A 288,358-nucleotide genomic window follows, 5' to 3' on the forward strand; every position below is an offset into this window, starting at 1 on the left:
AGCAATACACATTTAAGTATAAGTACAAATGTAACAATCAATCTTTAAAATAGTAGGATTTTTTATTCATAAGAGGGTCGTTGGCTAAGCACGCGTAACTGTATATTTTAAGCTTGAAAATCATAAAATGTTTATGTAAAATAAACGGAAAAGTTATCAGTAATAATTATTGATATTTCGAAACTGTTTAGCTTTTTTAAAAACACACCAATAAATTTAAATGTGATTTCCATGATAAAAAAAATAACTGCTCAGACCCAATTATAGTGATCGTTCTTTAAATGCATTCAGAAATATTTAAAGCCATCCGTAATAATAAATCTGTCAAACTTCAGAATATTCTCGGACTAGATTGAATGTTAAGATTTGTTTACAACGAATTATCATAAAAGGTGTAAAAATTAATCTGATTGACTCGTAACCTGATATTGCTATATAGAGGATATCACATGTGTGTAGTTATTAACATCTTTTAGTCTTTAAAATATATTTGATAAGTAAGATAATATCATTTTACGATATTTTACGATAGAGAAAATCATATCTATGCGTTACACTCGATAAGAATTTACGATCTTTTACTTGAAATTTAAGTTATCTGGCGCCATCTGGCACACTTCACGCGCATCACATTATTTTCTGCTTACACGCTACTACAGACTCATTTAATTTTTATAACACGATATTTTCCGATTTTCTTGTTATATTGATAAAAATATATCTTACAAAACTAAAAATAATCTTAACTTCTTTCCAAATATAGTTAATTTTCTTTTGTCATTCTTTGAAATGTGGACCGATTTTTTAGATTGTTTCACCTGTAGTTTTTATTTATTGAACAGAAACAGGTGTCGTTGTCCATGTAGCGATTCGCAAAAAGCCACAAGAGTTTCCGTGTTTATTTACATTGGTAGGTAGACAAGCCCTTCGATAACAGATCACGTGATAAGATCAGTTTCTGTAAACTTTGAAGGCGACAGCGGCATCGCAGATACCCCACAAAGGAGTTATCACGTACTTGACAAACTGAGTCGGAAGCTTTTATTTTCTTAAAGAAATCAGTGGGATCCAAATGTGCTAATTTTTCGTTGGAGTTCCTGTCAATATAATACTTCCATGATCATATATAGTGTGTAAATTCAGAAAATTATGGGATCGTTTTGATATTGTGAAAGTTTTAGCAGGATTCAAATTGTACTATTCAAAATTCAGGATTTTTTTCTTATAATGCATAGTTATTCAGTCACATTAATAAATTCTAAATTTTAAATTAATTTCTGCATTTACATATTCATTTGGTATGTTAATGTTAAGAAGTACACCTCTGAGGAGCCAATAATTTCTAGATCTTTTTTTCCTAACCTGATTTTTGGGTTTAACGTCAGAAGAATACATCCTTAATTTGAAAAATAAAACAAATCAAAAGGAAATGAAAACAATCTAATCCTTAGCTGATGAAGTATTAATTTTTGATTTATGACTACAATACCTACTTAAGAAATCAACCATCATGTGAATCATTTGCTGAAATCATGTTTAATCTTGTATTGATATGTATTTTAAATGATATATATTATGTTGATTATGTTGAAGGTTTCCCCTACCCCAGTATATTTTGTTCCATGTATTTATTTGGGTAATAGGTTATTTGATTATTTGTTAAGAATTTGAATTTATAAACTGTTTCACTTGAACTATATTTAAAAGCAAGAAATATTTTGCGTGCCTCAGAGACTGAATGATTTCACTAGTGTGGCTCAGAGACTGAATGATTTGAGTACTTAATCTTCAGTGACCACTAGCCTGTTTAGTGTGAACTATTTAGGGTTGTGATTTCGAACACCATTCATGAATTGTCTGTTTCTTGTCAAATGTCAGTGGTACTCTCTGAGTACTCCATCCTCAACCAATGATTTCGCCATTATACCACCAATATAGCTGAAAGTGGCGTTTTTACAACAATGAACTGACAAACAGAAACTTTTTAAGATCTGTTTTTTTATTTGAACATATTTGATTCATTAAAGAAATTAATTTTGAAACATTTTGAACATTAGGTCCTTTTACAAAATTCCAATCACTGACCACATCAGATAATGAGAAAATGTGAAATCCCATCACCTGTATATTTTATTTTCAGTCAACCTTTTGTTTATACATTGTATAATATATGCTTTACAATATGGTTATACTGAATTTAGAAATAATAGTGAAATTTTCCAAAGGATACCTTAAATCAAATTTTGAAGCAGTTTCTTGCATTTGTATAGCAACTTTATTTTAATTAGTGCACCAATTTCCCCAAGACTTGACTTATCATGGATCAAGGGACCCCTTATGATAGCTAACTTAATAATATATTTGTAATTAAACATCATTGATATGTTGGAATACATGATATAAATGTGTCAATTAATTTATGCATAAAGAAAAATGTTTCAGAAAAATTTGAAAGTACTGTTTTAATATGCATTTTTGAAGGGTTGTGTTATAAGATAATCTGTTAATTTCTACCTCTTATCAATATTAGTCAGAACAAAACTAAAGTACTTTCATACCAATTAACTTTAAAAGTCTTATTTCAAGTTTCTCAAACTAGCAAGTTACAGTTATTTAGAAAATTTAAACATGCTGAAGAAAACATATTACAAGTATAATAGCACAATTTTTTACTGTTATCAAACCTGAATACAAAAACAAAATGCCTGAATCATTTTGGTTTACAAAGTAACTTATTTTCTTTTATTAATGTGCTTCATGTTATACTTTATTTTTTGGCTGCACAAAATTTGTCTGTTCTCTTTTTAATCTGGTATCATATTTTTTATAAGATCTTTTATTGCTTACTTCCCATCTCTGTAGTTTGTATTAAACCTAGTCATTTATTTCTGTTTAAAGCATGCAATACATCTGTATTAAGAATTAGAATATTGAAAATGATAAAACCATCACTAGGTGTCTGGCTATCTAACTCAATCACTTTCTAAAGGGAAGAGATTTTGGACATCATAGAATTTAATGGTAAATTAACGAAAATTTATATGTAACAGTGCTATTTGAATGTTTTACTTAAAGTATACACATTGCAAAATAAAATATGAAATATACATTGGTTATTCATTTCTTTCTTATCTTGTTTGTACTTTTTTACATACAGATACCTTACTATATCAAGTTCTAAGAATTTTTGTGTATCATTCTAAAAATAGAGTATGAATTGAATGTCAAGAATAAACTGATACCATGACTAAAAAGAAAAAGACAAACAATCTCAAGTTAACAAAACACAATAAAGAGAACTCATTAATATAAAGAAGAAGATGTGGTATGATTACCAATGAGACATCTCTCCACAAGAGACCAAAATGACACAGAAATTAACAACTGTAGGTCACTGTACAGCCTTCAACAATAAGCAAAGCCCATACCGCATAGTCAGCATTCAAACCAGAAAAATCGGCCTTATTTACATAAAAAAATAACAAAAAAAATATATTTTACACACAAACAAACGACAACCACTGAATTAACCACTGAATTAACCACACATAAAAACTGGGAATTATCTTATTCTTAGGTGCTGAAGAAGGCTAAGAAGATCCTTCTCCACATGATGAACCCATAATGATCATGTTAAAACAAACCTGGTATTAAGTCTAAATTTGGTGGGAAATGGGGACAGGTGACGTGCAAAACAGTTTTCCATATACACATATAATTAATATTTTCAAGGGAAATAGTTGATCAGCACTGATTTTTAAAATCATCAAAGACATTGATAATATAAACTTGTATTATAAATTTTATAAAAATATTACAAGAATTGTACCCATTAGATTACTAACATGGCAAAAATCATATGGGGGGAAAATCATTACTTCAAAGCGTCTGAACTCTTTAAAAGATACTTGTAAATGATCGGCTGATTTTTGAACTCCAAAAGACCTTTCTAAACTTTAACTATGACAAAGTTTTGATAAAATTTTCACTATACATAATGTTTCCAAAGGGCATAACTCTTTTTGTCAAATAAAAGGCATTCATGTGTTTATACATAACTTCTTCCATTTTTGTACCTGTCTCAATTCAGGAGCCTCTAGCTTTTGTTAGTCTTTAATGTTTTTATGCCCCCGCAATTGAAACTTTGGGGCATTTTGTTTATCCTTACTCTCTGTCCCTCCCTTTCAACTCATTATAGGTACAGAGTTTTCCCAGATAACTCCTACAGTTTGAATGCTAGGAATCTTTCACTGTGCTGGCTGTTTGTACATATTGAATGTGTGCATTTGGATAGGTTTTTTTTTGCTTTTTTTTTACATTTGTTTTTTTAAAAGATAGTTGAACTTTTTCATTTCTAGATATTTCCCGTTTGAATTGTTTTACACTAGTAATTTTTGGGACCTTTATACTCAATATAGCTTGTTGTTCGTTGTGAGACAAGGCTCCGTTTTGAAGGCTGTACATTGACTTGTAATGGTTTATTTTTTTAAATTGTTATTTGGATGAAGAGTTGTCTCATTGGTACTCACACCACATCTTCCTATATCTATAAAAGGTGCATGGCATGACAGGATAACTCCTCCTAGTCTGAATTCTGAGATTTTTTTCACTTTGTTGGATGTTTTTTCAAATATTAAAGGTGTGCATGTGATCTGGGTTTTAATTTTTATGAATATTTACTCTTTTGAAAGACACTTTTTGGAGTACATGTATAAAGTTGCATAAGATATGCAAGAGGTGCACACTTTTCCCAGTTTACTACACCTAGAGTGAACAGTGTCATGAGAGACACAATATTTCAAAGAAAGTCCTACATTGATTACGTTATAAAAATTTATTCAGAGTGTAGAGGCATCACTCTGTCCAATTTTAATTTTGGTTTATATATTTGTTTCAGAGTTTAGTGTGACATGTTATATGCTGAACTAGTTAACATTTTTGTTTATGAGCCAGCTGAAGCCCCCCTCTCTGAGAGCAGAATTTTCTCAGTGATGACCTTGGGCTGTTTACTTCTCTGTGGTATGGTTGTTTGTTGTCTCTTTGACACATTCCCTATTTTCATGCTTAATTTCAGTGGAGGATCCAGAAATTTGTGGGGGCCCACTGACTGACCTAAGAGGGGGCCAGCTCCAGTCATGCTTCAGTGATTCCATATATATAAGCAACCAAATTTTTTTCCAAAAAGGGGGGCCCGGGCCACCCCCCTAAATCCACCCCTTAATTTTAATCTGTGTTGGTTTGTTGTCCCATGAAACTGTAAACTTATCAGAAAAAGTAAATCAGGTCACCAACAAAGGTTAAGTAATACAAGAAAACAGAAAAAGTTGTGAAGATTCAAATTTTATTCCAAACAAGACAATAAACAAAACAATAATGACCGGGATGATGTACTACATCAGGTCAGGTCGCCAGAGTAATGCACAACTTAAATTAGGTCAAAGTTCATGATGATTGCAATATAAATTAGGTCAGTTCATAATGATTGTTGAATATTCAGATTTTACTTATAATGTAACAGTACAGGTATGTTTTAGCAATTCAATATATAGAAAATTCGTCAACAGATCCTTGGCCAGTACACTTTTACCTGTTCAATGTTGTCAGGTGTGTTGATTGTACATGAATTACAGTATGTCCTGTTCATTTGATATAGGTTGAGTATTTTTTATATAAATAGAATGAGTTGTGAAATTTTTCCACAAAGAGACAAAAAGAAAAGTAGACTTCAATAGGTCAAAAGTTGTTATGTACATGTATATTAATTTTTGTCTAATGATACGAAATTTACTAGAAAGTTTTAAAAGTGAGATGCCTTGTAAAAAGACATGTGTCAATTTAGAATTAAGTGACACCCTTGAGTACTCTATCTTTAGGATGCATAAATGTTGTCTCGTACCTTTTCTTACCTTAAAGGACAGTAAATTTTGCAAGAATCTTATAGGCTATTGGTTTAAAAAAAGGCCCATTATAAATTGAAATACTGTTTTAGAATTAATTAATCCCGTTAATGCACTGTAAATACAGAGACTTGAGATGTTTATTATAGCGAAAATTCAAAAACATACATGTAGCTCCGCAAAAATTAAAACTTGCATATTCAATTTTTTGTTGATCTTACAATCGCAGTGAATTATAAATTATGATTCCTTCCATAGTATGATATGATACACAGTTTCATCATTCTTGTAAACCATGTCTCTTTTAATTAATAAAATCTGAAACAATGACATTTCCATAAAAAGACCAAATTTCTTGATTGAAAAATAACATTTCATATTAAAAAACAATTATGAATAACTAATTCTATTTTAATGATCAACACATATTTTTCATGCTTGAAAATGGAGGTATGTGCGAGATAATAAACAATAATAACATATGACAACTTAAATGATACATATAGATATAGGAAGATGTGGTGCGAGTGCCAATTTTTATATTCACTTTGCCCTTTAACAACAACCATTTACAATATAATAGGGGTCTTATTGGGGGGTTTGACCTTGTATCCTGTTAAGTGTTTAGTCAGAATCCTGTAAGGCATTTATTTTTTTGCAATAAAAGCACTTGTAATTTCATGTGCCCTAGCTGACTTCGCTACACTTTTTCATGCAAAAAATTTTACTTTCACATACATGTCACGCTTACAAAAAACTCTTTGACCCAAATGACACCACTATAAAAATTAGAATATGCAGTATGATTATTAATGAGGTGTTAAATGATTAAGACATAATGGGAGATTTACAACTTTTAATTCTGGTACATGTTTTAGAAATACATTACTACAAATTTAAATGATACTTTCAACTACAGTAATGTCCACCCTATCACAATTTTTAAATTACAGTAACAAAAATATCAACTTAGTACACTTAATACATCATAACTGTTTATTAAGGTCTTTCCTCTCCGTGAGGAAAGACCTTATTGTTTTTCGCATGTTTTTTTTTTTTTTTTTTTTTTTTTTTTTTTTTTTTTTTTCATCCAGCATTTGTTTGACATGGCCTCCCCTCGTTTCTATTGGAGTTATCAAAACCAAATATGGACCATCGGTAGACCTCATTATGAAGTATTACCAGATGAGGCTGTGTAGGATTTCATAATCCCCTTTAGAAGTTATCTCCCTTTTATTGATTTTTTTCAACATGACCCCCCCTCGTTGTTTTTAAAGATATCATGATCTTATTTGGACAATAGGTACATCTCATCATGATGTATTACCATATGAGGCTGCATACAATTTCATCATCCCCTTTGAGAGTTATTTCCCCTTGAAACAATTTCTTTCCTTTGCTCATTTCTCAAAAAATGTTAGAGATAGAATCGATTTGAAAACGGCAACATGTACAGGAACAGATGGCAATGTTAATGAACATATACAATCATTTTGTTATTAACCCTTATAAGGAGTTATTCCCCTTGAAAAATTGTATACAATTTTAGAAAAAAATCTATTGCAAGAACTGGAAGTCGTAGAGACTTGGGACCTTCACCAATAATCTTTAATTCATGTGACCTTCAATATGCACCCAAGGTCAAAGGTCACAGAGTGCAAAAAAAAATTACGCTGCAATTTCAAGCTTACATATTAGGAAAACGATAAGACTTTGCTGCCTACATACAGCGTATAAAATGTTCCTCTCGACGAACTCTACAATTTATATAATAAGCCCAAAAATGTCCGACCGTCTGTTCAAAAGTTACAACGGGATGATTATTAAAAGAATAGTATTTTGTGTATATCTTTTTAAAGGTAACAGATATCAACCTACTATAAACTTAAAAGATGATCAGTAGTTCAAGACCTTCAATTTGAGGTCAATGTCAGGTCATGATGAAATTTCACCTTGACCTTCACATTATACTATGACCTTGAACTTGTGATATTTAAAAGGTCAAGTGGTCCTGAGTTGAATGGTGATAGTCCCATGTCTTTACGACTTCCGGTTCTCAAGTTTTGTATTGCATCATATATTTGATGATTAATTGTGACCTTAGTGAACTTTATAATTGTCTTAATTCTTATTCTATAATGTTGTCCTTTAACTGCAGATCATTTATCATTTAACAGATTTGAGATATCTATTGTCGTTTTAGAGATAATGCAGTTTTAAGTTTTGCGAGCGGAGGCATGTATTTCTGAATCATCAAGAGCTTACCACTTAAAATGTTTAAGAAATTGAAGAGGTTGACATAGTTATATGTTTGACAAATACCAAAAACATTCCATTTAAAAAAACACTAAAAAATTCAATTTGAAATTTTCATGTTTTGCATTGACTTTGTAAGTTTCATAATTTCTATTTATATAGTTGATATTGCATCATTATTTGCACTTTGTCAAATGGGGTCATCTGATATATCAAATTGAAGGTCTTAATAAACTCTACTTAAAAATGAAAATTTGAAACCCCCTTTTCATCCAAGGGAGACGGGTGGGGTCATTTAGTGCAAACATTCAAATTTCTCAGATGGTAAGGTTGTCGCATATCAAATGAAAGAACATAAAGCGAACATTTCAAATTTCAAATTGACGTCTCCCAAAAATGAGTTGGATGGGGTCATTGAGTGCAAAAAATAAATGTTCTTTTAAGGTAGGGTTGTTGTATATCAAATGAAAGGTCATGATGTGTACATTTCAAATAGCAAATTCCTGACCTTCAAAAATTAGTAAGATAGGGTTATTGAGTGCAAAAATCAAACTTTCTAGAATATGGCGTTGTCGCATATCAAATGAAAGCTCATCTACTCTATGTTACATATATAATAATTCCGATCTCAAAAATGTAGGCGGATGAGGTCATTAAGTGATAAAAGTAAAAAGTTTCAGAAGGTATGCTTGTCGTATATCAAACGAAAGGTCGTACAAAGTACATTATGAAAGCATCACTTTTACAGGAAAGACCTTTCAATTGTTTTACAAACAATTGAGATACTAGTTTTAAATGAATATTTTTATTTAAGGAATCACTAATATTTTTTCTGAAGAAATAACATCAAAAATGTGGTGCAAACTGAATAACTCGCATAGCAGGTTATTTTAAAGTGAGCACCACATTGTTTATGTTCTTTCAAATAGATAGAACAAATATTACAGTCATTTCTTTTAATTTCATTCTAAATTCCATTCTAAGCCAGGATTAAACCTTGAAAAAACGTTGATGAAGTCACGGTCACATGACAAAATTATGTCTATGAGCTGATGAACAAAACAATGTCAGCCAATCAGAAGACATGAAAAATCCAAAATTAAATTATTCACAAATAATTTGCTTTTCAGTTTATATTCTGTTTCATTCTTCCCTTCAGTGTTGCTATCCAACATCAACATCATAATGATGGTCTGGACTCTGATAAATATTTTTTTTAAATGCCTCAGACAAACATTCAATATTAGTTCATCTCATTCTCTAAAAGAGTTCAACAACTAATACTTTTGTCCTTTTGGCTTGTATTCTTTCACTTTAATTTAAATTTTGCATCATTCTTTCAATAATTTCATATTTCTCAATTTCAAATACTGGTAATAAGACTTATAACTTAATTCATTTTTTTCCACTGCTTCGTTCTTATTTATTGGTTATCAAATGGTTTGTTGAAAAATCAAATTGCATTTTTTTAATATCTCTCAATACAATTTACTGTAAATTCAGAAATTATTTCGTGCATTTATTATTGTGATTTTGTCAATTTAGACTTAAACGCAATTTAAAATTTTATGACTTAGGGAAAAAAACAGCTTAATTCATGTAAACATTTTAAAATGCCAGTTTAAATTATTGCGTTTATAATTCTGTCATAATTTTCGTAATAATAAAAACCTCGCAATAATTTCTGAATTTACAGTAATTGACTTAACTAAGATGGTCATGTTTTTTGTTTTCAATGATCCACATTCTATTACAGTTTATCTGAAAGTTTGCTTTCAAGTTCACGGACAACAAAGTTCTAGTCCTTTTGATCTCTTGAGGTTCCTTGTTTATTAGTAATCACATCTTTTCCATATTTCTAAATCTTTTACATTTCAAATTAAATTCAAAAAAAGTTAAAACTTCTAAGTAGAATCTTATTCTTGTTATACAATTTTTCTATCCTTACTATATATCAGTTTACATCAACTATCAAACTAAGGGCTATTCCAGAAAAAAATGTATGAGGGGGTTGGAAGGCACATTGTATTTATAATACATGGGTGATGGGTATCAGAGCAACTTTTCACACTATAATGCACTATAATTCTCAATTATGATTGTCTGGGTGGTGGGTGCTGACAAAAACTGCCTTCCAACCCCACCATACATTTTTTTCTGGAATAGCCCTAATAATAACTGATTAAAAGATATTTAAAAATATAAACAAAATGTTTGTATATCAAAATAGACTTTTAATTGTAATCTCTAATAATTTACATGTTTCAGTTTAAAATCATAACTCAGACATCATTAAGATGCCTACTCATATTGATCATCTCTTTTTCTTTGATGTAGGGGGCTTGTTGAGCTGGAAAGGTTCTCCATTTGACCCAAAGGCAGGTGCAGCAGCAGGGGCTGTACCAAACAGGGAACCAGTTTGACCAAATGTACTTTGACCTCCAAAACCTGATGCAGCTGTTGTTGCTGTTCCAAACCCTGAAAAACAAACATTTATTGTCAATTATTCATAACTTTGAATTTTTCTTTTTGTCAAAATTGAACTGGAAATTATGATGTTATAAAAAGCCATATTTTTATAATTAGTATAATATTACTCCAATGAATCATATTCATGATGGCATATAAAACTTGATCAAAGTCAACAGCACACAAAAAGAAATCTATTTACATTTAAGAAAAGACTAATAATTCACAGTCATTTCTTATATTTTAATTTTAAGTTCCATTTTAAACGGAGTAAACCATGAAAAAATGTTGATGACGTCACGGTCAAATGACAAAAATTATGTCTATGAGCTGATAAACAAAACAAAGTCAGCCAATTAGAAGATTTTGGATGTAAATTATTAAATGGAAAGTTTCTCAAGGTATTAAAATCATTGAATTTTTCTTGGTAATGGGACATGCACACAGATACCTATGTTCCCAAATTAGGGTCATGCTTTTAAAAAACCACAAACCCTAATGGTAAATGGTCAACTCTGTGTACCTGTAATTGGGCAGTGCTTACCACTAACCTAATGGCCGAACAGTGGCTGTCCCTCCTGTTGCACCAAACCCAGCCCCAAAGCCTGTTGACTGGGTGGTGGTTGTTGTTCCAAAACCACTGCCAAAACCTAGAGAAAAAAAATATATCATGTTATTTCTTATAAGGGATATGTATACTAAGAAGTAACGGTTGATTGATTGTTTTTGTTGTGAATTTTATAAAAGATCAGAGTTACACTATTTTGATATGAGCGTCACTGATGAGTCTTATGTAGATGAAACTCGCGTCTGGCGTACTAAATTATAATCCTGGTACCTTTGATAACTATTTAGTACTCTTTCCAAATCTTGGTCAATTGCAATCAAAGTTGGTATCTTTTCTTATCTAGTAAGCTGTCATGTATAAAAGTCTCATAGACTACAGCAGTAAATGTTCCTATCTTTTGACAAATATTGATATTTGTAATCAATCTGTAATGATATTGTAATAACCATTTATAAACTGTGGTCGGTCATAGGCTATTCATAAATCTGCACTTAAAAAACTCAGCCAAATAAACTGGTCTAATAAATGAATTAAAAAAAATATTGCATTGTGGGAAGGGCCCTGTTTTGAACATTCTGATGATCTAGACATCATTTTTGCTGTTGACAATTGCAGAGATGGAAGTTGAATTTCTGAAAAGTACACTGCAAGAAAATGGATTAAAATCCATCAAACAAAATGGTTACCTTGAAAACCAGCAGGTTGTGTAGTAGTGGTGCCAAATCCACCAAAACCTAAAAAAAAATTAAAAATAAAATTTCAGCTATGCACTACTAAAAGAAATATCAATACTAATAAATCTAAAGACGTTTTTTGTTCACCTAATAAATGTATAACCGAAGAAAGCTACAAGTAAAACTTTTATAAAGGTATATATACTACACATGTTACCTATTACCTTACCTGTACATTCCGCATTTGTCAGACGCACTACCAAACAATGTATTTGAGGTTTGCTATATACATGGGTCAAAATCACAGGATTGACACTACTAAATTCAATCATTGTCACATTGTATTCTATTGTAGTATTTTAAATAGCAAGACTTTATAAAATGACAATACAAATACCAAAAATCTAGACTTAAAATAAGGCATAGGTACAGTTTCCAATATGTAAGCCGACATGACATAAAACGGTGAATCGAATTCAACTTTTTTTATAACTAATAATATAGAACAATGCTGTTAGAACAATGCTGTTGATTAAAAATTACTCCATTCCAGGTTTTTTCAAAATAATAAATAGTACCAATAAATGATAAGTTACAGGTTGATTGGTCCAAACAGAAAAAAAATAAAAGCAGAGAAAACTGCATCTTACAATCAGCAAGACTTTATCAGTTGATAATACCAGTACTAAAAATCAAGGCTAAAATAAGGCTTACACATAATTAGATACTTTTATTCAGTCAAAGCCCTTTGATATCACAGGTGTGTTCTAGTTATCTCAGGGTTTCCGCTGGCAGTCGCCATTTTCGCAATTTGCGAAAAAATAATAATTTTGGCGATTAAAATTCGTCATTGGCGAAAGAATTTGGCGAAAGAAATATATATAACGATTTATTTTCAGCCATCTTGTTTATTTCCTTTTACGGTTTTCTCTAACTTTACCGATCATTCAATACTTTGAATTCACCTTGAACTCGTTAAGATTATGACAGAAAATCAATAATCAGCTGATTGCATTCATAGCTATCCACATCAAAGGACTAATTGATAAAGGTGTTGATTGTATAATATGACAAATGATAAGGTTAATTGGCTTCTGTCACATGTCACAAAAGGGAATAATTAACTATTTTACGACGCACGTGTTTGAAGCAAATTTTTTACGCTTCCTCTCCTTCTTTAAAATGATAGTCAGAAAAGAAAATTGTTATTATGACGAAAATGTTCAAAAGCAAGAAAGGTCTCTGATTTAAAACTTTATCATTCAACTTTCAAATAGATCATTGATTTGAGTTTGTACTTCAAAGTAGTTTCACCTACACACGTGTTTCAAGCGTATAGTTTTACTTATTTACGATGGTCTAGAAAAGGAAACTGTCGTTATGATGAAATCTATTCAAAAGGTTTGCATGAGAGTAACCCTTCAATGTTATGACCACACCTTACAAAAGGGATCAATTCCAAGTGATAAGATGCTTTGTATTGTTGTAAAAACCACTTCTTATTATGGGGGGGGGGGGGGTCTGGAAAAAAGGAAATTTTTAAAAGGAAAATATAATTGTGTTACTTGGCGAAAAAAATAATAAAGTGGCGAAAAATATATTGTTTTGGCGAAAGAGGTGGCGAAAAAAAAAATTGACCCAGGGGAAACCCTGAGTTATCTTAAAAAGTATACATGGTATTTTAAGGACACTTTGACATAATTAAACCATATATGTTGAAATAAATCACAAGGAAATATATCCAACTTCAACGATTTGTTGAAAAATCAATTGTGGCTTTCAGCTGTTTTGATCTAATCTTTGATTGGGTTGGTGTCTCTTCGACACGTTCCCCATTTCCATTCTCAATTATATTTGTAGAAAGAAATTATATTGCTTATTGTTAAATTGCAAATTTAACCCCACAGTGAAAAGTTTAACAATCTATTCTGTTTACCTCCTATCCCTGGCTGGGTTGCTGTTGTGGCTCCAAAAGCTGAAATGAAAATTCTAATGCAATTTGGATGTAACAATTTTTTTCATTGGCTAAAAGTTGCTGTCAAATCCACAGTTGACCTGGCGTAACTAAGGAGGGACCCGCCATTTTGAATTGATGAATCAACAAATGTACGATTACTACTATATAATTGAAAATAAAACAACACCTACCTCAAATTCGCCGTTTTAATGTTTCATCTGAATTTGAAGCGTACAGGTAACGTTATAACGTCCAGTTTGTAAGTTTTTAATTGTATGACGTCACGTTTAGCCATGACGTCTTTGTGCCAAAATCAGTCATTAAGTTTAGCGGATTTTTTTTATTTGACATATTTAGACATTTTTTCATGTTTTATCGTATTTTTTCTTTTTGTAATGCATTAGAATCGGAATAACAGTACTGTAGTTGAAGAGTTGCCGCCATCAATTTTGATTTGACGGTAGCAAATCTCTGTTTTACTGTCTCCGCTACGCGTCGCCAGTAAAACTGCATTTGCGACCGTCAAATCTACAATTGACGGTGGCAACTCTTCAACTACAGTACTGTTATTCCTTAATTGTAAAATTTTGATATTATCATCGAGACAAAAATTTCTTTGATCATATCATGATTTTAACATTTTAAGGTCCACAGATCGCAAAATCTTGATGCAATATATATGAATATTTAAAAAAATGATGATTATACAATTTTAAACTTGGAGTTAATCCTTTACAAGTCAAGAAATTGCCAATACAATACAACTATGTGTACTGAAATTGGTTACTTTGATTACAGAAATGAACAAAATATCAAACATAAATGACACATTCCGATAAACAATACATCCTATGCACTGTGCAGAAAAATACCATGTAACTATCAAATTCGTAATTGGGTATTGATTAGATGTTGAAGATGGAAAAGGTGATGTTGCTAAAAAAAATGTCACATCAACCTCTTTTCACCACTTGCCACAGACAAGACAAAATTTAATTTTACATTAAAACATCCTTAAAAAGATTTGAATTTAGGGAAAAGAATAATTTCAATCCGGGAAAACAATAATTTCAAGTATATAATCGTTTAAACAGATTTTGCCCTAGAAATAATTTGTAATATAAAATGGCCGTGACCTATAGTTGTTAATTTCTGTGTCATTTTGACTCTTGTGGAGAGTTTTCTCATTGGCAATCATACCACATCTTCTTTTTTATATGCACACAACAATGGATCAAAGCATAAGCATGAATGAGTAAGAGCCTTTACATCTTGCATATAAAATTAGTGTCATACCTGCAGGCTGTGTTGTTCCTCCACCAAATAACCCTGTAGAACCAAATCCAGCTGTTTGACCAAGATTACCTGCCAGGCCTGCCACAGGTGGTCCTAAGAAATCAATATATTCAATTGTAATCATTTCACAAAATTAAATCACACTTTTCTGTACATCTGACTCAAAATTCATGGTATCAAATGGTAGCTATAATTAAACAATTTGTAACAAATTTAATAAGTAAAACTGCAGCTCACTGATGATACTTTAGCCCAAATATGATATAGTCCCTGAGAAAGATGCAACCAATTTTTTTTAGGACTGGCGAATTGATGGACACAGTAGTTGTCTTTGTTGATGTGGTTTATAAGTGTTTCTTGTTTGTTATATAGACTAGACCGTTGGTTTTCCTGTTTGAATGGTTTAACACATTTAACTTTTTGGGGCTTTTTAGCTTGCTGTTCAGTGTGAGCCAAGGCTCTGAGTTAAAGATCATTCTTCGACCTATAATGGTTAACTTTTACAAATTGTGACTAGGAAGAAAGAGCTGTCTCCTTGGAACTCATACCACATCTTCTTATATCTATACTTTTTGACTTTTTTAAAACAGGAGTATAATTATTCCAAGTTAACTCAAATTAAAATGGATCAAGAATAATAATATACATTTGAACATGTTAGAATTACCTGCAGGTTGTTGTGATCTAGTTAAAGCTGATGCCATGGCAACTGCAGCAGCATTAGTCAGACCACCAAATGGTGTAGGACCAAGATGTGTGGATGTGTCTTGTCTTGTCTGGGGTTGCTGTTTCTTTTCTGGCTCAAATATGTTATTTGTATCGTGGAGGAAAATCTTTCTGTAGTTTAAATAGTGCTCTTTTTGTGTCTAAAACCAAACAACCATACATTTTAGCAAATAACAGAAATTGAAACTCACTTTAAGCTGATTTGTACCTAGGCAGACAAAATTGTGGCTATACACATAATTAAGAGACAAAACAAAAAAATTTGTAAGGGTTCCGCGGAACCCAGTGTCTCGCCTACTTTGCTGTAAATCGCAGGCTCAACAAAAATGAGGAAAAAAATCAATAAAAATATTCCTTGATACTATCTTTTGATTGCATGAAGCTTCTGTCCAAGTTTGGTAAAAATCTAGGATAGTTAATGAATCTAATACTGTAAACCAACTTAATTTTGCGAGCGATTAATTTTCGTGACTTTCGCGAGTAGAAAAATAACGTGAAATTAAATCGTCACGAAAATGTATAACTTGGATCTTTCCTTATTATACTAAATCAAGTTAATTAGAAAATCGCGAAATTAAATTGCCGTGAAGTAGACTAGCTGGAGATAACCGCGAAATAAAGCATCCGCGAAAATAAGTTGGTTTACAGTAAATTTTTTGAAAACTTTAACTGCAGAATGTATATGTAATGTTAACTGGAAGAAAATCTAAGTCCATTTAAAAGTATAATACAGACAAAATGGATTTTTCTTTTTACAAAATTTACTTCTGGATACTATCTTATGATCATAAATAAGCTTCTGTCCAAGTTTGGTACAAACCCAGGATAGTTTAAGAAAGTTATTAAAATTTTAAAAACTTTAACCACAGAGTGAATGTAATGTTTCCCCGCAGAAAAAACTAAGTCCATTTATAAGTAATGGATTTTTCTTTTTACAAAATTTACTTCTGGATACTATCTTATGATCATAAATAAGCTTCTGTCCAAGTTTTGTAAAAATCCAGTATAGTTTAAGAAAGTTATTTAAATTTCAAAAACTTTAACCACAGAGTGAATATTTGTGGACGCCGCCGACGGAAAGTAGGACCGCTTAGTCTCGCTTTTTCGCCTAAAGTCGAAGGCTCGACAAAAACAATATGAGATCGCTATATATATACATACTTATAAATCTGCCTTCAAGCTTAACTTTTGAGTCCGCAATCGACAAGCTCAACAAATATCAAATGATATCTTAATAAACATTTTCATTTTCTGAAGCTTATGTAGTTTTTCGTTAAAACAGATATTTTTTGCACATTCACATGTTACACTCCTATAGACAAATCTTTTTAGCAAAACTAAATGACAACAAGTTACTTATCATTTTAAATCTGTAAACTAACCTATATAGATAGGCCTGGGTAAGACATGGCTATACTTCCCTTTGATACAAACATCTTTGAGGCCCACTATAAAATATCATGTAGGAAAAAAAAGGATGTTTTTTTTTAAAATACCTTAACAGCTTCATGTACTTGATGTAATTGAGCAGCTAATGCTATAAATGTCTCATGAAGTTTCCTCAGCAACAGAATTAAATCTGAAAAACAGATAAATTCTAAAAGATTCCTTAGACAAACAGTTATTATGTCTTCTCATAAATAACAAACTCATACAGTTTTATTTCTGCTTTTAAACTATAATAAAATTGACCAGCCAAATTTTTTTCTGAGATGAAAATTCTAAAAATCTACAGTTTATGTCTGGATCAGTGATGCTACAGACAGACTTTTACAAATAAAAGTTTGCCTTTATAATTAAAGATCTGACATTATGTCTTGATACACAATAACAAATAATTGATTTAAACATCGTTCAAAATCATATATTTAACTTTCCGTATTAAAAATTAGAAACATTTTTCATAATATCAAATGATACCTTTCGGATTATATAGAAAATTTTAAATTCCAAGATAAATCATTAACATCCCGTAAACATGTACTTACCATCTGGTGTAAGTTTATTTGGCTGATGTGTAGATGCTAGATGTTCTTCTAATGTTTCTATCTGCTGTCGGTATGATAACATCTGATTCTCAAAATCCTCTACCAAACGGTGGAAGTATCTGAAAAGAAAGATTTCATCTTTGATCAAAATTATAAAAAAAATCAGAACTTTTAATTCTAATATTCAAGTGATCAAAATTATCAAAATCATAGAAGTTTCAATGTACAATGTACCTTGAAAATTTCTAATATTTTTACTATTTTTATTTATATGTTTCAAAACTTACTTACCTGTTCTAATTTCAAATCATTAAATGTTTATTCACCTTTGTAAAATCATTATAATATCTATGACCTTTAAAAAATATTCATTTAGTTGAAAGAATTTTATTATATCAATGAAAAATGGAAAGTATGACAACTTTGTAAATTTTCATTACAAATGAAATATAATTGCACTATACTGACTCTGCAGGAGCTGTGTTGTCATACTGTAGTCCTGGTGGAATATCTTTGGTTCTCATTGACATCTCAGCATTTTTCAATTCCTAAAAAATTACACAGTAAAACCTGATTTTAAGACCATTTAAATAAAAAAAATAATTAAGTGAACAAACTGAAACAATTTTCAATCAATTACCGACTTTAGCAAGGGCTTGATTTGAGGCTTTATCATAGAACAAGAACATTTTTTAATTTTGCTCCAAGAGTTTACACGTTTTTAGAACAGTCTGAATTTGACAACATAACAAATAGAACAGTTTCATAATTGTAATTTGCAATTTTTTAAATTGCAATCATGCAAATTAACTATTACCTGAATGTATTTCAATGCCTTACCTGAGTCATCTCATGTTTTAACTTTTGGACTACGAGAGCATTTCTCTGTATACCATTGGACACTACAGATAACAGTTGTCTTAAAGCGACCACATCTTCCTGTACTTTGTATAGAGGTTTGGAGGTAGATCTGGCTAAGTCATCTTGTACATTCTTCTCTGATTTAGTATACTTCCTAAAATGATAAAAAGTCAAATCTCCAACATATGTACTTTCAAATAAAACTGTAAGTTATTTGTGAATATAAATAAAAAGTCCTCCAAAGTTTGCTCTAATTGTAAGGTGTGAGTTTTCTTTATCCACCAAGATAGAGAACAGCAATGAGAGCTTTGTGACTTTGGTATTATTGTATTCTGAAGATGATAATGAAGTACGGCTGTTTCTTTTCCGTGATATATGAAATGCAAATTTTGGACGTGAACATGATCATGTGATATGAATCTCCTTGAATAAGAAACACTCGAGACAGATGTTTAAAGTTAAAGTTTATAAGTGTGTTTAATGTATATGAACTTCTATCTCCTCTTCCCTATATAGTCAGGTTAATTGACTTCATTCATTGTTTATTTCATCATGTACACAACAGACATATTCATGATTTTTTTTTTATTTCTACAAATTGCTTCTAAATCTCAGCTAAAATTTTCTAACTAGACTTATTCATTTTTGTATGTCAATCTGCTATCCTTTTAAAACTTACTGAAATTCATCAACAGTTCCATATATTTCTGGAGGCAGCTGTGATGCTTTAAGTGTTTTGCCATCCCTGAAATAGTAAAAACAGAAAGATATTGTTAAGGAAATCCAATTGACAGAACAAATATGTCAAAGCCTTGTTTGCATTATGCAACATTATCATTTTAACACAAAGAGTATTTTGTCATTTAAAGATGTTCACTCCTCTTGTCTTTGATTTTTTTGCCAGATGCTTGGAATCCTCTTGGTTTTATCCATGTAGTGCCATTAAAATATATCTCACTCCACTAACACCTACTTGATCTGCTTACCCTTCCGAAGCACCTGAGATCACCCCCAATTTTTGGTTGGGTTCATGTTGCTTAGTCTTTAGTTTTTTATGTTGTGTCTTCTGTACTATTATTTGTCTGTTTGTCTTTTTATTTTTAGCCATGGCAGTGTCAGTTTATTTTCTATCTATGAGTTTAACTCTCCTTCTGGTATCTTTCGTCCCTCTTTTTTTAAATGTGTGAAAGTCTAGAGGAAATTGTTTCCAGCCAAATTTTCAATGGTTTATATCTGAAAACCAAGAACACAGAAAGCTTATTTTTTCTGCTTTTTTAGTTTCTTTATTCATATACTTTCAATTTATAACAGTTTTTTAAAAAGCTTGATATTCTGAAAAATAGTTGTCAAATTCCCTTCACTAACCAAGGGCTCCAAAACAAAATTGAGCAAGTCAAACATATGTTTACCGTGTTTTTGTACTTAGAAACTATAGTCTTTCAAGCCAATCAAGGTATAAACTTTGGAATCTAAGGTAATGTTTTAAGTCATTCACATTAAAACAATTACTTCATACTTCTGATATGGATTCAGTGAAATTGTAGAAATTGGTATATTATTAAAAGTTCTAGTGTCTAAATCTAGACAAGTTAAATTCATTTCTTTTATGTTTCTTTGTTGATCAAATTTTGCTAAATGAACATTTTTATAGTTCAAATATAGTTTTGTAACAATAGCTTACCCTGGCTTTGTATCTGTTGTTGTTCCACCTGGAAAGAAGAAAATATGATGTAAAGTATAGTCCTACACAGAGGGTCTCATTGGGGGGTTCCAATCCCGGATCCCGCTTACTATTTTGTTAGATTTCCATAACCCGCTTACACTATGTGCGTAAGCAATTCTCATATTTTTGTCATTTCCCAGGTCCCGCAAGACCTCATTTCCCATTTTCATGACACAATAATTTGACTTTCACATTTCATGCTTACAAAAATCGGTAATCCTGCATCACGCTTAGACCCCAATGAGACCCACTACACAAAAGTTTAATAATAACATATTCAGATTGGAGCCATTTAACAACAATGTTTAAAAGGTTTTTCATGGGATTTCAAGTTTTCAAATTTTGTATATAATATGTATAAAGTAGGCTTTAAGTACATATGTTTAAGGTTTTTTTTAACAAAAGCTATTACGATAGATACACATTACTTTTTCATTGTCTTTAATTTAGATAATAGTTTTATTTTCTTGGTATCTTTGTTAAAAAGTTTTATTCCATGATTAATTGTTAAAGCAACCCTTACCAGATGTAACCGCTGAAGTCTTTGGATCAACACCTCCCAGACCTGTAACTTGTGGTTTGGCAGCAGTCTGTCCAAATATACTAGATCCAGCTAAAAAAGATAGAAAATATATGTGTCTTATTCCCGAGTTGTCAATTACCTTTTATATAAATAAGAGAATAGTTTTGTACTGTTCTTATATTTTGTAAAATTTATGATATCAGACATTGAGAAGAGTTTCTATTATATACTTTTGGATTTCAAATCTGCAGGTTTTTTTCAAGAAAGCAAGGTTGACTTTATAGTATATAAGTTAGCATATCAAGTTTCCAAGTGGAGAGTACAATAAATATTGCTTTTTTCAAACTTTTTTATTCTTTATTTTCTTGTGTTAATTTTTTCAAACTATTTTCTAATTACAGCTATCTGCATAAATGTATATTCCTTTTTAACAAGTTATATTATTTTATGATTTATATAATACATAGCAAAAAACAAGAAACTATATATACATTTGAAAAGAAACTTTGCAAAGGCCCTACATTTACTACACTTTATTTGGTTGTTTAATGCACATTCTAAATTAAGGTAACCCAGGGAAAAGATTTTTTGTTTTAAACATACTACTTGTAGCTTGTCCAATATTGATTCCAGCAGCACCCATTGTGAGACCACTTTGTAAAGCTGGTTTCGCTCCAAGTCCAAATCCAGCAGCGGCTGTCTGTGTGGTTCCACCTAGCCCAAACCCTTGAGCAGATGGTTGTGATGTCCCACCAAGTCCAAATCCAGTGGATGCTTGTGGGGTCCCACCAAGTCCTGCAGCTGGCTGACTTATTGCACCTCCAAGACTGAAACCAGGCTTTGCTTGTGTGAGTCCACCTAATGTGGGACCTGTGGTGGTCTTAGCTAACCCACCCATTGATGAACCGGTTGCAGGTTGAGTTGTTGCTCCAAATGATAATCCAGTTGCTGGAGCAGATGTTGCTCCCCCTAGTAATGTTGTCTGTCCAAATGATACACCTGTTATTAAAAAAAGTATGTACATGTATTTGAACTGACAATTAATACATTTTTTTCCTTCCATGTTTCTATACAATGGGTTTTTTTTGTAATTCTATTTGTTTTTGGATTTTTTATAATCTACTTCAGAGATTCCTTTTCTTCAAAGTTTTACAAAAAAAAAAAAAAAAAAAAAAAGATGTGCCCACATTTGCAAGTGATCAGGAGATAAAAAAAATCTTTCTCAAAGTTAGTAAGTCATATTTATTTAAGGTTTAGTTTCTGAAGAGCATATCTCAAAATGAATATGTAACGTATTTCCCTAAGCAGCAAAAATTAGATCAGAAGAATGGCTATACACATGTATATATCATGTTCATTGTATTTCAAGAATAATTCACACAAAAACATGACAAATTTGCAATATTTTACAGAAATTTACATAATCAACTTATAACATGTTGTACCTGTAGCTGCAGGTTTAGGGGCCACACCACCTAGTCCTAAGGCTCCTGTACTTCCAGGTGGAGGACCAGACAGTAACCCAGTCAGTGTGGGCCCTGCTGTAGCATTGGTGGCAGCAGGTATACCTCCTAAAGTGAAACCAGTTGAAGTACTAGCAGGCTGAGTGCCACCTCCAAAACCAAAACCTCCAGTTGGAGCTGAGGTTGCTGCCAGATTGCCTCCCAAGTTAAACCCACCTAATATAAAAAGAAATATACATTTCATTTACTATAAAACAGCAGGTCTTAGTCTGGCTTTTTCAATCAGACAAAAATTGCCTTAGCAGACATCTTTAAAAAATATATAAGCTTATTTAAGAGTCTGATAAATAACAATTATTCAAATATATTGTTCAGTGTGATTACTATTTTTTTTATTGTCTCTTGAAAGATATATAACCAGGATAACATTTCAATGTGAAATCTGATTTTTCTCAAAATTGTCTCTTACAAAATGTAAGATTAATGCATTCAAAAGTGACAAATCAATGCATTTTAATTGCAAGCCTCATCAAATCATGTCTAATTAAAAACACAAAATGTAAAGTCATAATAGTGACACAAACCAATATCAAATTTGATGTGTATGTTGAGGTATAAGTATTGTGTACAAAAGTTGGCCAAAGATAACACCCTATGCCCACTTTGTCAAACAAGGGCATGATAAAGGTGAGAATTTATGATTTATTAAAAAGTCCTTAAATTATTTCTGACATATTGTTAAACCTACCTGTGCCTGTATTAGCTGTGCCACCAAAGCTCAATCCACCTGCTGCTGGTTGTGTGGCTGTTGGTTGTCCTCCTGCTGCAGGTGCAGCACCAAAGCTAAAGCCACCAGCGGCAGCAGGCGCTGTTGCAGATTTGTTTAGTGTAAATGGTGATGATGTTGCAGAAGGACCTCCAAAATTAAACCCTCCTAGAAAAGGTAATATGTTCTAATATATGAGTACAATTGATGTAACATACATGTATATTTATATAGGTTTTGTTTTTTAGAAAATTTTGAAATCCCCAATATTCTATGACATCCAAGTTTGTTTTATTATTTCTTTCATAATTTTGTTTTAATTTGTGACTCCCTTGTCCCAAAGAAATCATCAGACTTGATATACAATTATTTAGTAACTAAGAATCTGAACCCTACAATGTACATCATAGTCTTTCGTTTAAGTTAAATTGAACTGGACAAAACAGTGACCTATAGTCATGATAGTTGTCCATTCCTGTGTCATTTAAATTTGGTCTATTTTGGAGAGTTGTCTCATTGGTCATCAGACCACATCTTCTTTTTAAATATATCAGTTATAAATATTTAGAAAAATAGGTGTTTTAAATAAGAATTTTTCTGATGAATCCACGGAATTGTAATTTTTGGTAATGGCGATTTCACAATTCTGACAATTAAAAACAACATAATCAAATTTAAAACTAAAAAATTGCTGGAATCAGCAACTTTAGCATTTTAAGTCTGACTTTGTCAATGAATTTATCAATTTCCTTAATGTGAGACAAAACTAAATAACATTTTGTAGTGTTCACACTTCAATGCAATGTTCTTATTGTATTACCACAATCTCATGGTTGTGACTTCTCAATTCTTATTGTATTACCACAATCTCATGGTTGTGACTTCTCAATTATTATTGTATTACCACAATCTCATGGTTGTGACTTCTCAATTCTTATTGTATTTCCACAATCTCATGGTTGTGACTTCTCAATTCTTATTGTATTTCCACAATCTAATGGTTGTGACTTCTCAATTCTTGTTGTATTACCACAATCTCATGGTTGTGACTTCTCAATTCTTATTGTATTACCACAATCTCATGGTTGTGACTTCTCAATTCTTATTGTATTACCACAATCTCATGGTTGTGACTTCTCAATTCTTATTGTATTTCCACAATCTAATGGTTGTGACTTCTCAATTCTTATTGTATTACCACAATCTCATGGTTGTCACTTCTCAATTCTTATTGTATTACCACAATCTCATGGTTGTGACTTCTCAATTCTTATTGTATTACCACAATCTCATGGTTGTCACTTCTCAATTCTTATTGTATTACCACAATCTCATGGTTGTCACTTCTCAATTCTTATTGTATTTCCACAATCTAATGGTTGTGACTTCTCAATTCTTATTGTATTACCACAATCTCATGGTTGTGACTTCTCAATTCTTATTGTATTACCACAATCTCATGGTTGTGACTTCTCAATTCTTATTGTATTACCACAATCTCATGGTTGTGACTTCTCAATTCTTATTGTTTTACCACAATCTCATGGTTGTGACTTCTCTATTCTTAATGTATTTCCACAATCTAATGGTTGTGACTTCTCAATTCTTATTGTATTACCACAATCTCATGGTTGTGACTTCTCAATTCTTATTGTATTACCACAATCTCATGGTTGTGACTTCTCAATTCTTATTGTATTACCACAATCTCATGGTTGTGACTTCTCAATTCTTATTGTATTTCCACAATCTAATGGTTGTGACTTCTCAATTCTTATTGTATTACCACAATCTCATGGTTGTCACTTCTCAATTCTTATTGTATTACCACAATCTCATGGTTGTCACTTCTCAATTCTTCTTGTATTACCACAATCTCATGGTTGTGACTTCTCAATTCTTCTTGTATTACCACAATCTCATGGTTGTGACTTCTCAATTCTTATTGTATTACCACAATCTCATGGTTGTGACTTCTCAATTCTTATTGTATTTCCACAATCTCATGGTTGTGACTTCTCAATTCTTATTGTATTACCACAATCTCATGGTTGTCACTTCTCAATTCTTATTGTATTACCACAATCTCATGGTTGTGACTTCTAAATTCTTATTGTATTTCCACAATCTAATGGTTGTGACTTCTCAATTCTTATTGTATTACCACAATATAATGGTTGTGACTTCTCAATTCTTATTGTATTACCACAATCCCATGGTTGTGACTTCTCAATTCTTATTGTATAACCACAATCCCATGGTTGTGACTTCTCAATTCTTATTGTATTACCACAATCTCATGGTTGTGACTTCTCAATTCTTATTGTATTACCACAATCTCATGATTGTGACTTCTCAATTCTTATTGTATTTCCACAATCTCATGGTTGTGAGATCTCAATTCTTATTGTATTACCACAATCTCATGGTTGTGACTTCTCAATTCTTATTGTATTACCACAATCTCATGGTTGTGACTTCTCAATTCTTATTGTATTACCACAATCTCATGGTTGTCACTTCTCAATTCTTATTGTATTACCACAATCTCATGGTTGTGACTTCTCAATTCTTATTGTATTACCACAATCTCATGGTTGTGACTTCTCAATTCTTATTGTATTACCACAATCTCATGGTTGTGACTTCTCAATTCTTATTGTATTACCACAATCTCATGGTTGTGACTTCTCAATTGTTATTGTATTACCACAAGCTCATGGTTGTGACTTCTCAATTCTTATTCATATCAAAATGGTTTACTGGTAAACAGGTATATTCTGTTAAAAAAATAATATTAAATTAATATAACCTACCTGGTTGGTTAGCCATGCCTGTGATTTACCTGTAATAAAGACAAGATATTGTATTTTAAACATGTTAAACATTATAAATGCATTTGTTTCTCATCTTCTCATTTAATGAATGACTTTTGACATGAATGTTAATACTATACAGTCAAACTTCTTTCAGACCTCTTTAAATAATAAGAACAAAAGTGAACATGCAGCAGCGATGCTGAAATGTCTAACTTGCTTTACTTATACTTATCACAAACAAACTGATATTGAAAGAGCTTATTAGAGTTTCCCATGACAATTACAAATGGAAATGAGATCAAGGTCAGATGAAACATGCCAGACATGTACACAATTGCAATGAACCATGAATCAGAATGTGAGGTCAAGGTCAAAGGAATTCTGTCAGTTGGACATACATGTATACACCTTACAATCATTCAATCATTGTCTGTATAGAAAATAAAGGTGAAAAATAACTTATAAATGTAGTTTCTGGCAAATAAAATCAATCATAAAAAATAACATAGACTAAAGAAGCATTAAAATTAGGTCAACGTCAGATGAAACCTGCAGGTCAGACATGTAAAAACCTAACAATCATTTCATATAACAAAATTTGACTGACTATATTTTGAGCGCAAACCCTAAGCCATTTTATTTCCATCGTAAAGTGAAAAATAAACTGAACTCGTGTCAAAAGTGACGATAGTGTTGCCTGATACATTCAAGTCTTCTTAATCATGAATATGATAGCTGTTTTAATTTAAGGAAATTCGCGACTCATGCGATGAAATAAACTTTTGGCGCCATTTTTTTCAATCAATAACAAACGGAAATGATCCAATCATTAAAATGCAGGTAATCTCTGCCCATGGACAACTGGAACCACAGCAAGACGGACTGCACAACTCAAAATCATGGCGCAAAAAATAAAATGGAAATACCAACCTACCTACCCTATTTATTTTGATGATGTAACCTTAAACAGACATATATATCTTTTTTTGGCCTAATTCATTAATTGTAATCCTTACTTATAGCATTCTATTTTTTCCAGGTGAGACAAAAACTGAAAGCAGAGCTCATAATTCAAACTACAATTTGATCATTCTTCTATGTCTGCTAATTTGAATTTCACAATATGCATGATGTGCAATGGGCCACCACAAAAAAAAATATTCAGATAAACATAACATTCAGTCTCACAATAATGTTATTCATGTAGAACTATTTGAATGTAACATCAGTACATTTAGTTGTTCAGAAGTTATGAATTCAAATACACCTTATCACTATTTGTCTGTCATTAGCATGATTAGAGGACATCACACAGGTTTCTGTAAAATTTTGACGTCATAATACAAAATACCTAACGCCACAGTGGAAAAGTGATAGATGTAAGACATCAATAGATCAAGCAGGACAGATTCCTAGGTCATCCAGGAAAAGTGATAAGGTGTATTAGTTTTCTAAAGTTGTCAATTTTGCAGTTGAACTGTTGAAATAAAATGTACAATGTATACCTGTCATGCATGTACATGATTTTTCATGTAATTAAACATGTTAAATATCATATAATTATCACCAACTTTGTCCAGTTTGAAGAATACAATATTTTTATTAATAAGGAGAACAAAAATAGTTAATTTCTGATTATTGTTCCATTTGTAAGAGAGGCGAAAGATACCGAAATGTGCATTCAAACTCAAAAGCAGTAAATTTTTATTTAAACAAACTGACAATGCCATGACATAGAAATGAAAAACAACAAAGAGATAAAACACTAAATAGAACACTAAAGACTGAACAACAATCTAACTAAAAACAGGGGAGGGGAGTGATGGAATCCGGGTCCGTTCGCGCCCATTCACGTTCGCACCCACTCATGTTCGCCCCCTTTCACTTTCGCACCCTACATGTTCGCGCCCAATTTTACATTGGTTTTGTGTTTAATAACTATAGCTTTGTAATCAAGTTTTGGCAAGTGTATTCCCATAGTGTTGTCATTGTCTCAAAATAAAGTGATACAGCATTTTTTTTTGTGTTGAATAAATCTTAAGCATGTTTTGGATAGTGTATTGTTAAAAAAAAATCCTTTCTAAATAAAGTGGGAATCTGTCAACGTTTTATTTTGTGTTGAATAACTCTCAATCATGTTTTGGTCAGTGTATAGCTATAACTTTGTTTCATTGACATGTTTCAAAATGGAGTGATATTCTGACTACGTTTTTTAGTGTGTGTTGAATACATTTTATCATGTTTGATCGGCATGTTTTGGTTATAATAGTGTATTGCTATATTTTATTGTTTCATTGTTTCAGATCAAAGGGACCAAGCTGTTAAAAACAATTATCTTTTGTGTTTTTCATTTAAAATCTTCAATAATTTACTCATACCAAGCTATAAATACATTCAGTATTTACACCAAAGCAATTAAAAACAACAATCATGATTTTCCAATTATTCAACTGGAATTTGAATTAAAATTGGGCGCAAATGTGTAGAGTGCGAACAGACCTTGGGTGCGAACGTGGAGGGTGCGATAGTATATTGGGCGCGAACGGACCTGATACCGGAGTGATGTCAGGTTCTCCAGAAGTCAAGGATTCTATTTTTAAAACACAGCAACAGATCTTGTGATCTATCCAGAGATAAGTGCATGGACAGAACGTGTTTACATGCCAGATATTAACAAAATACTATAAACAGAATATTATCATTCAATTGTTTCCTTAATACTGTGTCGGAAATGCAGCTGAAAACGAAACCAAGCTGAATTATTTTGGTAGCACAAACTACATACACAAGTAAACTTTCCAATTGTTTAGGTTGCAAAGAAATATATGGACTGCATATATATGACTTTTTATCTATTTCTGATATCTTCAGATCATCCAATCACTACAGAATTTCCCACCAAATTATATTATTTTTTTCATCTCATGCCTTTCGAAATTCTGTCAACTGATTACTTAATTAATCGACGCTTTCGTTGAGCAAGGTGTTATTGAAAAATTTGGCCAGGGTACCAGTAACAATAATAGTAATATTAGATGTAAGCAGGATAAGTTGGGATACTTTTCCGGAATATTGTGCAACATTTACCTCAACTTTGTTTTTAGCATAGATTAAAAAAAAACACTGTAACAGCATTCTAGTAGTAATGGCTATTTTTATTCACTTTATATGTCGGTTATTGTATTGTATTGTATTGTATTGTATTGTATTGTATTGTATTGTATTGTATTGTATTGTATTGTATTGTATTTTGTATTGTATTGTATTGTATTGTATTGTATTGTATTGTATTGTATTGTATTGTATTGTATTGTATTGTATTGTATTGTATTGTATTGTATTATATTGTATTGTATTGTATTGTATTGTATTGCCTACTGCTTGATTAGTAAAACACGCAATAGAGAAGTATAGCAGAGAAAAAAAATACATTGGTATTCCTTATTGGCATAGAAAGCATAATTATGACAGTCCATCTTCAGTGAGAGTCGCTGTCTGTGATGTTCAACTATGTGACTGACACTTTAAGAATAAAACAAAAAGATAACTGCTCCAAAAAAGACAGAGGATCAGATAATTATCCATTTTCTCAAAGGAAAAAAAGATGAACGGACAAAGTCATAAATATACTACGTAAACAGGTCAGTAGAGTGAATTCGAAACCAAAAGTATAGAGGAGAAGTGCAAGATAAACAAAAAAAAACATTTGAGCAACACCAGGATGCCTTAAAAGCTGAGCTTGTAGTTCATCTTCATTGATATTTTTTCAGACTGATCTGCTTTCGTGAAACTAAAAACCAGTTCAATCTAATTTTCATAACCAAATCAGAATTACTATTCAACTAAATGTTTACAGCCGATTGCAATCAATGTGTAGGCAAGGGTAATATCTTTGGTTATCTTGTTTGCTAGCTAAACCTTGAAGTCATTATAGATTAGGCTCAAACTATATTTTCAATAAAAAAGAAAGAGAAAACAAATTTGTTCAATGATTATCCATGTCATTACACATTACAAATTAGCATGAGCTATATCACATTTCCGTAATGTAGTTGGAAAGTACAAGGCTTTATAAATGTATTAGAATAACTGTGCATTTCTTGTTACATCTTTGATGGCATGTGTTTTATCCAATACGTATACATTTGGAAAGTACAAGGCTTTATAAATGTATTAGAATAACTGTGCATTTCTTGTTACATCTTTGATGGCATGTGTTTTATCCAATACGTATACATTTTTCGCGTTTTCGAGTTTAGCGATTTCTCCTTTTCGCATTTTCGCGATTTTGCGTTTTCGAGTTTTTTTCTCATTTGACAGATTCTTATCATTACATGGACATGTTCTATAGGAAGAATTTAATTAGTATAGAGGAATTGTTACAATATTGTAATTTCCACATGGAAATATTATTTTATTAGATGTATTCGTTTCAAGATTGCCCCAAAAATGACATTTTAGTAGTTTCCGTACCTTTTTTTTTTTTAGATTATTTCTATATTGAAAAAAAATACTTGCATTTTATGCAAGAATTTTTAATGAAACTTAAGTTAACAAAAGGGACCCCAAAAAAATGATCATCACTCTTGTCGTAAATTTTAGTGTATAGTTTCCCGTATAGAACTAAAACATTTAATATCTAGGTAAGTAAATGCAACAGTAGTACACAGCGGTTCAAAACTCGTAAATCTATGGACAAAAAACAAAATCGGAATAACAAACTAAAACTGATGGAAACGCATTAAATATATGAGGAGATTCAGAACAACGACAGTTATAACCGTTTATATTTTATTTATTTGAAAGTTAGTTCCTTTGGGTAAAATTCAGCATTATATTTAGAAAATTGATTATTTACCGATAAACGAAACACACCAAGATAACCGTAAGTGTTGTTGATTAAAATATAGATCTCCGATTTCGTTATACTACGTTACTACCCATATGTAGTAATCGGAGGTCTATATTTTAATTAGATTGGTTGAATTCATCAATTAAATGCATTAACTGTGATTCATGGCAGTACAAGAACAAGTCTGATATTTAAGGGGCACTATTGGTGCCATAGGAATACCTATCAACTCGTCATTATGTAATCTTTGATGCCGAAACATACATTAATAATTTCAGGGCAAATAAACAGCTACAATCTAATCACACCTCCAGTAAGTATATCTAGCATATTTACCTTTCTCATTAGAGAATAAAATTGAGAAATACAAATGTGGAATATATCAAAAAGACAACAACCCGACCAAAGAGCAGACATCAGCCGAAGACAACCAATGGGTCTTAAACGCAGCGAGAAAATCCCGCATCCGGAGGTAATTTTTGGCTGGCACCGAAATTAAATTGTATACATATAATATTTCAGTGAAAATGAACGTCACACTAAACTCCAAAACATACAAATAAACTAAAATTAAATATACAAGGACTATATATATAACAGTGGCTTCTTAATTAGGACGCACAAATATGCAAACAAAAGAAGATTTTACAGCAAAATGATTTGAGTGTGTAGGTAATGGGTATACATTTGGCTGGCTGGCTTGCTTGATAAATGAAGCGTACAATCATTATGAAGTTAGCTACTAGTATTCTACACCAGTAGCTTCTTTCGGAGTAGTCTAGTCTTACAGACAGAAAGATTGCCAATTTGGTTATCTGTCGGACTAGATTCATAGTAAGGCAAACTTTTGGACTTTGGCTTTGATGCTCGCAATGCCCGGCTTAAATTGGACGTTGATAATTCTGTTGATAAGCTGAAGTTACAATTTACAAATGCAAAGATTATATTCCAGGAAAAGAAGATGAGATTATGATGACAATTGGAACATTTCTGTTGTTATCTGCAATTCAGATATCCATAACTTTGATCGGATGTGTGATGGTCACGGTTCTAAATTTTTCGAAACTCTGGTATGATTTCAACTTCACTTAGAACTCTTTATTTAAAATCTTCGATGAAGCAGGAACCCTCTATTAAGGATATATAATAGGAAATGTAAGCTCTGGAATATCGTTTCAACTGGGAGAATCAGATTGGTGTACCGGTTACTAATATGGCAGCGCTGCTGCGATCTTGCTATACATAGACTGTGAATGTAAACGGTTCACAAGTGGTAAGCTGAAGCTATCTCTTTAGTCGTAAATGCTAGTGGCGGATCCAGCCATTTTAAAAAGGGGTCCCAACCCATGACAAAGGAGGGTTCAAACTGTATTTCCCCATTCAAATGCATTGATCGTCCAAAAAAAGGGGGGTCCAACCCCCGGAACCACCCCCCTGGATCCGCCACTGATTGATATTTGTTCTCCATCGACCCTTGTAGTCAACAGGGACCTAAGTATAGAAAGTCCATGTTGTCAATTTCTAGATATAAGTCAGTCAAGATCTGATGAAGACTGAAAATATTTGATCCTTAAATTCAGATCGGACGGGACAGATCTCAGTGAGTGTATCAACACAGTCACCTAACTCTGAATTACCATAAGCAGAGACATATAGTATTATATGTCTCTGTCATAAGTGAGAGGCTACAATCTACATAGCGGAACAGCATTTTTAAAAGCAAATACTGAAAATACGTGTTTTTAAAACCAAAGATTAATTTTTGAAACTTAATATTCGATTATTTCTGCGACATAGCACATTGCTATTTATAGTATAAAAGTCCCAAATCATATAGACCTACAACAATAACTTGGAAGATAAAATTTCAATTACTGTAGATTTATGAAATATTTGACATGTTTGAAGAGGGGGACAATAGGACAACATGTTAACAACCCCTCAATTTTGGCAAAAACAGTTAACAAAATATGCAAAAATGCTAAGAACAGTTATCAAAGTGGGTTGAAAACAGATAACAGCTTAAATTTATCTCAGATAACAGTTAACAACACCTTGAAAAGGGCCATCATGAACAGGTTAACACAAAAAGGTCACTGATTCATGTCCCCCTCTTTGAATGGTGAAATATTTTTTGATTTTAATAGATGTGTGTCTTGTGTATGTTTTATAAATTTCTAATTGGTTTATATAATAAAAAGATTTTGCGTACTAGCGGACCGTTGTCAGTGAACTGATCCAGAGTGTGATGATGCAAACCGGAATAATCTGAAAACTTATAAACACATATTCAACATATTAATTTGAAAATTTATTGATTCACATTAAATAAATCGGAAAAGAAAGGAATGATGTTTATCCATCTTCTGTAAGTCACACATATGATACAGGACTATTAATTAGCGTTAGTGTATTATAAATGCACGCCGTACATTAGTTTTTAGTAATTGAGCGCACCTTACCCGGATAATGTCACTTCCGGGAAGGAGGTGTCATGGCGCTGATGATGTTGAAAAAATCTGAGACATAAAATCCATATTTTACTAAGAAACAAAAGTCTGTCAGTCGACATGGACTTTATTAAAACCCCAAAGGTAATGATTGAAAAAGTTTGACTCATGACAAATTGGAAAACTGAGAATATATAAACTGCTAACATCAGAAAACTGTTTTATAAATTATCCAAGTTATAATACTAATAGTCTGTTCTGTTGACAAATTTGATGCAAAGGCAAATACAAATGAGACAATTTGTATCAGGAATCGTTGCATATTTTTAAATCAAAAACAACCTGGCCCATGTGCTACAAATTTAGAAATGGGTGTATAATTTTAGTGATAGAGACTCCCCGAAATCTGTTGAAATAGCATGATACACCTTATTGCTATTTGGAAATCTGCCCTGGTTGACCCGCGAATTTGTGCCACTTGATCTATTGACCACATGTATGCAACAATCAAAGTTTCCATTGAAGCTTTTAATTGAATTTCGTATTATGACTTCAAAATTTTACTGGAAACTTGGTGATAGGAGCCATGAGGCGGTATAGGAGGGGTCCTAATCCTGAAATCCCGGGTTTAAAAAAAGAAATCCTGATGTCCCGAATTTAAATTAAGTAAATTCCGACGTCCCGAAATCTGAAAAAAAGGATTCCCGGATCCCAAAGGGTCAATCCTGAAATCCCGAGCTTAAAAACACCCGATCCCGGAGTCCCATTATAGGTCATATCCCCCCTCTGATATCGAGTATAATAAATGGGGGACACAAAGCAGTACGGTGTATAATCTATCAAGAGTGCAGATTAAGAGACCTTATCACCATTTTCCAAAGACTTTGAGAGACTTGAACTATTGATGTCTGAACAACAGTATTTTTTCTTATGTGGCCTAACAAAAAAGTATGATGTGTGGTTACTTTCATGACTGTACCCCTACCTACCCTTATTATAATCCCCTACCTTAAAGTTTTTTTGGCCATTTTTTATTAAGCAATGTTAAAGCCAAAATGTTACTCCCATAGACTCAATGTTTGAAAAATATAAAAAACAAAACAAAAAAGAAACATGTTCATGTACGGTACCTACCCTGTTTTTTATCAGTATGTGACAGTATAAAACACAAATACTTCTTTGTTTGGCCTGTGCCATCTGACATATTCCTTTCACTTGTGATATCAAGATTTTACTGTAACATGTGATGTCTTCTAATAGGGCTTATCTACTACACTTGACTCTAGAGTTTGCAACACTTCCACTTTTGACTTTATACAACAATCACTTTTTCAAAATTTGACTGGAACCTTTCCATGCTTTCAGGAACAAATAGCGTTAAGGTGTATGTAAGTAGTTTTGAAAGATCACAATCGCTCTAGTCTTATTGTTTTTATGGTTTCATTGTTGATGGGCTACAACATTTTAGACATACATGTAAATTAACCTGACTAAACCCTATGTGTGCTTCCCAATTGATTATCCTCAAATTTATTTTTTGTGAAATAATTGACAAGCCTCGCTATTAGTGAAGCATAGATTTATTTCGTGGATACTGTTTCTTAATCAGGTTTGTATAAATTGATGAAGAATTATTGTGAACAATAACTAAGTTTTATCATAATATTTAAGTAAATCAGTGGCGGATCCAGAAATTTTCACAAGCGGGGCCCCGCTGACTGCTTAAGAGGGGGTCCGCTACAGTCATGCTTCAGTGATTCCATTTATAAGCCACAGGAAAGGGGGATCGGGTCCCCTGCCCCTCCCCCTTAATCTGCCTCTGTAATGATATTGACACTTCTTAGTACTATTATAAAGACCTACACGCCAAATCTTTTTAAATTTTTTTTTAACTTGAAAACCTTATTCCATAATGGAAAATTAGATAAACACAAAAATAAAAGTCTTTGGTATGAACTTAACAGACACAAATGACAGATATTAAACCATCTTCCGAATTAGAGGCTAGCAGCTTATTTTGTCAAATCTTAATGGTGTTATTTTAATGAAACAGCTCATATATTTTGCTTTTGAACAAATTCTTAGGTTGGCCATCACACTACAGCTTAACCACCATTGCACTTCAGCGTAAATATCAACAAGTTAACATCACAATGTCACCATCCCACTTCAGCGTGTTAACCATTGCACATCGGTCTTTAGTGTAGACCATTGCATTTCAGCATGACCATCATGGTTCAGAGTACCATCGCAGTTCTGAGTCCTACATATATATTTAATTTTTTTGGAGAAGTTCATCCAAGAATGTATGTTACTTATTTGTGTTGATGTGCAGGCTTTTTTTTTTTAACATTTGGATTAGATAATAGTCCATTTGCCAATTACCGATTTGATTCTGTTATTACACACTTTTTAAGCAAATTATTTCACTTTGTTAATCGTCGACTGGTTCCAAACTGGACAAAATTGGCATTTTCCAATGCAAAGCATGATGATTTGAAAGTGAAGTATCGTAGGTTTAACTTATTTTTCATTAAAATAATTTTTGATGTCAAAGGTATTTAGGTGAGCTGTTATAAGATTTAAGAATGATTACTCACATTACGCACATGTAAATTTGCTCTTTCTGCTGGCTCTCCATTGTAAATAAAAATTAATGTCCCTCATAAGGGAGACAACTAAAAAAGGGGTCTCTAATTACAGGGTCAATCAATTCGGGTATTGGTATTAAAGTAGCCTATTGGGTATTGATACAATACTATAATGATTGACAACTGTCATTATCACCAAACAATCAGAGACAAGGTGGACCTTTAATTACAATGACCCACCTCCTATACTGTCAATCAAATTGACCACATTACTTATCATCCTCAGTCTTACATAGTTAGAACCTTCAATAAACAACTTCAATATACAAATATTTGACCTCATAATTGAATACACAAATGTATATATTAGATGTTTAATATATATAAGGATGATAGATTTATTTATTGCCTATTACTTCTGTAAATTATGTCTGAAAGATAGTCTGAATCCCTCAGGAATAAGAAAAGTTTTGAAAACTGAACTGCAAGCCCTAAATATCACAGTTTTAACAACTTTGTAAATAAGTACAGTTAATGTATGTGTTATTAAACTTGGTTAAGTTTATGATAAAGAAATGTTTTTAAATTACTTACAGATTTTGAGCTTGAAGTAGTATTTTAACACTTGTCCATCAGTGAAGAGTAAGAAAGTGTAGTGATCTGTCAGTGTCAAGTTTTGGGGAACTACTTTAGTACATAGATTTTTATGCCCCACCTACGATATTAGAGGGGCATTATGTTTTCTGGTCTGTGCGTCTGTCTGTTGGTTTGTTCGTCCGTCTGTTCGTTCATTCGTCCGTCTGTCCTGCTTTAGGTTAAAGTTTTTAGTCAAGGTAGTTTTTGATGAAACTGAAGTCCAATCAACTTGAAACTTAGTACACATGTTGCTTATGATATGATCTTTCTAATTTTAAAGCCAAATTAGACTTTTGACCCAAATTTCACGGTCCACCGAACATAGAAAATGAAAGTGCGATTTTCAGGTTAAAGTTTTTGGTCAAGGTATTTCTTGATGAAGTTGAAATCCAATCAACTTGAAACTTAGTAGGCATGTTCTCTATGGTATAATCTTTCTAATTTTAATGCCAAATCAGATTTTTTACCCAATTTCACGGTCCATTGAACATGGAAAGTGATAGTGGGGCATCTGTGTACTTTGGACTCATTATCTTGTTTATTGAATTTCAGTCCATTGAACATGGAAAATGATAGTGCTAGTGGGGCATCCGTATACTTTGTACACATTTTTGTTTAACATACACTGTATATACATGTACCTTTTATGTAAATGTCACATTCCCACTGATTCTCTTTTATTAATCTTGAAACAGAAATTATTTAATGTTGCACAAATATTCATGTTACATTACGGGTAACTATAAAATAAAATAAAAAAAGAAGAAAAATCAGAACTTTAAATATTTTGTATAGTTTTAATGTTCTCTAAGAAATTTTCTATGTGACCAAATCTGGCAACCTAGAAAGCTATAGCTATCGCTTTTATGAATAATAAGGCCAAGGATCAAGTATTGGCAATTCATTAAAAATCTGAGCCTGAGGAATATTTTATGGTGAGGATATTTGATTAACAGGTAACAATTAATCAACTTGTCTTCCTTGCTTTCAATCACATTATGTACATAACATTAACTTCATGATCCTTCATGTTACAGAGAAATAGAAGGGAAACTCTTTACCCCATAAAAAAGATTAATTTTGTCTTGATTCTCCAAACCTATATAAAAGCTTCTATCATCTATGGTCCCTAATCACACAAGATACAGATGGGTTAACAGGTATATATGTAGCTGCTAATGCAAAGAATACTGTAAGACAATTTGTTCCAACCTCAGTGGAAATGTATGGTTAGAAAGTTACTCTTTGGGGAAATTAAATTCTTCCAGAGTTATTTCTAGAACCTTGTGCTGATTGTATAGAACTCTAATTTATCCATTTACAACTTGTCACTGACAGGAGGTCAAGGGAATAGAAGGTTTTTAGTTCATTTCATATCTCAAGCAATATTACGAAGTTGCACCTAGGATTTTTGAATGTACTCTTGTTAATTTCTCTATCTGAGTCTCACTTTATATACTATTCATGCTATAAATGTTTGCAATTGTCCTAAGTCAGGAATCTGATGTACTGTAGTTTTCGTCTGTTTATGTAGTTCATACATGTTTCTCGTTTCTTGTTTTTATTTGGATTAGACCGTTGGTTTTCCTGTTTGAATCAATGGTTTAACATAAGTAATTTTGGGGTCCCTTTATACATGTTATAGCTTGCTGTTCGGTGTGAGCCAAGGCTCTGTGATGAAGGATGTACTTTGACCTATAATTGTTTACTTTTATAAATTGATACTTGGATGGAGAGTTGTTTCATTGGCACTCATACCACATCTTCCTATATCTATATAAAGTATATACATTGTAAAAAAAATGTGTTTTATACTTTGTTTGATTAAAAAAATGTGTTTTGAAAGTGGTAATAGAAATAATGAATAGGAAAATTTAAAAGATTTTTTACACCTTATCTTAATAAAGATATTTTAGTTAAAATTTCTTTTCTCATTTAAAATTAAAGTTGGTTAAAATTAATTGAATTGCTGAGTTTTAAATATTCATGAATAAAACAGACCAAAGTTTTCCATAGACTTTGGAGTCTGACTATCATGACTGTGTCTAATCATGTATAGAATACTCTTCATTAATCAAAGATTAGAACATTTCTGATATCACAGAATCCTAACATATGCTGGAGAGTCATCATACAAAATAGAATGCAAATGATTTCCCGGTTAAACACAATAAATACAGTATTGTGGTATTTGTTAAGAATAATCAATATGGAACAAGTCACTGTTGTTACGATCTTTGGACAGTTAATTCTGGAGCTCTAATGATTACTTATGGTACTATAAACTTGACGAAGGAAGTTCAGACGAGGGTTGGAAAATTTTTGTTTGCATCGATCAATTTTAAATATAAACTTAGCCTGACAGGAAATTCTCAAAATGTGCCTACTGTTGTGTAGAATCTTATAATGAACTTTCTATTCATTCTGCCTTTTCTTCCTTGTGTAATTAAACACATATTAGGGCAATGTGGGGAACATTCTAAAATGATCATTACACTTACTGTTAAAATGATTATTAAGAAAAAAATCATAAAAACAGAAAAGTTTGAAGCCTTACTAAGCACAACCACATCCAGCCTAAAAATGACATTTTTGGACAATAAATCTCACTGGTGTTCAAAAACTATTCAAGATAGAATCTTAAAATTTTGAATGAGGTAAAAACATCCAATGTCATTTGATCTTTTGTAGAGATTTGTCTCCAAATCTTTTTATTATATTTTATCAATTGTCAATGACAATACATATAGGGTATCATCAACTCTTTTATCCTACTGACCATCTGTGGACATTGTCTTGAGTCATCAGTACCATTAACCCTGAATGCAGTGATTCATTATAAGCCTTGGTTAAACTGTTTGGGAAGTTATTAGGTATCATGATACAGTCTTGCTACAAATCTGACCAATCAATACATGTTTGTTAAGATTGTCAATCAGTAAGGCAAACATTTTCTCTGATGATAGCGGAATCGGTCATGCTTACGGAAGTGTCTTGGGATAGCATTTATTATTGGAATGTGAAATTATAAGTTTTGCTATTTTATCAATTTTAGATTTACTACAGGAGCTATTAAAGATTTGATTTTTGAAAATTAATGATGTTGAATTGTTAGATTTCAAATATTTTTTGGAGTTGAGATAAAAATCGTCATTTTGTTTGCAAATTTGTATAGAATTATTGGGAAAAAATAATTCTTCGAACTTGGCTAAAACAGATTAAAACAAGTGAATAAGTGATAATTTGTGGTGCTGTAACTCTTTCTGTGTCATTTCCTGTTAATTAAGACAATTATTGGTATTGATGATTTAATGGTACAATCAATTTCGCTTTTACTTTCACTTCATTGCAACTCCACCGAGATTTTAACTTAAGTAAATTAATTATTTACTGAGAAGGATATTGTAAACTTTCTTGCTTTTTAACTTTCCGTGGAATCACAGCTTGGGATAGCGGCAGAAATAAAAACCAGTAGAGTCGAATATCTAGTATTGTTCTGGATGTTCATATGAGAAGTGCACTAATATCAAGGATAGATTCACAATAATTTAAACAAAACGGTTTTACATTTACAATTCATTGATTAAAGAGTATCAAACAGGATTCTATTGATACTCCGTACGTTTTGCCATTATGGGACATTGATATAGCTGAAAGCCAATTAACAACCTGACCGATTAATTGAATTTTGTATATATTGAAATATTATTTAAAGTTAGATAAATGAATGTGTTAGAATGGACACAAGAAAAACTCGAATCATTAGAGTATATAGCTCACACATGGATACATGATATGGGCAATGTGTTGGACTTACACTTTCCTTCGGAAAATTCTATAAATAGAAGGGTAAGATTTAACGAGCTATCTCAAGAAAAGCTTTTTAATGCTTACATGTATATCATTTAATTGCAATACTGTTGATGTTTAGAAATATCAGAACAAAATAATACTTTCACATAATATTTGATTTCAATGTTAGCTATATACATGTATACTGACTTACTAAACATGCTGTTTGTTGCTTTCAGTATATTTATATGTTGATGAATTTAAAAAATACTCAAGATTTCTAAATAATAGTGTTTTGCTTAGGGTTTTTTTCTGTTGATAAATTAAATGTTTTTTATTTTTAAAAATTTTTATGGCTATTTTTGCTATTTATGTATGATACCCATAAATTGGTCCCAAGATTTTCACTAGGGTGATCAAAAAGTTTGTCTTATCCTTTTGTTTATTAAAACTCATGTCTTGAATAAGACCCCCTTACTTTGTTTCTGAAAATTAACAATTGAAACTGGACATTTATAAGAATAGAAATAACCACTAACACGGAATCACCAAAATCAGGCTTACAATAATGCAAATGGCCTAATGACATTTGGTACAATTTAAAAAATATTTTCTTGCTATTTATGTATATGAATTTTTCTTTCAGACTGCCGATGAGTTTAAGGAAATTATGGTAATTTTTTCTTAAAGAAATTCTTCATGAACAGTTTCCATTCATTAAAACCCCTGAAACATATTAGACCTTAGTCCAAGTTTGAGCATGCTGATGTAAAAACTTAATTTCTGGAAAATTAGTTTTAAAAATGCACAAGCTTCTAAAATTAACTGTTTAGAAATAAACAGCTGATTTGCTTTCACTTTAAGTTGCTGCTAATGTAATCAGGAATTTAAAAAGCTTTGTCATGTTTTTCATGTACATTTATCAAAACTACCATATATTCTTAATATATATTTATATGTTCTTAATGATTTAGCTTGAATTTGACTTTTTCCCCTATATTTACAAGAATAACTAGTTCTCTCCAAGAAACAGAAAAGTTTTAGACAATAGATGTATTTTTGAATAGGGCTCTTTACTGTTAGTTCGGCCATATTGGATAGGTGGCAGATTTTCATCATAGAGGTAAAAATGGTGTGAAAAATACAGGAAAACATCATTAAAACAGAGCAGTTGCTTGGAAACATGCATAGGATTTCCATACTTTCATACTATTTCCTCCTCTTTCCAAAAAATCTACACCTATTCAATATGACAGAACTAACCACAAAGAGCTCTATCGCATTTTATTCGCAACAAACAAACATATTCATGTTAAGAGGAATATTTAACATGTTTAATCAGTTTAAGTTAACTGTTCAGCATATATATTGTAAATGTTCTTCTTGGGTTGATCTGGTACTTTTCGAAGTAGAAAACCAGTGATACTTTCTATGAATGGGTAAAAATGAAAAAAATATAATTTTAAGAGTCAATCTTCAAAAGTGACCTACAGCCTACAGGAGAAATTTTCTCATTAGTGACTTATAATTATCATGATTATAAAAAAAGATAAATGGCTCATTAGCTTGCATGAAAAATGAAATCATACAATGGTTTGTTCCTATTTAAACCAATATAGAAAAGGCTCCTGCTTGTATACCATTATAGTAAACAGAAAAAGCAAGTAGTGCTCCTATCAAAAGAAAGACCATGTATACATGTATATTAGAGAATGGTGGAGGACTCAGATAAAACGTTTGATTGTAGATACCGTAGCTCTGACAAGGGGACATACAAGTCTTAATAAATTATGGGTTTAAATTTCTTATAAAGAACCCATGTTTCTATAAAAAATTGTCCTTGAAATTAAATGAATTTCAAAATTTTTACATTATTTACAAAAATGCTCTAGTTAAACAGCCATGAAAATAAAGATAACTATGTAATACAAAATCAAAAATGTTTAATATAATGCAAAATACTGTAAAATTCTTCCACCAACCATTTACACACAGGGAGGGTATTTTCTACATACGGCAACGTGCATTTGAACAAAAGTATTTAATACCACTATGACTCTTTTTCTCATCATGACAACATATGCATGACTTCTTAACCAGATTATAAATGGTTGTGCACATGGAACTCTTAATCAAAATAATATCAAGGTTTACAGATTTAGTTTTTTTATAATTGTGAGTTCAAATGTACTTTGCTTTCTTAATTATCATGGTCTGCTGCTGAAATGAATTACAATGGTGAATCGTGGCGGCTATTAAAATGTTATTTTTATATCTTTGATTGTGGTTTAATAATGGAATTGGTTGATTCTAATCTAAATTTTAGATTTGAAAGAATGTCCATTGTATGTTATTGTAAAAAAAAGTTTTTTCAATTTAAATAGAAATTTTATTTCGAAATTTATGCAAATGATGGGAAAAGTGTAATATGGAAATTAGACATTTACGTAATAAAATCCTTGATTTATGTTCCGTGTCGTAGAAATCTAGTTAGTGTAAACATAAACTACAAAGAATGTGTCCTAATTAGGATGAAACACTTTTCACATCATTTGCATAAATTCGCAATTAAATGTCTATTTAACAGGTCAGGACCACTACCTTATATGGAAATGCATAAATTAGCATACTTATGTTCTCGCACATGTAATTGTGTATTTACATGTGACGCAATTTATTTTTACCTAGGTTTTTGACCAATCCACTAAATGAGTCACAATGCATGATGGACTACTACGTGTTTACAATCAACCAAGAACACGTGTTATTTACTGAAATACAACACATTTTTTCGTGCAATGCGGGATTCACAATTTCGCTTAGTTTTTCATTTTGTGTATCCTTATTTATAGTTCATGATATAAAGTATTACTTCCATGCTCAGATTAACGAAGAGTTGTTTCTATGCGAAGAAAAAAGGGTTTGAATTACCCGATATATAGCCATTAACATGTTTGATGATGGCACAGATATTTCATGTATTTGTCCACCAGACAACAACGAAACAACAGCGAGAAAACACAATTACCCATATGACAACTTACTAGTGTAAATAAAGTAAGCCGTCTATAACAGCCGGTGCTGATATTCATGGGTACAGCAATTTTTGTATAGATAATTAAAGGCTAATGTGTGATCCTTGAATTTTGTGTTCGTAAAAAAGGCGAAGAGGTATTTACATACATCGCAGTGTTAACAAAATCTATAAGTATTTATTTTTTTCACATTTCAGTATATGGGACTTCCAAACTGTTCCCTATGTTTTGAAGGTAGTAAAGGTCAGCAACTGTAGTTTCAGTTTGTTCGTTTTTTAACGGGCTCGGACATTTGCCAAACTGAATAAAATCATTACAGCTGATTTCTTATACCTGCAAAGTAAAACTTTGGTTGGCTTACTTGCTTTATTTGTATAGTTGTTTATACAAGCTTTGAAAATAAGATCGACATCTTTAAACAATATACATGTATAGACATAGTTTAACTTGTATATTTTATATTGTGTACAATATACAAACAAAGCAAGCAAGCTAACCAAAGTTTTGCCCTACATGCATTAGGAAATAAGCTGTAATGATGTAATCCATGTGTATGTGCAACAAGGTGGAAAATTTGATATGTTTTGTGAAAATTGCAGCGTTGGCTCAATAATAAAATAAAAGAAGATGTGGTATGATTGCCAATGAAACAGCTTTCCACAGGAGACCAACATGACACAGAAACTAACATTTATAGATCACCGTACGGCCTTCAACAATGAGCAAAGCCCATACCGCATAGTCAGCTATAAAAGGCCCCGATATAACAATGTAAATCAATTCAAACGAGAAAACTAACGGCCTTAATTATATATAAAAAATGAACAAAAACAAATATGTAACACATAAACAAACGACAACCACTGAAATACAGGCTCATATACAATTTTTTTTTTTATGGGATAGTTTTTTTCTCCTTTTATATATTTAATTGGGCCGTTTTTTTTGTTTTTTTGTTTTACACAAGTAATTTTTGGGTCATTTATGGCTTACTTTTCAGCATTGAACCTATGACTGCTTACTTTACTAGATTATTTTTTTGTTGAAAAGATGTCTCATTTGGCACTCATACCTCATCTTCTTATTTCTATATACAAAGCACGTTTTAGAAGGAAAAAAAAGAGGTAATATGGCACCCACTATGATCCAGAGACTTTTAATATTGGAGATACTTTGTGATAAAACTAGCAACAAACGGATGTTATCGATTGTTGAAACTATAAAAAAAAATGTATTGAGCTATATACCGTACCCGCTCAGTGGCGTATCCAGCGGCGGGGGTTCCGGGTTATGGACCCAACTTTTTTTTGAAGGATCAGTGCATTTGAATGGGGACATGTAGTTGGAACCCTCTCCCCTTTTGTCAAGGGTTAGGACCCGCCTTTTTGAAACAGCTGGATCCGCCCCTGCCGATTTCATAACACCTATTTTTAGCATAATGAATATTATGATGTTCTTATTTTTAGTTCAGGTCTTGATAAAAAAAAATACACATTCAGTACAAAAAGAAGTGTTTCAATAAAAGTTTTCGTGTTTTTCTAGGCAGAAATGATTTTGGAATGACATAATATCGGTTTTAAAGATCTCAAATGATTTTCTTACTGGACAGTGGTCACTTCACTGGATATTTCACTGTTTCATGTCTTGAAATTAATGTAGGTTCAATTCATAACAATGCACAAAACCGGTTCCACTACTTTTGCAAGGCGAAAAAGAAAGTCGAATCGTAAAGCCAGTAAGCAATATTTTTTTAATCTGAGCATGCAAATTGAGGATTACTTTATATATTTTACATTAAATATATTTGCAGAATATACACATTGGTAATGAGAGTCCCAGACAATATATTAGTTGACTGTTTTCCAACTAATTCCACGTGTTTTAAGTAGTAGTTTACTCGTAGTAGCCCACAATGCATTGTAGTTCATTGAGTCGATTGGTCAGTTTTTCAAGGCCATATTGGCCTTGTGTTTTGGAAATTACTATGCAAATATATTCTGACGTCAGAAAATCTAGAGTTCTCGACCTGTTTAAGTTTTAGAAAAACTTTCAGCGACATATATTTAATAATAAATTGATTTACGTGTATTGAATTAAAAAAAATCCCTGGTGGTCAATTCAAGGTCGGAAATGTATCATTCAAAGTTTTTGAATTGATAATATACATAGGCGGATCCAGGCCCCCCCCACCCCCCTTTCGTGGACAAAATTTGGTTGATTATATAGGGAATCATTGAATCATGACTGGAGCGGGCCCCCACTTAGGTCAGTCAGTGGGCCCCCACCTCAGGAAAAGTTTTGGATCCTCCACTGATATAAAAGACTAGATCAAATTTTTTCATGGCCTTAGTACCAAATATTTACAAAACAGTATAATTCAACTCTGAAACAAGAACTATTTATTAAGGTGGTACCCAATTATTTACTTTGACCCTTTGACTAAGTATAAAAATTTGAAAACATTTGAACCAACCATTTTATCAGAAAAATTACACTGGTTATACAGCAGTTTGACAAACACTTATTTTGATCATTTAGAAGCTTAATATTCCCTTTACAACACATCGCAATTATAACGTTTAGCTGATTTTACAGAGTTATCTCCCTGTAGTGTTAGGTACCACCTTAACTCTATCAAAATTTGAAGTATATTAGTGATGTGAACAAATGGCTGTTAAAAAAGTTTTAGTAAGTTTAAATATTGCTCAAGCAGCTTAAAAATCTGAGTGAGATAAAGTCTGAATTTGTAATAAATAGGAACAACATTGCCAATTGAGGCTTTGATCTTTGGATGGTTGTACAGCATTAACAAAAATATAATTTTTCTACTGATCCAAAATTTAAGATGTTCGGCAGGGGAAAAAATGATGATTCCTATTTTTATTCTGATTGACTGAAATTTGAGATATTTCCTTATTTAGATAAATAGTTGAGTAAAGAAATACTGTTAAATAAAGAAGATGTGGTATATATACATGATTGTCAATGAGACAACTATCCACAAGAGACCAAATGACACAGAAATTAATAGCTAATTACCACAATGAGCAAAACCCATACCACAGTCTTATAATAGGCCTGGAAATATGATATAAATTAATGGGATCCTTCTAGTTATTTTTCAAACTTTTGATTTTTGTGCCGATTTGAAATTCGAGGTAATCACAGCAAAACATTAGACTATGGGGAATAAATAATAGATTGTACTGAAAAAACTATGAGAGGGTTTCAGAAAAGAAGTAAAGATGCAGTATAGATGAACAAAACTATCCATATTTGACAGCCGTGGAACATGTATAGAAACCAACTACATCAGACATACACAAACTATATAAATTATATATATGAACTGTGAACATAATAAAATATGTCATGGTTATATTTGATATGATGATATCAAGTGCTTTGAACAATACATAGCTTGTTGTATTGTTAGTAGTTAAACAAAAATAATACTCAGTTTTCTTTTATATGAAAGCAATGCAAAACAGAATACTTTGAGTTAAAGTTTTATTTTTTTATTTGCAGGTTGATAATGTCAAGCTTCTAGAAAGATACAATGCACGGAAATCAACACTTGGAACCCTCTATCTGACGACAACACATTTGATATTTGTTGACGCCCAAGGCAAGAAAGAGACATGGGTATGTTGATTACAATGCATATTAGAAAGACTACAGTAATTAAAAAAAAATATATGCAAGGTATATACATCAAAGGGATAGTATCCCTACAATACAAATAGAGACCTCTTGTGGTCAACTAGTTAGAAATGTTCAGATGTATTAGTGACTCACTGGTTGGGCTCTTGGACATCAGATAATTCTTAAACTAGTGGTCGACATAGAATTTTCAATACTAAATAGACTTGGGTTTCAGTCTTCACGATAAACTTTTGAATCCACAAGCTTGAAGCTCAATTTAACACAAATTATTCTTTTGGCTTGTAGAGAAGAGTTTTACAATCCTGATTGCAATTTACAAGCCTTGGCTGTAAATATAAAAAGAAGATGTGGTATGATTGCCAATGAGACAACTGTCCACAAGAGACAGAAATAACACAGAAATTAACATCTAAAGGTCACTGTACGGCCTTCAACAATGAGCAAAGCCCATACCGCATAGTCAGCTATAAAAGGCTGTGATTTGACAATGTAAAACAACTCAAACGAGAAAACTAACGACCTTATTTATATAAAAAAATGAAAGAAAAACAAATATGTAACATATAAACAAACGACAACCACTAAATAACAGGCTCCTGGTAGTTTTGCGGTTAAGCATGAAGAGTGCAGGTGTCCATACAATATTTGAAGCTCTAAATTGTCTATAGTAAAACTATCTACACAAAAAATTTGAACTACTGTAGATTCATTTATTTTTCGTGGGTATCAATTTTGGAGGAAAACTTGCATATTTGTGGATATTTTATTTCGTGGTTTTGGCAAATCTGCATACATTCCTTAAGGAACTTGTATTTTGTTGAACATTTAAATTCGTGATTTTCCTTTAGCCACGAAATCCAGGAAAATTGATAACCAAAGAATAATAATGAATCCACAGTACCTTTCTCCTACATAATGTTGTACAGGCCAAGCCATGTCAAGAATTCAAAACTAATGATTTTACCCACAATGCATCACTATTTTCTAATTGCTCCTTTGATACCTGGGTTGAGTTCAATATCTTGCAGCTACGTAACGGCTACCTACATGACCTAGCTGCTTTCAATATCTATGTAGCAACTAGTCTATAGCTACACGTTCAAAAGTCAAAATCTACGTAGCACTACATAGCAGCTTGGATATTGAACACGGCCCTGATAACAAATGATGAACTGTTGTAATTGAATTAAATTCCCCCTTTTACAATATTTATGATGAGCAGTGTTCCTGATCTACTGACAAAGCATAATGATTAAACATGTTTAAGAGATACTTCACAAATTTAGGAACCATTCCTGCAGATTGATAACCAAGCTGAAGTAATTGAACAAACACATTCCATAGCATACAATGCACCAGACAAAACATGAATTGTGCAATATTAATAACAATGTTCCAGAAAATTGCATGATTTATGTCTTGATATGCAACAGAATTGACATTGAGGTTTTAAGGGGGTCAATTTTGTAATATACATGTAATGCCATGAATTAATCAGGAATGCCCTATCTTTAGAAGGTTTGTTGCCAAGTGTGCTATTGCGTAACATTTCAGAAGATTTCTTCTTGACCTAGGTCAATACACGGTACAAAAAAGTGTCGACAAGAAGAAAATGAGTTTGTATGTTTTCATCAACCTATTACGCCAATTCGCCATTTCAGAATCTAATGCATTCTGGGTAATATTGTCAAAAGCGTACACCAAAACATTGTGATTGGTTTAAAACGTTCTAAAATTCAACCAATGACATGACATAATGTTCATTTTGGTGTATGAACAATAATATTACCCATAGTCTTTTTAATAGATTCTGAAAAGGGGAATAGCAATAAGATCCCAAACTCACTGAAAAGTTGATTTTCTCAATAGGAAAAGAGAAAGTTTTCTGTTTGCCATAAATTTGGGTATCAAGATTACTATTAGAAATTCTAGTAGCACTCAGGGCCTAAAACATTGATTTAGTAAAAGTAAGTTGCGGTGGACACATTTTATTGGTACAGTTAGAAAAATCTTTTTTTTATTAGATTGTTTTATTGTTACAAATCCATAGAGAACAAAGGAAAAGATTTTTTACAGAGTTTTATCAGCATTCAAACATCATTATTATGTCATAGCCAACATCATAAAGGAAATTATTACAAAAATAACCATAAATTTCAAACGCTCCTGACATTTTAATCAGTCTTTTAAAAGGGTTTTGTCATTACAATATTTTTTATATCAAAATTTTCATGTCTCTAAGGCAATAATCATCCTTTCAAACTCCTATAACTCTCTTATGTATTTGCCTCATCAATTTCACTTTGTCAATTTCATAACTGTTAAATGAGGCAAAGTTCTAGAAGAGTTGGCAAATAAAATTTAATGTTGCTAATTCTGTAGAGAATATTAAACTGACCTGATACTAAGTTTGACAAACATTGTGACGGAATTAACCCTGGCATTTACAATTCTTTGTAAACTAATTTGATATCAAATCTAGAGATTGCATGTTACAATTGTAGACTAGATTGTAATTCCTTAGTGATCCCTTGTTAATAGGATTTTGATGATGTTAATCAGGGTTTGATTAATAAGTAAGACATGATGGAAAAGTACATTATTTTTATATTTTCGCAATTTGTACAATTTGTCTTTGATCTGAACTGACTGATATGGTTTAGCGTCTTTGAATTGGCTATTAAAAATAATTAACTCAGTTCTTGACTGCGCATGTGTATCACACGATGATCTACTTTTATTTCATTCACTAAAATTGTTTTGTGTTTTATTCCACAATAAAGCATGAATTAGATATTTGAATCAATGAAATTTCTATACAGGATCAATGCAAATCTGAGTTTTCATTTATAAGTAAAAATGTCAAATGAAATGAATACAGGATATCTCAATCATTGTTTCGATACAGCATTCATAAATTTGTTTTTTTTCTTGTAAGTTTAAATTGAAGATTACTTATAATGTATGAAGTATTTTAGATTATAAGTAATAACAGCACATACAAGTACATGTATTAAATGGGTGGACATATAAAAATGTCAGGAATTGTGGAAAACATTGATGTATTGGGAATGAAGAGCTAGAATGCAAAGCAAATTTATCAGAAATACTTACTTTTGAAAAACAATTAATCGTGATCACAGTGACCTTACGTTATTCAGACCTATTTCACACAATTAGACCACATGCAATGTTCTTTTCAATTACAGTTAGAAAATGTAACAAGTCTGATAGAGTGAAAAAGTTACAATCAATAGAGAATGATTATGTAGTTTTCACCGAGAGTAAGCACGAATTGTAATACTGCAGTAGGCCAATAACTAACGATTGTATGGGGTATATTTAATTAAAGAATAGCAATGAATATTTCTTCCAATCGAAATTAATCAATTAAGATTTAAATTTAAAAGAGCTATGTACATGATGTTAGGGAAAAGAATGTATGTAAGACTGAAAATTCCTGTTCTTTGTCATATTTTTCATTCAGGTTTTACTATTTCATCTATTCACGACAAAATTTTCTTTGCTTGTATATTGATGTACACATGAAATTGAAATCTGAAAGATATAATGTGGATTCATTTATTTTCTTGGTTACCAATTTTAGTGGATTGCTGAAAACTTACATATTCGTGGTTTTGCCAATCTTTGTATACAAACAAGCCTATTGGAAATTTGTTATTCGTTGAACATTTGAATTAATGGTTCACCTATACCAACGAAACCCATGAAACCCACGAAAATTGGTATCCAACGAATAATATACACAGTATATAATCACTTCCAGCTAGTTAGAAAGGTTCTGTTATTATATCATATTTCTTAGAACCTCACAATTAAAAAATAAGCTAACATAAATATGTATAAAAAAGATGTGGTATGATTGCGAATGAGACAAGTTTTCACAAGAGACCTAAGGACACAGAAGTTAAAAACTATAGGTCACTGTAAGACCTTCAACAATGAGCAAAGCCCATACAGCATAGTCAGCTATAAAAGGCCTCAAAATGACAACAATTTTCAACAATTTAAAAGAGAAAATGCCTGATTTATGTACAAAATAATGAAAGAAAAACAAACATGTAATACCAAAAACAAACGACAACCACTGATTTACAGAAACCTAACTTGGGACAGGCACATACAGAATGTGGCGGGGTTAAACATGTTAGTGGGTGCACAACCATACCCTACAAAGGGATATGCATTTGAATCCTTGGTCGGCTGTGGTTGAGTGGTCTCAGTACGGGTAGTTAATCTACAGTGATTTTTGGCATATCAACATTATGGTATGGTTTCATGACCTATATCTAAATATGATTTAAAAAAACAGAAGTAAAAAGTTCAAGTATCATGCAGAAAACCCCCAATTACTGCTAGTTGTATAATGTCAATAAAGAATACTGTGTTAACATTTTGATTATAAGCAAGTCTCTTTTAATCATGCCAACTAGTGAACTTCTGAAGGGACCTTGGGTATTGATATTCTTGATCTTTGGAATTCTTTATAATGATGCTAGATTACTATTTTCTATTATTGTTAGACTGGTTTGTTAAAATAGTTTAATTGTAATAGAATATGGTTGTGGGAGTCTAATGTTTCAAAAAACTGTTAATTGGCAGTCAGTTTTTTGCCGTATTTTTTAGACTTACTCCTTTAGATGTCACAAGATATTGAGTTTACATATAATATTTGTAATTATCTATCGACAGATACAATTTTATGTTTTCCTTTTTATAATATCAAAAGATTTATGGAATAGTTATGGCACAAATTATGAGCCAAACAAATAGCCTTCAATTATGTATTTATTGAGTCAATTATAAAAGAGCAAATTCTATGGCAACTACCAATGTACTATTTAATACATAACATATAAACCCTAAAGTTAATAGAGTCCCAGTCTTGAACTTGATAAAAAAAAAAATGATATAAAAGTAACATACAGCTAGCTTTGAGATTGAAAATAAAACTTTATAGATTTAGAACTGCTTTTAAAATGTATGATTCCCCTCCAACAGATAAGTCTGTAGAGTAATATTTGAGGAGATGTACTAAATTACCAGTACATTTAATATCAATTCAAAAAGAAGGAACTCCATAAGTCATATTGATTAAATATAAATGCTATTTAAAAACACTGATAACTTCAAGGAAAAGGAAATTATATAGCAGATCAATTTGCATTAAAAAGACAATTTACAAAACCAATCGATTGCCATCATATACTGTCCTCAATTTTATGTGACCAAAAATAATTGTTGAATATTGCTCTTTTATGGAAGAAGATTTTGAAAGTACTGATTTATAGGACTAGAAAATATCTTTGAGAACAATGAATCTTGGTTCAAATACTAATATAATTATTACTGGCCTTGAATAATGATGCAGCCATCATGCTTTTTGTTTTATTTTATTAAAGCTAACCTTGCAATTGAGTAAATAAATAACTTAAGCTTATATATCTACAAATTCTGCCTGTCTTTGTTAGAAGCATGATCAGAATTTATTTTACATATTTCATTGACGCTGTAGGATCAATTAAGATTTTATAAGGATTTAAATCACGATCTGTAAGAAAGCTCAATCAGACTCAGCTTGGTTTTTTTAATGACATAGAATTTCTCGAAAGTGAAATCTTTTAATGACTATAGTTTCCTCTGGATAGAGTTTTCATTGTTAAGATTTAAAGGTTATGTCAGGTACATTGAAAATCAATGATAAATCAGGAAAAAGGGCATTCAGTGCCAACTTGAAAGTTTTCTTGGAGTGGGTCGATCAAATTATCCAATTTAAACACTTTTTTACCTTCAAAAGGAAGAACATTCTCATTCTTGTTTCCTTTGTAAAAAAGTTTTGTAAAGAAATTCTATTGTACAGTAAAAAAAATATGTAAAATTTAAGAGTGTCATGTTCTAGGGGAATTCAGAAAATAAATTATAACGTAATGTTTTTTCAATGCTAAGTTCTAAAAAATCCAGACTTGTGTACAATGTACTTCCTTATATGTATAAATGTTATGTTAATTGACAACAAACTTCTAGAATAAAAAAGAAAAATTGCAAGGATCCGTATAGATTATTGAGTTTTCAACACATTGATATCGTAAAATATTAGCAACATGCCACAATGTGGACCTTTTTGACAAGTGAACGCAGCAAGCACACGCAAAAGTTTCACATTGTGTCGCGGCCGGAATTTAATGATATCCATATGAAGAAAACCCCCAAATCTGTTTATCATTCTATAACTCAAGTCTGTTCATCCTCCATGAGACAGTTTTACTCTTGACAAATAGCAAGCTTGGTAACGTCTCCTCACACATTTACGAAGTTGCTGATAATGCCTGCTCTTGTTGCAAAGCTGTGATACAAAATTTACAGAGCAGGTGTATGGAAGAACAAAATGTAATTTTATCATGTTTATTGCTGTTCTGAAATTATTCAAATTATGTTCATTTTATTTGTGCTATCAAATTTATTTTTCACCTTTACCGTAATTTTCATGTAATAATGTTATCCTTTATCTAAGGACAAATAATGTCTGGAACTATAAAAATATTTTCATTAATAATTTATTATGTATTTGATTTAGATTATTACAATTAGATTTTCTGAATGATTGCATTGATTTTAAATGGATGTTGTTGAAATAAATTTTAATATAGTACAACCTGGAGTCATTCTGAAATTAGTGAGTTTATATAAAATTCACATGGGAGTATTCTACTTTAACTTTAAACAAAATGATTGATTACTGCTGTTGGACGATTGGGACAATCTTGTAAATTACATTTTGTAGTAAAGGTAGATGCAAACATCATTCACATTTAGAAAAACAATTGACTTTGATTTTCACATTTTCTCCTTCAGTCTTAAGTGTATAGTAACACTATTTATTTAAGGAATGACTGTAATATTTTTTCTGTCTATGAAGAAATAACATAAAAAATGTGGTGCACACTGAAAAACGCACGTAGCGGGTTATTTAACAGTGTTCACCACATTTTTTATGTTATTTCAAATAGACAGAAAAAATATTACAGTCATTTCTTATAATTTAATTCTAAACTCCATTAGAAAACCATGAAAAAACTTTGATGATGTTACAGCCACATGATTAAATTATGTCTATAGGGTAATAACAAAATAAAGTCAGCCAATCAGAAGACGCTTTACATCCAAAATTATTAGTAAACAGCTGTGATCAGTAAAACTATCCTTAAATTTAAATACATGGAGGTCAATCATAACATTAGTCAAGGTCAAAGACAGAAAGACAACATCTACACCAAAACAAGAGATGAACTGATTGACAAATATCCACAAAACACTACATAAAAACCTAAAGATTTACCAACTCAAACTATACAAAAATGGAAGGATGAATTTACAGATGCAACACCACCAAATTATAGTACTTGCATCTAGTTGCATATGATAAAAGACCCATCAAACTTTGTGAGAGGATTATTAGTACTATAGTATTTAAATGCAATATCAAAATTTGAGACAAATGTGTCAAAAATCATACTTTTGATTTACAGTCTCACCCCCTATAGATTTTACTAACCCTCTATGGATCCGTAGGGGGTAAGTAGCAAACCATATATCTGATAGTAATTGACATATGTACTGATTAATTAATCCTACACTTCTGAATTAATCCTTATTAGGAATTACAATGTATATAAAACTACTGGCTGACCATTAGTCACTAGTGTGATTGCCAAGACAAGTAAATTTTATTCGGACTGGTAATTTTTCAAAACTTTATTAGACACAAAAGGAAAATGTCTAGTGGTAAATAATTGTATTCAGACTAGTTATTGGGAAAGATTTTGGTACAGACTGCCTGTCCTAAGTCAGGAATCTGATGTACAGTAGTTGTCGTTTGTTTATGTAATATATACATGTTTCTCGTTTCTCGTTTTGTTTATATAGATTAGACCGTTGTTTTTCCTGTTTGAATGGTTTTACACTAGTAATTTTGGGGCCCTTTATAGCTTGTTGTTCGGTGTGAGCCAAGGCTCCGTGTTGAAGGCCGTACTTTAACCTATAATGGTTTACTTTTTAAATTGTTATTTGGATGAAGAGTTGTCTCATTGGCACTCACACCACATGTTCCTATATCTATATTATACTGTAAAAAGTTTGGAGCTTTCTATAAGATCCAAACTGGTCGTATCACTTTTTTTTTTTTAGAAGTTTTAAATTTTGAATTAAGCAGAACAATTTGTTATTGACTATTGTTAAGATACTACAATCTTATGATTTACTTCCAGTTTTAGATTTCATGTTTTTTGCTAAACTTAGTAATTGATTTTAAGACCACCTTGGGAATCTAGAGAAATCCTGTAGTCTAAAATCCTGGAGATTCTTATTCTATGACAGGTTATAACAAAGTTGTTATTGGATTTCAATAAAGTTGATACATATGGGTTTCTTCTGTTTGTCTTGGATGAATGGTTCTCTTTGCTTGTTTGGCTAGCAGATTAATCCAGTATTTTTTTTCGAAGTAGTTAGTCTACAGAATAAACAACAGTTAATTGCAGATAGCTAATCAATGGCTAATTTGTTTACTTTGTTCAAAACGCAGAGGAATTGAGATGAAAATTGTTTAAAATCTATATCATATTTCAATATACAGTTCAGACAATGTTATTTAAAGTTTATGTCCTGAATGATTGCAGACAAATAAGCCTATTAAAGGTGAAAAGGTTGTAAAAAATTCCAGTAATAAAGTCAATTCTACTATGATGTCCGGGCGTTGGCATCAACAATGTATTAGTTTGTTTGATTTCATCATTTGTATAATCAAAATTACCCAATACATGTCTCTGTGATAACAGTTTATTGAAAAATATACATGTGCATGTATAAACAATAACCAATGCAGGAAAATGTTAAGTTAAGGTAGTACTCAGATTTATTTTTTCCTATCAGGAAGTAAGCTTACAGGAAAATAGGAAATGCTGCATAATAAAATTCATTAATTGAAAGGAAGCTTTTTAAAATAAGATTTAATTTCCATACATTCATATTGAAGGTGGTTCCCAAGATTGCATGTTAAACCTTATTAAATGTTGAATCAATGTGCTTGGCTTGTTGCAGAAGAGAAATCATTTTAGAATTTTTGCCATTAAGTGAAAACTACAATTTATTTAATGCATACAGAGCTATTTTTGATAAAAATCTCCATTTAAAGGATTAATTGTATCTAAAGGGTGATTTCCTGAATGGGAAAGTAAGGCTTGATAGTTGTCTCTTTAATTATGATATACGCATTTTTATCATGAAAGGGGAAATATTTCATCATGCAATCACGAAGAAATATTTGTCTTATTTCTTATCCATTTGGGCAGAAGAAGATATAGCGTACAAAGATTTGTACATTTTTCTAACTATACAGTCTATACCATGATGAGGATGGGGAATGTGTCAAAGAGACAACATCCTCAGACCAAAGAGTAAAAAAACAAGCATAGGCCACCAAGGCGTCTTTAGCATAGTGATCCAAAGGTGTACGTGTTTTAGCAGGCCCCTTAACAAAAATCTGTGTTTGTTCAGCGAAAATGGTGGCTATTCTAAACACCAAAATATATAAATAACTAAAATTTATTAAAAATCAGACAAGACTATATATGCAAAACAAAAACAAATAAATTGTAATTTTGAAAGCATAATGTCTCACATGGTCTAAAGTTATATGAAATGTAATGGTGAAGAACAACATGCTCTCAACTAGAATTGAAACAACAAACAAGAAGAGACTTTTGTACTGCTGTTTATCTTTCCGATTGCTTAAGTATACAAATCGTATAAATAGACTACATTGTCACATATTTTTTCATCAATATTATACATGCAAATATGATGCTACTCTATTTAAAGTTTTAATATCCTTAAAAATTAATAAATGATTGATAGTTTAATCAACTGGCATTTGATATTTTTACAGCAGTTTCTTTTTGAATCAATATATGACCAACTGATAAAAGAATTTGTTCAAAGCTACTGGTTAAAGTGTAGATTTCCTTAGTCTTTTACTCTGGTATTCCCATAACGGTATATCAGCATAATTGAATTGTCAATACGGAATATAAAAATGTTTGAGATATGAACAGTTAGCACAAAATTAAACAATTTATTAGCTATTTTATGCAGTCATAGATATGTCTGTTTAAACCCTCAAAAGAGTTTTATTGAATTTAGTAATCCAGTTAGGAAAATAGATAAGTTTGCCATAGATTGTTGCTGTCTGAAGGGATTATGATAACTTTATCATTAGCCAACAATTCCAGTCCACCAGTTATGCAACAGTGTAAATCTGCCAAAACAACCCAGAAGTCTTATCACAAATAGAAAACTAATGATGCCACCATTGTAAATGCAATCTATCCTTTATGCCTTTATACTTTGAGATAAATTTAAACAGCCAAATTAATTCACTGTTAACATGTGAGATAAGTTCACTGTTTTAAAACTAGTGTGATTAATTAACTCTTAGAATGTGAGATAAGTTCATTGTTAGCTATAGTGTGATCAACCAACTGTTAATATTTGAGATTAGTCCACTGTTAACTAGTGAGATCAATCAACTGTTAACATGTGAGATTAGTCCTCTATTAACTATTGAATTCAGTCAACTGTTATCATGTGAGATTAGTCCACTGTTAACAAGTGAAATCAGTCAACTGTTAACATTTGAGATAAGTTTACTGTTAATATGTGAGATATGTCCTTTTGTAATATGAAATTATTGCACTCTTTTCATTTGAGATCACAACTGTTAACATGTGAGATTAGTAAACTCTTTTTAGGTGAGTTTAATCAACTGTTAACATGTGAGATTAGTCCACTGTTAACTAGTGAAATTAGTCAACTGTTAACATATGAGATAAGTCTACTGTTAATATGTGAGATATGTCCTTTTGTAATATGAGATTTTAAATAATTGCACTCTTTTCATGTGAGATCACAACTGTTAACATGTGAGATTAGTAAACTCTTTTTAAGTGAGTTTAATCAACTGTTAACATGTGAGATAAGTCCACTGTTAACTTGTGAAACTTGAATGAATTGTTAACATTAAGATAACTTTATATAGAACATACACAGTACACAGTGTAAGACTTGCAGATCAATTCAAAATTGAGCAGAAACATCAGTGTTTAAGGGCATACCATACAGTTTTGATCCTGTATTTACAAGTTCCTGAAAATTTTAATATATGCTATTTTTTACCTGATTAAATCAAATATTTAATAAAAAAATATACCTTCATGTATTACTTTTTGAGTTAAATGAGGTCGAAATTTTGTATATTTGCTCAAAATTCAGATTTGTTGCCGTAATTTCTTTTTCGTAAGAAAGACATAACTTTTTTGTTTTAAAAGATAAAACACAAATTGTTTTTTGTTAAATAATCGGTAATTTCTGTATTTTATAATTATCCTTAAAAAATATGCATTTTTTTATTCAGAAATAACTCATATTTATCAAATGTTCATGAATTGAGAAAAAAACGAAATTTTTTACTTACTGCATGTTTATCAAAATTAAAAAAAATCCTCTATTTACAGTTTTATAAAATTTGGGTCATATAATCCCCCTGCAAAATGAAACAAAATGCCGTTTTGAAAAATAGGGGTCCATGAACTCGTTTTCAAATTAAATCAGTTTGAATGATAAAAATCAGTCGAAAAATGCATCTTTTCTCGATATGTCACAGTTTGACGTTGCTAAAATAACATTTTACGTTAGCAACGTCATTACCTCCCCTGTAACTGTATTGTATGCCCTTAATATAACCAGCCAGGCCCGTAGCAAGGAATTTCCAAGAGGGTTTTTTTTGGACTCACAAACTCAACTTTTGACAGTCACAATTCGAACAGAACATTGACTTTAACAGTGCTTATTTGTTTTCAAGGGGGGGTTGGTTCGTCCGAACCCCCGGAACCCTCCTGGCTACAGGCATGCCAGCTAAGTCAATCAGGTAATTATCTCCTTTACCAACACTAAAATTAGTCCTTATATAACTAGCAATAACTATCAGCTGTTCACCAAAGGATGTTAGATGCCATATCCCAATATCACTTAACAATTTTAAAGTTAAGGACTGCAAAAACAAGAAATATTTCTTAGATAGACGCCATTAATATTTATTTCCCCATTATAGCCAATTACTTTAATCTGTCCTTCGCTTATTAAAGATAAGTCATCATTGACATCAATATCAAACTGTAGTAACTAGCAACATGGCTTAGAGCGAAGTGAAATTAGGTGCAGCTGAGTATTGCATTTTTATATTTACCAGATTTTTTTTTTAGAAGTGATTAAAAGTAATGTTACAATAAGGGCAAATATAGAACTTAATTATCCCTCATTTATTGTTCTTAATTTAAAAAAGCAGGAAGTATAAAACAAGATGTTTGAGGTTTTAAATTGAGTTTGCACCTTATATTAATTTGCATTATATGTACTTTAGAACTAGCAGTTTAATTTGAATTCTATTGAATAATTGAACAGAATTAATTGAATACTTTAACAAGAAATTTTGTCTGGGATAATACCATTTAAACAGCAGATCTGCATCATTTCTGAGAGATGTCAATCAAATTTGATTGGAGTGCAGTTTTTTACATTTCATTTTGATTAAAATTAATTTTCTTGCAGTTGAACCATCAATAAATACAGTAATTAAAGATACTTACTTTCATTCCATGCAATTGTCTCTATAGAAAAGTACCATAAGAGTTCATGCCAAGTTTTGCTATTTTAGGAAATTTATAATTTGAGTTCCGTGACATAATCAAGAATAACAAGCTATGTGTTTTGTTGGAACTAATAAGCAAAATGTTTTTTTAAAGGTTGTTATTGCTTATGCATGACACACTTTTAAGATCTGGGATGTAGGAAGTGAAAATAAGATGGATCTGGGAAAAAGGAAGGGAAAAAAATGGAAGGTGAAAAAAAAGTGGTATTTGAGAAGTGAGCACCATGTGTGATACCTCTTTTTTTTAAGATATTTCATTCTCAAAAGGGTTTTATATAGCCATCAGAGTTTTAAGTAATGATCTCATATTATTTTATTTTTGTTTTCAAATAATTCAAACAGATTATTTCTCTGATCTCTGATGCTGTATGCAGTTGTCATTACTACTTTTGGAATTCATAACTAAATATTGTCAATGCTAAATGTGTAACCATCATTTCTCTTTAGAGTGAATATTTGTTGGTATTGTAATCAATTTATTTTTCTTTGCAGTTTAGAAATGTCAATTACGAAAGATTGAAACTTAACACTTCACTTATAAACGAGTTTGATTGACTCAAAATATTTGTAAATTGCCTCGATCTTAATGCCTGTTGTTGACTTTTCTCTTAGATTACTTCAAACAAATAATAACAGCTTGATTCGTAGGACTCTGGTGCTTATATTAGAGCGACTACCAGTGACAAAATCTTATTTAGATTTCTATTTCCAACTCAAATCCAATAAGTGGGATAGATTGATATTTTGATCGAGTTTACTTTTTATGTATTGATTCAGGTTGTTTTCAAATAGTTTCTGCACTATTTAATGTCTGTTTATATTAGCTAAGACGATTTCTATGTCTGCAGTAAAGACGTGTTTAGAACACTTAATTACAACAAAATGACTATTGTAAATCAAGAGAAATGTTTACTGAAACATTTTTTTTGTGATGAATTTATTGGAATGATTAAAGTTTGAAGCAATTAGAAAATGCAAATAGGGCTACTATGTTTATAAATGGCGTCATAATAGAAGAAATTGTAGAGAAAAAGAAAAAAAAGTGATGGATCTTACGGGTGTCAAAATGCCTACCGAAAATTTGTAGAAAACATGGTTAGTTATATCTATTGTATTTGAATAGATTCTCTTCAGACCTTTCCTTTGTTTCTCTTTATTGTCAATTTAACCTCAAACCTTTACTTAAAGGTATTGTGAATTCATTTATTTTCTTGGGTACCAATTTTCGTGGATTGCGAAAAACTCACATATTCGAGGATATTTAAATTTCGTTGAACATTTAAATTGGTGGTTCCCCTGTTCCCACGAAATCCACAAAAATTGGTATCCAACCAATATTAATGAATCCACAGTACTTTATAAACAGCATTAAAGTATTATTTGCATATTTTTATGTTGATGTTTTGATACATTCAAACAAGAAAACAGCAACCCAATAACACAAACAAATCAAAATTGAAAAGATATCTTTTAGTAAAAACTATTTAGTGTCAAAACAAAGGAATTGTTTTCTCACTGTAAGAAGATATGAAACTTATTTCTGTCTATTTAAAATGTGAAATTGATATCTTTGTTTTTAACAAAACAGAAAATCAACTAATAATTTCTATCTGTCAGTGAGAGAGTAGAAAAACAACAGCATGCTCTGACAAACTGGAGCCTTATGTCTATGGTGATGAAATAAAGATACTGTGTGCATTATTGGTACTGTCATATAATTTATTTCATGTTAGAAGTCTTTGGTAAATGGCATATATTTATCCCAGCTTAAATTGATAAGCGTTTCTGACAAGTACAGAATATTGTTCTGTTTTGGGCTACAGAATTTCCTCTTAGTATAATTGCCTGTATCGATTTGATAAGGTATGTTGGCTTTTTTTGACAAATGAACATACAAAGAACAACTGACATAGTTGCATAGAACTATTAATTCCTTTCAGATTAATCTAATTTTTAGGGTAGATTGATAGCCAAAGTGGCTCTTGGCAGATAGATTAAATCAAGTTTTCTACCAATTTTATTTTGACGTAGAGATTCACTGTTACTGTAGAAAATATCAATTTGATCTAGTTGGGAAATCAGAATGTTTGGTTATGCTGCTATTGATGTGTGTATGCCTCGGCTATCCATTTAATATTGTAATGATGGATCAGACACATTACGGTGATAAATTATAACTTTCCATCCTACTAAATCTGCTGTTTGCTATTTTATTGATTGATTGCATATAGATTCATATTAAATTTGACATTTGCACTTGGTTTTAATATAAATTTGTTCCATTTAATAGTTAAACTGTCATGATCAACAAGTGCAGCCATTCATTTCAATATAACTATTTATAATTTGTCAGTGTACTCTCACGTCTGGTTTCTCAACACCAATTTGTTGCAAGTTTAGGCAACAATAAAATTTCAACATAAAGGGTATCTTGGTCTTCAGTTACACTGTTTTCCTTCGTAGAGGGGACATTTTAATTCAGGACGTCATGATTTCATGTTTTCAAGCACAGGAGTTTGGGATCAGGACCCCTCCGAACCCCCCCCCCCCTACTTAGACAGTTATTTAGAATTTTCAAAACTTATAAAACCTGCCTTATACTAGATGAGATAAATGTTGCTGTCTCAATTTCCGGCAAAATTTACTTGACTGGTATAGAACAAAATTATTGTTGTCTACAGGAATTTGCCTTACTCTGGGACTTCTATGAAACTTTAAGCTGCATGTTGTTACTTGTACATGGCAAGATTTGTTATTAACAAAACCCTTTCCTCCATAATGACGCCTTTTGACGCCACCCCTTTTACTCCATAATGAAGCCTTTTGACGCCACCCCCTTTACTCCATAATGATGTCTTTGGACGCCTGTGTATTACCTCAGTTGAAACACTTTGACTGCAAAGTGTCTGCAGTAGTTTTAATAAAATTTGTATTTAATATGAAAAGGAATATCATAGGAATATCTGACTTAAATTTATATGATGAAATAGTTATTTTTTGCAATGCCTTAATACTTTAAAGCACATTTTCAGCATTTTATTAAAAAAATCCTATGCGAATCAAGTATGCCAAAAAAAAAATCAATGGAGGAAAGGGTTAAAAGGTTATAATATAAAAAATCTTGAAAATGTTTTTGGCTGCCATAAAAGCCTCATCCATCAAATTTATATAATGTCATTTACCAAATGCTTATGCTCTCCTTTTTTTCTGCCTATAGAAAACCTTTCAACTTTGTTCTTGTTTTGTCTTCATCTTTCATTGATTATCCATTTTGATGATAAATCACTACATAGAATACTACTACAAAATCATATAAGATTCATATGCCCATGAAAAATTTATTTGCCCTTTGGTTTTGTAGAACTATGATTAATCGTGTTACTCCATAGTGGTAAAGCTAACAGGAGCTGTGTCCCATCATAAGGGATTACGGAACCATAACGTGATTAAGCGGACGTCACATTACCTGTATTATTGTAACAATGATTAACCTGCTTATCTGTCAAACCGTGACATTTCCCCAATGAACATTATGAATATTATTTACGCAAGAGTTTGCATCTATCTTGTTGACAATACCCAATGGTGCACTACTATAAGCTAGAAATCATTAACTGAAAATGTGGGGGAAGAATTAATTTAGTTTTTTTACACGCAATTTCCATTATTAGCAGATTAGTGATCACTAATGATTAAAGTCACAAACTAACAATAATGATAACTTTTTGTACAAAATTGTTCTTTTTATATGATTTTGGAAAAAATATTAAAAGGAGGACAACTGTGTGTACTCAGAGCAAACACTTCATGTTTACAAGATAACAAATTTCTGTGACTATTCACTTCTTTTTTTATCAGAATTAGTGTGTAAAGTGTTGCAGTTAATTTCTCTGAAGTCTGCAGGTCATTATTATTCAGTGAATAATTTTTTGTTGGTCATTTACTTTTCTTTTTTTTTTTTTTTTTTTCTTTTTTTTTTTTGTTATTGTTTTTTTGTTTTTTTTCTTTTGCTTTTCTTCATGCATACATGATAATTATTAAACCCTGGTTTTGATACAATACTTGTTATAAAAGTCATAATATATCTGAGGTGCTATGATTTAGAGATAAAGCAAAAGTTTAATTATTTGCCTATTCTTTAATTGACCCTGTATTAAGGATGCATTTTGAGAGTTGTTTCCCTTGGGAAGGACATAGATTTTGTTGATAATGAAGAGTTTACTGATAAAGCAAATTATCTGTGCTCAAATTGCGTAATAATTGGAAGATAAATAAAAAAAAATACCATGAATTAAATTGATAAAGCCAGAAATAGTTCCTGTAGAATTATGACCGTATAAAATTGATATAATTTTCATGGTCCAAAGACTAAATAACTTTTAATGATAGAAATCTCTGGAAATGGAAGCAACAATTTTATAGGTTGACTTTATTATATTTTTTGTGAACAATTTCAATGTTAATATAGAAATCAGATTGTTACAGTTCAGAAGACATTTACATTATTATTTTAATGGTTCATAAACAAATAAAATGTTTTTTTCCATTTATCAATTGTCATGGTTATGTGAACTTTTTTGCATTGATGATCAAATGATGAAGCTTGTGTGGGTTTACTAACTAAATAACTGTTTCCTTTAAATTCAATGTTTTAGCACAAACTGTCCAAACAAATCTTTGTATTGATTGAATTTCGTCTCTCTGGACATTTGTGAAGGGAAGAGTTGATATATTAAATTTGTATTGTGGAATTGAAGTACTAATGGAATAATTTGATACACAAACCAAATTTAACAGTTCTTAACTTTTTGCCTCTCCATTCTTTTCCTTATTTTAGCCAGCTTTTTGTATGATTGAAGGATTAGTGCATGGTATATTCGGATGGTGTCAGTTTCAGATTTGATTGAATTTTTTTTTCTGCAAAGCTCAAATGTCTGGTATCTCAACTTTTATATTCTTACTTTCAGTTGTCTCCACTCTTATCATTTATATATCAACTTATCCTGTAAGTGGTCATGTCTTCTATTGTGTGTTAGCTTTGTTATCTTTCAGAAAGGACCATTCTCGATAGTGGAAAAAATGAGTGTTCTTGATTTTACACAATTGATATGAGAGGTCATTATTTGTGTTGTATTGTTTCTGTCTCATTAACATGTATACCCCATATCATTTCTTAAACATATTTATTTGTTTTTCAGGTACTCCATATGCACATGTCTACAATAGATAGGTTACCCTTGACAACAGGAGGATCACCGCTACAGATAAGATGTAAAGATTTTCGTTGTGTGACATTCGTAATACCTCGTGATAGAGACTGCCAGGATATCACTGAGTCATTACAGCAACTATCACAACCAAGTAAGGCTTTATTCCGAAATACTTTGTACTTTGTTTATCTTCAAAGAAATTTAATAAGGAAGAAAAAGAATAAGCGATAATAAGAGTAAACAGAATACTGACAATAACCCCAAACCAAAGTAAGAATATAATGAAGATCCTGTTGTTGAGAATAAAGTGCCAATATTTAACGTTATGTTTCCTGTATTCTCGTCTTATGTTTATGACGTTACTTTGTACCTTTGTATGGGCACCTTAGGTATTGATTTTAATCATTAAAGTAACACTATGCAAAGTATAGAGATATACTAGTTTAATCAATACATTTTGGTGTTGTGACCAGGATGTTGAGAATATAGTGCAAATATTTAACGTCATGTTTCCCGTATTTAAGTCTCATTTTTATGACATATTACTTTGTTCCATTGTATGGGCACCTTAGACATATATTTTAATCATAAAAGTAACACAACGTAAAGTATAGAAACCTTCTCGCTTATTCAATACACCGATAAGTCTGTGAACAGTGCTGAAATATCAATAAGTAACCTTTTAAGTTTCATGTAAACTGAAAAAGGACTGCAGTATCATTGGTGGTATTGATGCACATACTGACATAGATATTTGTGAACTAAATATATAAGTTAGAATTTGAAACTTCTGAAGAATTATCAGCAATGATTACAGGGTGTTTATTTTAAGAACATTAAAATCTGCAAAATTTGATTGCAGATCTATTGCCTGTTCCAGATGAAAACTATTGAATCTCTCACAAAAAATAATGTTATCAAAATGTATTACTATTACTCTGAACATAAATTTAGATGTTCAACGTATACACATTTGTTATTGGGTTGTATGCAGACTTTTAAAAAACATGAAATCAAATATCCACCGAGATGCAAGATTTCCTTGATCCACAAAAAATGGTAAAACAAAAAATAAATGAATCCACAGTAACTTAAAATGTTTTAGAAATGTCATATACATGTATGAGAGTTATAAAATATAATACATCTATTGCTATCCTTGAAATAACTACTATCATCTTAGATTTATTATCATGAACATGTTTAATGAAGACTGCAGATTGACACCATGAAACTCTAAATAGTCCAATCAAGATTAATTCAAATCTTTTTATACAACTAAATATTGCACTCCTTCCCAAAAACTGTAAGAGACCACAGCTATTGTGATCTTGGACTATTTTAGCATAATAATCCCAGCTGTGATTCATATTAAAATGATATATTATTTAAAATGCCTATTAAATGTTTTCCAATAATTTTGTACTTGTATGTCACAATGGGAGCAAGTAATTGTATCTATTGTGCATGTAGAATTGTACCTAGATGGCTTTGTAATTACCGGTAAACAGCAGTTTAAATATGATGATACTGATTGTATTGCACAATTAGATAAAAGTTCATAATTAAAATGATTTGATATCTAGGAAATTACAGGAAGTTCATGGAAGGATTGATGCTTTGATTAATAATGGAAAGAGGCTTTAGAGGAGGCATCTTATTAGATACTTGTAACCAATGCTGTGAACTCATTATGTATTTGTTATATACCTATTTTCTTGGATTTCATAGGTAATATAAACAATCAACAAAAAATCTATTTTATATATGATTGTATGCAAACTTTGGCAAATAGAGGAATTCAAATATCCACAAATATACAAATTGAATTCTTGTATGGTCATAGTACGAATATTTCCCCAAATTTCAAAAAGTTTGTTTATATATATCATGAGAGAAAACAATGGAGAAATTACTTTTATGTGATACAGTATTTATCCACTTCTACGTTCCAAAAATACAAAAATATAATTTACCAGGGGACTTTCATCATCATATTGAAACACTAAAATAGCACATTCCTAATGAAAAAACGCAGTCCAATAAGACAAGAAAAATAAGTAAATTGATAAAAGAAAGTCATGGGACTTAATCTAATCAATATCATTAACTATAGGATAGTGCATGACCTATAAGAAACAATATTTCAGTAGGTCCATTGTGGGTTTAGGGACTAATAATTCCCAGACTATCACCTGTTAAGGAATACTTGACCTGTCTGGGATACAATGAGGTTGTTTGTTAAGGAATTAGAAATAATTGTGAAATTATGTCTAGGCTTAATAAAGATCCATAAGTTGATCAATATGATGTACTTGTTACTATCTTTAGAAATGTTGGTGAGATTTGTCCTGACATGATGTATTATAAAATACTTCCATTGGGCATAATTAATAAATAGTTATTATTATGAATTTCTCTATATCCAGCTGACATACCAAAATCAAGTTGAAATTCTATTTGTTGAGTTCCTGTCAGTAATTATTTAGTTGTGCAAAAGTCTATCAGTCTGTCTGATATTAATTGCAAGGCAATTTATTGTTGGGTCAGACAGGCTTTTCTACGTGTCTGAAGAAATGTCTGACAACAATATTCAAAACTTTCAGTAATGATATCATATTAGGTAGATTATTCCTTGACTTTTATCTGTCTAGCAATATTATGTGTCAGCAGGTGCTTCTGATATACACTTGTTCCTTGTTCAATTCCTAATGCCTTTGTTTTGCTGTTGTAACATGCTGTACACAGCTTAGCCAATTATTGTCTGGCCTGAAAAGACAGTTTTGACATGCTGCCCACTATGTCATTGTCCAGCAACTAAGCAATGTTGCTGTCCTGATCATATTGTATTTTTTTTTATAATTTTCAGCCTACAGTCAAGACATATCTCTGTGTCAAAAGTTTATTTTTCATTGTTTTGATTGAAACATCTTACTAAATGTCTCTTCATATTCATTATTAATTTCGATTCTGTAGAAATAATTTAATGTTTTATTTTTCTCTTTGACAGGTAATATTGAATCCCTATATGCATTTGACTTTAGTTTGAATGATGACATTCCAAAGTCGTTTGGGTGGCACCTGTATGATACAGACACAGAATATCTACGTATGGGTGTACCTAGTACCCATTGGGCACTCACTAATATGAATAAAAGCTATGAAGTAAGTATGATACAAACACATAATATCTATGTATGGGTGTTCCTAGTACCCATTGGGCACTCACTAATATGAATAAAAGCTATGAAGTAAGTATGATACAAACACATAATATCTCCGTATGGGTGTACCTAGTACACATTGGGCACTAAATAATAAGAATAAAAGCTATGAAGTTAGTATGATAGAGACACAGAATATCTATGTATGGGTGTACCTAGTACCCATTGGGCACTCACTAATATGAATAAAATCTATGAAGTAAGTATGATACAGACACAGAATATCTCTGTATCAGGGTGTACCTAGTACCCATTGGGCACTCACTAATATGAATAAAAGCTATGAAGTAAGTATGATAGAGACACAGAATATCTATGTATGGGTGTTCCTAGTACCCATTGGGCACTCACAAATATGAATAAAATCTATGAAGTGAGTATGACACAGACACAGAATATCAATGTATGGTTGTAACTAGTACCCATTGGGCACTCACAAATATGAATAAAAGTTATGAAGTAAGTATGACACAGACACAGAATATCTCTGTATGGGTGTTCCTAGTACCCATTGGGTACTCACTAATATGAATAAAATCTATGAAGTGAGTATGATACAGACACAGAATATATATATGTATGGGTGTACCTAGTACCCATTGGGCACTCAATAATACGAATAAAATCTATGAAGTGAGTATGATACAGACACAATATATATGTATGGGTGTACCTAGTACCCATTGGGCACTCAATAATATGAATAAAATCTATGAAGTGAGTATGATACAGACACAGAATATAAATGTATGGGTGTACCTAGTACCCATTGGGCACTCACTAATATGAATAAAATCTATGAAGTAAGTATGACACAGACACAGAATATCTCTGTATGGGTGTACCTAGTACCCACGGGGCACTCACTAATATGAATAAAAGCTATGAAGTGAGTATGACACAGACACAGAATATCTCTGTATGGGTGTACCTAGTACCCATTGGGCACTCACAAATATGAATAAAATCTATGAAGTGAGTATGACACAGACACAGAATATCTCAGTATGGGTGTACAGTGTACCTTGTACTCATTGGGCACTCACTAATATGAATAAAAGCTATGAAGTTAGTATGACACAGACACAGAATATCTCTGTATGGGTGTACCTAGTACCCATTGGGCACTCACAAATATGAATATAATCTATGAAGTGAGTATGATAGAGACACAGAATATCTATGTATGGGTGTACCTAGTACCCATTGGGCACTCACAAATATGAATATAATCTATGAAGTGAGTATGACACAGACACAGAATATCTCTGTATAGGTGTACCTAGTACCCATTGGGCACTCACAAATATGAATAAAAGCTATGAAGTAACTCAAGATTATGCTATTTTACATTCTACATTGTACATGGTCATCTGAAAAAAAAGGTCATGGTTATAAGCTGCTATGAATTTTATTTTGTTGGTCATTAGGCTGTAATTTAAATAAATATAAGAAGATGTTGCATAAAAACGACAAACAAGGAATACCTATGAATATCATATATTTAAATGTTAATATTATATCTGAAAAAACGGAAAGTTTTGTATAAACATTAAATATTTCTCTTTACTTTTAGATCTGTGATACTTATCCAAGAAATTTATATGTCCCAGCTAGCGCTACAACACCTATTCTTGTCGGAAGTTCAAAGTTCAGAAGTCGTGGAAGATTACCAGTATTATCATATCTTAACAGATCTAACCAGGTAATATAAAGTTAAGATATTATATTTGACTATATATCACATTGCACATCCCTAAGTTTATGTCTATTGAATAGGTTTTAATCAGAACATTTCACTCAGACTGTGCTTTATGATCTCAAGAACTTTGGGAAACATTTTCTGTAGAATAATTTTTTTGCTTGATAAAAATATATGGAGATGATTTTCAATCTCTGAATACAAACATTTCTTGGAAAGGCTCCTTGGTAAAATATAGTCTGGAAACAATGGCTAATCTGATGAAGTATCTATAAAAAATAAGACGATGCATTTTGAGAACAAATGAGTCACAAAGTGTAAAAAGTACACAACTAAAGGTCAAAGTATGTTCTAGACTAAAGAACTGCTGATTGTCTAAGTATTGTTATAATTTTACTGAATATCATCCTTACATATTATATTGTATAAATTTATCAGTTTACAATATTGGGCAATCACACTATTACATTCTCTAAATGGAGCAATGTTTACTGAAGACATTTTAAGTTACTTTAGTGCTGCTGAACTGTTGAGTTATTTTAAACAAAAATAATAAAATCAAATCCTGACAAAGCAGCATGAATTAGTTCTCTGGATAGCCTATCAATCCAGAATACTCCTTAATTAAATTATGGTAATCAGTTGGCCATCATATAACCAATGTCAAAAACTTGAAAAACAAACATTGTACTATAACTTATGATCAGTTTGAGAAAGAGGTACTAGTTTTAAATAAAATGTATCACATGATCTATTATGATGATCATGTGAAGCACAGTTTATATAAGTATTAGACAGTGATAATGCCATATTTAAAAAAAAAAAATTCTTATCTTCACATTTTCAGGCTGCGATATGCAGATGTAGTCAGCCATTGGCAGGATTCAGTGCAAGATGTGTTGAAGATGAACAAATGTTACATGCAATTCTCAAAGCTAATCCAAAGTCAAAATACATGTATGTTGTGGACACCCGGCCTAAGGTTTGTTTTTATACATTTTATATTCACAATATTTTGAAAAGTATCTGGCTGGTTGACTTTTTGATAAAAAAAAATTTGATATTTCTCATTCACATTTTTGTTATAATTGCTTGGTTTACAATACATATTTTGTAATTGGTGATTGAAATATCCATGTCAGTCTATTGAAAATATTCCAAATAAAAAAAAAGAGTGTACATTTTAATGCCAAAAAACTTAAACATTTCTCACTTTTTTAACTTTAAGAATTGGTTAATTTGTTATCTTACTTACACAAAAGATGAAGGCAATTAGACTGAAGTCCAACAATACAATTCAGAAAGAAATCTTTAGTGTGTTGCCATGTATTTCCTTGCATTTTGCTCCCTATGCTTTGTAAAATTATGCTCAAAATCAATTATAATTTCAGATAAATGCTATGGCTAACAAGGCTGCAGGGAAAGGCTTTGAGAATGAGAATTATTATTCTGATATCAAGTTTTATTTCTGTGGAATAGAAAATATACATGTGATGAGGAACAGTCTACAAAAACTTATAGATTGTAAGTATATCACAAACATAATCAAAGTACTGAAGTACTGATCAAAAACTTATAGATTGTAAGTATATCACAGACATAATCAAAGTACTGAAGTACTGATCAAAAACTTATAGATTGTAAGTATATCACAAACATAATCAAAGTACTGAAGTACTGATCAAAAACTTATAGATTGTAAGTATATCACAAACATAATCAAAGTACTGAAGTACTGATCAAAAACTTATAGATTGTAAGTATATCACAAACATAATCAAAGTACTGAAGTACTGATCAAAAACTTATAGATTGTAAGTATATCACAAACGTAATCAAAGTACTGAAGTACTGACAATTTCTTAAGCGGGGTGAGAAAAATATTCCTCCCACTACTTCAGAAATGTATAGCACATAAATTAGAGAAAAATATATTCAGGGATCAGAAACAGATATATCATGTTGAGGAGGGGTATTTACGAAATACCAGTCGAGAGAATGTTAAATCTTGCGAGCCGTAAGGCGAGGAAAATTCATTCTCAAGACTGGTATTTTTCGCAAATACCCCTCAAGAACATGCTATATCTGTTTAATTACACCGAACGTTAATGTTCAAAAACGCATTGATGATCATGACATTACAAGCATCCAGTCGTATAAAGTATTTTTTGGCAAATACCACGGCAGCGAGGGTAAAAAAGGCATATCCTTTTGGCAAATACCTTGGTGGTGTTAAAAATGAACAATATTCATGTGATATCAGTAAATTGGTGAAAAATACGCTGGCTTTCAACCAATCATAATTCAGGATTCTTACATAGTTGTAATTATATTAAAAAAGTGACAAATTGTAACTCGGAAATTAGATACATAAAACATATTACAAACTGAATGGTCATGATGAAAATTATACCTTTTAGATTTCTTATTAATTAATTCTTGTCTGAAATATGCAGGAAATATTTGTCATTGGGCTTTATGTAATGAACAATTAATCAATCTATTAAATTCCTATCAATTTAAAAATAAGATTCTATATAATGCTGATGAAAAGTCCTAGACAGTATCCAAACAGTAGAATACTTAGAATTAGATAAGGGATTATTGTCTCTCAGGGGCCTATAGTTGTATACACCAAAGGAGTACAATGCATTTATAGATAATGGTTGATCATCTCAAAGAGATTGATTTTCTCGCTTGAGCCGGGACGAAGAAAGCGAGAAAAGCAATCAAGTTGAGATTACCAATGATAATCTTTTTATCGCTATTTTACCTTTGTCAATTTCATGTCAATTGCATTAGCAACTCCAAATGCCTCCTTAATTTCTAGCGATAATTGTCCATCTCATGCAAGTAGCATGATATGTAAAATTATTACAAAAAAAGATCAAAGGAAAAATGCACAAAATAGTGATATTATGTTTTATTCATTTCTGGTTTACCATTCATTGGTATGACTATCAGTCCTTAGAACAATCAGTATTATGTGGGAGTGTCTACCATAATTTCTCTTGAAGTGACAGCTTTGTTCTGTCATGGTTGATTGATTAAAAAGATTTTGATTGATGGTAAAAAAATTCAAAGCAATTTTCTTATTCAAATGTCATTTTTAATCTTGAAAATATCTTACTACGCAAATAAATGGGAAAAAAATGAAATTTAATCTTTTTTTGATGTAATGTAAGAAATGTATATTGATGATTGATGTTTGTATAACCATATTTTACAGCTATTAAAGGTACCATGTGACTTAAATAGATTAACTTATTTAATAATTCAAGGAATTGTGGAAATTAATCGGTTAGAAAAAAAAACCACAATTATTTCCTGAAAATAACACCTACATCATTGTTTATTGATAGTTTTATGAATATCAAATTATGTTCCTCATTTGGATTACTATTTATATATTTTTAAATGTACTTATAGAATAACTGTTTATAGATGTCATCATTCCAAGATAAACTGATTATCTTGGAAAGACGTTTATTTTTTTTTATAAATGGTTGCTATTGAATGCTATCTTTTACTCTATCATGATAAAATATAAACTGACATAACTCTGTGAAACAGAAACAGATGAATTACTATAAATTCAGAAATTATTGCGATGTTTTTTATTATTGTGAAGAATATATAATCATATAACTGCATTAATTTAAACTCAAATTTTGAAATTTTTCATATGAATTAAACAGGATTTTTGTCAATGTCATAAAAATCACATTCTAGTCTAAAATGACAAAATTGCAATAATAAATGCATGCAAAATAATTCCTGAATTTACAGAAACAATTTTTCACGATGAGTTATTACATTTCAAATGATACAATCACATCTTAATGAAGATATCTGTGGCTTCCTTGTGTTAAATGTCATCTTATCTTATATTACAGTATGTGAGATGAGAAATCCAACGATGAGTTCGTTCCTGACAGGACTTGAGTCGTGTGGGTGGTTAAAACATATCAAATCTGTATTGGATACGGCAGTGTTTATTGCAAAGGTTAGATTTATTGTCTAGTCCCAATAATTGATAATGGCTTTAGTATAAAGTTGGGGGTGGGATATATAAAAGGCTTAATGATTGCACTTTTATTTAGGAAAGGAAATGGAAAAATTATTTTATTAGGTTACGCAATGCCAATGAAGGACTAAAATAGAATAGCAATTTGGAAGCATTCTTATTGATTTGTTGATCGTTGCTGTTTAACTGTCACAGACCTGTGGCAGAACAACAGGCACTCTGGCCAATCAATTTTGGAGTCAATCTTACCTGTTGTGTGCAGGGTTGAACTCACAACCTCAGAGTTTACAGTTTATTGAAAGGGAAGATCAACTACTTAGACCACTAAGCCACCTATTAGGTCACAATAACAATTACAAAAATTAGTGAAAAAATTCAATTTAAAGTCCTTTTAAGTTCTTGCATATACAACCTTTATTTTTCAGGTCAGTTAAGCTGCCTGTATTATTGAACTCCTTGTAGTTTTGTAGTTAAAAGGAGCTTTTAATTATTTTGACTTGCAATGATTATTGGATTTGGAATTAATCTATTTGTATGAGTTTACGACGTAATGTTAAGCAGTTTAAAAAGATAATAAGTGCATCAAATCTACCTGCAGTGCAGATTATTTCAGTTTCTTCATTCTGACATTTTCATGATGTTAATGCAACTCCTGAGACTAGTATAATGTTTTTGTCAGATACATATTGAAGTCTCCGTCTAAGACTGATTATTTCAGTGTAAAAGCATCAATGCTGAGGTAATAAAGTAAAAATCTGGATGAATGAGCATGAAACAGGAGATTCATCTGTTTTTGTCCCACCTCAATGAAGTCATGGAGCAGAGACTACATCATTCTGTTTGCAGCAGATTCAACATTTATATATAAATATATAAAAAGAAGATGTGGTATGATTGCCAATGAGACAACTCTCCACAAGAAAACCAAAATAACAAATTAACAACTATAGGTAACCGTACATCCTTCAATGAGAAAAGCCCATACCGCAAAGTCAGCTATAAAAGGCCCCGAAATGACAAGGTAAAACAATTCAAACAAGAAAACTACAACCTTATTTATGTAAAAATTAAACAAAACAAATACAAAACACAAACAAATGACTCTGATAGCTTGTCACTTAAAGGGGAGCCACTAGTAATATATGTTTCACTTCCATTGAGAGTATTTGGCCCTGCCCCTTCAGCTATTGTCCATTGACAATGAAGCTTTTGCAAAGTTAAGCTGTTAAAGTTTATGATTAGGTAATACGAATGATATTTGGTATTTAGTTGTAAAATCATTAGTGGATTAGTTGGCCCTTCCATAAGTCATGATTCATTGACTTTGAAAGTGTTGTCATGTTTATGTGTTCAAGTGTTGTCATGTTTATGTGTTCAAGTGTTGTCAACCAAATTTAAAAATTTGAATTTTACAACTAATATTACATACATTCAAGCCATTCCTTTATGTCATACGTTTAAAGAGTCCTTAAAATTGAAAAAGAATGATCATATTGTATAAATGATTTATGGTGTGAACTTTTATTTTTTTAAATTTCAGGCAGTAAGAGATGGAACAAGTGTATTGGTCCATTGTTCTGATGGATGGGACAGAACTGCACAAACTTGTTCCTTGTCGGGTCTTATACTGGATCCATACTACAGAACTGTTCAAGGTTTTCAGGTATATAATAAGATTAAGTCCTGACATGGCAGCATGAATCTGTTCCCTGAATATTCTGATTCTGAATCTAGGATATAGAAACATTAAAGGTGTTCGGATATAACATTAAGATATAGAAAGACTTTGTCAACCTCTGAGAACTGTCTTTTAAGAAATTTAGAATATCTATCTGAAGTGTAAACATTGAATAGCAGCATATACACAAAAGATAAACCATTAGAAAAGTCTCCTTAGATGAAAGAGTTGATGAAGATATTCAAAGGAAAAATCAAACTCATAAGTCAATATGAACTGACAACACCATTTCAAAAACTGAATATGACAAAAGACAAAAGAAAAAACATACTTTCAAATACAGCACAGAAAACAAAAAACTGAGCAACATACTGACATTCTTTCAGAATAAATTCATACCCTCTATAAAGAAACAGTATATAATGTGTATGCTATTCTTTGAAAACAAAAAAACGTTGGGACACAGACCTTGTAGAAGTTTTAAATATACTACTGTTACTTTATAAAACAAAGAAGAAATGGAAATGACATTCAAGAAATGGTTTAGGGTTAAGGGTTATTCTGATATTCACCATTTTTATTCATCTTATTCTCTTTTGGATGTTTCTAAATGCCAAGGTGTCTTAATGTAGAATCTACTATAGACAGAACAGATTTAAATTTATTTATTTAAAAATATTTTCAGTAGCAAATTTAATGAAACTTATTACAGTTGTTGCTAGGAAATGACATGATTAAATATAGGAAGATGTGGTATGAGTGTCAATGACGCAACTCTCCATTCGGGAACAATTTATAAAATTAAACCATTATAGGTCAAGGTACAGCCTTCAACACGAAGCCTTGGCTCACACCGAATAGAAAGCTATAAAGGGCCCCAAACATTACTACTTCTACTATTAAATCCATTCAACGGGAAAACCAACAGTCTAATCTATATAAAAACAAGAAACGAGTATCACTTATGAACCACATAAATAGATGACAACCACTCAACATCAGATTCCTGACTTGGAACAGGTGCAATCAATTGCAGCTGGATTAACTTTTGAAGGTTTTGAATTTAAAAAAGCAAAAAAAAAGATGTTTCACTTGAGAAATAAATCCAAGATGATAACAAAGTTGAATCAAAGCAAAATGAGAATTTATAGGAAGAAATAATGTTCTTTCTATTTCATTTATGGTCCTATATATGTAATTAAGGTGGTATGGGTGTCTTTCGCCATCTTGGATTGTAAAAAACTGAGAATCTAAGGTCTATATTTTCTATCAAGTCAGAAAAATTTGATGCAGGAATGCAAATATTTTATGTGAATTTTCATTTAAAAGAACCAATTTATAAGAATATAACTTAGAAATATTAATATTTTTACAAGTGTGGATTATTTTTAGTTGTTTTTTCAATATTTTCAAATTGGCAATTTAAGGGGAGGTAACTATAAAACAGTGCATTTTCTGAAGGACTCTACATGAAATTTTCCTATTTTGTCTTTTAGCTGGAAAAAACGTACGGTGACCCTATCTTTTCTTTTGATATTTTCAAAGCATTGTCTGAAAGCAATCTTTTCCTAATTTATTTTACAATTCTATCATTTTGTTTAATTTCTATTCACAAAATGTTGTTTTTTCCTGTATAATCCATACAAAATTTGTCATTTTGTCACAACCTGTAGCTTGAGAAAATGCGCGGTGACCTATCATTAGCTCACCTGGCCCGAAGGGCCAAGTGAGCTTTTCTCATCACTTGGCGTCCGTCGTCCGTCGTCGTCCGTCGTCGTTAACTTTTACAAAAATCTTCTCCTCTGAAACTACTGGGCCAAATCAAACCAAACTTGGCCACAATCATCATTGGGGTATCTAGTTTATAAAATGTGTGGCGTGACCCGGTCAACCAACCAAGATGGCCGCCACGGCTAAAAATAGAACAAAGGGGTAAAATACAGTTTTTGGCTTATAACTCAAAAACCAAGCATTTAGAGCAAATCTGGCATGGGGTAAAAATGTTTATCAGGTCAAGATCTATCTGCCCTGAAATTTTCAGATGAATCGGTCAATCGGTTGTTGGGTTGCTGCCCCTGAATTGGTAATTTTGAAGAAATTTTGCTGTTTTTGGTTATTATCTTGAATATTATTATAGTTAGAGATAAACTGTAAACAGCAATAATGTTCAGCAAAGTAAGATCTACAAATAAGTCAACAAGACCAAAATGGTCAGTTGACCCGTTTAGGAGTTATTGCCCTTTATAGTCAATTTTTAACCATTTTTCGTTAATTAAAGTAATCTTTTACAAAAATCTTCTCCTCTGAAACTACTTGGCCAAATTAATCCAAACTTGGCCACAATCATCTTTGGGGTATCTAGTTTAAAAAATGTGTGGCGTGACCTGGTCAACCAACCAAGATGGCCGCCACGGCTAAAAATAGAACAAAGGGGTAAAATGCAGTTTTTGGCTTATAACTCAAAAACCAAAGCATTTTGAGGAATCTGACATGGGATAAAAATGTTTATCAGGTCAAGAACTATCTGCCCTGAAATTTTCAGATGAATCGGTCAATCGGTTGTTGGGTTGCTGCCCCTGAATTGGTAATTTTGAGGAAATTTTGCTGTTTTTGGTTATTATCTTGAATATTATTATAGATAGAGATAAATTGTAAACAGCAATAATGTTCAGCAAAGTAAGATCTACAAATAAGTCAACATGACCAAAATGGTCAGTTGACCCCTTTAGGAGTTATTGCCCTTTATAGTCAATCTTTAACCATTTTTCATAAATCTAAGTAATCTTTTACAAAATCTCCACTGAAACTACTAGGCCACAATCATCTTTGGGGTATCTAGTTTGAAAAATGTGTCCGATGACCTGGCCATTCAACCAAGATGGCCGCCACGGCTAAAAATAGAACATAGGGGTAAAATGCAGTTTTTTGCTTATAACTATGAAACCAAAGCATCTAGAGCAAATCTGACAAGAAGTTAAATTGTTAATCAAGTCAATATCTATCTGCCCTGAATTTTTCAGATGAATTGGACAACTGGTTGTTGGGTTGCTGCCCTCCAATTGGTAATTTTTAAAGAAATTTTGCCGTTTTTGGTTATCTTGAATACTATTATAGATAGCGATAAACTATAAACAGCAATAATGTTCAGCAAAGTAAGATCTACAAATAAGTCATCATGACCTAAATGGTCAATTGACCCCTTAAGGAGTTATTGCCCTTTATAGTCAATTTTTAACAATTTTCATTAATTTGGTAAATTTATGTAAATTTTTACCAAATATAGTTCTCTGTTACTAATGGGCAAAGTTCATGATAGATATAATTGTAAGAAGCAAAATCGTTCAGTAAAGTAAGAACTTCAAACACATCACCATCACCAAAATACAATTTTGTCATGAATCCATTTGTGTCCTTTGTTTAATATGCACATAGACCAAGGTGAGCGACACAGGCTCTTTAGAGCCTCTAGTTTTTATAATATTTTTGATCATGTATCAATAGATACTATATTTTGACCAAGTATGAACAAATTCTATCATTTTTATTTTAGACTCCCATACCACCTTAAACACATGAACTCCAATTTCAAAAAATATTCGAAAAGTGCATGAATTAATGAATGCATGTAGTCATTATTTAATTTGTTTTTTTCTGTGATAGGCACTGATAGAGAAGGAATGGTTATCTTTTGGTCACAAGTTTACGGATCGTTGTGGATTACTTGGTACGGTAGATTCAAAGGAAGTGTCACCAGTATTTACACAGTTTATAGAGAGTGTGTGGCAGCTAATGCAGCAATTTCCATGTGCTTTCCAGTTCAACGACCGTTTCTTGATCACGATTCACGACCATGTTTATTCCTGTCAGTTTGGTACTTTTGTTGGAAACTGTGAAAAAGATAGGCTAGATTTACGGTAAGAAGGAATAAGTTATGAATGAAATACAGTAAGATAGAATATGAAAGGCTAGATTTACAGTAATATAGAAAAGCATAGGTCCCAGGAAGATATTATAAGATAGCTTGATTTACCATATAGTAGGTTGTTTTTGGGGGGTCTAAATTTTGGCTTAGGGGATAGAACAAAATTGCCAAATAAATTCCCAAAATTTAAAAGTGTACATGCAAAAGTATTGATGACAATTTTGAATCCACCAAAATAATAACCGCCAAAATTTTTTTGTATAACTTTTCCAAGGTGAATTGCGAAATTTTACACCCACAAAAAAACCCGCTATACAGTATATTATGATAAAACAAAAATATGGCTAAGTTTACATTTAGATAGAAATACAGACTATATTTATGACTAGATTAAAACGTATGTTAGATGTAAGAAACAAATAAGAGCTTTTCTATTATTTTTATCTACAATTCGTAAATCATAAAGAAGTTTCTTAATGATTTTCATGAAAAACTGTTGTGTTTGGAGAAAAATTTCAAACATCAAATTTGCAAAAAAAACCACTTAATTATAATTTATATTTCAGGTTATCTGAGAGAACTTATTCATTGTGGGGATACATAACCAAGCACATGTCAGAATTTTTAAATCCTTTCTACAAAAAATCTTATGAGCATCAAGAACCTGTGATAATGCCTAATACTAGTCCACAATGTGTGAAGTAAGTGGAAAAATAACTTGAAAACAATAAGATATGATGTAACAAAACATCTCATACTTTCCCCCAAAAAAAGATTTACTGTGAAAGTATTTTAATTCGTGGGTATCAATTTTCGCGGTTTGAGCATAATTAACATGTTCGTGGGTTTTTAAGTTCGTGGATTTTAGTTTTCTAAAAAAAAAATTGAAAAATTAAAGCCTTCGTAAGGAAGGTTACAAATAGTCTGGTTTAAAGGAAATTGCAAAGTAAACATTGACCCGTGTAAATCGTAGTGATTACACTAATTAACCCTATGATAAAGTGATCAACAATTTAAAGGCCATCAAAGGTGTTTAATTAGGTCACAAACATGTCACCCAAAGAAAACAGGAACATAAACAAATGCTATATAAGTATCTTGAATTTTCAAATAATTCTTATCAAAATCAAGCCCAGCATGAAATTATTATTTCCCATATGTACGAGAACTATGAGGAATAAAATGAACACTTTATCATACTAGCATATGAATACCGAAAATCTGACTTTCATCGATCAAAAATATTTTTACGAGAATTAAAAGATCAAAAGTTGTACAGTTTAAGTTATTAAAGATTAAATGGGTATAATCCTACATGCGCTTGTAGTTCTGTGACTGCTATTAAAGTATTCTCAGATTTGCGATATTCAATATATTCTCTAGATCATATCAGAAGTCATATCTACCGATGGGAATTTTTCCATATGTCTTGAGTTGGACAATGGTTGTTTCATTTCGTTGGACACTTAAATTCGTGGAAAAAGTCTTTCACGAAAACCAAGAAAATTGGTACCCCACGAATAAAAGTACTTTCACAGTAAGACATTATTACAAGAATAGATTATTCAAGTAGACATCATGTTGAATGCTTGTTGAATTATGCAGAAAATATATGGATTTAAATTTGTAGCCTGCTTAGAAATATAAGGTTACAGCAAACTTATATATTTTCTTGTAAGGTATCTCTTTAGAAAAAATAGTAATGTTGCCATAAGGTTATAAACTTTATAGCAGAAAATGACATGATTGCCAATGAAAAAACACAAATGGAGAGTACTAGGATCCCATTTAAGATGTGAAAGAAATTTATACAATTTTAAAGTTGATTCTATTGCTAAAAACTCATAAAACTTAAAGAATTATGATGGATTGGTTATATTAGATAAGATGTTTTATCGTCCTTCCCTATGCCTATATCACTCTGCTCTGTCGCTCCGTAAATCCTGTATCAAGGCTTCAAAACGAGACCAGGCATTATCAGCAACTTCACAATGTGAGTGGAGAAGTTATCAGCGACATAACAATGCGAGAGGAGACGTTATCAAGCTTGCTTTTGTCAAGTGTAAAACTGTCTTAGGGAGAAGAAAAAAGACCATTTATAGAATGATAAACAGATAATCGGGTTTTCTACGTATAGATATCGTAAAATATCAGCCGCTCGACACAATGAAAAACTTTTGAGCTTGTTCGCTATGCTCACTCGCCAAAAAGTTTTACATTGTGGCTCGCAGCTGATATTTTATCAATGTGTAGAAAACCTGATAATCTATACGTATGATTACCAATAAGACAATTTTCCACCAGAGACCAAATGATGTAGAACTAAAGGTCACTATGACCTTCAACAATGAGCAAAAGCCATACCATATTGCAAGCTATACAAGGTCTCAGAATGACACATTTAAACAATTCAAATGAGACAACTAATAACCAAACAAAAAATATATTAAATATAAAGCAACAAAGAGAACCACTGAGTTACAGACTCCTTACTTTGGGCTGGCATATACAAGATGTGTAGGGTTTAAACAACAAACAGCAACCACTGAATTACAGACTCCTTACTTTGGGCTGGCATATACAAGATGTTATAAAAAAGAAGATGTGGTATGATTGCCAATGAGACAACTATCCACAAAAGACCAAAATGACACAGAATATACAAGATGTGTAGGGTTTAAACAATGTTTTACTAAAATAGATGACAGCAATAATTAAGTTTGAGAATCAATCGACTTTTGTAGATTTTGGGCCGGAATGTATAATAGATATGAGAATGGTATCCATCCTCGTGAGAATATTGTTGATATATTAAGTTCTGCTAGTGACCATTGTGCTTCCTTAGAAGATCATGTTCAGCTCTTAGAAAAGGTAACTTACTCTGCTCAGAAGAGTTCAAAAGATTAAAGTATACATGGTACACATTACTGTAAATTCAGAAATTATTGCAATGTTTTTATTATTGCAAAAAATGTGACAGGGTAATAATTGCAATAATTTAAACTCACATTTTAATATTCTTATTTGAAAATAAACAGGATTTTGTGCAATATCCTAAAAATTAAAATCACATTTTAGTCTGAAATGAAAAAATCGCAACATTAAATGCACGCAATAATTCATCTGTATTGTGTACTGAAATATCTGTGGTAGAAAATGTTGAAATTTACTGTTTAGCATAATAACAAACATTTTCAAAACAATTGTGATTGACTAAATCAAATGATAAAAATAAGAAGATGTGGTATTATTTCCAATGAGACAACCTACCACCAGAGACCAAATGACATAGAAATCTACAACTATAGGTCACTGTAAGGCCTTCAACAATGATAAAAACATACCTCATAGTCAGCTTTAAAAGGCCCCTAAATAACAAATGTAAAACAATTCTTGAAAACTAACTGCCTGATTTATGCAAAAAAAAACCTAACAAAAAAACACTGGGTTACAAGTTTCTGACTTGGAACAGGCACATACTAAATGTGGCAGGAGTTAAACATGTTAGCTGGCACCCAAACCTGTTGTTCCTTAAGTGTTCACCAGACTGTACAGTATTTTGATCATTCTCATTCTGGCTAATCCAAAAGAGAAAGGAAAATGAAAAAAGAAATCTAGATATTATTTTTTCATATTAAAGTAAAACATAATAATTAAAAAAAGAGTCGATCAAGAATCACATTTAAATTTCAAAGTTTACTTAAAATCAGATGTCACATTTTTGATTTTAGAGAATAACACAAGTCTGTAAGTTATTAGGTAAACCAGATCAGGTGATTGAAAAGAAATTAAATGGCTTCCTGTCTACCGAATCATTGGACCAAGTTAGTGATGACAACAACGACTTACCCTTAAAAATAAACAAAGAACTTATCATCAACGGTGACACGGATAAACAACAAAGTGACGGGGAATCGACAGAAAAAGATATTATAAATAGCAACAAGAAAAGTGACTCGGAGTCAGGGTTTGATGAAATGTCTAAATCAGTTCCTGAGGATTTGAATATTAACATGACATTACCAGGTATAGATGATTGTCGGACTATGGATTCTAGCATGACACGCTCGGCAAGCGCTGAGCAGCTTAATTTGGACTATTTAGTTTTAGAACTGACAAGTGTTGCTCTGGATTGGAAGTCCTTCAGAAATGTACATAACTGCTCATGTGCTTCTCCCTTTGACCGCTTTACCAAAAAGGCAAGCTAAATTATTATGTATTTACACAAATATTTACATTATAGGACCTTGATTGTTTTTCTTCAATGGTTAGGTTTCCAATTGTTGTTGAGCAATAAACAACATATTTATAATAAATTCTGGACTTTATGTGGTACACTGATTTACTTTTTTTAAACTTTATAATTGTTTGAATATATTAAAATGAATGAGGATTTTAATATAAAATTGATTGATTAATTGCTAAAATGACAAATGGCAAATATTTCATGCATATTCAGGACGGTTTATATAAGCATAGCGTTCATAATCAATAATGCAGTTCCTGTATATAGCTCAACAACAAACATGACAATGTGAAATGTGATATCTCATATGTCATTATAATCTAAAAAAGAAATTAAGCACAATGAATAATATTTTGAACTTTATGAGACATTTTTTTTTCACATTACAATTTTATAATAACTCCTATAACAATTATAATCATATATAATACAACACTTTGCCAAACTCTAAGATTTTCTTAGCAAACTTTGGAAACCACTAAATATTTACCTACCTTACTTATTGTAATCACATGGTCAGGTTTTAGTACAGAATCTTAAACTATAATTTTTTTTAACATTTTTTATTACTTTTTAGTGAGATAAGTAAATTTTTGTTTCACATTGTGTTGAGCAGTGTTGAAAATATAAAACAAATTATTGAAATACAAAAAAGTGATAATATTGACTGATCATATAAACTTTGAAATTCAAATTAAGTGTCTAAATAATTGGTTAAAAATTATTTAGATGCACTATATATCTATTTGATTAAAAAGTTAAAAAAATCTGAAAAATAATAATTCCTTAATACAATTCACTGAATATGGTTTAACCTTTTTGCACTAAATAAATAGCATGAAAGAATGATATGGCCTGAGGTGTGTTCTCATTTACATGTACTTATTATCACTATAGCATGATCTAGTATTTAGAATTTCAGTTGCATAAAATAATTCTACTTTGTTGAAGCTGTATGCTGTTAAATCTGATATAATGTTTGTTTGCTGGTGGCATGGCCTTGTGCTGTTTTCTTCTCTTTGGTCTCTTTGACACATTCCATGTTTTTTTCTCAAGTTTTGTTCGACCAAAAAATCTGTGCATTAAATTAATGACACTTGCCATTTCTGGCCGGCATTATGGGTAATTCAATTGTTGAAACCACTTATTAAAAAGAATAAAGCATAAACATTTTCATGGAACTTGAAAAGTTGGCAGGCATATAAAAGATTTTAAACCAACAACAAAACAAACAGAATATGTTTTGTCCGCTTTCCTGTCGAAAGTCAAGCATCTCTGCAAGTAAAGTTAATTAACCTTGAAGTCATGGTCCAATCATTATGTTTATTATAAGGCGAAATATCTTAACATATGCAAAATTCAAATGTTGATCCAAAGCTGGGCATGTTGTCCAAGGGATACATATTCATGTTTCAATATTGTTTCTTGCAGTGCAAAGCCCATGGTCAGACATCAAAAACTGACTTGAAAAAGCAGTTTAAATAAGTGTTCTTAATTAATTTTGAAAAAGAATTGGTCAATACCAAATCTGGAATTCCACATTTCTTATCTTGACCTTAACTTAAGGTGGTACCCAACACCTTCGCTAAAATAAATTTGGTTCGTTTAATTTTCATAAAAATTTTGACAAAGTATTAACTTTGACCCATTAATAAAAATATAAATTTTTTAGAAAATTTGAACCAACCATTTTATCAGAAAAATTACACTGGTTATATAGCAGTTTGATCATTGAGAAGCTTAACATTCCCTTAACAACACAATGTAATTAAAACATTTAGCTGATTTTAAAGAGTTATCTCCCTGTAGTGTTAGGTACCACCTTAAAAAATGCACATATCACAACAAGTAAGTTTCAGTAAGTGGTCAATAGAAAATCCAAATTGTAAGGGCCCTTTATTAAACTCCTAGTCGGTGTTCCATAGAAAATCAAAATTGTAAGGGCCCTGTAACTCCTAGTCGGTGTTCCATAGATGCAGTACTAGTATTAGCTTTGCAAAAAACTTGAGTAATATTTCTAAGTAAAGGCTCAAACAGGTAGATTTTAATTCACAGCATATGTAAAATAATTAGCTATTAGCCTAGGGTATTTGTCCTCAACACAGAATTAAAAAAAAGTAAAACCATCTGACAAAATCATAACTGACTATTTATATCTTTATTACAGTTCCATTGTTGGAAATGCGGTGACGTGTTCTGCACACGATGTATTGCCAAGAACATACCATTACCTGGACATTATACCAAACGACCGGTACCAGTTTGTCGACCATGTTATAAGGACATTCGACACTCGCCTTCCATGGAATTTTCTCCACCAATCAACAACACAAGCTAACCACTGTCTTTTGTGATATTTTTAGTAACTAGTCTTAACATACAAAAAAATATGATGTATATAATATAGTCTATGAAGTAGAAACAAGCTTTTGAAGAATCAGTCATTCCATATTTATAATCATAATTTATAAATTATTTGGTTCAAATGAATTTTATTAAAGGTGTTGAATTATCTCCCTTTGTTTACGTTTTGTTATGATATTATTAAGGTTTTGTTTAATGACCAAGACAAGTTTGCTCCTATATTATAGATAAAGACTTTTCAAAGGGTTATTTATTCTTTGAATCTACACTTTTCTTGTCTACAGCATGGTTTAGTGTGACCTATTAAGAACAAAAACTTGCCTCGGGTACATGGAATTCTTTTTTTTTTTCATGAGGATGTCAAAACCAATATTTTTATTGTCATATTATGCAAGCACATGTTTTCAGAATAAGTTTTCAGTTTACGTCTCCTTAGGAATTTTAAAACAAGGTCTAAACTGGAGTTGAAATTTTTATCAGTAAAAGAAGTACATGATACATAAAGTTGACTCATTGGCAATTATACCACATCTTCTTATTTTTCTAAACCCTTTAATAAATACAGTTGTCTTATTCTAAATTTGGTGTCATGTTGAATTCAAGACTATCTTCTGCCTTTAGGATTTGAATTTAGAATTATACAAGGTATAGCAAAGTCCCATAATGAGATGATAAAACTTAAGAATAAGGCTATAGTTCCTATGCCAAATAAACATCATCTTCGCTAGCCAAGGGTTACGATCCACTCCCGCTCTCTTCACCCTTGGTGGATTGAGCCAACACTTGTGATAACAATGATGCGCCATCTATCGGAAGATAAAAATCATGCCAATACCGAATACATTAGTCTTGACCAATGGTAGCACTTGAACTCTTCAATTTGGAGGTAAAAACATGGTAAAGCCGGAAATGAAAGCATACGTCAACATTCATGCATTTGTGCATGAAACATACACAGGAACTTCTATTTGTTGATTAAAAACATTCAAGTTTTCACTTAATATAGTCGTATGTTCAAGGATGTAAAGGCTTGTTGCACAAAAAACATGTGGCAATTGTTTACAAACACTTTCTACATTTACACGTGATCATGTTATAGGCGCATTTTGATTGGATGCAGTGAGTTTTGACTGCAACCAATAAAAATCCTTACCTTGTGTCTCCAAAATTTTATCTCAATCCGCCAAGGGTGAAGAGGGCGAGAGTGGATCGTAACCCTTGCCAGGCTAGGGAAGATGAATGAACATATATAGTCACATACTTATATATGTTTTGCATCAATTGCACATGTAAATCTTTCACTGATTGAAGGGAAGCTTGTCCTTCCATTTTTACGATAAAGTTCAGTATAAATCACTTGCACGAGGTAACAAATTTCCTATTGTGTCAAAATAAAATTCAATGAAAGCATTTCTACTGTATTTCATGTAAAGTTAATTAAAACTTAATGAAAACATTTCTACTGTATTTCATGTAAAGGTAATTAAAATTTCAATGAAAACATTTCTACTGTATTTCATGTAAAGGTAATTAAAATTTAATGAAAATATTTCTACTGTATTTTATGTAAAGGTAATTAAAATTTAATGAAAACATTTCTACTGTATTTCATGTAAAGGTAATTAAAATTTAATGAAAACATTTCTACTGTATTTCATGTTAAGGTAATTTAAATTCAATGAAATGATTTGTATTGTATTTCATGATATGGTGGACATGTTAAAGTTGGGTATTAATTTGGGTGTATTGATATTATTTATACATTTTATTGTTTATCAGAAAATGTTTGTAAATTTTGTAAAACACTCTCTCACTGGTAATATCTTTAACCTGCCTTGATGTATATATATTTTAATTTAACTCTCCTGCAACTCTCTTCACAAAAAATCTTCTGTTAGTCGTGAACTTTTCCGTATAAATTACAATTAATTTGTAATGCAAGATTTTTTGTGAAAAGAGTCTGTGAAATATATATTTTTGATTTAGTATATTTTGTTACATATAAATCTTATACTTTAGTTTTCTATATATTTTGTTTATATAATGAAGGGTTAGTGCAATGTAATTTAATTTGATCAATTTATTTATTTAATCTTTTTGGCAAAAAACTCCAGAGTATCTTAGAGCACAGATTTAGAAATGCACCTTTCAATATTTCACCTCCTTCTTGAAATAGTTTTGATATGAGAGTTTATCTGATAAAAAATGTATGCCATTTCAATGATTAGCCAAGCTGGGGTCATTGTGAAATCGATAAAATTAAAGAAGAAAGTTTTGCTTTTTTGTGTGTGTAAAGGCATGTTAATAAAATAAGAGAGCACATACAAATTGTTTGTGTCTTATGCTTTTATCAATGAGATAAAGGAACAGCATAACATGCTTTGACCCTTTTTGCAAAAAAATAGCTGCAGAACCGTAGCTCATAGGTCCTTGTGTTATTTTATGACTATTTGTGGACCACCGCAGCTAGCAAAAAAGGTACTGGGAATTCAACAAGATAGTGTGTAGATTCAAGAGTTTTTTTCTTTTTTTCAAAATTGGTTATAATTGTTGATTGGTGAATTTGATGTATTGATTTCAGATGAAAAATTATACATATAAAGAAATGATTACTGGCATATGCAAAAATTCTGCAACATTGTATTTTGATCAAGTATATCTAATTTAAAATTGATACACAACTTACAAAAGTTTTTGTTTGTAGTTCCAGTATTACGAATTAAAAAACATTGACAGTATTGACTTCAAAATCTGATTTTGCATTAATTTATTTGAAGATTTTATCATTTAAGGGTCATCGGAAAAATACCACATCATTGATAATCTTAGCACCACATAAACTTTTTCATACACAATTTTAGAGCTTGAATCAAAATGGAAATTTCATTATTTCTATTTGTGTACTTAGCAATAAAAGGATAACATGCACATTTTGTAGCATATACATAAAACATTCCACACACACATATACATATATATTATTGTATTTGTTAATATGGTTTTATTTGATAAAACAATTTCTTCACTTTTTAATTGAGTTATATAATAGATAGACCTATAGATTTTTTGCAACCATGTTTGAAAGATGGGTCAGATAGTTGAAGAACTTTGAAATATAAACTTCATGAAAATAAAGACAGTAAACACTAAAAACATGCAATGTTGTTATTGTTTTTGAATAACTATATTTGTCATAACCACATTTTTGTTAGTGGAATACATTTCATTGAAGCTTTGTTCTGTCTAGAAAAAAATCACTCAACCAGTAACAATTTGCTGTTTCAGAATCAAATGCATTCAGGGTAATATTTTCAAAAGCGTACATCAAAACCCTGTGATTGGTTTAAAACTTTCTAAACAATGGAAATTCACCCAATGATGTAACGTTATTTCTTTTTTGGTGTACAAACAATGAGATTACCCATAGTCCTCTAGTTTCTAAAACGGCTAGTTGTCTCATCGTCAGTATTTTACATTAATTTTTTCGAATGTATTCCTGTACAGTATGTTTTTTTTCTGGTTGATGAGTCTGTACATTACGGGTCAGATGTAATCAGTTCAACCATTTTATAATTAATGTTTTTTGTTTGGAAATATTATGACAGAATCGGATGAAGTCATCACATTTCCTGTGAAACCATTTTTTTTATGCAACATTCGGAAGTTTTGTAAATCCCATATTTAGCTAAAGCTCCATCCAAAATGTAATACTAAATAATACAAATATTATCAATTCAAATAATAACTCCTCATCAACAAGGTAATGACTATAGTTTGAGCTATTTGAAAAAATGAATATTATAAAACCAGGAATTTTTTTTTAGATTCAAACTTTGCTTTTAGAAATTTTTGCCATAAGCAAGACAAGTTTAACATTGATCATAAGTCAGTAATAAAATAGATCATAGAATTGTATAAGAGATGTTTGAAAAAAATGATGAAAGTTTTACAAGTTTCTACACATGCGGATGCAAACTTATTATATTTTGCCACATTTAGGTCTGACTACAAGGTCAAATAAAGATTAAAAACTGTTCATTTTAATAAAAAGTTTGTTTCAAAATGACAATTCTTATATACTTGCCATCTTATAGTTGACTGATGTAAATGTGACATCTATTATAGTCCCTAGTTTTATGCTAATGTTAAGTAAGGATCATATTTTTGTTCCATTTGGTTAAAGGTGCTTTATACAGAATGTCATTGTAAGATTGTGTTGCATAGATACTTAGTTTTTATATGCAAATTATTGTATACCAGCTCAAAGCTAGCTATAACACAGTAGTTTGCTTTGAATGTTTATAACAAAATGAAACCCCAAATAAATTTCCATACATCAGTATCTCTAGTTGTTAATTTTTGCAATGCTTTGTATGATGAAGATGAAGATTGGATACTTCATTGGAGCCGAAACCAAACTAGCTGAAATATTTCAAGATTATCATACAGTCTTATATTTTTTGAATGAGGAAAAAGCTCGAGGCCTGCATCATACAAGCTGAAATATACTTACATAAAATACAAATGAAATAGCAACCCATAGAAGACAATATAACAAACAGTGAACACAAACCAAACATAATTGGTAAAATTAAAAGGCCAAGTAACAAGGGTAAAACATAAATAAAGAATGAAGGGATAAATTGCTTTTGACATTAGAAATCACCAAAAGAGAAAGTACTGTCTGTCTCACTTCAACAGGCAATACACTTTAAAATTTAAGAAAAGTTGAATCATGTCAGTACCAATGCTCTTACACAATATTCTTGTTTAAAGTCATGGCTTACCAGATCATGTCATGAGGGGGGATAGGACCTTTATCAGGACTCTGGGATGGGTTTTTTTAAGCTCGGGATTCCGGGATTGACCCTTTCGGGATCCGGGAATTCTTCTTTACAGATTTCGGGACGTCTGGATTTACTTTATTTAAATTTGGGACCTCGGGATTTCGTTTTTTTAAGTCTGGGATTTCAGGATCAGGACCCTCCTATCCCCCCTCAGTCATCATGAAAAGTACAGCTTCTTGTCTTCTCATCAGGAAATTCTTCATGAAATAATCATCTGTGAGATTCTCTTTATAGTAGCAAATCTATTGTTTGTTGGAGATCTCTTTTATCCAAATTAAATTTTATTTATTACACCCACTTGGTATCTTTTGGTTATTTTTGTTGTTTGGTTGCTGTCTGGTTTGTATTTAAACCATATCTCCTTTTATTGATACCTTGATGATAGTTGCCAATTTAGATATAATTTGATTAATGGTTGAGAGGAAACGTACCATGGATTTCCATCCAAATATGGTATCGTGTGCATTGTGAGTTCATCTCAAGATTATATGAAAATCACTACAATTCGTCAGTACACTAAACTGAATTATAATAAGTTTTACTTCCCAAATAAATCATACTTAGTGACCTAACATGATATCGTAACTGAGCAATTTTATCAATGACAGAAAAGCAACCATTTACCTCTTACAAAAGAAGAGTAGGTCGTTCACTAACTTTTATAAAGGTTTAACAACCCAATACACCTTATCTCTAAACCCGGCTTACCGGGCCGCTTGAACTTTTGACTTTTACAACAATCACTTTTCCATTGTGGCGTCAGACATTTTGTTTCATGATGTTAAAATATTACGGGAACCTGTGTGATATTCAGTAATGGCGGACAAAAAGCGATAACATGTATTCAGATCTCATACACAGCACCTACAATATGTCATTGTGGTACATTAGTCAAAATATGGTTAAAGTCAAATCAAAGTGACCGTATAAAATGGTGGCCAACAATCCTACCAAGAAGGAAAGCTTTCTGCCAAATGGTCTTAGAGAAGAAGCATTCACATGCTGGCATTATTACAATGGTCTTAAACATAGACCAAATACAAAAAAGAAGATGTGGTATGATTGCCAATGAGACAACTATCCACAAAAGACCAAAATGACACAGACATTCGCAACTATAGGTCAGCGTACGACCTTCAACAATGAGCAGAGCCAATACCGCATAGTCAGCTATAGGCCCTGATAAGACAATGTAAAACAATTCAAACAAGAAAACTAACAGCCTTATTTATGTAAAAAAAATGAACGAAAAACAAAGTCTTTTAACTTGTACAAATAGTTTGATTCATTGATGGTATAAAATGGTCAACTTAACAGGATCATGGATGGCTAATAAGGTTTCTGTCAAAAGGTCTCAGAGGAAGCGCCTTCACAAGATCTTATTGTCAAAATACTCCAAATATAATAAAAAGTTCAACAACTCCAATAAAATAATCAAAATTGCAATTCGTGGTACAATATGGTCAACTACACATAATGCCAAACAATAGAACTCAGTGTTTTATGTAAAATGCTCTTAGATGAGTTATTGGTGTTATTGTCATAATTGGAAAACAAATGTTCATAGTTCTGTGAATATCGTAGAATGAAAATGGTGATAAAACAGTCGGAGGAGATATGTTCACAAGGTGTCATTGTTATCATAATGAAAAATTTTGTCCTCTGAGTGTTGAAGCGTTGTAAACAGAATGATCGAAACCCATTGCATAATCCATCAACAAACAACAAATAGAAGACAATAACCAATAGAAGACTCTGATCACACCTGTTTTAATCAGTGATGTCAATGAGTACTCAAGTATAGATCAGCAGTACAGAGTAATGAATACCAAAATTTGAAAATGGTCAAAAATGCAAGATTATTTACATTTCAGAATCAGCCTCATACAGATATCAGAATGCAAATTTTTATTTTTGTGATTCCCACCAAGTCACATATTAATAAAAACCTCGCCTCTATGACAGGTCAAGATACTGTTATAAGACAAGTCCACAAGGATAATTATCTTATCATCTACTCAAAACTTTTCATGAGCAACAACATATATGTCACAATTGAAGCAACTTGTATTCTTACTCTTTTAGTGTACATGTTTTTTCACAGACTGTCAAAGATGTACAAATTGCTCAATCTAAAGTGTTTAGTGAAATGCTACACAAGCTGTGCTGGTCCTCTCCTGGCTACTATTTCATCAGATAATTCTCCTGTCTTTTGGTAGCAATACACAGTTAGGAAAAAAACTTAAAATTGACACTCATAATTTTTAAACACCCTCTTTCCCCTCCTGTCTAAAAAAGAAGGCTTTATATGTGTGTTATGCATGTATATACTTGTAGAAAGAAAATCTTCCATAGATTTGATTTTTAATGGTCATAAGGATGAAATATAATCCCTTTTGGGTGTAACCATGGCAACAATCTGCATTTCTTAGATACAAAATATAGCAAAAAAGGGGGGTGAACATGTCACAAAAGTCCCCAAAATTTGGTCTAAAGGAAAATTTCAATGAATTACAGTGATACCTTTCCTGAATCCATAGGTTTATATCTATCAAGTGGTCCAAAAAAAATCATATGCTTTCCTGCTCCTTTTTCCATAAAATTGAATTGAAAAGATCGAGCGCAAAATCTTTGTTGATAAACATTACAATAATTTATGGACCTATGAACGGTACGGATAGGAAAATACGGACTGTCAATCATAGAAATGGCCTATAAAACATGTTAAAATCAATCTAAATGTTCATATAAACCCACTAAGAAGGCTATATTATTCTTCAATTATCTAAAAATCAATTTTATTGTACAAAAACTTTCATATTTAAAATATTCACAGGGGCCATAATGCGAAACTAAACTTCTAACTGTGTATTGCTACCTTAAGGATTAACATTTTTTTTCCCAATTCCACTTTAAATGGATTTCTGTTTTCTACTAGTTAAAACGAGCATTTTCGCCTGCTAGTTTTGTAAATCGGTTCAGAAATAAATATTTTATGAAGGTTAGCAGTTGACACTGAAATGCAACAAAAAATTGATTTTATGAAACATGCCATGTCAAAGTGCATTTTCTCCTTTTTTGGTCAATTTTCTAAAACTATACCTTCTAACCCTGTCTTTTCTTGTTTAAAAACTTAAATTTACCTTAACAGTAGAGAACTTTTACAAGTTAAAGCTATTTTAAAGCTTTAGAATGTCAATTTTGTTGTGTATTACCATACCAAAGCCTTGGTTAAAATTTAGTTAATACTGAATTTATTTATAACAGCGGGAAAAAATTTAGGCTTAATTCATGCTAAATTGTGACTTTATACTTGCTAAAATAATAAATTTAATTTAGTCGCATGAAAAAATATAAAGCGTTCCCTTCTAAGGTTTCTACATAACGCGCAATCTTCTTTTCCAAGGGGTAGCCGATAAAGTATCAATTTATAACGGAACCAAGTCTTTGTGTCAAAATGTCTATATTGGTTGCTAAGGATAATAAACAACAAAACTAACATATATTGTCATACTAAAGGTTGTTTCTCCCTTAGAATTCAATTGTATCTATAACCTAAATATCAATAGTTTTGTGGTATGTTTGTCTAAAAATAAAGCAATTATTTGCTTTGTCAAATGCCATAAGGTAGCAATACACAGTTAGGAAAAAAACTTAAAATTGACACTCATAATTTTTAAACACCCTCTTTCCCCTCCTGTCTAACAAAGAAGGCTTTATATGTGTGTTATGCATGTATATACTTGTAGAAAGAAAATCTTCCATAGATTTGATTTTTAATGGTCATAAGGGTGAAATATAATCCCTTTTGGGTGTAACCATGGCAACAATCTGCATTTCTTAGATACAAAATATAGCAAAAAAGGGGGGTGAACATGTCACAAAAGTCCCCAAAATTTGGTCTAAAGGAAAATTTCAATGAATTACAGTGATACCTTTCCTGAATCCATAGGTTTATATCTATCAAGTGGTCCAAAAAAAATCATATGCTTTCCTGCTCCTTTTTCCATAAAATTGAATTGAAAAGATCGAGCGCAAAATCTTTGTTGATAAACATTACAATAATTTATGGACCTATGAACGGTACGGATAGGAAAATACGGACTGTCAATCATAGAAATGGCCTATAAAACATGTTAAAATCAATCTAAATGTTCATTTATACCCACTAAGAAGGCTATATTATTCTTCAATTATCTAAAAATCAATCTTATTGTACAAAAACTTTCATATTTAAAATATTCACAGGGGCCATAATGCGAAACTAAACTTCTAACTGTGTATTGCTACCTTTAGCCCCCTGATATCTTTTTACCAAATTTGGAGACAAGTCAGGAGCCTGTAATTTAGTGGTTGTCATTTGTTGCTGTGTTACATATTTGTTTTCCTTCATATTTTTGTCATTTTTATTAGGCGGCAAGTTTCTCGTTTGAATTATTTTCCATTTGTCATTTTGTTGCCTTTAATAGCTGACTATGTGGAATGGGCATTTTTATTACATTTCTATATTTTGGAGTTAAGTGTGACGTCTATTTTCACTAGTACACAATTTTATTAAGGGGCCAGCTGAGGACCTCCTTCTGGTGCAGGATTTTCTCGCTGCATTGAAGACCCATTGGTGACCTGTTGTCTGCTCTTTAGTAGGGTTGTTGTCTCTTTGACATATTCACCTTTTCCATTCTCAATTTTATTTGCTCTTTGTAGAAGCTGGGTAGTGACATATAGTTGTTTTAAAATTACTGTGTAATTTGGTCTTTTGAAGAGTTGTCTCAGTGTCAATCATACCAAATCTTCTTTTTTGTATATAAACTCAAACAAGTATACAATTAATATATTTATTTCAACAATAAAACAGTATATTAATGTATAGATAGATTTACAGTGTAAATACTTAATGAGTGATGGAAGAAAGAATAATATAAATGTAGTCCATAAATATACATGTAAGTTCTGATTAAATGGTATTATATTATTCATATGTTTTGAAGCAGGACAAAAATACACTTCATTTGTCCCTGTCAAAAATTACATAGATGTATACCCATATAAAATGGAGTCATTTAATATATAATGTGGGGGTATTTTTTACAAGGTTGTGATCTATGATGGAGTACATTAAGTTTTTTTTTAATGACAACTGAAAATTTGTGCAACAGAATAGTGATATTCAAAATATCAATTCAAAGACAATTCTTTTTGCCTTAACTTGTTAGATATCGGTGTAACAAAAAGACATATGAATTCCTACTTACTAAATATGCAATGGCGAATCAGACGATTATTTTTTTGTGTGAAAATGGGCATTGTTGAATCATTCATCTATAAATCTACATAAGAAAGATGAAAGGTGTTAGTTATTTTAGTTTAAAAAATAAATGCTTAACTATTGGAAAAAAACAAAATTATATAAAAAAAGTAAATAATATGAAGTAATTTTCTAGATATTTTTTTGAATGGATTTGAGGAAATATATTGCTTTGAAGACATTCAGTAATAAATGAAATGTGGACTATATCTGTAAACACTACAAAATATGTAAAATGTAAAATAGCCATTTTAACTAATGCAATGTAAATGTACAAAGGGATATGCATTACATCAGATCTTGTACTATTTGCAGTAAGATATATTGTCAGGTTTACTTTTCAAATGATTAACAGAAGGTTTGTTTCTCTGTTCCTTTATTTCCATCATGAACTATGAATACAAAAGATCTGCCAAATATCCAGTACTTACGAAAGGGTTATGAACATTTTAATAACAAAAATGGACTAATTTAATTTGGTTTATTGAATCGGTTAAATTAATTGAATCAGACTTTAATCTATGGCTTATGTCAATATATGGTTAAATTTCCAATGTGACTAGAGTAAAAGTTCAAAGTGGTTTCAACTTTTCCATTTTTTACACTTGTCTACACTTGTCACCATTTATAACCTAAATCATTAGATCAGAATCTAATATAGATATAATTGATTGATTGTTGGGTGCTTTACACCGCATTAGCACAAAAAAGCTATATCCCAGCAAGAATATAGATATAAAGATTGGGCGTTAAAGAATTATCATATACATATATAAATCATATTCTATAACCACAGCAAAAGGTTTCATAATAGTAAGCAAATATCACTAACAATGTATGGTATAAAAATCAACAAATAGCACTGGAAATTAACAAAAATAACTTCATCAATCAGATAAAACTTCAACGATTAATGTCTTTAAAATACAACTGCTCATACATATTGTCTAAAATTTTATCACCATGGTTACCGTTGTCAAGAAATTTACATACAAAATATACAAATAGACATTCTTAAAATAAATTTCAAGCATTTAAAGCTTTCATCTCATTTTTTAAGTAAATTTTACAATTAAGGTTTTTGCTTGTAACATAGACTACAAAGAAAAACGTTTGACTTAGGTTCAGATTATTTCCAAATAAACTTGTACTATGCCTTAACCTTGTCAAAAATCTGATATTTTTGATTCCCATAATTCATAGGAGTAACAATTTTTTTTGTTGCTGTCATGAATGTAATATTGACATCTTGAAAATAAAAATCTGTTTCAGACTATATATTGTGTTTTAATATATTATTATTTTCACCTTTTTTTTTTTTTTTTAAAGAAGAACCCTGTAAGATAAATGTAGTCCAGCAACAATCACTAAACAGTTAATTTAAAACATTTTCATTGGTCTATATACAAATCAATATAAAAATATTTTGGCATTTTTTTCACTAAGCAAGAATTTATCTGTACATGTTTACAGCTAAATAGAAGTTTAAATAAATTGACATGTTTTTTCTAGGAAATCATCAATCTAATTTCATCAACATTAACATAAATGTCAAAATTAGTTGTATTTACAAATCATTCAAACTTTTCTGTTTTCTGATTTCATGATTTCAATTTTTGTTTGTTTAGTATGCCATCCAATTTAATGTCAACTTCACTTGTAAAATTAAATTGTAGTCCTCCATTTGACATCAAATCTGTCATAACTATAACTTTTGTTATAGATATTTTTTTCCTTTTCTTTATGAACTTCGGGACACTAATCAAAACCACTTCTGACTTACATCCCTCCCTCCTCATCATACAAGGGTGCTTTGTGGTTAAAATACAGTTATTTTAATGTTTTGTAATTGTTTCTTATTAGGACTTGTAGGAGCATAAAAAATAGCTATTTTGTGTGTGTACAATATTGACAGCAGGAAAGACCTTTCATTTCTTTGGCAAGTTACATATACATGTCAGTAAATTTGTGACAAACTTTACATGGAGAAACAAAAAATATTCACATCACTGAATTGGCCGTTTCAGAATCTAAAACATCATGGTTAATTTCATCGTTCGTACCCCAAAATGAAAATAATGTCACGTCATTGGTTAAATGTCCATTGTTCATGACATTTTTAACCAATCAGGACATTTGATGTACATTTTTGAAAATATTACCCAGGATGCATTAGATTCTGAAACAACGAATTGATAAAGCACACTAGTAAAGGTTTATTTACAAAATTCATTGAATATATTTCATAAAAATAAATAGCTGTATTAAAATATGTTTCTTAGTAACTAACTATCTATCAAGTTTTGTGGATAATACAAAAATTTTGGCAAATGGAAATCTTGGAACATGCATTTAGTAAAACTATCATAAAAAGGTTAGCAAAAACATAATAAAATTACATCTACAATACAGAGGTTAACACAGGAGTGGTTTATCTGGTGTAGGTTATGTACATGTATAGGTTACTGATAAAATACACAGCAAGAGTTGTTATTTGTTCTACAAAATAAATCTTCGATTCTCCATCTCAAAATCTAAGGAATTGTTTGAGTGATTTTTGGTTGCTACTTTCCAGTGGTTAATATTTAATGCAAAATCAGGACATTTAAACTTTTATTGACAATTAAAAAAGGTATACTAAAATCTGTATATCACAGAACTTCTATGACTTTCGATTGTTTTTGTATGAAGAAAGGAATACTGCAGGGAGATAACTCTGTAAAATCAAGCACTAAGCATTTAATTTTTGAAATTTTCATATTTTTTTCAAAGACTTTTTCCAAATTTTATGAAAATCAAACGAGCCAAATTAATTTTAGTCAAGGTGTTGGGTACCACCTTAAGATCGAACTAAAGCAAACCCTTAATGCATGTTTACATATTTTGGTCTATCATTGCACAAAATTACTTATTATTCATTAGGTTTTGAAATGGTGATTATGAAAATTACTGAATTACTGTAGTTTTATTTTTTTGTAGCCTAGCATTACATAAAACATGTGCAAGGATAATCAATACTAAAAGCAAATACAAAAATATTGAATGCGAAAAAATGACAATGGAGAAAATAAAATAAAATATATATATATATATATAATGATACAAAAATAACTGCCATTTCCTAAATATATATTAAAATAATACAGAAATAAAATTTTGAAAAAATTAATGACTAGAAAAAAAAAGACACTGTTTCAGTTGTTTTTATGACCTCTTATGATATATTATTATTGATAATAAATAATTTACATAATTTTTATTGTAATTTTCTTTTACAAATTTGTTTGCTTTGGTTTTATATTCTTTCCAAAAGGATTGTTAAATAAATCTGGAGCATGATTGTGAAGACACACATTCATCCTTGAAGTTTGTAAACAATGAATTTATTCGTCATTTCTTGTTTCAAAAATGTAAAATACCCAAAACTTCATGAAACTCAGTAAATCTTGATTTGTGAACATAAATTGTGCATTAAATGCTTTAAATTTCACGGACACCCATTCTTAGCAGATGTATCTATGTCAATGCAAAATATAATGATGTCTGATTGTCCAAAATAACACAATAAATGATTCAGATCTGGTTTAAAACCAAAAAGTGTGTATGTTTACTATTACTATCAAGTACCATTTCTCAACTTGCTCAAATGAAAAATTTCAAATACAAGATATTAAATAAAAATCCGATCGGACTTACCAAAACTGAAGACCTTTACAATAACCAAATATCTTGAATTTATTATTTTCTAATTTATAAAGAGAACCTTAACATAAGTTTTTACTGTGTGTTACTGATGTTGGCAGTGACAGGAGTCACAACACTAGGAATACTATGTACAATAAAATCATTTAATCACAAAGTGGCGTAAAATGGAAAAATAGGTGTTAAAGAACAAATTAATGTGTCGCCAATGGAACTTGCTTCAAATAAAATTCCGAGACAAAACAAGAAATATTTGTAAATACAACAATGTACAATGTAAAACATTGTATGTTATTCCATTGTTAAACTAAATTTCTTACAATTTGGTTCTACGACCTTGATATCAAGTCATAACCTGTATCAGAAAAGATAGGGTATTTTTGTTTGAAGAACTTTTTATTTATGTCGCTGCAATTTTTTTAATATGACACTGCCAACAGTTTTTAAATGTAATTCAAAATTGCAATTGACGTATCTGGAAATTTTGCAGTAGTAAACAAAAATTATAATAATCTAAAAGTCAATTTCGTTATGAAATGTTAGTAATGTCCTAACTAAATGTGCGACAAAACTTAATTGATGCATGACAATATATTTCATATTAAACAAGTTTCATTGTCAATTAAAAGTTAATGCGATGGAATGAATACTAAGGATAGTTGATTTACAATACAACATTGAAATTATCAGAAGCTAATAGACAGATTTATAACAAAACTTAACATTTAAAAATCAGATATAACAAGATTTTTGATTGGATAATTCAGAACATATTCAAAACATACCATAGAGTAATGAAGTACTCTCAGCAATTGCAATTCCATATCGAAAAGTTTGAAAAAATGTTTTTTCATATTACTGTTTTGTCCTTCAACTTTAAAAATATTGTTAGAAATATAAATTTAGATAGTGGCTAAATATTTTTATAAATTTTTCTTGCATCTAAATCTGAAATTCCATTTAAGTAATCTAAATAGTTTTGGACATTTTGATTTGACATAATCATGATTTTATTATTTTCAAAAAATGTATTAAAAACTCACATTCAAAGACCAAACTATGATGTTTTTGCTATACATTACAATACAATATGTTATGAACTATATACAGTTAATACTATCCATTCATAAAACTCATTACATCTGATCTTATACAATTTGAATATAACACAAACAATTTGATTGGATAATCTTCAGCCAATCATCAATTTTCATCCTGTTTTCTTTGTCCCTCGACAGTCTTTTTCACTTCCCTGAGAGCTGTCGTCTTTACGAAGTCTATCTCTCTGTATTCAGTGGGTGTATTATTCCCGGTCTCAGCATGAGTAAGATGTATCGGTTGACTTGTAGGTTGGTCTACTAGGTCCAGTTCTAAATATTTCAGCTCATCTTTATCACTTTTCATAGGAGGGGGCACTTTATTCCAATTTTGACTCTGAAATGTGAAAATGAAACATTCTTTTAACATAGGGCATCAATAAAATCAATTTTATGTAAGTGTGTCACATGTGGGCACTTTATTCCAATTTTGACTCTGAAATGTGAAAATGAAACATTCTTTTAACAAAGGGCATCAATAAAATCAATTTTATGTAAGTGTGTCACATGTGGGCACTTTATTCCATTTTTGATTCTGAAATGTGAAAATGAAACCTTCTTTTAGCCTCACTCAAACATCAATAAAATTAATGTAAGTGTGTCACATGTGTTTAGTTCATATGGTGAAACTTGTGTAAATCATACATAATGTATTTTGTTCTGTAACACACACACTTATTAAATTACTTTGAAGCATTTAAGTATTTTTGACTCTGAAATGAGAAAATGAAACATTCTTTTAACATAGAGCATCAATAAAATGAATAAGTGTGTCACATGTGTTTAGTTCATATGGTTGAACTTGTGTAAATCATACATAATGTATTCTTTTCTGTAACATACACTCTTATTAAATTTTGTTGAAGCATTCAAGTATAGATTCATTTCAGATGAAGATTATTCCAGGATCTTGTAATATTCTAAATTTTAATCCCTATTATAATCTTGTATTATATTTCTCAGATTAAGTAAAGGATTTCTATTTCTGTTTTGTTTTCATATATTTTTTTCCACATTTTATAAGAAAAACACTGAATCAAATTGTTTTAACTTTATATGTTCACAAATTTATGTTACATAAAAGCCATCATAATATTGTAAGATCATAAATACTGTAATTTATGATGGCAATGTCTTTGTTTATACATGTAGTAAAGTGTAAGTACATCTTCACATAGTAAAGTGCACCATTTCTCCTAAAAAATAATAAAGATAGTCAAATAAAATGCATAAAATAACTATAAATATAAACTTAAATAAAATGACAATATAAAGACTATAGCAAAGAAAAAAAGATATTAAGCATCATTCTGAATAGGTTATAGGAGATAGGGTGTGTACATCATTCTGACATGCAAGAATTTTCTATCTACAACCAGGAATTACATACAATACAAAGTTGTTTATATTTTTTGTCTCCTAGTTTTTAGTTGCTGTTAAATCTCCTTAAACAAATAGAGATAAATAAAAATTACAAAGTAAATCTAACGCCTTATAGCATGAATTGTAAGTCACAGCGGCCTATTTTTCATCAGATGTTTATTTCCTCCCACAATGCATCAGTATATGAGTTTTGATGATCTAGTCATTAAAAAGTACCAAGATAATACAAGGAATTAATGCAGATTCAAGGGTGGATCTAGCCATTTTAAAATGGGAGGGTTCCCAACCTTGGACAAAGGGGGGCTTCCAACTACATGTCTTCATTCAAATGCATTGATCGGCAAACAAAATAGAGGGGATCCTACCTCTGGAACCCTCCCCCTGGATCCACCACTGAGATTTATCTCAAAACTACAAAATATCAACTTAATAATTTACTACCATTTTGTCTAAACAATCATCTCCCGAAATGTTTTTAATACATTTGTTTGATTATGGATATGCATTCAACTTCTAACTCACAGCTTCATATATGTCAAAATATTGTCAATCGGTCCCTTGTGAAGAGTTGTCTCATTGGCAATCATACCACATCTTATTTCTTTTTTTATATAAAAGGAAAAATCAAATTTCTGCTTTTAACTTTCGCAAAATCTTTGTGAATTTTCATTTATTTATTAAAAGTTCATCACAAGTTGAAATTTGCACAATCAATTATCTTTAGACAAAGGCCATCTCAATTTGTTTAGTTTCAATTTTTCAGCCAAATGGGCCCATTACAACACTTCCTTCTTGAATATAAGCATTTGCAAATAAACTGGCATAAGAGTTGGATTATCATGTATATTTTCACTGTGCAAGCTAGCTCCAGGAAACAGTCATGCTGACTATGTGGTATGGGCTTTGCTCATTGTTGAAGGCTGTAAAGTGACCTATAGTTGTTAATTTCTATGTCATTTCAGTCTCTTGTGGACAGTTGTCTCATTGGCAATCATACCACATCTTCAGCTGGAGAATCACATATATATGGAAATGTTTAACGACCTTGACTGGCTTTTCAGCCCTCGCACGGTCAGTGGAGAATCACAATCTTTCGTTGACAGAGTTCAAAATTATTTGTAGATCAATTCCACAGGGATACCTCTATATATCTATGCTAGAACTGTACTAGGTTTAAAGATTTCTATCTATGCTAGAACTGTACTAGGTTTAAAGATTTCTATCTATGCTAGAACTGTACTAGGTTTAAAGATTTCTATCTATGCTAGAACTGTACTAGGTTTAAAGATTTCTATCTATGCTAGAACTGTACTAGGTTTAAAGATTTCTAATTGTATATGTAGTTATTCTGGTTGTAAATAATATCATCATGCAGACAGATAATGAAGAAAACTATTTTAGGAAGGTAAATGTGAGGAAAGAAATTACAACATCAATATATGGAAGAAAAAGGGGAGGATAACTCATAAAGGGAATTAACTCTGCTGATATTCCTTTTTCAAAAATATATATATTTGCCTATCATTGTCTCAATTCTTATATATTATCAATATTGTTATTAAGCCAAAAATTAGCTATGACTGCTTATATCTTTTAATTTCAAAAAATTTTGCTCTGCTTGTAACAACTGTTAGCAGATCTTATTTGTTTCATAGTTATATTGGTACCGTTATATTTTTATAAAGTTATATAGCTATAAGTTAATGATCTCTTTTTAGACAACAAAACAAAACTTTTTTCCATGTTCACATTTTACCATAAGCTAAATATGGAACAAAAATATATGCACAAGTTGAATCTCAGCACATTTTTTATATACTTGACTGATTTTGAAGAATCGGCAAATTTCAAAAAAATGATTTTCAATTAATATTTTTGACCATTTAGTTATGAAAAAGGAATCAACAGTAGAGATTTGGATCTATATCAGAGTTAAGTCCCTTGGATAGAAATGATCAGAATGATGCGTACCTTTTGATGTTCTTCATATGGATATGGCACCATTACCTGGTCGATGTCAGCTATGCGATCATCCTCTTCATCTTCTGAACTTGTAGTTAAATCTGGATGTGGATTATTATTTTTTGGTAAAGGTATGCTATGTTGGAGTGATCGAGACATTTTACCAGCATATGGATCTCGGCCACTGTGAATATAAAAAAATTGCCAAATTCAAGATTTATGAATACATTTTTCTCTAATTTCTAAAGCTTTTTTTATATTGTAGATTGTTGTGAGTTAAAATATTTCTCATCTCTAGAGACAACAATGTCATCTTCCCTATCCAAGGGTTACAATCCCAGTTGAAAACACTATTAGGGATATATTTTACACTAGTTATTATTGGGGCCCTATATAGCTTGCTGTGCTGTGTGAGCCAAGGCTCTGTGTTGAAGACAGTAATTTGACCTTTAATAGTTTACTTTTATAAATTGTGACTTGGATGGAAAGTTGTCTCATTGGCACTCATACCACATCTTATATCTACATGTATATCTTGTTTGGTGTTTTGCACATGCTTTCATTATAAATACATATGACTGTTAGAATGCATCGTAGAAATATCTTTTATAGCAAATCTGAAATTTCATGTTAATATTTGTAGCGTGCACGTGAGGTGTAAAAAAATGGTTTACAAATAATAAAAAAGTTGAAAAGGACTGGCGAGCTCATATAAACATAATAAATACAATTTTTGTCAATACAAATTTATACTTTAAAATAAAGAGCACACAAAATGTGAGTGAAATACAAACCTTGGAAAATCAAATGGTGGATTATTAATGGTGTTATTTTTTTTAAAGCTTCGTGTTCTCTCATTTTTGTAGATGTTTGTGTAGGCATCGCCATCTGAAAAGTAAAATAAACAGAGTTGTCAATTCATCATAAGAAAATCTTAAGCATTCAGGCAAATGTTTTGAAAAGAGTACATGATGTATTACTATTGAATAACAGCGTAACTACTGTAAATTCAGCAATTATTGCTTGCAATTTATTATTATGATTTTGTAATTTTTGACTAAAATGCGATTTAAATTTTTTGCGATATTGAGAAAAATCCTGTTTAATTTTTATAAAAAATTTCAACATGCAAGTTTAAATTATTGTGATTATAATCCTGTCGCAGTTTTCGCAATAATAAAAACATCGCAATAATTTCTAAATTTACAGTATGTCAAAAACATACATGTCAGGTGCAAAATACTGTAAATTCAGAAATTATTGCGCGGTTTTTATTATTGCGAATAATGCGACTGAGTTGTAAATGCAATAATAAAAACTCGCATTTTGTAATATTTTATCTGAATTAAGCATGACTTTTCTCAAAATCTTTAAAATTAAAATCGCATTCAAGTGTAAAATGACAAAATCGCAATTATAAATGCACGCAAAAATTTATGAATTTACAGTAGTTATACGGTGAAGATTCTGAAAAAGCTTCATATAATTCTCATTTCTGTCATTAGGGTTTCAAAATCTTTTTGAAGCAGAAGTAAATACAAAATAGGTTGCATTGACACTTTAAAATTATCCCATACACCAAATTTAGAAAGACTGTTTCTTCATTGTCCTTGTAGTACATGTAGTAACTCAGACACTTTAGAATAATAAACACAAATTATATATATCTTGCTTTTGCTAGTAAGTGTGAATAAGTAAATTCATTACAGATACTGTGGCAGGCTTAAAATTTTAAATTTGTACACCAAACTTGAGATATCTGAATCACTCTTTAGACCTCAAAGTAAATATCTGAATAAAAGTCAGCAATAAAAATGATACTTTTCTCTGGTATTACATCATGTAAATAAGACTGATGTTTCTTGTACATTTTTCTTGGACCGTTCATGTCAAGTTTAAGTTTGATTGACCCAATGAACTATTTGACAACCAAATATGAAACTATAAACAGTGATAAAAGATATACTTAGCATGTACTAATTGTAATACATTTTGTAACAAGATAATTATATAGGTACCAGATTACAGTGAAAGAAACCTGTTTATACCTCTTCCAAACTTAAGATTTTGTTCTGTTTTGGCTGATGTTCGGTTTTATCAGGTTCATAACTCACATAATTTGATATGACGGTGCTTACGAACATGTTTGGTTAAGACAGATTTTTGGTTTATGCAGGATTCCGTTTAGTCTAGTTTCACTGTAATAAGTGTCAATCATCTTTTTAATTCCTTCCTTATGTGTCATTTTCTTTTTAATATTACATTTATCATGTGTTTATGATGTATTAAATATTCTGTAGTCCCTTCTTTATCATTACATCAATCAATGATGTAACAGCTTAAGGTATATATTTGAGTGTAAAAAGTGCAGATAAGTTTAGTTTGCTTGTTTTTTCAATGACCTAGAAATCAATACAACCCTCATATGAAGCGAATTGAGACAACTAACTGCCAATTTAGAAATGATGTGAATTTAAGCAATAAAAGTTCCGTGTCTGACCTTGAACAATTTCTTTTTGCAATTTTCGTATCTTCTTGACGTATACTTATAAGGAAAGATAACAGTTAAACAAATTTGCCACTATTTATAAGCACATTATATTCTACATAAGATGTACGAATAATCATTTGCGCAAAACAAATATTGTTTAAGCCATGTCACCATTTTTCAAATGTAATAGAATAAATTTGACTTACTGCAAGGTTTAGGGATAACTTTACTAATCCTAGGTGGCCTCTGAGGAGGAGGATGATCGTATACATTCAACTCAGACATTAGAGTGTAACTGTCATGTGACTTGCCACTATCTGATATAGAAGATGTCCTATCTACCACAGCAGGCGGCACAAGACCGTCCATTGCTAAATACATATCCTCATGTGCATGTGACACAGGTCGTGTGGCAGCGTTTATGTAACTATGGGAATCAATACCACATCCAGGTGGAGGAATCACTAATAAACTAGAACCACTCTGTCCTGATGTTGGAAAATCATATGCACTTTGTGTAGAAGCATTGTTTGACGGAAAATCGTAAGATAACGGAACATTTGCACTAAGGTTTGTTGACATAGGAACAACTTTGTTTATGTCTAAACTATCAATTCCTTCATTCAACATTTTACTATTTGGAGGAATATTTTGGTATGGTTCTTGTTGTTGCAGATACGACTTTGGCGGAGGTGGTCTTACCGGAGGTACATCGTCCATTTTTGGCAAGTTATGAGGATTTGTGGGAGGATAGTCATAAGTTTCGTCACTCACAACATTCTTTTCTGAACTTGGAGGATGATCATATGTAAGGACCGACTGTGAAGAATAAGCTGAGTCTGCCTTATGGCTTTCACTACTTGATGAACGAGGGGTACTCGGACTGTGACGAGGGGGGTGCCCTGGGGGTGGGACATCATACACATCTAACGTAGAATCATCTTTGGATGATGACTCTGAAGATGTACATATTTTAGGAGCTGGCATAGTCACATTCATATCATGAGCCTTTGGTGGCATATCATACACTTGTGTATGAAACACATCGTCCTCAATCACTTGGCCCCTTTTAACAGGTGGTGGAGGGGCTATTTCATCTGGTACACTATCAACACTATCTGGCCTTAATAAAGGTGGTTTTCTTGATACGGTTCCAGTTCTACAATTTGTCAAGGGAACATAATCCCTGTCAGAATTTTTCCGATCGCGACTCTGCGGAACATGCATGATTCCTTGAGTTGGTTGTGTAATTGGTTGTTTAGTAATAGACGATGGCACATTTTGAATTGTGGTGAATGTATCATTATCCTCTTCTCTCTGGGGTGGTAAATCAGAAGCTAAAATAAAAAAAAATAATTATTACAGGTACATAAGTATAAGTAGCTGGCATATAACATAATATAGGGACATACCTGTAGACAAGAACAGTACAAGTGATGCTACCTAAATTTGTACTTGGTCTGAGTTTTGTGGTGATAGCCATTTATATGTATAAGTTTCATTGGTTGAGGCAAACTCAAGTTATAGAACAGAAACAAAAAATCAGTGACTTTTTAATTTGTATGGGGCATAACTCTAGAAAGGTGAAAGTTACCCCACCCAATTTCCTACTTTATCTGTGTTTTATGGTAATAAGCATTGTGTTAAAGTTTTATTAGGCAAACTAAAGTAAAAGAAGGGAAATTTATTTAATTTTAGGACAACAGAGGAACAAGGGTAACATTTAATCCCCCCATCAGCCACGGCGATACATAAAAAATCAACAACTCTCACGATGGGGGTTTCAGGCTGAACATGCATGAAATATTTGTCACTGGAAGTTTTGCTAACTTAAAAATCAATCAATCAAAATAAGGGTCAAAATGTATACCACTAATATAGAAACTCTTTCAATCATTTTCATATAAGGATTCAGTTATTGTATCCACGATGTTTATAATAATTTGACTTCCATTACACTGCATTAGTATCAAACTAAGACAATACCACAACCAATTCCATTACACCTCGTTAGTATCAAACTAAGACAATACCACAACCAATTCCATTACACCTCGTTAGTATCAAACTAAGACAATACCACAACCAATTCCATTACACCTCATTAGTATCAAACTAAGACAATACCACAACCAATCACAAGTCTACAAACATGACCTAACCATCTTTGCATGTTACAATGATTTACAACAGTGAATAATGTGGTTACTTTAAACTTTATTCAAATTTAATTTTTAAATTGAAACACGCAGAACGTTAAAATGAATATTGTTTTTTTGCACTTAGTTCATGACTTCACATTGGATTACATTAAACGCCTTATCAATTGCCAGACCCACTCAAACAATTTCTATGTATATGCTTTATGCAACCCTAACTAAAACTGTATAGAAAACCTATAAATCAACACTTTCTGTTGCAGACAAATCTCTGTTAATCAACACGTTAAGAACCGCAGATGTTTTATGTGTTTTTTTCTTTTTTTCATATTTCCTTAAAAACATATTTTTGCTGGATAATTCAGCAATAAGCTATGTAAATGCATTCATAAAATGACAAATTCTCTCCTTCAGTCAGTCTATCACATTTCTTAATTTATAATGAATTATATAATTCCTGGAAAGTTTTAACTTTTCATACCTGTGAAATTATTCTTTCATAATTTTAAAAGCAGTTAATTATACACTGTTTTAAGTCTATTTTTATTTTTAATTGCTTTAAATATGAGCAATACCAAACTTTGCTGATTCTGCTGTCAAACAGAAAATGTTTCTGAATAAATGTGCATTCAGATGTACATGTATGTTAGTGCATTTATATTGAAGAAAAAAGACATTTCTTTTCTTTACTTGTTTAAACCTAAACTAAACAGCTTCAGATCTAAGAGAAATTTGGGCCCCAACTAGAAGTGGGACATGTCAAAAGCCTATTTTTTGGACATAAATAAGGCTGTTAGTTTTCTTGTTTGATTTGTTTTACATTGTCATTTCAGGGCCTTAGCTGACTATGGGGTTTGCTCATTGTTGAAGGCCGTACGGTGACCTTTAGTTGTTAGTTTCTGTGCCATTTTGGTCTCGTGGAGAGTTGTCTCATTGGCAATAATACTACATCTTCTTTTTTATATGTATAAACCATACGGTAATCTATAGTTTTTTAAGAGAACAAAGCCCTCCTCAACCTAAATCTGCCTCTGACTTTCAGTATTCTAATCTATACTTACAGTTGTCCTCTGGCTTAAGACCACAAACACTACAGAGGTTTCGTACCCACGAGGTCATTTGTTCCTCAGTGTCGGCAGCCAGGAAATATGTCCTTTCACGGTTCTTATGATAAGTTTTAATGGCCAAAAGAAAAGGAAACAAATCCAAATCCAAGGATTCAATAATCTGTTCACAATGTTCAAGGTCAATGTAACCTTTCAGCTTTTTTCCTTCTTCATTGTTGTAGTAGTTTAAAACATACTGGTGAGGTAAGCTTCCTTGTGGTTTGAATAAGATAAAAAATCGTCTTTTCCATTTCTGAAAAAAAATCAAAATTGATAAAAATCAAAAATAGGAATTAGGGAAAAAAAAAGAAAGGAATGTGTCAGGCCTGCCTCTAGCAATGAAATCAATAACATTGATATTACACAATACATGTACATTTCATAGCTGTGTATGTCTTAATAATGTAAAAAAGATTTAAATATAAGTTTTCTATCTTAAACTTAAGGCATTGACAGTCCTTATATCAATTGTGAATTAACTACAATGAACTACAATGAACTACAATACATAGACATTTTTGTTGACCAATAAACAATTCATTTTCCCAACTCTTCAAATATACAAAATTCCTCAAAGTCTTTAAACATATTACACTTGAAGGAAAAAGTCAATCTCCTTGCTGGCTTTCACCAACAGGAAAACTTTCAGGAATAAAGTATTTAATATTTTCTCAGTTTCTTTTAGACATTTCCCTCTAACTCTAAAGAGGAAGTTTAAATTTCCTTGAACTCTGTAGATCTTAGTACGTTTTCAGGGTTACAAAGGAATAATTTTTCTTTCTATTACAATATGTTTTGAAACTGAAAATTCATATGTACTAAACTGTCCCAGTGACGCGACCTATTAAAATGCATAAAGTTAACTTGTTATCATTATACTTCAAAGACATCTTTGCAGACGGTCACTAACCTACATAATAAATCCATCAAAAACATCATGTATCCAGCATAGGTGATGTCTCCGATTTATAACTTCATGTCAAAACTTCTAAACTGATTAATTTTTGCATGAATTTTATTTAACATGTTAAATTGTCTCATATATCTGTTATTTTTTAAGTCTTTCAAAATCATTTCCATTTTGAATAATCTATAAAAAATGCAGTTAAAAAATAGAGGACTTCATAAATGGGGAATGTGTTCTTGGGACACATATGATGCCCCTGCTTGCATACAACTTTGAAAAGGGACATAACTCAAGAATGGTAAAAGTGAGGCTACCAAAATTCAAACTTGATCTGTGTATTGTTGTCATAAACACTTTGTTTAAGATTGATAATGTAAGGTTAAGGCAAACTAAGGTATGATACACAAAATTCAGCAATTTTCCATTTGTAAGGGCGCATAACTCTAGATGTAGAATGGTAAAAGTGATGCCATCAAAATTCACTTTTACAATTAACATTTAAATGGTTCATTGTAATAGGAACATACTGGTATTACTGTAATTGTGGTTCACCCATTATCATTAAATCTATGAAACCAAAGTACCATGGCAATACCAAATGACCATTCATATTTTTACTGGAAGTCTGACTATGATCTTTGAAGATATTGATTGGTTTGAATATATTGATTGCATAATTTCAAGTGGCAAATATTTTGTGCATATCTAAGACAAAAGCAAATTAACAATATATCCCCAAATTAAATTCTGCAATGAAAGGGGGTTGTGTGTTGGTCAACAGGGGGCTGGGGTTAGGGGTAAATAGTAGAGAATAAACAGAATATCTGTTTTCAAACTGCTTGATTGACAACTAATGCATGGGGATTAAACCTTTTAAAAATCTCATAGCAGATATTTTAATAGTCTTTTGGACCTCAGTGGTCTTTTGGTCCAGAAATTTTTCCAAGTTTTATTTAGGTCCAGCCTGTAAATGAGTGTTTGAGCAGTCTTTAACATTATGAGTATTACAAAATTCTCTTACTCAAAAAATTAATGACTTTTTACAGGATCAAACTAAGTTTTACTGCACATTGTGAACCTTGGAATGACTGTAATAGGGATCAGGGGTGGCTCCAGCCATTTTAACTAGAGAGGGTTCTTAACCCAGGACAAAGGGGGGCTCCAACTATATGTCCCCATTCAAATACATTGATCGTCCAAAAAAAAGGGGGGTTCCAACTCCTGGAACCCTCCACCTGGATCCGCCACTGGGGATAACCTAGCAACTCAATTCACAAAAAATCTTACTTAATTTAAGCATAACTTTTTGTCAAGATAAGAGTAATGTAATTTTTCATTTACTTTTAGTACATTGAAGAAAATCCCTCAAATGATTACAAAATGATGGATAGAATGATTAAGTATACTATAATACTATATAATTAACAAGATGAGTATGCAAATTTCAAATAACAATGTATACATTCTTTATACAAGATAATATCCTGATTCAGACAGACAAATAATGTTAATATCCTTTAAAAGATACAATTCATCAAAAAACTTACTTTTTCTGGTGTCCAAATCAAAAGTACAGGTAACTCCCAACAACAAATTTTTATATTTGTAAACTTATTACTACACAAAAATGTCAGGTACCGTACTTTTTAAAAATCCAGTCACAGTTTATCACTTGCCAATCTTAACACTTTCTCCTTATTTTTAACAAAAATATTAAATTATATAGGATCAGCTTATGGTGTTAAATTGACATCCTCATTGGGAAGAAATATCCTGTATGATCATTAAATATACGATAAATGACAACCTAGCAGTAATAAAAATCTTGTCCTTTTGTGCATTGTACTGGAGGACAAAATAACAATTAAATGTTTTTGATGATCACGAACTACGGAGAGTGGTCAACCCTAATTTATCACAATCCTTATTCATAAAAGTTTTTCATCCATTATAAAATAACTATGATTAAAATTAAAATTTACAATGCAAAATGGGTCCAATTCAACACACCATGCTTGGCCGTGATAAATCAACAGATGCATTTGATGTATTGCCGTAGATAAATTTATTCTAAATCATGGGGAAAAAACAACCCTGGACATTAAGATTTTTGGTTAATAAAACCTGTGGTTTAAAAAATGTTTACTCATACTTGACTGGGGGAGAAATGAGTAACCGTGGATAATTTCATGCCCTCAGTCTCCATAATAACCGTATCATCATTTCAGTGAGTGCGTCATGATGAAAAGTTTTTTTTTCAAATTTTACAAATTTGTCAAATCACATTAAGCATTAAGTAACTGGTAGATCATATTTCAATGTGTCCACAGGTATTTTCTGATGATGAACAATTTCACCCCCTCAGTCTTCTTAATTATCTTTATTTCAGTGAATGGGTCATGATGAAAATGATGTTCTTCAAATTTTACGAATTTGTCAAATCACTTTCAGCATTAAAGACACATAATAATGGTAGATCATATTTCTATGTGTCCACAGTTATTTTCTTATGGTTAAAAAGGTAATCTTAGGACATAAAAGGGATAGTATTTTATTTTTTACATGGTTTTATTGTTAACAAGGTCAAATACCTTTCATCAAGTTTCTGCATACTAAACAAACATGTTTTCTATTGAAAAACATTTAAATATTGTTATGCTTACGTGTTTTTGCCACAATAATGGACAAATAAGCAAATCCTTAAGTAAAACAATGAAATTAACATGTTGTGACGATGAAGACACAAATAAACAAACGTAATGACGATTAATCAATAATTTGCATACAACGAATCGTGCTTGTAGTGCATCAGTATAGCCAGTGATTTCTAATTTACATGCCTTCATGAATATGAGAAAAAACATGTTGTGCGTAGAAATCGTAAAAACTTAATAAACCTTTGTTATGAATCTAAATAAAAATATTTTGTAACCCTACTGTAGATACAAAATTACATTCTGAAATACTAAACAGTAAATTAATTAAACAAGGAATGTGTTGTGAAAAAAAGAATCATGTTTCATAAAGCATATACCTTTCTTGAGTCTTTTAAGTGTGTTTAAACTTCAAATTACAGATACATGTATCATATAAAAAACAAGAATGTGTCCATAGTACACGGATCCCCCACTCGCACTATCATTTTCTATGTTCAGTGGACCGTGAAATTGGGGTCAAAACTCTAGTTTTGAATTACATCTAGGAAGGTCATATCATAGGAAACATGTGTACAAAGTTTTAAGTTGATTGGACTTCAATTCATCAAAAACTACCTTGACCAAAAACTTTAACCTGAAGCGGGACAGACGGAAGAACAAACTTACTAACTGACCCACAGGCCAAAAAACATAATGCCCATAAATGGGACATAAAAACGATTACTGAGGAGTAATATCAACAATTCATCCACAAGAATAAATATTATATTATTGGTTGGCTCTTTTGGTATACAAAAAATAAAAGACTGCAATGAACCAGTAAAATTGAGACAAACAAATAAAATTTGATTTATTTTCTAAACAAATAAGAAATATAATGAACCACTTTGTCTTCTTACGATTTTGTCATTTTTTTTTTAAATCGTAACACAGGATGCACATTTTAAACAAAGAAAATGTTTTTTTTGGGAAACAATCATCAGCTCTTATCTGAAGCATTGTGATAGAGCATACAAATTCAATGTTTTTACTGAAACAGACAAGATAATATATCCTACCAATTGGGTATTCACTTAACATTGAGACAATTTTGCCAGAGAAAAAAAAAAGAAAATAAGAAAAGCATTATATTATTCAAAATAAAGAAAATTTTGTGTTAAAGTGATTAGATAGTTACATGTATTGTATAAACAAAATATGGTTTAGCCCTTTCAAATAGTGAAAATCTAAAAAAGAATATAAGTAGAAAGATTGTTTTTTACATATATATTTTTTTGAATATTTGTGATGCAAAGTTCAAGTAAGGTTAAGAAGAGAGATGTTCTTAGTTTATATACAGACACTGGTAATTAAATTACCTTTTGGGTTTCCAATATTCTACATCTATTTGGAATTCTGATTGATTGATTGATTAATTGTTGCTTAACGTCCAGTTGCCTTTTTTTCATTTAAAAAAAATAATTTGAAAATATAGCCAAATCTATGCATGTTTTTACAAAAATTGCTTACAAATGACTAGCCAGACTATACACTTATTGTGATGCTATTATACTGCACTACCACTATTGTTTGTTTTAAACTACCATTTTGTCATTTTAATACAAACATAAAAAATTCTACTACTTAGATTCAATTTACAAGTTAATGGCTCTGAATGCACCTTGTCCTGTGTTTTTCAATAAGTGATGGTTCAGAAGACATACAAATTATTTATATACATCATCTGAGCATAACAATATAAACTAAGAAGTTCTAACAGTTATAAGATATATGATCGAGTTTCTTAAATATTCATATTTTATTAAATCATAACACTGCAAAAGATAATATCTTATTATATATTCACTGATCCTAATGTAAACCCCCCAAAATAGTCAAATATTATCCACTAAATATTTCAAGCTTTTAATGTGATTATAAATGATAATATCTATTTTGTATTCATGAATTAATGGATGAATTTCTTTTTCTTTTATGTAATGTATTCAAAATTTACATATCTTATATAACATATTTACTTACTATTATAATTCAACAATATACACCAACAGGTATAAATAAACATACCAAAATGTGGGAAAATTAACTCCAAAGTGATAATTCTATAGTTTAAAGTTCAAATTCCATCAAGAAAGATAATTGAGAGTACATCAGCATCAGATTACTTAAGGAAGTTAAAAGGCACATGTACACCTGGGATTCCCAACCAATTAAAGGTATCAGATTTATATACCAAGATCAAACAAAATACCTGATAATTCAAATAACAGGTATGGGCTATTTTTAGAATGTTAGATTCTGCATTGATATATAAATGTCATGTTAATAGATCTTATTGTTTTAAATTCCTGGCATTCTTCTGAATTCAAGTTTGACTGAATTTTTCAAGGCTCAAAGATTCAATAACAAACAGAATTTTACAAGGCAACATTATTAAACACTCGAAGATGCAACAACCTATAATTTAAAAGAGAATGACCTTTGTACAAAATGTAAAATGTCTGTGAACTTGTGTCAAAAATTTATTATATTATCTATAAGGTCAATATTTTTTTAAGAGATTTAAATTGTTTTGGGTATTATTTAGATTTCACACCATTATTAAATGTATATTATTTGATAAACAAATATCAAAAGCCTATAATGGACTGTTCTGAATATTTCTTATAGTAAAATCTTATCATATTTCATTTTTTTTCTAAAATAATTTTATGTAAGTAAGTGAAAAAAAGAAGGTTATTTATTTTGATTTAGAGCATTGAAGAACAGCAAAAAATGACTACTTAACTTTACCATAAATTTACAAGTCAATCTAGGGTATGCTGTCTTGTAACTTCCAACCCATATCCAGTGCTTTATCAATTCGTTTAATCATTTTCTTACTTTTAGCCAAGGTTTTATTAACTCCTAAGTGTAAACATTTTTATCAATCACATACGAAATTTTTCTATGTTAGATAAATGAACAATTTTGAGGATTTAATTAAATATATAAGTGGTTAAGTAATCTAATACATTATCATATACTTGTTGTCACTATACAATCAGCAGAATCTCAATAAGTATCATTTGACCAAAAAAAACAACTCTCTCTTTAAATTTCATTTATCAATTCAAACATCAACTTCCATTTAAGAGTTAAATATACTTACTTTATATATTATTAGTTATCAGACATAAGTATTTCCTTGATCAATTAATTACAAGAAAATGATTGTTTCGTAATAAAAGTTCTTCTAAACAAAGCCGATGGCAATTGTCACAGACAAGACAAGATGGGTTGTTTCACTTGTGTTATTTCCCTAAATCAAACGAAACATTATTTCAGAATCAGTGTTATTCTGTACAGAAATGACACAAGCTCAAATATCATATTATGCTCCAGTGATTTTTCTTCATAAAAGTACACTCACCGAAATCAAAAGTCACTGTTTTCGATTATGAAGATCCTTAAAGTTTAAAGACTACATGTTTTTGAATTTCAAATCAATACTAAAATGATGTCATATGAATAAGGAGCTTTTTAAACATGCAATTTGTCAAAACATTTTAATTAGTTAGTTAAGAAGTTTGCCATGCGGTCTAGTGTATCTTATACAATAGACTTTTGTATTAAGACTATTTTCCATTCATTAGACAGGTAATTCAGATTTTTTGCTCATCTCATTCATATTAAAAAAATATTAGTTAAAATGTTAACAACAAAAATATATTCAATGTACTTCTACGATCCTGAAATGTTATAAAATGGCCATCTAATAGATATAGGAAGATGTGGTGTGAGTGCCAATGAGACACTCTCCATCCAAATAACAATTTAAAAAGTAAACCATTATAGGTTAAAGTACGGCCTTCAACACAGAGCCTTGGCTCACACCGAACAACAAGCTATAAAGGGCCCCAAAATTACTAGTGTAAAACCATCTAAGACTGTTACGGTGCACAAAAAAACAAAATGCCTCAAAATCCTCGTTTGATTTCAAACTGATTCTGAGGCAAACAATCCATACCTAAGTTACAAGGCATGGCAAATAGTATTTCGCGATCGATCTTTACTGATACTTTCAAATTTGCTGTGCAATTTTTGTTCATATATGGATATACCTAATGTTCTTTGATTTTATATCTGACATGGAGAGTATCCTCATGACCAGATGAAACAAGAATGTGTCCAAAGTACACGGATGCCCCACTTGCACTCTCCTTTTCCATGTTCCATGGACTGTGAAATTGGGTAATAATCTAATTTGGCATTAAAATAAGAGAGATTATATTATAGGGAACATGTGTACTAGGTTTCAAGTTGTTTGGACTACAATTTTATCAAAAACTACCTTGACCAAAAACTTTAACCTGAAAATCCCACTTTCATTTTCTATGTTCAGTGGACCATGAAATTGGGGTCAAAAGTCTAATTTGGCATTAAAATAAGAAAGATTATATTATAGGGAACATGTGTACTAACTTTCAAGTTGATTGGACTTCAATTTTATCAAAAACTACCTTGACCAAAAACTTTAACCTGAAATTCCCACTTTCATTTTCTATGTTCAGTGGACTGTGAAATTGGGGTCAAAAGTCTAATTTGGCTTTAAAATTAGAAAGATCATATCATAAGCAACAAGTGTACTAAGTTTCAAAATGATTGGACTTCACCTTCATCAAAAACTATCTTGACCAAAAACTTTAACCTTAATGGACGAACGGACGCACAGACGGGCGGACGAACGGACGCAGACGGGCGGACGAAGTAACGGACAGACCAGAAAACATAATGCCCCTCTACGAACGTAGGTGGGGCATAAAAATGGACAAAAAAGTCAACCCAAGGCTGGCATTGTTTTTGCCACTAGAAGACCATGGTTGTAAGTTGATGAAAAGTTGAACAAACAGAAATAAACATTAAGCAAATCCCAACATTAAATAATCCAGGGTTTTATACAGATTTATAAGCCCTTCATATATATATATACTCATAGGTATAGGAAGATGTGGTGTGAGTGCCAATGAGACAACTCTCCATCCAAATAACAATTTAAAAAGTAAACCATTATAGGTTAAAGTACGGCCTTCAACACGGAGCCTTGGCTCACACCGAACAACAAGCTACATAGGTCATTTAGGTAGTTCATAAGCAAAAAAAAAAAGCAAATAAATTCATAACTTCAATAATAAGCCAGCCCTGCCAAACATTGTATATTGAGGAAACCAAGCTGGGATGTAACCAATTCAACATTCTTAAAGCCATAAAGCTAAAGCTAAACATAGAAATAACCAGCTTCTGAAAAGGAACAAAATTATTTTCAGTATGAGCTTTTTAAAATGAAATTTAAATGAAATTCAAATATAACTCATAAAATAACTTTGCATGTGTGTTAGCAATAGTCACATTTCACATTACCTATAGGCAAGTGAAACTGAGAATAAAAGCTTTCCAAAAATGTTTTCCCCTTCTGCTTGATGACATAATTTTCTGGGAAATATAATTTAAGTCATACTATGATGTGATTTATTTGATTCTTAGCAAAAAAAGCAAAATTTCGGGAAATGTTTTACTATTAGTTAAGAATAAAGCTCATCTCTAAAACTGATCTTTTCCCAGTCACAATAGAAAATGATAGATGCACTTCACTCTACGGGTTCTAATAATCACAATCTGAATTTGAAATTGCACCTTTTTACTGACTATTACAATTTATGGCTGCACAACCTAAAAGGACTAGTAATACATAGCAAATGCATGGTTTTTCAAGAAAATAAAGATTACATACGTCATAATATTGAAGATCAATACTTTGATTTTGTACATTTCTAAGTAGTAATATATATAAAAAAATATAAATACTTGTGTTTGTACTCCTGGCTTGTAACTTTTGTTACCTCTCTCGCTTGTTTTGTACATATTGTAAATATTTATTGTTGTATTTGTTATCTCTTTACCGATGTAATGCATTGGGTTTATGAGAATAAAGATATATGCGAACTTATCCCCATTCAAACTTTTCCTTTCATCAAATTTATGCTACTCATTGATTTTTTTATCTCTGACCTTGAAATGCAGAGGCTCAAATTAAAAAAATATTTGATGAAAACTGGACCAAATTAAGAATGCTTGCACACAAGGTTAAATCCTCAGCAATATTAAGGTTAACATTTGACTTTCAACCTTGACTCTATGAAGAGTTCAAGCTCTTACTCTTAGTAATAATTAGACAAGAAATGAAACATTTGACTTTTGACCTTGACACTACATACAATACAAGCTCTCTCAATTAGGCAAGCGATTGACAATTCTATATGAAAATTAAACACAAGACAGAAACTGTCTAGCTGCATATATACAAACTTAAATCTTTCCAGAGTAGGATTTTGACTAATGTCAATGACCTTGACTTTCAAGAGTTAAAGCTGTGCCTTTGACCTATCATTGGACATTGTTTTGATACATATTGGATACATGTATTGTTGACAAAAGAGAATTAAAACATGATGCTGTTTAATATTCTAAATAAAAAATGTGACTAAAATGTTGCTCTAAAATTAACACAGCATATATTTCATAACAAGTGTCAAAGTAACAATATCAAGAAGGATGTCTTATCCATCTTCAAATGTTTCAACATTCATGCTTGTGTAACAACCACCAAAAAAATAAAAATAATCACATAAACTAGAAAGTAAAATAACAATGTGTTGCAAATTTATTAATAAAAGAAATTAAAATAAAATAAAAATGTTTGACACTTAAACATATCTCTCTAGTTTTGCAGTAACTGATTTTTTTTTTAAATGATTAAAGTCATCCTTGTAAATGGTGCAATAAAGCAAAAAAAAGTTTGATTTATATACGCCATGTATACACATCTTCCTAAATCTATTGTAAGATACCTCAATTTCCTAAGACAGCAAATTTTAATTCTTATTCAAATATGATGGAAACCAAATATCATTATTATTTGAAATGCAAAGTCTACTTTTCCTAAATAGACCATGGTCCTCATGTGCACTTGACCTGATGGGTGAGAATTTAAATTGAGTAGCATACAAATATATCCATAATTAAAAATGTACACAAAAAATTAAGATGTTAAAATTGGATATTCTAAATCTGAAAGTTCTAGTTTCTATGATTCCACATCCAATTACAGATAAATGCAATGTCCCAAAACTCTTTTTTTTAGTCAGAATACAAACTTAATCTAAATATATATTTCAATGTTATTGATGTTGTTTTTAAAAGAAGGCAGATGGGAAAATTAATTTGTTAGTTAACAGAAACTGCAAGAATAGATAGATATTCTGAGTGCCACAATGAAAAAAAAAATGCCATTTCATGCATGAGTTAGTACATGTGGTCATTCCACACGACTGATCACGCATGCTAAAACAGTCATGCACACGTGACTAATTTGGAAAAAAACAAAAAAGAAACAACCAGAAAATGAACGACTTACACTTGTGTCCATAGCATCCTGAGAGAACTGTAAAAATAAGATAAAATTAGAAAAATATCATAATGTTTGACCAATCTGACATAAATTGAGATTTTGTCTCAATAATTTGCTTAACAAGCATCTGACAACAATGCATTCTACTTTCTATTTGAGGTTTAATTATATTCCCCAATGAAATTTCAGCCTTCAGATTTCTATAGCTGTGTATGAATTATCATTAGGGAAAAACAAGAGAATCCTGAATGCTCTCTTAAACAGAAAGAAGCTCTTACTATGGGCTCTGCTTATAAGTACTAAGTGTTGTCAGTTCTTTGTGATACACGGTATGTTTTTTTCATCAGATTGATCTTTGCCTTAAACAATGCATGTAGATCATGTTGCTAGTATATTCAACTGTAGCAAAAGTGTGAAAAATATAAATCAAAAATCAAATTATACAGCAGTCAAAGACGAGTAGTGTCAATGGTATACACAAAAAAAACCAAGTATATTGAATATCTAAAGTAAAAGAAATACAAAATGGGCAGACAGGATGCCAAAGCTGATTGATGGTCAGTATATCTCCTTGAGTATAAATATAGTGACTAGTCTTATTCATATTTTGCCACAAATGTGGTTTAAAATATATCAAGAATAACAAGGATAATTGTTACATGAATATGTCATAAATGACTATAATTAATTGTGTAATTCTTAAAGAGAACTTTGCTGATACTTTCTACAACTTTCTGTTCATTAATTCCTGCAAAACATTCCCTGGTATAACAATGTTATTACAATAAAAAAAAATACATATTTAACTTCAATATCCTATGATACATTTGTATGGTAAACCTTGCTACCTTTTATTTAGATTATAAATTTCTTTGCAATTGAAATTGTCAGAGTTACTTCCCTTTTAACAATTATTAGAATTCTCTCCATGTATTTTTTAGGACTTTGGAACAGTACTTAATTTTCTAACATTATACTATATATACAAGTGGCACAGGTTTATGTTGAATTTCACCCTTGCTGATTACGAGAAAAATACCCATAAGATATGAACAACTAATGGTTATTAATTTATTACTGTAAGTTTTTTGTAAAAAAAGCTGAATTTTAGCTATTTAATTGTCTTAGGTAATTCAAAGACATACAAAATTCTCAATCACCTGCTTTTACAATGCAAATCACCATCAAAATCTATATTAGATTTGATCACCTTGTATGTATTGCAGCTAGAGCTTACATTTTGGACTATTAATAAACTTAAATAGCCATGCTTTCTTCAAACATGTGAGTATGTGATTTTGCTTCATTTACTTTTTGGAGCTCTGTTCTCATAAAAAAATCATTCTACCAACTGATTCATTAACTTTTTGAGCTGTCCTTAAAAAGTCATTCTACCAGCTTAAAATGCAAACATGAACAAACATGCCATGTAGTATGAGTTTTGCTCATTGTTGATAGCTGTATGTTAACTTGTAGTAGCTTATATCTATGTCATTTAGTCTCGGGTGGAGAATTGTATATACAGCATCATCTCCCCTGTCGAGTTCTTATTTAAGTCTCAGGTGGAGAACTGTATATTAGGCACCACCTCCCCTGTCGAGTTCTTATTTAAGTCTCAGGTGGAGAACTGTATATTAGGCACCACCTCCTCTGTCAAGTTCTTATTTAAGTCTCGGGTGGAGAATTGTATATTCGGCACCACCTCCCCTGTCGAGTTCTTATTTAAGTCTCGGGTGGAGAATTGTATATTCGGCACCACCTCCCCTGTCGAGTTCTTATTTAAGTCTAGGGTGTAAAATTGTATACATGTATTCGGCATCACCTCCCCTCCTAATTTTTACATAAAACAAACCACTTGAATTTGAGTATTAATATACAATGCAAGATACAAAAGAGACAGAGAGCACACACATCTTTTAAATTATCAAGAAATTGTACCAACATATGGAAGATTATATATAAAACTAACTCGTCGACCTTCTTTAAATGTTTGATGTTTTAGACTATAAATACAGATCATTAGAGACATAGTGGGTGGACATCAAACCAATCCTTAACGCATCTCTTTGTACATTGAAGGTTGATTTAAAATATTCACACATAAATTGCATCATATCCTTTAAAACTAATATTCTTATTCAGCATAATTCAAACCCACAATTACATAATTATCTTCGTAATTATCTCTGAAAACTGTTTCTCTTTCAAATCTTTCCTAGAATTTTCTATTTAAGATTCGTTACCAATTTTAAAAAGTTTCCTCAATAACTAAATTTAACCCTGGATACTCAGAAATAAAAATCAATCTATCATAATATGTTTCATGGTAAAATACTTCAAACCAAATCGTCTAACTTCTGGTGCTTCGTTTGAACATTAACTTAAAGCTAATAATGAAAACACTGATGAACAGATGGGTAAATGGACTAAAAGACCTGATCTGCAATTCGCCGTTTCAGAATCTAATGCATTCTGGGTAATATTGTCAAAAGCGTACACCAAAACATTTTGAATGGTTTAAAACGTTCTAAACAATGATAATTGAGCCAATGACGTTATGTTATTTTCATTTTGATGTACGAACAATGAGATTACCCATAGTCCTAAGATTCGGAAAAGGCAAATTGTATATTCACTATATTGTACATTCATATTGAACATGTGTGGGCCATACATACAAACTCATCCTTTAATTGGTCATAGATGGATAATTATACTATAGCAAGCATACTAACATACATCTCCTTATATCTTTTATGAATACAAAAAAGTTTCAAGTTGATGCGACCAATTGAATCCCTATTCAAATTTGTGCCACTAGTCTGAAATGCCAAAAATTTGTGGTAACATGTGATAGATTTTGCATACAATGAGATATTATAGCTCTGCAATTGAAATTAAGACTTCAAATCTTTAAATTTGAAATTGGTACGTTTACATATTGAATGAGGACGTTGACTGAGCAGAGAAACTTTGTATCATCTACCATACAATGATGACAAACAATTATACAGCACTACATGGAATGATAGTTATTCTGGGGCATGCATTAAATAGATCATTTAAGTTTTGGTGAACGTAAGTAAAAACATTAACATACCTTTACTTTTAAACATCTTCATGTAATTTGAAATAACTGATTGAAAGTTTTGTGTTTTTATAAAATTTGACAGGTGATAAGACAGGTGAGGGAAGTTACCTGTAAAATACACCTGGTAACATGTGGCAAGCGATACATTATTGAAATTATCATCTTTTAACACCAAAAATTATGTTTTTGGTAATCATTCATTTTCTTTTATGTAAATTATAAAAATCTGAATTTAATTCGTTGACATTCAAACACTTTGTTAGTATCTATGGTAATAATACTCATTGATATTTATACCCAAGGACAAATATCATATTATATCATAAGTTTTCCAGTATGTTTTTTTTTTTTAGATCTTTGTCACTTTCAAACAAGAATAATATTGCGTTAAATAAAGGCGCTTAAAAAGAAATGTTTGTGCTTGCATGGAAATGAGATCTCAAATTTCTCAGAGTTTTAGGATAAACTTATAAATGAAGTTTCCAGTTATGGTCATTGATCAGGTTAAAGGGGCACTAGCTATGAGATATATATGTTTTTTGCTCAATCATTAATGAAATGCAAATAGCGAAATAATAATTATAGTTTTTAGCAGTCAGTATTGTTCAATTTTGGCAAAATAAGTTTCAAAACATTGATTATTAATTATTCACTTGCAAGTGAATAGTATGACCTCATTTGTACTCATGTGAATTTTAATTTAACCTCTTACCTTGAGATAGATAACACACGATTTGTATGTGTACAGTTATTTAAGTAAAAGAATGTCAACATCAAAAGTGAAACAAAGGTAAATCTTTTGATTGACTGATTCGATCCACAGGTAAAAATGATGATAAACATTTATTTTTCATCCATAATATGAAATTAAATAGACCTAGAAGAATCTATAACAGCACGAGTTTGCATTATCTATTTGTATTTATATTTATATTTACATTGCTTATATGGTCATTCGATGACTTGAGAGTTAACTTGATAATTAAATAGATGCCTTCTAGACTAAAATACACACAAAACCAAGCTACATATTTTCATGCGGGTGCCCTGTTAACTCTTTATTTTAGATTTTTACTAGTTAGGATAAATGTTTTATATTGTTATAAATCGAATATTAGAAATTAATTAAAATCGGTGAACATGAATTTGACAGCTAGTGCCCGTTTAAAATATGTAAACACTAAGTATACTAAATGTGTATTCACAATATAAAACAATGAGAAACAGTGGTTGATTTTCTTGTAAAGCAAAGTTTAAAAACATTTAAAATTTAGGAACTTAAATTGTTAAGTTGAAAGTAAAACCATGACGACATCAGTTTCAAAATATGCATATATATGTCTTTATTTTATAATGTTTTGAAATACTTTTTTCTCTTCATTATATTATTATGAATGATTTCAGGAGGGATTCACAGGAATATAAAGTTGCAAATGGAATTGATCATATTTAAGCTAGGAGAAATTAGGACAAATTGGGTCTAATTAATTTATTCTTTATATATTTTTTTTTTTTATAAAACATGTTTAAAATAAATCTCACAATCAAAAAAATTTCAAACAGAATAAAACAATAGCCAATACTTTGGAAAAAAAACTCTGCTTTAGCACATGAAATTGCTATAAATTAAAACTATTTCATCCCTTATCGTACACTTAGTTCTGTTATGTATATCTGTAACAGTGATGGGTGATTAGAAATTAGAAACAATAATATAACGACAATCATCCTTATCACACATCACACACATTTTCGAAAAAGACTGTCCTTTTAAAAGCAAATTAAAATGTAAGCTCTGCCCGATCATTTGAAATAACATTAGTAATACTGTAATTGGTTGCAGTCTTTTTATATTCTCTTTTGTCATAAATCAGGCCAGGCCATTGGTATTTTCATTTGGATTCAATAGATAGCTGTTTGTTGGCAATCATATCACATATGATCACCCATATTGTTTGGGATTGCACCTTGTGAATAGATGCTAGGTGAGTGAAAGACTCCATTGAGCATCTATCCTCCCTGGCCTAGTATCTTTAAAAACAAATTAAAGCTAAGTAGGAATTTGATTCATAGTATATTTGCTTTCTTTCCCATTTTAAAAGTTATATGAAAATAATAAGGCTTAAAAATAAAAGAAATGACACATTGAGGTGTACTGAACCTACAGATGTTGCCATTAACATTCACATTTAGAGTTATCTCTCTTTGAATGACTGGATATACATGTAATGCTTACATCAGCCTATGCTAGTTTCTCATGACATTTTGTGACAGTTTGTCTTGTTTTTATATTAATCTGTAATTCCCATGAACAATCAACAATACGGAATTGTTTGAAAATGAGTCATGTATGAAGATAAAAATCTAAGTGTCTAGGTATAAAAATATAGAAAATTTATGAATTCACTTTTATTTCCTCATTTGTACCAAAAAAAGAACAATAAAATATATCACTACTACTATAAAACTATTTCAAGCAAAAATGTGTAGACTAATTCAAACATTGATATAGAAAAAGTTTGTGCTCAAACCATGGTTTCTTTGTTGCGAAAAAGCACAAACAAGAATAACTTATTATTGGTATGGAGCTAATGGGTCTTAACCCTAGTTTGTACTGTTTTGACTAGAATACAACTTTTATTATGCTACCAAGGTAAAACTAATTTAAACACACATAAAATTCTCTCTTACCCATAAGTCTTTTGACTTAAATAAAAACTCTTCTATTGCCATTAAAGCAGACCGCTCTGTTCAAATCAGTGTCTACAAGTTAAGTAGTTTTGAAGATTTAAGGTTTCTATTGACACAATTTGAGCATGAGTTACTTCCCTTTATCATCACGATGGATGTCTATGTGTATAAATGGTTATTCATTAATAGGCTGTCAGCCTATTATAGAATGGGGTGGGGGGGGGGGGGGGGGGGGGGGGTGGGGGGGGGGTGTACCTCTTTATTTTAACCTGTTTTGTCCTTTTTCAAAGTGTTGTTAACTGAGGTAAATTTAAACTCACAGTTGACTGTTTTCCACCCACTGTGTTAACTGTTATCAGCATTATTTGCATTAGTTGTTAACTGTTTTTGCCAAAGTCGAGGTGTAATTAACATGTTAACCCCCTCATTATACTGACCACTACAGTGCTAGATATAAGAAAAGGTTGTTTTCTCAACAATATCTATTTTTTTTTAGTGTACCCTGATTCATCACTACAATCAATTGACAATCTAGAAAGGAACTCTTGTCAACCTGTTTAAACTGCATGTTTTAATTTGGTAAGTGAAAAAAAGTCAACCATTCATCCTGCCAAAATTGTGTCCAAGGGAGATAGCTCCCACTAAAAAAACTATCAAGGGAAATAACTGCTACTAAAAATACTATCAATCTGGTCAACTTTGTATAAATTAAATGTTCCTAGAACAGAACCACTGTAGACCTGGTATTATCGTTTTGGCTCAACAACAAAACCTGCACTGGTTAGTACTTTTATTAGCCTACAACGTAATCGTTTTGCATATCTTTTTGGTTTTTTATATAGTTGTGTATATAATTTTACTTTAAACAACAACCATTTATATTTAATAAATGTGTGCCTAATATATTCTATGCTTTACATTTTTTGTATGTCTCACAAGTGTAAAATTCTTACTCCCAGGGTACACTAAATTAATAAAATGGTCATAAAAATTTTACAATATTTGATCTTATTCAACCTTGTAACCAACATATTGTGACTCTCATTTAAAAAGTTACATGTACTAAGGAAATACCCATCCTTTACCTAACCAACAAATATCTATTTATCAATAATTTTTTTCAAACTATAATTCCTATGAAGTTATTCTCTACGCAAACATCATTACACAGGACCCAGGGAAGTGGGAGAAAAATAACTATAGATGATCATTAAACGCAGTAATTATTCACAACATTAAAATGTCATATTCTCTATCAGGAATTACAGCTTTCATAAAAATTTGTATTGAATCATAAATAATCTATCGGCATCTGCAACACTGTGACAGATGGCAAAGTTTGACTATTTACATAACAATAAGACTAAATCTACAAAGAATTACATTCTTGTATTTTTTTATCATAAAATGATGAGTGTCAAAGTGACTTTTCTATGTTTAAATCAATTATATCTTCCACAATTCAATAAAAAAGGGCATATAATATCGTACAATAAATGTCAAATTTGGAAATTGCAGATTTTCTAAATAGAAAATATATTTAAATCTTCTTAAAAAAGTGTGGACTCATATCAATGTCTCTTTAGCTATTTAATGCAAAGTCCTGTCTGACATTCTACAATCTTAAAACTTCATTCTACTCACTTTAACACACTCAGACTTAGGTCCCTTGCTCAATCAAGCTTTGCAATTAAAAAAAGTTTAAAAGGGGAATAACCCTAGAACAGTAAGTGACTCACTGCCTAAATTTTAACTCCTGTCTGCTAATTTTGGTTCTAGACATTGTGTATGAGTTTCATAAAATGAGCATGAGGCAAAGTTAAGGTAGATAAAGGGATATATATCGGACATATGGAAGGAAGGACAGAAAGACAGTCTAAAAAGACGGTCAAGGATAAAACTTAACACCCTTATTGCCTACTGCAGAGGTTTAAATCTAAAGTGTAATTTTCTTTGTGGCTTGAAAAATCCAGGTCAAAATAATTGCAATAACAAAGCTGTAAAAAATTTATATCTAATTATCTATGAAGCATTCTAATGCAACAATGTTTGTAACGTTCATTTTGATTGGATAACGTCACTTATTTACATGGCATCAATTGACAATTGATGCTATGGGATGTACGTGCAAGGGCAGAAGGCATATGAAAGATTTTAAATACATGTTTTAACGTTGTTTTCTGTCAGTTTCATAAGAATGGAGATAACAATATTGTATGTTAAGCTCCAACGGCATCAATTGGGGATTTGATGGTTGAAATACTTGTTAACTGTCTACGCTAACGTGTCACCAGTAAACTTAATTTTCGACCATCAAATTCTCAATTGATGCCGTCACAGCTTAAAATACAGTACAGTTATCTCCTAATTTGAAACAGACCTCAACTGATTCATAAGGCAACCCAGACCAAAGCAAAGTGAAAAGAAATTTGTACTTTTAGAGGATTTTCAATATTAACATACTAAATGCACTAAATGAATAAATGACATACATCATTAAACAATGAAAAGACAGTGGCGGATCCAGGGGGAGGGTTCCAGGGGTTGGAACCCCCATTTTTTGGATGATCAATGCATTTGAATGGGGACATATAGTTGATACCTCCCCTTTGTCCTTGGTTGGGAATCCCCCCTTTTTAAAATGGCTGGATCTGCCCCTGAAAGACCAATATATAGGTTCCACCAAGGATTTGAATGGTAACACTAACTATACAAATCCTTGCTTCTATCATGTTTTGCTAGGAAGACTAGATAATATTTTACAAATGTCACCGAAAATAGCGTTGTCTTATAACATTTAATGAATTGAAAGATGTTTAAACCACTTGAAATTGAACACATATTTTTCTAAGGAATTAATTCACATGTACCTATATATCCTATATGAATGTATGTATTTTAACATTTTAAGTAGATTTAACATTTGAGTGAAGTTTTATAAAAAGTTCCACGACAGAACCTGAAATTTTAATTGCTGTTGCATCACAAAGTTGAAACATAATTATTCATTCACTAAAGTATGAAAATAGAAGTTATGTTATAAAAAAAACATAAATTTTGAATGAAATGTTCACAAATCCAAATTTAAAGAATTGATAAGTTGAACAGGTGTGTATTCTCACCTATAATTAAAGGTAGACAGGTAGCTAAATAAGTTATAAATATGAGAGTAATTAACTGTTGCTGAATCTGGAGAGTTGTCAAATATTTCAAATACCAGACACAATTACATTATAAAAATATCTCAATTATTCTAAATATCATTAATGAATAGGGATTAACCAATCAAGAATTACAAACCAACACAAATTTAGCACAATATATACCTAGAAATATGTTATCAGGGTTTGACATAATCTTTTTCTGCTTCGAAACATGGTACTCAAAAACAAAGGCAAGTTTTAAATTGATGTGATATCAATATGAAAATCCAACTTAAACTGTCCTTATGATGTTGTTATCATTTACAATGTTTATCAATAAACTTTTATCTTTAACTATATTTTTTTTCATACCTCTTGTATGAAACACAGTCCCAAGTGACTTAAAGTGTTGTTTCATTTCCGATACAAGATAACAAGTTTTCTGATACAGGATAACAATTTTTTTGTGATACAATATAACAAGTTTTCTGATGATACAAGATAACAAGTTTTTTTCTGATACAGGATAACAAGTTTTCTGATACAAGATAACAAGTTTTCTGATGATACAAGATAACAAGTTTTTTTTTTATATAAGATAACAAATTTTCTGATACAGGATAACAAGTTTTCTCATACAGGATAACAAGTTTTCTCATACAGGATAACAAGTTTTCTGGTCAGCAACACAAAACAATCAACAACATAGATCAAGTAATTTATTTGAGAGTATCAATAGACCTATAGCTTCTTTCATATTTTACTGAAAAAATTGAAAAGTGGTCAATAGACTATTTTTCAGATAACACTTCCTTGAAATTAATGAATTATTTGACAACTTAAAATTCTCATCCATTTTAGTTATATTTATGTGTTTTAAGTGTCATTCAAACAAGTCTATTTCAAGTAGATAATAATATATACAATGAAGAAACCAATCTCTTGAAAAAGATTCATGTCAGCATTTTGCAAAGAGTTCCGCTCAAAATTGAAGGTAGCATCCTGAATGGGCAGAGGTGCTCCATGTAAAAGGCCTTTCTGTGTCTTATTGAGATAATGAATGGCAATAATAGCGCTGTTCTAATTGCATTGGGTTTTGTCAATTGCATGTTCACCATATACCCTTTCTAAGTTTCTTTTCCATTACGTAATATAATGACCCATTTTCCATGACCTATACAAATGCACTTCTTGACCTTTATGTACTTTATGAGTAAAAGACATGTCTCCATCAAACTACAAAGGATTCAATTACTCCCATTTAGAGTGGCTTAAACTTAATAGCTTCTTAATCTGCATAATCATCAAACAGAAGGAAAGTCTATCACTGTTTAAGTTAATAATAGATCAATAAGACTAATTTATAATGAACATCAATTTCAAGTGCAGAACATATGGACAGATGCACATGCAGGTTTCTATTAAAAATGACTGAGGACAATACTGAGGACAATGTATTGTAATTGATACCATACTAAAATAATTAAATCAGTCGTTTTAAAGGGTGGGTGGGTTGTTGGGTGGAGAGCCTTCATTTTGAAATGAAGTAAAAGTCTAATTGTTAAACTCATAGTCTATTTACATTAATATACTTGTCATTGGAAACTCAGAATTAATCTGTGGAAAGTTTTGACCAGTGACAAATATTTCATGCAAATTCCAGTACAAGTGCAAATTAACAATAGGTTTCGCAAGGTTGTCTACCAGGTTGGAGGATGGGAATTTTTTCTAGAACTTGAAGTTGAAGGGCAATGAATGTGAAAACCCATCAGACAGAAGTAGCATGCTCACAGAAAAAAATGTTTATAAATTTCACTGACAGAAATTTTATATGTCACTTGTATGTCATTGCCAATATTTACAAGAATTTATATTTTAAAGTAGTTTTTGTGAACAGGAAGTTGGTGAGTAGCTCCCACTCAACCTAACTTAAAGGGATAATACTTCCACCAAAAATTTATTCAACGAAACCTAGGGATAATATTCCCACCCAAATGTATTGAACGGAAACTAGAGATAATACTCCCACCAAACTTACTAGACAGAATCTTGGAATAATTCTCCCACCCAAATTTAGAGGAAAACAAAACTCCATTTCTTAATTCTAAGAATAATTTATATATATGTCAATGCACCAAACTCCTAGCAATGTAAATAACCATATGAACAGCTTGAATAATATATTGACATACTCCAAAACACTACATGCTCTACATATACTCTTATGTCTGTTGTTGGGAGACCAGTAACAAAAGACTTAATGCAGGCTGTATGAACTGTTTACAATACATCCACTTCATTTGAACTTTGGTGGATGGAAATGTCTCATTGGCAATCATATCCAGGCAACTCCCTATTTTTATAAAGATGTATGCTGAAGACCTTTAATCTTGTTTCAGCTATCACTTTATAACCTTTATCTTATAATCTCATCCACTTAACTATTATCATATAATCTCATCAACAAAGTCTAATAAGTTCAACAAAAGACCTCACACCAAAAGTGAATGGCGTGGATTGGTGGATGTGCAATTACATGTGTACCTTTAACAAGTTTAAGCCTATATTCAAATATTCAAATCATGTCTATTTGAATGGCATGATTAGATACAAAAAGAGTTAAAGATAAACCTGTTATTTCCTTATTCAAAATTTAAAATACATGTACTTTATATTTATGAAATGTAACTACATTTTGTACATTAAGTAAACACAGATACATGTAAGAGTTTTTATTGAGGAGCATAATATAATTATCTAGACATATATTATATACCAAAAACTTTTGTTGAACTGAAATGTCAACACTTTTAAATATCATAATCATGATAATAGGTGATATAAATAATTGGGGTAAATGGTTCAAATTGCTTACACAGCAATTTGTTAATGATATAAATTTTAACACACAGCGAGAAGAATATTTTTATACTTGACTATTAAATATGTTAAATATATTTTTTTCTCAAACATAAACATTAGTCCTAGGTTGGGAACCCCCCTTTTTAAAATGGCTGGATCCACCCCTGCATTGCCTCTCATTGGACAGCTGGAAGTCATTTTCCATGATGTTGTTTGGGGGGATGCTGTCTCACCAACACTAACATCCTGATCTACATGTTTTCATAGTACCATGTACCTGAATACACTTTGTATACATGGAGACAAATAAAACTATGACAATGTCATATCAACAACATGTACTATGATTTATCGGTAATTCGTATATTTTCCCTTTGATCTTACTGCCTAATATCTTCGAGTATCAACGTACTGGCTGTATCACTGAAAATATTAGGCAATACATTGTGTGACGTCATAATTACCAATAAACAGAATAATGGGTAGTTTTGTTTTTGATACTGATTAGCACGTGGAATATCTAAACTCGCCCTAACGGGCTTGTCTAGATATTCTACATGATATAGTCAGTATCAAAAACGAAACTACCTATTATTCTATATGTACTAGCATCCCTATGTTTTGTTGCTAAAAATGGTAATTATAATATTATTGGTCAATTATAATACTTATAAACTCTGAATTTGCAATCATTACTAAAAATTCATACAGGTGACTGGTGAACAGATTTAAAATCAAAGTTCACCAAGAGGAGTTGAAGGACACAAACAAATTTGCATATATAAATAAATAAACAATGCTATCTAGAGTGAAGAAAAAATGTTGCCCTAATTACAACTTATAAAAATCCTATTTTGATTTCTGTGAAATGATATTAACTTCCTGTCAAAACAGAAATCAGGAAATACAATGATCTACAATGACACTAGACAATCACTTATACTTTATAGTAAACAATAGTATGTAAACAATAGTATATATAAATACTGAAAAATAGACCTCTACTGAAAATGTGTCCAAGTTCTACACTAGTTCTATAAATTCCAAAGAAAGGGGGCCACTGAATCATTCCAATGATATGTTCGTCTATAAATATTGTGTAAAAGTATTGTCAGTTCACTGTTAAAGATTGACTGATGGTGTCTGACGTTTCTTACAGCATTATATATTGGGAGAGAAACACTGCAGACCTTTGGAAGGAAAACTGACAATCCTGGTCAATTAATATCTGAGTAGAATATTCTACAAGTGGGTTTTCCCGAACCACAACCTGAGTGTTGACTGGTCAGTTTTCACTGTAAATCAACTGAGTATTGACAAGCCAGTTTTCACTGTAAATCAACTGAGTGTTGACAGGCCAGTTTTCACTGTAAATCAACTACTTGGACCACTCAGAGGCCCCTCACTGTGAACATGGTGAATGAGAAACTGAGAACAAGGTTATACATGTATACTACTGTGAACATGGTGAATGAGAAACTGAGAACAAGGTTATACATGTATACTACTGTGAACATGGTGAATGAGAAACTGAGAACAAGGTTATACATGTATACTACTGTGAACATGGTGAATGAGAAACATGGTGAATGAGAAACTGAGAACAAGGTTATACATGTATACTACTGTGAACATGGTGAATGAGAAACTGAGAACAAGGTTATACATGTATACTACTGTGAACATGGTGAATGAGAAACTGAGAACAAGGTTATACATGTATACTACTGTGAACATGGTGAATGAGAAACTGAGAACAAGGTTATACATATGTATACTACAGTTCTCGCCATGTGTCAAACCAGTAATTATAATGTATTGTTATAATTTAAATCTAAAGGTTTTTATACTGTTTCAAAGTAAGTTTATATCGGGTAATTTGTGACTTGAATTTTGCAATTACCAGGTTACTTGACTTTGTTTAACAAGTCATGTATATTACACATTTTTCCCTAATGATATTGTCATGATAACTCAAGGGTTTAATTTGCATATATATTGTATTTTTAGGTCCTTATGGTGGAGCTTTATACATTTTTTTCAATTTGTGAGATTCACATGAACTGATTTCATGCAACTTTCACATATTATATATATATATATATGAGATGTGAAGTTTACAAATGAGATTTACATTAACAGATATCCACAAATAGTTCATGAAAGTTGTCAGTGAAATTTCCCAGTGTTATTCACATCATAAATTGTCATTTACAACCCAAACACTGGTTTTAAAGTTTCATATATATTGGTCAAACTGAAAGGAAACTCCAGAAACCAGTAGACACTGGACAAAATCCGCACTTGTTTAATGTGACTTGCGTATTTAAAAAAATCCCTTTACTATTTAATGGCAAAGGTCTATGTCATAAAAAAACCATATAGCATTCATTTAGAATAGCAGATTCTAATGATAAAGAGATGCCCCTGCACCCAGCTGTCAGCATCCCACTCTGAAGTACCTGTATAATTACAAAGTCAATGTAGGACTTCCTTTGTGATATTATTATGTCAAATTTAAGCATGGAAGCTTATAGGTCTATGGTTCACTATAGGAGATATTTGGAAAAGCTATGCACCTCTTATGCAAGTATATGCTCCAAAAATGACAAAGTTTAACTATCTTCCAAAAGGACAAATTTTAATATAAATAAAAATCCAAACCACATGCACACCTTCAACATGTTCAATATATATATATATACATGTACAAACAGCCAGCAAATTTAAAATGTCCTAGCAAGGCTACCATTCAAACTGTAAGATTAGGAATCATATTGTCATATTAACTATTGTCATATTCTTTATTTTTACTTTCCTTTAAAATGAATGTGTGCAAATGTAATCAAAAGCTGCACGCAACGAAAATAATTTTCCCCCAAAAAATATGTACTATATTATATTCAAATTTATTCTTTAAAACTTTGGAACATGGGTGATATAGTTATCTGCTTCTGCTGAGACAAAACAGTTAAGGTCTAACCTTTTGAATTATATTTTAAAGAGCAAATAAAAATGTCTATTGAACACTGTGCCAATGTTGCTCTTGTTCAGTTAGCAGAATACTATAAATCATCAACTTGTTAATGCAAAAGATAAACTATGCACATTTTGTTGCACCAGAAGTTCTATCTCAAAAGATAAAACAATGATTGCCTAAGTAATTATATAACTTATTTTATCAACTTCCTCAATCCACATATAACTCTCATCATGCTCATGTCTTATTATAATCTAACACTTCAGTGAAACAAAAGTAAAATAGCAATAATTATCTACTTATCTAGGTTAACTCAATTAGGGAGGAAACATTTGATCAGATGTAATTATTAAATAGGCATTATGATCATATTCAAGTGTATGCATACAATATAGTGGATGTGCCTCTCTAAATGTGTTGGTAGCATCCTAGCAGGTGGTCATTCTGTCAGTTTTAATATATACTAGAGGCTCTCAAGAGCCTGTATCGCTCACCTCACTCTTTTTGGGTTTTTGAAATCATATAAAAAAAGATAAAATTTGGCTACAAAGTAACAACACTTGGCCAGCACCTCATAAAGAAAGGAACATTCATGCTATGTTTGGTTTCATTCCATTCAAATGTTCTCTAAAAGAAGTCATTTGTATGCATTTCCCATAGGGTCCTATGTTAAACTAAGTCCCCCGTTGGCAGCCATCTTGGATGATGGATCGGCTACAAAGTAATAACACTTGGTCAACATCTCATTAGGAACATTCATGCTATTTTTGGTTTCATTTCATTCAAGTGGTTCTCCAAAAGAAGTCATTTGTTTTTCCCATAGGGTCCTACATGTATGTTAAACTAAGTCCCCCGCTGGGGGCCATCTTGGATGATGGATCGACTACAAAGTAACAACACTTTGTCAGCACCGCATCAGGAACATTCATGTCATGTTTTGTTTCATTCCTTTCAGTGCACATAGTTCTCTAGAAGAAGTTCAAAATGTAAAATGTTAACGACGACGATGCCAGATGCCAAGTGATGAGAAAAGCTCACTTTGCCCTTGGAGCCAGGTGAGCTAAAAAGAAGATGTGGTATTGTTGTCAATGAAATAACTATCCACAAGAGACCAAATGACACAGAAAAAGAACTCTAGGTCACTGTATGGCCTTCAACAATAAGCAAACCCATACCACATAGTCCGCTATAAAATGCCTTGAAATTACAAATGTAAAACAATTCAAATAAGAAAACTAACGACCTAATGTATGACAAAAAATAATTAACGAAAAAAACAAGACTGTTATCAACTTGGTAGTCACTTGTGACTAACATTCAGTGACAACCTCTTATTTTCTTTACTGATGCAAAGCAAAAATTGGACCCACAAGACAAACAATCCAACATTTAAAGTAACCCTTCTACATATTCCATAGTTCAATAATAATAAAGGGAAAGGGCCAATCAATCTGTAAAACTCTTAAACAGCTTGGAAAAGTTGGAAATGAACAAAATAGACAACAAAATTTATATCAAAAACAATTATTTATACATTGTGTAAATATACAATGATATAAGTCGATATTAATGTTGAGATCTGCAGAATGTATATCCTGTCAAAAAACTGGTTTATTGTTTATTATCTAAAAAAGGTGTTATATATAATTATATCCTTTGTTTTTGCCTAAAAAAAGTTGTTTTTGTTTCTTTGAAAGTGAAAAATAGATCACAAATAGAAAAGATTGGAAATTACTAAATTTTTTTCACTAAATAAATGTATCCTTGATTTCAGTTTCAATTTATTTCAACTATTAACATTCTTTTGTCATGTTCTTCCATAATCTAACAAACATTTACTAATGTCAATTACAAAATACCTGTAATAAAAGATTTTTCACTACTTGATTGTTGACAATCGTCAATGACATCTTAAAGGTCTATTATATAAAAAAAAATACATGTTTACTTCCTTGTTCTATTTACTTTTAAAAAAAACCATACTACAAACCTAAAAACAGAAGTTAAAACCACTGAGCAATAATAATTTACAGGATATGTTGGGGGATGGGAGCACCTGTTAAAGGCCAGCCAACAACACTATAAAACCTGAAAATACATCTAGACCGTACAGGATTTACACCCAGAATGATAGACCTGTACAGTGACATCCACATCATTTTATTTAGATGGACAGTTGTCTCATAGGCAATCAATTATCATACCACATCTCCTTATTGTTTCTGTATATGTATGAATGTTTTAAATATAATAGAAATGTGCTCAAACATTTGTACCATATCATTTGTAAACCTCTTATTCATCCTGGATTGTTAATAAACTTAACAGGGTTCTCACTAAGCATGCTAAGGCGAGTCAATGAGTCTTGGACTCATCAAAATCTGTCTGGACTCACCATTTTTAAAACTGGTGAGTTCACAGATGCACCAAGTTGTAAAATTTTGTATAAACTGAACACAAATATCATCATTTTATCATGTTTATAGCAAAAGTTTAAGTAGTAATCTGAATAAAATATTACATTATATTGCAATAAAATATATTCTTCTTGCATTGAATAGGTTAAATCATATTTGTCAAAGAGCTTATCAATTATAATACATGTACTATCATGATATGAAAATAATGAAATTTGAGCCGAATATTGCTGTAGTTACATGTACTATCATATTATACTATGGGGGTGGATGAAATGTGACGCAATGTGTAGGTTATCCTCTATCTTGTATATATATCTACAAAGTGTGCCTACATGTTTCTGGTATGCCTTTTTAGGGTATCCCATTTTTTTAAAAGTTCAATTTAATGCCTGTTGACACATTTTCAATTAACAGAGGACACTTGATGAAGCACTGACGTAACATGAAGACGTTTTAAAAACATTTATAAATACTTCATACAGGGATGAAGTCATAATTCACATTGATTCATGTACCAAGAAAACATTTCAAAAGGAAAATCATTCATGTTATTTACAGTGTACGATTATATCTCTATATATAAATTTTGTACTAAATTTTGTACTATCTTATTCTTACTTTACATTTTATCATTATACTTCATTCTAAAATACTATCTAAATTTCATGATACATTTGTTTATACATGTAAAATGTATGTCATGTAAACATGTATGTATAGGATCGTGATCATGATACATTTTTTTGTACATATTCAATTAAAACCATAATGGAAACAGACAAAGCAGGAATAGAAGGGTCATATTGCATTACTAAAAGACATATTCCATCCATACACTTGAGACAACAGATAGCAAAGAAGCATTGCTATATATTATTGCTGTGCTTTATCTTGGCTGTCCCTTTGGTATCTTTCGTCCCTCTTTTAACAGTCTGTCGGTCAGATTTTGGATCATGCCTCAGCTAGGTTAATCAGGATAGGTCCTGTTGACACAAAGCTGGGTTGCAAAATACACCTTATCGCTAATCCCGGCTGACCTGGCGACTTGAACTTTTGACGCATTCAACAATCACTTTTCCATTGTGGCGTCAGATGTTTTGTTTAGTGACGTCAAAATTTTACGGGACCTGTGTGATATCCAGATAATGGCGGACAAATAGTGATAAGGTGTATTTATATGGTGAGTCCAGACAAAATGCATAACGGGTAAAGGACATGTGTAGGTGCCTTAACATGAATACTGCCAATTCAAGTGAATGTGATTATGCAAGTTTTTTCTTTTTTTGTTAACTTAGATTGTAGCACATAAAGATTTGAAAGAGATATATTAACATAAAATTAAGAAAATAAAAGAAACAGATACCAATCATGCCAATTGATCAATACATTTTTGCAAAAGAAAATAGACAAATTTGGAAATCATATCCTACTTTCATTTTGACCTTTTTACACTCGTACATGTATATAATACATACTATATGAAGTTCTTAATTAATCAACTTAATTCAATAAGGTAATGAGTGATCATGGTGCTGTACAGCTGTGGAACCCTAGCTCTTAGGTCCTTATGTTATTTTTTTACTATTTGCAGACTGTAGACAAAACATAACATAAGGACCTAAGAGCTACAGTTCTGCAGCTAGGTGCTATAAGTAAATACCTCTAAATTGTTGATTATCCTATATACATTCTAAATAATTAGCATGATCATGATTATAATTAGTAATTGTAAGTATTTGAATTGATGGGTCATTGTATATTCTAATTGACTGGTGATTGTATAATGTATATTCTATTTAAATGATTATTGTGTTTTTAAACTGATTGTGATTTGTTTATTCTAATTGATTGTATATAATTATTCCAATTATCATGATTTAATATGGATTGTATATATTCTTATTACTGATTGTTGATTATATATATATATTCTAATCATTGATAATAAATTGTTGATTGTATATATTCATGATATTCTTATAATATTTGGGTAGGGTATCATATAAACAATCTATTTCAAAAATGTAAAAACAATTGTTTCTGGTATAATTGATTGAGAAATATATGAAGAGACAAAATTATTACATTTACATACATGTAACAACGTACATGTACAAAATGTATACATACCATGTAATCACGTAATGGTATACATGAATCATAAAATAAAATGTATTTTATGTGCAAAGTATAAGTGTTAATTTATTACCCAAATATATGAACACACAAAAACAAATTATGATTTAAACTTGAAAACTAAAGTTTGGGTTATTGTACATTTTATATAATAAAAAGTAAATACCATTTGTATATTATACAAATTTGACAATTACTTGAGCAAATTGGCTATTTCAACCTGACTAATGCGACACAATTGTCAAAATTGAATGGATATCTGGAAAGGATCAACAGAGAGCTGAAATATATAGCTTTATACATATTTAGCTAATATCTGAGGATCAAATGGGTTATGACACCACAAATTGGCCCAAACCTTTATCTAATTTACCTGTAAATTGTCTACTTTTAAGCATATATATACATCAAAACTTAACACAAATTGTATCCCTTCTTCACTTACCGATCTAAATATTTTCCACGGACCACTCAATCGAAATTTATTCTCAGGAGGGGACTTTACCAACCAACCCGAATACACAACGTTCCCATTTGCTATTTTGCTCATGTTTATGTCTGTCACAGTTTTCTTTCGAACATATTGCAATTAAAAATCAGAAAGGTTGTCTGTCTTTTAGTAATCCACTACATTTTAGTTACAAATAAATCATTAAATGGTGAAAGAGAAAACAAACTTGACACAGTTGAATTGATACAGGAAGCACTCTTCTCGCTTCGTGATCATTTCCGGAAATCTTACAATTTGTCTTCCTCAGTCTGATTGGACCGATTTTGACAACTCAACCAATCAAATATATTATTTCATTCTCCTTATGATCTGAATACACAGATGAAAGAAGAAGCCAAGAAGTTTTCACTGTTTTGTTGTTATATTAATTATTAGGTATGAGAGTAATCAATTATTTAACTATTTCAGCTTTCGAATATCATTAATTACGATAAAAGCTGATATAATTCTCATTGGTTTGTGTTTTTTCCTATATTATTTATTTCACACTCATTGACTCAACTCAAAAATGTATCACACATGTAAAATCTACAACGATCTTCTTTGTTATAATATCACGGTTTAGTGGTTATGCCTTGTGGATGAAGACATTTCATAGTCATAGAAAAATATAAGATATATATTGAATGTTAAATTGAAACAATCCTGCATTAGCAGCGGTTATATTAAATCATAGTTTATAAATTATGATCAAAAGACTGATCGCCAGTTGTTTATTATGAATGATAACACCATATACACCTTATCACTATTCAAGGCTGACCCTAGATTGTGTCCAACTTGAACTATTGTTTCAAGTTTTTATATATATATTAAATCAGGAAAATCAATACAAGTATAATGATGTCTTCCCTCGCATTAATATGATATTACATCACATAAATAAATATATGTATGACAAAATATCAAATCAAGGTTAAATGAATAAAATTACAAAGATTCAATGCATTGATGTCGTAAAATAATAACTTTTCTATTGTGGCATCAGATATTTTGTATTACATTGTCATGATTGTGTATGACATCAAAATTTAAGGGGAACCAGTGTGATGTCCAGTAAATTGTAATTGTGGACAAATACAATAAGGTGTATTTTAAAGATGTCATTGAACAATACACCTAATCGCTTTCTGGAAATCTGTGCTTGATGACTCAAGAATCTGTGCTGCTGAAATTTTTGACACCATACAACTAGCACTAGTCATATATATTTTAATATGCAACAAAATTTTACCAGAAGCTTTGTTATACATGTATCCAGTAATGGCAGCCAAATAGCAATACGTTCTTGATGTTCTGTATCAACATTACCATTAGTGTTGGATAATCGGTTAAAATTACCAACCGATTATCTATTACAATCGGTTGACAGCAACCAACCGACTATCGGTTATAATCGCATCATAATACCTTGCCCTTTTTTTTAAATGAAATCATGCATTTAGTCTCATTGTACATGTCTAATGTGTATATTCCATATCATTGCAGAGTTTATATATTCATATTTGATCTTTTGTTTCCTTTTCATATTTTGACGTACTAAATTATAATCCTGGCACCTTTAATAACTATTTATTTAGCAGTTAAAACAATGAATTAATAAGAATCAAGATTCATTTTGAACATATTCTATCTCATAATTACAACATTAATTACCAACAGTAACACTAACATTTCTAAATTTCAATGGTGTAACTCACAATACAATTTCAGTAACATAGCTGTATAAACATTTGAATGCTTCTAATTAAAGGGGCACTAGCTGTCAAATTCATGGTCACCAATTTGACTCAAATTCTCACATTTGATTAATAACAATGTAAAACATTTATCCAATCTATCAAACGTTTAAAATAAACAGTTTACGGAGCATGGGGTAGATGATATGTAGGTTCGTTTCGTGTGTATTAAAATCCAGATGCCATCTAATTAACTATCGATTTGACCTCAGGTGACCATATAAGCGATGTAAACACAAATAAAGATATGAATAGGTTAAACCAGCACGTGCAATTGGATTTTTATAGGTCTGTTTGATTTGAATTTATAGATTAAAAATATAAGTTTCTTATTGTTTTTAACCGTATAAGAATGATTTATGTGGATCGAATTAGTAATCAAATGATTTACTGTAGTTTCACTTTCATTGTTGACATTTTGTTTCTTTAAATAACCAGTTCACGTACAAAGCATGCGTTGTCAGTCTCTAGCTAGGGGGTTAAATTGAGTTCACATGAATATCGGTTAGAATGATGATGACGTATTCACTTGCAAGTGAATCCGTCAAAAATTATGTATAATCGCTAATTTCAACAAAATTAAAGCAAATTGATTGCTAAAAGCAAATTATTATTTCATTATTCCAATTCAATTAATGATTAATCTAAAAAAAAATCATACTTTATTTTTGTATATATATCGTAGCTAGTGCTCCTTTAAGAAAAGATATATAAAGTTTTTAACTTAAAAAAATTTAAAATTAACTGAAAAAAATAAAACAATGCATTTGCATTATAATATATACAATAAACAAAAGGGATCAAGCCAATGTCTGTTTATTCGTGTAGAATGCTTTTTTTCACTTTTGTGATCATTATTTTTCTGTTAATTGTGTCATTCGTTGTGTGAACTTATAGTTTCAAGAATTCGGAATTATTACAAAGTTGAACCGTATCCGATTCGTGATTCTTTTAGTTTTTAATGGCGGACAAATTTCGGAAAATAAACAATGTTTGGCAAGCAATTTGGAAAGGAATATGACGTTTTTGCTGCTACATATAGTTAAAACATTAATAAAAGGCAATTTGCAACACATTCTAATGAAGCAAAGAAATTAGTTTGTCTAAAATCAGGATGATTTTATGAAGTAACAAGTACCGGGATTGAAAGAAAGTATTTCATACAAAGTTAAATTTAAATAACATTCCATCAATCTGCAAATATTTATAGTCACGGCTTTTGTCACGTTTATAAAGAAGGAAATTGGTTATGTCTTTAATTATAGGATGTTTGACATTATCATTGTCATCGACTGATATTTTTTGTTATTATTTGTTTGACTGCGCATATGATATGCGACCTGCAAACAGACCGGAAGTTTATAAGCTAAAAGTCCGGAAACTTTAACGACAATCGATTGAAAAAAATCCCAATCGATTATCGACATCGCCAGGCCCAACCAACTGATTTCCGACTTATTCTGATCATCTGAACAACACTAATTACCATCATGACCATGTTTCATAGGAAATGTATGAGAAAGTACACAAATTTGGAAGTTGTCTTTTCAAGGTTTAAATTTAGGAATGATGTCAATCATCATTATCATGTTTAATACAATTACATTATGTTCAGATCATATTTTTTTGTGTGTCATATTAATTTGTACTATGCATGCTTTTTCAATTGAAATTAGGACCTTACAATGTATTATTTAGCAAGGAAATCCATGAGACTAGGAAACTGTAACGGAATATTATAGTCAGTGTGTTAATTAATAGGTTGGGTTGAAATTATCAACCTATTATCTATAATTACTATCAGTTGAGAGCGACCAACAGACTAGGGCGGTCGGTGCTAAACATCTTTGGTCAGACTGTACCAACCTATTGGAAAGAGGCAGGTCTGGCAAATCATATGTCAATTCAACTTCTTATATTTGATCACCAAATCACAATTTTGTCATGAATTCATGTGTGCACTTTGTTTAATATGCACATAGACCAAGATGAGCAACACAGGCCTTTTAGAGCCTCTAGTTGTAAATCAAAATATTGTCCGATGAAATAATGTCCACTAGGACAAAGTTTTTCAAACAAACTTACATTAATACCTGTTACCTGTTACCTGTTACCTAGTCTTTATCTTCCTCCTCTAGCAGGAGCTTCGCTTCTATAGCGTAATTCCAATTTGCACCCTTATTTGCACCCTAACCCTTACACACGGGGCACTCATAAAATCAATATACGTAGGTAGTATAATATTGGTCATGATACTTTTCCCCTGCCTAAGAAAGAATGCAAGAATCATTTTCCATATGAAATTGGCATGACTAATGGCTATATATATAGCTAGATCATGATGCAGTTGTTCCAGACTCATATTTTGTAAAAGGTTAAATCAAGATTAAATCAAATGCTGTTCTATTAATAATGTTTCAATTCTTTTTGTTCTTTGAATTAACCTAAAATGCAAAAAAAAGTAAATAAAGATACATATATATATTATTAAGTTACAATTCCATTCAGACAAGTAAGTTTTGGTACATGTTTGTGTATAAATAAGATTTACATTTTATACATGTATGTATAAGAGGAAGTTGGAGAATTTTATGTAAATGTTATTGAATAATGATCTATAGATTTCTTGTCAACAAGGACAAGTACAAAACTTATAAAATTTACCATTGGTAAAGAGAGATAACTCCTGTTAATTTGAGAAGTACAATGTAGAATTAATCAAATCAAAACCCAGGAAAAAAAATATGTTTTTATTATACATGCATAAACATGGTAAATTTGGTGTATCAATGGTAACTTAGTTCTTATCGATCATGTCACAGTGAATGACATATGTATAAATAGTCACTTTCTGTCATTGATTGACTGGTCTGCAACACCTATCTTCAGTCAGAATATCTGCCTGAAACTTTCATTTTGTGTCTGGCCAGCAAAGAATTGGAGACAGAGGGAAATAGATAAGTTTACAGATTCTTAGCAATTGAGGTTTCTGTCTGGCATATGTCACTTACAGTTGACCTTGTTTTCTGTGTAATTATATTTATATTTTTGTTGGTCATATTTGTTTTCATGATATTTCAGGTTCTTGTCTTGTGTCAGAGACATTAAGTTATAAGCAATAGGTCAATTTTGTTTGAAAAATTAAATTAATGTACAGTATCACTTGCAGAGCCCATCTGACTTTTAACTCATCTCCATAGACCATTGCATTTAAACTATTGACTTCATTTTCGACATCATTCTCTTTTGCTGTTTAATGTCAGATATTTTTATGCCCCAGCTACTGCCCTAGGGGCATAATTTGTTTCGATCTGTTTGTCTGTCTGTCCCGCTTTAGGTGAAAGATTTTGGTCAAGGTCAAGGTTTAGGTTAGTTTTTGGTCAAGGTCAAGGTTTAGGTTAGTTTTTGGTCAAGGTAGTCTTTGGTGAAGTTGAAGTCCATGCCAATCAACTGAAACTAAGTACACATGTTTCCTATGATAAGATCTTTCTGATTTTAATGACGAATCAAGAGTTTTTACCCAATTTCATAGTTCACTGAACTATGAAAATAATAGTGGAGTAGGGCATCCATGTACTATGGACACATTCTTGTTTTTTATGACATGATAAAAATATTACAGAAACGTCTGTCATGTCTGTGAAAAACGAATACCAATAAAATATATATTAAGTTTTGATATAAGTTGTTTTTGACAGATAGCATATCTTTCAGGAAGAACTTACAATAAATAAGGCACTTAAATGACTAGATTTGATTGGACAAGGCACTTAAATGACTAGATTTGATTGGACATTTGATGCTGAGTGTCACTTACATCTTCATCTTTTTCTTCCTCTTTCTATTTTCCTTTTGCAGGATTTTCACACCATATAAACTTGTCATGGTAAATATTTAACACTGCTCTTTATAAAAATTAGTTCCTGTAAATTCAAATACTATTGGGTGCATTTATTATTGTTGTTGTTATTGGTTTTGGTAGGCGGCTTACTTATGTAGTAATTGCGCCTTAAATTCATATAACATAAATATCATGTCTATATACTTTCAGTCCTTATAATTTTATCTTTAGTAGTTACCTTTTGGTGAGTAATTATATGAAACTTTGACGAACATGATTTATTGTTGTGATTCTGTCAATTAAGACTAAAATACATGAAATACAACTTTAATTTTTGCAATTTTGAGAAAAATCCTGTTAAGTTCATTTGAAAAAATCTCAAAATGTAAGTTTAATTTATTGTGATTATAATCATTATACCCCTGTTGCATTTTCGCAATAATGAAAACCTCTCAATAAGTTCTGAATTTGCAGTATTCTTTTTGCACCAAATTCAAAATTTTTGTTATAAATATAAGATAATTTATACAGTCTTCTTGAATGAGATACATGTACTGCTTTAAATTACAAGATTTCAGGGGAAAAAAGATGGAATACTTTATTATGTAGTCTTAATGGTGTAGACAAATAACAAATTTATTTTTAATATTTCCAAGTTCATGAAGTTGATTTGTTTTTAAATCATAGCTAAACCTTATTTTGTTATTGTGAACAATTATCACAGCTGTAGGCAGTAAATAATGAATTAGAATTCCATGTAGATTTCATATGATGGTTAGTATGATTCTAATCTTATATGACTTTTTAGATGAATTTAACTGTTATCTATGATTATGCCTTTGGTCAATCCTACATAAGTTTTATTTCAATGATTCATGTGTGCTTCATTGACTTCAGTACACAAAATACAAATATCTTCATATGGTTTAATAATAGTTTAAGTTTATATACCTGTAATTTATATAAACTGCTCATGCATTTGTCGTTCATCACCATGCTCACTGTATTTGTACAGGTATTTCTTATTACAAGCTGTTTTAGAAATTAAGACACGGTTTATATTTGTGTTCATATATAATATCCAAGAACCCAAGAGAGGAAAAATTGCAATCATATATATTCAGTTATGGGGGTGACATGCCTTTGATCATATTAGTTTAAGTATGGTTGCAATCCCATAGATGTAATAAGGGAGTCAGCATCATTAAACACATATGACTGACTGACATGATTGATTGACTTATGAAAACTGTTGACTGGACTCCTCTGCTTCTGCACTAAGCATAGGGGTACCATAAAGTAATAAATGTCTCATTCATAGCTCTAAATCATTGTTCAGTTTTTATACGACCGCAAATTTTGAAAAAATTTTCGTCGTATATTGCTATCACGTTGGCGTCGTCGTCTGCGTCGTCGTTGTCGTCGTCCGAATACTTATAGTTTTCGCACTCTAACTTTAGTAAAAGTGAATAGAAATCTATGAAATTTTAACACAAGGTTTATGACCACAAAAGAAAGATTGGTATTGATTTTGGGAGTTTTGGTCCCAACATTTTAGGAATTAGGGGCCAAAAAGGGCCCAAATAAGCATTTTCTTGGTTTTCGCATTAAAACTTTAGTTTAAGTTAATAGAAATCTATGAAATTTTGACACAAGGTTTATGACCACAAAAGAAAGGTTGGGATTGATTTTGGGAGTTTTGGTTTCAACAGTTTAGGAATTAGGGGCCAAAAAAGGGCCCAAATAAGCATTATTCTTGGTTTTCGCACAATTACTTTAGTTTAAGTAAATAGAAATCAATGAAATTTAAACACAATGATTATGACCACAAAAGGAAGATTGGTATTGATTTTGGGAGTTTAGGTCCCAACAGTTTAGGAATAAGGGGCCAAAAAGGGACCCAAATAAGCATTTTTCTTGGTTTTCGCACCATAACGTTAGTATAAGTAAATAGAAATCTATGAAATTTAAACACAAGGTTTATGACCATAAAAGGAAGGTTGGTATTGATTTTGGGAGTTTTGGTCCCAACAGTTTAGGAAAAAGGGGTCCAAAGGGTCCAAAATTAAACTTTGTTTGATTTCATCAAAATTGAATAATTGGGGTTCTTTGATATGCCGAATCTAACTGTGTATGTAGATTCTTAACTTTTGGTCATGTTTTCAAATTGGTCTACATTAAGGTCAAAAGGGTCCAAAATTAAACTTAGTTTGATTTTGACAAAAAATGAATTGGTTGGGTTCTTTGATATGTTGAATCTAAAAATGTACTTAGATTCTTGATTATTGGCCCAGTTTTCAAGTTGGTCCAAATCTGGGTCCAAAATTAAACTTTATTTGATTTCATCAAAAATTGAATAAATGGGGTTCTTTGATATGCCAAATCTAACTGTGTATGTAGATTCTTCATTTTTGGTCCCGTTTTCAAATTGGCCTACATTAAGGTCCAAAGGGTCCAAAATGAAACTAAGTTTGATTTTAACAAAAATTAAATTCTTGGGCCTCTTTGATATGCTGAATCTAAACATGTACTTAGATTTTTGATTATGGGCCCAGTTTTCAAGTTGGTCCAAATCAGGATCTAAAATTATTATATTAAGTATTGTGCAATAGCAAGTCTTTTCAATTGCACAGTATTGTGCAATGGCAAGAAATAACTAATTTCACAATCTTGTGAAATAGCAAATTTTTTTTTTAATTAGAGTTATCTTTCTTTGTCCAGAATAGTAAGCAAGAAATATCTTATTGCAAGAATTTGTTTTAATTGAAGTTATCTTTCTTTGTCCAGAATCAACTTAAATCTTTGTTATATACAATATACAATGTATATTCACTTTTTACTACCAACTGATAAATTTAAATAATATTTACCATTCAGTGATAACAAGCAGTTTTTTTACATCTTAATATTTTATGATGTATTTAAATGAGTAGTTATTGTTGCAAACTCCATTAGAATATTTTAATTGAGATTAGTTTTGGAATAAGGGAAAGGGGGATGTGATTAAAAAATTGGGTTCAATTTTTCTCATTTGAAATTTCATAAATAAAAAGAAAATTTCTTCAAACATTTTTTTGAGAGGATTAATATTCAACAGCATAGTGAATTGCTCTAAGAGAAAACAAAAATTTTAAGTTCATTAGAACACATTCATTCTGTGTCAGAAACCTATGCTGTGTCAACTATTTAATCACAATCCAAATTTAGAGCTGAATCCAGCTTGAATGTTGTGTCCATACTTGCCCCAACCGTTCAGGGTTCAACCTCTGCAGTCGTATAAAGCTACGCCCTGCGGAGCATCTGGTTTGTTCTTTATTCTGTTTAATAAGCTTTTCAAACATTGTCAATTTCACATGACAAATTTTATTATATAGGTTTTGGGTTACAAATATTTTGTCCCATTGATACTAATGAAACATTATTTTTAAAAATGTGCAGTTATGGTGGTACCATTTAATGGTATTAGGAGGCCAATTATCATTAAAGAAATGTCATCAAGAACATTTTCCATGTTTTTTTAACATGTTGAAATTATCCAATTTCATGAATTCTGTTATTTAAAGTTAGAACAACAGGATTGAATACAAAGTTGGTCTCATTGGGGTCTAAGCATGAAGCAAGATTGCAGATTTTTTGTAAGCATGACATGTGAAAGTCAAATTATTTTGCCATGAAAACGAGAAATGAAGTCTAGCGGGACACAGAAAAATTTCTCTAAAAAATGAAAATTTGCTAATGTACATAGTGTAAGCAGGATACAGGAATCTGACAAAACAGTAAGCAGGATCCAGGATCAGAAACCCCCAATGAGACCCCTACAAAGATGTCCTCTTGAACTTGTTGTTGGATTGCTGTCAGTCTTAGGTGTAGGTACTTTAATTCTTCGTTTATTCTTCATGTTCTTCCTGGCCTGAAACTTTATTCAACATGGTCACATGCATTAGACCAAACCAACTAAATAGATAGATGTGACAAAAAAAAAGAATTTTTGAATTATAGAATAAATATAAATTGGATGGACATTGATGATTTAGCTATTAAATAAAATTCATCATTTGCCAATTACATGTAGTAATCTATGCCAAGATGCTGAACCTTAAAATACCCCATTTGCTACATAACCAGTTTACGTACAGAGATAAGGTCATCTCTGTATAACATGTATAAAACACTGAATGACTGCTGTTTTGGGTATAGAACCAATAATCAGAAAAAGTATAGGAAATTATGATAGTTTTACCACTGAATTTCACTTTGTAAGTTACATGCTTACAACAGTGTCTGAATTTGAAAGCTTTATTAGGTAGTGTTCAGATTAAATTAAAATGACTTTAATCAACCCTTCTAATCTTTTTTGGTTCTACATTACTGATTAGAAAAATATTTTAATCCAGCGGAGACAGTTGTAAAATAAGATTTAGACAAATGGAGGACTGAACTGTTAAAAGATTAGCTTCAGGGTCTTACTTGATCAGATAATACTAAATTGACATTGTCACTTCTAACACAAAATACTATGTAGCTATTTGTCCCTATCAGAAACTCTATGTAATATTGTTTTGACGAATCAGAAATCCTTATCCTGAGGTAAGGTGACCATGTTGTTCCATGAAAAATGTGTTTATTGTATAATGTATATTTATTTTACTGATTAATATTTTTTTAAGTAATTGTTTAGGTAATATCTATTTTATGCCTGCATTTTAAACAGCTATCTACATGTACTTAGAGTACACTGGGAAAAACATTTGAAAAATAAGATACCTGTATTTGCATACAATTTCCAATAACATTGCCATTCATTATGTACAACTTTTTTTAAAGCCATCGATGCACATTTTTTTGTGAAATATCCATGCAATTTCTTAGGCAAAATGAGCATTTTTTGTTTGGGGGGGGGGGGGGCAGATTTCATAAACAAAACTAAAGTGATAACGGTCCTTGTTTTTTATGCCTAAAAAATAAAATGTAAAAAAAATTGTTGACTCCTTAATTTATTTTAATTAATTGCAATATTTTGAGGCCTAATAACATGTATCTTTTTTTAATGTACTTTTAATTGTTTATATGCTGCAATATTTGACTGCAATTTACATGTTAATGTACTCTAAAACACCTCAACAAAAAGTTACATAATAGTTAATAGTAGACAAAAAACTGGAAAATTTAGTATGTCATGAACAAGATTAATGCAACAAAAACAAGGACGTACATATAGTGCTTGGGGGCAGTTAATATATATTTTTCTAATTAAATAAATTCCTTTGTGAATTAATTAAAATAGTTTGTAAGATCTATTAGAATGTGGAATACGCTTTAATCTACTGCCATGAAGTTATTCGAATGATACATAATCCCTCTTAATCCTTTGATAAGCTAATACTTCTGTCGATCAGCTCGACAAAATCACAACGATCAACGGTGTGATAAACTGTACAATACAAAAGCCAGAGATTACATCTGGGCCAGTTTTACTCTCCGTGTAAATCCGTTTTTATTGTAATCCTGCGAAGACTTTTAATACACACGTATATTTATAAACGATCGGCAAATAAAGAAAGATATGCCGATCATTGTCAAAGTTATTTACCTAATTGTTATAAAATCTTACAAGTACCATGAGTCACCTCACCAGGTAAATTGACACACTATGAAGAGACTACCTTTCTTTGTTGACATCGTTAGGATAAAGTACAGGTATATTTTTGATTAATTTCATTCTTTTGTACGTATTGTTTATTTTTCCAATTGAACTGTTGATCTTACATTTTTACTATTTGTATATTATTTAATCGCACTGACAGAGAACAGCTTTCTCCGGTTAATTTTTCCTCTTTAGTAGACAAAATCGATTTCATAAATAATATATATATATATACATGCTTGAAATTCAGTAATTATTTTATATTTTGTTGTCCTATTAAACTTTTGGGTCAAATTAACTTGGTCCATTATGAGATAATCAACTAAGTGTAAAAGTGTTTAAAGATGTAAGCTAGAAGGAACAATATCCCAGACACCACAAATGAGATTAGTTTATATATAATATGTTTTGCAAATGCTTTTATAAAAGACTTTAAAAATATAGCTTTAAGAAATATTTTTTAAATGTTTTGAAGATTATGGCATTTAATTTGTATTTAAATGTAATTATGGGTAACATTTTTACCCATTATACCAGACCTCCTGTACACTGCACTTTATTTTACTGTTTGGGACTAATTGATGTAGAGTTAATAATTTTTTCACCTGGAAATTTTCTTACTCATTCTAAATTTAGTATTTATACCTACCAAACACAAAGAACATGGCAGGTTGCAGGTAGTGTATTATTTTAATCTTTGATCTTAAGTCTGTTGATGGGTAGATAAAAATCAACAGAACAACTTATGTTATGTAATTAAAAGAATTTGTTTTGTTAAATCAGTAGAATCTTTAAACAAAGTGATGTGTTTTTGTATTAAGAATTGTTGACAATGTTTATGGGACAGACAGGAAATGGAATGCTTTTGTAAGTTGAAATTGAATAATTAGAAAAATTTTAATTACAAGAAATGTTATAACTCTTTCTACAAGAAACAGGATATTTTTCTAAATATTTAGATTATTTCAACTATGTGAAAAGTAAAAATATTGCCATTTCTGAATATGACTATACACTGCTATCATGCTATACAAATACATGTAATACATTTTCTATCAAGTTTTTTTTTTACTGCAAAGTACACAACGTGCAGTTGTACATAATTACATGATCAATTTTTAATATGACAAATTAACCAAAAATTTGGAAGTGTTTGGATATTTTAATGGCATTTTGGGTTTGATTAAAAAAATCAATTGAAATACTTGCTTGTAACAACTGACATTTTACAAATACTATACTCCAATAGTTATTTAATAGTTGTAAATTAACATGATAATAGTTCGATAAATGTCATATATGTAATTTGTTTTATTGTATGATATGATAAACATCATGAAGCTATGCACATTGGTGCAGGAAAAGGAATTAAAATGGATTAAAAATTGAATTACATAATTTCATGTCATTTGATATTGGTTATAAGTAAATTACATCTTAAGTATATGAGTACTTTGACTTTTCCAAAAGTCAAAATTAAATGAGATATTTCGTCAAATTGAGGTTGATTTGTCAGACAAGGAACAGGTTTGTAAACATGGGTGGTAACTTGTAGTGTGTCTTGTTGACATTAATGCAATATTTTGTCAAATTACACTATTTTGTCCAGATTAGGTTTGACCATACTGACCATGACAGATTATTTATACAGTTGTCAGATAAAAAAGTCAATCTCATTTCTCACAAGACTGATCTTATTAATTGATTAAAAAAATCTTGTTGGAACATTTAGAAATCTCATTAAAATGACAATGTCACATAGACATAGGTGACAAGACTTAGGTGCGAAATCCTGTGTATTTATGTGTTGGATTAAATATTAAAAAGCCTGTGGACGTTTTCATGTAGGAGTGGGAATAAATATAACAGCTATTTAAGGTTATGGTTGGGTCATTCTAGGAGATGTCACATCTGAGTACTAAGTGCAGTACCTTTAAATATTTGAATTGATTACGATTAGGAGATGAAAGTGAAGTTTTGAACATTTGTCAGGTTGGTTTATTATAGATATTTAAGTCTTTGTTAACATACAAACTTAACTTCAATACAAGTAGCTTGTTAAAGAGATTTAAATAGATTTACTATTATATATTTTATTTCTGTATAGGCCATTTGGTTGTATTTGTCATCATTTTGAGTGCCATAGTTCATACATTGTGTTTTTCTCGCTCTTTCTTCGGACAATGGTTTGTATGATCTAAACGGGACAATGGTACTTGGCTGTTTAATTTGGTTTAATATGTTGTATATCATTTTTAAGATGAACTAAATATAGTTTGGACAATAGAAACAGTATAATACTTGTAAAAGAAGTGATACTTTAAAACATGAATAAGAAATTCTCAAAGTGCACAAAGATATTCAGCACTTTGATGGTTTCATGCCTAAAATTTTCATAACATTTATACTGAACATTATAGTATTGATATCCATGATGATATATAAAGAGGACAGAAAACATTATAAATAACACAACAATGAACTGCATGATAATCATATTGGACATGTTTATAGTATAAAGGTGTTTGTATGGACATTAAAGAGGATCATAACTACTGGTTGTTTTATTAGGTAATGGATCACAACCCTAGTCTGGTAATAACCGTTATACGAAATATAATAAAGTTCAAGATGAACTTATGTTTTTGAGGAGTATTGGGACTTTTTTTTGTTACCAAAAATATTTTGGTGTGATTTGATTATGAAGATGTACATTTCATGTAAGTTTTGTTACTGTAGACAAATGGTAGACTGAAAGCCAGATACACAAATTGTTGAGTAACGAAATATCTTACAGAGTATGAATGATTATTAGGTAGTGTATGTTTTAGTTTAACATGCCTTATTATTTACCTCAGTCATAAGCACATGAAGTATGAATAATTTTATTTTTCTCTTTTTTTTCAGAATTATAAAGTCAAAGAATAACAGTAAAGATGTGAGGAGAGTGACTGAAAAATTGTGTTTGGCAAAGATGGGTTAGTGATAGATTTACAATGGAATGCTCTGAAATACAAAATAGTTGGATTTGTCGATCTTGCACAGCCAAGAATTCATCAGATATTGTATCTTGCTTATCATGTAAACAAAAGAGACTATTAGGACCTTTTAGTGCTAGTTCTGTATCGTTAAAGGATGTAGAATACGTAGACTGTTATTGTGATGATAGCAAAGGAGCCAAGCCAAAACAGAAAAAGTCTGATAGTAATTCAGTAAATCAGAAACTATTAAAATCAAGAGTACCACTATCTAATGTTACTGGTAAAACTATTGAAACAGTAATTGATGTTGAAAGTTATAGTCGTTGGCAATGTGAAAAGTGTCCAAATTTAAACGTTCAAAGTGTTCAATTTTGTACTTCTTGCGGCGTAGGAAAAGAGAAAGAAGTGATTTTGATAAACGATGATGATGACTATACAGTTACTTATAATCATATCAATACTGAACAAACAACCGTGTTAAAAACACTTAAAATGGCAGATCAAACAGTTGCCATGGATATAGATTTAACTGTAGATTGGGAATGTAGACGTTGTACATTGAAAAATTCAGGGAATAAAACTCGTTGTGACATGTGTGAGTCTCCTAGGGAAATTCGCTTGCCAACTGTAGATGATGTCAATGAAATTTCCACAGTTGATTCTGGGTACATGACCTCTAATAGGCGTGGTGAACCAGATGGCATGGAAAATGAAATCTATCCACAAAAAAACGAACAAAATTCTAACAATACAAAAGAAGAGCATCCTCCGGCTCGTAGAAGTATATCAAATCCAGTCACTGGAAAGGAATGGACATGTATTGTATGTAGTTTCAGTCAAAACCCAGACTTAAATGATCAATGTCAAGTTTGTCGTGATGGTAGAAAACCAACAAGCAAATCTAAACAATTTCACGGCCGAGTTAGTACTGAGTCACCTAGCCCTGCACAAAAGTTACCATCTATAGCACCTAGTAAATCATCTCCAAGAAATTCTGCTCAATCTAGTCAGAGTAACAGTGACCTAGTTTTGGAGGATTGGACATGTGCTAGGTGTACAATGAAAAACAAAGCAATTGCCAAATCATGTGCTATGTGTTTTGCCAAGAAATCAAAAGCAGCATTAGTTGGTGATAATGACTGGGTTTGTGCTAAGTGTACTTTGAAAAATTCTATTGGACAATTAGTTTGTGAAGCTTGTGGAGAGAAGAATGAAAATGCACCTCCGTCTACATCCTCTGGGAATAAAAAAGGGGGAGTAACTCCTTCAAATGGGAAATCTGTGATAAACAAGACTGAGCAAACTAGAAAGAACTTACAGAAAACTGAGTCTAGTAAAAGCTTGGATCTAGACATGAACAAGACTGAAAATGTTAAAGAAAGGAATAAAGGATCAAACAAAAGTGATGCATTTGATATCTTTAGCTTAGAAAAATATAAAATAAAGAATGGCGTTCAAAGTAATGATAAGAATGTAGAAAAAAAATCAATAGCTAGAACGTTAACACCTGAACAAGAACCAATTCAAAAGATAGAAGAGAGAAAGAACACAAGTTTAGATAAGATAAGAAAGGACAAAAGTTTGGAAAAGGACAAAAAAGAGAAAAGTTTAGAGAAAAAGAACAAAAACTCATTAGAAAAAGATAAAAAGAACAAAACCCCAGATAAAGGAAAGTTCAGTCTGGAAAAAGAACAAAAGTGGAAGTGCTCTGCTTGCACATTTCAAAACCATGCCAACTTGGTGCAGTGTATGATGTGTGGGTCAATGAAAGGTTTGGAAGGGTCGGGGCTTCCTTCCGTTGGATCTTTACAGAAACAACAATGTACTCTGATGGATGATATCAGAAAGACCGAGGAGAATGATGCTTTAGAACTGTGGCAGCATATTACATTATTCTGTAAACAGGTAATTACAAACACTGTATACATAGTCTGATAGAGAGGGGGTTGGAGGGGTCCTGATCCCGATATTCCCTGAAATCCCGGGCTTAAAAACATGAATCTTGAGGTCCAGAATAAAAAAAATTATAGCCAGACATCCCAAAATTCAAAAAAAGAAATCCTGGATCCCGAAAAAGGGTCAATTCCAAAATCCTGAGCTCAAAAACACCCAATCCTGACGTCCTGAAAAAGGTCCTGCCCCCTCCTCCTCTACATAAAATCAGGTGTTTTATAACTTAAATAATCCAAGTTCTTACTGTCTCATATTCTCTCTAGCTTTAATGTAGATTACTGTTTGTAAGGATAATGTAACGAATGAATTGTTCGGGTAAGGCCACACTTAAAAATATTTTGATTTGCCCAAACCCTACCCAAAGTTTGAAACAGTGGGTAGGTAGGTAGGCATTTTCTTTTTTTTTTCAAAAAAAGAAATTGAAGTATCAGATATTTATTAGTCTTCATGCCTATTTGATTAAAGAAAAACTTCTTCAAATCAGGCATGTCAGGGCAATAAAAGAATTTGAGTAGGCAGCTTTTTTCTGGGTAGGTAGCGTTTGGGCAAACAAACCTATTATTTATTATGGCCTTAGTTGTTTTAAGATATATACGGGTATGCATGCAGGCCTGGGGTAATGGTAATTTGTAATTGTAATGCATTGTAATATTACTTTTTTGGGATGTAATGCAAAGTAATTTGTAATGCACATTTTCTGCATTACAATTACATGTAATGTAATGATTACTTTAGTTAAAAATTGATGTAATGCCTCCATTACAGTACATTACTTTTCATTACAAATTGGTAAAATAGATAAAATTGAAGAATATTGTATAATAAAAATAGAATATTAACAAAAACAAAAGAAAGTATGAAATAAATTTTTTGTCACAGTTAATTACTGTATTAAATAAATTACATCAATCTTTAAAACACACATTAAGGTAAGAAATATAAAATGGTGTCTTTGATCTTGGTTTCTGATATATGTTTAATATGATATGGGAATATTTTGGTGTTAGGTGGTCTTTGAAAAATCTTTAAAAAAAAAATATCAAACAAAACTATATAGATCAATGAAAAAAATATGAAGATGAAAATTTCATTATTCTATACACACCTTCCATGTATTTCAATGAAATATTGAATATATCAAACAACATTTTTTGGGTCCTGTCTGTGTTGTTATTTCACCTAATTAATATCACAATGTTTTAATTGCAATCAAATCTTCTCAACTTATGTTTGTCCTCACAGAACCCTTAGGCATTTCACAAGATAATCCTTTAATGACACATTTATTATATCCCTTTGAAATCCTTAATGATGTCTTAATGATTAAGTGATCAATGTTAGAAACAAAATTATATGATAATTTATTTATTTTTTACCACCTAAGAAACTTAAAAGTGACTTTTTCAGTTTCATGCCTCCTACTACTCAATCAAAGGGTATAGACACAGGTAAGGTGCAGTACATGATGTTAACATCTATTTGTCTAAGCCATGTGAAAAAAATTCAATCAATGCACTGGAATAATGGAGGTCAAATTCAGTGTGCCTTTCTTCTTTGTTTAATACAGCTATCAAGTATTTAGCCATTCCCCACACATAAGCTCCTGTAGAAAGGCTTTTAAGTATTGCTGGAAAGGTGTACAGAACTGATCGCTGTTCTCTTAATGGCATCACATTTAAACCACTTATGATGATAAAGTGCAATGGACATATTAACCAGTATTTGAAGTCTATGTCCCTAACACTGTATACAATGTACATATACCTCTGTTTTTGAAATGGTTTTTGTTTTTATATTGAAAAAGTAATGTGTAATGTAATGCATTACACAGGCAAAGTAATTGTAATGTAATGGATTACATGTATGAAAAAATGTAATTGTAATTGTAATTGTAATGGGAGAATCACAAAGTAATTGTAATGTAATGCATTACATTGCAATGTAATGGCCCCAGGCCTGTATATGCATGAGATAGGTATTCCTTAGATTTAAAATCTTATTGAGTGAATGTCTTTGCATATGATCCAAAATATTAGCTTGATGGTTGCTAGCTATAGACATGATAGAAGATAATCTGGAATATGCTACAAAGCCCAGATTTTTAGGAGGAACACACCTCCCATTCAACATTCACCACAATACATGTATCAACTTTATCAGTTCATACCAAACATGTATAACAGTACAAACTAAAGCAAGTCATCTAAACATGTATACTACCATACATGTATAACAGTACAAACTAAAGCAGGTCATCTATACATGTATACTACCAAACATGTATAACAGTACAAACTAAAGCAAGTCATCTAAACATGTATACTACCATACATGTATAACAGTACAAACTAAAGCAGGTCATCTATACATGTATACTACCATACATGTATAACAGTACAAACTAAAGCAGGTCATCTATACATGTATACTACCATACATGTATAACAGTACAAACTAAAGCAGGTCATCTATACATGTACATGTATACTACCATACATGTATAACAGTACAAACTAAAGCAGGTCATCTATACATGTATACTACCATACATGTATAACAGTACAAAATAAAGCAGGTCATCTATACATGTATACTACCATACATGTACAACAATACAAACTAAAGCAGGTCATCTATACATGTAGACTACCATACATGTATAACAGTACAAAATAAAGCAGGTCATCTATACATGTATACTACCATACATGTACAACAATACAACAGTACAAAATAAAGCAGTTCATCTATACATGTATGTAATTGAAGATTTGAAAAAGTAAATAGATAGTCTGCCAAAAATGCCTAAAGTCAAGACTGTAAACTGAAGGTGAAGTACCTTGTACCTTAAAGTCTATACATGGTGACATGATATGCATACTGGTACATGTATATATACATGTACTACTACAGTTAACACTTTGGCTAAATGAAACTGATGTGACATGTCTAAAACAAACCATAAACATGATCAGATGATAAACATGATAAATTATCATAAATTAACATTCATTATAAACATGATAAATGTGCATGTATTTTGAAAAAAACAACTATAAGTCTTAGACTTAATTTTCATTAAACTTGGCATTAGGGCTGTGTAGTGTAAGCATTACAAGTAACCAAGGTAACAAACATGTAATTTTCTAAAAACGATAAAGCTTGAAATAAATGTACTTCATTCTTACTTGATTGTTAGGACATGTAGTTATCATAAAAAATAGTCAATTAGGTAAGGACTAGATGACTATACATACATGTATCCTTAACTAATTGACTATTTTTTTATGATAACTGGGATACTGTTAAGCATGATAAGCAAAGGCTACATGTATATCAAATGCTGATAATTTGTATTTTGTTTTGTTTTGGAAAACTTGATATCAAGTACAATGCATCCTACATGTTCTAACAATCAAGTAAGAATGAAGTACATTTTGTATTTGCCATGTGCTGCACATCTCAAAAACCTACTGAACATTACAAAATAAAATGTAGACGCTGGTCTATTCCTAAAAACAACATAAATCATTAATCATTTTATCTAGCTACATGTAAAACTTGAATTAATAAATGACTTGCCCAAATTCATATAATATCATGAATATATACCCGTTCTTTTTAATATTTCATGCTTATATTTATATATATTAAATACAGTAAAACATACTAAGATAAGCCAGTCCTTTTAAAAACTATAAAATACAAATAATTTATATTAAACTTGAATTGATCATATATTTATAGGATTTCCACACTGAAACACATTTTACTACAAATTTATAGTATGTTTTGTAAATGAAAAGTTAGTGCAATTTCAAGGTTGGCAGGATTTGAGAAAATTCACTTATTATATATAAACACTGATAAAGGTAGGCAAATGTTATTGAAATTAAAACCTATGATCTCCTTTAAAAAAACCACAACTATTTAAGCCTAAGGAAATAAAGAATTTATTTTGATGTGTATGGTTAAGAAAACCTGATACACTGGTGACATTTGTCAAATCAAAGTAGGGTGAAGTGTTGATTACATTTGGTAACACATTTGTACATTCTTTAACCTTGATGGATGACATAATAGGTGGAAACACTTTAAAGTGTCGGCTTGTCAATTGCTAAGTTATTGTTTTAAGGTAAAATACTTACTAGAAGAAATTCCCTTTTTTCAAATTTTAATTAAACATGTACATGATGTTAAAAAAACATCTTAACATAGCCTTGTTAGCTATTATGCCATTTATGGCTACCGTTAGTAATACTTGCCAGTTTTCAGGTTTGAGAGTTCTAAAGTAATAGTCAAAACTTCCAACAATAGTATAAACTTATTCATCATTATATGGATAAAAATTGTTGTCATAGATATAGTAGTTAATAGAGGAAAATGTGAGTCTTGAGTTTATGACAAATAGGTGACAGTACATCATTTTGTCTAGTCCCCCAGGTCAGCCCTCCCATTTAATATTAAAAATGAAATGTCAATTGGAAAAGAACATCCCATCAAATTAAGAAATAAGTATTTTCTTTTGGATATAAAACTCATAATTTTGATAAAACATTTTATGTTAATTAAAGCTACAGCCAATACCTGACAATGCCTGACAAAAACTAAAAAAGTGTTGTATATACATGTATACACAAACATAACAAAGTAGAGACAAAATATTGTCATTGTTTCACTTTAAAGCAGGTATTTTTTTGCAGTAAGACTTGTGAATTGCTCACATACAAAACACAATATGATTATATCAAGTCTGTGTTATATAGAATGAATAGACAGAAATTCGATGAATGATCATTATTAGTACACAAAGCATTTAATAACACAAATGATCTTTTTTTAAACTCATAGAACTAATAGTTTCTCATAAAGAAGTTATTTAAAACCCTATAGAACTAAACATACAGACAGTTTAACCGATAAAATAATCACTTCCTTAAATATGCAAATTTTGACACAATACAAGAACCAAATACTTTTTTATACAGTGCATAATTATATATATATATAAAGTTTTCTAGTTTTGAATTACACATACATACATGTAAACTTGTTATTGTAAATATTTCGGTAAAAGTTCAAGCCATTCTTCAATAGTAAATCAGAATTAATAAAATATGGAAATTAATGATAGGAATACTATACATGCTATATATATATACATTTCCATTCTCAATTTTATGTACATAAAGATAAAATATTTCTTCATAAAGTGATTCCTTGAACATATTTTAACACATTGAGAGTGGACTATGACTGTGGATTCATTATTATTCATTGGATACCAATTTTCCAGGGTTTCGTGGTCCACAAATTTAAACGTTCAACCAAGTACACGTTTTCTATCAGGCTGAATGCAGACTTTGGCAAAACCACTAAATTACAGATCCACGAAAAATGCAAGTTTTCCGCAATTCACAAAAAATAAGTACCCATGGCCACGAAAATAAATGAATCCACAGTATATCAATGTATATTATATTTTCAGAATGATGAACAGTTTGTAGATGACTCATTCCCTCCTGAATCTAAATCTTTATTTTGTGATGAGACTCAGCCTTTTACTAACACACCTATAGCATGGTGTCGCCCTAAAGAAGTTGCCGGTGCCCCTGGGGAGGGCAAGATAGGATGGAAGATTTATAGAACACCTATGCCAGAGGATATATCTCAGGGAGTCTTAGGAAACTGTTGGTAAGTCAGAGGTGGATTTAGAGGGTTTTTGAGATGGCCTATTAAAGGCCCTTTTTTGTGCGAAAAATTGGTTGAATATTTAGGGAATCTTTTATGAATGACTGGAGCAAGCACAGTCAGTGGGCCATCTTATAAAAATTGATGGATCATCCACTGTCTCCTGTTTCATATGTTTAAGACATTTTCTCTATTCACCATGTTCATGTTAATGAAAATTACCAAGTGTAGATGAAAAAAAGGAAATATACTAGTGAAATCTTATTACTAAATGTTCTATTTTGGGGGGTAATTCCTCTTCTCAATGTCACAGTGTGACCTTCTGGCTTCAACATGGGAGTAGACACATCCGCTAACCATGCCAACACCTTACTGAAAAAACAGTTTTGTTTTTCACTATTGTTCAGCAGAAAAATTTACAAAAAAGGCTGGATGATCATATAATGAACATGCATTTCTGATCATTTTACAGCTAACTATGTGGAATGGGTTTTGGTCATTGTTTAAGGTTGACAAGCAGTGTTCCAGCTTGAATCTAAGGTCAGAAGGGTGTTAGTTGTGTAAAAGAAAAAAGATCTACTAACCAATGACAGTACACAAAAACAACACAGGAAAGTAAAGACAATGGCAGTTTGCGTTGCCTATAATATATGACAATTTCACACAAATAATTGAAGAGCTTTTTTCAGGTTTTTGAGTGCCTTAGCAGTATTAGCAGAAAGACCCAACTTGGTAGAAAACATTATATTAACAAAGGAATACTGTCCTCAAGGAGCGTATCAAGTTAGGTTATGTAAAGACGGCAAGTGGCAGATAGTTCTGATTGACGATCTCCTACCATGTGGAATGCATAATAACTTGGTCTTCTCACAGGTAATTTACATATCAGAGCAGGTAATACATCCCACAGGTAATTAACATATCAGAGCAGGTAACATATTAGACAAAGCAAGTGGTATCTCTAACCATTTGGAACGTATAATATCTGGTTTTCTCACAGTAACTAACATATCAGATAAGATATTTGGCCTAGTTGTGTAAAAAAGATTCAATCAGAATGGACATAATTGATATACTGTGGATTCATTTATTTTTGTGGGTAACCATGTTTTTCATGGTGACGAACTTTTGTGTTTGTGACAAATTCTGAAATTTGTACATAACTGAACACTATAACCCATGGTTTACCCTCATTCTTCAAATCTACAAAAAATTAGTACTCTGCGCCAGTATTTTGCATATAAGTCGTACAGCCATGAAACCTTGAAGATATTGTTGGTAAAATTGTTTTGCAGCTGCTTTCGTTCTAAAATATCAACAGTTTAAATGAGTAGTATCAAAAATGTAGAAAATTTATGCATGAACAGAAATTCAATTGTTGAATCATCTAAAACATTAAAATTAACATAAGCAAACGAATTCACAGGTTATTGATTTCAAAATTGGTTTCAGTTTCAATTGTTTTGTTTTTCTCAAGGTGAACACGACAAGTTCAATTCAATAAAATAAATACACAGGTCACAGGTGCAGACATTCCATGTTTATGATGTCAAGCATTTTATTCTGATTATAATCATAATTTATTTGACAATAAACTTTGGTATTTTGTCCATTTTGATTTGCTTAAGGCTTGATGGCTTGTGTGGTTTATGGCTATAAGTAATAAAAAGTAGAAAATGATCATATTTGATAACCCCTTAAATGTATAAATATTATTTTCAGATTACTTCAGCTGGAATTTATCATCTGTTTATAAGTTGTTCAATGATTTGGCATAAATGATTGACTTCTGTGTGAGAAAGTTTGTTTTTTTTTGGGAGGGGGGGGGGGGGGGGAAGTGAGGAGGAATATCAATTGAAATTTGTTGGAAAATAAAAGATTAATTAAAAGTTGTAGCAAACTAAAAAAGAAAGTCTACAAAAACATGAACTTATGCACTTTCCATCTACCATTTTATTTTCATTGTCTTATTTCGAACTCTTTAAAAACTAAAACAGTCATAAGGTTATGAACAAGATCAGATATTGAAATCTGACTCAAGGAACAGATAGTTAGATAATTTTACTTGTAAATTCATGAAGAACCTTTAAGGTAAAATTGCTTTACAAGTTAACAGTTTATTTTTTTATTTTATTTTTTTTAAAGGCTATTCCAGAAAAAAATGTATGTGGGGGTTGGAAGGCAGTTTTTGTCAGCACCCACCACCCAGACAATTGTAATTGTGAATTATAGTACATTATAGTGTGAAAAGATGCTCTGATACTAATCACCCATGTATTATTAATATAATGTGCCTTCCCCCCCCCCCCCTGAACTTTTGTACCAAGGTATAAGATAAATATCCTGCAGTATTTTAACGTTATAATATGGATGGAAATTTCACTGCAGGAGGGGTTTCAGTTTAGGTAGTTTTATTAATTTCAAATTTACTAATTCTCTCTTGATATTTTTCAGGCCAAAAGAAAACAATTATGGGTTGCCTTGATAGAGAAGGCAATGGCAAAACTTCATGGTTGTTATGAATCTTTGGTGGCAGGCAAATGTATAGAAGGGTTGTCTACTCTGACAGGTGCTCCTTGTGAAAGTATTGAACTTCAGCGTAAGTAAAAATAGAACTTCTTCAAGAGCTTTATTTTGAAATTCTGTCAGTTTTTCTTTTAGAATTATATTGAATCTAACAGTCATTTTAAAACAAACAATCCAATTTGATTTTAATGAATCTATTCCTTTGACTCAAAGAAATCCCCAAATTATTTCATTTTCAACTGAATGTAAGCAAAGTTGAAAATTTTCGTCACATTTTTCTCAGGAACTACAATACAAGGATTTCTGAAATTTGGTTTGAGGATTTATATAAGTCAGCTTTACCGTGTGATGCGTTTTCAGATTCATCACTCGACAACTTCCTGTTTACCGAACACTTGCATATTTTTACACTATTAATATTATCCACTTGCGGCGGGGGTATCATCAGTGAGCAGTAGCTCGCAGTTTCACTTGTTTTGATCATTGAGAAGCTTTGTATTTCATTAAAAATACAATGTGATTAAAACGTTTAGCTGCTTTAACAGAGTTATCTCCCTGTAGTGTTAGGTACCAACTTAAAAAATTTCAAGGAAGACAATCCAAATTTGTTCCCTTTTCTGTTTTTACTAGCAATGAATACAGTCTTGAGTGTGTTGTTTGTCATTGAAAGTTGAGCACACTTTAATCTTGTATACTTTGTTTTTTGTAGGTAAAGACAGAGAAGAAGATATTGACCCAGATATTATATGGGCTAGATTATTGAGTTCTAGGGAGTCTGGGTAAGATATATTGACCCAGATATTATATGGGCTAGATTATTGAGTTCTAGGGAGTCTGGGTAAGATATATTGACCCAGATAGTATATGGGCTAGATTATTGAGTTCTAGGGAGTCTGGGTAAGATATATTGACCCAGATATTATATGGGCTAGATTATTGAGTTCTAGGGAGTCTGGGTAAGATATATTGACCCAGATAGTATATGGGCTAGATTATTGAGTTCTAGGGAGTCTGGGTAAGATATATTGACCCAGATAGTATATGGGCTAGATTATTGATTTCTAGGGAGTCTGGGTAAGATATATTATCCCAGATATTATATGTGCTAGATTATTGAGTTCTAGGGAGTCTGGGTAAGATATATTATCCCAGATATTATATGGGCTAGATTATTGAGTTCTAGGGAGTCTGGGTAAGATATATTATCCCAGATATTATATGGGCTAGATTATCGAGTTCTAGGGAGTCTGGGTAAGATTTATTGAAAAATCTTTCCAAAACTCATTTAATACACATGATAGATTTGTTTGAAATTGAAAAAATACACATCAGCAAAATTTACTTTTGACATAATTTCACTTGGAAGAAGATGGTTAGAAAAAAAATTGATACAGGAAAATAAAGGTGTAGGTATTATGTTTCAAATTCCACTGTATTTGTTTTTATTTGGAAAATTTCAGCTCATGAAATTAATTTCTTTACATTCAAATCATCATTTGGCCAGTATGAAAGACAGTAGAAAACCATTTCAAATAATTTTCAGAGCAACCACATAAACCAGAAACTTTCTTTCTTTAGGTTTTTGATGGGAGCATCTTGTGGAGGAGGGACAATGAAGACCGACGAAGAAGTGTATGAGAACCTGGGACTACGACCAAGACATGCTTACTCAATCTTAGATGTACAAAATATAGAAACTAATAGGTAAATTTATATCCAATATGTAAAACTTAGGACTGAGAAGGTAAGAGCCCTTTTCGGCCCCAAAATATAGCAGTTTTACAAAATTGTTAAACAGTAAACTTTTAGTTATTTATTGTACAGTAGAATGTTTCTGCTACATAAATATGGGCTGTTTTTTGACAATACAGTGCACATATATCAGGTATTAGCACCATTAAGTTATTCTAAATCACTGAAATCTTTACAACTCTAGCATTTTAGTTAAATTTATGACGGTTTTCGTGAAAAACGAAAGTGGCTGCAATCGTGTTCATCCTTAATATTAAAATATAAGTTGTATTTGATGATAATACATAACATTTATAAAGGTTGAGGATGAACACGGATGCGGCCACTTTCATTTTTGACAAAAACCATCTGAAAAGTGACATTTTTCGGCATATTTAGTAGATTTTTCATATTTGAGCGTGAATAGGATCGTTTTTAATGACAAAATCAGTTAAAATCTCTAACACAAACTAATAGAATCAAAAAAAATAGACACTTAAGTGTTAAAAAAGTGGTCAAAATCTTTCGTCAGATGAACCTGAAATTTGAGGCCAAAATCGGTCCTTACCGGACCTACTCCTTTGGGTAATCTCATTCTGTATGAATCCTGAAATTTTTGAAAATTATCAAACATGAAACTTCCAGAAAATATATGTCTGAATTTTTTCTCACCCTATTACAACATGTACAATAAAATTAATTTACCATCGATCAGGTGAATAGAATAGTAAGCTAACTATGAGTAAAAGAGGTAAGAGGGTAAAAGAAACCAATATAAAACAATAACTCAACACTGACAGCCATTGGTCATTAAAACCATAAACTCCTAACAATATAACATGGTCTTTACATACAATACCAAAATTAAGACAGATTATGAATCAATCCAATGGAGATAAGAAATCTACACAAATACCATAAATGCAGAAAACAGGGTCACTGCCAAGTTTTGGTGTGATAGACACATAAAAGTTGTTAGGCAGAATGTTAATGATAGTTCAAAGTTCTGTCTGAATGTCACACATACAACCCTACGTATGATAAATTAGATATCTGTATTTACAATCTATTAATTTGCATGCACATAGTCAACTTTAAAAGAGGATCAGACAGAACCAAAAGCTATGTACAGTGAAACCTGGCTAAACTGAATCCTGCATAAAACCAAAAACTTGTATACTGTGGATTCATTTATTTTGTGGATACCAATTTTCGTGGATTTAAAAAAAATTGCATTTTCGTGGATATAAAATTTTGTTATTTTGGCAAAGTTTGCAAACATTCCTTTTGAAAATTTGTAATTCGTTGTACAGTTAAATTCTTGGTTCATCTGTTCCCACTAAATCCACGAAAAATTGGTATCCAAGGAATATGAATGAATCCACAGTAAACCAAACATGTTCTTAAGCACCGTCACATCAAATCGTATGCGTTGTGAACCTGTTAAAACAAAACAAAATATTAAGTCTCGAAAAGGTTTGGTTAAGCCTGTTTTCACTGTATTTGTCTTACCAAGAATACATTTTCATTCACAGGTTGATAAGACTAAGAAATCCATGGGGCCGATTTTCGTGGATGGGAGACTGGTCAGATAAATCTCCATTGTGGAATAAGATAAGTTCATCAGCTAGAGAGGAGATAATGTTACATGGTGGTACAGAAGGTGTATTCTGGATCTCATTAGAAGATCTACTCAAGTAAGCTTGTAACTTATTAATACTGTAAACTCAGATATTAATGAGTTCATTGAATATTGCAGGTTTTTTTTTAGAAAGGACAAAAATGTTAACGTCATTATTGGGATTTCAGAAAAATTGTGTATACAGAAATAATTGTATTTGATATCAGACTGCAGGTTCTTATTACAATGTATTTTGATAATTATTCACAGTTTGCACTATTCCTTTGCTATTTGTATTAATAAAATCCTTAACATTATTTCTGAATTTATAGTAATTTAAAAATTTAATTTGATTACACTTGCATTGTTTATATATAAATAAATGACCTTGGCTTCTGATGAAATCATATGCACTTCCATTATCAGCCTAATTTTTTTGCAAAGGCAGTTTTGGCTTTACTGTTTTAGAAGTAAACAAAATTATTTAAATGAGTAACTTAATTTATGGTTTCTTTATGGCACTAAGAAATTTGAATTTTGTTCTTACAGATATTTCGACAGTGTAGATATCTGTAAGGTGAGACCTGACTGGAGAGAGACGAGGGTTGATGGAACATTCCCTGTCAATGCTCGAGAGGACTTTAAGATGGTTAGATTAACTGTATTTTATACATCAGAAGTAGAAGTTGGGGTCTTCCAGGAAGGTGTAAGGTAATTACTGAAGTAGTCTTAGTAGTATAACATGTATAAAAATGGACAAAAATTTTAGATTTTATATTTTGTGTTCAGTAAATGCTGCATACAGATATAAACATAACAAATGAAAACAAAACAATAAAAAATGTTCTGTATCCAAAATTCTTTTCTGGACTTACCTTCATCAGGATTAATGAGATAGAGTCCTTATTGTTGCAATACTCCCTAAGTACATGTTTCACATTAATAAAAATATCATAATAATTTCTGAATGTGCAGTAAATCAGTAATTTTATTTTTCATTCATATATTTAACAGAATAAGATAAATGTTTTAACTTTTAAGCAATTGCATTTTCAAGAAAAAAGAAAAACATAAAAAACATGTTTCAATTATGTATGCATGTTTTGATCTTATAAAACATTAAAGATTGCAGCCTCATAGTTAATCCAATAGTCATTCAGTTTAACAATGTCTAAATATCTTAAAATTTTATTAACAGAGGAAATAGTAATGGTAAACAGTCAACAGCTGACCTCAGTGTACTGATACTCAGGGACTCCTCTAGTCCAACTCAAGCCTTCGGACCTTTGGTAACCAGTAGTAAACGGCAACTTAAGAGTTTTGTTGGATGTAGAGCTATGTTAGAACCAGGGGAATATGTTGTGGTTACTCTTGCCTTCAATATATGGACTTTAAGTAAGTATGATAAAAATATTGTGCTGAAGAAACTGATGCCTTAAGTTTGATCCTTGTTTTAATTTTCTTAGACTAGTTCAATTTATTTGAGATAAAAACTTATTTGGTTCACATTTCTATTGGAAAAATGATTAAAATATTTGAAATTAGCATTATTGCAAACACCATGAAAATAAACAAATACACAGTAAATAATTATCCTAGTACATGTATAATAGTTTTCAAATGTTTTTTGTGGACACTTTTAACAAAAAAAAAGTTTCTTTGGTGATAAGCACACACTCTTACTACAATGCAAATGTAACATTTTTCCTGAAAAGAAATATGCAAAAAGTGTATTTAAAAAAAAATTGAAATACAGTTGATTAAAAATAGCGCTTGTTATTTGTTTGTGTAGGTACCAAACCTCCAGCCCAGAGATTTAATTATGTGATGTCAATGCTTTTGTTATTTGTTTGTGTAGATACCAAACCTCCAGCCCAGAGATTTAGTTATGTGATGTCAATGCTTTTGTTATTTGTTTGTGTAGGTACCAAACCTCCAGCCCAGAGATGTAACTATGTGATGTCAATGCTTTTGTTATTTGTTTGTGTAGGTACCAAACCTCCAGCCCAGAGATGTAACTATGTGATGTCAATGCTTTTGTTATTTGTTTGTGTAGATACCAAACCTCCAGCCCAGAGATTTAGTTATGTGATGTCAATGCTTTTGTTATTTGTTTGTGTAGGTACCAAACCTCCAGCCCAGAGATGTAACTATGTGATGTCAATACTTTTGTTATTTGTTTGTGTAGGTACCAAACCTCCAGCCCAGAGATGTAACTATGTGATGTCAATGCTTTTGTTATTTGTTTGTGTAGGTACCAAACCTCCAGCCCAGAGATGTAACTATGTGATGTCAATACTTTTGTTATTTGTTTGTGTAGGTACCAAACCTCCAGCCCAGAGATTTAATTATGTGATGTCAATGCTTTTGTCATTTGTTTGTGTAGGTACCAAACCTCCAGCACAGAGATGTAACTATGTGATGTCAATGCTTTTGTTATTTGTTTGTGTAGGTACCAAACCTCCAGCCCAGAGATGTAACCTTGTGATGTCAATGCTTTTGTTATTTGTTTGTGTAGGTACCAAACCTCCAGCCCAGAGATGTAACTATGTGATGTCAATGCTTTTGTTATTTGTTTGTGTAGGTACCAAACCTCCAGCACAGAGATGTAACTATGTGATGTCAATGCTTTTGTTATTTGTTTGTGTAGGTACCAAACCTCCAGCCCAGAGATTTAATTATGTGATGTCAATGCTTTTGTTATTTGTTTGTGTAGGTACCAAACCTCCAGCACAGAGATGTAACTATGTGATGTCAATGCTTTTGTTATTTGTTTGTGTAGGTACCAAACCTCCAGCCCAGAGATGTAACTATGTGATGTCAATACTTTTGTTATTTGTTTGTGTAGGTACCAAACCTCCAGCACAGAGATGTAACTATGTGATGTCAATGCTTTTGTTATTTGTTTGTGTAGGTACCAAACCTCCAGCCCAGAGATGTAACTATGTGATGTCAATACTTTTGTTATTTGTTTGTGTAGGTACCAAACCTCCAGCCCAGAGATGTAATTATGTGATGTCAATACACAGTTCTAAAGCATTAATGGTAGAGGAAGTTATTACGAAGACGAGGAAATATGAATATGCATTAGCTGATGCCATTTATCAACTGGCTATTTGTAAAGGACAGAGAGAAGGGGTAAGTAGTAAATTCATTTCTTAATTTTGCGTATAAATATTCACATACGCTTAAATCAGTAATTCGGTTTTCACACATACATATCCAGATTTCGCGCCTTTTCTCTTTTCGAGAAAAAATTTCTGACCAGATCTGATCAGTACAATTTCTCATCCCAAATTGCTTTTGGTTTTATTTATGTATTATTTAAAAGACAATTTTTATGTTCGTATGAGTATAGCGAAGAAGAACATAATGACATCTGAAAATATGAAGGAATTTTTTTTTTTTTTTAAATTTTGAAGACTAGTAAGTTCAGGATAATGAAATATTTTGAAAGAAAAATAATTGTGATAACATTATGAAAAAAAGTTTTGTTCACCTGCTTGAAACTTCCAAACAAAAGTAAGATTTAATATGCAAATGTACAAAACTAGTATTGCTATAATGGGCTAAAATGTGCAACATTAAATCATACTGACTGAAATTACAGTAAATGTTAAAATGAGACGATGTGGTATACATGGTATAGTTGCCAATGAGACAAATGTCCACCAAAGACAAAACTATGTAAAAGAAAACAAAAATAGGCCACAGTATGACTACAATATAACAAAACCTTTTTCTGGTAAAGACATTAGTTGTCTGCAATATAAATTTAATTGTTTTCCATTTTTAAAAAATCACTATGCTCAGCAATTTACAGTAAGTAAGAAAAACTTTTATCTTTTAGATTCGAGAAACAGTGACAGTGTATTCCCTGATGCAGGGCTGGTCAGGTGGTCTATATGTAGTAGAGAATAGATCCCCAGACAGATCTATGCATGTGCAGTGTGACTGTAAAGAGAGCACTAATGTTGTATCAACCAGAGGAAATCTGATGTCTGTAGATTCTATACCTCCTCTTCATAGGTAGGTTTGAAAGAACCTGAAAATAATGGAGTTCTGTTTTATAAATATTTCATATTTGGGGCTGGTGCTCGATATGCATGAAAAAAACAACATCAAAGATACCAGTCTTATAACTTGGTATGTCAGACATCCATTTCTTCTATATATCTTCAGAGGCACTCGATTGAAAACAGTTGGAAGGCCAAATGTAATTGGAAGTTGAATAGCATTAAAAACCAATAATTCTGAAACTTGTGTCTAATATGGCTATGGAAATCTATTTTTATGTTATTTTTTCTTCATTTTACATGCTCAACAATAAACTCAGCTGTGGTAGGTATTGCATAGGGATAAAAATAGAAACAAACGGTAAAAATCAAAAAGACCTGCCATCAACACCTTATTCCTTAAGGTACGAAAGACTGAGCAAAGAAAATTGGTATCCATCGAATAATAATGAATTCACCATTCCTAATCTGCTTATTTACTGATCATTTACAATTGACACTTGTACTATCACTTGAATCAGTCCTCACAAACATTTTATGTATTGATTTATAAATATATTTTTTTACAGACAAGTTATAATGATTTTAACGCAACTGGAAAGAACAGCACCCTTCCATGTATCAAGAAGACTTCTCCATCGAATGAACATGACACCGACAGGACTTGGAAACTGGGCGCCAGCTGGAGTTAATCATGAACCATATTTAACATTGAATGTAGAAAGTCTCCATGCACCAAGACCATTGTAGTGAAAAACTATTAATATGCAATTACAATATAGAATGTAAAAAATTCTTACGACGTGATATACAATGTATAACATTGTCTGGTTGTAAAATAAATCAGTCAAAAATGTGATCAGGTAAACTGTGTTTAGTCACGGTACCAGTCTAAAATTGGAAACCAGTTCCTGTTACACATCCCGAATAAGATTCAGTTTAGAGAGGGGTTATTTTGTATGATTTTCTTAACCTACACCATTTAAATGTGGAATTGAAGTATTTTTTTACATGAGTAGAGTTATTATATGACAATGATATGCAAAATTAAGGAGGCACAATATCAGCAGTAAAATCTGCCTAAAAATTGAAAGAAATATTGGGAACAATATATAAAAAATACCTCAGAAAATGCAACTGTGCAATTAATTCTAAAATTAGAAAAACCAAAACCATAATCATTTTACATTATACCAATCAGATATGCAAATTTCAAATCAGTAGTATTGCAATAAGCCATTAATTGAAATTCATAATTTTTAAGGAGAACTGTAAGATCATGGATACAATCCAATCACTAAGTTAGATCTCAATTTTATTTTAATCATATCAAGATATATCATATGATGTGTAAATAAATTACTATGAATTACAGATGCAGAATTATCTCCCTTATTTGTCACCATGAGTTGTTTCCCTTGTTATGGTTGTTTCTTCAGTTGATAATTGTTTGGATGTTCACTGCTGCCTTATTAAGAATAAATTGTGATTATAGAGTGTCATATAACCCAATATTTTATTTTCAGTATTTAAAAGATATTAAGTTATTATCTCAGGTTTTGAAGATGTTTATGTATTGATATGTCACAAGTGAAAAACCACCTGAAATTCTATCTAAATATTTGATTTATAATCACATTTTTTTTTTAATTTGTGAAGTGATTTTTTTTCTGAATTTAAGAAAGCATACAGGATAAAACAAGTGGTTGAATGTAATTTCAACATTGTAACTTTTTACTACACCAATAAAAACTGGCTGCCACACAATAGCTTAAATGTGGTGCTCAAAAGAGGCGTAAAAAAACAAACATCTAAATCAAATTACTACAAATTAATATTTGATAATGAGAAAAAAATTATCAAATTATGAAAATTGGGAAAGAATCCTCCACAGCAAGTTTCAAACTTTCGGTTGTGATTTTAATTAAAGTATGAAGACTAATTTAATGACAGTTCCTCATGCATGACAATATGCTTTAGAATCTGATTAATATTTGAGGATATGTTAAACATCATTCTATATACTTTTTTCTTCATTTTAGTGGAAAAATACTCTTGATGTTATATGTAAAGTTTCATTTAGATGCATCACTTGTAATATCAATTATTTAATCTCATAAAATTGGGCATTTTTTGTGAAGGAAGGACAATTTTAAAAACTATAATAGAGTAACAGTTGGAATTCCTTAATTAAACTATTGTTTTTGATTATTTGTTTTTTTAAATAATTTAATAGAGATTATGTCAATGAGAAATAGGAAAATGTAGATAAAAGTTTTTATGAACTTAGAAATTTCACTAATTAAATCTATATATTTTGCCTTTTTCATTTAAATGGATGCATCCTGTCTCTGTCAGAAGAAATCTCATTGTCTGTTGGAATTACTCTTTAATAATTCAACATTGATTTGATATTTCCTATTTTCATGATTGATCTGTGAAAAACAGTTGTATTCCCATCTTTTCCATGGAATGTTTTTGGGTTTTTCGTATGTTAATTTTTATACTATATGGAGACTGTACAATTCATAAGATATATATGTTTAAAAGATTTATATGTCTTGGAATGTTTTACTATATATGTGTGTTAGGAAGTTTGAGAGACTATTTACTGTAGTTCAAAAAATACTGTGTGCATTTAATTATGTGATTGCTTTTCAACAGAAAAAAATGCCAGAACAGATTTTAGGAAAAAAAAAACATTCAACAAACAAATATGCACAAAAGCCATCACAAAAATTCAGAATTTACTATATTTGTAAAAAGAAGTAAAGATTTTTCAAATGGATTTTTTTCCATTTATCTTTAATATTATTTGATGTATCATGAATTAAAATGTGTATAGATAAAAGAAAACTTTGTTATTTCTTTTAATTGTAAATCTATATTCAGCATTAAACTTACATTTGTTTGATCATCTGTGATATAGGTTTGATTTCCATGACAATTTTGTCAATGTCATTCTAAGGTTAAATTAACAAGTTTGATCATGTAAATGAAAACAAATGATCTTTATGTATTAAAATAAAATATAAACCAGATTTTGAAATACAATTTAATTTGTTTGATGACTAAGAATGTAGTACAAGGTTTCAGGCTTGTCGGTGCCTTGTTACATGTAGCTTTGGTTTTGATTTATCTAAAAGATTTAAAAGGGTAACATTTTCTGATGAAAATACCATGTATTTAAGAAATCTTTTTAAAGAAATTAAGAATTAAAAATAAAAAAAAACATTTGCATTTGAGGATGTACATAGAATTTGCCTGAATAGATGCATTTGCTGCATTTACCTAAGTGTGCAATATGAAGTAGTTATTAAGGCTATCCCATTAAAATTGATAGAGGAAAGAAGGAAGACACTTCAAAAATCCCCCCCCCCTTTTTTTCCCACCCACAACAGGCAACATACTTGCTGTGAGTAATTTTATATATAATATTGAAGTTACAACCATAAATGTCACACAAATCATGACAAAATAATAAATTTCTTATCAAATACACCCATAGTCATTTGAATAGAGAAGCCCCTAGGTTTTCTGGAGTATTTATTTTGATATGTGTTTTATTTTATGGTTGCAATTTGAAGTTGAGTTTGGTCATTTTTCATCTCATGACGTCAATTTTCAATAACAATTTGCTGTTAAGAATTAAGAGATTGCAATATTCAGATGCACCTCTATGAGTTGAAAATTAATCAAACATTCATAAAACCGAAAATACCAACCAATAATGTCTATTTTGCTTAAATTTTGAAATTTTATGTTAATATCAGACTGTAGAAAAATCTATTTAGAACTGAAAAAAATTAGTCTGTTTACAGTTACCCAACAGATCCTACTTTTGAGCGATGACCCTTAGTCATTTTATTTCCTTATTAAAATGAAAAATGAACTTTACTTTGTCAAAAGCAAAGTTAGTGTTGCCAATAAAATAAATATAGATATAGATATGCAAATTATATCATTTGATAAATTGTTAAAATGTGATAGGAATCTTTTTAAAAAAAATCATTGCCACAGAATAGCTAATACTGCTGAGACTAATTTATTTGTAAACTTTTAGAAAGTTATAATAATTACCAAAACTTTGGTTAAAGCTCTAGTAGAAGGAATGTTAAACTACATTTGAAGGTTACAAAAAAAAATCTAAGATATGTTGATTGAGTTCCAGAACTAATATTGTACTGTAAATTCAGAAATTAGTGCGAGGTTTTTATTATTGCGAAAAAATGCGAATGAGTTGTAAACGCAATAATTTAAACTCGCATTTTGAAATATTTTACATGAATTCAACAGGATTTTTCTCAAAATCGTAAAAATTAAAATCGCATTTAAGTCTTAAATGACAAAATCGCAATAATAAATGCACGCAATAATTTCTGAATTTACAGTATTTAAAACAGATTTATTTTGTATGAGTGTTTTTAAAGGGAGATAAAACCAGAAATTAATTCTTTCTTTCTTTTTTTAATGAAGTGCTACTAAATTAATGATATTCACTATAATATGCACACAATTCTTTTGTTAAGAGTATGTAGGGTATTCTTGTAAATTTTATAATATTTTAATCATGATATTCATTATTTGTTTATTCATATGCATGTTAGAAGATTTATAAATAGTTAAGAATAAATGTATGAATGATACTTGTTTGTTTTCTTTCTAAGGTGATGTTTTGATCATAAGTAAAAATGAAACGGAATAATTTAGCTTGTGGGATTTATCTTTTTGAATAGGCCACAAAATGATATAAATCGTATATGAAACGGTATAAATGATATACGGTAGTTATTCTTTGGGGTTGTGTAAAAGAGGGACGAAAGATACCAAAGGGACAGTCAAACTCATAAATCTAAAACAAACTGACAACACAATGGCTAAAAATGAAAAAAAAAACCCAGACAAACAATAGTTCACATGACACAACATAGAAAACCAAAGAATAAACAACTCGAATTCACCAAAAACTAGGGGTGTTCTCAGGTGCTCTGAAAGGGTAAGCAGATCCTGCTCCACATGTGGCACCCGTCTTATGTTGCTTATGTGATATCAAATCCGTTAAATATTAAGGAGTAATTGATTTGTATAGTAAATTTTTTACATTTTTTTGTAAATTTTTGTAAACTTACAAAAATCTTCTCCTCTTAAACTACTGAGACAAATTTTAAAAAAACTTGGTCATAACCAGCATTAGGGTATACAGTTTTAAAAATGTGTCCAATAACCCTGCCTGCCAACCAACATGGCCGACATTGCTAAAAATAAGAGTATGGGGGTAAAATGAAGACTTTTGCTTATGTTTCGGAAATTCAAGCATTAAAAGCAAATTTGGACAATGGGTAAAAATGATCATCAGGTTAATATTTATTCGTCCTGAAATTTGTAAAATGAATAAGACAACCCGTTGTTGGGCTGCTGCCCATGAATTGGTAATTATATGGAAATTTTGCAGTTTTTAATTATTATCTTGAATATTATTATAGATAAAGATAAACTGTAAATAGCAATAATGTTCAGCAAAGTAAGATCTACAAATAAATCGACTTGACCAAAATGGTCAATTGATCCCATAAGGAGTTATTGCCCTTAAAAGTTTATTTTTAACAATTTTTCATAAATGTTTAAAATCTTTTGCAAAAATCTTCTTTTCTGAAACAACTGGCACAAATTTAACCAAACCTCGCAACAGTCATTAATTCATGCATCATTGCAAGTTAAAATATCAGGTGAGCGGTGTAGACTCCTTCAAGCTTCTTGTTTTAGTTCTTTCACAAAACGTAGCTTGTGGAATTTATCTTTTTGAATAGGCCACAATGTCTGTTTATGTTGAACATCTTTTTTGTATCTCTTTCAATCTCAATTGTATTAGTATGACTATGTTATAGGTGTTTTAAGCATATGAAGCATCATCCTGTTAGCATGTCCCATTAAAGCCAATGCATACTGTTAAGAATTGCGCTAATATTAACGTACCTTTTTGCGGTACGGCCGCTATCTTTGTGACGTCGCGTTATTGTTATACTTTATGTTGTATTGAATAGAAACGTATAATGGCAGACGTAGTTATATCTTTATCGCCTTAGACTTAGTTAACTTACGATCAAATACACAACGCAACGTAATAATCTACATTGGTGCCGTGACTTCAAACGGAGAGAATGGACATCAGCCGATTAAAATCCTTGAGAGCGGGGAACAAAGCAGCAGTAACAAAAGTTTTAAAAAAACTGGAGGAAGCCATCGGAGAATAACAAAAAGACACGGAGGAAGTATCAACATTGCTCGAAGCAATTGAGAAGAAAAAGAAGACGTTAGCCTCAATAGACGAACAGATATTAAATGCAGTCGAATCAGAAGATATTACAAATGAAATTCTTGAAACAGATGAGTATTATTTAGATTTAGAGGGTAAAATTCGAAAATTTAAGATGTTCTTAAAGCCCGTAACAAACGCAACATCTTCCATACTAGATTCAAACGCACCAGAGTTTGTTCCGTACACAAACCCCTTTACTCACACAAGTCAGCCATTATCTCAATCAAGTTCTACCTCAAGTAATAACCATCGCCTACCAAAGCTATCTCTTCCCAATTTTAATGGAGACATTCTACAATGGCAATATTTCTGGGATTCATACGAGACCACGATTCATCACAATCACACATTAACTGACATTCAGAAATTTTCGTACTTGAATTCATTGCTTCAATTCGAAGCTGCAAACGTAATTTCAGGATTGACCATGACAAATCCAAACTACCACAAAGCAATTGAATTATTGAGAAACCTCTATGGGCAACCACATAAAATCATAAATGCATATATGAGAGCACTACTTGATATACCCGCACCACATGATACATTAGAAAGTTTGAGAACATTTCATGACAAATCAGAAGCTTACATACGGGGTCTAGAGTCTCTCGGACAATGTCAGGAAATGTACGGATCGATATTGAAACCAGTAATTCTCGGGAAGATACCGCATGAAGTACGAAAAAATATAACACGAGAAAACGGGAGCGACAGTTGGAATATTCAATCGCTTAGAAACGCGATAGGTAAAGAGATTTCTATTCAAGAGTCCGGATACGGAGATTATACCCAGACGTATTCAACCGCAACCCCTAGCGCAAATTTCGTAACAGGCGTTAAACGAGTAACTACAGATAAAACCCGTCCGATAAACACAACAGACAAATCATTAAACTCGAATCGGAAGAAACAATGCACATATTGTGACGGAAACCACTGGCCAAACGAATGTAAAAATGTCATAGATCACGATAAAAGAGTAGCCATTATAAAAGAAAAGAGGTTATGCTTTAATTGTTTGGGTAAGCATAAAATAGCCGATTGCAAATCAAAGAATACGTGTAAGTGTTGCCACCGGAAGCATCACTCTTCATTATGTAAACAGAACTCGTACTCAAATAAACATCATATTGAAACTGAACAATCGCAAAATAAAGTAGACACAGAAACTTCTATGTTGTATACCGCTAGCGAAGAAAGGTCCACTGTTTTACTGAAAACCGCATTCAGTCCAGTCGTTCACAAGAATACATGTATAGATGCAAGAATACTCTTTGACGAGGGAGCTCAGCGCTCATTTATAACAGAAGAACTAGCAGCTAAATTGGACATTAAAAAAGAAGGTTCTGAAACATTAAGTATAGCTACATTTGGAAGTACTACAAAAAAGGTGAGAAATCTTGACAAAACAACAATTAATCTTAAGTCTACCGAAGGAGAATTAATCCCTATTAAAGTTTTAATTGTACCAACCATTGCTTCACCACTTCAAACTCACAACATAGGAATAACGCAGAAATTTTCTTATTTACGTGGTCTACAATTAGCACACCCAGTCATGGATGGAGAGCAATTTGAAATATCCTTATTAATTGGAGGTGATTTCTGACTGCACTGTGCTTAAAAGCCCAAGATGGAGCCGCCTGGCTTCGGTTAGGAAGTTTGCTCCTATATAATTACAATACCATGAATACAAAAGAAATGTTCAGTAATTAAAAAGTTATATAAATCTTTTAGGGAAACTCTGCAATTTAAAACGTGGTTAGTAACTACAAAATAAACGATTACAGCACGATTTGCCAAAACACTTATGATGTCCGTAACTTCAAAACAACTTGTCCGTAACTTTTTTCCTTATACCAATAGGGATGTCCGTAACTTTAGCATGATGTCAGTAACTTTCAAAGAGGTCAATCCTTAGCAGAAATACAGATGAATCAGTCCAAACCTCCAAAGAAGATATGTATGATTTGATTCCCGATCTTATTGAACCCCTGAGGTCAATGAAACTGTTAGAAGATTTTAAATCTACCTTTATTACTATAATAAACTGACACATGTTCAATAATATAGCCTTCCATCTACTCCTAGATATTGGCATTTTTTTCTCACAATCAACAACACATCACACTAGATATAGTAGAGACCATACCTTTTTGGCTAACAATTCAGAATTATTTAAAGGAAAGAATATCAATTTTTTCCGCCAAGGACTCATCAGTGAACAATCTATAAAGCTAGAAGAATGTTAGATAAATTTCGCCGTACCGTCAGATCCCGTTTTATTCCGGGAATATTATTTTCAAATTTAACGGAAAATCCGTTACACTCTGGTTTACTTTTTCTCTTGTTTAGTTTGAAGCATATCGCTATTGTATAAATCTATGTGAAAATTAAGGGGTTTGATAGTGTTTATTGTCCTTTAACTGTTGAAATTGTTAATCTTACAATTTTGAAAAAAAGTTACCCACATCCGAAAATAATAGTTACGGACAGTCTGATTATTTTTAACTTGTAAGTTACGGACATCTTATACATTTTTTAAAAGTTGGCCTTGCACTAAAGTGAAGTCAAAATTAACGAATTTGAAGTGATGGTAGGTGATTTCTTTATTCAAAAATCCTATCAATATTTACATAGATCATGAAAAACGTTGCAAAAAGAATATTTCGTATCAACTGTCATCTCAACGAGTTTAGAGTCCGCCATCTTGGGCTGTGGGTAACTTAAGTTACCCACGGCCGTTTAAGCACAGTGTACTGGGACATAGTTCAAGACAAAATAGTGCGTGGAAACGGTCCAACCGCAGTAAGCTCGAAAATTGGATATTTACTTTCCGGTCCTGTCCCTACACGAACCAGCAATGCATCTTTCTCAATGATGAATATACTAGTATGTCACAAACAAGAAGAGTGCGATCTTGAAAAATTTTGGAAGCTTGAATCGTTGGGAATTGACGCTAAAGAACAAAATGACCCAGACCTAGCTGAATCAATTGAGAATTACTTACAAACCTCTATTACGAAGAAAAATGATAAGTATGTTACGAAATTACCTTGGAGAGAGAATGCACCAGAACTACCGACAAATGAAAACATCGCAAAACGCAGAACGGAAAGCGTTATTCGTCGCCTTAAGAAGGATCCCGAGATGTTTCGAAAGTATGGTGAGATAATTACAGACCAAGAACAAAGAGGATTCATTGAAAAGGTATGTGATGAAATTACATGCACAAACAAGGTTCATTACATTCCGCATCATCCGTAAAAAAGGATTCAGTCACCACCCCGATACGCATAGTATATAACTGTAGCTGTAGAGCGAACGACAATAGCCCTTGTCTTAACGATTGCCTAGCAACATATCCACCAATTATGACTGATTTGACGGAGATATTAGTACGCTTTAGAATGTACAAATATGCAGTTACAGCAGATATTCAAGGCATTTTTGCATATTGAATTAGATGTTGATGACAGAGATGTCACAAGATTTTATTGGTTAGAAAATCCCATGGACACAGAAAGCCGTTTAATTACTTACCGGTTTAAGGTTGTACTTTTCGGTCCCACCTGTTCGCCATTCATGTTAAGCGCCACGCTAATGAAACATTTTAGAGACAATCCGTCAACTACATCAACTGAATTACAGAGAAACTTATACGTGGATAACGTTCTGACCAGTTTTACAGGTGAACAATCACTTTTGAAATTCTACACGGAGTCAAGAAAATTATTGTCAGAAGCAGGATTCAACTTACGGTCTTGGAATTCTAATAGTACGGAATTACAGAACGTCGCAGGACTAGACAAGATCGGCGACAATGACGACATAGTCAAAATTTTAGGCATGAGATGGGATAGGGAATCCGATGATTTGAAATTTCAACAGATTGAATTTATGGAAAAGGACAAAATGATAACAAAACGTGAGGTTTTGCGCACATCGTCTAGAATTTTCGACCCCCTTGGATTAATCACGCCAATTACGGTGAAAGCTAAGCTGTTTATGCAGACTTTATGGAAGGCAAAGTTGGATTGGGATGAATGTTTGTCCGACGAACTGAGAAGTAAATGGCAGGTAATAGCTTTAGATATCGAGGAGGCTACCAAAATAGTATTTCCACGAATGTTAACGGAAGGAGTTATAAACGAGAAAACGTCACTACATATTTTCACAGACGCCAGTCAGTTAGCATACGGAGCTTGTGCTTACTTAGTTACAGCAAATTCATCGATCCTCGTCATGGCTAAAAACAGAGTAGTACCCGTTAAACCAATTTCATTACCACGTTTAGAACTTATTGGCGCGCTTATCGGCGCCAGATTAGCAACGCATCTTCTTAAAGTCATAACAACAGAACATGTGTATATGTGGAGCGATAGTCAAATTGTTTTGAGTTGGATTAAATCGTCAAAAATCTTAAAACCGTTCGTAGAAAATCGACTTAAAGAAATACGAAAATTAACAGAGAATGCTGAATGGAATTATTGTCCAACAGATGACAATCCAGCTGATTACTTAACTCGCGGAATTTACGCTAAACAACTTTATAACAACAGCTTATGGATGAACGGTCCGCAATGGATTTTAAATCGTGAAAATTGGCCGACATGGACGAGGAAAATTGAAGAATGCAGCACGATGGTAACTGTTAGTGATGAAAATACAGACGACGAAAGTACAAATGCTTTAACACAGACAATTTCATGTATAGATATACAACGATACAGCTCTTTAGAAAAGGCAATTAGAGTAACAGCATACGTCATGCGTTTTATACAGAATTTACGGAATTCAGGAAATAAACGATCAATCGGATTTATCAGTGTTGAGGAGCGATGTAAAGCATTAGAAGTTCTAATAGTAACAGTACAACAGGAAACATTTAAGGATGAAATTGAAAGCTTGAATTTATCTTCACAGAAAAAAGTGCCACTAGTTCGACAACTTAAACTATATACAGACAAAAATGGATTACTACGTTGTACCGGGAGAATTCAAAACGCACCTGTGAAGGATAGTACTAAACATCCGTTGTTATTGCCAACACACCACAGTCTTACGTCCTTAGTTGTAATGGATGCACATACAAAGACTTTACATGCCGGACTTAACAGTACAATCGCATATATTCAACAGAAATATTGGATACCGAGAATAAGACAGTGCGTAAAATCACGAATTCGTAAATGCGTTCAATGCATTAAAATATCAGGAATGCCTTACAGCGCACCCGATCCGCCACCGCTACCTAAAGATCGAGTCAACTACGATTATCCTTTTTCAGTAACCGGCGTTGATTTCACAGGAGCTTTGTATACAAAAGGAAAACACAACGAATTAGGCAAAACATATATTTGTTTATTCACTTGCGCCGCTACACGAGCTATACACTTGGAGATAGTCACAGATTTAACCGAGGAGTCTTTCATGCTTGCTTTTAAAAGATTTGTCGCTAGAAGATCTACACCAAGGATTATGTTGTCCGATAATGCAACAACCTTCAAGGCAGCCGCCGAAAAGATTACAAGATCAAGCAAAGACAACCGAATACAAGAAAAACTTGCCGATCAAGGAACAGAGTGGAAATTCATACCCAACCGAGCACCGTGGTTTGGAGGCTTTTGGGAACGCCTAATTGGACTCACGAAAAAGTCAATTAAAGCAATACTAGGAAAGTCATGTGTCACTACGGAAATGTTGAATACAATTGTAGTCGAAATCGAGGGAACTCTAAACAATCGTCCGATAACTCACATTTCTACTGATATTAAAGATCCCGAACCGCTGACGCCAGCGCACCTTTTATATGGTCGTCGACTTGACAACCAATCGGAACAGAATATTGACAGTGTAACTTCCGAAGATTTACACGTGAAACTCAATAAAAATCTACAGAGAAATAATGAACTAATCAACCATTTTCGCTCAAGATGGAAACACGAATATCTGACGTCACTCCGTGAATTCCACCGTACATCTGGAAGAAACGAACAAACAATACAAATAGGTGACATTGTACAAGTACACAATGACACAAATCGAATAATGTGGAAATTAGCAGTTGTACAAGATTTAGTTCGTGGAAAGGATGGACTCATTCGATCAGCTGTTATCAAGAAATTACCAACCGTCCGATTGTGAAGCTCTATCCGTTGGAAATACGCAGTACACATGATGACAGTGAATGAACTTTTCTGCCCTGGAGAACTTTCTGCCCTGGAGAACTTTCTGCACTGGAGAAATTAGTGGATGTATAGACTGTTCAATTAACTACGGTTATTATATAGACTTGTGAAAGTGTTAAATTATTCAGACGTGAACAGTTAAAAAACTATTGAGAGACTTTAACTATGATTTTATTTCATTTTATTTCACAATTTACGAATTTTTCATAATGTATTTCAAATTTAAGTTAAATATCATTTTCTGCGGCCCCAGAATGTTAAAAATTGCGCTAATATTAACGTACCTTTTTGCGGTACGGCCGCTATCTTTGTGACGTCGCGTTATTGTTATACTTTATGGTGATTGAATAGAAACGTATAATGGCAGACGTAGTTATATCTTTATCGCCTTAGACTTAGTTAACTTACGATCAAATACACAACGCAACGCAATAATGAAAAGTAAAAAATAAAATAAACTGAATTCAAAATGGAAAGTCACTAATCAAATTGCAAAATTAAAAGCTCTAACACATCCAACGAATGGATAACAACTAACATATTCCTGACATGGTACAATTCTAGCAATACATAAAAAATTTAATGCAGTGTCTGTTTTCCCTAAATGTCACCTTTTACACATCACTAAGTAAAATATATGTAGGGGAAATTATGCATACATAATATATATATATATATATTTGTGAATTAAACTGAGGTGACATTTTGTTTTTCATGTAGGATGCTTATATGAATACTGGTTTTGATTCTTCATTTTTGGACCACAGATTTATCTTTTTTTTAGATTTCAACACAGACTGTGGAAACATACGATAACCATTTCACAAATGATGTCGGAAATGTTCCTTACGTCATAACTACAATCCCCTTCCTTTTCATGAATGTGACCTACCGAATTAGACTATTAGATTATACTACTGTATAGATTGTGATACGATATTTATATTTATCCGGTCGGGTCAGATATATTTTCAAAATTGTAAACGCGAGGATCGCCGAGCGTTTTGAATACTTTAAAACAAATTTACTGTCTAGGGTGGATAAGTATCGTATTGCAAAATATTTGCTGTTGTAACATGTTTCGCTCATAATTTTTATTTTAAACAATATGCAGACACATTTAATCCATCCTTTCAAAAGTTCTGTAGAAAGGTGTGTCCTTTATATGTGACATCATCAGGCCTGGTCGCCGTTTTACTCTTTGTGATAATAAGATATTAGTATTTAGAGGAAAGGCAGGGAAACTTGACGACGTAATCGAATTTTGATCAAGGAAGTAGTGTGATCAAACAAACTACACGTTGATAAATACAACATAATCAACATGCCAGGGAAAAAATAAATCGTGTAATAATTAGAGAAATATGTTTATCGCAAAGTTTAAGTTATGATAAAATACATAACAATATACTAATATTATTAATACAATCTTAGAAAACACGTCCGAGTCTTCTGACATCAGACTCGGACTTCAGCTGAATTGAATTTTAAATGTGCGTATTGTTATGCATTTACTTTTCTACATTGGCTAGAGGTATAAGGGAGGGCTGAGATCTCATAAACATGTTTAATCCCGCCGCATTTTTGCGCCTGTCCCAAGTCAGGAGCCTCTGGCTTTTGTTAGTCTTATATTTTCTAATTTTAGTTTCTTGTGTACAATTTGGAAATTAGTATGGCGTTCATTATCACTGAACTAGTACATATTTGTTTAGGGGCCAGCTGAAGGATGCCTCTGGGTGCGGGAATTTCTCGCTACATTGAAGACCTGTTGGTGACCTTCTGCTGTTGTTTTTTATATGATCGGGTTGTTGTCTCTTTGACACATTCCCCATTTCCATTCTCAATTTTATTTTTTGTTTTACGTAAAAAGTCAATACTTTGAATGTGTTTGTTAGCTTATTACTCGATAAAAAAAGTGTAACAATATAAGAATGGTAGTCTTTATTTACAGCACATGTCAGTCAGTATGTAGCTAATGGTAATATCTTTGGTTAGCTTGCTTGTTAGCTGAACCGTGAAGTCATTGTTAAGCAAGGTAAACTTCCCTCCTTTTAAAGTAGCTTAGTCCTACAGAGAGATAGATTTTTTATCTGTTGGGCTAGTCTATTAAAGGAGGGAAGTTTACCTTACCTAACAATGACTTCACGGTTCAGCTAATAAGCAAGCTAACCAAAGATATTACCATTAGCTACATACTGACTGAAATGTGCTGTAGTAGCATTCATTGCTTATAATTTGGGGCCATTTTTTTATTTAGGCTGATTTGACGAATTATTATCTCATATTTATGTCAACACTATACAGGTTCGCTCCGCTGTTCATTTGTACAACAAAATCAGTACACTCACTGCCAGATTAACGTTGACAGTTTGGGATACCATGTTAGAATCTTTATCACTGTATAGCCACAACAAAATTTGTCCATCCTCCTTTAGAGTAAGGTGAGAAGGTTTAGAGCCAGACATGATGGACACAGACAGTGCGTAAATACCAGATCCAGTTCCAGCTGTAGTTGGTTGAACCTTTAAACACCCGTACCGGAATTATATCCACTAGTGTCGGGATTGTCAACGACCACGTTGTATTTGACGTTATTTCCTACACCCACTGTTATTTTACCTAAAGGTTATGTCATTGTAAAGTAAGCTGAAAAAAAAAGATTTAAAAAAAATATATATATAAGAACAAACGAATACATAAACAAACATTAAGTATGAATTTAAAAATTCTTTGACTTTAATTAATGTATTAATAGGATATATATGAGAAGGTGGTAGATCAGCTTGTTTTTTCGAAATAACCTTGTCAACCTGGGCGAGTTAATGTTGACAACAATTTTCGACGGGTGACAATTTGCTCTCTCACCCGCTATTTTCATTAGAAATGTAACAAAAGTGACCAGATGTCTGTTAGTTATATAAAAAGTCGAAGAAAAAGACCTGAGGTCAAAACGGTAAACTTTTTTTTTTAGAATTATGAACAATGTATGTAGATTCAAGTTTATTATATGACTTAGTGGTACACATATGTAACACCATGTTTTTCTTTTATAATATGCTGATGCAATTTTGAAATTTGATAGATATATAACGAGTTTTATACAGACGTTGCACACGATGTTGGTACTTTTTAGCGTTACACGAAATTCCTCAAATTAAGTCGATTTCGACGATTTTGAAGAACGTTTTAGGCGTTTAAGAATATAATTGATGATGTTATTTTACTGTCGTAAATTTTGTAACCGATTTTGGTTTATCTGAAAATGCATAGTTTTCAAATATAACACAAAGTGGCCGTATAAACCTGTTTTTAAATGAATAATCATTTTATGCTTACATTGCCTATGTAAATTTTAAAATTATTTGTATGCACATTGAACGACAAATTTATGTGACGTATGAAAAAATTCTGACGTCAGACACTCAAATCAATCAATGTATTCGTAGATAGATGTTTTTGTGTTCTGTTAAATTGTTCCTTTTAAAATTGTTATACGATGATGACTGATGTACCCATATTTTTACTATTTTATTGTTTATTTAACGCATCAATGTAAATATAACTGAATTTGACTAGACTGTCATTAAAGTAAGAGGGTTAGCGCTATAGAACCAGGTTTAATCCACCATTTTCTACATTTGAAAATGCCTGTACCAAGTCAGGAATATGAAAGTTCTTGTCCATACGTTTTTGATGCGTTTTGTTATTTGATTTTGTCATGTGAATTTGGGCTTTCCGAATTGATTTTACTCTAAGTTCAGTATTTTTGTGATTTTACTTTTTAAAGGAGTTGCCAGTCTTTCTAGGCCATAATTGATAAATAAAAATCGGCAGAGGCTCGCATTAATGAATCATACATTCACTTCAAAATAAAACAAATATGCTATAAAAGCCATAAGATACCGATAATTTTTTTTTTATGTCTATCTCATTTGTTCAACATTTGAATTTAAACTTAAACTATTCCTTTCTCATACATTGGTTGTATGCAACTTAAAGATGTATTTTTATTTTCATTCGAATTAAACTGGAAACTATTAATAACGATATAAAATTAATAACCAAAGAATGACATATCAATTACGTTTTGCGAACGTTGGGACAAAACGGCTATACTTTTTGAAACGATCTAAAAACCTTTTTGCTTAACGAAAAAACTGTAATATAGTTTAAAAAGAAAAACAGAAATACTTTTACCGCCAAGTTTGATCTTATATGATTTAACTATGCTTATGTGATAAACAGGTGCTCAATTTCAAAGAAATACAACGTTTTTTTTCGTTGGGACAAGATGGCTATATTATTTGAAGTCATTGCAATAGAAATTATACGTATGGTTTCCGGCAAAAAAAAATCATGAACCAGGTGAAAAGTAAAAAAAATCTTTCAAAATATAAAAGATATTTTTCCTCTCAGATTTTTCCATTTCATGGTATAAATGCGCAAACCTAAAATACGAATTTATTTTTATGCTTATCTATAGAAAAATGGAATTGGTAACAACATTGTGCGTAACGTCACAGTAATTGCATTTTGATGCATGTCAAAGTTTTGCTGTGTAGATTTGTACACAATTGAGACACACTTTTATTTAAAAAAAACAAAAACTAAAGAAATTCCCAATCCTTTCTCTTCTAAAAAAAATATTTCAACATATGTGTGTAAAATAAGTATGGAATTACCTGATTTTAGTTCCACTTTTGTAATTTAAGATAATCATCATTAAATGTAAATATTCGTTTAAACCTTTAAAGCTCTTGTCCGGCAATTGTCATGAGTCTGGATGATTTGTATATTTTTGGGTGAAATTATTGGAACTTAAGTCATTTTACGTAACCATATTTATTGATTTATGATAAAGGCATATAGTTTAAATTATGAAGTACAAATATTGCCTTTCGTTCGGACAAACATTGTCTTTAAAAGACAAGATGAATTATCAAAACTACTTTTTTTAGTGTCAGTTCAGCAATTTGAATTAAAAGATATAAAGTTATATCTTAAAGCCGACATAATAGTGTAATCATTATATTTGTCACTCTATCATGCGTAACTTTATTCATTGATTAGTAATACCGACATGTACATTTCTGTTTATTTCATAAATGCGGGGAATTTTGGTTGTTTTAATAACCATCGTGGTGTATCAAAACTACGGATTATTAATGCAGGTAAATAACACAAAGTATTTTCTTACCTCCTATACATTTCTAGGAATGTGATTGCTTAAAATCGGCCTCGTGGAGACCGTGTATATTTCATATTATGTTAGTAGGGAGGCGGGGCTTATCTCATACACGGTTAGTAGTGGTGTTACATCCCTTTACATTCCATATAAGGTAATAGGGATGCGAGGCTTATTTCATTCACGGTAAGTAGTGGTGTTACGTCCCTTTATAAAAAACAAAACGGTACTGAGAAAAAATCGTTAAGGTTTTAACAGACGAAGAATTTGATGATTAAGATTGAAATAAATTCATCAAACACATTTAAACTTAACAAGTTGTTATTGTTGGTATGTGCTTTTGTAGGATCATTGGAAGTAGTTTCTTAATGATAGCAGTATTGAAGACTTGCTCATTTTGATAGGTCTAAATTTCACACGTTAAGATAGTCGGTAAGATAAATTTGTTACATAGTGTGGTAGTGACCTAAAACGGTATATATGGGGTCAATAAATTCCATATGAGATGAGAGCGTATTAGGTCACGAACACACTATGTAACTAATAATATTAGTAATTCGAATAAAAGACTACCATCTATTTTATTGTTAACCAATATTGCTGTCATAAAGCATGTTTATATTACCCTGAGAGACCGAATTTTAAATGTCATAAATATAGTTCTATTCAAAATAGGTATGTGATCATTTTTCATAATCAATTTGTTAGCTTATTAATATTTACGGGCTGCTGCATTTTAAAACAGATTTAAACTTTGCCTTCGACCAAAACGTTAAAGGACTTGCAGAATATGTTTGTTATTCAAAAGTGTATTCAAGTCAATTTCGATCTGAATAAGCAAATCTGAAATATTTGTAATCCAGTAAAAATGAATACCTTTTGTAATAATTAAATTACGAAAAAAAAATAGATTCTATCAAAACTTGAAACCATGATTATCATAGAATCTTACCAATACTTCCCCTACACATCAACACGCACAAAGATGGATGTGAAAATAGGTTTCATTAGCATTGCCATTGACAGGTGAAACGTGTATCTGAAATAAAGAAAAATGCTCAATTATAGTAAATAAATGTTCATTTTAACTTATTGGCGAACATCGTTTCGCCTTCAGGAACAAACCGTGCACGATTACATATATTGTTTTTCTGTAAAAAAAAAAAGTATCAACAGAAACACAGACATAAAATATGAATTTATGAATTTAAAAAGGGAAGCCCACAATACCTGACAAACGGACGAATGTAAAAGAGTGTTAAATGTTCAGTTTGAAGCGTTCAAAATGAAGGTAAACCAAGAACGACTCTTCTTCAGACGGATGTGTACTATTATCTGCAATAAAACCATTCAAAACACTCTTACGAAATACTCATATCGTAATGTAATAAAATATTAACATTTATTTTACAACATGAGTTCTACATTATAAATCATAACAAACAATACTGTCTTAGACATTTTATAGTCTTATGTCTGCTTCTATTATTCACATTGCGGTCTGTCGACAGAAGATGTTTGATATTCACATTCCCTTATTGTTTCGTTACAAATATGTTTAGCGTTACTGAATAACTTTTGTCTATGAATTATTATACAAGTATTATAATATTAGAAAAAGGAGCAAAAAGGTTTAAATCAATAACTATTCGGTATCGAGGAAAACTAATCGAAGATACAAAGATTATATTGTTTAACACAAGGGATGTCTTATTCTGCATCAAACAAAACATTTGCAAGAAAAAGACATTCCAAAATGGAGCAGGAATATTTTTTTTCGAGGGATGTGCAAAATCTGCCAAAATGAATATTAGACCAGGGGTACAATTAAAAAACCTTAACAAAACACAGCCACTTACCCTACTTACGGTTGTCATTAATTTATGGAATGCCTATATAAACAAAAACGCTCATCATTGTCAATAATTCTTAAAGAAACAAAAACGCTCATCATTGTCAATAATTCTTAAAGAAACAAAAACGCTCATCATTGTCAATAGTTTATAGAATTTCTACCAAAACACAAACACTTATCGTTGTCAATAATTGATAGAAGTCCTACCAAAACTCAAACACTTATCGCTGTCAATAAATAGTAGAAGTCCTACCAAAACGCAAGCGCTTACCATTGTCAATAATTGATAAAAGTCCTACCAAAACACAAACGCTTACCATTGTAAATAATTTATGGAATTCCTACCAAAACTCAAACACTTATCGCTGTCAATAATTAGTAGAAGTACTACCAAAACACAAACGCTTACCATTGTCAATAATTGATAAAAGTCCTACCAAAACACAAACGCTTACCATTGTCAATAATTTATGGAATTCCTACCAAAACTCAAACACTTAACGCTGTCAATAATTGATAAAAGTCCTACCATGAATTCTTACAGAAACACAAACGCTTATCGTTGTCAATAATTTCTGGAAGTCCTACCAAAACACAAACGCTTACCATTGTCAATAATTTATGAAATTCCTACCAAAACACAAACACGTAACGCTGTCAATAATTGATAAAGTCCTACCATGAATTCTTACAGAAAAAACAAACGCTAACCATTGTCAATAATTTATGGAATTCCTACCAAAAACGCTTGCCATTGTCAATTATTCATGGAATTCTCACAGAAACACAGGCACTTACCGTTGTCATCTTTGTATGGAATTCCTACCAAAACACAAACACTTACCGTTGTAAATAATTGATAGAAGTCCTACCAAAACACAAACGCTTACCATTGTCAATAATTTCATGGAATTCTTATAGAAACACAAACACTTATCGTTGTCAATAATTGATAGAAGTTCTACCATGAATTCTTACAGAAACACAAACGCTTACCGTTGTCAATTATTTATGGAATGCCTACTAAAACACAAACGCTTACCATTGTCAATAATTTCATGGAATTCTTACAGAAACACACACACTTATCATTGTCAATAATTGATAGAAGTTCTACCATGAATTCTTACAAAAACACATTTGCTTACCGTTGTCAATAATTTATGGAACGCCTACTAAAACACAAACGCTCACCATTGTCAATAATTTCATGGAATTCTTACAGAAACACAAACACTTATCGTTGTCAATAATTTATGGAATGCCTACTAAAACACAAGCGCTTACCGTTGTTAATCATTCATCCTGATAAAACACAAGCACTTACCGTTGTCATTTTTGTATGGAATTTCTACCAAAACACAAATACTTACCGTTGTTAATAATTGATAGAAGTCCTACCAAAATAAAAACGCTTAACATTGTCAATAATTTCATGGAATTCTTACAGAAACACAAACGCTTACCGTTGTCAATAATTCAATATCTCAACTGCACGAATAAACATATCCCAAAATGCGAAGGTTTGTGATAGTTTACAAGAGTCAGAGTGTATTCTGAATTCTTCAAACAATGGCAACATATATTCTTTAAAATTAGAAGATAAAAAACCTGTGCAATACTTCAGTGCTTTTGGGTGTTTCAGCAAATGAACTGTGACATACATTTGGTTCAATATTAATTAACGATTTTCGTCTTAACACCAATTAATTAACAAAAAAAAAACCATGAGAGCTAGCATCATATACAAAAGTTTATCCTCGAACAAGTTTGGAATAGACCATTTTACATTCAGGCAACAGCATACAACAGCATACAACTAGTTGTCAAATGTTTGCACAGCATATTGTTGACCAGCACGTTTTGATATATCTAAACATTCAAGTTGTTTTATAGTTGTAAATACTATTGCTATGGCAAGGTTTGGTATTTATAACCAGAGCATAGGCTACAGACGAAATTTCAGATTTAGCCTTTTGTGAGAACCGGTCCAAAATGAAACAATTTGTTCAATGGTTTCTGCAGAAAAAGGAATTGAATCTAAGTTTTGTCTCGAAAGAAGTCGCAGAAATACCAAAGACATGACAGATATATATCTGTTTTCGATAAACCAAGACACAATCTTCCCATAAACATAAGAATAACGAGGAGGTCTCTACCGTTCTGTTGGCTTGTCGAAAGGTAAACATGCCATAAGATTGGTATTCGAATCATTCAACGTCAAAGATCCTTCTAGTCCCCGTTTAACCTTTATGGAGCTTATAATGGCGTTTGGTGATTCTTTTTTATATTGAAATACAATTTCATGCCATGGAGTTAAATGTATTTTTTCCATCGATTTTTTCAGCATTTAAGATAATATTGTCTGGTCTCTCTCCTGTATAATACGACCACCTTTTCTAAATACAGCAATACCATTAGGTACATAGGATATGTCTTGGATATGTCTATTTACAAATTTGCCAAACAAGTCCGATATATGCGTACTTCAGAATGGGATGCCAAAAAAAAAAAAAAGAGTTTGGATTTTCAATAATCTTTTTTAGAGCCAAACTCATGGTGTAATTGTAATGACAAAGCTAGATGTAATGGGGTTATCCGGTTTATGTTAAAAGCAAGTATGCATTCTGTTTTTGCCAGGACCTTTCGTAGTTTGTCGACAGAGAGTTTAGAAGCATTACTACAATCTATAAATGAGCACAAAAATAACGAGGAGGTATGATATTCATTGAACTATAATGCAAAGTTAAAAATCCTCATTAAAGTTAATTTTTAAGAGATACTGACTTGGAATAGCTTTTAAACTTTACAGTAGGAAGTTTGAACCTTTTTATTCGGAAAATCATGAAATTATCAATGTAATCTAAATTAATAAATGTTGTAACCAAATTGTTTAAATAATACAGAGTTTGCTTTCGCTAAACTGAGTGAAAATGGACAAAATTTCGAAAAAACAAGAATGTGTCCAAAGTACACGGATGCTCCACTGGCACTATCATTTTCCATGTTCCATGGACCGTAAAATTGGGGTCAAAAGTCTAATTTGGCTTGAAAATTAGAAATATCATATCATAAGCATCAAGTGTACAAAGTTTCAAGTTGATTGGACTTCAGCTTCATCATAATTTACATTGACCAAAAACTTTAACCTGAAAATCCCGCTTTCATTTTATATGATTGGTTGACCGTGAAATTGGGGTTAAAAGTCTAATTTGGCTTTAAAATTCTACCCCTGGGGTGTCATTGATTTTGCCAAATTTAGCACATCTATTTACAAATTTAGTTTTTTCTGTGCTCTGTATCTTCGTTTGTAATTTTAAGATGAAACATGCATTGTGTATTATAAGCCTGGTATCTTCAATAAGTGTTAAACGTTACGATTTTGATAATATGTGTAACGAAATAAGACAGCAATAGGAATGTAAATCTCCTTTTGCCAACAAACCGCAATCCTAATCATATAAGCAGTAATGAGATGTGTTAGAATTTTAAATATCTTATATAAATTATAATTAAGTAAAACTGGTGGCTTCAATAAATGTACATTGCTTTAGAAATAACGATATTTGTATTTAGTGAGATTATTTATAAATAAAAAAGCCACTCGTCCGAAACCGTTCTCTATTAAACTTCATTTGTAACGCCAAAAGTCGAGTAGAAGACATTTTATTTACGTGTGTTCCGTTGTTTGATATAATCAGGAGTTTGGTTAGGTTTTACGGACTTCCCATTTTAAAATTAATTTTTGAGTTTCATATACTTGTTTAATTTCTTTACTGAATACGATGAATTTATGTTTGAACATATTCGTGGCCGATGTTTTCCTTAAGTTATTTTCTTTTTTGCAGATACGCTTATTAACTGTCACAGCAAATATAATGACACCCTTTTTTACATGCATCTTGTTTGTGTTGATGTGTCGTGCAAGTATTGGTTAGATTTAATCACGATCTTAAGTCAAAATGTACAAGTATGTTTGTATTGATAGCAAATAGTGTTTCAAGAAAAATATGCATTTCCTATCATGATTTTCTTGATAGAGTGTTACTGCTCACAAGGAAGCTATTAAACCAAGAGTTCCAAAAGGTAAAGTTGAAATCATCCCTTCGTAAATTTTTCGGACGCCATCACGAGTTGGTTGACCGTTATGGAATAACCGTTTCACAAATGATATCGGATATGTTCCTTACGTCGTAACTACAATCCCCTTCCCTTTCATGAATTTGACCTACCTAATTAGACTTTTTACCGGATTTGTAATCACATAAGCAACACGACGGGTGCCGCATGTGGAGCAGGATCTACTTACCCTTCCGGAGCACCTGAGATCACTCCTTGTTTTTGGTGGGGTTCGTGTTGTTTATTCTTTAGTTTTCTATGTTGTGTCATGTGTACTGTTGGTTTTCTGTTTGTATTTTTCATTTTTAGCCATGGCGTTGTCAGTTTGTTTTGGATTTATGAGTTTGACTGTCCCTTTGGTATCTTTCGTCCCTCTTTTATGATGATAAATCTGACTAAAAATACTATCATGAACTTAACAAGCAAACTGTTGTTCGAAGGACTATTTAATTCCGTCTTCTCTAAACAGATAATTTATCAATTTAATAAAAACACTTTATCATGTAGATGCGAGAATCAGTTACAGTGTATTCCCTGATGCAAGGATGGTCGGGTGGTATGTATGTAGTGGAGAATCGGTCCCCTAACAAATCCATACATGTGCAGTGTGACTGTAAAGGGAGTACTAATATTGTATCAACCAGAGGCACCCTGACAACTATATATTCTATACCTCCACTTCATAGGTAGGTTAGAGAGGACATAATAAAATAGTAAGATTAGTATATATTTAAGTCTTGTTAGGGCTATCGTCGAAAAAAGAGAGTTTTTCATGTGGGCAGAATAATCAAGAAAGTTTTTGGTACGACTGATAGATTTGGCTTACTAGTATGCACTTTTTAGAAATGTACTTTGGACAAATACAAAGGCTAAATGAAATGGAAAATTGAAGACCATTGAAAATAATTTATTCCGAAAAGTTTTGACAAAAACACATATTGAAATGGACAATATTACTGAATATTTTCAGCTTTATGATACACAAAAACAAACGTTGCAAGAAATACAATAGAAACAGGTGTATATAAAATGAACTTTGAATCAACACTAATATAACAAAAACATGTATTAACAAATTTTATTTAGAAAATGAACAAATTGAATGATATTCGGATGAACAGGTAGCAATATATAGGTTATCACCTATAAAAAAAAGGATTATGCAGACCTAATTTATAAAAAATCAACCTCATTTTGAATAGTTTATGATTTTTTTTTAATTCAAATATAATAAAATAAGTCATACCAATAACCCTAAAGACTTGGAAAAATAAAAGATCAGCAAACATCATTCAATAATTAGAGAAACCCATGTGTTCGTATGGTAAATGATATAAAGCCAAAACAAGAGACAACTGATGGCCTGAATTTAACTACTTTCTTTAAAGCAATCAAGTGCCAGACGACAATCAATACCATCTGACAATCTTGTGCAGGCTTAAGACAGTGCATAACTCAACTGTGTTAACAATACGAATTAGAACATCAAAACTAATGTTTGTAGTAAAGTGTATGCAAGTCAAATCCATCTTATCTGTTGATTCTAAATTTGGTTGGTGATATTCTTTAGTTTTCTATGTTGTGTCTTGTGTACTATTGTTTGCATTTTTGTCCTTTTTAGTTTTAGCCAGGGCTTTGTCAGTTTATTTTCGATTGATGAGGTTGACTGTTCCTTTGGTATCTTTCGTCCCTCATATATTCCAATATCCTTTTGCATTAAATAGTACTAAAGAAAATTTTATATATTTATTTTAACAGACAAGTTATTATGATTTTAACACAACTGGAAAGTACAGTATCCTTCCATGTATCAAGAAGACTTCTCCATCGAATGAACTTGACACCAACAGGACTTGGAAACTGGGCACCAGCTGGAGTTAATCACGAACCATATTTGACATTAGATGTAGAAGGTCTTCATGCACCAAGACCGTTGTAGTGAAAAATTTGAATAATAAAGTACCATATATAAACAGTTAAACATTCGTTAGAAATTACTGTAAACCGTTGTCTCAGTTTACCTGTGAAATTCAAACAAAGGATGCAGTTAATAGACAGGGCTTCTTTTCTATGATGCTTATCTGTTAACTGCAATGTGGAATTTCATGATTTTTTTTTCACGAATAGCGGTATTAAATGATTTGTCACACGAGTAGCGTTATTAAATGGGCGTGAAATTGAGAAGTACAACATCAGCAGAAAAATCTGCTTAAACTTCAAAGAAACATTGGGAACCATATCACAAATCAGCTCAGATAATGTAATTGTGCAATAATTTATAAAATTAGAATAAAAACAAAACCATAATCATTTGATATCATTCCAATCATATTTGCAAAAATCAAATTAGTAGTAGTGCAAGATTGGGTGGATTTGATTCAGATGATTCAAAAGAGAAGATTTTTTAAGGAAGCAAACTCAATTGACAACTTTGGTCATGAAACATATTCGAAGACCTTTTTTTTTGCTGTAAACAGTTTATCTTTATCTTAGAAATATTTAAGAAAATAACCGAAAACTGCAAAATTTCATTAAAATCATCAATTCATTGCAATTAACTAAGTATGAGATATCCGATTTTGGCTGATAATGTCGGAGCAGGTAGACCTCAATCTAATAAAAACTCAATTTCTTGTCCGATTTGCTATAAATACTATAGTTTTCGAGATTTTTTTTATAGATACAAGTCAATATCTGCATTTTACCCTCTGTTCTATGTTTAGCTATGGCAGCCATATTGTTTGAGAAAATGCCAACAGAAAATAAAACAAAACCTTAAGTTTGGTTTAATTCGGTTAAGTAATTTTTAGAGGAGAAGTAAGAAAGCATGATAAACAATTTGTGAAAACAATTTGTATAAGATAGTCTTTTAAGGGGCAACTAATAATGTTTGGGTCACTGGACATTTTTTGTCATATTAACTTATTTGTAGATATTTCTTTGCTGAACATTCTTGCTCCTTACAGTTTATCGTTCTCTTGGATACTACTCATGATGATAATTAAAAAAGTGCAAATTTTCTAAAGAAAGGCAACAGTAGTATACCGCTGTTCAAACCTCGTAAATCTAAGGACAAAAAACCAAAATCGGCATAACAAACTAAAACTGAGGGAAACGCATTAAATATAAGAGGAGAACAGCGACACAACATTAAAATGTAACACATACAGAAACGGACTAAGCATTAGACAAAATCCGATGAGAATAACAAATAAAAGTTACCAATTAAGTGACAGCAACTCAAAAATGTCTTGTCAGATCAATCTAAAAATTTCAAGGCTGATAAAACATAATCTAATCATGTTCAGGGTTTGCATTTACCCCTTTGTTCTATATTTAACCATGCTGTTCATGTTTTATTTATCAAACAGTAAACAAAACACAGCCTGTAATCTTAATACCCTTAGAATCATTCAGCTTAAGTCTAGTTGGAATTGGTTCAGTAGTTTTAAAAGAAAAGATCTTTCCAACATGCTACAACCGACAGCCGACGGACAACAACAGATCCCAAGCTGATACCAATTAAGTGATGGCTATAGCTCACATTTCCTTTCAGTGAAGATGAGCTAAATAGTAGGCAAACATTGAATTGTGTATTTTCTTGACAGCAATGATCGCAGGCGAGACACATAAATCTGTAAATCTGACAAACTCCGAGGAAAATTTAAAGCGGAATGTCCCTTATCAAGTGGCAGAATCAATAGCTTAAACATATCAGACGAATGAATAACAACTTTCATATTTCGGACAGGCATTTTATGAAGTTGAAAATGATGAATCAAACCTGGTTTTATAGCTAGCTAAACCTTGCACTTGTATCACAGTCGGATAATATTCCATTTTACTAGCAACAACGTGTAAACAAAGAAACAGAGCCAGGAGTCATGAGCCTGTAATTCAGTGGTTGTTGTTTGTTAATGTGTTACATATTTGTTTTCGTTCTTTTTTTTCACCGCTAGTTTTCTTTTTTTATAGTTTTAATTCGACATTTCAGGGACCTTTCATAGCTGACTATGTAGTATTGGCTTTGCTTATTGTTGACATCCGTACGATGACCTATAGTTGTTTATTTCCGTGTCATTTGGTCTCTTGTGGAGAGATGACTCATGGTAACTCATATCACAACATCTTCTAATATATAAAATTGAGAAAGGAAATGGGGAATGTGTCAAAGAGACAACCACCCAACCAGAGAATAAAAACAATAGAAGAAGGTCATCAACAGGTCTTTAATGTAGCGAGAAATTCCCACACCCGGAGGCGTCTTTAAGCTGGCCCCTAAACAAATATGTTCATTTATCAGTAAATTACAATCCAAAATGTTTTTTTTTAGTTTTTGGTCTGGATACGGTATTTGAGTAATATAAAAGCTTCCGTCAAATTTACATAAAATTGTGACGAAGGTTTGAATTAGTCATTGATTTAAATAAGAAAATACATGAATTTACTTTAGACAGTAAACCTAATAGTTTAACTGCGAAAAATATATGTCCATTTACATAGTAAAATGTGAAAAAAATAAGAAATTATTCTTCTTTAAAATATCAATCTAGATTCTGTCTCTAGATAATAATGAAGATTCTGTGAAAGCTACATGAAATTCCAGGGAAAAAACACAAAATGTTGACCAAGCCGACGCAGTCGTAAAAGACGGACGAAAGATACCAGACGGACAGTTTAACACATAAATCTAAAATAAAATGACAACGCCATGGCTAAAAATGAAAAGGACAAACAGACAAACAATATTACACATGACATAACATAGAAAACTAAAGAATAAACAACACGAACCCCACCAAAAACTAGGGGTGATCTCAGGTGCTCCCTGAATTGGCTATAGAGGAGGTCTTAATTATGAATCATTGTTAATATCTCTTTTGTCTTGAGTACATGTAGAAGTACATGCATTATACAAATGCACAGTTCTCATAAAACCATTACAGAGATACAAATAAAATAAAAACCAAAACCTTCTTCAGAAGTGAGAAAGGGTGCGTCTTCTACTATACTTACTTTAACATCATTCTCAAAGTTATCAATAAAATCTTCTAATTTACTTCTTTTCTTTTTTAATTGTATAAGAATACATTTAGATAAAAAAAAAGAAGCATATCTTGTTTTATGTAACTTTGCCTGTTTACTTTCAAGAACATCTGAAGTAGATCTTCTGTAATACATGATGTCTTTCCTACAATACACAATACGAACAAGTGCAAAAGTAGGTTAACCTTTCACAGTTACTGTTATTTGATTCGTTACAGATATGATCAAACACTATTCGCTGCATGGAGTTCTATGAAATTTATAAAAATGTTCTCTACGGATGCAACCAAACTATACGGTACCAATCGATTTATTTAATGTAATTTTCTATATCAACAATATGTGAAGAAACCAAAACTTTGAAAAGATTTAAACATATTTAAAAATGTCATTAGCAACACATTTACAAGATGACTTGATTGAAAGATATTTAAGATGTCTAAAAGAATGCAAATAAACAAACAAACAAACAAACAAACAAACAAACAAAATAAGTTAAATAAACAGATACAAATGAGTAAATACAAGCTCAACAAAAATACAACATCGTATAAAAGAATAATGGCTTATGCTGAAAGATAGAATAATTCAGTTCGTAACTATAATAAAAAAACATGCGTTTTTTTTTTTTTTTTTTTTTAACTCAGAGTAGTTTTCATACTTTTACTTCTAACACATAAAGTCATCAACAACGTATGCATGCTACTTGTATAACTATCTACAAGCCGACAGCATATTTGCTTCTTTTTTTAATTTCGTTTATACATATAAAACATTTAAACTGTGTTCTTTTAAATTCCTGACAATCGTTTGATACCCTAAAGTTTTATTTGGTAATGACATGCGCGCTAAACAGAATAAATCGCAAAAATAGGTATAATGTACAATTGTACTTACAATTGAAAACGAGGAGAAACAATTTTAAGAGTTTCGTCAATTTTCATGACATGTATTTCCCACTGGACGTTGGTTTAATATACACTTTTTGAGGCTTACCTTAGGGTATAAGATTTTTTTCATCTCTAAATTGATACACCAATACACATAATTAATCACACCTACCATGACTAGCATTACAGTCTTCTGAAACACCCATAGTTAGAAAGGCAAAGATAAACTGTAATATCATCTTCATAGTGCTCACTATTGTTGGATAACACGAATGATCTTGACAGCTTTTATGCCAATGTTATACATCTAGTGATAACATTGCATGTCTTAAAGTCAATACAAAATGAAACCTTATATTTTAACAATGTAACAGCAGTAATGAACATACTACTAAATTTTATCATCGGTATAAGGAAATAATTCGTAAATATAACTCAACATGCAGACATCTTATACGTTCAGGTATTTCACATCCAATTTTTTATGGAAATATTCTTTATAAAGCACAAACATGTCAGTATTCTCCTCAGAAACTAACAAAACCTTTAAATAGACTTATTAGAAGGGGATATAGTTACGATACTGTTGTCAAGTCATTAAAGATTACATATTTTGGCTTTAATATTGATTCACTGATAGGGTCTTTGCATCGGAACTAAACACATTTTTTTCTAAAAAACAGTTGTTGGCATGACACGGGTTATGTTCTTCGAATATATATTTTATGATAGTATGATACTAAACCCCTAATGGGAGGGATTGTGCCGGATATTCATATGATGAAGACATAATCTTTCAATCAGTTTAATTGAGGTCTGGAGCTGGCATTTCAGTTAACTGCTAGAAGTCTGTTGTTATTTATGTATTATTGTCATTTTATTTATTTTCTTTTGTTACATCTTTTGACATCGGACTCGGATTTTTCTTGAACTGAATTTTAATGTGCGTATTGTTATTCTTTTACTTTTCTACATTGGCTAGAGGTATAGGGAGAGGGTTGAGATCTCATAAACATGTTTAACCCCGCCGCAATTTTGCGCCTGTCCCAAGTCAGGAGCCTCTGGCCTTTGTTAGTCTTGTATGATTTTATATTTTAGTTTCTTGTGTATAATTTGGAGTTCTATATGACGTCCATTATCATTGTTATATTATGCATATTTTTAGGGGCCAGCTGAAGGACACCTACGGGTGCGGGAATTCTCGCTACATTGAAGACACATTGGTTGCCTTCGGCTGTTATCTGCTCTATGGTCGGGTGGTTGTCGCTTTGACATATTCATCATTTCCTTTCTCAATTTTATATAGTATTAATTCCAGAAAATGATTGGAATTTACATCATTTTGAATAATATTACAAATTAATATTCCCAAATCAACAGAGCCAATTTAAACCACAACATAACTTTTAAATTTAGTAATTTCTACACACCCTTTTAAAAGCATCGCCATAAATTGAGAGGATATGTTGCAACTAGACATTAAGCAAACACTTATTACACTATTCGCCCTATCAACCTCTTAACTATTACATTTGGTTTTACTAAAGCCATTCTGTGTTTTACCTTATAAGTTTCTGAAATCTTCTCATCGATGATAGCAAATGTTTGTATCTGAGTAAACATACTGTTAATACAGTTTATATATTATCAGTTTACAGAAAGAAAAAAAAAATCAACGTTTCAAACATAAAAAAACAATTCCAATAATTTTGACGCTTTTGTAAAATCTACAAAACATATTACGACCCCAATATTGTTAGAGTCTGAAAAGTCTATAACATCTTGAATTTGTTTCAGATTAAACATAATAAAGTTTTAATTCGGCATAACTGGTTTGGTTTTCATTGATATTTTAAGTGATATCCTTAATCTTTGAGCAAGAAGAGTTGACACATCTTTGGAGTTATTGTAAAGAGGTAAATCAGAACTATTCTTTGTCTAGAAGCTTAAGATATTCCGTTATATCTATATTTGAGTTAATATGTATTTGTACTGGTACGGGTAAACATGGTAAAAGTTGTCTACCGTAGTCAATATTTAGGACATACACATACTATAATTTAAGATAATTCAAACATTGTCTAAAAAATTCTACCGAAATGCTTTAAGGCCAAGGAGATATATCAAATTTCGTTTTAGATGCCTTTTGCTCCGGGAACACAGTTATTGTTTGCTTTTCGTTGTAATCGTCTGATTTTTGTTTTCCGTTTTTTTCAATCCCCTTCCAAATGAATTTCTTTCTTTTTCATGCCTCAAATAGGAAATAGGGGGATAATATTTCACTGTAAAAGAAATCGGGTCATTAGTTTTGATGTCAAGTTGTAAATTTTGTCCAGCTGAAAGAGGTCAAAAATAGGCATTTTGGAAGCTGTCAAAAAATTTCAAAACCGCCTTAACATAAAAATAACAATATTTTGAGCACGAGCAAAAGTTTTTTTTATAAAATTGATATAATTTGTACGCAAAATATTACAACACATTGTAAAATTATAATTGAGAAAGTGGAGGTGGGACTTTTAAGAATTAATATGCATTGTCTAAAAGAAATGGACTACGAAATAACTCGGACATGTTATGCATTCCTCAACTTTGTTTCCATCATATAGTTATTCTTTACGTTCACTATATTTCTATCTTTCTGTCATTTTATATTTTTCGGTTAACTTTTTGTTTGAAACTTCGACAACAAGAAAACATTCAAAAGATTTTTTTTATTTTATATTGTCGATTTTCCTAATTCCACATGATATCATTTAGAGTTTATCACTGGCCTATTATTTTTCTCTCCCACAGGAAATAGAGATTGTTCTTTTACCTCAACTCAACACATTTTTGTCTAGAACTAACTTGTGCCCCTTTTACCTTTTCATCTTGCTCTCCAGACGTGACTTAATCGGTATAATTTGTTTTAAACCAATTTGACTTATGTAATTACATGTATACACTGGTGTACAAAATATAAAGCTTGTTATATATGTTGAGTTTACTTGTCCTTTTATGCGCTTCATCTGAAAGTTAGTGTTTTTAATGATTAGAAAAGTCCTGTAATGAGTCATGAGCAGAAAAACACTCTTCTGACTTAAAAGTTATTAAGATGCATTTCATTTTTATACAACGATTAAAATTGATCAGTAGTACTGAAATGTTCATGACTAAACAGTATTTTTTGGGAAAATATTTTTAAAAAGGGTCGCTCGTATCTTTCACAATCATCGAGAATAAAGTTTAGATATTGATAAAAAAAAATACAAGTATCAACGCATGTTATATAAATCAAGTCAAAATATGAACATGTTTTTATTCCTTTATTGTAAAAGGTAGCCACTGAAATAAGAATTACGTCCGCCGTGTAGTTTTTCACCACTTGAAATTCTGTGCTTTATGTAAATGCGATCCCCTTTCTTCAGTTCTACGATGAATGTCTGAGATTGAGAACCACTGCTGGTTTTGTTAGTATATCCGTTAGAAAAGACAGCATCATTCTTTCGCCATTCATAATGAAATGTGGTACCTCCATATGCCATAATCATAGAAGACAATATATAAAGACCATTTTTAGGTGCTGTGAAAACTCCAGTGGTTGGATTGTAATGGTGTCCAATATTTGTTTCTACATCATCAAACTTTATCACATTGTTAGACAAAACTGGATTATTTTTCAAGAAGGCCAGGAAAGCAGTTCTCTCCTTTCGTCCTGAAACGAAAACATTTAACTTTTAATTAGGAAAAACTTTTATATATATCAAGACCACTTTAATTCTTGATAATATTTTGTTTTACATATACAATTTCAACGAATAGATTCAATATCTAAATGCTATTTTTATGAAAGTGCAGTGTAAAAATTGTGAAAATAGTTTTTTTAAATACCGTCTTATTTATATTAATACTACAAACATACAAACTACAACACACATCAGAAAAAAACTCAAACAAAAAAGCAACTTTACAATAATATCCTATGAAACTTTTAGTTACTACAGTGCAAGATTATCACTTCTATGTGAGAACAATAACCGTTGTCAGTTTCTGTAAATAAAGGCAACAGTAGTATACCAATGTTCAAAACTCATAAAAAAACAAACAAATCCGGGTCACAAACCAAAACCGAAGGAAACGTATTAATGTAAAATACTTCTCAAAGTACAAACTAATATGTATTTATAACGCTTAACACTAAGAACATAATAAATAAAGAAATCATTTCTAAGATTATTTGATCGGTTTTACAACTTCTGTGTAATTCCTTTACTTTTAAGACTTGATGTAGGATTTCAAATAAACAAAACATACCTGGTTTTATGTCACTTTGTCTGTTAACTCTTATGAACATCTGAAGTAGATCTTCTGTGATACATGTTGTTTTTCCTATAAAACACAATCAAGAATCAAGTTAAAAAGTGAGTTCATTGCACTCAGATACTGATTGATGACTGATAAACTAAAGTTTATATTTCCAATATAATGCCCTACTCGATTCGCTGCATGTAAATGTCAATCGGAATTTACGACTTAGCGAATGCAACCTAATCTGAAAATAAACATCAACAAAATACGTTATAAGATCTAAACACGATACCGATCGATATATCTTATCTATTTGTAAATATATTTAACATAATCAGCACAGAAGCGCCTCATTAAGCTGTGAATATATTCAGCAAAGACTAGCAATAAGGTAATTTACAACAAATGTCCAAGAAGACTTCTTTCGATAAAAACGATTTATAAGAACGAAAGAATACAACCCTAGGAAAAAGTCAAACAAAACCTATCCCAAACAAACAAACTCACAAAAACAGACAAAAAAAAAATAAACAAATAAACAATCAAACAAACAACACATAAAAAATATAGGCTTAAGCAAAAGAACAATATTGTCTCAAAGAAAAATGGCTTACGCAGAAAGGCAGTTCAAAGTTCTTAAATTCAATTAAGAAATAATGTTATAATTCAATCTAATATTGATGGTTCAACGTCACTGTAAACTGCATACTGTTACAACACCACAGGAAGTTCATAACAAATCAGGCATGTCATAACTGTCTGTTTGCAGCATGCCAGCATTATATTTGCAGATTTTATAGCACAATTCAAATTAACCTTTGAAATATGATTTTGAATTCCTAGAAAATCATTAGATACTCAATAAATAATATGATGATTAATATTCACGCTGAACAGAGTTCACTGAAAAGCAGATTCAATTGTATACTTAATCTTCAGAACGGATAGAAGCACATTAAAAAACATCTTTATATATATTTGTCTTCGTTTGTTAAACAAACACTAATGATATTATTTCTGCTATCAGCCTCTCATTACATTAGGTTTACATACGGCATTTGTTTGGCTCACCTTAGGATTTAAGATTTGTCTCAAATATCAATTTATTAATGAAACATAATAAAATTACACCTACCATGACCAGCATTACAGTCTCCTGAAATACAAACACCCATAGTTAGAAAGGCAAAGATAAATTGTATTGTCGTCTTCATGGTGCTTACTTGTAAAATAGCAGGTATGATGTTGACAAGTTGCAGTTAGTTTTATGCCAATGGTTTACATCTAATGATCACATTGCATGTCGAATAGTCAATACAAAATGAAACCTAATATTTAAACAACAATGTAACCGCATGAATATAAACTGTCCAAATTCCTGGAAATATTTTTTTGGTATACTGAACTTTAACTAGCTCGCAAGGTCGAAAAGACAACCTTATCATTTCTCTTCATCGGTTTACGTCAAATAATTATCAAAAGTCACAGGCTTATAATTCAATATGTTATACTCGCGTTTCGTCTATATTAGACTTATCAGTGACGCTCAGTTTAAATTAGTTATGAAAGTACAACATCTTCGAACTGTTTTTGTTTTGTAAAGCACACTTTGCAGAAAACATCCGATCCAATTTGCAATATAACTTTTGAAGTCAATTTTTTCTTCCTTTTTTTATACAGACCCATCGTCAGGTTTCTATTATTTTTCTTTGGTTTTCCATCTCAAATATATTTAATCTTTCTGGGTTTTTTTTCCATTTGTTTTCTGTTATGATTTCCCAGGACTGTAAGATTAAATGCTTATACTTTAGATGTTTCCTCTAGATCTAAATATAATGTATGCCCCTTTTGCATTTCTAAAAATCATAATACATAATGTAGAAGTATTTTCTATTTTTCTTATTTATGGCATTCCTCCTTTATCATGTCTGGAAAACACCACTAGAGCTTTTAATGATTTATCTCGACGATTTTATCGAAATTAATATGTTAATTCATAAACACTCTGTTTTATTTCTATTTTGTAAAAAAACCAATAAAAAACGTATGAAAACAATTGTATATTTCGATATCATTGAGTATTCGTCATAAACCAAAAAACGTAAATAGAACAGAACTTGGATAAAACAAAATCATTATTTCTAATGAAATTGATCGTTAATAACTGTATCAAGTCTTCAGAAAATGTAAAGTATCACAATTGTACACAACAAAAATTACTTTTAGATTAAGAAGTATCTAATGTTAGTCGTTAATGACGAAGAAAATTACTACCAGTTCTTGGTGAAGTTCGTGTTGCTTAGTCCCTAGTTTTCTATGTGTTAATGCACTATTATTTGTATTTTTGTCTTTTCCTTTACTAGTCATGGAATTGTCAGTTTATTTTCGATCTATGAGTTTTCATGTCCCTCTGGTATATGATTTGATGCTGAATCTATTATGGTTTGATATTTCAGAGTTAAAAGTCTTTACCTGTAAAATTTTTATAAATAATTCGCCGGTTGATCACTAATATTATTTTACTGACATATATTTACTTAAAACCTGATACAATTGTTGTATATATGAATACTAAGGTAACATTTTAACCTAGAAAAAAATCTCATTTCAGCTTGATGAACATTTAATCGTCAGATTAAAGGGGATTGTTTAATTGCAGTCTTGATATAGCTGTTAATCATTTATTCCATGGTTTTGTCTGATTTTGTTGAAAATTTTATTTGACTGCAAAATTTAGAATGCTCCCTGGCATGTTCTCTCAATTTTCTTTATCAAATTAATACAAATTACGCATGACTTGAGCAGGGTACAACGTACGCTTTCAAAGATTACTTTCTTTACTTTAACACGTGTATGTCAATTAAAGTATACTCAAATATATTTATTTAACAGGAAAGGATTTAATATTTTTAAAAAACCTGAAGTTACTTAGAAACATGAGATAAACCTATAATATATCTTACCTATAATACTTTTTGTATCGAGTTCTTAGAAATCAAATAAAGGTAAATTACATAGCTTGAAAGGTGAATTATTAGTTTACTTCACAGAAGTTTGAACCTGTGGATCAAATATTGGTATGTTAACTTATATAACAATTTGTTTTATTTTGGAATTATATAAGAGTAAATGTAAAACAAATCAGTCCTTTGATGATCTAGCAATTAGCGAGTCATAACTGAAGACATATAAACAATTTAAGATTTTTTTTTATTGAAAATTTAGATAACAATATTGATATAAAATGCTAATTAGGAAATTCAGCAATGCGACGATTAGGTTAGATTTAAGTTGGTGTTATTAGCTTTTATTGTGATATATTTTTTTCATAGAGGAAATACATTTATTCAAACATGTTTTCACTCTTTATCAAATCTGTCGATAGAACAATAGGAAGACTTTTGAAGAGATGTTTTTAAACAGCGTGTCATACTCTATCCTCCATTGATTTCTATGGGATTAATGAATTTATCTATGCTTTAACCTCTATCATTTGAGCTGTTTTTCCTTTATTTTTCACTTCTTCTCACTTTCGCACCGTTACTGTCAGCGTGGTATTGCCAGGTTGTTTTTGTACACTCATTCGTGTATTTGAATGATATTGACGTGTATCTAAAATACATACGAAAATATTTATAAAAAAAATGCATACGTATCATTTTCCCATTATCCCTTGATTTATAAATTTTTAAGGGAGTTGGTGTTCATCATTATACCTATGTTTTTGTTGTGTAAGTCATTCAAAGAAAACAGGTGATATATCAATATTAAACACAATTAAGGGAATTTGGCCATAAGCATATATATATCTGTCATTGTTTTGTTAACTACCACATTTTTAACGTGTGAGTAGGTTAAAACATAGAGATACATACCATTTAAAGATTTATTACACGTATATTTTACACACGAGATAGTTTTATAGATAATTAACAGGTAAGAATTTAACACCAGTATTTAAGACGCTGTTGCGTAGAAATATGTCATAAAACTCCTTTTTATTTTACCTAGTTATACCTTTCAATAATGAATTCTTAGAAGTGGAAGATATGAAAGGAAGAATATTTTCATGATCTCGAAAGAAGGGTTTGCGAAGTTTGATTCACACAAATATCAATAATATTGATTGAAATTGGTATGTTTACATATCTATTTTTAATATTAAAACTCAAAGTAAATACAACTGAAATATTTGAATTTTACGATAAAAATGTTGATTAGAAGCTGTCATAATAGATACAATCGTTTTACTTTAATATATTATTTATCAATGAATTTCTGAACAGTATACATGTTTACGTATTACATTCTTTCCTGGAATACAATCAAAACGAAATTCTTAATGTTTTGACTAAGGTACAACTATGGAGGTAACTATACCAGCGAATATCGATATATATTATCGATGTTGAAATAAAAAGGAAATAATTTAAATAATCGATGAAGCGATTATGTCTTTTATAGTGTACATATTCATATTATGGCAGTACTTTAAATCAATCAAAGATGCATCACTTATAACTGGTTAAGAAAATTACGCGACAGTCGTTTAGATATGTTCAAATCCCGTAAATCAGTAAGGTGGATATACATCAAAGGACAAACAAAACCTGCTCGACTTAAAAAAAGAAGCTAGACAGGATGCATCGACACGTTAAATTTCTCAAGAAATGCATGCATTGATTCCGCAATATAGAATAAGTGCCACAGTCGGTTAAGGTCCCAGACGATTATACTGGTCGATGAAATCTCATATAATTATAAGTGATGCTGAGTTAACCTTTTGCACTGATTTGTTCTGAATAATTTTACGTAAGGAACTCGACCCTGTAAATGAGGTCCGTAATTGTAAATAGTTATCAAAGGTACCTGGATTATAATTTAGTACGCCAAACGCGCGTTTCGTCTACATAACACTCATCAGTGACGCTCATATCAAAATATTTATAAAGCCAAACAAGTACAAAGATGTTACATGCACTAGCGTAAAATATAAAAAAAGATATGTAAACGTTATATACTAGGCAAAAAAAGAAACATTACATTGGTTTTTAATTTGAAAATATCACATATGATAATTTAAAATATGTTCATGATTAAAACTAGTAACCTGAATGATTTATCCATCAAATTTACTCATTTATGAAAATATCGGAAATGACGTGACGTCTTGTTCTGATTTTAAACACACAACCTTTTTTTTTTTAAATTTACCTGTATAGAAATGAACTCGAGTCCTTTTGGTTATTAATTGTGTCGAACACGATTGTAAACAAAAGGTCTCATTGAATGTAAACGCGTCACAAACTGCACGACAAACCCATGGAAGACATATCAACAGAATATAGTTTCTAACAGTTCGGAACTGATTGCGTCAAGTTGTCCTAAGAACTTGTCGTCCTTTGAAGGGACCTATCCTTACACAGCGCCACATGATGGCTCAACTTCATTGGACTCGGGTACAGATTCCATGGAATAGGCAAACATGAAGATAGGTTCGTTTACCGATGAATCTAAATTCAACTTGAAATTTAGCGACGGCTGATTCAGGGTCTACTGGAGGCGCAATGAACGATGGTGCCGGAATTATGGTATAGGGCGGAATAACCAGGAATGCACCGAGCTCAAAATCATCGTTGGTAACCTAAATGCAACAAGATATATGCGACGAAATTTTTGCTCAGTTGTTCTCCCATATCTCCGAAGACATCGTTTTAACCACTTCTTTTTAGCAGGACAACGCCCGTTGTCACATGGCACACATTTCGAAGTTTTTTTTTTCGGAGAATAACAATATTTGTGTGTTGCCTTGGCCAGCAATGTCTCCAGATTTATCGCAAATTGAAAATCTTTGGGACGAACTTGGACGACGTTTCAGAAATAGACAAAAAGACTTTTGTTCGACGTCTTACTGATTCCATGCGACGGAGGAGTCAATTGGTCATAAATGCAAGAGGTGGTCATACAAGGTATTGACATGTTGACCTGAATTCTGTACTCGTTCTGCTAAAATTGTTCGAAAATGTGCCATATTTGTTTTCAATTTAGAAAAATTTGTTATTGTTCTCTTCAAAATTTTGTAAGCTAACTATTCCATTAACTTATTGTTATCAATTTTTTGTTATGAAATTTTTTAATGATCTTACAAGCATGTAACGTTTCTTGTTATTTGATGGTAATTAGGGTATGTTACTGTTCAGAAATGTGAAGTTTACAATTGACAAATTGAATTCAGCAATATAGCACAGATTCTCGTTACAGAACGAGCATTATTATTTTATGCTAGGAACATTACTTTACCGAGATCAATGTTGTATGTGCCAAACTTACCATTATCATGCTAAATAACTTAAAGATATATTTCTCTCAAACTCATCGCGGATGTATAAATACAGAAGTTATTCAGCAGATTTTGTCACACAAAGTTGACCTAACCGGTTTTTTGATATTCTTTATATATCTTTTTGTTCATATAGCTCTTTATGCTTCTATGTGTTTTTACATTCTTTGCTTTCAAATGTTTAGATTTTAGCATTGATCAAAAAGGGCTTTGACGGACGCATTACAACTTATAATCTATATTCTATATTCTGTTGTGTCTGTAACGTTATGTATAGTGTGATCAAACTACTGTGTGTCATTGTAGTTGAGGAAACGTCTAAAACATCAGTTCTTTTTAGTTCTGATTTTGTTTTATATTCATGAGATGATTTATTATTTATAATAACCCTTTATTCCATTACATCTCCTGAAAAACGATAATAAAATAGTATTTTGGAATATACTCGTGCATTAACGACACATACCATAAACTGAACACTATTAACTGTCCTAAATTGAGTCTCTGTTCTGTTAAATTGAAGAGTCGTGATATAGAAAGTATGACACAATATGCAACCCATAAAGAATACTGAAATATATAATGTTTGTACTATCAATTTAACTACAAATATTAACGACACATATCTCCGAGGAACCAGTAATGTCTCACCTGAGGGTGTTTTTGTCTCTGAATTAAATCCACCATATAAACGAATTAGAAAACGAAATGCAATAAAAGATTGACAACTTTTAAATATATTTCAGTCATTAAACAGTTGATATATTAGATGGTAACAGCAATAAAAAAATATGTTGCTATTATTACGAACGGACTGCCAAATAATGATAAGTACCAGTAATAACACACTATAAACAGACCAGTAAAAGCCACTAGCACGTACCTGCTAATCGAAAAATTGCTTCAATTCGGATTCTTTAAAGTTAACACTGTTCAACAAATTCAATTTTATCAACAACTTCTGAAATTGTTATTCACTTTAGTAATAGTAACACTAAAGCAATGTGAATTTAATATCAATTTTGAATTGATTGATTATAATAGAATGTTGGAGTTATTACATCTCATTCCTCTATTAGGGTACTGTGACAAGGACATACAAAGTGTCATGCCATTGAAGCACTGTTTTATCACAACAATTTATTTCAGATGAACCCAATGACCACAATTTTCTATTGTACACTGTCCACAATTGACAAACATTATAGAATTACACTTCCTTAGGTCTCGAGGAAGGCCAATAAGGTTGCATACAAAGAAAGTCTATCAAATCATCTATGCTAATGGTCCCTCCTCTTAAATTACGTCCAGACGTACCAGCACAACTGTTCTTGTCTCTTTTGGAACTCTTTTTGGCTTCACTTCTTTTGAGGATTTTGAAGGTCTAGCTGTTTTCCTTTCTCATTTGATTTACTTTTCTTACTTCTCTGACTTGTTTTTCTGCTTACATTTTCCTTATTTTTTTTATTTTTTTTAATTGTGTCATCCTCTGTTATTGCCTTCCAACTTACAACTTTGCTCAGATATGATTTTATATATGTTTTAGAATTTCAAAACAAGCGAGCACAATGTCAACAGTAGTTTGTCCAGAGTGTACATTAGAAAACCCTTCCTACAAACAGCGATGCGAGGTTTGTTACAAACATTTGCATAATCTGGAATGGAGATGCCAAACCAATGACTGCCAGTACCTGAATCCTGTTTCGGAATCGAAATGCTCAAGGTGTAAAAAGTCTCGGAATGAAAGTGTTGGGAAAGGGAAACGTTCACAATCTGCTGATCGTTTGGCTAGGGATAAAGGTAAAAAAGAACCTATGAAGAATAACTTTTTAGGTGTTACGCCAGTTGCAGATAAACATAGAAGACCACGTTCAGCCGATAACCGTTTAGCATCACGATGGAAATGTTGTCAATGCACTCATTCGAATGGTGTAGATGAAGGTGTTTGTGGAAAATGCCATCATATGAAGGCTCCATGTTGCAATAGAGGTAAACAGTGGAAATGTCATGCATGTGACAATCTTACCTCTGAACATTTAACAACGTGTAGCACTTGTTCAAAGAAAAGAAAAGAAAGAGCTCTAGCAAAACCGGCAAAAGATTTAGATAAAGGAAAAATAGAATTAGTTGACAAACACTTAAATGGTCATGAAAGGAAGAGTCCATCGCCGATGCGGGATAGATGGACTTGTGAAAAGTGTTCTTCTCAAAGCAACAGTTCAAGTAAACTGTGTGAACAATGTGGAGTTAGTAAACCTAGAGTTACTGGAATAAACTTTGTTGGTAGACCACAATCTAAGCCTTTAAGACATGATCGAAGGCAGTCAGTCCGAGCTAAGAATTTGAGGACAATTAAAACAAGACTAGTAGAGGCAGAATGGGCTAAAATTGTGTTAAACTGTAAACAGGTTTGTTTTCAACTAAAGATATTCGATCCTTTATTTTTGTTCAATACAAGTAAGTTTCTAATTAATTTTAGACATACACACAACTGAAAATATAATATTTGTCATTTGTATTAACAAGCCACCATAAACAACTTGACCTGGCTAGTTATTGATCATCAAAAGATAAATTAGGATAATTTGTTTCAAAACTGCTCAGAAATCAACTGTTTTAGATCCAAAACAATATAGAGCTTTATATATTGTATTGACACCTGTCGTCTACTGAAACCATTAATTGACCCATAGATGTCATTTGTCTTTTTTGGACAGGTATTGTATTTAAATTCAATCAAATAACACCCAGCATCTCTTCAGGTTCATAAGCAGTATTCTACTTTTAGTATAACTAAATTGATTCAATATTCATTTAAGTGATATCATTAACTAAATGCATAACACTTTGGCATGCTTTAATTGTTTAGAAAAAAAGAAGGTAAATTTTGTTTTCGTGTCCATTTTGATGTGAAAAGTCAAATCACAAAAATACTGAATCCGAAGAAAATTCAAAACGGAAAGTCCTTAATCACTTGGCAAAATAAAATGACAAAACACATCAAATAAATGGACACAACTATCATATTCCTGACTTGGTACAAGCATTTTCAGATGTAAAACATAGTGGACTGAACCTGGTGTTATAGCGCTTAAACTCTCACTTGTATGACAGTCGTTTCAATTTCCATTATATTTACGATGCATGAACAAAACAGACACAATAGGTGACACAGCAAACTTATATAAAGAAATATTGAAGTATCGAAACTGTTAAGGTAGGTTAGTAGAACAAGTTATCAAAGGCACCAGGATTGTTATTTAATACACCAGATGCGCGTTTCGTTCATATAGTACTGTATGGAGAATAGTTGTGATATTTAGTTACAGATAGTCTACCAAACCTTTTAATAAAGTGGGTTATGAAAGAATTGGAATACGCATGTGATAAGGCATTGTCTTTTCCAATAAAATTTTAAGGTGAAAAGAAATAAGTAAATTTTAAATCTTATTTTTACTACATTATTATTGAAATGACATCTTTATAAATAAATATGTTTGAAACATTTTGAATGTTACAGGATAAGATAAACTTTACCGATAAAGAATTTCCGCCAACTGACTACTCCCTGTTCAAAAATCCACCACCTGGTGGCAGCAACATCAAATGGTTGAGGTTAAAAGAGGTCAAAGATGTAGAAGGGAAAGGTCCTATAGATTGGAAAGTCTACGACAAACCAACAGCAAATGATATCATGCAAGGAGAAATAGGCAACTGCTGGTGAGAGGATCCACTTACACGTTAATCAATTTCGTTTAATTGGAGAGATGGTGGTGGACAACAATAAAAAATATATATCATTGTATGTCTATTTGAAAATTATGTTAACAAATTTGTATGAAGTATCAACGAATTTGTCTGAATTTTGAAAACCAATAAATAAAAGAATAAATCATTCATTGACTATCTATGTAGAGACACACATGACATCTTGTGTGTAAAAGATCATTGAACAGTAAACTTTAAATCAAATAATAAATATAGGATTGTTTCTATTGACCTAGTTGACACATTTGCTTATCTTATACATGTAGGTTCATATGTGCACTGGCTGTTGTTGCTGAGAGACAAAAGTTGGTGGAACGAATTGTTGTTACCAAAGATTACTGTCCCGAAGGAGCATACGTTGTACGACTTTGTAAAGATGGCATCTGGAAAACTGTTGTCTTAGATGACCACTTCCCTGTAGATCAGCATAAAAGACTTAAATATTCGAAGGTTAGATATACCATAATAATAATATCTCTGATAAGACTGATTATTAGATTAAGAACTGTACTTAATTAGTAAATAACATAAATACAAGTTCAGATTGAATATCTATGTTTAATACATTTGACGTTTGAAATTGGTTGAAAGTTTAAAAGTGTCCTGAAATTGAAATACGATGGATGTTTTATTATTTTTAGGTACTTATTAGTGAATTCATAAGTAAAGGAAGGGAAGGGAGGCTCTAAAACAAGCAGTGAATTTTTTTTTTGGTATTTCATTAATGCATCAACTTTTTATATTAAAGATCAAGATATGTTTCCTCGATAAATGCAATTTTTCAATTGCTTCCCTTTTATGTAGGAGGGTTTTAGTTGGTTTGATCACTGGAATAGTTAAACTATTAAAAAGCATAATTGTACGCGAGTAAGGAATTATTTACTCTGTTGAATAATAATGTGTTTGGGAGACTATATGTTTCCAGCGTTTTGCATATTATTGTACTATGAAGTTAAAAATACAAGCTCAGCAGGTCAGTCTAGTACAAAGCAGGTTTCATATTCATTTCACATTAACACTTTTTCGTTCTAATACAAGTATGCATTAAATTTTCTACTAAATGTAAAGCAGTTATCCATCATCTCCATGGATCAATTACAGGCAAGAAGAGGCCAGTTATGGGTTCCACTGATTGAGAAGGCGGCAGCTAAGATGCATGGATGTTATCAAGCATTAGGAGCTGGTAGGACTGTTGAGTCTCTGGCATTGCTTACTGGTGAACCATGTGAACATCTGTCCTTAAATGGTACATATACTACTAGCTCAAATAGATTAAAATATCATTATATACATTATACATTATACAATATTGAAACTGTTGTTGAAGTTGAAAGTAACATGTACTTGAATAACAAATCCCAAGACATTACCTAATTATGTTAAGATGTGTTTGATAATATATAAGTATATAAAACTTTTTAACTTTGAACTTTATTTGGCTTTTTTACACTTTTGGGGATTCGAGCGTCACCGATGAGTCTTTTGTAGACGAAACGCGAGTCTGGCGTATATATAATATTTAGTCCTGGTATCTATGATAAGTATATGTAATGCATGTCGAATGAAACTGTTAATAAATTTACTTGTATTGCCTCGTTGTTTATGTGATAAACATTAAATGTCCCCGTTTTTTAAATTGAAATATTATTTTAACTGTAAGTTATTTAAAAGATGCATCTCTGATTAACTTTGCTTGTTTTGAATAAAGTTGACCATGATTTATTTGTAGACAAAATAGATTTTTCAAAGACCATTGATAACATGTTAATATGGTCAAGATTGACACATGCTAGAGATTGCAGGTAAGGAAAGTAAAATGGTTTCATAATAAGAAAAGAAGAAGTGGTTTAATTTTCACGAGAAAACAGCATCGAAAGAAAAAGAGAACGACCATTCATTTGATAAAAAAAATTGCCACAATATTATAATGACGGGATGTATAAATACAGAGCCATGTCATATGTAACAATGAAACACAAAAAGGTATATAGACAAAGCACATGAACAAAAATGAAAGACAAGAATACAAACAGTTTTAATACCATAAAGAAAGAAATCCAGTTTTTAATTCAATCTCGAAGTGTATTACCACTAGTCTGTTTTTTCATTGTGTTTTTTGGTATCATTGAGTTTTATAATAAGGCCCGAGAACACAGTTATTTTGTAGTGCATTTCTTTTAGACAATAAATTCAAATTAAAAAAATCGCACCTGCTCTTTCTCAAAAATATTTTTACAGTGTAGTGTACTACCAGTGAGACAAATACTATCAAAATTATAGAAACTTCTACCAGCTCTAACTCAAAATATTGACAATTCTGTGTTAAGGGGGTGTACAATTCAGTTTGACAGCTTCAGACGTGATAAAATTTGACCTTTTAGAACTGGACCAATTCACTACTTAACATATAGTTTCAGTACCCAAATTTTTTTGACATGTAATTACATCCCTCTACTTAATAGTTCATGCATTTAATATAAAGAAATAAATTGGGAAAGTGTATTAAATAAAACATGCAAGTCATACACTGTTTACACTAGGGACTATATTCGTAGACAACGAAAACCAAAGGACGATAACTGTGTCCTTGGACCATAAGACAGCCTTCAGTGCAAACTTGTAAAAATTGATGATAATTTAACTTTAGACAAAGTCTTTGTTTGAATTTTTAAAGAATTCCTATACTTTGTCAAACCTTCATTGAATTTTATGAAACAGAGACCCTCGCGCTTTTATGGAAATTTTAAATATAACAATTTCGAAAAAAGGAAATACAACTTCCGCCTCTAAGCTGTGATTTACATCTCAAACCGATCTGTCAATTTTTTTTTATCAATAATTACATTTGAAAAGATATGCGGTACTATTCCAAATAACCCTAGTAAAAATGAAAATAAGGACAATGGTAATTAAGCGTAAAATATGTTAAAGAAGTGTATGTGAACCCTATAGGTTAGAATTACATCATTTTTTTAAATTTTTGATAGGTATTTGATGTGTACATCATGTGAAACTAAAGATGGATTTACTGAAGATTATTGTAAATCACTTGGGCTGATAACAGGACATGCCTACTCTCTTCTAGATGTATATGATATGGATACTGGAGAAAAGTAAATATTTACATATCTGTCTGGAAGTTCCAATAAAAATTAAATAGGATTGTAGCATAATATTGCAGTTTTTAACCAGTGTAACATTTTGAAAAAATAGATATCAATAGAGTTTATAACGTTCGATGAAATTTGTGAATTATGTAATAAATGCAAAAATAATCATCCCAAGAAAAAAAAGGGAACAAAACTTAACAAAAAACAAACACAACAAAACAAAAACAAAAAATGCAAAAGTCGAAAAAAGCATAGATACGCAGAAGATTCACATTTTAGCTGCTGTATGAGGTCCACCCCCCGTGGCTATTTTATTACCAGCCCAGTGCTTTGAACTTTTGTGTTCACATGAATTATCATTGATATAGTCATAACTATGAATTAACTGTTTACACACAACTAACACCAAAACTTTTCGTAGACCGATGATATTATACTTCATGAATTAACCATATCAGCGTTAACAATTTCGGACCCTCAATGCTTTTTATCTTCGCCTATTATTTGTATATATTTTTTCTAATTTTCAAAAGAGCGTCACTCTTTTGTAGACACAACACACCTCTGGCGTACACAATTGTGATCCTCGTATCTTTGAAATTGTATTCACATAGGCAACAGTTATAATACATCGTGCCATGCAATCATGAAGTTTCATAAAAAATACATATAGGACTATATACAATACAATAACTATTTTTCTATTGGGAATTTGATGGATGTCGTTAGCCAAATGACAAACGTGTCTAGTCCTTTTCACATCCTTTTCAAGTATAACATTTACCTTTATTTAGATTGTTAAAAATCAGAAATCCATGGGGTAGCGAATCCTGGAAAGGTGATTGGAGTGATAGCTCTTCAAAATGGAAGAAGGTCAAACCTGAGGTCAAACAGCAACTGAAACCAGATGGAAACAAACATGGAATATTCTGGATAGAGTTTAAAGATTTTAGAAAGTAAGGCGTTCTTTATTCAAAAAACATCTCTGTTATATATTTGTTCATTTTGGGCATAGTGTGTCGTTTTAATTCTCTTGATACGAAAACGCTCACGATTTTGTTACAATTAAATATTAACAGTAAATCTATGAACTTAAGATTGCTCTTATGTTCATATCAATCAGATATTAAAAACGCTCCACCAAAAAACAGAACCTTGACAATTCCTCCACTATTGATAATAAAAACAATCCCTACACTATTTAATACGAAATAATAAGAAATAAGCCAACAGCAATTACGTAGTTTCATATTGAATATTATTGAAAGTCACAACTTTTAGAATTACAAGAGATAAATACTTGTGTCACGGAATTGTATAACTTGCATTATAAAATAGTATGCCTGTACCGGCTGTTCTTTGTTTTGATTTTATAGTGGGTCTTTATGAATTTTGGCCCTGAGTTAACATTCATGACATAAAAACAGAATACCAATCGCACGTGTCAGGATATAGCATCTCCAAAACAAATATCAATATAATCGAACAAAACAGTTTTGACTGACTGATTAATGCTGCTATCAAGATAAACAAAAATATTGCAAGAAAGAAAAACACCTTTTTCGCAAATGTCAAGGTGTGTGACTAGTGACATTTTTGTTTTGCAATTTTTCGTTTCTTTTTATTTCTGTTCAGTTTTACGTAGTCTACTGTTTGTCTTTTGTTCAGCGTTTTCCTTTTCTATTTGGTGATGTCTGACCCTTTTTAACTTGTGGTTTTGATTGCACTTCTCGGATTAAAGTATAACTTCACGGCAAATCCAGGAAAGGCAAGTCCATGAACCATTTTTAAATTTTTTAATCAGGCATTTTGGGGATGTAGACATTTGCAAAACAAGAGACTGGTATGAAACAAGAATCAAAGGATCTTTCCCTTCAACTGCTGATGGACCATGGAAGTTTGTAAAAGTTTATGTACAAAACAAAACTGATCTGTGTATAGGACTGCACCAAAAGAATAAGAGGTAATAGTTTTACTGCGTAACTTGATTATAACCTATGAATTATTTAATTATAACTAGGGCTTTTTATCTTTTTAATGATAACCTTTTTGGGAATATTTGTGTTAGACTATAAACTGTTAAACTTTGGAAAATTGACAATTCTCATGACCGTAAACCACCATTAAATATACAACACTCTTTGACATTTGTAGAAGGTGGGATTTCAGAAATGTTATAGATTTATTCTATTTAATATTTAGTATTCCTTTAATGTTATAAAATGAGTTACCTCAGTTCTTACAATGATAAGTGAACATTATTATAACTGTTATGTTAGAATAACACGATTTAAAAACCTTTTGCATTGAATTTAAAGAACAACTTAAAATTATATTTGATTAACTTTTTGTCTATTATTACTGAAATAAAAGTTTAGTATAACACAGTTAGTATAACACAGCAAACCATCGAACGTTTACAGGAAAGTTGAATCCAATATGAAATCTGCAAAAATGTCTGATACAACGTCATAGCTATAAATAAACAATCCTTAAAACAATTTTCGTCATTGTTTTTGTTATTATTATATCATCATTTAATATTGAGGTCAATGTATTTTAATCTCCAGAATTTATATCTTTAGAGGTAGCAGCAGCAACGAAGACTTTGTTGACATGTTAATAGTGGCGATGGAAATCGTGGATGGTAAAAAGATGAGAACTGTGGGTCATAGTAAGAGAGACATCAAAAGTTACGTGGGATGTGAAATAGAACATCTACAAAGAGGAGAATACATCATTGCATGTCTGGCTTTTAAACATTTAGATGGAGGTATGAATAGGCTGACTTTATCTCATTTTAAAGATAAGAGAGGGAGAGCTATGACGATAAAGTTTATATTGCATATACAGCAACACTATATATCAAATGATTCAATAAAGGCAACAGTAGTATACCGCTGTTCGAAACTCATAAATCGATTGACAAAAAAACCAAATCCGGGTTTCAAAAACTGAGGGAAACGCAGCACATATTAGAGGACAACAACGACATAATTAAAACACAACATTAAAATGAAGCACACAAAGAAACAAACTATAATATAACAATGGCCATTCAAACGAGAGGAAATTCAAATAACGTTTTGCAAGATCTTACCGTTCACTTTTAAAATCTTGATTTCCAATCAGCAAAATTTAACCAGGTTCTCAATGGTCATTTAAATATTTAAAAAAAACCATAACATATACTATTTTCTATAGTAAAATTAAATAAAAATAGAGACCCCCATAATAACTTGACAAAATTAAATGTAGTCAATCAATGGAAAAAACAAGTGAAACAAAGCTGTCATCACTTTGTAGTGTTCTTTTCCGAACTTGGTTTGAATTTTGATTTAAACCTATCGTAACCTTTGAATTGTGTGACAGAAAAAGTATGGTGAAAAATATCAGAGGCACATTCAAACTCAAAAATAGAAAATTAACTGACATCGCAAAGGCAAAAAAAGAAAAACATTAACAGACAAACAATAGTACATAAAAACAACATTAAAAACTAAAGACTAACCAACCCGATCCATATCACAAACTGGAAGTGATTTCATGTGCTCTCGAAGGGAAAGCAAATTATGCTCCACCAACCGCCGAGTTGCTATGCTAAAACAACGAATTTGTGTTGGCGACTGTAAATTTTAAAGAAGGAATGATTTCAAATTCACCATGTTAAATGGCTTAAATATGAGCATCAAGACTCACGGCAAGCCCGAGAATATCCTATCAATTGGGAAACATTTACCCCGTATACCACGTATGTAGGTGCTGCTGGAATGTTGCTTATATATATGGTCAGTTAGGAAATTGAAATCATCATTGTTATCGTTGTTTATGGGTCCGTTATATTGGCAACATTTGTTTGTCAACCCAAACAGACATAATATGTAGATGTGACATCAATCTATTGAGAAATAATTTACTTGTGTAGTATAATGTCGTGCCATCACTATAACCTATTTTACCTAAAACAACGATGATTTGAACAGCGAAAATTAAAGAAATATCCAGTTGTCACATAACTATTTAGATTTTCCCTCATTTAAGCAACGTAGTCCTATATATGTAGTTGCTGCATAGTTCATTTAGATGTTTCCGTAAAAAAAAATACATATACCTTCATGAACACAGTATCATGGCAAATGTTGTTTTTCGAAATCTTGTTGCGCGCCATTTTTTGTTACAAAATATGTCTAGCATTAAAAAACGTTTGTTTAGAAAGGCAGAATAAACTGTTTAACCTCTCTCAGTTTGTCTGTCAGTCCGACCGTCCATCCATCAGTCCGTTAGTCCGTCCTATGAATATTGTCGTCACACCTTTTTCAGGAACTACATTAGAAGTATTTTTGAAATTGTGTTTCATAGTTTTTATGATGCAGTTGTACAAAGCGATACATTTTTTATATTTATCACTTTACAACTTTTGTGTATCTTATTCTTTTAGCAGTCAGGGGTTTCATAAGTGGGCATTAGGTCACAGATTCAATTGTTCCGTCTTTTAAATTTACACAAACTAATACCTGTGCTAAGGGGGATAAGACCATAATGATAATATTGCATGAGGATGTAGACGGTTATCTTATGCACACTACCTAAATGTGAACCCTCATAGAGTCAAATTCTGACAACACCCCTCCATCAAACTCCAAACACACCGTCTACAATCAGCAATTTTACATTAAACCCAAAGCTTGATTTTGATTGCTGATAGCCTATGTTCATAACTTGGACACTGGTGCTGTGAAAGATTAAATACTTCATTGTTTTAATCCATTGGAAAAAGCGTCTTGAAAATAAGTTGGAAGCCCCATTTAAAACCTGCCCGATTTATTGAAAATTCTTTGTGGAGAATGTAAGGTACCAAACAAAAAAATATATTTGTATACAAATAAATAATTACAACAATATATAATTGATATAAAAAAAAATTATAACGAGAGTATGTCTACTTTTACATATACAGTATGTTTTAATTTGTTAGGGAAACATAGCAGTCATGTCCAACGTGATTTTGTCCTGACAATACACAGTACACAGAATATTGTTGTAGAAGAGAATGACTCTGTAACTGCTGGGTACAAACATTTTTTGGCAGATACTTTGATACAGTTAGCAGTCGACGAAGGAAAGCAACAGGTTAAAAAAATTTCAGATCAATGCAGATGTGTATTGTTATATCTATGTTCATGCATCTATTAATATGTTCACTCTTTGTATCTTCAATCAAACAATCAGTGTCTGAAAACAAATATAACTTTAAAAGTAATATTCAATTCAGATTTCGTGCTCTTCTTATTTGATGCATATCTAAATTCAGGAAGTGATACCATGACATTGTATTGAAAACAATTGAAAGATGAGATATACAACCTTTATATGAAATTCTTCTCAAACTGAAAAGATAGATTAGTTTAAGAACTATGTTGGTCATCTATTGTAAAGACTATGTCGGTGATTACATCTTGGTCTGTTGTAATTTTTCAGAGTTTGAAGGAGATTAAGGCTAAAACCTACAGTCTTGCCCTGGATGGAATAATATTGATAGTTGAAAATAAAGACGTAAAGGAGTATCTCTCAATACAGGAAGACTGTAGGAACTCCCGAAATTTGATGAGCACCAGGGGTTCTTTGTTTACACAAGATGTAATACCACCAGGACATAGGTATTTATCATAGAGAAATCACTTTACAATTGAACGATTATATGTTTTATCGTCTCCAATGTATGCCATTAAGTATACTAGTATGTTTCTGCATCAGATACATAATTATTTGGTTATATTACAATTAAGATTTCAAGTCATATTTTTTATCAAGAACAATTGCAGATTCATTTTTTGTCGGCTAATTCGTCTTATATTTTATCAAAAGGTACATCCATTGCAACGGACATATGTGAATTGTTCAATTATATACCAAACACTCAAACGTTTAACCTGTAAATCTTCTTCAAGTTAATTTTATTACATTTAGAAACGTGCACAAATTTGTTAAATGTCTGATCTTTAAGTTTGGCGCCAAAACAGGATGAAGAAGTGCGAATTGGATATCGCTTGATATCAATTCTCGTTATTTAATTAAGATAGAAAACTCAATATAATAAACTGCTCGAAAGCTTGTTAACTATTATATTGAAATTAAATTACTCGAGTTATTATAATGCAATATCGATGCTCAGTCGTTATGAAACATATAATAAGGGTCTATAATTAACAGAAATAAAGTAATGGTGAGTCATTATAATATGTGGAAGTTTCGTAAGTTTTCAACGGCTGCAAAGCTATGCATAGTTGGCACTGCTTTTAATTTAACGAAATAGTAGAGGGTCCTCTTTGTTCGAGATATCTTGAAACAAATGTTACAAATAAAAAAAGTAAACATTTTTTTCTAGGCAGTTGATATTTTTATTGACTAGAATAAACAACAGAGCTGGTTACGGTTACCAATCGTCTTCATCATACATAAGCAGTGATGCACAATCGTTGGAACACTATGGTGACATCACTAAAAACCATATACCAGAGATTTTAAGGGAACTTGAGTGCCTGCATATTCCTAGACCAATTTAATAAGAAGTTTTATATAGGTGCAACAGTTGGATTGGAATGAAATACTTTTCTTTTGTCTTATTCATAATATGAAAAATAGAACATTTAGTTTGTATAAGTGTGGTATACCAATTTTTAGATATTTATGAAAATGTATATATCCTATATTATAAATGTTAAAATTGTTTATACGATAATGATATTATGTGCGTACCTTGAGAACAAAGTATTTTTCCCCTAGGAAAAAGTAAAATCACAAAGATACTGAATTCCGAGGAAAATTTAAAACGAAAAGTCCCTAATCAAACGGCAAAATCAAAAGCTCAAACAAATCAAACAAAAGGAAGACAATTGTTATATTCCTGATTTGGTACATGCATTATCTTATGTAGAAAATGATTGATTGAACCTGAAATTATAGCTAGCTAAATCTCTCACTTGTATGACAAGAAATAAACAAAATGATTTGTGTGCAGTGTTTTAAGAAATGATTTTACTTTGTATCCATTTATTATTTGTGCAACATTAATGGGTTTAAAAATGCGTATTTTCTGTATATAACTATGTATACTTTTGATTCTCGAACTTTCGTTTGCCTTAAATACACAAATTAAAGTTTCAGTAACTTTACTGTTTGAAATTCTTGCAAATTTTTTCTTGACATATTTTTATTCGTTATTGAAAAAAAATGAATTTAAAATTTCTGTCATTTTTTTCTTCCCAGTTTACCTCTATTACTTATTGTAATGTGGGCTGGTTATGTTATTGAATCTTTACTTAGTTATTTGGATTCAGGTATTATTAGTTTCCCTCAATATTTAGTCATTTTTTTTTCATACACGTGTATTGATTAAATCAGAACATGCAGTTACTGAGTTGACTTTCAAACTGGAAACTGGACGGTTCATATCAATTTCATCAGTGAAACTAATTAAAGGTATGAATGGTACGAATTGCCACTTTTATATTTTCAACAATATTTTCACATATAGAGTAGATATTTTTTTAATAGCACCTTCCGAAGAAAAAAGGAAATGATTTGTTACATATCAAACGTTTTATTCCATGACACAAGTCATTTTTCGAACAGAAATGTCGCAATACATTTTACGCACGGAAAAGATAGGTAAACATATTGTTTATATTGGTCAACAAAAACTTTTTTTTTCAGTCATTATAATAGTATAATTATAATGAATCACAAAAAAATTAGTCGTCAAGAAATATAGTCATAATATGCCTGATCTGCTTTTTGGACATAAAAATTCTATTCGATCTTTGTATCGCAAATTTCGTCTACCTAACAAAATCTCGTTAGGTAGTTTAAACTACTTGTTAAATACAAAACGCAGCACACTAGTGGTCATTTGTGCATTCTTATTTGATGAAACAGACTTCAATTTTGTCAGACTTTTTAATGAATTACAAAAGTGAGAGTGAAATCCTAAACGGTCAATTCACAAAAATCACATGATTTGAACTTAATGTGTCATCATTCGGCATTTGTCATCTTTTGACGTTTTCATATTCCAAACAAAGAGAAAAATGTTTGAAAGTAAGCATTGATTATGTATGGCACTGCTCAATTTTCTCGTATTTAATCAAAGTCATAATCGTCATATAAAATCAAGGACTCGAGGATGTTTTAGCTTATACGTAAAAACGAAGACATCGAGAGTAAAACAAAAATGCCACCACATATTAACACTGTGTAAAGATTTATCAAACCTGAATTGGACAGTCTAATTGAACTTCCCTCTTCTGAAATTATGTTTTAACAACCGTCTCTCCCTTTGGTTGTTTATTAAAAAAAATCAAAGGACTGAATGACCAGCAAGATTATATCTACAAAGGAACCAAAATGGTTAAATCATAACCGACTACTTATAAATGATCATGTTTATGGATTTTTTTTCTATATTCCTATAATGACCTTTTTTTTAAAAAACAAATTTGACCGGCTACTCATCAACTTCAAATAAGTAAAATGGGCATAAATCAAACATTTATAAATTGTCTTACTAATAAATTTATAATATACTTTTTATCTTCTTAAACACTAGTCTGTGATAAAGCACTTTTATTATGATTTATATTTTGATATTTAATTAAGTTACAATCATAAAAACGTATATGTTTTGGTAGTAGTACATTTTATTAAATTTACATAATAAGTATTGTTGTTTGATATTTTATTAAAAGAAACTAATACATTCAACCTTCATTATGTATTATGTTATTATATATGTTATCTGCCATTAGTTTGAAGTGTTATATAGATTTTTTAAAAGTTGTATACCCTGAATCTAAAAAAATGAAGATAAAAGGATTTCAGAAGTAAAATAACAAAAATACTGAACTCCAAAGTAAATTCAAAACGGAAATTCCTTTTTCAAATGGCAAAATCAGAAGCTTAAACTCATCAAACGAATGAATAACTGTCATATTCCTGACTCAAAACAGGCGTTTTCATAATGATGGATTGAACCTGGTTTTAAAGATAGATAAACCTCTCAATTGAATGATAGTCGTATCAATTAATTACATTATATTGACAATTATGTGTGAATAAACCAAACAGACATAATAGGTAAAAAAAACAAAAATATGGATACAGCAGTCAACATTGTGTTATAATCTTAATCACCATAAAAACAAATAAATCTGTATGAAAGCAGCACAAAAAATAAAGATAAAATACATTAACAAAAATGAAAGACAAGATTACAAAAAATGGGCCATAGTACAATAACACAATGACAGGATGTTTCAGCACAGAGCTACATCATATGTAACAAAGAAACACAAAAAGTCATACTGACAAGCAGACCAGCAAAAATGAAAGACAAGAATACAAAAATTGTACCATAGAACAATAACACAATGACGGGATGTATAAGTGCAAAGCCACAACATGTGTAAAACGACAATTATATATGTATCCTTATAACATAACATAAATATCGAGGATTGTTTCATCAAATTTATGAGACGAGTTTAAACATTATGTTTATATCCCTTTTTATCATATAGATTTCGACATTCCTGGCAAATTTATGAACTTCTAACTTTCAAGGGTAAAGAGTTAAGAATTTTCAACAAAGGCAAATATAGAAAAAAGCCTAGGGCGCAAACATTTCTGAAGTATAAACAAACAATTCGAAACTGGTTAAAATTAAAATTATTTACATACATATTTTGATATGAATTGAAATGACGGCTTAATGACTTGTGATATCTTAAGAACTCTTAGTGAAAGATTGTCATGATATAAGAAATTGAAAAGGAGGGCATATTTGCATTGTTGTTCGGATCAAAACATCCTGTTTTTGAACAATGAAACATTTATTAATTGGTGGTTTTATTCCTTGATCCGGCCATAATCTTTCGGTTTTTCCCTATCCATGAGAATGCAAAAGAGATGGTTCGCATTTTCTTTTAATTTCCTTTGAAAATCTACAACCAAAGAAACTATGCAGTTCAACTTCTGATTGCCCTCATTGGCCAAAAATGTACTTGGGACGCAATCCAAATTCCAAAACATGTTATGAGATATACAGTGTAATTAGATACTAAAGATTATATCACCATTGTCAATGAAGTCTAGTCTGTAGTCCGGAAAAAGTTGCTTTTACAAAAAAACTTACCAAAATTATCTACATCAAAGTCAATTAAGAGAAACAAAAAAATGTTTAAACTTACAATTAGCTGTTCCTCAAAGGATTTAGGTTAAAATGATATTGATAAGCATTACTCATAATCAAATACATAGTTTTGTTCTCAGTAATTCTGCACACAAGTAATTCTACTGAAAAAAATACTTGAAAGGTTTTGATATGTGTCTCATTGGCATTCATATCATGTCTCCTTAATTGTCTCCGTACATTTATATCGATAGAGATTGTCTGGCCACTGTAAGTAACATATTAAATTGATTTAATCAAATGTTATCATCTATATAACAGAATCATACAGTCTTTTAACTCGCAAATCAATGCAAGAGAGTTTCATGTGAAAACAAGATTGCAAAGAAGTCTTTTTTATTTTATTTTATTTATCTATCTTTTTATTTTTTACATTTCTTTCCGTCTGCAATAGCATATTTATTGATTGAGAAAGAAAAACGGAAGTTGTGATCACTTATAATTACGAAAATATGAAGTACATCTTCAATAGGGAAAAAAACCTATAGTTTCTACTCTGACAAACAATGACACACAATGAAACAAATGTATTTTAATTGTGTTACAGTTTCTGAATAATTGATAACAAAAATAATTATTTCTTAATTAGTTATCAGTAATAATAGAAATATACATAATTTGGTTTCTATTTAAAAGTCTTGAGAACTTCCTATTTTAACCTTTTCTTTTTATCTGTTTCACTTATTGTTATTATGAATAAATCAATGGTTACGTGGTTATTTGAAACGGAATGTTTACAGTAAAACATTTTTGTTTTATTTCTGCCTTTCCTCTCAAAGAATGTTTTTAGATTTTTCAATATTTTACAAGACTTTGATATTCAAAGTTTCTTTTTCCACACATGCATAAGATTGAAGCAAACCTATAGTTGCGAACACACTCGTTATTCATGTTATTTTAAGTTTGCAGTATAGTTGTCTCATAGGCAATCATACTCGCAGCATCTCCCTAATGTTTATAAAGTCAAATTAATAAATATACTTTAGCTATTCAAAAAGAATTTTTTTAAAAATAGTCAGAGATTGTAATATTTGTATATATTTATATTGTAATAATACACATATTAACGCAGCGTTAGATTAATTGAAGCTGGTTTGCGTAAGTAAAATACGGCCATTATTTCAGATTCAAAATCTGAAAAGCGTCCTCTTACATCTTTTTCTTTCAACCTTAGCACTGATTGTTCTAGTGAAAAGTCAATGAACACGAGGTTCTCTTTGATATACTAAGTCTGAAAAATATTTCCCAAACAAACTTTGAATAAATCTAACATAAACAGCAGAAGCTGTCCGTTTCAAAATTTAACCATTTCAATTATTAAGGGAAACTCTATACTGAAATTTTCCGATAAAGGAAACGATTTGTATTTCCTTATTGTTTATTTTCCTTTTCTATGTTTCTTTGTCTCCATTGTGCTTATTTATCCCAAGTTGTTCGTCATGCCCGTGAGTGTAGTGATGTCTTATATTTTAAAGCGAACGCAATCATTGCATCACTGTTATTTCGGGCATTTCGTAACCATGATAATTACCTTAAATCATTTATCTATCATAGATATAGAGTGAATTTTGGTTTACCTGTATAGAATTGTTAAAAACGATTTTTCACATACTACATTTCACGTGAAATTGTACTTAAATGGTTGAAATCACTATGTGATTCTTGTAGGCTCATCAAACTTTCAAACACACTTATTTTAATGGTTTTACACTTTTTATGTTTGGGACCCTTTATAGTTTGCTGTTTGGTGTGAGCAAAAGCTACGTGTTGAAGACCGCACTTCACCTATATTGGTTTACGTCAATAAAGTGTGACTTAGATGGAGAGTTGTCTAAGTAGCACTTATACCACATCTTCTTATACCTTTGTATTAGTAAAGGTTTTCTTTACTAATATCTTACTTTATCCATTCGTTTGATGTGTTTGGACTTTTGAATTTGCCTTTTGATTTTGGACTTTCCTTTTTGAATTTTCCCAGGAGTTCAGTGTTTTTGTGTTTTTAATTTTCATTACTGTGGTAAAAGTCTTTGAATATTGTTTACATTGGCACTAACAGCGATTTTGTCGATATGAGCGTCTCTGATGAGTGCTATGTATACGAAACGCGCGTCTGGCGTACTAAATTATAATCCTGGTACCTTTGATAACCTTTTACACCACTGGGTCGATGCCACTGCTGGTGGACGTTTCGTCCCCGAGGGTATCACCAGCCTAGTATTCAACACTTCGGTGTTGACATGAATATCAATAATGTGGTCATTTTCATAAATTTCCTGTCTACAAAACTTTGATTTTTTCAAAAAACTAAGGATTTTCTTTTCTCAGGCAAAGATTACCTTAGCCGTATTTGGCACAACATTTTGAAATTTTGGATCATCAATGCTCTTCAACTTTGTACTTGTTTGGATTTATACATATTTTGATATGAGCGTCACTGATGAGTCTTATGTAGACGAAACGCGCGCGTCTGGCGTACTAAATTATGATCCTCGTACCTTTAATAACCTTTTGTCATCAACATGTAAAAACATAACTATATAGATATTTGAAATCTTTTCGAGTGATTTTTGAGATGTATAAATACAAACGGTGTTTCCCGAGGGTATCACAAGCCCAGTAGTCAGCACTTTTTGTGCTGACATGAATTGTCATTGATATGGTTATATTTATAAATTTACTGTTTACAAATTTTTGATTTTTTTGAAATATTAAGGCTTTTCTACCTCAGGCATAGATTACCTTAGCTGTATTTGGCAACACTTTTAGGAATTTTGGTCTAATGCTCTTCAACTTCGTACTTTTTTTGGCCTTTTTAACTTTTTTGAATTCGAGCGTCACTGATGAGTCTTTTGTAGACGAAACGCGTCTGGCGTATATACTAAATTTAGTCCTGGTATCTATGATGAGTTTATTTAAATACACATCCACGTTTATTTTTGTTTTAGAGTTGATTTGTATATATATATAACATAATACATATTTATTCTAAGGCTAAATCATAACGATCGTACTGCCTGTCTATACTTGACATTGCACCAATCATATCTTCTTTTACTGTCTGCGAAATTAAAACACTTAATACATGGAATGAATTTTTATTGATTTGACTCTCTGAAGAATGATTCTAATTATCAATTGTTTTTTTTTAATTTTTTTTCTAGCTTTCAGTTACCAATAGTAAACTCAAATTGTATTTTTGTATTAGTTTGACCTGTTGACACAGTTTTAATGCATTTCTGTACTGCAAGGTTTACTTATTTTGTGTTATATCAAGTCTCTGTTTAGTAGTATTTAGTATGACGATAAATCTTCGTACTGTGAACCAAAAAAATATCAATATTGTAAAAAATGTTTAATTCCGTACTACTTCCGTACTACTTGCGGAAACTATGTCTATACCTAGGATTACACTTAAGACTTACGATTACATTTGACGAAAACAAGGAGTCATCTCAGAATAAGAATAAAAATAGAAATTATAGAGATATATACATAAAACAAAATGATTTTCTTTGTAAATAGATCTGTTCGATCACATACTTATGCAGCGCATATATGGTTACAACAAATCCTCATGAATTTGTGTATTTATATTATTTGGCGTGATCAATCTTTACTCTATAATGTGTAATAAATCTAGACCCACTCATGTTTATGGAAAAGAGTTATTTACACTGTAAAAAAACCAAAACAACCGTCAATACTCAAAAGATATCTATGAAATTGTACCAAAAAAAACTGAAAACCTCGCAGTATTTTTTTCCTGCGACGTTTAATGCTATGGCACATTTAGTAACCACTCGTCTCTATTCGCCCGTCTGTCCGTTCATCTTTCAAAAATACCTTCAAGTTGGTTAAACATTTTCACAGTTTTTCATTTTATGTTTCGTTATAATTAATAATTTTGAGTCTACCGTGTAGCAACTTGCTCTTTGGTGATAGTTTGACATTTTCAAGATTCATTCTAGAAAGAAATGTTTGTCAATATTCTCTTGGATTGATGAAAGGCAATGTCAATTTTTACTTCTGCATTAGAATAACTCAACCTCAACCATGCAGCGACACAGGTCCAACCCCATCATTATACTTGACTAATTTGAAAATGAAAGTTTTAATTTTTTGAGTACATGTACACCTATTTTACATTTCAACAGAGTCTGAATAGTTTAAAATATATATTCTACACAACGATATTTCTTTTTAAAGGTGTCTGGAGCGGATCCATACCCAGGTTTGGGGGTGGGGGGGGGGGGGTGGGGGGGGGGGGTGGAGGTCAACCGTATGTCGCAATTTAAATGCATTGATCGTTCAAAAATGGTGCGTTCCAACCCCTAGAACGGTTGACAAAAATGTTTGCCTAATTTATATAAATAAAAAATATACCGAACAGCATGTACAATAGTATACTGAAGAATCAATAATATCTCTTAACACCTACACGCTGATCATTTCATTCTTGAAAAAAGGGATAATATATGCATAAACATTTAATGTCGTGAGAGTGATAAATCTTGCTCAAATAAAATTCTAACTGTCTCAATAAAATTAACGGTACCAATTTTCTTGCACCAGATGCGCATTTCGACAATACATGTCTCTTCGTTGCCAACTTATCCAATGACAATTGCGATAAAAAAAAATCACTTCTCGTGCAAAATTTATTTTAAGATATTTTACCATTCATAAAATCCGTACCAGAGACATACAATACATTGTAATATAGGTCTCTGTCCGTACTTTTGGAATTATGTCCAACCTTGATAACAACATGTATGATAATTGATGTATATACAAAGTCATATATACATTTTTTAAAACCCCGATGTCCAACAATTGAAAATTTTCATACGAGTTAGATCTTATTTTGAAACGACATTTTATACTTAAACTTTCAGATGGCCCATGATTGAAATGTTACCTGTAAGTGTTATAGTAATCCTAAACATAGGTATATGATAGTTTCCGTAAATGTCAAAAACAAAATGATTATATTTACATTTATAAGACTTAGTATACTTTCTACATTGGTTAGAGGTATAGGGGGAGGGTTTAGATCTCACAAAAATGTTTAACCCCGCCGCAAGTGTGCGCCTGTCCCAAGTCAGGAGCCTCTGGCCTTTGTTAGTCTTGTATTATTTTAATTTTAGTTTCTTGTGTACAATTTGGAAATTAGTATGGCGTTCATTATCACTGGACTAGTATATATTTGTTATGGGGCCAGCTGAAGGACGCCTCCGGGTGCGGGAATTTCTCGCTACATTGAAGACCTGTTGGTGACCTTCTGCTGTTGTTTTTTCATTGGTCGGGTTGTTGTCTCTTTGACACGTTCCCCATTTCCATTCTCAATTTTATTAGTATACGTTGTTTTATATAACATTATTTCGACCAAAATCAGAGCTGTCTTTTTGAAACTATTACTGCATTTTTTTTTTATATTAACTCATAATTGATGGTATCTAGTCCTTCGTGTAGCTCGGTGAATGTGATGAGATCACTGTAAGTTTTTGATTGGGTTCGTGTTGCTCAGTCTTTAGTTTTCAATGTTGTTTCCTGTGTACCCGTTTGTCCTTATCATATTTAGCCATGGCGTTGTCAGTTTAATTTTGATTTATGAGTTTGACTAGTACTGTTCCTATGGTATCTTTCGTCCCTCTTTTATTCGTTCAGTGTATGTTTACTTTTTAATTAAATATTTTTTATCGAGTAAAGTCATTTCAATTGATATTTAATAGAACGGCTTTTTATGTTGTGATATACACTACTGTCTCGGTTATTGATGAAGCTTGATGCCTATTAACCAGTGTTGTCAACGGTTATCCGGTTAATCGGTCGAACGATTATCCGAGTACCCAGTTAAGCACGTCCACTTGTATTTTTGTTCATCTGATGAGTTAAGCCTTTTTTATAGTTCGTTCTTATGTTGTACTGTTATACCACTGTCCCAGGTTAGAGGAAGGTTTGGGATCCCGTTAACATGTTTAACCCCGCCACATTATTTATGTATGTGCCTGTCCCAAGTCAGGAGCCTGTTAATTCAGTGGTTGCCGTTTGTTTATGTGTGACATATTTGTTTTTCGTTCATTTTTAAAAAAATAAATAAGGCCGTTAGTTTTCTCATTTGAATTGTTTTACATTGTCTTATCGGGGCCTTTTGTAGCTGACTATGCAGTATGGGCTTTGCTCATTGTTGAAGGCAGTACGGTGACCTATAGTTGTCTGTGTCATTTTGGTCTTTTGTGGATAGTTGTCTTATTGGCAATCATACCACATCATCTTTTTTATAAGCAATAGTGTACGATTTGACAATACTACTATTAACACGTTTAAACCAGATGCATTTGTATGCATCTGTCCAAAGTCATGAACCTGCTGTTCAGGTGTGGCCATTTGAAGTTCAAAGTGTTTACCGTCTTGTTTTTCATATTGATAAGACTATTAGTTTTCTTCTTCGATTTGTTTTACACTAGTCATTTTTAGGCCCTTTATAGCTTGCTGTTCGTTGAAAGTTTAGTGCCTTGTTAAACACTGTACTTTGACCTATAACTGATATTCGATGGCGAGTTGTTTCATTGGCAATCTTTCCCCATATGAATTGAAAGGCTTAAATAATTGTCTCATTGGCAAACATATCATATCGCTTTTATATTATATTGATAGATAGTTTTCTGACCATTGGTCGTAAAACATTAAAGCGGCATTAGCTGTCAAAGTCATGTTCAACAATTTGACTCAAATATTTTATTCATAACATACTAAAACGTGTATCCAAATTACCATACGTCTAGAGTACACAATTGAAAAGGCATGGAGTATATATATGTGTATCAACATTTTTTGTGACGTTAACTTTAAGTTGTCTTTTTATTTATTGGGGTTACCTACGAATACTACCGATGTTTATATAACATGATATAAACAAAAGTATTGATATGATATGTAGCGACCACGTGAAACTGGATTTTCGGGATCCTGTCTGATTCATAGTGTATGTTTAAAAGCATATTTGTCATCAGTTTTACCTGTATAATTATTGTTTGTGGATCTAATCAACCAGATTGTTCATCCGTGTTCACTTCTAAGGTTGACATTATTTTCCCTAAATTGATGAATACATTCATTATTCATCTCTAGCTATGAGATTAAATTAAATATTTCATTGATGTCGAATCGTTCACTTGCAAGAGAATAATTCATCAGTGATGTGTCTTAGCTAATATGGTTCTAAAAGTGAATTATCATTTTCCTTATCTCTTTTATTAACGATCAAACAAAATATTTGAAAAATGTATATCTCGTAGCTATAGTCCCTTTAAATAGATGAACGGATTTTTTAAAATGTTTTCATCCATATTACAGATTCACACTTTTCAATCGCAACTGTATTTAAAAGGGTTCCGTTTTCCTTAAAAGCGAACACAAGATAAAAAACAGATTTAAGAAGCCATCTTTTTTAATCCCTAATTCCGCCCCAAACGTTTGTTTTCTTGAGATTAGTGTGAAAGTTGCAATATCTTACGAAACAAGGAAGTAGGTATGTAAAAAGTAAAATAGGCGGTAGTGCATACTTTGACAAACAATACCACACTATACAAACATTAAGTGGTGTTTACTTATGTGACAATATTTTGAAACATTGTTAACAGCACTTCGGTGTTGACATGAATATCAATTATATGGTCATTTTTATAAATTTTTTGATTACAAAACTTTGAATTTTTCGAAAAACTAAGGATTTTCTTACCCCAGGAGTAGATTACCTTAGCCGTATTTGGCACAACTGTTTGGAATTTTGGATCCTCAATGCTCTTCAACTTTGTATTTATTTGGCTTTTTAACTTTTTTGATTTGAGCGTCACTGATGAGTCTTATGTAGACGAAACGCGCGTCTGGCGTATAAAATTATAATCCTGGTACTTTTGATAACTATTAACAAAAATAAGTCTTCCTCCATGTGTAGCCTAACTTTTAAATCTCTAATTGTTCTTTAAAATGAGTCAAAGACCACGTAGTATTTGGGAACAAATTTTTCTATTCTGTATTTGATCTCAAAGAAATGATTTCAGAATTTCAAATTTTAACAAATATTTCATATTCAAAACTCCTTGTTATTATTGTTATCATGCAGTTATTCAACTAGCCCAGCACGAGCTTAAAGCAATTTCAATTTTGGATATACTTGTTTACACAATCGTCATTAGGACTTTGCATGATAATTGTCTCATTGGCAATCATAGTTACTACTAATTTTTTTTTAATATAAAATTCAATTGATCAATGTTATATATATGCTTTTTTAAAGAAGAAATTTATTTACAATGGTTAAAAATTACAATATTTGTATACATTAACAATACACAGATCATTTTGAAGAAAATAAAAACAAAAAAACAATACACAGATCATTGTAGCAAAAAATTGTTTGGAACTTGAACTCGGTCATTATTTCAATTTTAAAACTTTAAGAACTTCCTCTTTTAGTTGTTTTTTGTCAATCTTTCCACTAATTGTTCTAGGGAACGAGTCAATGAACACGTGATATTTTGGAACAGCAAGTCTGTTCTGTATGTTTTCTTTGTTTGTGATGCTTTTGTTAGGAATTAAGGCTTTAAGATCGTCCCATGTGGTTGTTGATTCCGGTTTCTTCATTAAACAGGCACATGCTTCTTGGAACATCACCTTGTCTTCAATAGCTATAACTTTGACATCTAATATGTCTGGATGCGCAGATAGTACATTTTCTAAATGTACAGGAGACATTTTCCAACCTCCTATTATGATAACATCCGATAAACGACCACTGACGACAACCTGGCCATCAGAAGTAACGTACCCAATATCATTTGTTTTAAACCAACCAGACTGGTCTAAAACTTCGATGGTTTTTTCTTGGTTGTTCAAATATCCAAGGAAACGAACACTGGATCGAACATTTATTTCTCCCGTGACGTTTCTTTTACAAAGTTTACCAGCTTGATCAAGAACAGTTATCTCTATGCCTCTGACTGGAGATCCCACGGAATAATCCTCAAAGTCTTCAGGTCGTACTATTTCTTTGTAACAGATAGACCCAAGTTCGGTTGTTCCATAAACGTTAATAAAACGGCGGGCTACTTTTCCAATTACAGAAGCATACTTTGTAGATAATGGAAATCCTGCTGTAGTCACACATTTTAGTGGAAAGCTTGAACAATTTAATTCGCCATCCGAAAATTCTAGCAAAGATGGACCATATATCCCAGCGAAAGTGCAGTTTTCTTTCTCAATGACTTTTGCTGTAAGTTTTGCAAATTGTCTCGCGGTGCTTATGTTGTTTAAATAACTAGTTACTGTAACCAATGTGTTGCCAAAATTTAACAACGGAAAGACATAACCACCAATCCATATAAATGACTGACAATTAAAGATTACGTCTTCTTTTTCCATCCTCATCACTTGGTTGGTCATTGGTAGTACAGATGATACATGAAAATGAGTTTTGGGGATGAGTTTGCTTTGACCGGTTGTTCCAGAGGTCATCATAATTATACAGACGTCATCTGGTAGCAAAATTGGTAGTTCTATACCAAAATTTAACTCCGCTAATTGCTGAAGTGAACCAAAGGTGAACGGAAAATCACCAGCGTCTTCTGTTCCAACCCGAATAGCATATTTTAGCGATGAAACATCTGTTTTTAAAACTCTTCCATTCTCGTTAGTGCCACTTACAAATTGACGGACTAAGTCAATCTTTTCAGCGCTATCTCCGAATATAATAGCCGTGCATTTCTTACTCTGATTTAGGGCTTGAACAATGTTTTGTCCTGACAAATACGAAAAGCCAAGAGTGATTGCTCCAGCAAGAGCAATTCCAAAATGACAGAAAATCCATTCTGGAATGTTCGGTAAACCTAGACCAACAACGTCACCTGGTTGTATTCCTAACTTGATCAGACCTTGAGCACATTCCCATGATTTTCTATATAGATTTCCAAAAGTCAAAGATTGTCTCTCAAATTCAGGTGTATAAAATACGATGGCTTCTTTATCTGGTGTTTCCTTGGAGTATCTTTCCAACTTGTCTCTTATAGTTTCATAAACAAATGGTTCTACCATAGGATTACACAGATAACTTATGTCTTCCATGTTCTTGTTACAATAAGAAAATAGTTTGTCGCTTATACTTACTTTTCTTATAAATAAGTTCGGATGTGACCGGATAATGTGTTTTTCTTCCTGATATATTGTTAAAGATTAACAAAGAAAGAAAGTCTATTTTTATATGCGAACAGACACTTGATGGTGCAGTACACTTGATGGTGCAGTACTTGATAACTTTTTCCTCACATAGTGATGAGACCCCCACAAGACATTGAAATCAGTTTTGACATTGTTTAGCTCGTTGTATTATTTCAAGTAGTTTAGATATAATTATTGTATTATTCAAACTGAAGTTGTACAATATGTAAAATTTGGCATATACATATCACATATACATATCACTGTAATTGATGCTTCAACTTATAATGTTATATATATTATAACATATTTTTTGTAACATAAGTATAATATTTTAATTGATAATTTTAAAGAGGAGGCATGCTGTCAAAAATAGTATTATAATTAATACTAATAATCTATGTTTTTGTTTTTTCTTTCAATGCTACATGTTTGTAGTGTTTAATGACTATCGTTTTGTAATTAAAATGCCTGTCTGTTTGTTTGTTTTTGTTGTGTATTTTAGTAACAATCCTATTGTTTGGATTTTAGACTCATAAAATTCTTATTCTTATTCTTATTCTACAAGTGAAATAATTAGTATGACCCGGAAACAAGTTGCAAAGTTGAATTAATCAGTAAACATGGTAAACGCATGAAGGTTGGCGTCTATAACTTGTAAAACGGTTTTTAACCCACTGCATTTGTTTGCACCTGTCCTATGCCAGGAACCTAGTATTCAGTGGTTGTGGTTTGTTGATATGGTTCATAAGTGTTTCTCGTTCCTCGATTTTTTTATATAACGTAGACCATTGATTTTCCTGTTTGAATGGTTTGACCTATAATGGTTGACTTTTACAAATTGCGACTCTGATGGAGAGTTGTCTCATTGGCACTCATACCCCATCTCCTTATATATATATTATGGCAAAAAGAGACGACTCAAATTGTGTTACCAATTATGTATTGGCGCCGGGGAGGAACTTACAATCAAATCTACTCTAATATCGTTAGGTTGATTTTCTAAGCACTTTATACATATTCTAACGCCTGGTATTTCTTAATCATAAGAAATCCGATGGACAAGGTATAATTTGCAGTTGTCACTACACATAGGCAGAGGTATATTCATATATATAAATATGTATATTCAACTTTCTTTACAATTTTCAACATTCAAGAAACTATACAGTTTAACATAAAAATGTACCCATAAGACGAGAGTGTCCTTGGTTTGTAATCAAAATTCAATAAACATTAAAAAGGAAAGACATTTTGGGATGTGCAATGTAACAAGATAATGAAGATCACACTACTACTTCCACCTGGTTTGAAAGAATTAAATCTGTATTAATTCTGGTAATAAAAGAGAAAATGCATAATGATTATTTTGTAAATTTTGAGTCTTTTGTTAACGAAATTTAGACAAAATTATAAGCCTGGTATCGCTGATGTTACTTTTTTTTTTAACATGTTACTTTTGTTTATCTCACAAACTGTTAAAAAATGAGAGAATAAAAGTTAACAATGTTGAGTAGATTTCGTCAAGGATTGAGTTTATAATTACTTGAGACGTATTCTATTGTTATAGTATATATATCCTGTGAATAGTATACCAAGTCCAAGTGATTTATTACACCAGCGTTTTGACAATGTTTTTTTAAACTATTTACAATATTATTTGTAACTGCTCCGAACATTTAAAAGAAATGGACTTGTAAGGTTTGAATAATTGTCTCCTAAAGTTTATATTGATAAAGACATTTTATGACAACTGTTTGTAAAATATAAAATGGATCAAATAGTTAATTCTACTGTTATCATTTATATTACAGAATCACATTTTTTCACTGGGGACGCAATTTTTAAAAAGTGTTTCCTGTTTCCTTAAAAGGAAATACAAGATAAAAAAAAAGATTTAAAAAGTCATCTTGTTAATCCCTAATTCCGCCCGCAAACGTTTGTTTTCTTGAGATAAGTGTGAAAGCTACGATCTCTTACGAAAATAGGAAGTATGTGTGTTAAAAGTAAAATAGGCGGTAGTGCATACTTTGAAAAAACAATGACACACCCTCCAAAATAAAAGTGATTTTTTTTTACAAGTAAAACTCGTTTTTTTTGTAGGTTTTGTCATTGTTCCTCAAAGTATACACTACTTTATATTTTCCTTTATGTTACAGTTGTAGGACAACATCAGCCTTTTTTCAGTTGTAACTAAAATGTAATATATTGTTTCTATTGTATTTTAGTGTTGAGAACTTCCTCTCTCAACCTATTATTTTAATCTTTTAAACTTAATATTGTCATTTGCGGATCCAGGGTGGAGAGGGTCCGGGGGTTGGACCCTCCTTTTTTGGTCGATCAATCCATTTGAATAGGGACATATAGCTTGAACCCCACTTTTTTTGGCCGATCAATGCATTTAAATGGGGACATATAGCTGGAATCCCCCCTTTTATCCTGGGTTGGGAACCCCCTTTTAAAATGGCTTGATCCGCCCCTGATTGTTATTATGAATGAGTCAATTGGGAAATGGTATTTCAGGTTAGCATGTCTGAAATAAATATTGATTTGTTTCTGCAAATTATTAAAATGTTGTTTTTCTTATTTATTGTTTGGCTCTCAAGGAAATATTTTCAGATTTTATATTCAAGGTTTTCAGTTATATTTGTAACTTGATTAGATTTATAAAATTCGGTCATTATTTCACTATTGAAATCTACGAACGCCCACTTTCTAATGCTTTTTTTCAACCTTTCCGCTAATTTTACTTGGGAACAAGTCAATGAACACGTGGTATTTTAGAAGAAAAAATGATCCAATAAAATTATAAATGCAAATGTTTAAAGTTTCCAGCATAGTTTAGAAAGTCACTTTACATAGGTTGACTTCAGTCTTCATTATCCTTTGGTGATTTTGTTATCGTCACTATAAACTATTGTATACTGTTGTTTTTCTCCTCTGTTGAGGCATATTATAGAAAGATTACATATCGGATGTATTCAGCGTCCGTCGTTCGTAAACTTTTCACTTTTTGACCATCTACTTGAGAACTACTTAAAAGGATCAATATATTATTAACTGTTATTTTTCTCCATTTTTGAAGAAAAGAAATGAAACCAGACGTTATAAATGCCATGCTTCCAAAGCCCTTTACTGGATTAACCTTCTCTAAAAACGGTCAAACCAAATATTTGAAGCCAAGGATGAATAAAATTCAAAAACGGTCGAAGAGCTATATAACTTAAAAGGACCTATAAAACATTTGAATAAAAATCCATCTAAAGCAAACTTTGTCTTAGATGAAGCATAGGATATAATACAACGTGTAATTTTTCATATCAGATGTATTTATAAGTCCTGGGTCAATATTACCCTTCGACCTTTCGGCTCTTGTGCTAATAAAACATATAATATATAAATAAGACTCTCTTAAAATCGGATAGTCTTGTTACACTAAATGGCAAACATACAAAATATACATTTTTAAAAAAGATATGTATAAGTATAGATAATAACATGCCCTTTTCCATATTGGCCCTGGTAACATCCCGGCGAGACTCCCATATCGGCCTCGAGGCTTTAGAACCTAAAGGCGACGTATATATGTCTGTTTTTTGTTTGTTTGTTTATACATACGTACTCAGAGGCGGATTTAGGGGGGGGGGGGGGGGGGGGGGGGTTGACTGGACCTCTCCCCCTTTTTGGAAAAAAAATATGGTTGCTTATATTGGGAATCAATGAAGCGTGAATGGAGCGGGCCCCCCTCTTAGGTAGTCAGTGGGCCCCCACTTATAAAAAATTTCTAGATCCGCCAGTGGTACTTATTTCATTTAAAAAAAAACAAGGCATATATTACAAGGAAGAACTTTAGGTTACTGTACTATTGTAGTTTACAACCACATCTAATGGTATAATTAAGCAACATTTATAATTTAAAAAAAAGAGGATACTAAAGCTTAAAAAAACAACATTGTACACATGTGTTTTAAACAATAATATCTAAATCTATAACGGGGAAGGATTTATAACCTATTAAAAGCGTATAAGTACGTCATATTAGAATGTATTATATATATAAGTATGTCTCTGTTTTTAACTTAATATAAGTTCTTTAATTATTCAAAATGTATGTTAAGAGACATAATATAAATAATTTTAATAAACAGCTTTTGACATGGGATTTTCAATTTTAGAAAGTGTGTCCCTGACATTCCTGACAAAATGTCCAAGTGCTACGAAACGAAGTCATTATATTTTGCTAATATCAGTTAGTATAAACTAACTAGTGTTGAAAAAGTGAATTTTACAAGAGAATATGTTTTCTTGTTTAAAACTAAATTTAATGTCTGTTTAAAACAGTCTCTATTTAAAGGTGATCCAACTCGAAAATGTTGAAAGCCGCGTATTATGGTGCCGGGATCGTCAAGACCTATTTTAGATATAATTTTAGCCCAAGGCAAAATGAAAGTAGAATTGAGTAACACAATGTCCCTGAAAATGAGGAGGACGTGCGATTATCATGATAAGGTTTGTTGTTGAAGTTATATTTGCAGCATGTATATTTAATGTTCAAAATTCTATGTGTGCATTTTGTCAACACATTTTAAAACAAGTGAATTGAAAAATTAATTTTAACATAACTTCATAAGCAAAACGAAAGTAGGATAGAGGAACAGGGGTTGTTTTATTTGTCAAACATCTTTTTTTATTTAACTTTGCGTCCGTCGTTTGTCGTCCGTCGTCTGACGTCGTTAACTTTTACAAAAATCTTCTATGAAACTACTGGGCCAAATTAAACCAAACTTTGCAACAATCATCATTGGGGTATATAATTTTAAAAAAATGTGACGTGACCCGGGGAATCAACCAAGATGGCCTCCATAACTAAAAATAGAACATAGGGGTAAAATGCAGTTTATGGCTTATAACAAAAACCAAAGTATTTAGAGTAAATCTGACATGGGTAAAATTGTTTATCAGGTCAAGATCTGGCCTCACGGGACACAATTACGAACGATTTTTGAACTGTGATTAATATTTTTTTATGTAGACTACTTTTCTTGATTTTTTTATACCACAGAATTTTTAAAGATATATGAAGGATTTCCATTTTGCATCATATTCCACATAAATTTTTATTCACGTTAGGATACTTCAGTAAGATTTGAGTTACCTCAAGCCACATATAGACGTAATTCAGAACAGCACTATATTGATATATCTTGCAGAAGAAATCAATGACAAACAGTAGTTCAATTACTTCAGCAGTGGTTACAGATGAAATGTTGGTCATGTGTAAAAGGAAAGATTTCTGTTTATTTTGTTTTTTCGAAAGTTCCTCCTTTAAGGATGTACTTAGGTGAGGTTTTGGAATTCGTGTCAAATGTTCGGACTCCTTGGTGTTTTTCCATACAAAACAATGTAAATAATTTCCCCCTTAACACCCATTTATTTTTTCATATAAGACTTAATAGCTCATGAAAGGTCATTTACCAAATTTTTAGAAGATTCTTGATTTTCTTTCTTTTGTTTTGAGACCCAAATAATACTTATGCAATTTATGGTAAAAGTCTGAGTCAGCCTTTTCCCGCCATATTTTATATCTCAAATATCTCAAAAAAGGAGGTCCATGACCTATCAATATTTTTAGCTTAAACTTAATTGATGCTCTACCAGATTATAGTATTAATTTTAATTTCTTAATTTCTTAAATTTTACCTAACCTCACCTAAGTACATCCTTAAGGGAGCACTAAATTCAAGTTTATCCATTTCGGTGCTGTACTTCATTCATCTATGATTTTTTTTATATAGGTCAACATTTTTTTCAGAGTTCTCTGGACTTTTCAATAAAATTAAAATTCTTTCTTTTGACCAAAAATAGGGCCACAAGAGTCTAAAAATCGTCAATTGTGGGGTTATTTGGGCAAGATAAAACGCATCAAGCATATAGACAGAATCAGGAGATATTTTTCTTTCTATATATTAACAAAAGAAGGCAATATGTACAACCAAGTGCACATAAATTGTATTATCATGAAAACAAGGGAATTTTAATAGGATTTTTATTTATGAAAACATTTATTGATAAATATTAATAAATATGATCTCAGAGGGCAAACATTGGAAATCGGTCGTAATTGTGTCCAGTTGTAATTGTGTCCTGTTGGGCTATCTGCCCTGAAATTTTCAGATGAATCTAACAACCCGTTGTTGGGTTGCTCCCCCTGAATTGGTTATTTCAAGGAAACTTTGCCGCTTTTTGTTATTATCTTGAATACTATTATAGATAGAGATAAACTGTAAACAGCAATAGTGTACAGCAAAGTAAGACCTGAAATAAGTCAACATGATCGAAATGGTCAATTGACCCCCTAAGGAGTTATTGCCCTTTATAGTCAATTTTTAACAATTTTCATAAATTTTTTTTAATTTTTACTATCATTTTCCAATGAAACTTCTGGGCCAAGTTCATTATAGATAGAGATAATTTGTAAGCAGCAAAAATGTTCTATAAAGTAAGATCTACAAACACATCACCATCACCAAAACACAATTTTGTCTTGAAATCATCTGTGTCCTTTGTTTAATATTCACATAGACCAAGGTGAGCAACACAGGCTCTTTAGAGCCTCGACTAGCTTTTGAATCTCGTTAGTTAGACTCCAAGTTTGAGTCCTAACTGTCAGAAGATTTTGTGCCTAAATTATCCCACAGTCGCCTGAAGATTTTATAATTATAGTAAAAAAATGGGGGAAATAAAATATTTTTAGTAGGAAGCCTGGAGATTTCATAATTAATAATTTCGAAAAATATTATACAACTAAAAATATTTTACTTCCCCCATTTTTTTGCTATACTTATGTCATCTTTAGGCGACTGTGATTATCCCTATCATATAAAGTGTGCTGGTCCCAGTAGGGGAGCATATCATACATGTAGATTTCATGGGGTAGAAACACTTATAGCACAATGTATAAAGCTTACCAGTTTATGGCAAATATTTTCGCCCGAAAACATCTATGATATGCACCCCTGTGAGTGCATTTGGAATATGCCAATGTATGGACACCCACTCCTGACTAGACTCTTACCATAGGATTCTTTCAGCTTAATAGTCCCCTACCTACAAAGTTAAAGGGGAATTTAGGTTTGCGAATCAAATTAGAATTTTATTCCATTACAATGAATTTTTCTTTTTCTTTAACTTTTTTTTTTTTATTTCCAACAATTACATAAATTACAACATATACATGACATACATACAATATAATACATATAAGATATATACAATGTCATTATTATAAATATATCTTCATTGGAAATATTTTACATTTTCTATTGGAAAGATAATTGAAAAAATGAAAAGAATAAAAATATAAAAATTAATAAATAAACCAGAAAGAAAAACAAAAAACAAAACACAAAAGGACAATCAAGTTACATCCCTATCTATAAATAATTCTAATGCAATTTGGATGTAACAATTTTTTTCATTGGCTAAAAGTTGACGTCAAATCCACAGTTGACCAGGCGTAACTGAGGAGGGACCCACCATTTAGAAATTGATGAATCAATAAACGTTCGATTACTACTACATAATCGAAAATGAAACAACACCTACCTTGAATTCACCGTTTTAATGTAATTTTATCCGAATTTGAAGCTTACAGGTAAGGTAATAACGTCTAGTTTGTAAGTTTTCATTTGTATGACGTCACGTTTAGTGATGACGTCTTTGTGCCAAAATCATTCATGAATTTTCACAGATTTTTTTTTATTTGACATATTTAGACATTTTTTAAAAGTTTTATCTTATTTTTTCTTTTTGTAATGCATCAGAATCCAAATAACAGTACTGTAGTTAAAGAGTTGCCACTGTCAATTTTGATTTGACAGTTGCAAATCTCTGTTTTAATGTCTCAGCTACGCGTCGCCAGTAAAACTGCATTTGCGACGGTCAAAACTACAATTGACGATTGCAACTCTTCAACTACAGTATTTTTATTCCTTAAATATCCCGTATTCATATCAAAAAAGGTTTTGCAAACTTAATTAGACATATTTCTTTAGTAACAGCCATCAACACAGATCAAGTATTTAACATGACAATAATATTTTCTTTAAAATAGATTATATTTAAATAGACATAAGTAACAAAAACGACATTAGCTGGTATTCAATAAAAGTTTTTCAAAAACATTCCATCATTATTGTCAATTTTCAGTTCTCTTTTGATTTTTTACAGCTTTAAATTCATACTCTCTAATTTATACATATCTTTCAGCTTTATTATAATTGCTTGCAATGAGAGATTTTTTCTAAAACATCTAGAATTATACACACATTGTTTAATGTAAAGAAAAATCATGTTGTATGGGTTGCTGGGGAATATATCTTGGATAAGTTTCCAAAAAGAAATTTTAATTTATTCATTGGGAGACTTATTCCACTAGAAAAGAACCAGTTATCAATATCCTGCAATACAATATCTACACAAACAACACATGTAATCTAAAATTCATACTGATTGTTAATAATTAAATAGGAGGAAATAGAACAAATATGGAAACATGATAATAAAAAACAGATGAACATGATAGGAGAGAGTCGGTACAAAGGGGAATAACTCTATTAAGTTATCTTAGCTTTTGTCTCTTTTTTTCCTGTCTGATCTAGAAATTTTTATTTAGGTATAGACTAAAATCTGTATTAAAAACTAAATCTTAATTGTCATTTTCCAGATATGGAGAATTTCTAAATTTATGTTTTTATACGACCGCAAATTTTGAAAAAATTTTCGTCGTATATTGCTATCACGTTGGCGTCTTCGTCGTCGTCGTCGTCGTCCGAATACTTTTAGTTTTCGCACTCTTACTTTAGTAAAAGTTAATATAAATCTATAAAATTTTATCACAAGGTTTATGACCGCAAAAGGAAGGTTGGTATTGATTTTGGGAGTTTTGGTCCCAACATTTTAGGAATTAGGGGCCAAAAAGGGCCCAAATAAGCATTTTCTTGGTTTTCGCACTATAACTTTAGCTTAAGTTAATAGAAATCTATGAAATTTTGACACAAGGTTTATGACCACAAAAGAAAGGTTGGGATTGATTTTGGGAGTTTTGGTTTCAATAGTGTAGGAATTAGGGGCCAAAAAAGGGCCCAAATAAGCATTATTCTTGGTTTTCGCACAATAACTTTTGTTTAAGTAAATAGAAAATAATGAAATTTAAACACAATGTTTATGACCACAAAAGGAAGGTTGGTATTGATTTTGGGAGTTTAGGTCCCAACAGTTTAGGAATTAGGGGCCAAAAAGGGACCAAAATAAGCATTTTTCTTGGTTTTCGCACCATAACTTAAGTATAAGTAAATAGAAATCTATGAAATTTAAACACAAGGTTTATGACCATAAAAGGAAGGTTGGTAATGATTTTGGGAGTTTTGGTCCCAACAGTTTAGGAATAAGGGGTCCAAAGGGTCCAAAATTAAACTTTGTTTGATTTCATCAAAATTGAATAATTGGGGTTCTTTGATATGCCGAATCTAACTGTGTATGTAGATTTTTAACTTTTGGTCCCGTTTTCAAATTGGTCTACATTAAGGTCCAAAGGGTCCAAAATTAAACTTCGTTTGATTTTGACAAAAAATTAATCGGTTGGGTTCTTTGATATGCTGAATCTAAAAATGTACTTAGATTCTTGATTATCGGCCCAGTTTTCAAGTTGGTCCAAATCGGGGTCCAAAATTAAACTTTGTTTGATTTCATCAAAAATTGAATAAATGGGGTTCTTTGATATGCCAAATCTAACTGTGTATGTAGACTCCTCATTTTTGGTCTTGTTTTTAAATTGGTCTACATTAAAGTCCAAAGGGTCCAAAATTAAACTTAGTTTGATTTTAACAAAAATTGAAATCTTAGGGTTCTTTGATATGCTGAATCCAAACATGTTCTTAGATTTTTGATTCTGGGCCCAGTTTTCAAGTTGGTCCAAATCAGGATCTAAAATTATTATAATAAGTTTTGTGCAATAGCAAGTCTTTTCAATTGCACAGTATTGCGCAATGGCAAGAAATATCTTATTGCAAAATATTGTGAAATAGCAATTTTGTTTTTAATTAGAGTTATCTTTCTTTGTCCAGAATAGTAAGCAAGAAATATCTAATTGTAAGAATTTTTTTTATTTGGAGTTATCTTTCTTTGTCCAGAATCAACTTAAATCTTTGTTATATATATACAATATACAATGTATATTCACTTTTTACTACCAACTTATAAATTAAAATAATCTTTACCATTCAGTGATAACAAGCAGTTTTTTTACATCTTAATATTTTATGATGTATTTAAATGAGTAGTAATTGTTGCAAACTCCATTAGAAATTTTAATTGAGATTAGTTTTGGAATAAGGGAAAGGGGGATGTGATTAAAAAAATTGGGTTCAATTTTCTCATTTGAAATTTCATAAATAAAAACAAAATTTCTTCAAACATTTTTTTTGAGAGGAATAATATTCAACAGCATAGTGAATTGCTCTAAGAGAAAACAAAAATTTTAATTTCATTAGAACACATTCATTCTGTGTCAGAAACCTATGCTGTGTCAACTATTTAATCACAATCCAAATTTAGAGCTGAATCCAGCTTGAATGTTGTGTCCATACTTGCCCCAACCGTTCAGGGTTCAACCTCTGCGGTCGTATAAAGCTACGCCCTGCGGAGCATCTGGTTCAGATTTGGAATTTTTTTAAATGAATATGACAGCAAGGACATATATATATATTAAGTAACATCTTATATACGTCCTTGATGACAGTAATACACCAAACCAAAAATTAGAACCAAAAAAGACATCTGTAGGTAAACAAACTGTCTCAATTATAGAGAAGTGTTGTGTGCCAAAAGTCAATCATATCAAAGCTATCTATCTGACATCCTGACATCACCTTTTCAATGTGTAGCTTACTAAATGGTATAAGTTATTTTGCTCATCTAATAGATGTATTAATACAACATGTACAATAACAATTGAAATCAAGATTTCATATATTTTTTTTAGATTTATTAATTAAGCAAGTACTCAGAATGTCAACAACACATTGTCCAGCATGTACAAAAGTAAATCCTTCATCCAACCAGAGATGTGATGCATGTTTTAGACATTTAAAGGATCCTGAATGGAGATGTTATGATCATCACTGTTTTCACTGGAATGATGTTACTGAAAAAAAGTGTGCCAAATGTGGAAAGTCTCGGACAGAGAGTGTTGGGAAAGGGAAACGTCCACGCTCTGCCGATCGTCTACCTCGGGATAAAGGTGACAAAGAACCTGCAAAGAACAACTATTTAGGTGTTAGACCAGTTGATCATAAACATAGGAGACAACGTTCAGCTGATAATCGTTTAGCGTCACGATGGAAATGTTGCCATTGCACATATTTTAATGGTGTAGACAAAGGTAATTGTGAAATGTGTAGTCACATTAAAGGTCAATGCTGTAATGATCTCAAACTTTGGAAATGCCATCTATGTGACAATTTTACTTCTGAGAAATTTAACAGGTGTAGCTATTGCTCAAAGAAAAAAAAAGATCCAGATTCATTAAGACCTAGAAATGACTTAGATAAAGTGAAAGCAAGACAAGATGAAAAACATTCAACTGATCATGACAGGAAGAGTCCATTGCATGGGGGAGATAAATGGTCATGTGAAAGATGTTCTTTAAATAACAGCAGTTCAAGCAGACTTTGTGAAGCATGTGGTTTTAGTAAACCTAGAGTTACTGGGATCGACTTAAACGACAGACCCAAATCTAAGCCATTACGACATGATCTCAGAGAATCAGTTAGAGCTAAAGATTTGAGGACCATTAAAACAAAACAAGTAGAGGCTAAATGGAAAATTATTGTCCAAAACTGTCAACAGGTTTGTGTTTAATTATTGACTCTTAATTTTTGGTCATAAACATTGAAGTTTATAAATTTTAGCTTTTTTAACATTTAGTGAGTATGTTATCTAGCCTATAATCATTAGCAAGCCCAATCAATAGCTTGATATTGCATTTAAATATTGTCTATTGTCTTGTCTTTAAAAAATATGTTATTTAGCCTCATCATTAGCAAGCAAATTTTAGGTAAAGAAACATGCAAACATAGAAATTCTTCTACTTTAGTACTTAGATAAAAAAAAATAATGCAGAAATATTCAAATGTATATATAAATTAATGTCATGAAGGTCATCTTTGCATAATACTATTTAGTACACATACATTAAATGATTACTGACTGTTACAGGAAAAGAAAAACTTCACTGATAAAGAATTTCCGCCAAATGACTACTCCCTCTTCAAACATCCTAGACCTGGTGGTAGTAATATACAATGGTTGAGGTTAAAAGACGTCAAAGACATGGACGGGAAAGGTCCTAAAAATTTGAAGATCTATGACAAACCCACAGCAAATGATATTATACAGGGAGCAATTGGAAACTGCTGGTAAGAGGATAAGCTGGACCAATTGATTTTCATAATTTGTCTTCAATTATATTTGAATTAATTATTCAGCTTATAATATGTTGATGACTTAGCTTTTGAAATACTATAATATTGGGTAAAAATTTGGATTAAGGTTTAGGTTGTTGATTCATTCATTTTTAGCTCACCTGGCCCGAAGGGCCAAGTGAGCTTTTCTCATCACTTGGCGTCTGGCGTCCTGCGTCGTCCGGCGTCCGGCGTTTGGCGTCCGGAGTCGTTAACTTTTACAAAAATCTTCTCCTCTGAAACTGCTGGGCCAAATTAAACCAAACTTGGCCACAATCATCATTGAGGTATCTAGTTTAAAAATTGTGTCCCGTGACCCGCCCAACCAACCAAGATGGCCGCCATGGCTAAAAATAGAACATAGGGGTAAAATGCAGTTTTTGGCTTATAACTCAATAACCAAAGCATTTAGAGCAAATCTGACATGGGTAAAATTGTTCATCAGGTAAAGATCTATCTGCCCTGAAATTTTCAGATGAATTGGACAACCCATTGTTTGGTTGCTGCCCCTGAATTAGTAATTTTAAGGAAATTTTACTGTTTTTGGTTATTATCTTGAATATTATTATAGAAAGAGATAAACTGTAAACAGCAATAATGTTCAGCAAAGTAAGATTTACAAATAAGTCAACATGACCGAAATGGTCAGTTGACCCGTTTAGGAGTGATTGCCCTTTATAGTCATTTTTTTTCCATTTTTTATAAATCTTAGTTATGTTTTACAAAAATCTTCTCCTCTGAAACTGCTGGGCCAAATTAAACCAAACTTGGCCACAATCATCATTGAGGTATTTAGTTTAAAAATTGTGTCCGGTGACCCGCCCAACTAACCAAGATGGCCGCCATGGCTAAAAATAGATCAAAGAGGTAAAATGCAGTTTTTGGCTTATAACTCAAAAACAAAAGCATTTAAAGCAAATCTGACAGGTGTTAAATTGATAATCAGGAAAAGATCTATCTGCCCTGAAATCTTCAGATGAACCGGACAACCCATTGTTGGGTTGCTGCCCCTCAATTGGTAATTTTAAGGAAATTTTACTGTTTTTGGTTATTATATTGAATATTATTAGCTCACCTGGCCCGAAGGGCCAAGTGAGCTTTTCCCATCACTTTGCGTCCGGCGTCCGGCGTTGTCCGTCGTCCGGCGTCCGTCGTCCGGCGTCCGGCGTCCGTCGTCCGTCGTCGTTGTTAACTTTTACAAAAATCTTCTCCTCTGAAACAACTGGGCCAAATTGAACCAAACTTAGCCACAATCATCATTGGGGTATCTAGTTTTAAAAATGTGTGGCGTGACCCGGTCAACCAACCAAGATGGCCGCCACGGCTAAAAATAGAACATAGGGGTAAAATGCAGTTTTTGGCTTATAACTCAAAAACCAAAGCATTTAGAGGAAATCTGACATCGGGTAAAAATGTTTATCAGGTAAAGATCTATCTGCCCTGAAATTTTCAGATGAATCGGTCAACCCGTTGTTGGGTTGCTGCCCCTGAATTGGTAATTTTGTGGAAATTTTGCAGTTTTTGGTTATTATCTTGAATATTATTATAGATAGAGATAAACTGTAAACAGCAATAATGTTTAGCAAAGTAGGATTTACAAATAAGTGAACATGACCGAAATGGTCAATTGACCCGTTTAGGAGTTATTGCCCTTTATAGTCAATTTTTAACCATTTTTCGTAAATCTTAGTTATCTTTTACAAAAATCTTCTCCTCTGAAACTACTGGGCCAAATTAATCCAGACTTGGCAATAATCATCTTTGGGGTATCTAGTTTTAAAAATGTGTCCGGTGACCCGACTATCAAATCAAGATGGCCGCCACAGCTAAAAATAGAACATAGGGGTAAAATGCAGTTTTTGGCTTATAACTCAAAAACCAAAGCATTTAGAGCAAATCTAACACGGGTAAATTTATTAATCAGATCAAGATCTATCTGCCCTATAATTGTCAGATGAATCTGACAACCCATTGTTGGGTTGCTGCCCCTGAATCGGTAATTTTACGGAAATTTTGCTGTTTTGGTTATTATCTTAAATTTTATTATAGATAGAGATAAACTGTAAACAGCAATTATGTTCAGCGAAGTAAGATTTACAAATAAGTCAACATGACCGAAATGGTCAATTGACCCCTTAAGGAGTTATTGTCCTTTATTGTCAATTTTTAACAATTTTCATAAAATTTGTAAATTTTTATTAACATTTTCCACTGAAACTACTGGGCCAAGTTCATTATAGATAGAGATAAATGTAAGCAGCAAGACTAGTAAAGTAAGATTTACAAACACATCACCATCACCAAAACACAATTTTGTCATGAATCCATCTGCTTCCTTTGTTTAATATTCACATAGACAAAGGTGAGCGACACAGGCTCTTTGGAGCCTCTAGTTATACAAAGAGATAAACTGTAAACAGCAATAATGTTCAGCAAAGTAAGATTTACAAATAAGTCACATGAACGAAATGGTCAGTTGACCTGTTTAGGAGTTATTGCCCTTTATAGTCAATTTTTTTCCATTTTTCATAAATCTTAGTTATGTTTTACAAAAATCTTCTCCTCTGAAACTGCTGGGCCAAATTAAACCAAACTTGGCCACAATCATCATTGAGGTATTTAGTTTAAAAATTGTGTCCGGTGACCCGCCCAACCAACCAAGATGGCCACCATGGCTAAAAATAGATCAAAGGGGTAAAATGCAGTTTTTGGCTTATAACTCAAAAACCAAAGCATTTAAAGCAAATCTGACAGTGTTAAATTGTTAATCAGGTAAAGATCTATCTGCCCTGAAATTTTCAGATGAATCGGACAACCCATTTTTGGGTTGCTGCCCCTCAATTGGTAATTTTAAGGAAATTTTACTGTTTTTGGTTATTATCTTGAATATTATTATAGAAAGAGATAAACTGTAAACAGCAATAATGTTCAGCAAAGTAAGATTTACAAATAAGTCAACATGACCGAAATGGTCAGTTGACCCGTTTAGGAGTTATTGCCCTTTATAGTCAAGTTTTAACCATTTTTTCGTAAATCTAAGTAATCTTTTACAAAAATCTTCTCCTCTGAAACTCCTGGGCCAAGTTAATTATAGATAGAGATAATTGTAAGCAGCTAGAATGTTCAGTAAATTAAGATGTACAAACACATCACCATCACCAAAACACAATTTTGTCATGAATCAATCTGCGTCCTTTGTTTAATATTCACATAAACCAAGGTGAGCGACACAGGCTCTTTAGAGCCTCTAGTTATGATGACTTATTTCCAGGGATTGAGGATTAGTGGATATTTTATTTCACAGTTTTGTCTAAATCTGCTTTTAAGCCTATATCATATAATTCTTTAAATTCTTGGTTTACCTAGGCAGCCTTTACCCATTCAATCCACAGAAAAGGACAAGACCCTGTTAATGTAGGTCAGTAGGTCAAAAGTCAAAGTCACAATACTGATTTCCCATCATGCAACATAAATTGTCAGCATACTTTACAGTCTGCATCATCAAAGAAACCAAACCAACAAGAACATCACTCAATAATCTTTTTTTTGCCAAATCAATAAAGATTCTGATTGTACCCTGGTAATGCCCCCATTACAAGGTGCTTGTGTAATTTTTAATCACCTGAATGGTTTAAAAACAAGTGATGAACCACATTCTATTATGATGTAAAGCACATGTTCCCTTTAAACAAATGTTGGAGACCCTCATGAAGGGTGATCGATAAACAGCCACCCCTCTTAGTAGCACATGTACACTACCTTATATTTGAAGCGTGATTTTGTTTAAACAGCTATAGAAATGTATCATATTAGAATTGTTTGTAGAAATAGTACAATTAGATAATTATGTGTGTGATATTTTTTAGGTTTATATGTGCATTAGCTGTTGTAGCTGAAAGAAAGAATCTGCTTGAGAGAATTGTTGTTACCAAAGATTACTGTCCAGAAGGAGCATATGTTGTACGACTCTGTAAAGATGGCATCTGGAAAACTGTCGTCTTAGATGACTACTTCCCTGTAGATCAGAACAACAGACTGAAATATTCTAAGGTAAAAGTAACCAAATAAGGAAAAGGAGATCAGCTCATTGATTGTATTGTTCATAGATTTTTAAAATTCTTTATTCGATAAAGTGAACACTTCATAACGCATTCAAATGTCAGAGTAAAATTACCGGTACACAAAATGCTTAATACCACAACACACAGATCAAGTTTGAATTATCATCTATGGTGGTGTCACTTTAACCATTCTAGAGTTATGCCCCTTTTCCGTTCTCTAACTTAAGTTAGCCTCAACCAAATGTTATGAAACTTATACACAATGCTTATAACCACTAAATAATGATCAAATTTGAATTTTGGTTGTGTCACTTATACTGTTCTAGAGTTATGTCCCTTTACAAATGGAAAAATTGCTGAATTTTTCGTTTCGGTTCTCTAACTTAAATTAGCCTCAACCAAATGTTATGAAACATAAACACAATGCTCATTTATATCACAAAAAAAAATATGTTTGTATTGGTTCTGTCAATTTAACCGTCCAAGAGTTATGCAAAATATGAATCTTACACACAATACTTATAACCACAAAACACTGATCAAATACAAATTTTCGTATTGTCACTTTTACCATTCTTCAGTTATGTCCCTTTGTAACTTAATGTGAAATGCAAGAGGGGGCATCATCTGTGTCCTATTAACACATTCCTTATTTATTTGAATCTCAAAGCACCTCAATAAGAGTTGCCATTTGACATCTTGTTGCTGTAAGGAAAGTTTGAATCAACTTATCAAGGAAGGGTAAAAAGCAGTTTTTGTACTGCCCTTAATGTCTTTATAATTCTGTATGTAATTACAGGCAAGAAGAGGCCAGTTATGGGTTCCACTGATTGAGAAGGCGGCAGCTAAGATACACGGATGTTATCAAGCATTAGGAGCTGGCAGGACTGTGGAGTCTCTGTCATTGCTTACTGGTGAACCATGTGAACATCTGTCCTTAAATGGTAAAAAAATAGCCAATAGTTAAAATAAACTTCTAATATGACGTGCTTATTTTGCTTTGTGAATAAACCCATGCTCTAATTCCAATAAAATTTGTTTGCACATGCGTATATTAACTACTGCAGAATAATGAATTTTATCAAATTGGCATGCATTTAATATATTTCATTAAATTAAAACACTTCTAAACTCTTAAATGGTGCACATATTGTTACTAATTCGTTTATCATGAATGTAATGATCGAGTTGCAATTCGAAATTGATATATTTGACCTAGATACGACAACGGTTCATGCTGGCTGTTCAAACTCCTCCCTCTGAAAATCAAGTTGCCAGTTGTTTGCTTTTAAAAAAAAAAAAAAAAAGAAGAGGGTTCATGGAAGAGCCTGCACAAACAATTTACACTTATACACATCGGACATAGAAATAACCTTAATTGTCCTAATCAGAATCGAAATAATTGATGCAAGCTATACTATATTGTAGTTTTAACATGGGTAGGCATTATATTCGTGTTTTTTTAGTCCTCACTATCGCTCGGGCAAAATATATATATAATGCTTACCCATGTTAAAACTGCAATAAAGTATAGCTTGCATGAATTATTTCTTAAATAAATCATTTCAATCGTTTTATATTTCTATATACTGGAAACTATTTGTAATGTGCATCCATGTGAATGAAAATCGCAATATATTATTTTAAAAGTAAATATGTTAGGTTGTGTAATTTTCTAATTTTTGATAGATTGAATGGTTTTTTGGTTGTATCTGTATTAAAGCTACAAGAAATTGGCAAAGCTATGATTTTCTTAATCTGTTTAAAAGTTATCTCTTTTATTCTATAATAAGTTTTTTTTCAAAACTGAATTTTTTCTTTCTTCTGTTAAATATACATGATATAATTGGCTATGGATTTTTTTTTTAGAACACAAGGATTTTTCAAAGACCATTGATAACATGTTGATCTGGTCAAAGTTTACACATGCAAGAGATTGTGGGTAAGAAAAGTTATAAGAAAAACTAATTAAAAGTTCTTTCCAGAAAATAACTTTTTTAATCACAAATTGTTCTCTTAAATCTTAAAAGTATAACTACTTCACAACAGAATTCCAAAGAAAGAGCCAATAATTGAATAATTTAATCCATGTTGATTTGTTGACAATATTTGGTTTTAAAAATATATATTTTTTTTTATTATTTTGTCTTCCAAAATACTAGTCATACCTTCCAACTTTTCAAAATGCCCATGGGGAATTTACATGCAAGATGGCTCTTACAGTCCTATAAAACCTTCAAGGGGGCCTTCAAATATACTTTAATGTTGTTTTTTGGCTTCTTCATACTTTTAGAAGCCTAAAGCTATTGTAAAATTAATTGTTTTGTTTTAAATTGTGGGAAAAATTCCCTTTTCAAAATTTCTTTTTGGGGGCCTCCAAAGGGGAAATCCACGGCAAATAGTGCCCTGTAGGTAGGTATGACTAGTTATCAAATTCAATTACAAATTTGGGAATGTTTTTTAACTAAAGAAATACATTGTTTTCTATTTGATTTTTTCGCTGTTACTCAAATCAGGGATTTTACCAGCATACTTCCTTCCCAACAAGCGAAAGAACTTTAATTTTTTTAATTTTGATTATAAATCAGATTCAAGTTTTAGGAAGTGAGATTCTAGGAAGTCCAAATTAAAAACAAACAGTGATTTGTATTTTCTTCTTCTTATTATTCTTGTATACAGATACCACTTCATAACATTGATGATGAACTGTATGCATGTAAATAAAAAAATGTTGTGAAAAAATGCCAATCAAATGATCTACCACTTTTTGGAAAGATTGGAACTTTTCTAATTCTTTCCTTAGGCACCAGCCTCCCTAACAACAAGACATGTTAGCTACTGTTACTAAATGTATTCACACTGAAATATAGTTCTCTATAGTCCTCATGTATGTGCACATAATACACATATAAACTGTGAAAAAAAGGGTATATTTTGTAATGTTCTATACCACAAAAGTTCGTCAATTTTGTGTGCCTTTCTGTCCTCAATTACAAGATTCAGGGGATGGCCTATATCTCTGCTCCATTAAAGAAATGCAACGAACTCAAATGTTGTTCTTTGAATTTTATAAATATATATGTTTTTTATACTATAAAAATGATCATCAACTACATTAATTTTGATATATCATTTAGGTATTTGATGTGTACATCATGTGAAGCTAAAGATGGATTTACTCCAGAACATTGTAAATCACTTGGACTCATTACAAGCCATGCTTACTCTCTTCTAGATGTATATGACATGGATACTGGAGAAAAGTGAGTATATGCTGAGGCTTAAATCTGGAAAGAATATTACATGTAGTGATAGTATTATTTACTGGTTATTGATTATTTTCATAGGCAGTTCCAATGTTTATTTAGTCTTTAGGTGCTTATTAAACTTCACACACTTGTAGAATGAACACTATTTGTGTATGGTAGGAAGAGAATATAATTCTTTTCTGATGTGATGTCAAAGGGGAGATAATCTAATGTTTTTAATATGTGTTTTCCATAGGTTACTGAAAATCAGAAATCCATGGGGGAGTGAATCCTGGAAAGGTGATTGGAGTGATAGCTCTTCAAAATGGCAGAAGGTCAAACCAGAGGTCAAAAAGAAACTGAAACCAGATGGAAACAAACATGGAATATTCTGGATGGAGTTTAAGGAATTTAGAAAGTACTGTATTTAATAAAATGGTTACTTTTTAATTACATGTATTAGATTAGTACAGAATTTACGCATCAATCTCTGGTCCATGTTTTCCCAAATGTCAACATGTGAAGTCAACATCTGGTATTTAATAGAATAATGTGTGTTTAAAAAAAAATCAAAAGCGTATTTGTTATCAGCATAACTTTCCACAAATAAATAGTAAAAGAAAGACAACACATGTAGCAGGATGGTGATGCACACTTTGAATGAAGCCAATTGAACAGTTTGCATCAGAACATCAAATCTATATCAAAAGTCAAGTTTAGATTAAAATTGTTTATGTATCAATCATTGTTCAAATTGGTGCCTTACTGATTAAAATGCTTGTCTGTTGTTACTTATTCGTCATGGATTGGAATCGGAATAAGACAAAAAAAAGTCTGAGTGGCTCAAATATATTTTGGAAGCCCTTGTACAAAGCATATAAAACTAGAAGATGTGATATGATGATATAGATGATAGATACAATAGGTCACTGTACAGCCTTCAACAATAAGCAAAACCATTACCACATAGCAAGCTTTAAAAAGCTCTCACTTGATAAATTGTAAAATAATTCAGACAAGAAAAAGAAGGGCATGTTTAATATACCAAAAACTGCTGTAAATTATTGTGTGCCTTCATTATTCTGATTATGTCATTATAGACTAAAATGTTATTTATACGATATTGAGAAAAACCCTGTTTTATTCATATAGAATAATTTCAAAATATGAGTTCAAATTAATGAGATTATAACCCTGGTGCATTTTTCACAATAAAACAACATCGCAATATTTTCTGAATTTACAGTGACCAAAAACAAGTATGATATACAACAGCAACCACTCAAAGAACAGTGCTTTTAATTATTTTCAGGTATTTTGGTTCTGTAGAAATTTGTAAGACAAGAGACTGGCATGAAACAAGAATCAAAGGATCGTTTCCATCAACTGCTAATGGACCATGGAAGTTTGCTAAAGTTTATGTACAGAATAAAACAGATCTGTGTATAGGACTACACCAAAAGAATAAACGGTAATCTTTTTTGAACTGTAAACATTCATTTGGGGCATAATGACTAAATTTGTGTTTAATGAATTTATGAAAACATTATTTGAATTCTGGTAGGATAGTAGAGTTAGTCAAAAGTCATTATAAGTTGGCATTGAAGGGATCTGCTATTTTGTGGTAAATGCAGACACTAAAAATACAACGAAAGCTAATACAAGAAACTATGAAGTTGTTTGAAGAATATTGATATTTTCTATTAAGTGTTAAATTTCTTACAAAATACAATTTGAAAATACACAGAAAGGACACTGAAAGTCATTTTCCTAATACATTATTCATGTGAAATATACAAATTAAGTAATTTCACCCAGCTAATACCTTATATATGGACCTGTTAGATTACATGACAATCGGACTAAGTACTCGGTCAATATAATCTGAACAGGTCTATATGATAATGTATTGACCTCGTCAAAAGTCCATTACTGATAACTATTTGATGATATTGAAATAGCTCTGCTGTCACTTTCATTGAGCCAGGATATCAGCCTAGCTTGTGGCAAAATTAGGGTATTATTGCCACTGCTCATCTAATTCCTGAAGGTCACCATTTCCATAAAAAAGATGAAAATAGATAAAATATACTTTAAAAACAATTGTTTGCATATGTATAAACATCTAAATTAATTTTATAGCTTAATAATAATAATAATAATTACGAACACATGTAAATGTTTTAGTTGAAGCTTGTATTTACTTATTTGTAGAAAATAAATCCTCTTTTCTAACAAACTTTATATGTTTAGTTGTTACTCATGCTATTAATGTTGTGCTGCTTAAACTCTCTAATCTGAACTTTCAATCATTTTATTTTCTAAGGGTGAAAACTATGCATATTTTTTTCAGTTTATAGTTGATTCCATTTATTCAAAATAGTATTTGGGGTTTTGATTAGTATTCAGATATTAATAAACCTTTTTCATATTTTATGTATATTTGACAAAACAAATACAGTAAAACCTTTTTAAAGAAACCACTAAAGGGAGAGCACAAAAGGGGTCTCATAAGAGTTAAAGACAAGTGATCTTTTAGTACAGGTTCATTGTGTAGGATTAATGGTTTTATGACACAGGTTGTATTGTAAGGAGGTTTGACTGTATGTTAATTAAATTAACAGCAAATATGAATTTTCCACTTCTAAGAGTATAAGGTATACATCTAAGGAATATAAATAGCTACACCTCACCATGTGTAGAAATGTATATTGCATTCTGTTTGGTCATTTGAAGACTATGATTACAAAATGTTATTTATTAGAGGTAACCATAGTAATGAGGACTTTGTTGACATGTTGATAGTGGTAATGGAGATTCTGGACGGTAAAAAGATGAGAACTGTGGGTAATAGTAAGAGAGACATCAAAAGTTACGTGGGATGTGAAATAGAAAATCTACAAAGAGGAGAATACACCATTGCATGTCTGGCTTTTAAACATTTAGATGGAGGTATTAGGTTGAATTAGTGTCTTCTATAGATATATTGTGTGACAATCTTTTTGTTTATTATGAAAGGAGCTTTATAAGGGTATAAGGCTGAAATTGACACTTTTATTTCAGTTGCAATAAAATTTCAAAGATTGTTTTTGAAGGCAATAAAACACTTTTCTTTGACAACCATGCTGATACTTTTATAGAAGCACTGTGTCACATGTAAATATAATTAGTTTTTACAATTTTTAATAATTTTCAGATGATTTGCAATATGTTTGTCTGTATATGCTTGTTTATTATTCTGCTAGTCTTTCTGTTTCTGCACCTTTCTACTGTAAGGCTTAAATAGGATTTAGTTGATAAACATGATATACACATATATCATAAAAATATACAGATAAGTTTGAATTTGTTGAGATTATTTTTTTTGTAGAAGTTATGACCTTAGAACATAGAAAATGCTTGAAAATATAGCCTTCTTTCATTTATAACTTATTTATTACTAACTCCTAAGGATGTGTTTGTTTTGACATTAGAAATTTGTATTTAAATATGGCATGGATGTAAATAAACTCATCAAAGACACCAGGACTAAATTTTCTATATACGCCAGACACACGTTTTATCTAAAAAAGACTCATCAGTGATGCTTGAATCCAAAAAAGTTAATTATCTTCTGAAAATGGTAAAAAATTAGGAAAAAAGTCTAAACTTAAAAAAAAAGATGTAACATGTAAAAATTGTAAAAAAGCAAACACATGTACATCTAAAACTTATTTTCATTGGTATCAATTTTTCAGGAAACCATGGAGTCAATCATCAGCGTGATTTTGTCCTGACAATACACAGTACACAAAATATTGTTGTAGAAGAGAATGACTCTATAAATGCTGGGTACACACACTTTCTGGCAGACACCTTGATACAATTAGCAGTTGATAAAGGAGAAAGAAAGGTTTTATATCTCATTTGATGAATTTTGTTGATGTTTTTTCTAGTTAAATTCACATTCATTTTAGTTATTAGCTCACTTGGGCTAAAGGGCCAAGTGAGCTTTTCCCATCACTTTGAGTCCGGCGTCCGGCGTTGTCCATCTTCATCCATCATCGTTATCTCTTATAAAAATCTCCTCCTCTGAAACTGCTGGGCCAAATTAATCCACAATCATCTTTGGGGTGTCTATTTTAAAAATGTTTCTGGTGACCCAGTCATCCACCCAAGATGGCCTCCACAGCTTAAAATAGAACATTTTGGTAAAATGCAGTTTTGGCTTATAATTCAAAAACCAAAGCATTTAGAGAAAATCTGATAGGCGGTGAAACTGTTTATCAGGTCAAGTTCTATCTGTCCTGATATTTTTAGATGAATCAGACAACCTGTTGTTAGGTTGCTGCCTCTGAATTGGTAATTTTAAGGACATTTTGCTGTTTTTGGTTATATATCTTGAATATTATCATAGATAGAGATAAACTGTAAACAGTGATAACGTTCAGCAAAGTAAGATTTACAAATAAGTCAACATGAATGAAATGGTCAGTTAACCCCTTTAGGAGTAATTGCCCTTCATAGTCAATTTTTATGGTGCAATCAACAGTTATTTTCTATGACGTCAAATTTTGAGGGACCATGCATAAATGACCCTTAGTGGTGGACTGATTAATAAAGATACTTGTATAAAACTAGATATCACTGGAATCAGAATGTTCTCTAGTTTATAATGAAATAAAAATAATGTGTACTTTTAATATATTAAAAACATTCCATCCAATGAACATGGGGGAAAAAAGATCTAATTTTAACAGAAAAAACTTGAAACCCGGTCATGTGCACAGCCATGAAGACATGATCCATGCACATTTTTCATAATCAAAACTGTATGAAATTTGTAGGTTTTTACCTGGCCTTTCAAAAAAATCTTGTTTTAGGGTACGGTCTCCTGCTCCAAAAAATGCTACAGTGGCTGCAAATAAGTTTTCAATTTTCACTGCCAAAATAACAGGACGTTTACAGTGTTGTCTCCCCTCAAAACATGTAAAGTTAATATAATTTTAAAATTATTTCAATCATTCAACCTGTTTTAATTGAAAGGTAAAATTAACTAATTTTTATACGACCGCAAATTTTGAAAAAATTTTCGTCGTATATTGCTATCACGTTGGCGTCGTCGTCGTCGTTGTCGTCGTCCGAATACTATTAGTTTTCGCACTCTAACTTTAGTAAAAGTGAATAGAAATCTATGAAATTTTAACACAAGGTTTATGACCATAAAAGGAAGGTTGGTATTGATTTTGGGAGTTTTCGTCCCAACATTTTAGGAATTAGGGGCCAAAAAAGGCCCAAATAAGCATTTTCTTATATTTCGCACTATAACTTTAGTTTAAGTTAATAGAAATCTATGAAATTTTGACACAAGGTTTATGACCACAAAAGAAAGGTTGGGATTGATTTTGGGAGTTTTGGTTTTAACAGTTTAGGAATTAGGGGCCAATAAAGGGCCCAAATAAGCATTATTCTTGGTTTTTGCACAATAACTTTAGTTTAAATAAATAGAAATCAATGAAATTTAAACACAATGTTTATGACCACAAAAGGAAGGTTGGTATTGATTTTGGGAGTTAAGGTCCCAACAGTTTAGGAATGAGGGGCCAAAAGGGACCCAAATAAGCATTTTTCTTGGTTTTCGCACCATAACGTTAGTATAAGTAAATAGAAATCTATGAAATTTAAACACAAGGTTTATGACCATAAAAGGAAGGTTTTGATTTTGGGAGTTTAGGTCCCAACAGTTTAGGAAAAAGGGGCCCAAAGGGTCCAAAATTAAACTTTGTTTGATTTCATCAAAATTGAATAATTGGGGTTCTTTGATATGCCAGATCTAACTGTGTATGTAGATTCTTAACTTTTGGTCCCGTTTTCAAATTGGTCTACATTAAGGTCCAAAGGGTCCAAAATTAAACTTAGTTTGATTTTGACAAAAAATTAATCGGTTGGGTTCTTTGATATGTTGAATCTAAAAATGTACTTAGATTCTTGATTATTGGCCCAGTTTTCAAGTTGGTCCAAATCGGGGTCCAAAATTAAACTTTGTTTGATTTCATCAAAAATTGAATAAATGGGATTCTTTGATATGCCAAATCTAACTGTGTATGTAGATTCTTCATTTTTCGTCATGTTTTCAAATTGGTCTACATTAAAGTCCAAAGGGTCCAAAATTAAACTAAGTTTGATTTTAACAAAAATTGAATTCTTGGGCCTCTTTGATATACTGAATCTAAACATGTATTTAGATTTTTGATTATGGGCCCAGTTTTCAAGTTGGTCCAAATCAGGATCTAAAATTATTATATTAAGTATTGTGTAATAGCAAGTCTTTTCAATTGCACAGTATTGTGCAATGGCAAGAAATATCTTATTGCACAATATTGTGCAATAGCAAGAATTTTTTTTAATTGGAGTTATCTTTCTTTGTCCAGAATCAACTTAAATCTTTGTTATATACAACCAACTGATAAATTTAAATAATCTTTACCATTCAGTGATAACACAGTTTTTTTACATCTTAATATTTTATGATGTATTTAAATGAGTAGTTATTGTTGCAAACTCCGTTAGAATATTGTAATTGAGATTATTTTGGAATAAGGGAAAGGGGGATGTGAATAAAAAATTGGGTTCAATTTTATTTTCATTTGAAATTAAATAAATAAAAAAGAAAATTTCTTCAAACATTTTTTTGAGAGGATTAATATTCAACAGCATAGTGAATTGCTCTAAGAGAAAACAAAAATTTCATTAGAACACATTCATTCTGTGTCAGAAACCTATGCTGTGTCAACTATTTAATCACAATCCAAATTTAGAGCTGAATCCAGCTTGAATGTTGTGTCCATACTTGCCCCAACCGTTCAGGGTTCAACCTCTGCGGTTGTATAAAGCTATGCCCTGCGGAGCATGTGGTTACAATTAAACACAAAAACATGATACTTTTGCACCAATTGAGTAAATAAACAGGGGTTTCCCTCCATGGTTATTTTTAGTTGGGGGAATAACCCCTAGTTTTTTTTTATACGAAACTGTTTTAAGCAACCTTAACCATTTTTCGTAAATCTGAGTTATCTTTTACAAAAAATCTTCTCCTCTGACCCTACTGACCAAATTAATCCAAACTTGGCCACAATCATCAATTGGAGTATTTAGTTTTAAAAATGTGTCCGGTGACAGGGCCATCTTATCAAGATGGCCACCACAGCTAAAAATAGAACATATTGGTAAAATGCAGTTTTTGGCTTATAACTCAAAAACTAAAGTATTTAAAGCAATCTGACATGTGGTAAAATTGTTTATCAGGTCGAGATCTATCTGCCCTGAAATTTTAAGATGAATGAGACAACCTGATGTTGGATTGCTGCCCCTGAATTGGTAATTGTAAGAAAAATTTTCTGTTTTCATACGCCCGTCGTCTTTTAGACAGGGCGTATTATGGAAGACTGTTGTCGGTCCGTCTGTCTGTCTGTCCGTCCGTCCGTCGTCCACACTTCGGACAATAACTCAAAAACACTTTCACCAATTTCCATGAAACTTAAGTGAATTGTTTATATCTATTGACGTAAGCTCCCTTTTCGTTTTTTTTTTAATTTCAGATTTTAAGTTTTGGATTTATGGGGCTTTATTCATAAAAAGGGGGTATTTTCAACACTTAGAACAATAACTCAAAAAGGCTTACACCACTGTCCATGAATCTTTGGTGAATTGTTTATATCTATTGATGTAAGCTCCCTTTCAATTTTTATAAATTTCAGATTTTAAGTTTTGGATTTATGGGGCTTTATTCATAAAAAAGGGGGGATTTTTAACACTTTGGACAATAACTCAAAAAGGCTTTCACCAATGTCCATGAAAATTTAGTGAATTGTTTATATCTATTGATGTAAGCTCCCTTTCAATTTTTATAAATTTCAGATTTTACATTTCCGTGTTATGAATTTTTAGGCTTAAAAAGGGGGGATTTTCCAATTTTGGGACAATAACTAACACTTTCACAAAATTTATGCAACTTTGATAAATTGTTTATATCTATTGACCTTAATGGTGCCAATTTTTTTGTGCATTTTTATTTATTATTTGGGGGGGGGGGGTATTTTACAGGGCTCACACTATTTCTAGTTGATCATATAAATTCATTTAAAGCGCAGCCCTTTATTGGTTATTATCTTGAATATCATTATAGATAGAGGTAAACTGTAAACAGCAATAATGTTCAGCAAAGTAAGATTTACAAATAAGTCAACATGATCTAAATGGTCAGTTGACCCCTTTAGGAGTTATTGCCCTTTATAGTCAATTTTCAATCTGCTTCCTTTGTTTAATATTCACATAGACCAAGGTGAGCTACACAGGCTCTTTAGAGCCTCTAGTTATTGATGTTATCATGCTAAATGCTTTCAGACTTTGAAGGGCAATACTGGAACCTATACTCTTTCATGGGATGGATTGATATTAATAGTTGAAAACAGAGACAGAAGGCAGTATGCTGCAATACAGGAAGATTGTTCCAATTCAACAAATCTGATGAGCACCAGGGGTTCTATGTTTACCCAAGATGTTATACCACCAGAACATAGGTACTTACTTCTGAAAAATCAATTAAGTATGAAATAGAAGATGTGGTATGATTGCCAATGAGACAACACTCCACAAGAGACCAAATGACACAGATATTAACAAATATTGGTCACTGTACAGAATTAACAATGAGCAAAGATAATACCGCATAGTTGGCTATAAAAGGCCCAGAAATGACAAATGTAAAGTTTACATTTCTTAGAAATTTTTTTTTTATAATCTTCAAGTAATCTTGGTTATTTATCGTAATAAATGAACAACTCGTCTTAAAGATTTTTGAAGTAGCAAAGTTGAAATTTTATAAAAAAAATATTATGGATAAAATATCATGATTGTTATCATACCTATAGCATGCTGTTTCCACAAGATAAAAAATGTTAAAAGTTTATGGGAAACCCCTCATGTTGAATTTTGATTTAAAAATTAAAATTGTCAGTTTTCCTATGGCACTCTGGCCACCTCCACCAATAAAAAATGTCTGCCATGATATGGCCCAAAAGCAGTGCTTAAAAGATGTGTTAATAACATATAAAATCAAATCAAATCTATGTAAGATGAAATACAACTGACTGTCTAGGATAGTCTGTCTTTATACAGTGATATTATAAGGCATACATTAGAGTGGTAGTTTTCAATTATTTTAAAAAGGATTTTGTGTTGAATGAGACATGTTTTAACAAAATGAATGTTCCATCATACAAATATAAATATAAGCTACAACATAAAATTGTAAAGCTATGCAAAAATAGTTAACAGTACTGTAAATACAGAAGTAATTGTGTAGATTTGTTGCTGCTATTTTTTTGTAAAATAGACAAAATTGCAAAATTATTTAAAAATTTATAAAAATATTGCGAATTTAGGAAAATCTGCATACAAGATATCAGATATCAGTGTGCAATTTTTTTTTATTAATATTCTCAGAGTTCCATTATTTGCATTAATAAAAACCTCATAATAAAATCTGAATTGACAGTTGTCACTGGAGAGCATGATTCATCTTACGAAATCATCTTTGTCTCCGCTGATACTGACGAACACATGACCTCTGTGTTACAAGGCAGGGTGTTTACCAACTAAGCTTAAGAAGTATGATCTTAACCTAACCACTTATATAATGACTAAGTATCTACCACATTTACTAAGGGAAGCAATCCTGGCACACAGTTAATAACTTATTATTTGTATTTTCCAGACAGCTGATATTTTTATTGACAAGAATAAACCAGAGATCTGGATATTGCATCCAATATGCTTCATCATACATCAATAGTTCTTCCTCAACATTGGATTACTATGGTCACAAAACAAAAAGTCATTTACCAGATATTTCACGGGAACTAGAATGCTTACATATCCCTAGACCAATCAGATAGTGTACTTTCATATAATTAGTAAAATTGAGATTTAAAATCTTCATTTCAGAATGTAAACACTAATTTAGTCTTTCAAACTGGGCTCATTTGACCTTGACATCATTTTTATGGTTATGTCTGTTTTTCAGTTACCATATACAATTGGTAACTATCTTAATTGTATAAAATGATTGCAAGATGTTCATGTTTATCTGACAGATTTCATCTAACCTGTGTTTATCTGTTAACATGATGTGGTTAGTATGGAAAAGAAGATGTGTTATGATTGCCATCTCTCTTTCTGCAAAGTAAGATACTGAAATAGATTTCTTCATCTCCCCAAGCAAGTTTATTGAAATGTTGAAGTTTAATTGCATAATGTTTATTATTTTGAGTATACAGGGTTAATATTTTTATATTGGTCCTTGTTTATGTTGTTGATCAGTTTTATTGTCTTAGAGACCATTTTAAATGTAAGAATCACTCCAGGTGATATCATAATCTAATTTATGCTTAAAAAGTTCTATAATGAGGATTTTGAAAAAAGTATGGGAAAGGATATACTGTTGTGTGTTGTTCTAGTCTCATAGCATAATAAATGTTTTTGTTACTGTTTTGTGATATAACATTCCTATTTTGTTTTCCAGAATATTTATATATTTACATTATGAAATTTATTTTGTATTTTTTTAATTGTTAAAATAAGATAATTTTAATCTTAATTTGTTTGAAATCTTTAATGGATGTACAAGTGGGAACCATCCAGGTTAGGCAAGGTAAAGAAATTTGATGCCAAGAATTTTGTTAATGTAGCCGATTAAAATCAATGTTCTCATTGAATATTACCAACTAGGGTATTAGTTGAGCAAGAAAGGGTCTCTACTCCATAGAGCCTTCTATTTTTGATTGAATATACATTAGTAAGTATTTTGCTATTTATGATTTAAGACGATATCAAAGTTTTGTAATGTTAAATCATAAATTATACAATATGCATTATTAACATTATCACAGTTTTGTAATGTTAAATTATAAATTTAATATGCACTATTTACATTATCACAGTTTTGTAATGTTGAATTATAAATTTAATATGCATTATTTACATTATCACAGTTTTGTAATGTTAAATTATAATTTTCATAATTTACATTATTTACATTATTACAGTTTTATAATGTTAACTTATAATTTTTATAATGTGCATTATTTACATTATCACAATTGTTTAATATTAGTTATCAATTATACAACCTGCATTATTTATTTTACTCTGCACTTTGTAATGCATATTCTTTATGACTTATGTTTTGGTATTTGCTATTTGTATTACCATAAATAAATATGCATGATATATTTTGGAAGCATAATTTTACTCATATAATTAGTCTTGCTCTTTGATATTATAAATCAAAATAAAGCATGACAGTTAAAATGTGTGTTATAAAGATGTGATATAAACTGCTGTTAATTTAATCTGTTCTTAAATTAAATTCACAGTTGTATCTCCTGCCTACCAACAGGATTATACTGTCTTATATTTATATTTATGTCCTAATAAGGTTTTGCATGTGTTTGGAGGTTATTTCCCGAAAACATGTTAAAGTGATCATCTTTTTAGCTCACCTGCCTCGAAGGGCCAAGTGAGCTTTTCTCTTCACTTGGCGTCCAGCGTCTGTCGTCGTCTGTCGTCGTCGTCTGTCGTCGTCCGTCGTCGTTAACTTTTACAAAAATCTTCTCCTCTGAAACTGATGGGCCAAATTAAACCAAACTTGGCCATAATCATCATTGGGGTATCTAGTTTAAAAATTGTTTCCGGTGACCTGGCCAACCAACCAAGATGGCCACCATGGCTAAAAATTGAACATTTTGGTAAAATGCAGTTTTTGGCTAATAACTCAAAAACCAAAGCATTTAGAGCAAATCTGACGGAGTAAAATTGTTTATCAGGTCAAAATCTATCCCCCCTGAAATTTTCAGATGAATTTGACAACTGGTTTTAGGTTGTGGCCCCTGAATTAGTAATTTTAAGGAATTTTTGCTGTTTTTTGTTATTGTCTTGAATATTATTATAGATACAGATAAACTGTAAACAGCAAAAATGTTCAGCAAAGTGAGATTTACAAATAAGTCAACCAGACCATAATGGTCAGTTGACCCCTTTAGGAGTTATTGCCCTTCGTAGTAAATTTTTAACCATTTTTCGTAAATCTTTCTTATCTTTCACAAAAATCTTCTCCTCTGCAATTACTGGGCCAAATTTTACCAAACTTGGCCACAATCATCATTGAGGTATCTAGTTTAAAAGTTGTGTCCGTTGACCCGGCCAACTAACCAAGATGGCCGCCATGTCTTAAAATAGAACATAGGGGTAAAATGCAGTTTTTGGCTTATAACTCAAAAACCAAAGCATTTAGAGCATATTGATAGGAGTTGATATTGTTTATCAGGTCAAGATCTATCTGCTCTAAAATTGTCAGATGAATTTGACAACTGGTTGCTGCCCCTGAATTGGTAATTTTAAGGAAATTTAGTTTTTTGTTATTATCTTGAATATTATTATAGATAGAGATAAACTGTAACAGCAATACTTTACAGCAAAGTAAGACTTAAACATAAGTCAACATGACCAAAATGGTTAATTGACCCCCTAAGGAGTAATTGCCCTTTATAGTATTTTTTTACAATTTTCATAAAATTTATAAATTTTTACTAACGTTTTCCACTGAAAATACTGGGCCAATCATTATAGATAGGGATAATTGTACGCATCAAGAATGTACAGTAAAGTAACATCTACAAACACATCACCATCACCAAAACACAATTTTGTCATGAATCCATATGTGTCCTTTGTTGAATATTCACATAGACCAAGGTGAGCAACACAGGCTCTTTATAGCCTCTGGTTTGTTTATAATTTTTATTATTTTTAAGCATAACAAATACAACACATCACACTTTTATACAGTAATATAAGTACTACATAAAGGCAACAGTAGTATACCGCTGTTCAAACTCATATATCTATTGACAAAAAACAAAATCGGGGCAACAAAACAAAACAGAGGGAAATGCATTAAATATAAGAGGAGGACAACGAAACAACACTTAAATGTAACACACACAGAAACGGACCAAGCATCAGACAAAATCCCACGAGAATAACAAATATAACATCATGAATATCAACTTATCCATATCAACTTATATATATCATAAGTGGTAAACCTTAAAAAAAAATCTGACAATTAGAAATAGTTTCTGGAACAGATTTGTAACCTATTCTGACATCAGACTTGGACATCTTTTAAACTGACTGCAGAGTATTGCTGTGTGTTTGTTTTTCCACATTGGCAAGAGGTACAGCCGGAGGGTTGAGATCTCACTTGACATGTTTAATCCGGCCACATATTTGACTTTGACCCCAGTCATACCTTTGTTAGATTTGTATGATTTTTAATTTCAGTTCATTTATCCCTTCTATGTTTTGGAGTTTAGTATGACATCCATTTTCACAGAACTAGTATACATTTTTATATAGGAGCCAGCTGAAGCTCCCTCCCAGTCCAGTATTTTCTGGCTGTGTTAACGTTGGAGACCTTTTGGTGTCCTTCATCTGTTTTCTGCTCTATGGTCAGGTTATTGTCTCTTTGACACATTCCTCTTTTCCATTCACAATTTTATTAAGGATGTACACCTCTGAGAAGCAAAAAATTTCTAGAATTAAACTTTTGTTCTTAACCTTATTTTTGAATTTATAAGACTATAACAAAATAATTGGTGAACAAAAAATTATATGGTGGAGAACTTCTTTTTTGCTACGGCCCTTTAAAAATGCCCAATTTTGATGATTTTCCCATTTTTCATCGCTTTTTACATATTTTTAGGCTATTATCGTGAAAAAAAATCACAGTTCCACAATTAATTTTTTTTTCATACTTTCTATAAAGATGAAGTGAACCAATCTGAATGAATTTTACTTAAAAAAACTAAAGGTAGGTGTTAAGTTTTATCATATTTTGACGCTTTTTTATGTAAAATTTACAATGCTGTCAATTTTGTATTTTTTCTCAATTTTTAAGAACAAAATGCATATTATTTCAACTTTTTTGTAATAAATGATTCAAAAAACACATCTCTAAGAAATTTGAAAAGACCAAAATGATATGGGATGCACATCTTGTAAAATCATTTTTTGTATCCCTAACCCATTTTCTCAAAATTTTGGCTGAAAATATTGACTTGATTGGTCATAAAATTTGAAAACTGGATTACTTAAAAACCATTCATTGTAAATACCCAATTTTTTCACAGAGTTATGTTTGATTATAATATTTTTAAAATTCATTGATATTTTTCACTTGTATCACATGTTTTGGAAATAATTCAAGAACGAGATTTCAACGAGACTGAATGAGACTGAAAAGTCAGAAGAATACATCCTTAAGCCTAATGGTACATGTAAAGATTGATAAATCATTTTTTTTTCTTTTTTTGAAATTTACCTGCCAAGTTTTCAAAATGACCATGGGGGTTTTGCGTACAAGATGGCTGCCATACTTCTAAAAAACCCTTCAAATACAGTGTAATTTTGTTTTTTGGCTTCTTCATACTTTTGTAAGTCTCAGTTTATTGTAAAATTAATTGTTTTGATAAAATTAATGACATAATTTCAATTTGGGAGCCTCCAAATAGTGACAGTTGGCAGGTATGAGAATATTAACAGCTAATTCTTCTGACAGGTAAAATTTATTTTTTTGTTGTTTTCAGAGTAATGGGACTTGATTTTTTGGTGTGAATAGACAACAACGTTATATAATATATTGATTATTTAATTAAAGGAATGTTTTGATCCACTTAATTTTAAGACCAGTTAAGTTTGCTCTTTGTCTTTTCAATTTTTTCAAAGATTTGTAAGGGCACTTGCTGCTTACTTACTTTTACTGTTTGTTGCTTTGATGATTATCCCTTAAGCTAAACATAAGGGACTTCAATTTCTTTTTTAACGTGTACAACGTAGCCTTGATGACCTTAGAGGCAGGAAGGGAGTTCAAAGAGTTCAATATAGTAACTTCAGAAATTATTGCATGGCATACATGTATTATTGTCATTTTATCATTTTAGACTAAAATGTGATTTAAACTTTTGCAATACTGAGAAAAATTCTGTTTAATTTAAAGTAAAAAATAATCAAAATACCAGTTAGAATTATTGCGATCATAATCGGATCTGTCGAAATGTTTGCAATAGATAAAACATCACAATAATTTCTGAATTTACTGTACTCGATTTGAGAAAGAAAAAATCTTACATCACTTCTACAATGGTGACCTCTAGTTTATGATTCACTCATTTTGAATAAATTGTCAGTTTTAGAAATACATTTGTTGCGTGTCTATTTGTATGTTTCACACATACCCTGTATCTATCTTCTAGATTTAAGTGACTTTAAATTGAATGAACTGCTGGCTATAGGAGTACACCTAAGCAGGACTTTCTCTAAAGCTTCGACATTTGAAAAAAAAATCAGTTACCAATTACTTGATCCATATTTGAGAATCATACCATATCTCCTTTTATACATATATAATCCTAAATTGGGAGTAAATCTTATTGATTTCCAAATACCGTTTGGATTCCTGACATTACTGAACAGATATTTTAAAATTGTCGAATCTGGATCTCGTCATCTTTCCGCCCAGTGGCGTAGCATGCCTTCTGTTTATACCGAGGCAGGGGATCAGGGGGCGCAGCCCCCAATGAAGCTATCGAGGTTTTTACAATTTGAACAGGAAAAAATCGTTAAAAATAGTTGCTGTTCAATATTATTTCATTTTAATAATGTTAATTACATGTCTTCCTATCTATACTCAAAGCTATAAAAAATACCAAAATACGTGAAGGTATCACATTAGACAACCAATGAAAAGTCAGTTTCCTGACTTGCTAGCAGTTACAGAAAGCAGGAACATATATATTGACATACTGTTCCCAGCTGAAAGCCAGCTCAAATGACGAATGGCTTCCAATATATTTCCTAGCCGTAGTAAACTTTAATATAGTTGGCTGTACCTCACTGTGACGTGAGTTAACGTCATATCACAAGAAATCATGATCTTGCTCGGTGGATAAAAGAAACCTGTACAAAATGTTCAATACAGAAATAACAAAATAACAAACGCAAATATCAAGGTTTATTTGTAATAAGTTTTGGGATGATCATTTATTTGGTCGTAGGTCACGAATCAACGAATTTTAGATAATCACCAAAAAATGACTGCTCGATTGAACAAACGAATTTAAGGATAAACTAGGAGAAAAACATATGCTACATACTGACTTTTTTCCATTCACGATGAACATGACAACCGGCGAATAACTAACATTTATTTGATTCTGGAGTCTTCATTATAAATGAACAGTATTTGGTTGATTTGTTTTATATATAAACTGACATTATGTATTAATTAACAGACATATTTCTCTGGAATTAGTGATTATTTTAAATTCCCTGCTTGTGAAAAAACGTGCTATGAATTTAAAATAGCGAAAATAAAAGTTAATCTTGAGAACCACAACATATAAATTATTTGCTGTGCACTATGCTATATAGATGCTGATTTTGTTTTGTGTGGTACCAGAGTCAACGAACATAGTCGTAGGGGGACATGTCAACGGTTATAAATGAGGGTTTGAATGCTTAGAATTGGATTACCAAATATTTATTTTTTAATCATTGTCGCCCATAATTTGATTTTCCTTCATTTTATAATTTAGCACCATTTTAATTCCATATCCTTTTAAATTTAAATTAATTTCAGGGCCGATTTTCCTATTTTCTTAAAACCTCATATACTAGAAATTATTCTGACACAAAATTAAATAATTTACCTAATTCAATGGTAAAGTGATTTGATCGAGTGACTCGATCCTCATCTATTCTACTCACTGTTTTCGCTTGCAAAATACATCTGTTGTATATTTCCTTTTACTCTGACAAACTTGAATAACAGAAAACTACCGTAAAGGGGTTTCCAAGTAGAGGAGGGAAAATTAATTCAAATGTTCCCATAATTCTTGAATAAAGGGTATGAATCAATAACCGCGCCAACAAGACATAACAATTTGTTATAGTATTGTTTAGTAGCCAGTTTGCTGCAATAATCATTTAAAAAGAAAATACAGCGAAGGAACATTTTTTATTTGTTTTTTTTTACTGAGGCAACTACCTCGGTTGCCTCAACGTAAGCTACATATACGTCCCTGCCGCCATTGTCTTGTCTTGTATGAATATCCTGCCATTGAAAGGCACACCTCTGGTCTCAGAGTAGAATAAATATAGTGGTGTATATAACACCCACAAATATTTTTCACACTTTTCAAAATCTAAAACAAAACAATTTAGATTTTAAATATTCACGCCTTGACTGAGTGGTTGCAAGTAACCCTTTCTTTTTATTCGTCGGTAATGATAATAATATTTAATAACGTCAGATATGCATTACAAAGCAAAGTTTTCTACTAATGTACTCTACAAGATGAAGAAAGTCAGTACATCCATATTACATTGACAATTACAGAGCAAGGCAATCGCATCCAATATTAGTTGTATACTAATCTCTAGCTTTCCAATGATCTACACTTAACGCAGAGCTCGCTATTATTGAGAATGTGTGAAAGTTCAAGCAAGTGATGATTTCTAGCAGAAGCTAAAGCAGAACATGAATGAATGAAATGATATGTTTCAGATTCCTCACACAAAAGACATCTTGTGTTGATGTCAATCTGGTAAAAAGCTGCCCTGTTACATTGAAGAATATATGTACCAGTTAGGAGTCGTAGTTTGATGGGGAGACGTTAGATGTCTTTTGCAGAAGTCTGGATACTTGCCAGAGCATTGTGAAGATATTATTTGCTGTAGAAATATACGAAATACTCTTGTAGTAGACAGACATGGTCACCACATGATCAACCCAGTAGGTGTCAATCGCTTTCCTGATAAGGTTCTTCCATTTTAATGTCGAGGGTGGTTCATCTAAAATGTTAAAAATTGATGGTAGGCTGTATTTAATTAACAAAGATCTAATTTGTGTAAAAGAAACTGTCCTTTACAGCTGTTGAGATAAGAATTTGTCTTCTGCAACTTGTCTTTCTATAGAGTTCACATGTCTTGAAATGTTTGCAAAGGTTCCTAAAGCTAGTTTATGCATTTTTACTGATTACTGGAATGGTACCGACAGTATATATACAGCCATGTCTGTTGTGTTATTAGAGATAGATAAAATTTATTTGATACTTTTCCGATAGAATACTTAAATTAGTTCCATTTGAGTAGAATTTGGTAATAGTATTACTAGGTCATAAATGAGTACTGGTTACACGTAAACTTGGAATAATTGCAGGCATGCTACGGGGTTAAGACCATTCTTGTCATGCATGCCTGTTCCCATCTAGCTGTACAATGATCTGCTTGCTTTGTTGATGTTTTCCTGGACATGGATTTGAATGGTTTGCCGCGGGTTACTACTATGGGAAATTCCTAAATGTACAGCTGTTTAAACATTTTGAATGGGTGTATCATTTAATATGAAATTAAAATTATCCTCTATTTTTTGTTTCACAGTTTTAATAATTTTACATTTTCAAATTGTAGGCTGTAATGAATACTTCTCCTGTTGACTGTAATTCTCCACAGTTGACAAAAGGGTTTGCATATTGGTAGGGTCATTTACTACCAGAGTGACATCATCTGCACAGATTGGTATAGGACAGCAAATGTGTCCAATATAGGATCCCAGTGCACTGTCCTGTACTTGGTTAAGAACATCATTTATATAAAGTTTATACAATTCTGTGCTTAGCATTTTAATTGTTTTTTGTTTGGTATAAGATTAATGATAAAGATCGTTACATCTGGTGATCACACTTATATTGGCAATCGCTATGACTGTCAGCAGATTTAACAAAACGAATCATAATTAGAATTGGTTACCAAACAGAAAACAATATTCTTTCGAAAAAGATTGTATACCACATATGTTCGACCTGCTAGTAAAATTTATTTTGTGGAAATATACCTTTTCATTGTTTTAGGTCTTGTGGAAAATATGACGTTACCATCTTTTCTGCAAGAATATTGTTTTCTTTTGGTATCAGATTAATGATTATGATTTATTTGGTTAAATCTGGTGAGAACTATTTTCGACATGCTAGTCAAATTCGTTTTGTTGAAAAATACTTTTTCATTTTTTTGCGGAAAATGTTGTTTGTGATGTATTTCGACCCCTCTACCAAGAAATTTGTTTTGCATGCACACGTATAAAAATTGAAGTTTATATCCAACGCAATCAATGGTTTGAAAGTTGTTTGCAATTTAGACTTGTTGTTTTTTTTCTTTTGGGCTTGCATTATATTTTGCTACGGGTTTATATAATCCTTTCCTATTTCAGCTATTTCAAAATTCCAGAATGAATCCTTAATTGAGGTAAACTATATGGCCATGGCATTCCAAATACTGTTTCGATTTCTAACATAACTTCCCAGACAATAATTGTCGAAATCCAGATATGATGTACCAATGTTTGCACTTCAAGTTCAACTTTGCGGACTACCCTCTTTCCCACAAGTTTATTGTTTTCTGTTTGGGAACAAATTCATAATAAAATCCATTAGGTTACATTTGGTAGTCCGTTTTTTTCTGGCAATCGCCAAAGACAGTAAGCATGGTTTAAGAACATCAGTTGATCGACTGCTAGTCAAAAATGTTTTGTTAAAAGTAACGTTGTTTTCAAATTAGATTTGCTTTAATGTGCATGCTCCGCAACAGGCCCTTATGTGTGATTCCATAAATATTTTTATTATCATCTGTCTGTAACGGCAAATCGTATCCGTTAAAGTTCTCCATAGTCAGAAATAATTCGTAACCATTTTCCAATTCCATTAATCCTTATTAGTATTATCTCATCTAGTATGTGAATTGAGAATAATTCAAAAGAAAACTTGTATGTAAGAACTTGATATCAAATGACGTAAATAAATTGTCCTTGGGAATTCTAAATATCGCTATAACGAGATGGTAATCAGGATTAAGGAAAACAAATATTTCTCAGGACTTTCGTTTATTTCAAATTGGACTTGAAGAACAAAATAAAATAAGCATAATAAACTTAGCTGAGCATGAAATAGCACATTGTTATTGATTCCATGAAATCATACCTATACTTGCACTATATATTTCTACATTATGCCTCATAGTGTAATTATATTTTGTAAGGTCAACATAATGTCTATTCAATACTGAGATGTTGGTGCATTATTCGTAAAAGCTTCTGACAGAGAAATGTTCATTCCACGACAGTTGTTATCCACTCGTTTAATGTGTTTGAGCTTTTGATTTTGCCATTTGATTGTAAATGTATTACCTTTTCTTCTTCTAAAATATGTTTTATTTTTTTTATTTTGTGTCTATGAAATATAAAACGCACTTTCATTTCGGAAACACGCTTACAGCACCAATGAAAAACATGCGACTGATTTACATAAGCACTTGTTTTTTAATCCTATTTGTGATTGTGAATATGAATATATATTTATTGTAATTGTATAATTCATTATAAAATAGTCTTTACCAAGAGATGCAGGGCGATATCAATTTAACAATAAATCAAAAAGAAATGTTCTTTCTGAGAGTCAAAAAGAACAAAAAGATTTCACAAGGAAGAACTTACATACAGAAATTATACCTGGATTGATAGTAAACCCATTTCACATTTTCTCTTAAACTTTTACTTATCTAGGCCCTTCGATTAACGTGAAGTTCGTTCGATAAAAAATATTAAAACTGCCCCCCCCCCCCCCCTAAATGATAGGCCACAATTTGTCATGTTTTCCGATAAGTAACTTATTTAAATTGCAAAATTAATTTATTCCAAAAATAAGTAAGATATTCATTTAATCGTAAATTTCAATAAAATATCTTCTTTTGAAGGCTTATGCAGAAATTTGACACCAATATGTATTTATACGAACAAAACATTACCGATTTTTGTTTGAATTTGTGAAACGAGGCAGTTATTACAAAAGTTTTAAGTGCAAGCCCACTCTAGTGTCTCTGATACATGTAATAAAGAGACCTTTACCAAACAATTCTTCGTTCTTAATTTAATGTATTTTTCAATTTTTGTCTTAAAACCGATGGTATCACGAAATCACAAACTTAAAGAAAATAAATAGGTTATACAAGTTTGTTTTTCTTTCAAGCTGTTTATAACTGTTGGGAATGTACGTGTTATTCGAGGTGTACATTAATGCACCCGTAATTGACGTCGTAAGATTATTCGACATGATAACGAGGGCGACTTTATATTTTTCTCCATCATATAGAGAGAACTTTTTAAAAATATGTTTTAAAATCGTATGCTACTTTTATGAATATTTCCGTTTTAATGGTATAAAAATATCAGTTGGTCACCAGATTCTTTTTGCAGTCTATTTCATTTAAAATCTGGATTATTCAAGATGAAGTAATGCAGAAACTTAATTCATAAAAAGTAAATGTTTATAGCAATAGAATATAACAGTAGGCAACAGTAGTATACCGCTATTCGAATACCTGGTGAACTAGTAGTATGATTGCCAATAAGACAACTCTGAGGACAGGCTTTCGAGAAATTATTCTAAATAAATGAATAACACTGTTATCCTAAGTTTCGCGTATTTGATTTCACCAGTGGTGCAGGGCGGTCTAAAATTAACGATAAATCGACAAGATATGTTCTGAGAGTCAAAAGGAATGAAAAAATTTCAGAAGGAAAATCTTATTTATGTAAATGACACCAGGGTTTATTGTAAATGAAGTTAACCATGTCACATTTTCTTTCATAATTATTGAGGAACTTCGGTTAACTTGAAGTTCGTTCATAAAAATGTTAAAACTGTACCCCCAAATGATAGGCCACAGCTAGTTATGTTTTCCGATAAATAGCTAATTTAATTTTATCTTTTTTAAAATAATTAAGGTATTTATCTAATCATAAATTTCAATAAAATCTCTTCTTTTTAAGGCTTTTACAGAAATTCGAAACACAAATATATTTAAGGTATGGCGTAGATTATTCATACGAACACAAAATAGCTGGTTTACGTTTGAAGGACTAAAAGTACTGCAACCAGAGTTCATTTTTTAAAACTTGATGTTCCGAAAGTACACACACCTAAATAATGTCGTAAAATCCCAGAGTGGTCACATTTTTTTTCAATTAGGGTAAATGGTCAGACCTAAAAATATCATTATTTCAACCACAAGGAAAGAAAGGAAAAACTTTTTGATATTCATTCTACTATGCTAAAAGAACAAATTTGACTATTTATATGACTAGCTGTCATTATAAAATGGCTTTAATCTGGAACCTCTGTATTTTTTTCCATAGCAATAGAATATTACTATTCTGAAAACAGGTTATCCATCAATCATTTAAAATTAGGACAACAAATTACATTTAGGCGTTCGAAGTGATTTGTTTGTATCCTAAGTTTCGCGCATTAGGTTTCAATGGTGATTCAGGACGATATCAAATTAACAATAAATCAACAACATATGTTCTGAAAGTAAAAAAGAATAAAAAGATTTCACAAGGCAGAACTTACATACAGAAATGACACCTGGATTTATAGTTAATGCAGTTACCCATTTCACATTTTCTTTCATACTTTTTAATTTGTCATGTTTTCCGATAAGAAAGTAATTTAAATTGCAAAATTGATTTATTCTAAAAATAAGTAAGCTTATTCATCTAATTATCAATTTCAATAAAATCTATCATTTTGAAGGCGTTCACGGAACATTTATATATTTGAGGTACAGAGTAAATTTGTTTACGAACAAAACGTAACCGGATTTACTTTTGAAGGACTTAAGTAAAATTAAGCAGTTATTACAAAAATTTTAAGTGCCATCACAATACAGTGCCTCTGAAAGATACCACTACCAAACACTCCTTCATCCTTTTTTTTATATTTTATTCCATTTCTGTCTTAAAACTGATCATATCACACGAAGCAATAAACGTAAAAAATAAAAAGGGAATACCACTTTTTTTTTTAAAGCTGTGTATGATTGTTTGAAATGTACTTTTCATTCGAAGTGAAAACATATGCACGTGTAATGGACGCATGATTGTTCAACATGATAACAAGGGCGACTTAATATGTTTGATTGATGAATCTGCAATATATAGTAGTGTGTATGGATAAAAAAAAATAATTAAAAAGTAATTTGATATTTGTAAATTAAAATATGTCACCGGTAATATATCTCAATTTTGTTTTGCCAAAATTAGACTGCAAGGATAATTGGATTGCAATAATAAATATTCAAAGTTATGAATTGCATATCGAAATTACGGCTCAATCATGTGCCAAAAACAAAAGATAGGTGAATTAGTGCAAAGTATTCAAGAACGCTCTTATATATACATTTCAATATCATTTGAAACAAAAGTAAATACTAGTTGACACACTTAGGAGTTCGTTTTTTGATAAAAACGGTTTTATATCTTAGAGGTAAAACGAGTTCCTATAGGAAATAGCATTTTCTATATTTAGTGGAGTACAACCTATTATCCGCAAATTAACAACCTTAATGTTAGGAAATGGGCTCTGTGTATTATTTTCGTAGCATGTTATTGGTACTCCTTGACGTGAATGACATCATAGGTGTATTAATCGGCTTTGGGTTTTGTTATACATGAGCAAGTATTAACACATTACACATGAATGTTGATATAGTTATTACTGCCCTTAATATTATAATGAAAGAAAGTAAATTGAGAGGTTTACGTCTGAATGATACTGTGGATTCATTTATTTTCGTGGGCACCAATTTTCGTGGATGAAGGAAAACTTGCATATTCGTGGACATTTAATTTCGTGGTTTTGCTGAAGTCCTTATAGAAGCCTTTAGAAAATTTTACATTCGTTGAACATTTAATTTCGTGGTTCACCTATTCCCACGAAATCCACGAAAATTGGTATTCAACGAATAATAATGAATCCACAGTAGTTCATCGTATTCGTAATAGGGTTTATACCTGTCGTTTTGTAGCTGTTTTGTGGACAATTCTCATTAATAATAATAATGCATATACTTCAGGTAACCCAAACATTCGTTTCTGTACATAGAAACAACAATTCGTTAATCTGAGCATGGAATAAATTCTTTATATGACGAAATATAAATGAAAATACAAAAGATGAAAAACTAAGTGAAATTAGTCATCCCACAAAGCACGAAAAAAGAGGTGGGTTTCAGCAAATAACACGTGTTCTCGGTTCATCGTAAATACGTAGTAGTCTATTGCTACCCATTAGTTAATTGGTAAAAAAAACACAGGTGTAAACAATGTCGTCATACCTAAATAAAAAATATATTTCCGTGGACATTAATATGATATTTTATGCATATCCATATCAGGTAGTGATCCCGACCTGTTTTAAGTGATGCAGATTTCCCTTGAATGCGTGTAACAATTTGAATAGGATATTGAATTTGTGTCTTAATCCTATGCCAAACACAAAAACAAAAGAGAGGTGATTTAGCGCAAAGAATTCTAAAAAAACTGTCATATATATATATATAATTATACCTTTTGTTATTGTTAAAAAATCAGTTTATTGTTAATGATAACAAGTCCACCTACCTGCAAGAAGTTTAATCTCAAATAAACCATATATTAGAATTAATAGCTCAATTTGTGATCAGGGTGTTTCTATAAATGTAACAAATATGAGATTTGATGTAAAGATATATAAAGAGTGTAAATAAATCGTCCCCTAGGACATCAAAATATTGTAATGACCGAAACAAAATTCAGAGGTTTTGGCAAAGAAATCTATTGGAAACTTTTGATTTCATTCATGTTGTGCATTTTCTGTTGATGAAGAAGAGGGAAAATTAAAAGTCTCTTGAATCAAACAGTAACCTTTTTTAATTCAGAAACACATAATAAAAATTTCGACCTTTCTGTTTAATTCTTCGGGTAATCCATGACAGATTCAGTCATACGAATATTTTTCTTATACATAGTATATCCGCAAACACTATACTTAATGGAAGCAGTTTACTTGCTAACCTTACAAAATGTTTTCATTAAATTTCTAGTTTAACATTTCGAACTTGCCTTTTTAGCGTAAAAATAATAAAGCATACGATACAGTTTTGATCCCATGGTGACCGTATTTCAAAAAGATCCAATAATACAGTTAAGCTATTTGTTAATTATTTCAAACATGTAATAAAAATTATACCTTCATTTGCTAAATTCAGAATTTTACTCTAGATTTGAATTTCTTTGACACTTCTATCTCACACACATTATGTTTTGTTTCAATAGATAAACACTTGCGCTGTTTTGTAAACATACAAGAATGCTGTTAACAAAGTTTTCTCTTATTTTGTGTAAAATTTTATTTTAAAACCATGTATCCATTGTCAAGCTAACTATTAAAATCGTTCGAAAAAATCATCTTTCACTGATAATATCGCAGTTTGAGGGTCGCCAAAAATTACAGTTAACCTAAGCAACGGCATTAACTCCCCTGTAACTGTATCGTATGCCTTTAGGTTTGCATCCAAACTTAAATCACTCAATTACTATTGTCAAAACCGGAATAACAAACAAATTCAATTACAAAACCAATGGTTAACCAGAAAAAAATATACCTTGTGGTTTATTCATTTTATTTTTTTGTTTGTCAACACCTTAAAATAGAAAATATCTGATATTTTAGTAATATAATAAATGTATTTAGAGTATGAACAGGATACATAATAATGTCGAATAAACATTATGATTTGCTTCAAAGGATTGTTTTTTTTTTCTATTTTAACAGAAGTATTGTACATGTATTGTACGAAAGTATAATGTGTGTAGGGGATTATATTATTTAAACTATAAACATAAATCACGCGATTCCTGAGCTGCAATGTTGAATAAGGGTTCACTTTTGATAAAACCTGTAGTTCAGAGAATGAGTGATATCAGTAATAAATCTTTAAATCTTAAAGACCAAACAGCCTAGCCTCTTCATTTCTAACAGTGATTTTTTCTTAAAATTATGTGTGAAGGTATTTCATTATTTGAAGAACAAAATATGATGAAATTTGTGGTCACCGACTTAGTTTTGTCACTGAGCAACCTCAGTTTCGTGTTTCTCGAATATTAACATAATATTTGCTTGTTATCTAAACTCTCAAAAAATAAGTTTAAGACTCATATTGTATTGATCTTCTAGAACGTGATTCATTTCATTCCCGCCGAAAATAGAACGTAAAAATAAGACACGTTTCCATTATTGAAAATTATCTACCAGTGTTTTCTTCATAAAAATTTCCAGAAGGATAGTGCCATGTGTACTCTTCATGGAAAAAACACATTTTTTTCAAATGTCGATTAAATAACAGGATCTTTATGCAGATCGACTTTTTATTTACCATATGGGTGTGTGTTGCTAAGTCCTAAGTTTCCTATTTGGTTTTTTTTTAACTTGTTTGTGTTCTTGACGCCATTAGTTTCATTTCGCTTTGTTTTCTGTTAATTTCGGTTTGTGAGTTTTTCTCTTACAACTACGTTTCATGATTATCATGCTTCTTTCTCCTTACAAAAATTCAAAATCTGACTTACATGTGGTTATTGAACATACCGAATTTTTGAAGTCGCACGAATTTCTTAAAGCGAAATTTTAATCCCATGAAAGATTGTTTCAGTTCTTTTTGCCTTGTGAAACAGATCTTTAAATCCTTTGCCCTACTTATTTTTTTTTTAAATGTTGCATCTCCATTTTGCCAAGTCTGAGAAATATAAAAAACAAAGAACTGAATTAGCCCTTATGAATACTGCAAACATGAAAACATAAACGTGCTGCAACCATACTGTTTGACTTCAGAAACTCGTCATACTGTCCTTCCGACAACGATACAAGAAGGCAAGATCTGTTGCTGGCCATCAATGAACAGATCAACGTGTAATGAAACATCAACAGAATTTGATTATGCAACGTCATTTGCCAATCATGTTAACGGCCGCAACGTCAACTGCTAACCAAATTGCCGAGTGCCATTGAGTACAGATTCATGCCATAAATGTTTCCCATGAACAACTGCATTGCCAAAGAATTGACCGAAGGAAAACTTTTAAAGCCCTCAAGTTCCAACCGCATAATTTCCAAAAAACAACTAATGGGTTGAACAAATGCAAAATCAGAAGGTGTAAAACAGAACCCAAAACATGTCAGACAGAATTTGTTGACCTTTCTGACAATCATTTTGGCGTTAGTAACAGGCAGTCATCGCTTTAGACGTTGACACATTCATTCCAAAATAACACAAAAATAATCTAGTGTTGCGTTTCTATAGCCGGTCAGTATATCTAAGTAAACCATATTAAAAATGTATAAATCAGTAAACTAAAATGTGAGATTGCTAAAATTCGCAGTTATAGTCTTCGGAGAGTCTCCACGATATGGATGTTTGTATCGTATGAACTGGCCATTATTATAAAAAAATTACTGTATATAAATTCAGTAAAGATACCAAGATTAAAATTTGGTATTTGCGCCAGATGACCGTTTCGTCTACATAAGAGTCACCAGTGACGCTCGAATAAAAAATAATTAAAAGGTAAAATAAAGTACGAAGTACAAATTCCTAAATATTTTGCCAAATCTAGCTACCTTAATTTATTCAAGGGGTAGACTAGTCTTAGGATCTTAATAATTCAAACTTTGCAAACAGTTTATTTATAGATACCAAGATTCAAATTTTGTATCATTACCCTTGGAACAAGGTTTCATTGACCGAGATTGTTTGATGATGTCTTTAACAAAAGAAAGAATAGTTGAAGAAATACCAGATATAACGCTCAATACGATATTTGTCTTTGAATATAGGCATTCATATCAGAAAACATTACCATAGATTCAAACAGTGCAGATTTAGATATCAATCAAATTTATTACCCTTTCTATTTTTGAAAATCCGGCTTATACCTCATGTTTAGATATCAATCAAATTTATTACCCTTTCTATTTTTGAAAATCCGGCTTATACCTCATGTGACTCATTAAATGTTCATTTATGCATTTTCTTGGGATGATTACATCTTTGGTGTAAAGCAATGCTTTTCACTCGGTTTAGAAGTAAAGATATTTCACAGATAAAAATCTTAAAATGCTTCATATACATTAAAAG

General features: G+C 31.3%; 7 protein-coding genes across 26 annotated transcripts; 3 read left to right on the forward strand and 4 right to left on the reverse strand.

The window, feature by feature from the left end:
• Positions 1-10,304: 10,304 nt before the first annotated feature.
• LOC134698140 (nucleoporin p58/p45-like) lies at positions 10,305-28,978 on the reverse strand. 2 transcript variants are annotated; one of them, XM_063560438.1, is made up of 18 exons: positions 28,772-28,978; positions 25,984-26,012; positions 23,150-23,335; positions 22,384-22,617; positions 21,542-21,937; positions 20,939-21,028; positions 20,374-20,401; positions 19,372-19,437; positions 18,672-18,846; positions 18,300-18,379; positions 17,832-17,950; positions 17,340-17,422; positions 15,785-15,983; positions 15,118-15,210; positions 13,801-13,839; positions 11,877-11,924; positions 11,174-11,272; positions 10,305-10,631 (listed from the first exon to the last, which is right to left on the reverse strand). In XM_063560438.1, the coding sequence occupies exons 2-18, from the start codon at positions 25,997-25,999 to the stop codon at positions 10,468-10,470; spliced, it is 2,115 nt and encodes a 704-aa protein (XP_063416508.1). In that variant the 5' UTR covers positions 26,000-26,012; positions 28,772-28,978; the 3' UTR covers positions 10,305-10,467. The 2 variants fall into 2 exon arrangements, with proteins under 2 accessions (XP_063416508.1, XP_063416509.1); XM_063560439.1 differs by having other exon boundaries at positions 10,415-10,631; positions 11,167-11,272.
• Positions 28,979-33,315: 4,337 nt separating this feature from the next.
• On the forward strand, positions 33,316-87,054 carry LOC134697375 (myotubularin-related protein 6-like). Of its 8 annotated transcripts, XM_063559620.1 has the most exons (16): positions 33,316-33,432; positions 40,954-40,980; positions 46,871-46,987; positions 64,985-65,147; positions 68,007-68,111; positions 69,497-69,546; positions 69,797-69,925; positions 70,770-70,904; positions 71,314-71,446; positions 73,819-73,928; positions 75,490-75,612; positions 79,288-79,541; positions 80,116-80,250; positions 82,294-82,420; positions 83,281-83,748; positions 85,963-87,054. In XM_063559620.1, the coding sequence occupies exons 1-16, from the start codon at positions 33,409-33,411 to the stop codon at positions 86,131-86,133; spliced, it is 2,271 nt and encodes a 756-aa protein (XP_063415690.1). In that variant the 5' UTR covers positions 33,316-33,408; the 3' UTR covers positions 86,134-87,054. The 8 variants fall into 8 exon arrangements, with proteins under 8 accessions (XP_063415690.1, XP_063415689.1, XP_063415692.1 ...); XM_063559619.1 differs by lacking the exon at positions 69,497-69,546 and having other exon boundaries at positions 68,007-68,161; XM_063559622.1 differs by lacking the exon at positions 69,497-69,546 and having other exon boundaries at positions 68,007-68,161; positions 83,281-83,575; positions 85,963-86,177.
• Positions 87,055-97,924: 10,870 nt separating this feature from the next.
• Positions 97,925-141,265, reverse strand: LOC134697376 (GRB2-associated-binding protein 1-like). 5 transcript variants are annotated; one of them, XM_063559630.1, is made up of 7 exons: positions 140,991-141,265; positions 121,229-121,255; positions 110,167-110,464; positions 107,153-108,283; positions 105,250-105,343; positions 104,501-104,639; positions 97,925-101,447 (listed from the first exon to the last, which is right to left on the reverse strand). In XM_063559630.1, the coding sequence occupies exons 1-7, from the start codon at positions 141,093-141,095 to the stop codon at positions 101,217-101,219; spliced, it is 2,025 nt and encodes a 674-aa protein (XP_063415700.1). In that variant the 5' UTR covers positions 141,096-141,265; the 3' UTR covers positions 97,925-101,216. The 5 variants fall into 5 exon arrangements, with proteins under 5 accessions (XP_063415700.1, XP_063415697.1, XP_063415698.1 ...); XM_063559627.1 differs by having other exon boundaries at positions 104,465-104,639; XM_063559628.1 differs by lacking the exon at positions 121,229-121,255 and having other exon boundaries at positions 104,465-104,639.
• Positions 141,266-141,332: 67 nt separating this feature from the next.
• LOC134696752 (calpain-15-like) lies at positions 141,333-198,587 on the forward strand. Of its 6 annotated transcripts, none has more exons than XM_063558682.1 (13): positions 141,333-141,431; positions 155,188-157,166; positions 162,703-162,908; positions 163,595-163,778; positions 165,360-165,504; positions 166,141-166,210; positions 167,010-167,135; positions 168,698-168,859; positions 169,333-169,494; positions 169,982-170,178; positions 171,764-171,921; positions 172,634-172,812; positions 173,369-174,433. In XM_063558682.1, the coding sequence occupies exons 2-13, from the start codon at positions 155,277-155,279 to the stop codon at positions 173,547-173,549; spliced, it is 3,660 nt and encodes a 1,219-aa protein (XP_063414752.1). In that variant the 5' UTR covers positions 141,333-141,431; positions 155,188-155,276; the 3' UTR covers positions 173,550-174,433. The 6 variants fall into 6 exon arrangements, with proteins under 6 accessions (XP_063414752.1, XP_063414756.1, XP_063414753.1 ...); XM_063558686.1 differs by lacking the exon at positions 141,333-141,431 and adding an exon at positions 146,664-146,681; XM_063558683.1 differs by lacking the exon at positions 141,333-141,431 and adding an exon at positions 152,187-152,333.
• Positions 198,588-205,692: 7,105 nt separating this feature from the next.
• On the reverse strand, positions 205,693-207,912 carry LOC134696842 (complement C1q-like protein 2). Its single transcript, XM_063558795.1, has 3 exons — positions 207,824-207,912; positions 206,695-206,769; positions 205,693-206,095 (listed from the first exon to the last, which is right to left on the reverse strand). Exons 1-3 carry the CDS (start codon positions 207,900-207,902, stop codon positions 205,707-205,709), a joined length of 543 nt encoding a protein of 180 aa, XP_063414865.1. The 5' UTR covers positions 207,903-207,912; the 3' UTR covers positions 205,693-205,706.
• Positions 207,913-214,580: 6,668 nt separating this feature from the next.
• Positions 214,581-271,551, forward strand: LOC134695659 (calpain-15-like). 3 transcript variants are annotated; one of them, XM_063556995.1, is made up of 13 exons: positions 244,788-244,876; positions 251,409-252,274; positions 252,644-252,843; positions 256,755-256,938; positions 257,749-257,893; positions 258,819-258,891; positions 260,087-260,212; positions 260,454-260,615; positions 261,510-261,668; positions 262,962-263,149; positions 263,935-264,089; positions 268,580-268,755; positions 269,952-271,510. In XM_063556995.1, exons 2-13 carry the CDS (start codon positions 251,435-251,437, stop codon positions 270,130-270,132), a joined length of 2,589 nt encoding a protein of 862 aa, XP_063413065.1. In that variant the 5' UTR covers positions 244,788-244,876; positions 251,409-251,434; the 3' UTR covers positions 270,133-271,510. The 3 variants fall into 3 exon arrangements, with proteins under 3 accessions (XP_063413064.1, XP_063413066.1, XP_063413065.1); XM_063556994.1 differs by lacking the exons at positions 244,788-244,876; positions 251,409-252,274; positions 252,644-252,843; ... (7 more) ...; positions 263,935-264,089; positions 268,580-268,755 and adding exons at positions 214,581-215,436; positions 216,549-216,748; positions 217,063-217,246; ... (6 more) ...; positions 224,882-225,036; positions 225,385-225,563 and having other exon boundaries at positions 269,952-271,551; XM_063556996.1 differs by lacking the exons at positions 244,788-244,876; positions 251,409-252,274; positions 252,644-252,843; ... (8 more) ...; positions 268,580-268,755; positions 269,952-271,510 and adding exons at positions 214,581-215,436; positions 216,549-216,748; positions 217,063-217,246; ... (7 more) ...; positions 225,385-225,563; positions 226,292-227,038.
• LOC134695974 (medium-chain acyl-CoA ligase ACSF2, mitochondrial-like) lies at positions 238,426-240,312 on the reverse strand. The gene has a single exon (XM_063557479.1). It carries the CDS (start codon positions 240,272-240,274, stop codon positions 238,592-238,594), a length of 1,683 nt encoding a protein of 560 aa, XP_063413549.1. The 5' UTR covers positions 240,275-240,312; the 3' UTR covers positions 238,426-238,591.
• Positions 271,552-288,358: the final 16,807 nt, after the last annotated feature.

The sequence above is a fragment of the Mytilus trossulus genome, chromosome 14, assembly GCF_036588685.1.
Source record: "Mytilus trossulus isolate FHL-02 chromosome 14, PNRI_Mtr1.1.1.hap1, whole genome shotgun sequence".
NCBI lineage: Eukaryota > Metazoa > Mollusca > Bivalvia > Mytilida > Mytilidae > Mytilus > Mytilus trossulus.

What these genes read in the sequence shown, in the direction of transcription:
- LOC134698140 (XM_063560438.1), bottom strand. An exon ending in GGAACTGTTGATGAATTTCA is followed by an intron (nt 18,847 to 19,371) that starts GTAAGTTTTAAA and finishes TTATCATTTTAG; the next exon opens with GAAGTATACTAAATCAGAGA. An exon ending in AGGAACAACACAGCCTGCAG is followed by an intron (nt 13,840 to 15,117) that starts GTATGACACTAA and finishes TTTTCATTTCAG; the next exon opens with CTTTTGGAGCCACAACAGCA.
- LOC134697375 (XM_063559619.1), top strand. Translation starts at nt 33,409, where the DNA reads ATGGACTTTATTAAAACCCCAAAG. An exon ending in ACAGCAACTATCACAACCAA is followed by an intron (nt 65,148 to 68,006) that starts GTAAGGCTTTAT and finishes TCTCTTTGACAG; the next exon opens with GTAATATTGAATCCCTATAT. An exon ending in ATCTTAACAGATCTAACCAG is followed by an intron (nt 69,926 to 70,769) that starts GTAATATAAAGT and finishes TCACATTTTCAG; the next exon opens with GCTGCGATATGCAGATGTAG.
- LOC134697376 (XM_063559627.1), bottom strand. Translation starts at nt 141,095, where the DNA reads ATGAGCAAAATAGCAAATGGGAACGTTGTGTATTCGGGTTGGTTGGTA. An exon ending in CGTGGAAAATATTTAGATCG is followed by an intron (nt 121,256 to 140,990) that starts GTAAGTGAAGAA and finishes TTATTTTTACAG; the next exon opens with TTCTCTCAGGATGCTATGGA. An exon ending in AGGATGCTATGGACACAAGT is followed by an intron (nt 110,465 to 121,228) that starts GTAAGTCGTTCA and finishes ATTTTTTTTCAG; the next exon opens with AAATGGAAAAGACGATTTTT.
- LOC134696752 (XM_063558682.1), top strand. Translation starts at nt 155,277, where the DNA reads ATGGAATGCTCTGAAATACAAAATAGTTGGATTTGTCGATCTTGCACA. An exon ending in TTACATTATTCTGTAAACAG is followed by an intron (nt 157,167 to 162,702) that starts GTAATTACAAAC and finishes TTATATTTTCAG; the next exon opens with AATGATGAACAGTTTGTAGA. An exon ending in TCTATACCTCCTCTTCATAG is followed by an intron (nt 172,813 to 173,368) that starts GTAGGTTTGAAA and finishes ATTTTTTTACAG; the next exon opens with ACAAGTTATAATGATTTTAA.
- LOC134696842 (XM_063558795.1), bottom strand. Translation starts at nt 207,902, where the DNA reads ATGAAGACGACAATACAATTTATCTTTGCCTTTCTAACTATGGGTGTT. An exon ending in AGACTGTAATGCTGGTCATG is followed by an intron (nt 206,770 to 207,823) that starts GTAGGTGTAATT and finishes TGTGTTTTATAG; the next exon opens with GAAAAACAACATGTATCACA. An exon ending in ACAAAGTGACATAAAACCAG is followed by an intron (nt 206,096 to 206,694) that starts GTATGTTTTGTT and finishes TTTTCGTTTCAG; the next exon opens with GACGAAAGGAGAGAACTGCT.
- LOC134695659 (XM_063556994.1), top strand. Translation starts at nt 214,597, where the DNA reads ATGTCAACAGTAGTTTGTCCAGAGTGTACATTAGAAAACCCTTCCTAC. An exon ending in ACACATGCTAGAGATTGCAG is followed by an intron (nt 218,599 to 219,783) that starts GTAAGGAAAGTA and finishes AATTTTTGATAG; the next exon opens with GTATTTGATGTGTACATCAT. An exon ending in TTTTAAACATTTAGATGGAG is followed by an intron (nt 222,680 to 224,881) that starts GTATGAATAGGC and finishes TTAATTTGTTAG; the next exon opens with GGAAACATAGCAGTCATGTC.
- LOC134695974 (XM_063557479.1), bottom strand. Translation starts at nt 240,274, where the DNA reads ATGGAAGACATAAGTTATCTGTGTAATCCTATGGTAGAACCATTTGTT.